This window comes from Bos taurus, chromosome 26 (genome assembly GCF_002263795.3).
Source record: "Bos taurus isolate L1 Dominette 01449 registration number 42190680 breed Hereford chromosome 26, ARS-UCD2.0, whole genome shotgun sequence".
NCBI classification, from domain to species: Eukaryota; Metazoa; Chordata; class Mammalia; order Artiodactyla; family Bovidae; genus Bos; species Bos taurus.
The window spans coordinates 11,225,377-11,513,734 of record NC_037353.1 but is presented as its reverse complement, the minus strand read 5'-3'; the positions used below and the strand labels follow the sequence as shown (position 1 = coordinate 11,513,734).

Sequence of the window (288,358 nt, the reverse complement as noted above, 5' to 3'; positions counted from 1 at the left end):
CTTTGTAGTGGTGTGAATGAATTCAGAGTCTGTCATACTGAGTGAAGTCAGAAAGAGAAAAATAAGTATCATATATTAACACATATTTATTGAATCTAGAAAAATGGTACTGAAGAACCTATTTGCAGGGCAGGAATAGAGACACAGATGTAGAGAACAGACTTATGGACAGAGCAGAGTGGGGAGAGGGCGGGACAAACTGGAAGAGTAGCATTGATGTATATATACCACCACGTGTCTCATAGCTAGCTAGTGGGAAGTTGCTTATAGCACAGGGAGCTCAGCTCAGTGGTCTGTGATGACTGAGAGGGGTGGGAGGAAGGCTCAGATGGGAGCGGATATATGTATACTTGCAGCTGATTTGCATTGTTGTACAGCAGAGACTAATACAACATGGTAAAGCAATTATACTCCACTTTTCAAAAATAAATTTTAAAGAGGCACTTAAATATCAGATAACCTGAGAACATGGGTGCCACAGTCTTGGAAAGTGACCCTGTAAAAACACTGTAGACAGAGGTGTGTTGTTTTTCAACTTCCCCAGTGCCCTGAGGCTCAGAGTACGGTGCTAGAAACTGACGGCAACATTTCCCTTGAATTTTCTGGAGTTAATAGAGACAGGACAGGGAGAGATGAAGGTTGGACAAATAGATTATGAAGACTTCTTTCCATTTACTGCTCCCCACTTTACTTCCACTCCAACCACACCGACATTACCTGAGCAGAGACCAAGGAAGAGGGCAGATAAACACTTGACAGGTGAATGCATAAAGGAATTTATAAACAAGTTAAAGTTTCTTGTAAGTGCTGCAGTTTTCTAGCACATATCATGTGCAAAAGAATCAGCAAGGCAAATAATTCGATCTGATTTGATCAGTATTACATGCCCTACTACTCTGAGGTTGGAAGTAAAATGAGACATTTTAATACAACAAATATGAAAGCTTAGTCACATGGTGGTGATGGGGCTGGTGGTAACATTAGTCAATATTCATGAAGCCCTACCAAGGGACAGGTGATGTGCTTGAGAGGTAAAGTTATTATCAAAATACTTTGGTAGGGACTTCCCTGGTAGTCCAGTGGTTAAGCCACTGTGATCCCATTGTAGGGGGCTCGGGTTCAATCATTGGTCAGGGAAATAAGACCCTACATGTTGCACCAATGTGGCCAAAACACACACACACACACTTTGGTGATTATGTGCTTCTTTAGTAACACATTAAATAACAAGATCAACCTACTGACAGGCGTCATAATTACCATAATTTCAAACTAGTGAGAAGCACAAGTAATATTCTGAGAAACCTGCAACAACTTTGACATATAAATCTATGATTTCTGTTGCTGACAAAGTCACAGGTTCTGCGCATATTACTGGGATCTGTTGCCACATTCATAACTATAGGAATTGCTAAATTTCGGGCGGATGTTGATAAAATGAAGACACGGGTTTCTATTCCTATCCAGGTTTAGAGAGCACCTGAATTCTCTCCACACATCTCTTGTCTGTGGACCTAGATACACACTATGCCAAGCTTGCCCTTTCTCTTAGGAGAAGCTCTTTAAAATAATCTCTTCTCTTAACAGCTTCAAGAGTACTGCAGAATCACTGGCAGTCAGGTCATTTTCCTGTCAACTGAAGAGAAACATTATGTGCCAGAGGCACTGGGCAGGAGACGTCCCCTCCTACACAGAGCAGCAGTGAGAGCCTCGCCCTGTGCACACTCAGCTGTCCTATCCTGTGGTGTGTCCTGGGAGACGCTAGTCCGGTGAAACGCTCCATGCTGTGGGCAAGTGAGTTTAGGAAATGCAGCATCAGCTCTCTCCCTTTTAGAAATTCACACTGTGTATGAGCAGAGCAAAGTCTCCACAGTGTACTATAAAGTGGTTTACCTAAAGCCCCATGACCTGACCATGGAACTTCCCTCCTTCTTTTATTCCATGGCTGAACTAAAGCTTTACAATACACACCTTGGGAAACCCTAAACTGTGTCATATTAAAAGCACCACAAAATAACTGCAAAACCAATGAAAATAAACTGGCTTCAAATTAAACCCACAGTTTTTTCCTAGAACAAATCCAGAACTAGCTCCAGGAGGGAGAGAGAAGTGGTATGCCTGGGTAGTTTCTGTCATGTGTAGTAGCAGTTCACACAGTTTAATGAAAACCATATTTCCTTCTGTTTGCCATTAAGGAGTTCTAGGGTCAAGATCTGCCTAGTGAGTAAATGTGCGTGCCTGGTAGGTCACTTAGTCATGTCTTACTATTTGGGACCCTGTGAACTATAGCCCACCAGGCTCCTCTGTCCATGGGATTTCCCAGGCAAGAACACTGGAATGGATTGCTGCTGTGCCTTCCTCCAGAGGATCTTCGCAACCCAGGGATCGAACCCACATCTCTTATGTCTCCTACATTGGCAGACAGGTTCTTTACCGCTAGTACCACCTGGGAAGCCTCAGTGAGTAAATAGCCATCTCATAATCCCTGCTCAACTGCGATAATCACAGGAGTTTTCAAAACAACTTTAGTGATCTGGGTTTTTTTTTAATTAATTTTTTTATTGAAGGATAATTGCTTTACAGAATTTTTCTGTTTTCCGTCAAACCTCAACATGAATCAGCCGTAGGTATACATATATCTCCTCCCTTTTGAAACTCCCTCTCATCTCACTCCCCATCCCACCCCTCTAGGTTGATACAGAGGCCCTGTTCGAGTTTCCTGAACCATACGGCAAATTCCTGACGGCTATCTATTTTAATTATGGCAATGTAAGTTTCTATGTTACTCTTTCCATACGTCTCACCCTCTCCTCCCCTCTCCCCACATGCATAAGTCTATTCTCTGTATCTGTTTCTCCATTGTGCCCTGTAAATAAATTCTTCAGTACAATTTTTCTAGATTCGATATATATGCATTAGAATACGATATTTATCTTTCTGACTCACTTCACTCTGTATAATAGGTTCTAGGTTCATCCACCTCATTAGAACTGACTCAAAGGCATTTCTTTTGATGGCTGAGTAATATTCCATTGTGTATATGTACCACAACTTCTTTATCTGTTCACCTGTCGATGGACATCTAGATTGCTTCCATGCTCTACTACTGTAAGTAGTGCTGCAATGAACAATGGCATACATGGATCTTTTTCAATTTTGGTTTCCTTAGGGTATTTGCCTAGGAGTGGGATTGCTGGGTCATATGGGGATTTTATTCCTAGTTTTTTAAGGAATCTTCATACCATCTTCCATAGTGGCTGTATCAATTTACATTCCCACCAACAGTACAAGAGCGTTCCCTTTTCTCCACACCCTCTCCAGCATTTATTGTTTGTAGACTTTTTGATGATGGCCATTCTGACTGGTATGAAGTGATATCTCATTGTAGTTTTTATTTGCATTTCTCTAATAATGATTGATGTTGAGCATTTTTTCATGTGTTTGTTGGCCATTTCTATGTCTTCTTTGGATAAATGTTTCTTTAGGTATTTTCCCATTTTTTGATTGCATTGTTCATTTTCTGGTATTGAGTTGTATGAGCTGCTTGTATATTTTGGAAATTAATCCTTTGGAAGTTGTTTCATTTGCTATTATTTTCTCCCATTCTGAGGGTTGTGTTTTCACCTTGCTTATAGTTTCCTTTGCTGTGCAAAAGCTTTTAAGTTTAATCAGGTACCACTTGTTTACTTTTGTTATTATTTCCATTACTCTAGGAGGTGGGTCATAGAGAATCATGCTTTGATTTATGTCATCAAGTGTTCTGCCTATGTTTTCCTCTAAGAGTTTTATAGTTTCTGGTCTTACATTTAGGTCTTTAATCCACTTTGAGTTTATCTTTGTGTTTGGTGTTAGGAAATGTTCTAATTTCATTCTTTTACATGGAGCTATCCAATTTTCCCCGGAGAAGGCAATGACACCCCACTCCAGTACTCTTGCCGGGAAAATCCCATGGACAGAGGAGCTTTGTAGGGTGCAGTCCATGAGGTCACGAGGAGTCCAACACTTACTGAGCAACTTCACTTTCACTTTTCACTTTCATGCATTGAAGAAGGAAATGGCAACCCACTCCAGTGTTCTTGCCTGGAGAATCCCAGGGACAGTGGAGCCTGGTGGGCTGCTGTCTATGGGGTTGCACAGAGTTGGACACGACTGAAGCGACTTAGCAGCAGCAGCAGCAATCCAGTTTTCCCAGCAACGTTTATTGAAGAGGTTGTCTTTGCCCCACTGTATATTCTTGCTGCCTTTGTCAAAAAACAAGATATCCATAAGTGCAGGGGTTTATTTCTGGGCTTTCTATCTTGTTCCATTGGTCTATATTTCTGTTTATGTGCCAGTGCCATACTGTATTGATGACTGTGGCTTTGTAGTATAATCTGAAGTCAGGAAGGTTGATTCCTCCAGTCCCATTCTTCTTTCTCAAGACTGCTTTGGCTATACAGGGTCTTTTGTGTTTTCATATGAATTGTGAAATTTTTTTGTTCTAGTTCTGTGAAAAATACCATTGCTAATTTGATAGGATTCACATTGAATCTGTAGATTGCATTTGGTAGTATAGTCATTTTCACAATATTGATTCTTCCTACCCAGGAACATGGAATATCTCTCCATCTATTTATGTCATCTTTGATTTTTTCAATAGTACCTTATAATTTTCTGTGTACAGTTATTTTGTCTACTTAGATAAGTTTATTCCTATATATTTAATTCTTTTTGTTGCAATGGTGAATGGGATTGATTTCTTAATTTCTCTTTCTGATTTTTCATTGTTAGTATATAGAAATGCAAGTGGTTTCTGTGTATTGATTTTGTATCCTGCAACTTTGCTAAATTTTCTGATTAGCTCTAGTAATTTTCTGATACTATCTTTTAGGGTTTTCTGTGTATAGTATCATGTCATCTGCAAACAGTGAGAGCTTTACTTCTTCTCTCCCAATCTGGATTCCTTTTATTTCTTTTTCTTCTCTGGAAGTAGCTAGAACTTCCAGAATTATGTTGAGTAATAGTGGTGAAAGTGGACATCTTTGTCTTCTTCCTAATCTTAGGGGGAATGCTTTCAGTTTTTCTCCATTGAGAATAATGTTTGCTGCAGGCTTATCATCAGTTCAGTTCAGTCGCTCAGTTGTGTCCAACCCTTTGAAACCCCGTGGACTGCAGCATGCCAGGCTTCTCTATCCATTACCAATTCCTGGAGCTTACCCAAACTCATGTCATTGAATAGGTGATGCCATCCAAACATCTCAGCCTCTGTCATTGCCTTCTCCCCCCATCTTCAATCCTTCCCAGCATCAGGGTGTTTTCAAATGAATCAATTATTCACATCAGGTGGCCAAAGTATTGAAGTTTCAGATTCAGCATCAGTCCTTCCAATGAACATTCAGGACTGATTTCCCTTAAGATGGGCTGGTTGGATCTCCTAGCAATCCAAGGGACTCTCAAGAGTCTTATCCAACACCACAGTTCAAAAGCATCAATTCTTTGGCTCTCAGCTTTCTTTATAGTCCAACTATCACATTCATACATGACTACTGGGGAAAACATAGCTTTGACTAGATGGACCTTTGTTGGCAAAGTAATGTCTCTGCTTTTTAATGTGCTAAGTTGGTCATAACTTTTCTTCCAAGGAGCAATCATCTTTTAATTTCATGGCTGCAGTCACCATCTGCAGTGATTTTGGAGCCCCCCCCCCAAATAGTCTCTTATTGTTTCCATTGTTTTCCCATCTATTTGCCATGAAGTGGTGGGACCAGGTACATGATCTTAGTTTTCTAAATGTTGAGTTTTAAGCCAACTTTTTCACTCACCTCTCACTTTCATCAAGAGGCTCTTTAGTTCTTTGCTTTCTGCCATAATGGTGGTGTCATCTGCATATCTGAGGTTATTGATATTTCTCCTGGCAATCTTGATTCCAGCTTGTGATTCATCCAGTCCAGCATTTCTCATGATGTACTCTGCATATAAGTTAAATAAGCAGGGTGACAATATACAGCCTTGACTTACCTCTTTCCCAATTCAGAACCAGTCTGTTGTTCCATATCCAGTTCTAACTGTTGCTTCTTGACCTGCATACAGATTTCTCAGGAGGCAGATAAGGTGCTCTGGTATTCTCATCTCTTTAAGAATTTTCCAGTTTGTTGTGATCCACACAGTCAAAGGCTTTAGCATAGACAATGAAGCAGATGTGTTTCTGGAATTTTCTTGCTTTTTTGATGATCCAATGGATGTTGGCAATTTGATCTCTGGTTCCTCTGCCTTTTTTAAATCCAGTTTGAACATCTGGTTCTTGGTTCATGTACTGTTGAAGCCTCACTTGCAGAATTTTGAGCATTACTTTGCTAGCATGTGAAATGAATGCAATCGTGCGGTAGTCTGAGGATTCTTTGGCATTGCCTTTCTTTGGGATTGGAATGAAAACTTACATTTTCCTGCCCTGTGGCCACCACTGAATTTTCCAAATTTGCTGGCATATTGAGTGAAGCACTTTCACAGCATCATTTTTTAGGATTTGAAATAGCTCAACTGGGATTCCATCACCTCTACTAGCTTTGTTCATAGTGATGCTTCCTAAGGCCCACTTGACTTTGCATTCCAGAATGCCAGAGCTCTAGGTGAGTGATCACACCATTGTGATTATCTGGGTTGTGAAGATCTTTTTTTGTATAGTTCTTCTGTGTATTCTTGCCACCTCTTCTTAATATCTTTTGCTTCTGTTAGGTTAATACCATTTCTGTCCTTTATTGTGCCCATCTTTGCATGAAATGTTCCCTTGGTATCTCTAATTTTCTTGAAAAGATCTCTAGTTTTTCCCATTCTATTATTTTCCTCTATTTCTTTGCACTGATCGCTCAGGAAGGCTTTTTTACCTCTCCTTGCTGTTCTTTGGAACTCTGCATTCAAATGGGTATCTTTCCTTTTCTCCTCTGCTGTTTGCTTCTCTTCTTTTCATGGCTATTTGAAAGGCCTCCTCAGACAACCATTTTGCCTTTTTGCATTTGTTTTTTCATATCATATATAGCCTTTACTATGTTGAGGTAGGTTCTTTATAGGCCCATTTTTTTAAGAGTTTTAATCACAAATCATGCTGAATTTTGTCAAAGACTTTTTCTGCATCTATTGCGATTATCATGTGGTTTTTATTTTTCAGTTTTTTAATATGGTGTATCACATTGATTGATTTGTGCATATTGAAGAATCCTTGCATTCCTGGAATAAACCCAACTTGATCATAGTGTATGAGCTTTTTGATGTGTTGCTGAATTCTGTTAGCTAAAATTTTGTTGAGGATTTTTGCATCTATGTTCATCAGTGATAGTTCGTCAGTGATAGGCCTGTAGTTTTCTTTTTTTGTGTTGTCTTTGTCTGATTTTGGTATCAGGGTGATGGTGGCCTCATAGAATGAGTTTGGAAGTTTTCCTTCCTCTGCAGTTTTTTGAAAGAGTTTTAGAAGGATAGGCATTCGCCCCTCTCTAAATGTTTAATAGAATTCTCCTGTGAAGCCATCTGGTCCTTGGGTTTTGTTTTTGGGGAGATTTTTGAACACAGGTTCAATTTCAGTGCTTGTAATTGGGTTGTTTATACTTTCTATTTCTTCCTGGTTCAGTCTTGAAAGATTGAACTTTTCTAAGAATCTGTGGTTATCTATTTTATTGCCATATAGTTGTTCATAATAGTCTTTTATAATCCTTTGTATTTCTGCATTGTCTGTTGTAACCTCTCCTTTTTCATTTCTAATTTTGTTGATTTGATTCTTCTTTTTTTCTTGATCAGTCTGGCTAAAGGTTTGTCAATTTTGTTTATCTTCTCAAAGAATCAGCTTTTAGTTTTATTAGTCTTTACTATTGTTTTGTTTCTTTTTCATTTATTTCTGCTCAGATCTTTATGATTTCTTTCCATCTACTAATTTTGGGGGTTTTTTGTTCTTTTTACAGTTGTTTTAGGTGTAAATTTAGGTGGTCTATTCAATGTTTTTCTTGTTTCTTGAGGTAGGATTGTATTGCTATCAACTCTCCTTTAGAACTGCTTTTGCTGCATTCCATAGGTTTTGAGTTGTCATGTTTTCATTGTCATTTGTTTCTAGAAAATTTTTGATTTCACTTTTGATTTCTTCAGTAAGCTGTTGGTTGTTTAGAAATACATTGTTTACTCTCCATGTGTTTGTGTTTCTTACAGTTTTTTTCTTGTAATTGATATCTAGTCTCATGGCATTGTGGTCAGAGAAGATGCTTGATACAATTTCAATTTTCTTAAATTTACTGAGGTTTGATTTGTGACCCAAGATGTGGTCTATCCTGGAGAATGTTCCATGCGCACTTGAGAAGAAGGTGTATTCTTCTGCATTTGGATGGAATGTCCTGAAGATATCAATGAGAGTCATCTCATCTAATGTATCATTTAAGACTTGTGTTTCCCTATTAATTTTCTGTTATGATGATCTGTCCATTGGTGTGAGTGGGGTGTTAAAGTCTCCTGCTATTATTGTGTTCCTGTCAATTTCTCCTTTTATGTCTGTTAGTGTTTGTCATGTATTGAGGTGCTCCTACGTTGGGTGCATAGATATTTACAATTGTTACGTCTTCCTCTTGGATTGATCCTCGATCATTACATAGTGTCCTTCCTTATCTCTTTCAATCTTTATTTTAAGGTCTGTTTTGTCTGATATGAGGATTGCTACTCCAGCTTTTGCTTCCCATTTGCATGAAATACATTTTTCCATCCTCTCACTTTCAGTTTATATGTGTCTTTAGGTCTGAAGTGGGTTTCTTGTAGACAGCATATATATGGGTCTTGTTTTTGTATCCATTCAGCCAGTCTGTGTCTTTTGGTTGGGGCATTTAATCCACTTACATTTAAAGTAATTATTGATATATGTTCCTATTGCCATTTTCTTAATTGTTTGGGGTTGATTTGGTAGATGTTTTTTTCCTCTTGTATTTCTTGACTATATAAGTCCCTTTAACATTTATTGTAAAGCTGGTTTGGTGGCACTGAATTCTCTTAACTTTTGCTTGTCTGAAAAGCTTTTTCTCTCTCCATCAATTTTGAATGAGATCCTTGCTGGGTACAGTAATCTTGGTTGTAGATTTTTCCCTTTCAGTACTTTAAATATATCCTTCCATTCCCTTCTGGCCTGCAGAGTTTCTGCTGAAACATCAGCTATTAAATGCATGGGGTTTCCCTGTATATTACTTGTTGCTTTTCCCTTGCTGGTTTTTTTGGCAATTTATTTTTTTTATTTTGGCAATATCTGGCAGTTTATTAACCAATGGAACATACTGAATAACAAACTATCTTACATCTTTCAGGAAGAAGAAACACTAGATTTGAAAACACATCACCCACTGAATTTAGACACAACATCTCTACTCAATTAAGAGAAACATTTGTACAGTCCAGGTCTTTATTCTTACACCCAACAGGCCCTACATTCATAGGGAATGGGCTCCAACAGTTCAGGTTCCTTTCCACTGGTCCTCATGAAGTGTGTTCTCTGGGTGGAGCAGGCTGGTGCTTCAGCTGAACCCAAATCCCTTTCTCTTTGGCTTCCTTCTTTTTCTGATCATTTTCCTTCACATGTTTCAGGAAGCTATCTAGGCTCTTAGAGTGCTTAATATGTTCAATAGGCACATTAATTCTCTTGGCAAGAATCTTGCCATTAACTTGTTTGTTTACAGTGATGCCAGCAGCATGCTAGGTGACAATGTAGACTCTCCAAGTTTTGCCATGGCAACATTTGTGGGGCATTCCTTTTTGAACAGTACCCATGCCCTTGATATCTACAATATCACCCTTCTTGTAGATTTGCATAGATGTGGCCAAAGGAACAACTCCATGTTTTTGAAAGGCCTAGAGAACATGCAGCAGGTGCCCCTCCTCTTTTCCTTTGTGTTGGTCATTTTGGCAAATTACTGGAAGATGGTGGTTCCAGCCGACAGGCTCCCTTGCTGCTTTTAATATTCCTTCCTTGTGTTTAGTCTTTGTTAGTTTGATTAATATGTGTCTTGGTGTGTTTCTCCTTGGGTTATCCTGTATGGAACTCTTTGCACCTCTTGGACTTGATTGACTATTTCCTTTTCCATGTTGGGGAAATTTTCAACTATAATCTCTTCAAAAATTTTCTCATACCCTTCCTTTCTCTCTTCTTCTTCTGGGACCCATATAATTCGAAAGTTGGTGCCTTTGATATTGTCCCATCGGTCTCTGAGACTATCCTCAGTTCTTTCCATTCTTTATACTTTATTCTGCTCTTCAGAAGTTATTTCCATCATTTTAACTTCCAGCTCACTGATTCACTCTTCAGCTTCAGATATTCTGCTATTGATCTCTTCTAGAGTATTTTTAATTGTAGTAATTGTAGTAATTTTATTTTGGCAATATCTGGCAGTTTATTAACCAATGGAACATACTGAATAACAAACTATCTTACATCTTTCAGGAAGAAGAAACACTAGATTTGAAAACACATCACCCACTGTCTATTCTCTAATTCTTCTAGGTCTTTGTTAATTGATTCTTGCATTTTCTCCATTTTGTTTTCAAGGTTTTTGATCATCTTTACTATCATTATTCTGAATTAGTTTTCAGGTAGTTTGCCTATTCCCTCTTCATTTATTTGATCTTCTGTGTTTTTAATTTGTTCCTTCATTTGTGTAGTATTTCTCTGCCTTTTCATTATTTTTTTTTACCTTATTGTGTTTGAGGTCTCTTTTTGCCAGCCTTGAAGGTTGAATTCTTTCTTCCTTTTGGTTTCTGCCCTCCTAAGGCTGGTCCAGTGGTTTGTGTAAGCTTCATATAGGGTGCGATTTGTGTTGTTTTGTTTGTTTGTTTGTTTGTTTGTTTGTTTTCCCTCTGATGGGCAAGGCTGAGTGAGGTGGTAATCCTGTCTGCTGGGTTTGTATTTTTGTTTTGTTTGTTGTTTAGATGAGGCTTCCTGTACAGGGTGCTCCTGGTGGTTGGGTGATGCCGGGTCTTGTATTCAAGTGGTTTCCTTTGTGTGAGTTCTCAATATGTGATACTCCCTAGAGTTAGTTCTCTGGTAGTCCAGGGTCTTGGAGTCAGTGCTCCCACTCCAAAGGCTCAGGGCTTAACCTCAAAATGAGACACAGAGACACAAGGTGAGCAAATGGTGTTTGAAAAAATGGTATCAATGAACTTGGTTGATTCAAGATTGTCACAAATCTTCAATTTGAAAAAATTACATAATCTTGACTCTCCTCAGTCTTAATACTTTCCTTTCGTGAGCACTGAATGGCAAGCAATGTTCAGACTGTCCTGTTGCAGACAGATATACCTTGCAACGTATTTCACAGAGCCTGGAAATAGAGAGAAAGCATGTCTCCTGAAAGAAGATATTACATTCCTTTCCCCTCATCCATGACAGCATTGAGGCTTGGATCCCCTTTCTCTGGTCTTCACTCTCCAGAAACAAGAGACTGACAAGAGCCACTGTTCCCAGTGATCTGGTTTTTAAATTAGTACTCATTTCAGGTCACAGAATCCATCGTAGTGATCTTAAACATAGAGGAATCAGAAGGTAAAAGGGCACAAAATTCAAAGATGGAATGTAACCAACCCTATCTATCTGTCGGTCTGTCTGTCTCTGTCTCTCTCTCTCTCCTCTCTTTTGTGTCTCTTCATTCTTCACTTTCTCATTCTAGTATGTTTTTGCTTTAATCCAAATGCTCACACTCTCTCTATCCTTCCTTCACTGAAAGGCTGCACAGGTCTCCACACCCTACAGCCAATATTGACTGGCTTTCTCTGATTTTCCAGCCCATATGGGAGGAAAACATGGCTACCCTGAGCTCCTGAGTTTAAAGTCACAATTACAACTAGCACAAGAGAGGCTGAAGACTGCCTGGTCCAGCTTGAGTTACTTGCCCCATCACATGCCTGCCAGGGGCCACCCTTACAGTATTTTGAAGAGTAGCTGAGATGGGGGTTGGGGAGGGCAGGCAGAAGGGAGAGGATGAAAGGTAGACAACCTGTGTGTATTACATCTGGGAAATTGCTTAAACAGAAAAAAGATTCACTTGGCTGATCACACACGTGTTATTCATTCCATGACTGTTACCAACCTAAATATGGCTTCAGTCTAGAGTGTAATAAGAAACTGGTACCTATAGCAAAATGTGTTCATTCCTCTCTTTTCAACTAAACATGAGGACAAAGGCATCAGGAGAGAAGGTGAGAAACAGTTACTCAAACGTAATTAATAATGGTTAATAATTAATAATCACCCCACCTACATACTGTGATTCTACCTTTATTTTTAATAAGCTAAAGACTCAAGGGTTGCATATTTTTCAGTGTTTTTTTTTTTTTTTTTTTAATGTCTTTCCAAGCGTTCCACAATTATCTCTCAAATTACCCTTCAGTAGAAGCTTGAGTCTACACGGGAGTTTCTTTATTCTCTCATCACATTTCACAGCATGATCCCAGTACACCCCCAGGCTCACTCATATTCCAGTCACACAGAATGTCATGCCCCTCCCAGACTGATGGCATATACTTATGCTGAAAGTTAGTAATTGTTTATCTGAAATTCAAACTTGACTGGCGGCACTCTATTTTTATTACTCAATCTGGCAACCCTACCCAGATCACACTCTGTGCTTTCAGACCTGCTTGTCATTGTCACACGACCCTTTCCCTTAGGTTACACTCCACCAGTCCCCTCACCTTGGCAAACTTAGCTTTCAAGAACCACCTCAAATGCCCTTTTCTCTGTAAAATCTTCCCTATTTTTCTCAGGCAGTTTAGATCATCCTGCAATATTTTCACAACTGTCTATTAAAGACTTGCAAAGTGAATTGACTCCTTGTCTTCCCTGCTGACCATGAGCTCTCCAAGAGCACTGCTGGGTCTGGGTATCTTCATATCTTCATGCTTGGTATGTAGGAGATACTTAATAAATATTTTTGATTGAATGAATTAATGAATTTTTTGGTAAATGGACTATTGCTGTGGTATGAACAGCCCTCCTACTCCTATTTCCCCGCACCACACTCATTTATCTTCTAAAAACAATATTTTTCAGACCTCAGGCCATTTTTGAGTTGGAAGAAAAATCAATTGGGTGCATAAAAGCCAGCATGAAATAGAAAAGAGTGAAGTAGCATAGAGAGAGGTGAAGTGTAGCCAAATGGAATGGGAAATAGAGGGCAGCTCTAGTATAAGGCTGAATCGTGTTCTGTTAAAACACAGGTGTGTGTGTGTCTGTGTGTATGTACTAGGTTTTGGTGTAAAATGTATCTCTTATTGTAACATGATCAAAAGAGTATGAAAACCCCTACCCTGTTAGGAGCCTGACCTGTTAGTTGTGATTCTTGGCACCTCCTCAAATTTACTCAATGACTCCCAGTTTCCTCCACTCAAGGTCCTCTATAATCTGGCCCCAACCTATTGCTTTGCCCTCTCTTACCACCACTAACTCCACAAGCCATCCACCTCAGATAAATAACTTATTGTTTGCCCATCCTACCCCCCAAATGAACAAGATACACACTCTGCTTTATTAACTTTGTGTACCTTCTCCCACAGTCAGCCCTCCACCCCTGCCATCCCTGACAGCTTGTTGAGCTGTGCCCTGCAGACCACGAGGTCTGTGCTTGCCCAGCTTCAAGACCTGAGAAAGAGACTGGAGTCATCAAAAGAGATTAATGGATGGAGGAACTTACACATCTGAAGAAAGGTCCTGGAGCGACACTTAATAGTGTGCTGCAGAAAGCGGCAGAATGTGGTGGCAGTCTTCGCCAGGGGAAGAGGGGAGGGAAGTTACCAGTTATAGTGGAATTGATGTCAGGTGGGCTCATTAGTTACCAGGGAAACCAGCAGAGGCGCCCGCCCCTCACAGCCCTTTTGATAAGAAAAATCACCAGCAGAGGCCTGGGGCAAATACACAGGAAAGTCATTCAGCTGAGTAGGGCGTAGGTGAAGCCGTCACTGGTTGGACGGGAGATGTAACTGTCTTGAGTGGCCTAACCATACATGGGTTCTCTCCACTTTTATTTTTTTTCATAGAATGAACTAGCTTCCTGACATCCAATGCAAACTCCTGCTTCCTTAGCCCCTCCACAAAATCACCTAAAACAAATCAAATCCTGTAATAGTCACCTTCCAATATCCTCTTACTGAGAAGTCCCTCAGGCCCTTATGATGTGCTTTCTCCCTTGCTGCTGCTGCTGCTGCTAAGTCGCTTCAGTCGTGTCCGATTCTGTGCGACCCCATAGACAGCAGCCCACCAGGCTCCCCCGTCCCTGGGATTCTCCAGACAAGAACACTGGAGTGGGTTGCCATTTCCTTCTCCAATGCATGAAAGAGAAAACTGAAAGTGAAGTCGCTCAGTCACGTCCGACTCTTAGCGACCCCATGGACTGCAGCCCACCAGGCTCCTCCGTCCATGGGATTTTCCAGGCAAGAGTACTGGAGTGGGGTGCCATTGCCTTCTCCTCTCCCTTGGTACAGTGAGTAATAAGTCCAACTGGTACAACATGATATGTTCCTGGTGATTTTGGCTAGAAAGCATTGACCCCTGGCTCACGGCAAGTACATACCCAATGTTTGCTGAAAACATTGAATTCGGATTTTTGTACATGTTTTTGAAAAGCATGCACCATGTTTTTCACATGGTGGAAATTATCTGGACTGTGTAGCAAGTGTTATTTGGAAAGCACAGAGTGAGAAGTTGGTTATGTACACAGTCTAGGTTACATGTGTCAGATTTGCACACACAAAAAGTGTCACGCCTGAAGTTCTTTTAAGTGGCTATGGCTTATTCTCACAGTCACACAAATGACAAAACCCTCGAATTGCTAGCCCCAGTACTCCATGACTGTTCAATAAGCCACAGAAAACTGAAACTGGAATCTAGAATAATAGCTCTGATGAACCTATCTGCAGTACAGGAGTAGAGACACAGATGTAGAGAATGGACTTATGGATACAGAGGGGGAAGGAGAGGGTGGGACGAACTGAGAGAGCAGCATTGACATATATATACACTGCCATGGGTAGACAGACACCTGCTGTATAGCACAGGTTGCTCAGCTCAGTGTTCTGTGATGACCTAGAGAAGCGGGATGCAGGGGCAGGAGGGAGGCTCAAGAAGGAGGGGTATATGTATACACATAGCTGATTCACACCGTTGTACAGCAGAAACTAATACAACATTGTAAAGCAATTATATGCCAATTAAAAAAAAAATTTTAATTCAACTGAAACAACCAAATGCACTTAGAAGTTTTGGTGTTTTGTTTTTTTAACTACCTTAAAGCCTTTGACGAGAGATGCAGGGTATAAAAATAACACAAATGCTTTACCTCTGTGTTTCACCTCGTAGATTTCAAAGTTCTCTAACGTCAGTCGCTATCTGGTGATGTTCGAAGCCACTAGTCATGACTGAAAGTGGCTTATTTAACATTTGTGTGCATAGTGAAAAGAAAGCATTGTAAATCCAGGAAATGAATGTTTTCTTTTTCAAAAACCCCTACATGTTTTTCACAAATGCTGAAAATCAACTTATAAGCTGAAAATCAACATATAATCAAATTACATGTAATGTGCTCAATTTACTTATACAAATTCTAAACTCATCATCTCCCCTCCTCTCAGTTGGCAATGCGTGCTGCTGCTGCTAAGTCGCTTCAGTCGTGTCCGATTCTGTGCGACCCCATAGACGGCAGCCAACCAGGCTCCCCCGTCCCTGGGATTCTCCAGGCAAGAACACTGGAGTGGGTTGCCATTTCCTTCTCCAATGCATGAAAGTGAAAAGTGAAAGTGAAGTCGCTCAGTCGTGTCTGACTCCTAGCGACCCCATGGACTGCAGCCCACCAGGCTCCTCCGCTCATGGGATTTTCCAGGCAAGAGTAGCAGAGGGCTAAAAAATGATACACTTTTAAAAATCAAATAATAACTAGGGACCTCCCTGGTGGTCCAATAGCTAAGACTCCACACTCCTAATGCAGGAGGACTGGGTTCGATCCCTAGTCAGGCAATAGATCCTACATGATGCAACTGAAATATATATATATATCTTGTGTACCACACCTAAAAATCCCACGGGCCACAACTAAAACCCAGTGCAGGCAAATAAGTATTTTTTTTTAAACTCAAATACTAAGTGTCTACTACATATATCTTCTTATTTAATCTTCAGACCCACCCGGCAATGCAATATGAGATATACACTAAAATTAAACAATATTTCCATAATGGACTGAATTGTTTCTGCTTCCCCTCCAATTCATATGCTGAAGTCCTAAACCCCCAATGTGACTGTATTTGGAGATAAGGCCTTAAAGGAAATAATTAGGGTTGGATAAGGTCATAAGGGTGAGGCCCTAACCCTCTAGGACCGGTGTCTTTATAAGAAGAGGAAGAGACAACAGCAACATCTTTCTCTGTGTGCACACAGAGAAGAGAGCCATGTGAGGACACAGTCTGCAAGCCTGGCAGAACGGTCTCAGGTAACAATCTCAATAGTACCCTATCTAGCCTTCAGAACTGTGAAAAAATTAATTTCTTGTATTTAAGCCAGTCAGGCATCAGTATTCTGCTTGGAGTCCAAGTAGGCCAATACGAATTCCAAAGCCAAAAAGATGATAAATGGTAAAGAAGGGATTTAAAAGCAGATCTCTGGACACCAAGTTTAGTATTCTAATACACCATGCAAAAGTACTTGTTAATGTCAATTCCAACCTGACTTTCGACTAAGCTCTGCATTTTCCAGCAACTCAGAGAGGTGAAATGAAAGCTGTTCCTTTTGTATATGTATACAATGATGTGCTGGTGTTTCAGTGTAACTGTTCTCATTGGAAGTGACTGAGCCCAGGACTGTAGTTCAGCCTGCTGGAATTCAAGTTTGCCCAGCATCAGAAAGTACCCCCACCTTCTCTTACTTTCATTTTAACCTGACCTGGTGGCAGCAGCCCTGAGGCCACAGGTTGTCCCATGGATAGGTTGGGATTCAAGTTTTGTGTCAAGATCTACCCAGACTTTCTTCTAGTTTTCTTTTACCCGTTGCTGAGGGCCCTGAGGCTAGAGTCTGTAACACAGAATGGCCAGAATCCAATTTTGTTCTAGCGTCAGGACGTGACACAACACTATTTCTTCTTTCAGCTTAACTTTACCCAGTGGTAGTGGGCCTAGGGCTGGACGCAGACATGTAGGCCAGCCAAATCCAGGCATAGTCACTGGGATTCACCACCCCTCTCCTCACTGTTATGTTAGCTGTTTATAAACAACAGGGGCTTCCCAGGTGGCTCAGTCGTAAAGAAACCACCTGCCAATGGGGGTTCAATCCCTAGGTCAGGAAGCTCCCTGGAGAAGGAAATGGCAACCCAGTATTCTTGCCTAGGAAATCCCATGCACAGAGGAGCCTGGCAGGCCAGAGTCCATGGGGGTCGCAAAAGAGTTGGACACGACCTGGCGACTAAACAACAGCAAACAGCAATAACCAAAGAACTGATGACTTACATTTCTTTACTACTTTACATTTCTTTATGCATTCAATGAGCTAACTTCCTAGGAGATGGATTCATCGTTTCAACATTCCATTGGTAGCTTTTTCAACATTCTATTGGCAGTTACCTCCAGTAACTGATTACAGCACAGCCGTACCATCTGTCACCCATTCTACCCTGTGGGTGGCCCCGTGGCCATTCAGGAATCAAACGCTTGTCAAGCCCTGATGTCTCATCCTTTTTCTTCCCAAACTGCCTATTTCAGTGGGTCAGGGTCATTATCCCGAATCCCACTTCTCCTAACACCAACTACTTGCAATTGGCCCAAAGATGAGGTTTAAGGGTAGAGTGCTTCAGAGTGCCAAGCCTCCCAAATTTCTGACACTACATACCAGAATAGAGTCCGAAGGTAAAGTTAAAGAGCACAGCTGCCATGGCTGTCCTCACTTACGACACAAACTGAAATTCAGGGGATTTCCAAAGCCACCATCAGACTTGACCATATATTGAAAGGACTCACAAAACTAACTGAAAGCTTAGACTCACGCTTACAGTTTATAACAGGGAAACAATGAATATTAAAATTAGCCAAATGAAGAGACACATAGGGAAGGGTCTTGGAATTTTCCAAACATAAAGCTTCTTTGCCCTCAAGACATATTATCCTCCCATCACTGATGTGTGACAGTATGAATGGAGCATGGCCAACAGGGAAGCTCACTCAGTCTTCATTGATTAGAGTTTTTGTAGATACTTCATATGAAGGCATAATTAACTGATTAGCCATGTGCTTGAACTCAGCATTCAGCTCTCTCCCTCATCCCAGCAGGGCAGATATCAAGGAGCCCAAAGGGCACACCAGGAGACACTTCAATAGCATACTATCCAGTGTGACGCTAAATAAAAAAGACATTCCTATCACTCAGAAAATTCCAAGGGGTTTAGCTGTTACCTCCTAGGAGCCAGGGACAAAGGTCAGACCTCTCTTTGGGCAAGGCTAAGTTCGCCCCTGCAGCTCTTTCATCTGCTTATGCCTTACAGATACGGCTAACAAAGGCAGGTACATATAAAACTAGTATCCACACAGAGTGTGAGGTTCTGCACACTCAGTTTTGTCTAATTCTCAAAATAACCCTGAAAATTTGGTATTATTGGTCCCTTTTCACGGATGAGAAAATCTGAGGCTCAGAGAAGTTGCCCAAAGTTTTAGAGAGGGAAAATAACAGATCTTACCAAGTTGACACAGCATACCCCTTGTGCTATTACATCCGTCTTGCCAACGTATTCACTCATTCCTTCTCCAAACATTTATTTTATGTCTACTTACTGCTAGGAACTGTTCTAGGTGCTAGAGGTGCAACAAAGAACAAAACAGATAGAAATCACTGCTCACATGAAATAGAATTCTAATGGGAGAGGGACATAAAAATAATAAGTAAGCAAAATATATACATTTTGATATATATGATAAATATATTCCATAATAAGCAAATTGTTATGGAAAAAATAAAAACAAGTATATCTTGTTTAGAGCTTTATTCAAACATATCAAATGTAACAAAACATTTTTGAGACAAATGGGAAATTTGAATATGGATCAGTATTATATATTAAAAATGCACCTATTACAAATGTAGACTGAAGTATTTATGGATAAAATAAGAGTGCAAAACTATTGATAATTATAGCTGTTGGATATTAGATATGTGAGAAAAGGCCTTTATACTAATCTTTTTAGTTCTGTGACAGTTATGACCAACCTAGACAACATATTAAAAAGCAGAGACATTACTTTGTCAACAAAGGTCCATCTAGTCAAGGCTATGGTTTTTCCAGTGGTCATGTATGGATGTGAGAGTTGGACTATAAAGAAAGCTGAGCACCAAAGAATTGATGCTTTTGAACTGTGGTGTTGGAGAAGACTCTTGAGAGTCCCTTGGACTGCAAGGAGAGCCAGCCAGTCCATCCTAAAGGAGATCAGTCCTGGGTGTTCTGTTGAAGCTGAAACTCCAACACTTTGGCCACCTGATGTGAAGAGCTGACTCATTTGAAAAGACCCTGATGCTGGGAAAGATTGAGGGCAGGAGGAGAAGGGGACAACAGAGGATGAGATGGCTAGATGGCATCACCAACTCAAGGGACATGGGTTTGGGTGGACTCCGGGAGTTGGTGATGAACAGAGAGGCCTGGCGTGCTGCAGTTCATGGGGTCGCAGAGTCGGACACGACTGAGCAACTGAACTGCACTGATGTTTAAATTTTTACATAATGCAAAGTTTTAAAAAAGAAAGAAAACAATGGATTGAGGGTGGCAGATAGCTCTTGTAACACACCTTATAAGACCAAAGATGTAAATCAGGGAAGACCTCACTAAGAAGTTGACACTGGAGCAAATGCTTGAAGGAGGTAAGGGAGAGGGTTCTGTGGATCCAGGGAAAGAAGGTCCCAGGCATAAGCAGGAACTAGAGCAGAGCATGAGGTGGGAATGTGCCTGGCAGGGCATATTCAAGGAAGAAGGAAGTCCAGCTTTGGGGAAGGAATGAGCAATTGATAAAGTAATGGGAGGTGGCATCAGAAAGTTAAACAGGGATGGGTGGGGAGGAGAGGAAATGTATATCCAGGGCCAAATGCAACAAACAATTCACACCAAACCAAAGGATACCTACAAACCAGGACTTCCCTAGTGGTCCAATGCCTAAGACTCCGCACTCCCAATGTAGGGGGCCTGGGTTCAATCTCTGGTCAAGAAACTAGATCCCACATGCTGCAACTGAAGATCCTGCATGATGCAAGGAAGATCAAAGGTCCCAAGTGATGCAAATAAGACCTGGTGCAGCCAAATAAATATTAAAAAAAAAAAAAAAAAGAATACCTACAAACCAATAAGAAAAATGCAGGCAACCCAAAAGAAAAATAGGCAAAAGACTTGATTGGGCATTTCACAGAAAAGAAAAGGGCCAGTAAGCATATGAAAAAGTGTTCTACTTGATTAGGCATCAGGGAAATGCAAATTAAAATCACAGTGTGACACCCCCACACCCACAGAAAGATTAAAATTAAAGGGCTAGTATTGGTGGGTGTGTAAATTGGTATAAATTGCAGTGTCTGCTAAAACCAAAAACTGTACTGTAGCCCTCTTAAGCAATCCATTCCATTTCCAGGTGTATATCCAACAGAAAGCCATAAATGTTCACCGAACACTGGAGAGGAACGTTCAGGGCAGCACTCACTCTTCCTAACAGCCTAAACTGAGCCGAGAACGATCCAATGCCCAGTGACAGCAAAATGGGCAAACAATGGGTTACTCTACAGCATTTAAAATAGCAAACGAACGACATGAATCTCATAAAAACAGCGAACAAAGGAAGCAGACACAATGGGTCTAACGCTGTGTGATTCCAGTTATGGAAAGTTCAAAAACAAGCAAACCTAATCTGCGCGGTTAGAAGACACGGTAGTGACTATCACTGTGGAGAAAGTGACTGGAAAGGGGCTTGTGGGGGTGAGGGGAGGGGAGCTGATGACATCCTGTTTCTTGATCTGAATGTTGATTAAGTGAATTTAATCTGTAAGCAGTCACCAAGCAGCACACATGATTTGTGCACTTTTCTGTATCTATACCGTCAATAGAACGTTCTTTTAAAAAATCATGCACAGGTGTCTTGGTTTCCTCCTCTGAGCTACTGGTGACAACGCCCAGATGCCCTTACTCCCTCATCCCAAGCCAAATAAGAGGCACACAGAGCGCAGTGGATTGTTAACTTAAAAAAGAGTAGATGGCATGTTTTCTCAACTCACAGCTGCAACTTCTACATTTAAAGATGCTGAAACTCTGACTCATGTTCGGAGGACGCTAGTGGAGGAGAGGTGGGTGAGCACCCATGGCTCAGGGCAGTAGGAAAGCAGAGAGGCTGAAGGCAGAGTCCACCAGCAGTGAGCTCTGTGTGACTGGTCACCAGAAGGGTGCTGTTCACAGAGACTTACAAGCAGAAAACCTGCTCTTGGATGCGAACACGAACATCAGACTTTGGCTTCAGCAACAAATTCACTTTTTTTACAACGAGCTGGACATCTTCTGGGGTGGTCTCCCTCATGCTGCCCCAGAACTCTTCCAGGGAAGAACCACAGGAAGTCATCCTGTCCTCAGTGCGATGGATTCTGGCCTTTCCAGGGATGGAAACTCAAGCAGCTGTAGATGCAGGTTCTGAGCAGAACACATCATATTCCATTCTTGACAAAGGAACGTGAAAATCTGCTAGAGAAATTTCTTATCCTCGATCCCATCAAGAGAGGCAGTTTAGAGCAGATTGTGATGGCTCCGTGGATTATTGTGACTCATGGATATGAGCAACTAAAGCTCTCCGTGGAGCCACAAGGACTCTGGGCAGACTGACTTCATGGCATCCATGGTTTCACCTGGAAATGGAGATCCAGGACTCGCTGATAGGCCAGAAACAGGAAGTCATGTTCCAATATCACTCCTGGGTTATAAGAGATCTGAGCCGGAGGGCTGCCCAGTCACCTGAAGCCTCAGCCCTCAGCCAATCTAACTAACAACAGCTCTCCTTCCCCAGCCCCAGGGGTGGGGATAGGGTGCCCGCCAACTGCAAGCAGCACATCCTCTAACTGCTACTAAGAACACTCGGAGGAGGAAGGCAGATCTAGGGGAGGATCAAGGGACAGGGCGGAGGGCCACAGCACAGCCAGGAGACGATGTGGGGACAGATGATGTGAGAGTGAGCAATGCTCCATCAGAGCAGCTGCCAGTGCAGCCCAAGCAGGACCCCTTCGCTGTGCAGGCAGTGGGACTTGTGGGTAGGAAGGGTGGCTTCCCTACCCCCATGGATCCCTTGCTTCCATGGCCTCCAGAAGCAATGCCTCCAGATCCTCCATCCAGGGACCCCAGAAGCAGCTTCTCTGAGGTGAAGCCATGCTCACCCACCTGGACAGACCTCTCTTGGGAGCCCTGTTCCTGCCACGGCTTCTTCTCTTCCATCCAGTGTGAAGGCATGATGCTCTGGAAGATAAATACAGGCAAAGCCAGTGAGAACACACAGCTGTTGACTCAGAGCCTAAACATCCAAGGGAGTGCAGGTGCAATACACAAGTGTCCATAAAACAAATATCATATGGGAACCAGTGAAAGTTCAATGATTATAAAATTATCAGACTGATTTCTTTCTGTGGCTTTAATTCAGAAGGAAATTCAAAAGAAAAAGTATACACATGTCCCATTAGTGTTTTAGTCTCCTAAAAAAAACTATCTTAAATGATTAACATTCATTTGGATATTTGTTTGAATAACACTGGCAACATGATAAAAATATTTACTGTAAAATAAACATACCTGCATACACATACGGCTTCCTTGGTGGCTCAGCAGTAAAGAATCTTCCTGCAGGAGACTCAGGTTTGATTCTTGGGTCAAGAAGATCCCCTGGAGGCGGAAATGGCAACACACTCCAGTATTCTTGCCTGGGAAATCCCCTGGACAGAGGAGCCTGGTAGGTCACAAAGAGACACAGCTTTGCAACCAAACAACAACACACACATATATAGATAGAGGTATACACAGACCGAGAGACAGAGAGAGAAGAGAAAGAAACCCTAGAAATCTGACAATGTCTTTTAATACCCACTTTAATCCAGCTATACGTAGAGCTAAATAAACTCAGAATTCCCAAGTATTTATACAAGTTAATTACCGTTTGGGTTTCAGTTAGTTTGAGATGAGTTTCCATCACTGGTATCCAAGAAATTCTAGAATAAAAAATATATGTATTTAAATGTTATTGGTACTTAACATTTGTTGATTCTATTAGTTTAGACTAACAGGAATAAATGGACTTATATGAGAGAACTTTAATATAAGTAAATGAGGTAATAAAAACAGAAATGATTTTAGATGTCTTATATCCTCATATCTAGAGCTATGACAAATTTTATACTTCAAATTTTTCCATAGTTTTTAAAGTTTAGTTTTTCCTAATGTGTGTAGGTGGGGCACAGGCATGTTTAACAAAAAGAAGAAAAAGGTCTGCTGTATTTTGAAAAATTATTTTCAAGTTTCCAAGAAAGATAGGTTCTATTCACTCCTGGAAAGGAACTTGTTTTGACACAGATTTAATGCCAGTGTATGAAAGAATAGATTTTAAAAATTAAGCTATTTATAACATATGTGGGAAAAAATGAACAAGGGAGATTAAATTTGTAATTTAAATAAATATAGTAATACATACAATTAAGGCTCAACTACCATTCAATGCCCTCTTCTCCTCAATACACATACACGCACACACGCTTGTCCGCACGGCAAAACAGCTACTTTGCTCTAAGGATTCTAGGACACTATATGAGCATTAAATAGTGTATAAAAATGTGTATAGGGATTTTATGAGACACTTCGCACTAATCATCAAAAAATGAACAAGGACACTTCCCTCCACTTCCCTCCTGGTAAGTCCTACAATGACAGTAAAAGGAATAATTTACAAGGTCAAACCACAAGGATAAGCAGAAGTGGCAGGAAGACAATAGCAATAAAATTTGGAAGAATGTGTTGTGTGTGAATGAGTAGCAACTTGTTGGCAAATGTGAGGAAGCCAGAACCTAACCAGCAGTGGCAGAGTGTGAGCAAGCTAAGCTCTTCCAGGCTGCCGGCCCTGGGAAGCTCTGGATGGGAGGCACCAGGGACCTGTGGCGGATCAGGTGGGTGGAAAATCCGAGTCACTAAGCGAAGAAAAAACAATACATAGTAAAGAGAAGACAATATATACTAGATCAGCTGTGAATCATACAGTGTCAAAATAAGCACTGAAAATTGATATAATAATGAAATATTTCTAGATTAGGAAGATGGGAAAAGGGGCGGCTGCTGCTGCTGCTAAGTCACTTCAGTCGTGTCCGACTCTGTGTGACCCCATAGACGGCAGCCCACCAGGCTCCCCCGTCCCTGGGATTCTCCAGGCAAGAACACTGGAGTGGGTTGCCATTTCCTTCTCCAAGGCATGAAAGTGAAAAGTGAAAGTGAAGTTGCTCAGTCATGTCCGACCCTCAGCGACCCCATGGACTGCAGCCTACCAGGCTCCTCTGTCCATGGGATTTTCCAGGCAGGAGTACTGGAGTGGGGTGCCATTGCCTTCCCTGGGGAAAAGGGGATATGTGCCCAATTGTAAGAAAGTCAATTCATCTTCAATAGTAGGAAGAAAAGAGAAAAGAAATAAATTGAACTATTGTTAAGAAATAGTATTAGACAAGTGAACTTATACACAGAACAGAGATAGACTCACAGGCACAGAAAACAAACTTATGGTTACCAAAGGGGAAATGGGGGGCAGGGAGGAAGGGATAAATTAAGAGTCTGGAATTAGCAGATACACACTACTGTATATAAAACAGATAAACCACAAGGACCTACTGTATAGCACAAGGAAATATATTCAATACATTATAATAACCTATAGTGGAAAAGAATCTGCAAAAGATATATGTATGTGTGTATACATATATACATATATCTACATATATAAATATATCTAATTTGTTTTGCTGTATACCTGAAAATAACACAACACTGTAAATCATCTACACTTTAAAAAATAAATAGTATTACAGACATGTTAAAGAAATGTGAAGCTAAAAGAGGAAACAGTTAAAAGAGATGTAAGTTGTTGTCTTTGGGGAGTGAGAATCAGTAAAGTGATAAAGACTAGAACAGAGTGCTAGCTTGCATTATGACATTAACTTTTTTACTCCGTGATGGAGAACATATGTTACTTTAACGATGTTAAATTAAAGGAACTATAAGCATTGCTAAGTGTTAACATACTTACTTGAAGAATTTTCTATTTTTCTGAGTATGTATTAAATTCGTAAAGGTTTAGAGAGTGCAAAAATGAATTGCACGTTAGAATACTTAGAACCCATGAAATGTGCTTGTGGGACATTAAAGAGATTGAGTAGACTCTAAGGCCAAAGTGAAACTCTAACGAGATGATGAGAAATACTTCAAAAAGAGGAAAATGAATGAAAATGAGGAAAGTGAAAAATGCTAAGTCTAATCGAACAGAAGTGCCAGATACAACCAATATGTTATAGTCCATATGGGAGAATATAAAACAGGATACAAATATGAGCTCTCCATAGTAAAACACTGAGAAAAGAGTAAAACAAGAGAAAAAGGGAATAAATACCACAATATTTTATGAATCACTATTATGACTTGTTAAAATGGTATATACTAGTTTAGATATAGTGTATGAAAAGCCTTGAAGATATGTTAAAGTCTATTAGCAGAAAATTACCCTCCCCCAAAACCGACTATGCCTTTCATGAATTCTTCTTTTTTCTGTATTTTGTTTTATATTTTTATTTTTTTAATTATTAAAATATGATAACACCTTTACAAAAGACTTGGAAAATACAGAACAAGGTTACATAGTGCCACTATATTTATTTTTTAAGTAGATAAGGATTTTTGGTTGGAGTTTCAATATAAAACTCTCAAAAATTAATGAATATACAGAGAAGTAGAATGGAGAAGGCAATGGCACCCCACTCCAGTACTCTTGCCTGGAAAATCCCATGGATGGAGGAGCCTGGTAGGCTGCAGTCCATGGGGTCGCTGAGGGTCGGACACGACTGAGTGACTTCACTTTCACTTTTCACTTTCATGCATTGGAGAGGGAAATGGCAACCCACTCCAGTGTTCTTGCCTGGAGAATCCCAGGGATGGGGAAGCTTGGTGGGCTGTCGTCTACGGGGTCCCACAGAGTCGGACATGACTGAAGTGACTTAGTAGCAGCATCAGCAGAGAAGTAGAAGGATCTAGTAGACCTGAAAAGCACTGTGGACCAATTCAACATAACTAAGATTTATACAATTTTCACACAATAGTAGGATACAAAGTCTATTCAAGTTCCCATAGACTATAAACTAGGAGACACTTGACCATATCCAGGGATGTAAAACAAGGTGCAAAAAAATTCATGGTCTCAAGGTATTGAAGTTATACAGAGTCTGTTCTCTTATCACTGTGGAATTCTGTTAGGAATCAACATAAAAAGATATTTGAAAATAACCCACATTGGAAGCCTCAATAAGGTTAGACTGAAAAAAACACAGAGGGTGACTGCAGAGAGGAAGGCATTTAAATGAGATATTAGTAACAAAATGAGAAATTACTATTAAAAATACTTTAAACAAAAATCCCATGTATTTGTTTCATGGATTATTTGAAGTCCTTAACAATTTTCCAACAACAACATGTTCATAGCACAATGCTGTACACTCATCCATGGATGGTTGAGCTATATATTTTTTACATAAATAAGGGGAAAAGATACTGAGTCAAAACAAAAGCAAAGAAAATAGTTCTTTCAGACATGAAAAAATACTTTGTTGTTATTCAGTTGCTCAGTCATGTTCGACTCTTTGTGACCCCATGGACTGAAGCACACCAGGCTTCCCTATCCTTCACTATCTCTCAGAGTTTGCTCAAACTCATGTCCATTGAGTCAATGATGCCATCCAATCATCTCATCCTCTGTTGTCCCCTTCTCTTCCTGCCCTCAATCTTTCCCAGCATCAGGGTCTTTTCCAATGAATAAGAATACTTAGTTATTTCCAATGAGTAACTAAGAATAAATACTTAGTTACATATAAAATAATGTTTAAGGAAGTCCACATGACCTTATACAAGTAGGGAAAGACAACTCTGCTGACCTTAACATACTAAAAGGAAAAAAAAAAATCCAGGAAAAGCAGGAAAGAGTTATGATGAATGTATCATTGGGCAGTGAGGTGCAAGCCAAAATTTTTCAGACCACCCTATCTATAGATAATTTGGGGCTTCCCAGGGACTAGATTGAGTTTAGAGGTCCAGAGATCCTCAAATGCCTATGAAAACACATTAAAAAGTAGTTTTCCCTAATAAGCTTTTAAGCCAGATAGTAAAAGCAAGTTGGTTATGTACCTTCTGTCTCAGGCCACACAGTCACATTTGAGAATGGGCTTCCCTGGTTGCTCAGTCAGTAAAGAATCTGCCTGCAATGCAGGAGACCCAGGTTCAGTCCCTGGATTGGAAAGATCCCCTGGAGAAGGGAATGACTATCCACTCCAGTATTCTTGCCTGGAGAATTCTGGGACAGAGGAGCCTGGCAGACTACAGTCCATGGAGTCACAAAGAGTCAAAAGGGACTGACTGAGCTACTAGCACTTTCACACTTTCACTATTAGGTAGGAAGTAAGGCAAGAGCAATGAGAGGTGGCCTAGCTGAAAAAGTGCCAAGCTCATCTGGAAATCCCACCCCAGACACGCCCAATGCTGCCCAGGAGCACTCACAGATATCCTACAAAATAACCACGGAGACTTTTCCAAATCAGGGACATGCACCCTTGACACACAGTTGTGTCTTCAAGGGAGACACAGGAGCCCATTGCTGCTGCTGCCGCTGTTAAGTCGCTTCAGTCGTGTCCGACTCTGTGTGACCCCATAGACGGCAGCCCACCAGGCTCCCCCGTCCCTGGGATTCTCCAGGCAAGAACACTGGAGTGGGTTGCCATTTCCTTCTCCAATGCATGAAAGTAGAAAGTGAAGTCGCTCAGTCGTGTCCGACTCCTAGCGATCCCATGAACTGCAGCCTACCAGGCTCCTCTGTCCATGGGATTTCCCAGGCAAGAGTACTGGAGTGGGGTGCCATTGCCTTCTCCCAGGAGCCCATTAAGGGTTCATAAATATTCTCTATATACATCTGATTATAACAGATTGAATTATGGGAAGGATATGTGTAATAGAGACCAGCATTATGTAACTTGCAACTGTCAATCAAAACTGTCAGTCCACGCCCTCCTAGATGAACATGTAAAAGCCCTGTGTTGAAAACCCCTTACCTCATCATTCCAGTGCTTCTCTTGCTGGAGAGAAGCCACCTCTCCCTGGGGCTGTTCTTTCTGTTCTTTCTTCAATAAACTTGTTTTTGCTGTGGGTAAGACCTCAGATTCTTCTCTGTGTCCTCACCAGGAACCGAGGCCCATGAGGAAGAGTCCTCTTCAATTCTGTCAGGTAACAATATTGGATAACCAATTGCAAATCATTCACTGAGTGCTAATTATGGGCCAAGCACATGTGTTACATCCTTTACAAATTCAACAAATGTTTATTGAATATCTTCTAGGTGCCAGGCACTGGGGCTATAGTTGTCATAAAAACAGACAGTATGCCTACCTGAAGTTTATGGTCTAGTAACTTACAGAACGAGAACTTACACAACAACGGGAGGAGACGAGGAAGGAAAGCCCAGACTGAGGAGGGAAAGGAGCAGAGAAAAGCCATTGTTGAGCCCTCGCAAAGTCGTATGAGGGGAAACTCAGAACTTGCAGGAAAATCTGGGGAAGAGCACATCTAGCTGGAAGAGTGGGACACAGATGGGAGCTGGTGAAGAAGATGAAGGAAAGCTGCGGCCCTGCATCTGATGGGGGACCCGGGGCTCCTGTAGGCCAGCAGGGCAGACTGGGCAGAAAAATCTGGAGGCAAAACAGAAGAACAGGAACAAACTAGGACCCACTAGCATATCTGCCTCTGCCTCTCACTGCAGCCAACCCCAACTGCAGGCAATGACAGCTGCCACTTCACTTTCACCTCCTAAATCTTGCACGTCTCCCGCTCGCCAACTCTAACCATAAAATAAATGTAGTTCCAGCTTAGGTCAGGCCACAGCATACAAAACCAGCACTGTCAAACTGGTATCCCACTCAGTCTTATGCCTCTAATAGGCATATTTAACCTGCAATTGCAAAACCTAGCTTTCCCCAAAGATGACGCAGCTGTTCTTAGCATAAGGGAAAACACCCTAAGTGGCTTCCCAAATGAGGACATGAAGTCTCATTGTTCACTTTATCTTTGGGGGATGTCCATTCCTTTTCTAGACAAATCACACTCACTCCCCGTAAATATGCTATGAGGTAAGCTGAACTACTAGGAACATATTTTATATGCACTAATAGGAGAATGGAGAGTCGGGGGTGGGGGCAGGCGGGAGGAAAGAGTCCGGTATTGTATAATTTTCAAAGTGTGGTCAGTTGCTCAGTAGTGTCCGACTCTTTGCAACCCCATGGACTGTAGCCCGCCAGGCTCGTCTGTCCATGGGGTTTCTCCAGGCAAGAATACTGGAGTGGATTGCCACGCCCTCCTTCAAGGGATCTTCCCAACTCAGGGATGCAACCCAGGTCTCCCACATTGCAGGCGGATTCTTTACCGTCTGAGCCACCAGGGATTTGCAAAGTACATACCCAAATAAAGAACCAATTCTTCTCCAGCAAAATCTGAATTTTTTCTAGAAGAAATTAAAATTGTGACTGGCTTTGGAGATGGCGGTTTGGTAAGGTACCAACATCCCTAAGGGCTACGCTGCAAGCGAGGGGAGGGAGGGGCTGCAGAGCGCCTGTTGCCCTCCAGCCTTGCGCCAACGCCCTGCAGGATACGCCTGGAGCTACCGCTCTGAGACCTGAGATCCAAGGAGTCCGGAGCCGCCTGAGGCCATGAAGTTACAGGAGAGGCTTTTGCGCTACACATACAAGTTTTATTTTGATACCTTATCCTAATGAATTACCATGAATATGTAGCTAAACATTGGTTTTTAAAGATGGAAAGAAAAAGTGAAAGTGAAGTCGCTCAGTTGTGTCCGACTCTTTGCGACCCCATGGACTGTAGCCTGTCAGGCTCCTCCGTCCATGGGATTTTCCAGGCAAGAGTGCTGGAGTGGTTGCCATTTCCTTCTCCAGGGGATCTTCCCGACTCAGGAATCGAACCCAGGTCTCCGCATTGCGGGCAGAGAGGCAGACGTTTTACCATCTGAACCACCAGGGAAGCCCTTTAAAAATGGAAATCACCTAAATGAGAGTGAGGGGATTGGTTAAATTACTGTACCTCAAAAGGACAAAATCATACATACAACCATTAAAAACGATTTTTAAAAATATTGAATGATATAGAAGGATTTCCATTATTACATGTGATTAAAAGCAAATACCTCTATGACCCACCTCCCAGAATATTGGAAATAAAAGCAAAAATAAACAAATGGGACCTAATTAACCTTAAAAGCTTCTGCACATCAAAGGAAACTATCAGCAAGGTGAAAAGACAGCCTTCAGAATGGGAGAAAATAATAGCAAATGAAGCAACTGACAAACAACTAATCTCAAAAATATACAAGCAACTCCTACAGCTCAACTCTAGAAAAATAAACGACCCAATCAAAAAATGGGCCAAAGAACTAAATAGACATTTCTCCAAAGAAGACATACAGATAGCTAACAAACACATGAAAAGATGCTCAACATCACTCATTATCAGAGAAATGCAAATCAAAACCATTATGAGGTACCATTTCACACCAGTCAGAATAGCTGCGATCCAAAAGTCTACGAATAATAAATGCTGGAGAGGGTGTGGAGAAAAGGGAACCCTCTTACACTGTTGGTGGGAATGCAAACTAGTACAGCCACTATGGAGAACAGTGTGGAGATTCCTTAAAAAACTGGAAATAGAACTGCCTTATGATCCAGCAACCCCACTGCTGGGCATACACACTGAGGAAACCAGAAGGGAAAGAGACACGTGTACCCCAATGTTCATCGCAGCACTGTTTATAATAGCCAAGACATGGAAGCAACCTAGATGTCCATCAGCAGATGAATGGATAAGAAAGCTGTGGTACATATACACAATGGAGTATTACTCAGCCATTAAAAAGAATACATTTGAATCAGTTCTAATGAGATGGATGAAACTGGAGCCTATTATACAGAGTGAAGTAAGCCAGAAGGAAAAACATAAATACGGTATACTAACGCATATATATGGAATTTAGAAAGATGGTAACAATAACCCGGTGTACGAGACAGCAAAAGAGACACTGATGTATAGAACAGTCTTATGGACTCTGTGGGAGAGGGAGAGGGTGGGAAGATTTGGGAGAATGGCAATGAAACATGTAAAATATCATGTAGGAAACGAGTTGCCAGTCCAGGTTCGATGCACGATGCTGGATGTTTGGGGCTGGTGCACTGGGATGGCCCAGAGGGATGGTATGGGGAGGGAGGAGGAAGGAGGGTTCGGGATGGGGAACACATGTATACCTGTGGCGGATTCATTTTGATATTTGGCAAAACTAATACAATTATGTAAAGTTTAAAAATAAAATAAAATTAGAAAAAAAAAAAGCAAATACCTAAATAGTATGCATGGTGTGAGCATGTTTCGTAAAATTATGTAGGCAAAGGAAAATAAGGTTCAAAACACCAAAAAGTACTTATATTGACCCTATGTAGTAAGAAGCCATCGTGATTATCCAGGTCATGAAGATCTTTTTTGTACAGTTCTTCTGTGTATTCTTGCCATCTCTTCTTAATATCTTCTGCTTCTGTTAGGTCCATACCATTTCTGTCCTTTATCGAGCCCATCTTTGCATGAAATGTTCCTTTGGTATCTCTGATTTTCTTGAAGAGATCCCTAGTCTTTCCCATTCTGTTGTTTTTCTCTATTTCTTTGCATTGATCGCTGAAGAAGGCTTTCTTATCTCTTGTTGCTATTCTTTGGAACTCTGCATTCAGATGTTTATATCTTTCCTTTTCTCCTTTGCTTTTCACGTCTCTTCTTTTCACAGCTATTTGTAAGGCCTCCCCAGACAGCCATTTTGCTTTTTTGCATTTCTTTTCCATGGGAATGGTCTTGATCCTTATCTCCTGTACAATGTCATGAACCTCATTCCATAGTTCATCAGGCACTCTATCTATCAGATCTAGGCCCTTAAATCTATTTCTCACTTCCACTGTATAATCATAAGGGATTTGATTTAGGTCATACCTGAATGGTCTAGTGGTTTTCCCTACTTTCTTCAATTTAAGTCTGAATTTGGCAATAAGGAGTTCATGGTCTGAGCTACAGTCAGCTCCTGGTCTTGTTTTTGCTGACTGTATAGAGCTTCTCCATCTTTGGCTGCAAAGAATATAATCAATCGGATTTCGGTGTTGACCACCTGGTGATGTCCATGTGTAGAGTCTTCTCTTGTGTTGTTGGAAGAGGGTGTTTGTTATGACCAGTGCATTTTCTTGGCAAAACTCTATTAGTCTTTGCCCTGCTTCATTCCGTATTCCAAGGCCAAATTTTCCTGTTACTCCAGGTGTTTCTTGACTTCCTACTTTTGCATTCCAGTCCCCTATAATGAAAAGGACATCTTTTTTGGGTGTTAATTCTAAAAGGTCTTGTAGGTCTTCATAGGACCGTTCAACTTCAGCTTCTTCAGTGTTACTGGTTGGGGCATAGACTTGGATTACTGTGATATTGAATGGTTTGCCTTGGAAATGAACAGAGATCATTCTGTCGTTTTTGAGATTGCATCCAAGTACTGTATTTCGGACTCTTTTGTTGACCATGATGGCTACTCCATTTCTTCTGAGGGATTCCTGCCTGCAGTAGTAGATAAAATGGTCATCTGAGTTAAATTCACCCATTCCAGTCCATTTCAGTTCTCTGATTCCTAGAATGTCAACATTCACTCTTGCCATCTCTTGTTTGACCACTTCCAATTTGCCTTGATTCATGGACCTGACATTCCAGGTTCCTATGCAGTATTGCTCTTTACAGCATCGGACCTTGCTTCTATCACCAGTCACATCCACAGCTGGGTATTGTTTTTGCTTTGGCTCCATCTCTTCATTCTTTCTGGAGTTATTTCTCCACTAATCTCCAGTAGCATATTGGGCACCTACTGACCTGGGGAGTTTCTCTTTCAGTATCCTATCATTTTGCCTTTTCATACTGTTCATGGGGTTCTCAAGGCAAGAATACTGAAGCGGTTTGCCATTCCCTTCTCCAGTGGACCACATTCTGTCAGATCTCTCCACCATGACCCGCCCGTCTTGGGTTGCCCCACGGGCATGGCTTAGTTTCATTGAGTTAGACAAGGCTGTGGCCCAAGTGTGATTAGATTGACTAGTTTTCTGTGAGTATGGTTTCAGTGTGTTTGCCCTCTGATGCCCTCTTGCAACACCTACCATCTTACTTGGGTTTCTCTTACCTTGGGCGTGGGGTATCTCTTCACAGCTGCTCCAGCAAAGCGCAGCCATTGCTCCTTACCTTGGACGAGGGGTATCTCTTCACGGCCACGCTTCCTGATCTTCAACGTGGGATAGCTCCTCTAGGCCCTCCTGCGCCCGCGCAGCCACGGCTCCTGAGCCAGACATCCTGGAATGTGAAGTCAAGTGGGCCTTAGAAAGCATCACTACGAACAAAGCTAGTGGAGGTGATGGAATTCCAGTTGAGCTATTCCAAATCCTGAAATATGATCCTGTGAAAGTGCTGCACTCAATATGCCAGCAAATTTGGAAAACTCAGCAGTGGCCACAGGACTGGAAAAGGTCAGTTTTCATTTCAATCCCAAAGAAAGGCAATGCCAAAGAATGCTCAAACTACAGCACAATTGCACTCATCTCACACGCTAGTAAAGTAATGCTCAAAATTCTCCAAGCCAGGCTTCCGCAATATGTGAACCATGAACTTCCTGATGTTCAAGCTGGTTTTAGAAAAGACAGAGGAACCAGAGATCAAATTGCCAACATCCGCTGGATCATGGAAAAAGCAAGAGAGTTTCAGAAAAGCATCTATTTCTGCTTTATTGACTATGCCAAAGTCTTTGACTGTGTGGATCACAATAAATTGTGGAAAATTCTGAAAGAGATGGGAATACCAGACCACCTGATCTGCCTCTTGAGAAATTTGTATGCAGGTCAGGAAGCAACAGTTAGAACTGGACATGGAACAACAGACTGGTTCCAAATAGGAAAAGGAGTTCCTCAAGGCTGTATATTGTCACCCTGTTTATTTAACTTATATGCAGAGCACATCATGAGAAACGCTGGACTGGAGGAAGCACAAGCTGGAGTCAAGATTGCCGGGAGAAATATCAATAACCTCAGATATGCAGATGACACCACCCTTATGGCAGAAAGTGAAGAAGAACTAAAAAGCCTCGGGCTGAAAGTGAAAGTGGAGAGTGAAAAAGTTGGCTTAAAGCTCAACATTCAGAAAACAGAGATCATGGCATCTTGTCCATCACTTCATGGGAAATAGATGGGGAAACAGTGGAAACAGTGTCAGACTTTATTTTTCTGGGCTCCAAAATCACTACAGACAGTGACTGCAGCCATGAAATTAAAAGACGCTTACTCCTTGGAAGGAAAGTTATGACCAACCTAGATAGCATATTCAAAAGCAGAGACATTACTTTGCCAACAAAGGTTCGTCTAGTCAAGGCTATGGTTTTCCCTGCGGTCATGTATGGATGTGAGAGTTGGACTGTGAAGAAGGCTGAGCGCCGAGGAATTGATGCTTTTGAACTGTGGTGTTGGAGAAGACTCTTGAGAGTCCCTTGGACTGCACGGAGATCCAACCAGTCCATTCTGAAGGAGATCAGCCCTGGGATTTCTTTGGAAGGAATGATGCTAAAGCTGAAACTCCAGTCCTTTGGCCACCTCATGCGAAGAGTTGACTCATTGGAAAAGACTCTGATGCTGGGAGGGATTAGGGGCAGGAGAAGAAGGGGATGACAGAGGATGAGATGGCTGGATGGCATCACTGACTCGATGGACGTGAGTCTGAGTGAACTCTGGGAGTTGGTGATGGACAGGGAGGCCTCGTGTGCTGCAATTCATGGGGTCGCAAAGAGTTGGACATGACTGAGCGACTGATCTGATCTGATCTGAGTAAGAAGCCATTAATGATAAATAGAATAATATTCAGCTGTAAAAAGAAGGAAATCCTGCCATTTTTTAACAATATGGATGGATGTTGAGGACACTGTGTGAGTACATACTAAGTAGCTTCAGTCATGTCTGACTCTCTGCAACCCTATGGACTGTAGCCTTCCAGGCTCTTCTTTTCATGGGATTCTCCAGGCAAGAATACTGGAGTGGATTGCCATGCCCTCCTCCAGCGGAGCTTCCCAACCCAAAAATCAATGCCACATCTCTTTTGTCTCTTGCAACGGCAGGCAGGTTCTTTACCACTAGGACCACCTGGGAAGCCCCTCTAAGGGCATTACATAAGTGAAATAAATCAGAGAAAAACAAGTACTATGATCTCACATATGGACTGTAAAGAAAAAAACCTCATGGATACAGAGGACAGAGTGATAGTTGATGGGGACAGGAATAGGTGGCTAAAATAGGTTAAGGGTGTCGATAGGTTCAAATTTCTAGTTATAAAATAAATGGGTCCTGGGCATGTAATGTACAGCATGGTGACTATAGCTAATAACATTGTACTGTCTATTTGAAAGTCACTAAGAGAGTGGATCTTCAAAGTTCTATCACAAGAAAAAGTTGTAAATATATGTGGTGAGGGATGTTAACTGGACATATTGTGAGGATCATTTTGCAATATATGCATATATTAAAATCATTGTGTTATACAGTTGAAACTAATATAATGTTATATGGAATTCTATTTCAACTAAAAAATAATCATCTAACTTAATTCACAGAAAGGAATTTACTATGAGGAAAATATAAGCAATAAAAGAATAAAATGAGGAAAGTATTCACAAAACATAATAGATAATCTCTTCAATATGTCACCAATTCTTTCAAATCAATTAGAAAAGTGAAGACTTATTGAGAAAAGGAAATAAAACTGATTTTTAAACTTTTGACATGTTTGATCTCACTCATAGTAAGAAAAATGCAAAATGAAACCAAATCTAAGTATAATTTTTAAGCCCTTTGCTTGGCAAAGTTCAGAAAGTTTAACACATTCAGTTGGCAAGAGTGTAGGAAAACACTCTAATGTACTGCTGGTGGGAGTATAAATTGCTAAAACTTCCATGGAGTGAAATAGGCAAATGAAAATTTCAAATGCATGCACCTTTGTACGCAACAATTTTACTTAAAGGAATTTAACCCACAATTATATTCAATCATGTGGTAATGACATGTGTAAGGACATGTATTACAGCATTTCAGCATTTTTCTTAATAGGAAACAACTAGAAACAACTCAGGGACTGGTTAAATTATGGCATAGCTGTACAATACAATATTCTGTGATGGTTAAAAATACTAAGGTACCCCTTCATACACTTATTGGAGAAGGAAATGGCAACCCACTCCAGTATTCTTGCCTGGAAAACCCTACGTACGGACAGAGGAACCTGGTGGGCTACAGTCCATAGGGTCACAAAGAGTCAGACATGACTGAGCATGCACACCCTCACTCATACACTTATATGGAAATGTCTCTAAGATACATTAAGTGAAAAATTTAAGATTTATAATGGTGTGATAATTGAACACTACCACTGCATAAAAATAAAATTAGAAATGTGTGTGCATCTACATGAGTCTAAGTAACTTTGTATACACACAGATTGTATACACGCTGACACAAACCCACCTATATGGTCATAGAGCACATCACAACAGCAACAGCAATCGGATAAACTGCTCTCCTCCAGGATTGAAGACAGAGTCGACAAGCTCCTAGAAGTTAATTAAGTCTAGTTTCTTGCCTCAAACTTGCCCCTTCTTTCATTTCTTCATATTCAAAAATATACTACCACTTATCCCTTTGACTATGTCAGGAAAGTTGAACTCAGTTTTCTTCCTTCTCTTTTCCTCACCTTGCCTGAATTAAATTAATCATCATATCCTGCTAGCTTGACCTCCAAAACATATCTCAACTTTGTCTACTTCTGGGCAGATGTTAGCTGTCTCCATTGTTCATTGTCCCCTTTGTCTCTAGTCATAAAATCCCATGTTTTCAACTAGACCTTTAGTCCTATAATAATCATTTTATTTCTCTACACGTCTTGCAACCACATGCGGCCATATGACTAACTTCTGTCCAATGATCTGTAACTAAAAGTATCATGTATAATTTCTATAAATGCCCTTAAAAGGAGGGGGCATACCCTTTTCTCCCCTTCCTCATTCATGTTAGCTGTAACAACAAGGCTGGAATCGGAGCAACAATCTTGGATCAGGAGGTAGAGACTATATGCTGGAAAACAAGATAGAAGGATCTAGTCCCTGGTATTGATGACTGTGAAGCCACCAATCTAATTCTATGCTGACTATGTGCATAGTTCAATTATGTGAGCAAGAAATAAACATTTTATCTGCCCAATCTACTATAGTACAAAGTTTTTGGTCAAGGCTACTCCTAATTTCAAGTGATAAATCATCTTTCCATTTCAACCATCAACCATATGGTCCAAGCCCAGCCCATCTCACCTGAACCACTGTAATAGCATCCTAACTGTCCCTGACACATCCAATCTTGACTTCTCTCTATTCAATTCTACACACTCCATCTAGGGTATTCCTATAAAAAATATACATATGATTAAATCACTTTGTTTACAATCCTTTACTGATTTTCTATTTGTTTCAGGAAGAATTTAAAATTCTCAAGACAGCCTATTCAATCTCACATTGGCCCCTTCAGTTCATCACTTGCTGTTTCCCATCCCACAATCAGTGCTACTGTTGCATTCAATGTAAACCTTTTCTCCCCAATCCTTATTGCCTAACTCCTACTAATCTTTCATGTCACTGATAATTTGTAACTGCCTCAGAAATTATAGTGAGGAGCCACTTCCTCATGACACCTTGAGCTATTTGTATGGCCCTATACCAAAGCCACTCTGCTTATTTAACTTATATGCAGAGTACATCATGTGAAATGCCAGGCTGGATGAATCAGAAGCTGGAATTAAGATTGCCAGGAGAAATATCAACAACCTCAGATATGCAGATGATACCACTCTAATGACAGAAAGGAAGAGGAAATAAAGAGTCTCTTGATGAAGGTGAAAGGAAAAAGTGAAAAAGCTGGCTTAAAACTCAACATTCAAAATCTAAGATCATGGCATCCAGTCCCATCACTTCATGGTAAATAGATGGGGAAAAGTGGAAGCAGTGACGAATTTTATTTTCTTGGACTCTAAAATACTATGCATGGTGATTGCAGCCATGAAATTAAAGGATGCTTGCTCCTTGGAAGAAAAGCTATTATAAACCTAGACAATGTATTAAAAAGCAGAGACATTACTTTGCTAACAAAGGTCTGTATAGTCAAAGGTATGGTTTTCCCAGTAGTCATGTATGGATATGAGAGTTGGACTATAAGGAAGGCTGAGTGCCAAAGAATTGATGCTTTAGAACTGTGGTGCTGGAGAAGACTCTTGAGAGTCCTTGGACAGCAAGGAAATCAAACCAGTCAATCCTAAGGGAAATCAATCCTAAATATTCATTAGAAGGACTGATGTTGAGGCTGAAGCTCCAATACTTGGGCCACCTGATGTGAGGAGCCAACTCACTGGAAAAGACCTAAACCAGCCAGCTCCCTGATTCCATATTAGGTGGAAATACCTACCCTGTAGCATCCTAACCAATCACCTAATTCCAGCCCTCCAGCAGGAATTGTCTTTGTCTTGAGGCTAGAAAAATTGGCTACTAGCCCACAAAAGTGTTGCCTCTCCCTTGAGCCAGCCCACTATTTTAATAGCATCTCCCACTCTAATAAACTTATCTCTTCTCATTCTGCCGCGTGACTAGAAATTCTCTTCCAACTCATGCACAGACCATGACATTATTCTTGATAGTCTTTTTTCTCCTTCCCACCTACAAAATTATTTATGCAGTTTTCCTTTAATGTAGGAGTTTCGAATGATGTATGATTCTAAAGTGCCTAGAGAAATGTACATTCCATGGTCCAAAGAGCGTTTTCTTTTTCATTAAACTTGAAGAGATTTATTCAGTACATCTTATTTTTGGTCTGTCACAAATTTCACCACTTTGTCATTTCACTAACTTAAGTCCTTTTCTTCTATTCTCTAGGCCCTTGTATTTTTGACCTGTCTCCTTGACTAAACAGGAAGCTCTATTAGGGTAAGAGGATGATGCTTGTCTCCCACATCATTCTATCCCCTCTATCTTAATGTTGTTTGGGACATATTGAGGTGTTATAGAAATCCTTGCCCAGTGATTAAAGACAAGGAACCACCCTTGCCACCATTTTTAATATACTTTTTTCTTTCTTTCTTTTTTTTTTTTTTGTATCATATACCACCGACTCGATAGACATGAGTTTGAGCAAGCTCTGGGAGTTGGTGATGGACAGGGAAGCCTGGCGTGCTGCAGTCCACGGGGTCACAAGGACTCAGACACGACTGAGCAACTGAACTGAACTGACTGATAGGAAGAGAAATGTGGGACGCATCCATTTCGGAATTATTGCATACCAAATTTTGAACAACTTCAGCACGCTGAACAAGTATAGCATTCTGAACTTTAAAGCAAACTTTTTCCTTCTTTTCTACCAGTGGACTAAATAGAAGGTAAAATCATATGTTTTACCCTCATGAAAGTTTTGAGAAGGACACAAAAACATTTCATCTGGGCCATTCTAGTTCTGCTGTCAAGGAGTTAGGCATCTGGATGTCAGTGACCCAATTCTACAGTGGCTTTTTAAACTCAAGATGCTCCAAAATGTGTGTCTCTATAAAGAGTCTGTCCTTGACAGTGGCAACGCCAAAAAAGAATCCAGATCATATTGCTGAAAATTCTTACATATCAAACAGGGTGCTAAAGACAAAACAGGAATTTTTGCTTTATATCAAACAGTTTTAATTGAAGATACAGAATAATATATCCTCGTACTGTCTAGATATTTTATTTGTATGTTTTCTATTTCCTCACCCCTTGAAATGGCAAAATATTTTAGGATTTGTATTTATTTTCTTATTTTTTGAGATTATGAAAACTAGAGACTTTTCTAAAGCCCTGGGTCTTCTACATTTCGACAGAGAGTGTTGGGAATGAGTCACTTCTAAAAATTATAATTCCAGGTTCTACACCCCTACATATCACTATATATTTTCATTGCTTTGAAAATGTCTTACACCACCTTAATAAACACACACATTTTGCTAGGTTTTCCTCATTTGGTGAAGACAGCCATCTTGTTAATATCTCTAAGCATTGTAGAGTTATTTAAGCTCTAGATAAAAATATCAGAATCTTTTTTTATATATTTTCCCCTGTAAGGGTCAGGGGTGGGGATAGGGAGAGGAGAGAGGAAGAGAGAGAGAGAGAGAGAAATCAATTTAAACTTAAAATATAATGTTCAAAATCAAAATTTTAAATGGAATATAGAGTTCCTTAGGAGATCTGTACAGAAAAAAATATTTCTATAAGCAAAATAGTAAGAATATTTTCTGCCATTCAAAAGAAGTAAATCTAGACATACAGATGGCTAACAAACACATGAAAAGATGCTCAATATCACTCATTATCAGAGAAATGCAAATCAAAACCGCTATGAGGTACCATTTCATGCCCGTCAGAGTGGCTGCTATCCAAAAGTCTACAAGCAATAAATGTTAGAGAGGGTGTGGAGAAAAGGGAACCCTCTTACACTGTTGGTGGGAATGCAAACTACTACAGCCACTATGGAGAACAGTGTGGAGATTCCTTAAAAAACTGGAAATAGAACCGCCATATGACCTAGCAATCCCAGTGCTGGGCATACACAGTAAGAAAACCAGAATTGAAAGAGACACGTGTACCCCAATGTTCATTGCAGCACTGTTTATAACAGCCAGGACATGGAAGCAACCTAGATGTCCATCAGCAGATGAATGGATAAGAAAGCTGTGGTACATATACACAATGGAGTATTACTCAGCCACTAAAAAGAATACATTTGATCCATTCTAATGAGGTGGATGAAACTGGAGCCTATTATACACAGTGAAGTAAGCCAGAGAGAAAAACACCAATACAGTATACTAACGCATATATATGGAACCTAGAAAGATGGTAACGATAACCCTGTATGTGAGACAGCAAAAGAGACACAGAGGTATTGAGCAGTCTTTTGGACTCTGTGGGAGAGGGCAAGGATGGGATGATATGGGAGAAGGGCACTGAAACATGTAAAGTATCATATGTGAAACGAATCGCCAGTCCAGGTTCAATGCATGATATAGGGTGCTCGGGGCTGGTGCACTGGGATGACCCAGAGGGATGGTACAGGGAGGGAGGTTGGGGGGAGTTCAGGATGGGGAACACATGTACACCTGTGGTGGATTCACGTCAATGTATGGCAAAACCAATACAATATTGTAAAGTAAAATAAACAGAAAAAAAAAAGTAAATCTAGTGATAATGAAAGGCAATCATAAATGTGATGTCATAAGTTGTTTTCTTTATCAATGTAATATCCCACCAAGTATGAAAACCAAAACATCAGTCCACTAGTTTTGATCTGTGTTTGTTCAAACAGCTAAATAATTTGTTGAAACTTTATATATTTTTCTATTTCTTTTCCTTTCCCTTCTGCTCATACTTTGTTGAATTGATTTGAGGGCCAAAAGTAATCATCTTCTGTAACTTCAGCTCTCCATTTTGATATATTTCTACTGACCTTTCCTTCAAGTCATTGGAAAGACAAATCACATTGTCTGAAAGTTATGAGTTGTGTGCTGCTACGGCTGTTTCTTTTTTGCTGAGAGCAGTCTGTCCAACCACCCTCTGCCCTTCAAAAATGAATTTCCACAAAACTTATAGTTCTCTAAATTACCCTCACAACATTTTTCAGGTGATTAAACTGTTTCATATTTCCATTAGATGTCTCAGAAAAATCCAAAATCAATTGAGTTTGTCACTGATGCAATTGCTGATAGTAATAATAACAGCTAGTATTTGTTGAGCACTTACTCTCCTCCAGGTAATGTGTTAAGTATTTCATAAGTGCAATTTCATTGTATCTTCCCAACAACTCACTATTAGTCAAGAGTCTTTGGATTGCAAATGGCAAAAATGCAGCTCTAAAATTCTGGAACATAGTTAGCTAAAGACATGACCTCAATGATATCATCCAGACACTTTTTTTCTCTCCTCTCCACTTCCTTCTAAATTGCCTTATTCTCAGGTTGTCTCTGTGTAATTATGAGATGAATGCCATTAGCTCCAGGTTTACATCCTATCAGCAAAACAAACCTGCTGTGAAGTGATTTGTATCACTCCCAACTAAATTCAGACGTTGAAGTCCCAGCCCCCAATGTGACTATACTGGAGATAGGGCCTTTAGGAGGTAGTTAAGGTTAAATGAGGTTGTATGGTTGGAGCCCTGGTCTGATTGGCTTGGTGTCTTTATAAGAGAAGAAGACACCAGAAAGCTTGTGCTCTCCACCATATCTGGACACAGAGGGGAGGCAACCACCTACAAGCCAGGAAGAATACTCCCCAGAAGCTGACCCTACAAGCATCTTGATGTTAGAAATCTCAGCCTCTACAACTGTGAGAAATAAATCTCTGTTGTTAAGTTGTCCAGTTTATGGTATTGCGTCATGGCAGCCCAGCTAATACGTAACCCCAGAGGAGTTTCTCTAATAACCTCAGCAAAAGTCCCAGAACTGATTCTGATTTGCCTGGTTCAGGTCACGTGTCCACCACTGAACCAATCCCTGCAGCATGGGTTTTCCCATTACCAGGTCTGTGTTACCTGCTGACCTTTTGAGCTCCTTCTGTGAGTCAATCTTACTTGAACTATTTGGATCAAAGTTAAGGGGAGGTTATTTTCTATAGGAAAATTATTACTTGAAAAACCTAGGAGAAATTGATACAAAGAAAAACAAACAAAACAGAAGTAGATAGCTTCACATACACTGTGGAAAAGGTATTTCCATTTTCTTTAAGAGGAAACAGTCTGAATGAGATGAAATTATTTGCTGAAAAATTCAAGTCTGGCATATAACAGAGCTGGGTGGAATTCAGATTCTCAAGTCTGAACTCTGAGACACCGTACTTTTCAGCCTTATTGATGCTGAGGACCTTAGGGAATGATATATAATGCTGTTTAAGCCTTCTTCATGGTCAACTGCCCTGCTTCCTTTATCACCGGAAATTTAGCAATATGCTAAATATGTAATATGCTTCTTTCTCTATAATTTTTATCAAAATGATGAAAACAACCCCCCCAACCAAAACAAAAACAGGAAATGATAACTTTTCTGGATTGGATCAACGATCTATTTAGTCCAACAGCATCTTCAACAATACATTGGGCATGTAATTTATCCCTGATTACCATATTAACAGGAATAACATTCTCAAGCATTTCAGGGTCCTTTAATCATGGCTTTTTTATCTGTGAATGTATCAAAATATTTTTAACCTCTTAATATTTCTTTCTACTCACTGTCCACTCAGGAAGTACAGTATCTCCTTTTATTTATCCTAATCATGTCTCACTTAAACTCCAAAGAGGCTGCTCTCTCTTGTGTTCAGGATTTGGTGAGGCAGTTTCTGTTGATAGCCAGATTAGACTGTTGATCTTAGAGATTAGCTGGGGTTTTATCTCCCAATGCACCTCTCTTCTTTCCAGCCTAGATCTTGGGCAGTTAAGCTTATCTTCATGAGTCATCCCTCTCATGACATCTTTTCTGAAAAAAATTCACTTAGAAGTTGAAATGTGGTTCAGAATCATTTAAGGAAAAACATGTTCCAAGGCAAGTTTCCAATACAGGCAAAGACTAAGCCATCTCCATGTCTCTGGTCCTAATCATTTGGGAACAGAAATCATTGTGCAGTGGGGAAGACAATGGAGAAGCTGGCAAGGCGTTGGTAAGAAATAGACAGTTGAAGGACTCCTTACCCACTGGATTTATAATAAAGCTAGGTTCCACAACAGAGATGTGAGGCTATAGTGTTCATCGAAACCCTCCAGGCTATTTAATTATGGGCATTGTCACAGTTTATTGCAGTCTTGGTGCAAGGGCAAAAGCCTCTAGTGAGGTGATCAAAAATGAATTCTTTATAGATAAATGTTACAGGGAAATATACAAGAAAAGAATGCTTGCTAAAGATGCTAGATTTTTGAGTCAGTCAGCAGGGTAGATACATGACAGTTTTCCTAGAACAAGATTTTGTTCCATTAATATTTACCAGAAAATTACTTAAGTATTTTACTGGAATGTTCATTTCTTCCCAAATAAGAGGTAGCAAATTACATCATATACAAAGATTCCCTCCTATACCAGGTTTGGGGCAACTTCTCTTTCATAGTAGTCACAGTGTTCAATGATAATGGTTGTCCAGTGGTTAAGACTCCGTGCTTCCACCACAGGGGGAATGGGTTCAATCCCTGGATGGGAAACGTAAGATTCCACGTGCCGCACAGCCCAAAAATGAAAAAATAAATAAAAACCATAACACCTCAAAAAGTGTACTTTCTTAAAAATGCAAACCATTAAAAATAAATGTAATGGCCATGGGAAAATGAAAGGTTGTTGTTGAATCACACGAATACACCGGGATTCTTGGCCCCCGGAGGAGAAGAATTCAATCCGGGGCCAGAGACGAGGCTTGATCGCTCGGAGCTTTTGTGTAATAAAGTTTTATTAAAGTATAAAGGAGATAGAGAAAGCTTCTGACATAGGCATCAGAAGGGGGTAGAAAGAATACCCGCTTGCTAGTGTTAACAATGAAGTTATATACTCTCCAGTGAATCCAAAGAATGTCTGGAGGTTGTAAAGACCTCATCAGACCTACTCCCATAATTTACATTTTAAGATAACAGAATTAGCCAGAAGGTTTAATCCAAAGACTGTCCTTAATCCAGAGACTGTCCTCAGGCAGGATACATTATTGTTATATAATCCTAAGGAATGTGGAGAAAGAAAAAAAAGTTTGTCCTTTCTTCCTCCTTGAGAATTCCAGACCCCTCTCTCCTTGGGGACCTCTAGACTCCCTATCAACCTGCCTAGGAAATGACTGTCTCAAAAACACGTGACAATGTTTAGAAACTGTATAGCAGAGTGGTTCTGAGTGTGGTTTTGCAGCCAGACAAACCTAGGTATTCAACCTGAAGCCTCAGTTTATTCATATGTAAAATGAAGCTGATAATCACTACCTTGTTGGAGAGAGAATATTAATAAATACTATTTTATTCTTGCTTCTTTCTCTGAATGTTTGTAATTGATTACTTTTACAATCATTATCATAAACAATAATATTATTACTGTAAAATATTCATAGAAACCAGGACCTGTGTTTATATCTATCATGGTTCCTTTCAAGGCCCGAAGATAAATTTTAAAAATTTAGAAAATCTGCACACCGGGATCTTAGGGAATATTAAACGTTGAGTTTCCCACACTATGGGAGTCAGGCAAATTCCTAAAATAAAAAACTTTGTAAGTAGAACTGTTTCCTCCCAATAGACCATTGCCATGGCAATTCACTAAATAAAACAAACTTGAAGGAAATATTTTTAATGCTTTCTTGCTCAGTGGCCTTGGTTCAGAGACCTTTTTTGTCTTCTAAATGGACCATCAGCAAGTTCCTTCTACCTCCTATCACACACTGAAAATCCAGATCAATTCAGGTTTATACTTCATATAAGGAAACATACCTTCATCCTCATCTTCACCTTCAAACTGGGCCTGTAGTAGACCCAAGATTTGGCAGCCTGCTTATTCATCCGTGGAGTCCTCTCCATCACGAAGCAACAAAGGGAATCCATCTGGCCACTGTCTATTCATTTTGGGAGCCCCCTGAGCAGCCAGGACAGAGCCACGGAAAGCCTTCCCTCAAACACATCAGTCCTCTGTATGATCAGTCACGTTGCTCCTTGGCAAAGGCAATGTCTGTATTTTAAGATGTAAATTAAAGAAGCATTTCATAGGAAAGTAAACATTGCACTTTTCAATGCTGGATTAAATCCTTTCCTGTTTTATAACCGATGCTGCACTATATCACCTATCTCAACAATCATCACACTTTGGTGTAATTCCTTGTTCATCTGACACCCTCACTAGACTGTGAATTGGGGATTCCAAAAAGAGTTATGTCTGCCTTGCTTAGTGCTATACATGTGGAGGCCAATATAGTGCCTGATGAGCAAATATACAGAGGTTAGGTAAACAAATATTTAATTATAGTTAATTGCTTGAAATTGTGAAAAATAAGATGTATGGGACAATTAATGAGAAGATTATTTTATCTAGGTTACTGCAACAAGGAGAATGTTCATTTTGTCAAAGAAAGGGAGAGAGTCTGGGTTTTTACAGATTTGGGTAAACAAGGGTGTTTAGCAGTGTAAGAGCATGTAATAGGCTCTTACAAGTGGCAGCGATTGTTGTATCAAGTCAACACAAAAGCAAAGGGTATCCTTCCTAGGACACCATCGTTTCCTTATCAGCAGATGCTTCCACCAGTGCCTGAGGTTCTTGGCTGCTTCTCACTCTAGGCTGCCTGCCAGATCCTGGTAATTTAAAGGACCCTCACTGGTTCCCTCCACCACCTTCACTTATCAGATGATGCATAGTTATCAGGCCATCTCCCTTGAAGCCCTGTTCCTATCCAGCACAGTGCCAAACACATGTTTCACATAGTAGGTGCTCCATAAACATAAATTAAATTAATGCATGACCAAGAGGCTGAGCTTCAGAAAATCTAACATCATACTTACAACAGTTGTCCTTGTTTTCCCTTTTATAATACACATATTTGGCTGCAGAAGCATGTGGGTTAATGTCATTCGGCCAGAATTTATCATGATTCCATGAGTCTCTTGTGTCCCATTTTAGAATCATCCTTTTAAATTTTTTTAATGTTCCTCTTCTAAATGCATTATGTCGCTCATGTCCACACTTAAACTCATCTACCACTTTCCTGCCCATTAGCACAGCTTCCTAAGTCTCCCCTGCTCATCAGGGAATCAGGACTCATCAGCTTGGTTTTTCCCGACTCAGAAGAGTTCAGCATTAGCTGCAGACTTGGAGATTTCACAGTACAAAGCCTTCTGCAGATCCTTTATAAAGGCACTAACTAAGGCTGACTCAGACGAACCCCTGAGGAACCCCACTGTGCTTACCCTTTTCCTTCTAAACAAATGTGCATTTCTACCTACTCATTGCTCCCTGTCTCTAAGCTAGCACCAAATCTGAGACAAAATGCCCTTACCCACTCTACAGTGACAGTGATTCCCATTAAACTGTACTTTGGGGATCTCACAAAGCACAAAATACCACACGAGGGACAGCGGCAATTCAGTGTGCTGATATGACATTCTTGTCACCATCGTGCCATTTAAGAACCATTTTACCTCAAAGGTTAAATCCTGTTCCCATAGAAATTCAGGCACAACAGAAGGCCGGTAGAACCGAGACACAATGGAATATTTGAAGCCCGAATTCCATCAAGAGCACTTATTCACTAGAGGGGGTTTCAGAATCCTGAAGACTTCATCATGATGTGCTCCTTTGGGAATGTTGCTTTCTTCGGAATGAGGCTTTGTCAATTGTTTACAGAATCCTTGGAGAGCTCTATGCAAACTAACATTCTTAATATCTATGAGCCAAAATGACTCTCTTTGGCTCAGTTTTGCATCTGTGCTAACTTGAACATTTGTGAACTTTGGGTGTCACCAAGAAGGATGCAAGAGCTCCTCCTGTTCAGCACCTTCTTCTATCACTGCTGTCACTAGAATGCCTGTCTTCAGACGTCTCACACTGTAGTGCAATTATCTGCCTATGTATTTCTCCACTATCAGCACATGATTGATTTATGCTGGGAATCATATTATATTCATCTCTATGTCACAGGAGCCTAGCACATGCAGGTACCTAACACATATTCCTTGAAAGAGTGAACGGATGGACAAATGAATGACCAAACACGCCACACCGCACTCATCCCCATCCCCAGCCACTCTACTTGAAGCAGGAGCCACAAAATGAGAGCAAGTTTATCAAGGAAACTGGGCAAGTAGTCAATGTGTTTCACACCTGCTGGAGGGAAAAAGCACAGTGACCTGCACAAACATCCAAGGGAGCACAGGGTTAAGTTTCCAACTCTGTTTCTCTGGCCACTTCTCCTTTTCCTCTGACAGATCCTCCCAAGACAGGAGTAAAAACTCTCACGCCAAATACTACCTGCCTACTAGGTTGCCGCAACAAAATATGACAGACGGGGGCTTACGTAACAGAAATGTATTTCTCACAGTTTTAGAGGCTAGAAATCTGAGAGCAAGTTGCTGGCAGGTTTGTTTTCTCCTGAGGCCTCTCTCCTTGGCTTGCAGGATGGCCACTTTCTCCCTCTCCTCACGTGGCCTTTTCTCTGTGTGCACACATTACCGGTATCTTCTTGTAAGGACACCAGTCCCATTGGATTAGGGTCACACTCTTATGACTTCATTTAATCTTAAATACCTTATAAAAGGCTCTGTCTAAAAATATAGGCACAAGGGGCATTAAGGCTTTAATATGTGAATAAGGAGAGGACAAATTCCATCTATAACTACCCCACAACCGACAGTAGCCTCAAGGTGGCTTGGGCTCCAGACTGACTTCTTGCCGTTTTCCCTCCTAGCCCCTACCAAAGGGTTCTCTCCCAATTCAAGTCAAAGTTCCCACTTTCAGGGCATTTTTAGGCTGCCTGCATCTGTTCATTCAATAAATATTTACTGAATACCTATTGTGTGCTTGGCCTTTGAGGTGTATCAGTAAATAAAACAAAATACTTAATCTTAGGAAACTTCGATAGTAGATGGTGATGACAGACAATAAATGATACTGTAAATTACACAGTTACAAAAAGAATAACAACAGGTAAGGAAGGTTGCGGGTGGGATAAAGAGGAAGTTTACAGTATTCAATAGAGTGGTCCAAGTCAGCCTTATTGAGAAAGTGATGTCTGAGTGGACATAAAGAAGATGAGGGATTAGTCCCAGCATTCATCTTGGGTGTAAAAAGATGCAAAGGAGATAACCAGGCAAAGAGCCACAGCCAGGATAGGCCAGGACTGGAGGAGCAGCAAAAGGCCAGAGTGGCAGGAGACAGAGACCGCAAGAGCAGCGGGAGGCGAGGTCTGGGAGGTAACATAGACCTCAAGAGCAGCGGGAGGCGAGGTCCAGGAGGTAACAGCTGGGGATGGGGAAGCAGCGCTGGGCCATCACAAGCACTTTGACATTTACTTTTAGCATGACTGGATTTTGAACAGATTAATGACTTCGTCTAATTTATGTTTCAAAAGATCACACTTGACATCAAAACATCAAAAGGGCAAGGATGGGGCGTAGTAAAAGGGTAGAGTTTTTGTATGCAAAGTTAAGTTTTTATCAGCATAAAATGGACTATTACGTACGTGTATATACATACATAGTCAAACAAAAAACTATTGACGAACTACACTCTATCCTGCAAAACTGTCCTTCAGAAATAAAGAAGAGATAGACTTTTTCTGACAAATGAAAGCTGAGGGAGTCACCACCACTAGACCTCCCTTACGAGAAATGCTGAACGTCTTCAAACTGAATAAAAGAATGCTAATTAGTAACAAGAAAACATATGACACACTGGTAAAGATAAACATCTAGCCAAATTTTTAAAACTCTAATACTGTAATATGTTAGAATGCTAACCACTTAGCTGTAGTACAGGTAAGGGTGAATCACTTTAAGTGTGATGTCATAGGTGGCTTGCCTGTAATGGGGAATTGCTTTTATGACCTTGGTTTCCTCTTACTTTATTTATTTAGCTGTGCGGGTCTTAGACGTGGCATGTGGGATCTTGGCTGTGACGCTCAGGTCTTTTGTTATGGTGTGCAGGCTTCTCCAGTCGAGGCGCGAGGGCTCCAGGGCGTGTGGGCCCCGTAGTTGTGGCGCATGGGCTTAGCTGCCCTTCAGCATGTGGGGTCTTAGTTCCCTTACCAGGAATCCAACCCAGCCCTACTGCATTGGAAGGCAGGATCTTAACCACTGGACCACCAGGGCAGTCCCTGTAATGGGGAATTTTTGAACAGAGACGTTTCCCGGTATAATCCAGTTTATCTCAGTTGACACCTCTGCAACCACCTGCTTCCAAGCCTCATCCCCCTGACAAAGAAAACCTTAACCTGCCCCTCAACTTGACTAAGTTGAAACTGGTTACTTTCCAACTGTAGGCCCACTACTGATCTCCCTTTTCCTAGAGCATTAACTTTAGAAAATTTGTATTGTAAATTCTTTCTCTGCCCCTTTGAGACGTAACACTTCTACAACCTGGGCTTCTCAGGTGGCTCAGTGGTAAAGAACCTGCCTGCGAATTGCAGAAGACAAGCATCAAGAAGATCCCCTGGAGAAGGAAAGGGCGACCCACTCCAGGATTCTCACCTGGGAAAGCCCATGGTCAGAGGAGCCTGGCATGCTACAGTTCATGGGATCGCAAAGGAGTCAGACACAACTTTGCAACGACACAACAACAACTTCTACAACCTAAGAATCATTCTCTAGGAGGCAGGGGAGGGAAGGGCAGCCCTTGAAAATGTAATCATCAAAAAAGACTGGGTCCGTATATCTCTAATCTGTGGGGAGTAGGAGGCTGATGTCAACAAGCAAACACGCGTGGCCTAATCACATCAACCAGCCTCCTCCTAATGCCTTCAGTACTTTCCCATGAGCTCACCTCAATACTAACACCCTCCAGGGACTTCTCTAGTTGTCCAGTGGTTAAGGCTCCACACTTCCAATGCAGCAGGTGCAGGTTTGAGACCTAATCAGGGAACTAAGATCCCACATGCTGCATGCCCCAAAAAAAGTAAATTAAAAACAAACAAACAAAACCCTCCAGCCTTTTTTTCCCATGGAGTTCACTCTCGCTTCTGTTGTATCTTTATTGCAATTAAACCCCTACCTAGTCTCAAATTAAATCTTTCTTGCCTGTTTAACTCCACCCAGTACAATATTTCATTGTCAACTTTTTCTCTTAGGTCGACTTTCTCCTCTTCAAGCTCTCAGCATCACCCATCCTGTTCTCAGCAGGCCTAGGGAAGTCTCAATCAGAGCAATGTTTCCCAGCTGCTCCTTTGCAACTTAACTAAGAGCAACAGCCAAGAGAGGTGCTTGAGTTTCTTTTGTTATAAGCAAACCTGAGAACAGATGCCAAATTGCATTATGCTGTAAGAGGATGCACTCCTCCTTTATTGCTTTTTATCTAAACTGTCCCAGTTACCCAAAGCTCAATTTTGTGTATGTGTAGAAATAAAAGTCCTTTTCTACGTTCCTATATCCTAGTCAAAACAAACCATTTTCTGCCAGACAAAATCTGGCAAAGGGACAGCTTTAAAATGAGGAAAGAGCACCAGATTCTGGCCACTAATCAATTGATATAATCTTAGGGAAACCTTCACCCTGCTCCAAAAATTCTTTTCTCTGCTGAGTAGTAAAGAAACACAATTACCTTTCATCTCGCATTCCCACTAATTACCAGGTCAAATAACCTGACTCCCACTGTGAGAGGGACCAAAGCCAACTCGTTCTGAGGAGGATATTTATATAGTTACAGACTCCATGTTGCTCTGTTTATTATCTTGCATGCGTTTAAACACTGCAGTGGTGTAGCTGAGAACACATTTTTCACTATCATTTTTAAGCACAAGAAAAATAGTAATTTCATTACTAGTAGAAACTTTGTAATCCATTGGAATATATGTTATTGCTACACTAATCTAAAACATGAAACTATTTTTAAATGTAAGAGTATTGTAATGGAAGGGGAGTGATTAAGAAAAACAAGAGATCCAAAATGAATAACCTGTATATAGAGATATCTTACTCAACTCATGAGCCTGGGGTTTTATTAAGTTATGTAACAAGTGGGGGGAAATATTCATTCTTTTCCCTTCCCCCCAAACTCTGACAATTGCCCCGCCTTTCTCCCTATCTCCCCACCTACCTCTCATTTCTGTGCTTCATTACACTGATGGCAAGAATGGCGAGAAATCAGCAAGAAAGTCTAGATTCCCACAAAAGAGGCAAAAAATAATTGTGAGAGAAAATAAGAGAGAGGAGACAGAGAAGTGAGTCTGGAATTGGAAGAATATTTAAAGTTGTGAGTTGAAAGAAATTGAGAGCTTCTGAAAGCAGCTTTTGTCCATGAGGAATATTTTAAGAGAGGCAATGATAGGGACACATATTTTAAGTTCTGCTATATATGAGGAATGGTCTTTCCCACCTTGTTAGACTGAGTAAATTTTTTAAAATTATGCCTTTGTTGTCAATATGGGTTTTCTTAAAAATCACTACCATGCACGACTGGTGTACTACACCAGAAAGAAGCACAAGAGCCTTGCTTTATTCCAGTTATGGTTTTAGACTTTAAAAAAAAGTCCTGAGTTCCACCATCCTGCAGTCTGTAATTTACATTAAGTACTTGGCATTAACTGCCTGCTAGCTCCAGGCTATAATCTCGAGTGGTCAATTGCCCTAAGGGGAACACCACTCCACACTGGCAGCTAGTGTTGGAAAGACTGGCAGGAAGCCACACTTCAGAGCTGGCTCCTATGACTGTCTCAACCATCTTTATCAACGCCAGGTAGTGATAACGAACTATGGTTTTCCACTAGAATGAACAGTCTTCATGACAGTGGGTTTGGCTAAAAGTCTTATAGTCTTTTATTGCTCTAGTGTGAGAAGTGTAAACAAATTGAGCAAGCGCAGGCATCTGTATCCTTTGAAATGTACCCCAAGCTTGATTCCAGACACAACAGTGACTGATTCAAGGGATTCTTGCCATTGGGATTTAACTGTAAAGTTAGCTGAGTCTAGCCACATTTTCTTCTCATGGAGGTATAGTAACAAAGATTTTCTCCTTGATCAAACTCTAATCTGTATCCTCTGAACTCTGCTTCAACAAACCTCTGTCCTTGGGCATGTCCTCAAGAGGAGTCCCACTGAGTCAGTTTAGCCAGAACCCCCATGTTCCACATCTCCTTGCTCATTAGGGTCTCCACCATTCTCCAGGTGATGTCTGATCATCCTAGCTTGCCTTCAGTGACAGTCTAATGAGGGCAGTTTGGCCAGAGTCCCTCCCCTCCCCTTGATGTTTCCTCAATAATTTCCTACCCACCAATCCATCCCCCCGACACACACAGAGTTCCACTTTTTTAAAAAATTCCCACTTTTTCTTATTATATCAGGATTTGAGCACAATCTCTCTCCCTTACATCAAAGCCCCATTGCATTAGTCCCTATACCTATCTCAAAGGTCCTGAAGAAAAAAATCTGCCTTACTGTTGTAACAAGTGTCACAGATAATTTTTTCTTTACCAATAGTCAAAAGACCTCAAAGATCAGATCTGATCATTTGGGGGTCTCCTTGCTACTAAATGTGAGTATGTATGTCAGGTATGGCTTGAAATTTGCTTCCATCCTAACCTAGTAGGAAGTTATGAGCAGGAACATATAACCCTTAGCAGCTTCTAATCATTGAAAACTACTTGTACATTTGCCAAAAAGAACCCAGTGGTTGTACCAGAGCGATTTGGGTCATTTCACAACACCTACCTCAGTGATGATGCAGACTGAGGGTCAGAATCGTGAACATCTCCCCAGCTACAACCTTCCACCATTTCATCATTTCCCTAAACGTGCACAGCATCTGCCACCCATGCCTGGAAGCAGTTACATCACCATGAAAGCACTCCTTGTCTTTCAATCTTCATTTTCATGTTGACTTTTTTTACCCCAAAGTAGATAAAGAAACTAACTAGGTTTTTCCAAAGCCAGCAATCCCTATTTTCAAAGGTGCTATTAAGTAGTGATGGCATAATTGATGTTAGCAATCACTGGAACTCAACAATAAAGCCCCCGAGAGAGGAAAGCGGATTTGTTCTCTCGCCTACCTGTTCGAGGAGACCTCCCCACTGAGTCATGCCTCCTATGGGGAGGTGATATTTGAAGAATGAAGCTGTTCCACTGCTTTACTCTTTACTTGTCTGGACTGAAAGCTTCTTACTAATATCTCCTGCTGCTCTTTTAACGGAGGGTCCTTTCTCCTACAGCAGGAGTTCTGCCATTGCAGGAGAAAACCAGCTGGAGACTAGGAAATGGGATTTTAAACTCTCTGGATACCTGGCACCGACAGGTAGAGGTGACTACATGAACTCCTAGAAGAGTTTCCATGGAAACCTGAAGCACTTTGGACATGCAATGTTAGCATTAACCAGCATTGTTCCATGGACAAGCTCTCTTTCTTTTAAGGGTGCGTGCTAAGTTGCTTCAGTTGTATCGGGCTCTTTGCGACCATATGGACTATACCCTGCCAGGCTCTTCTGTCCGTGGTATTCTCCAGGCAAGAATACTGGAATGGGTTGCTATGCCCTACTCCAGGGGATCTTCCCAACCCAGAGATTGAACCCACATCTTTTGTGTTTCCTGCATTGGCAGCCTGGTTCCTTACCACTAGACCCACCTGGAAAGCCCCCTTTCTTTCAAGGAGGAGTCCTTAAAATTCAGCTCAAACCAATATTTTATTGAACATTTCCTATGGGCCAAGCACAGTCTGTATGAGTACAAAGGTAAATCAAATAGAGTCCTTTGCCCTCATGAAACTCTGGTCTAGCAGACAAATGTGTCCTGGAAAGAAAGATCCAAGGTATGATAAGAACATAGACCAATTCGATTAAACCACTTCTAGAAGTGTGAAATGTGAAACCTAAAAGACAGCTGCATATATATACATTTTTTTAAATATAAATGTGTATAATATATATGTTGGGACTTCCAGGTGGCTCAGCAGTAAAGAATCTGCTTGCCAGTGCAAGAGATGCGTATTTGATCTTGTAGTCAGAAAGAGCTCCCAGAGAAGGAAATGGCAAGCCATTCCAGTATTCTTGCCTGGGAAATCCCATGGACAGAGGAGCCTGGCGGGCTACAGTCCATGGGGTCACAGAGAGTCAGACATGACTTAGCAGCTAAACAACAACATATGTTGACAATATATATTAAAAAAAATTTTTTTTCACTTCTAGGGGTGAGTGGTCAGAAATTAAAATTTAAAGTTTCCACTCCAGAGCAAGTGGTCCTCCAAACCTACTTCATATTAACTTTGCCAAGGTGCTTATTAAAAGGACAAATTCCCAGTCCTAAGCCTGAACAATTAAGTTTGGTAGGTTTGGGGTAAGGTCCAGGAAACTGTTTAATAAACACTCTAAGCAATTTTAATGGAGTCTTTCTCTGCAGACCAGTTCCCTAAAAAACTAATTTTCTTTCTCTGCCCTAAGTCCCAAAGGAGATCTTTAGGTCTAGCCTATTCCAACTTCAGGTGGGGAGTAGATTGCCTTCATTTTTTGGCATTTGATTATTTGCTTATTGGTTTTTCAAGGTGGCCTCCGCAACCTCTCCAACTTCTGGGTTTCAATTACTTAAGAGTTCAGCTTTGTGACTCTGCAGGCCTACTTCAAGCAGCTAACCCCACCCATTTCCCCTTACTCCTGACCCCAGCCTATCCATCCAGAGTTCATTGAGTCTGTCTCTTTCTCAACAGTTTTTCTTCGTCCTTTCCAGGAGGATGACCAACTGTCTTGGTTGGCCCAAGACAAAGGTTTACTGGAACTCAGGATTTTCAGTGATATAGCCAGGAAAAGTCCAGGTAGACCAGGATGAGCTAGTCATTGTAAATAGTTGTGCATTTTGGCAAGTTAGAGGGGGGAAAGTTAATGCTTCCTGGTAGGGCTGATTTCTTCACCCCAACCATTTCTAAGCCTTCTCTGTTTTCATCTAACTTCCACCTAGATCCATGGAAACAGAACTAGAATTTGAAACTTTCTTGTATGGATGTGAGAGTTGGACTGTGAAGAAAGCTGAGCACCAAAGAATTGATGCTTTTGAACTGTGGTGTTGGAGAAGACTCTTGAGAGTCCCTTGGACTGCAAGGAGATCCAACCAGTCCATTCTGAAGGAGATCAGCCCTGGGATTTCTTTGGAAGGAATGATGCTAAAGCTGAAACTCCAGTCCTTTGGCCACCTCATGCGAAGAGTTGACTCATTGGAAAAGACTCTGATGCTGGGAGGGATTAGGGGCAGGAGGAGAAGGGGACGACAGAGGATGAGATGGCTGGATGGCATCACTGACTCAATGGATGTGAGTCTGAGTGAACTCCGGGAGATGGTGATGGACAGGGAGGCCTGGCGTGCTGCAATTCATGGGGTCGCAAAGAGTCGGACGCGAATGAGCCACTCAGTCAATTTTAGCTGCTGGCTGCCTGCAGACACTCGGAAATGCCAAGTTTTACCTGCCCCTCTTGGATGAAGGCATGGCAACCCACTCCACTATTCTTGCCTGGAGAATTCTATGGACAGAGGAGCCTGGCAGGCTGCAGTCCATGGGGTTGCAAAAAGTCGGACATGACTGAAGTGACCTAGCACAGCACACATGTGTTTAGAGGGGGACAGAAATCAACACACCAGTGTCAATGTTCGTAAGTGTTGTCAGTCAACCCAATCAGCTCCCTCTCTCTCTGGCTCTAGACATTGCTTTGTATGTTTTAAACATGTACGTAAATGTTATATTAGTAAGCTTTTATTCTTTTCACTCAGCTTGGGTTTTCCAAAGTCATTCTTTTTTTATTTTTTTCCTGGCCACATCATGTGGCATGACGGATCTTAGTTCCCTGATCAAGCAACCTATGCCCCCTGCATTGGGACTGCAGAGTCTTAACCACTGGACCTCCAGGCAAGTCCCCTCTCTGCTTCCAGGTAATTAGAATTACGTGTCTTCAGGCCTGTGGCTTGCAGGGCTGTATTGGATCCAAATGACAGGCCTCCTGCAGTGACCTGCTCTGTTCCTTGCAATCTGTGTTAAAGCCAAAAATTAGAAAGAGGGTTATGTGAAATCATTGTCAATTCCTGCCACCCCATGCTTGCTAGATTACCAGAGGAAAAGTTAGTTTCTGCTGAGGGAGGAAGAAATGAGCCAATATTCACTGAGAACCATCTAGATGTTAGGTAGGGCCTACCATAGCTCTTTAAAAAACCCATCTCCCTTCGTCCTCTAATCAACCCTACGAAGAAGGCATTTACTATTCCCCTTGACTAATGCAAAACTCAATACACAGACAGTGTTGGGAGCACATTCAAGGTTACACAGCTAGAAGGCACAGAGTACAGATTCAAGCAGCGGAAATGGGCTGAGCAACAGCTTCGCCTTCACCTGGCCCGCTCTGCTTCTCCCCACAGGGTTCCTGCTCCTTTCCCACGTTCAGTTTAATTAACATGGAACAGGCAAGGAGGATGCTTTTCAAAACCCAGCTCCCCGCAGTGGAAGCTCCCAGCATCCCTCACTTCGTCCTAGCAGCACCTGGATTCTTAGAGAGCAGGGCAGCGTGCCGGCCTACTCTCAACTCTGTCTCCCAGGAAGCAGCCGGATTTGACCCTGAGGTTTCCTGACTCTGCAGGGAGTCCACACTGCTTTTCTCGCCGAGGGATCTACTTCTTTCCCACACTCAGCCCCGCCTCCTCTGCCGCTGCTGCTCTCCTATAATTTTTTCAGCAGCTGGATATTTCCAGAGGATCCTCTGCATCTGAGATAATCCACTCTGAGAGTCCCCATCCATTATGCCTCTTCTTTTTAATGTCTTAAGAAAAAACGGCACTGCTGTCTAGTCTAGATGGACTGATTGTGGAGAAACTAATTGTCCTATCTACAGTTCATGAGCCAGATGTTGTTCATCAGGCACTAGAGTTTAGTCTGGACTTAATGCAACCCCACAAAACACCAAATCCACAAGCTTTCCCTGGCTTTTCCGTAAGGTAGAGCTTTTGTCCAGCAACCCTGAAATTTCCCCAAGGAAATTTTCTCTTCCAGCCAGAGGCCAAACCCAGACAACAACATAGGAGCCTGGAAAAAGTCCCTGCTTCCACTTCATCTGTTTCATATACCTCTTCCCCAAAATCTAAGGCAACATTCAAATAGTATTTTCAGGAGGAGTATCTGGCTATATCAGTATTTTCTGAGTATCTGACCATCAGTCCCTGCTCTCCACTCGCTTCCCCACTCACTCGGGGCCCACGGGAGAACTTGAGTGTGTCTGCCACGTCGCGCAACGGGACACAGCTGTCGCCTTCCCTCTCGCTCAGTTGTGTCTCTGCACAGGCCTCCCTGTCCGGCACTCACAGACACCATATCAGAAAGTAACTCCAAGTCAACTCTCAACCTCTGGGGGATTCTCTTGGGCCCCCTTCCAGACGCAGAAGCAGCCTTCTCTCAAAAAAGACGAAAAGACTGGGAACTTTGGGTTAAGACGTGTGACCTCTGCTTACTTTAGGAAGGCCCTCGCTTCCTTCCAGCGTCTTCATTTCTTCTTCTCTGGCAAGACAAAAAGACAGATCAGCTTAGGTCACCTCAACTTTGCTCTCTGCTCCCCACTTGGGATGACCCCCAAGAAGTTGGGTTAGAACCCAAGGGCCTCACAGAACCCAGCTTGAAAAACTACAGTTTTATCTTCTTCTATCAAAGAAAAAATTTTTTTAATTTTTGTTGGAATATAGCTGATTTACAATGTTGTGTTAGTTTTCGGTGTATAGCAAAGTGAATCAGTTATATAATATCTATATCCACTCTTTTAGATTCTTTAGAAGTCTTACATCATAACATAAAATGGGGGACTTGCCTGGCAGTCCAGTGGTTAAGAATCCACACTTCCAATGCAGGGGAACTGTGGGTTAATTCTGTGGCCAGGGAACTAAGATCCCACATGCTGTGGGGCACGGCCTAAAAAAAAAAATTGTAAAAAACATATAATAACATAAAATGAGCCTTGAGACTTCCTGAAATGATAGCACTTAGTGCTTGACTTTTCTTCTCGCACCAAAGATAGGAACTATCTCCACCCTGCTGGATGCAGACTGCCTCTCAGTGGGAGCATCGCTGGGAACCTGGGGCTTGGGTAAAGGTCTGAGAAGGCAGTGTGTGTGTGTGTGTGTGTGTCTGAGTTGAGTCACACAGTGACTGGAGGGGCTTCCCCAGCACCATCTTAAGTGAAGCTCAAGTTATTAAGGGATTTGTGCATGCCTCTCTGTTTCCAAGAAAGAGGCAGGAATAACGGTAACATTGGAAAGAGAAAGGAGCTGGAGGCTCTGCTCTCCTTCCACCTGCAGAAAGGAAAGTGAGCAGCGTTCATGGGGTGAAATCTGCCAACACAGGTGTGGTATAAAGTGAGAGACTATGACTGACAGGAGAGAAGTGGGTCTTCAATGGCCAAGAAGGAGCAATCCAGGAACTGGCTAGTCACACAAGAAAGTTTGACCGAAACACAAAGTGAAATCTGGTTGGGAAGTGGGTTATGTGTAAATATTTTCTCTATGAATTGACCTAAGGGAAAAAACATTTAACACATTTCACTGATGTATGTTATACTTTAGCTTCAATATTGTTGAGGGTAGGACGTTTTTAATAGGGAAAACCTGGGAAAGTCAGATGACCAACAAAGTAGGGCACATCCATCTGATAGAACACTACACAGTCTTTAATGATATCAAGGGAAAAAATTTAATAAAATCAGAAGATGTTCACTAACTATTGTTAAATGAAAAAGTAAGCCACAAAACAGTATGTGTATTTGCTTCTATTTTTGTTGAAAAAAAAATACATAGGGGAAAAAAATCCAAAAGAATATACCTTAGAGATCCCCCACCTCCCCTCCCACTCCAGAGAGACAGAATTACATATGATTTACACTTACTTTTTGAAAAAGCATATGTTTAAATTTTTTCAACAGATATTATTTTGTAGTCCATGAAAGAAAAACAAAAATGTTTTTTAAAAACCGAAAGTGAATGGAAGAGAATATCTGGCCATTGAGAGCTGTGTCAAAATGAGAACATTTGTTCCACCGTGCACCTGGGAATTTTCAATAGCAGGAAGACAAGGACAAAGCTGTGGGTTCAAACCACTTACCTTAGAATGGTCAAAAAGAACCTTTGCTGAGTTATGCAAAATATGAAAGGGAGGAATAAAGAGTAGAAGACAGCAGTGAGAGAGATGTGAGATGACCAGAACTCAGGTGAGGGATCTGGCCTGGCAGAGGAAGGAGGAAGGAGAGAAAGCCAGGAATCCTGCAGAGCAGGGAATGGTGAAATTTGCTAACAGCCTCAGCATGGAAATAGGTGAAAATGAGGATTATGTACAAAATGACCTCTTCTACCCCCGACCTGGGACACAGCATGCTGTGGGAAGAGGCTGGGTCTCTGGAATGCCTCTCTGAAAGGGGAGGGAAAAAAAAACACGTTATAACTTTATCATCTTACACTTTAGTAGAGGCAGGGCTTCTAAGAAATATCCAAAATTAGATAGGCAAATTCAGAGATAAAAACAAGTAGAGGAATCATCTGCATATTAGTTTCAGAAAAAAAAGGAAATAAGGGTGTGATGAAAGCAGGTGGAAAAGAACAAGAGCTGTGAGTCAGACCAATGCTCACTGAAATACTTTTTAAAATTGGAAGCAACGCATGCCCATCACATAGTAAATCTTAATAAATGCACCTACAGTTACCTGTCATAAGTATCAGCCCTTCTACTAAATTCAGAGCGCCTTCTAAAATTTTCCCTTCGTATTCTTGTTCCAAAGTGCCTAATACATTGCTGTAGTAAGTGTTCAACAAATATCGTGGAAAGAATAAATGAAGGCAGTTACTAATTCTACTTTGTCCTTCCTAAGTGTCAAAGGAAAGGACGACATCTGATTAATCACAATCTGGACGATTACTTCCTGTAAAACGAATTCACTTGGACACACAGATTGTCACAGGTAGAAGGAATTTTAGACATCACTAAGTCCAGTGCTTTTCTACCACTTTCAGGTAGGTAGTGACCCACACTCAGTTTCAGTCAGAGCAACTCAGCTTTTATCTGTTTTGTATAGTGGACTTCTGCCTAAAATTTCACTTGTGCAGAGTTTCTGAAAACAAGTAAAATCCGAAAATCATGGCATCTGAAACCCTCTCATTTCTTAAGGTAAGGAATCAGTGGAGTGGTTTTTTAAGCCATTTCCATGCCAAATGAAACACTTGATGTCCATTATGTTTGACTATCAGATAAACAACACACAAAAATTTTAATATGTCTCAAATACAGCTGCACTTGTCCAGCTGTCCAAACACCAGGGTCCATAAATGCTCCATCTTAGAAGCTGCTACAGCACCAAGGCTTTCACTGTATTGCTATCAAGAGATTGCTCTTTTAAAAAATTTTTATTTTATTGAAATGTAGTCGATTTACAATGCTGTGTTAATATCTGCTGTGCAGCTTAGAGACTCAGTTATAGACATTTTTTTTCATATTCTTTTCCATCATGATTTATCAGGATATTGACTACTGTTCTCTGCGCTTTACAGTGGTTCTTGTTCAGTTACTAAGTCATATTCAACTCTTTGTGATCCCATGGACTACAACACTCCAGGCTCCTCTGTCCTCCACTGTCTCCGGGGGTTTGCTCAAATTCATGTTCGTTGAGTCAATGGTGCTATCTAACCATCTCATCCTCTGCCGCCCCCTTCTTGTTTCGCCCTCACTCTTTCGCAGCATCAAGGTCTTTGCCAATCAGCCAGCTCTTTGCATCAGGCGGCAAAAGTGTTGGAGCTTTAGCTTCAGCAACAGTCCTTCCAATGAATATTCAGGGTTGACTTCCTTTAGGATTGACTGGTTTGATCTTGCAGTCCAAGGGACTCTCAAGAGTCTTTTCTAGCACCACAATTCAAAAGCATCAATTCTGTGGTGCTCAGCCTTCTATATGGACTAATGCTCATATCTGTACATGACTACTGGAAAAACCGTAGCTTTGACTACATGGATCTTTGCGGGCAAAGTGATGTCTCTGCTTGTTAATACTCTGTCTAGGTTTGTCATAGCTTTCCTTCCAAGAAGCAAACATCTTTTAATTTCATGGCTGCAATCATCAGCCTCAGTGATTTTAGAGCCCAAGGAAAGAAAATCTGTCATATGCTTCTACTTTTTCCCCTTCTATTTTCCATGAAGTGATGGGACTAGATGCCATGATCTTAATGATCATGGTCTTAATGTTGAGTTTCAAGCCAGTGTTTTCACTCTCCTCTTTCATCCTTATCAAGAGGCTCTTTCATTCCTCTTCACTTTCTACCGTTAGAGCGGTATACAGTGCTGCACAGTAGACCTTGTTTGTCCATAGATAATAGTTTGCATCTGCTAACCCCAAACTGCTCATCAAACCCTCTTGCACCTTCTCCCCCTTATCAAGAGGCTCTTTCATTCCTCTTCACTTTCTACCGTTAGAGCGGTATACAGTGCTGCACAGTAGACCTTGTTTGTCCATAGATAATAGTTTGCATCTGCTAACCCCAAACTGCTCATCAAACCCTCTTGCACCTTCTCCCCCCTTGGCAACCTTGGCAAACCCTCTTGCACCTTCTCCCCCTTGGCACCTTCTCCCCCTTGGCAACCCCTTGGTCTGATCTGTCTGTGAATCTGCGTCTGTTTGGCAGATAAGTTCATTTCTGTCATTTTTAGATTCCACATATAAGTGATATCAGGTGGTTTTGTCAAGACGCTATTCTTTAACTCCCAGTTTGAACAATAAAAACTCAGTTCATAAATCATACTCTCCAGTGTGCTATTACGGACAGAGCCAGGATCAAGCAACCATCGCCACAAAAACCCTGACTTTCATTAGGGTAAAATGAGCGCTTTCCTGTCAAAAGTGTAAGGTACAACTTTATCAGTGTTACCTTAAAGGTAACGCCCTTGACATGTTCACAGTTTAATGGCTCAAGCAGATATGCCCATTTGGGACTGATGAGAATATATGCATGGGTAAGGGAGCTATAGTAGCTGTGATGCTGACTTTTAGGACCAACTGAACAGTACATGAACCATGAACTTCCAGATGTTCAATCAGGATTTAGAAAAGGCAGAGGAACCAGAGATCAAATTACCAACATCCACTGGATCATCGAAAAAGCAAGAGAGTTCTAGGAAAAAACATCTACTTCTGTGTTATTGACTATGCCAAAGCCTTTGACTGTGTGGATCACAACAAACTGTGGGAAATTCTTACAGAGATGGGAATACCAGACCACCTGACCTGCCTCCTGAGAAATTTGTATGCAGGTCAGGAAGCAACAGTTAGAACTGGACATGGAACAACAGACTGGTTCCAAATCAGGAAAGGAGTACGTCAAGGCTATATATTGTCACCCTGCTTATTTAACTTACTTACAGAGTACATCATAAAAAATGTTGGACTGGGGTCACACAAACTGGGATCAAGATTGCTGGGAGAAATATCAATAACCTCAGATATGCAGATGACACCACCCTTATGGCAGAAAGAGAAGAATTGAAGAGCCTCTTGATGGGAGTGAAAGAGGAGAGTGAGAAAGTTGGCTTAAAACTCAACATTCAGAAAACTAAGATCATGACATCTGGTCCTATCACTTCATAGCAAATAGATGGGGAAACAATGGAAACAGTGACAGACTACTTTTTTTGCGCTCCAAAATCACTGCAAATGGTGACTGCAGCCATGAAATTAAAAGACATTTCCTCCTTGAAAGAAAGTCATGACCAACCTAGACAGCATATTAAAAAGCAGAGACATTACTTTGCAGACAAAGGTCCATCTAGCCAAAGCTTTGGTTTTTCCAGTAGTCTGTATGGATGTGATAGTTGGACTATAAAGAAAGCTGAGCGCCGAAGAATTAATGCTTTTGAACTGTGATGTTGGAAAAGACTCTTGAGAGTCCCTTGGACTGCAAGGAGATCCAATCAGTCCATCCTAAAGGAAATCAGTCCTGAATATTCATTGGAAGGTCTGATGCTGAAGCTGAAGCTCCCATACTTTGACCACCTAATACGAAGAGCTGACTCATTGGAAAAGACCCTGATGCTGGGAAAGATTGGAGGTGGGAGGAGAAGGGGACGACAGAGGATGAGATGGTTGGATGGCATCACCAACTCAATAGACATGAGTTTGAGTAAACTCCGGGAGTTGGTGATGGACAGAGAAGCTGGTGTGCTGCAATCCATGGGGTCACAAAGAGTCGGACACGACTGAGTGACTGAACTGAATAATCAGATCATAAATCATCATTTACTTCCTTGTCCTGGCCATCAAATTACATTTCTTTCCAGGCAAGCTAATATCTTTTCACTTTGGTTCCATACCATAATGAGCTCCATCACATATGGCATTTGCCAAGCACACTGCTAGGTAATGAAAAGAGAGAAATTTCTTTGCCATTTTATTCATGAAGGGAAGCCCTCCCCAGTGATTTTCACCTCCTTCTCACTGACCGTCTTCAGCCACAAGAGGACAGAGATCAAGTTTGTAGCTTTTATGGCTTTTATGATGGAGGATGGGGCTTCCCTGGTGGCTCACATCGTAAAGAGTCTGCCTGCAATGCATGATGAAGTAGGCATGAGATGGGAGAAATTAAAATTGGGAGATGCCAGTCAAATACATCTAAATCACACTATTATGTATGCATATTTCCTAAAATTTTGTGAGCATAACTTAAGCTAATTTACTTTTGCTGATGTTGATTTCTATTTGCATGATTCTTCGAGTGATCTTATGTCAAATTTTTCAAGTGATCTTATGTAAATTTTCCACTTGATATGAACAATATAACCCTTTTTTTCATGCAGTCTATTTTATCAAAGTGAGGTAGTTGAAGGAATGAAAAGATTTCTAGATGCTAGTACAGGTAACTGAATGAATGAGATATTTTTAACGATGTTACTTTTAAAATTAGTTCCTGGAATTTTCTCCTGCTGCTAAGTCGCTTCAGTCGTGTCTGACTCTGTGTGACCCCATAGACGGCAGCCCACCAGGCTCCTCTGGCCCTGGGATTCTCCAGGCAAAAATACTGGACTGGGTTGCATTTCCAGTTCCTGGAATTTTCTCCCGTGGTGGCAAGAACTTCTTTGGTTGGCAAGGAACAGTGCCAAAGATAATATTACCTATCTTCCCACATTTTTGCCCTGCTTGGCACTTTACATAAATTGGTGCAGCTATGAAGTCAGAGAATGGGTTTTATGCCAGGCCTTTTCACAGAGAAGTGCTTTGTCTCCCTCTGGTGGAAAAATTTATGTTTGCAACATCAGTTGCAGTTCTCGGGCCTGGGTGCACTTTGGGATCCCTCTGCACACAAGCTCAGTCGTGACCGACTCTTTTGTGACCCCGTGGACTGTACCTGCCAGGCTCCTGCCCATGGAATTTTCCAGGCAAGAATACTCGAATGGGTTGCCATTTCCTTCTCCAGGGGATCTTCCCAATCCAAGGGATCACACCCAAGTCTCCTGCATTGGCAGGCGAATTCTTTTCCGTTGTGCCACCTTGCAAGCCCTTATAATCACCAGGGGTTCAATAATCCCAATACCCCAGCCCTGCCCCAGACTAATTCAATGAGGTCGGCAACAGAATCCAGCCAGCGATATTTGGTTTAAAAAATACGTACATGATTTTAATATACACTGAGTTAGAAGTTCTAAAACGATGATAAACTGATGGCCACAAAGGGAAAAGAGCAATCTGTGTATGTAGATTCCATCATCTTCCAGGGGCCCCTTTACAGTTTCCAGAGGGGAAATCACTAAGGACTGTCTTAGAATATAAGAACTCTAAATCCCAGTTTCTTCCTGAGTGACTCTCCCTGTAGTGAGATAAGAATGCATTAAGCAAACACACACACACACACACACACTAAGTACACAATCAGGTACTTTGGCAAAACTGTCACGTAGTTTTAACTGGACTTTCATACCTTTTGTATTTACCAAAAACTTTCTCACATATTTTCTCATTTAATTCTCTTAAGGACCTGTTAAGGTGGATAGTCATTCCTCCTGTGAGTATCAACACTCACCTAAGAACACAAAGCCCTACAGTAGTCTAGGTACACACTCAGACCTTGCTTTTCCTTTCTTCTCCTCCTCATTAATATTTCAGTTCAGTCGCTCAGTCATGTCCGACTCTTTGCAACCCCATGAATCGCAGCATGCCAGGCCTCTCTGTTCATCACCAACTCCCAGAGTTCACTCAGACTCACGTCCATCGAGTCAGTGATGCCATCCAGCCATCTCATCCTCTGTCGTCCCCTTCTCCTCCTGCCCCCAATCCCTCCCAGCATCAGAGTCTTTTCCAATGAGTCAACTCTTCTCATGAGGTGGCCAAAGTACTGCAATTTCAGCTTTAGCATCATTCCTTCCAAAGAAATCCCAGGGCTGATCTCCTTCAGAATGGACTGGTTGGATCTCTTTGCAGTCCAAGGGACTCTCAAGAGTCTTCTCCAACACCACAGTTCAAAAACATCAATTCTTCGGCGCTCAGCTTTCTTCACAGTCCGACTTTCACATCCATACATGACCACAGGAAAAACCATAGCCTTGACTAGATGGACCTTTGTTGGCAAAGTAATGTCTCTGCTTTTCAATATCCTATCTAGGTTGGTCATAACTTTTCTTCCAAGGAGTAAGCATCTTTTAATTTCATGGCTGCAGTCACCATCTACAGTGATTTTGGAGCCCCAAAAAATAAAGTCTGACACTGTTTCCACTGTTTCCCCATCTATTTCCCATGAATTGATGGGACCAGATGCCATGATCTTTGTTTTCTGAATGTTGAGTTTTAAACCAACTTTTTCACTCTCCTCTTTCACCTTCATCAAGAGGCTTTTTAGTTCTTCTTCACTTTCTGCCATAAGGGTGGTGTCATCTGCATATCTGAGGTTATTGATATTTCTCCCGGCAATCTTGATTCCAGCTTGTGCTTCTTCCAGCCCAGCATTTCTCATGATGTACTCTGCATATAAGTTAAATAAGCAGGGTGACAATATACAGCCTTGATGTACTCCTTTTCCTATTTGGAACCAGTCTGTTGTTCCATGTCCAGTTCTAACTGTTGCTTCCTGACCTGCATACAAATTTCTCAAGAGACAGGTCAGGTGGTCTGGTATTCCCATCTCTTTCAGAATTTTCCACAGTTTATTGTGATCCACACAGTCAAAGGCTTTGGCATAGTCAATAAAGCAGAAATAGATGTTTTTCTGGAACTCTCTTGCTTTTTCCATGATCCAGCGGATGTTGGCAATTTGGTCTCTGGTTCCTCTGCCTTTTCTAAAACCAGCTTGAACAACTGGAATTTCACAGTTCATGTATTGCTGAAGACCACCATACTGTATAACGGAAATTTGCTAGAACTTAAGTTTTCTTACCAAAAGGAAAAAAAAGGTAAATACATGAGGTGATGGATATGTGAACCTGATGGGGGATATTTTCACAGTGTATACGTATATCAAATCACTTTGTACACTCTAAGTATCATAATTTTTCCATCAATTATACCTTAATAACGCTGAAAAAGGGAGAATCTGAGTAAAAATTATATAGGTATTCCATATAATATTCTTATTCTTGCAACTTTTCTATAATCTTGAAGTTATTTACAAATAAGTTTTTAAAATATTTTTCTAATATTTACATTGCCAAGATCTCAGCTTGTCTCTTTTTCCCAACCAATACAGATCTATTTGATGTGCATTTGTTGAACACATAGTTGGTAATCTTGAGAGAAGATCATCAAAGGCATAAATATACAACTATAGAAGTTCTTACCCATGTAACATGGAGGCTACATCTTATCTATTGCTTTTTTACATATCCTAGAAGATTTCAAATGAAGACTGAATAGGTTGAAATAGATTGTTATCTTTTAAAATCTTGTCAAACTAATTCCTGCTGATAATGGCTGTTTTAATCATAAATATACATTGCTGCTGCTAAGTCGCTTCAGTCGTGTCCGACTCTGTGCGACCCCATAGATGGAAGCCCACCAGGCTCCCCCGTCCCTGGGATTCTCTAGGCAAGAACACTGGACTGGGTTTCCATTTCCTTCTCCAATGCATGAAAGTGAAAAGTGAAAGTGAAGTCATTCAGTTGTGTCCGACTCTTCTCAACCCCATGGACTGCAGCCCCACCAGGCTCCTCCGTCCATGGGATTTTCCAGGCAAGAGTACTGGAGTGGGGTGCCATTGCCTTCTCCAAAATATACATTACTGCTATAAAATTTAGTTATTAAAAAGGAAACTAGTTCTACTTCTGGCAATACTGAATTAGATGGTTCTGATCAACTCTCTAAGTACAACGTGAAAAATTATTCAAAATATATATTATTAAAAGAGTGAAACAAAAATAAAAAAGTAAAAGGTAAAAAAATTTTAAAAAAAAGAGTGAATAGGCAAATCAGAGAGAAAAAATACTTGCAACACATATAAATGACAAAAGAGCTCATATCTAGAAGACATAGGATTCCTACAAATAAATAAGACTGACAACCCAATTTTAAAATGGGCAAATGACTTAGTAAAAGGAGATAATCAAATAGTCAATAAACATATGAAAGGATCTCAAACTCATTAGTCATCAAAGAAATGCAAATTAAAACCATGTAATGCCAAGTGATTGTGAACTACAACTCATGCCCTGCTGAGTTGTACATGTATATGCTAATGTACTTTGGTACAACCATTTTAGAAAATGGTAGTATCTTCTAAAGCTGAACATACAAATATATTATATAACTTACAAATTTCAATTGCTAGGTACACCTCAGAGATATGTGTTTATGGCAGCATTATTTGTAAATAACAACAAAAAAACTGGAAATCTAAATGTCCTAACAGAAGCAGAAGATATTAAGAAGAAGTGGCAAGAATACACAGAAGAAAAAGCTATATATGACAAACCCACAGCAAACATTATCCTCAATGGTGAAAAATTGAAAGCATTTCCTCTAAAGTCAGGAACAAGACAAGGGTGCCCACTTTCACCATTACTATTCAACATAGTTTTGGAAGTTTTGGCCACAGCAATCAGAGCAGAAAAAGAAATAAAAGGAATCCAAATTGGAAAAGAAGAAGTAAAACTCTCACTGTTTGCAGATGACATGATCCTTTACATAGAAAACCCTAAAGACTCCACCAGAAAATTACTAGAACTAATCAATGACTATAGTAAAGTTGCAGGATATAAAATTAACACACAGAAATCCCTTGCATTCCTATACACTAATAATGAGAAAACAGAAAGAGAATTAAGGAAACAATTCCATTCACCATTGCAACAAAAAGAATAAAATACTTAGGAATATATCTACCTAAAGAAACTAAAGACCTATATATAGAAATCTATAAAACACTGGTGAAAGAAATCAAAGAGAACACTAATAGATGGAGAAATATACCATGTTCATGGATTGGAAGAATCAATATAGTGAAAATGAGTATAGTACCCAAAGCAATTTATAGATTCAATGCAATCCCTATCAAGCTACCAACGGTATTCTTCACAGAGCTAGAACAAATAATTTCACAATTTGTATGGAAATACAAAAAACCTCGAAGAGCCAAAGCTATCTTGAGAAAGAAGAATGGAACTGGAGGAATCAACCTGCCTGACTTCAGGCTCTACTACAAAGCCACAGTCATCAAGACAGTATGGTACTGGCACAAAGACAGAAATATAGATCCATGGAACAAAATAGAAAGCCCAGAGATAAATCCACGCACATATGGACACCTTATCTTTGACAAAGGAGGCAAGAATATACAATGGAGAAAAGACAATCTCTTTAACAAGTGGTGCTGGGAAAACTGGTCAACCACTTGTAAAAGAATGAAAGTAGAACACTTTCTAACACCATACACAAAAATAAACTCAAAATGGATTAAAGATCTAAACGTAAGGCCAGAAACTATAAAACTCCTAGAGGAGAACATAGGCAAAACACTCTCTGACATACATCACAGCAGGATCCTCTATGACCCACCTCCCAGATTATCGGAAATAAAAGCAAAAATAAACAAATGGGACCTAATTAACCTTAAAAGCTTCTGCACAACAAAGGAAACTATAAGCAAGGTGAAAAGACAGCCTCCAGAATGGGAGAAAATAATAGCAAATGAAGCGACTGACAAACAACTAATCTCAAAAATATACAAGCAACTCCTACAGCTCAATTTCAGAAAAACAAATGACCCAATCAAAAAATGGGCCAAAGAACTAAATAGACATTTCTCCAAAGAAGACATACAGATGGCTAACAAACACATGAAAAGATGCTCAACGTCACTCATTATCAGAGAAATGCAAATCAAAACCACTATGAGGTACCATTTTACGCCAGTCAGAATGGCTGCGATTCAAGTCTACAAGCAATAAATGCTGGAGAGGGTGTGGAGAAAAGGGAACCCTCTTACACTGTTGGTGGGAATGCAAACTAGTACAGCCACTATGGAGAACAGTGTGGAGATTCCTTAAAAAACTGGAAATAGAACTGCCTTATGATCCAGCAATCCCACTGCTGGGCATACACACTGAGGAAACCAGAAGGGAAAGAGACACGTGTACCCCAATGTTCATCGCAGCACTGTTTATAATAGCCAGGACATGGAAGCAACCTAGATGTCCATCAGCAGATGAATGGATAAGAAAGCAGTGGTACATATACACAATGGAGTATTACTCAGCCATTAAAAAGAATACATTTGAATCAGTTCTAATAAGGTGGATGAAACTGGAGCCTATTATACAGAGTGAAGTAAGCCAGAAAGAAACACACCAATACAGTATACTAATGCATATATATGGAATTTAGAATGATGGTAACAATAACCCTGTATACGAGACAGCAAAAGAGACACTGATGTATAGAACAGTCTTTAGGACTCTGTGGGAGAGGGAGAGGGAGAGGGTGGGATGATTTGGGAGAATGGCATTGAAATATGTATAATATCATATTGAAACGAGTCACCAGTCCAGGTTCGATGCACGATACTGGATGCTTGGGGCTGGTACACTGGGATGACCCAGAGGGATGGTATGGGGAGGGAGGAGGGAGGAGGGTTCAGGATGGGGAACACATGTATACCTGTGGCGGATTCATTTCGCTATATGGCAAAACTAATACAATATTGTAAAGTTAAAAAATAAAATTAAATTTTAAAAAAAGAATAATACACAGAAGAACTGTACAAAAAAGATCTTCACAACCAAGATAATCACGATGGTATGATCACTCACCTAGAGCCAGACATCCTGGAATGTGAAGTCAAGTGGGCCTTAGAAAGCATCACTACAAACAAAGCTAGTGGAGGTGATGGAATTCCAGTTGAGCTATTTCAAATCTTGAAAGATGATGCCATGAAAGTGCTGCACTCAATATGTCAGCAAATTTGGAAAACTCAGCAGTGGCCACAGGACTGGACAAGGTCAGTTTTCTTTCCAATCCCAAAGAAAGGCAATGCCAAAGAATGCTCAAACTACTGCACAATTGCACTCATCTCACACGCTAGGAAAGTATGCTCAAAATTCTCCAAGCCAGGCTTCAGCAATATGTGAACCGTGAACTTCCTGATGTCCAAGCTGGTTTTAGAAAAGGCAGAGGAACCAGAGATCAAATTGCCAACATCCGCTGGATCATCAGAAAAAGCAAGAGAGTTCCAGAAAAAAAATCTACTTCTGCTTTATTGATTATGCCAAAGCCTTTGACTGTGTGGATCACAACAAACTGGTTCCAAATAGGAAAAGGAGTACGTCAAGGCTGTATATTGTCACCCTGCTTATTTAACTTATATGCAGAGTACATCATGAGAAATGCTGGGCTGGAAGAAGCACAAGCTGGAATCAAGATTGCTGGAAGAAATATCAATAACCTCAGATATGCAGATGACACCACCCTTAAGGCAGAAAGTGAAGAGGAACTAAAAAGCCTCTTGATGAAAGTGAAAGAGGAGAGTGAAAAATTTGGCTTAAAGCTCAACATTCAGAAAACGAAGATCATGGCATCTGGTCCCATCACTTCATGGAAAATAGATGGGAAACAGTGGAAACATTGTCAGACTTTATCTTTTTGGGCTCCAAAATCACTGCAGATGGTGACTGCAGCCATGAAATTAAAAGACGCTTACTCCTTGGAAGGAAAGTTATGACCAACCTAGACAGCATATTCAAAAGCAGAGACAGTACTTTGCCAAAAAGGTCCATCTAGTCAAGTCTATGGTTTTTCCAGTGGTCATGTATGGATGTGAGAAATGGACTGTGAAGAAGGCTGCTCGCCAAAGAATTGATGCTTTTGAACTGTGGTGTTGGAGAAGACTCTTGAGAGTCCCTTGGACTGCAAAGAGATCCAACCAGTCCATTCTGAAGGAGATCAGCCCTGGGATTTCTTTGGAATGATGCTAAAGCTGAAACTCCAGTACTTTGGCCACCTCATGCGAAGAGTTGACTCATTGGAAAAGACTCTGATCCTGCGAGAGATTGGAGGCAGGAGGAGAAGGGGACGACACAGGATGAGATGGCTGGATGGCATCACCGACTCAACGGACTTGAGTTTGAGTGAACTTTGGGAGTTGGTGATGGACAGGGAGGCCTGGCCTGCTGCGATTCATGGGGTCGCAAAGAGTCGGACACGACTGAGCAACTGAACTGAACTGAACTGAAATGTCCATCCATAGGTGAATGAATAAATTGTGATATATAATGGAATATCACATAGCAATAAGTGAAAATACTATAACCAGAAAGAAAAATATAGATAAATCGCACAAGTATATTTTAGTACAAATGGCATCAGCCACAACATATGCATACTTTTTGTACATTCTATGCTGTTAGAAATTTAAATAGTTGGTTACTTTCAATAACAGGACAGGTTGTAACTGGGACAGACCAAGAGAGTAATAACAGAAAATTTGCTTTTTCATTAGATAGATGCATTCACTTTTGATAACTCATTGAGCTGTATACAATTTTGTGACGTGAGAATTGTTTACATTTTTTTAACCAGGATGGTAGAAAATAGTTTCATCAGGAATCAAGTCTTCCCTGTGCTTTTCACCTTAAGTGGGGGAGTTTTAATTGATACTACCAATTTTCCAAAATGGTTCTATCAAGTACATTAGCATCAGCAGGGCATGAGTAGAAGTTGCTCACAATCACTTGCCATTGTGCTGTAACTGGCAGTACTCCTCAAACTCTACATGACTTATTTGGAGATCTTGTTTAAAAAAACAACTTGTTTCCAGGAGTCGTCTAGGGTGGAACCCATGAGTGTCTTTTTCTAGCAAGCTTCCAAGTGATGCCCACACTGTCTATTGACTGCACTTTAAGTAACAAGGACCTTGGACAGTCCTTCCAAACTATATTCCTCAACAGTGATGCTTCACAAAATCATCTAGAGACAGTATTAAAATGTTAATCAAAATTTTCTTTTAAAAATAATACTAAGCATTTCTAAGTTCTTATTTTGTGATGATCCATTTTAAAAAATAAGGGTATCATATACATGTTTTTAGTTAAAACAGGTCAATTGAAACAGTAAATGTTCAAAAAATATACCTATATGCCAGACACTGTCATACTACATTAAATCCAAAATATGCCGGGAAGTGGCAAGAAACATCTCCTGATTATGACCAAAACATGTTTGGCAGCTTGCTGGATAAATACCACTTACCGACTGGCATTATGTATGTTGGACTGTCTACTACAGGAGCCAACAAACTTTTTCTGTATAGGATCAAATGGTAAAAATTTCAGGCTTTGCAGACAAGGGTCACAACCACTCAACTCTGTAGTATGAATGTAACTATAGATGTATGAGTGATGGCCACAGTATGGTCTACTAAATAGATCTCTGGTTACTGGATCACTGATACAAATCTTGATCAATGACATGTATCTTGTCTTCAAATTTCCACTTAATGTGTTATCTGAGAAATCATTTGTTTTCTTTTCTGTTGAAACTTTCAGAAGTTAGTTTTAACATTGCCCAATAATCCACGTACATATTTTACCTCGAGAACATCATTTTGGTGCTGTCAATGGTTATTAAGTTTTAAATGGTATTCTAAAGACAAGAGTCCCCAAATAAATGATAAATGGAATGATAATATGGACAGGAGGCTAAATGTTAATACATAAACTGTATTCTTGAACCATACACTGCTAGTTGAAGGATATAAAACTAATATTGCACTAGTTTTGTGGGACTAGTCATCAATCATATTGCTGGTGTACAAACTGTATGGAAAATATGTATCTGCATTTAGATTGGATATAGAATCTAGTCATGCTGAGTCTGTACCACAAGGTTCATCTACTGTTTTTTTTTTTCTAATTTTATTTTTAAACTTTACATAATTGTATTAGTTTTGCCAAATATCAAAATGAATCCGCCACAGGTATACATGTGTTCCCCATCCTGAACCCTCCTCCCTCCTCCCTCCCCATACCATCCCTCTGGGTCGTCCCAGTGCACCAGCCCCAAGCATCCAGTATCGTGCATCGAACCTGGACTGGTGACTCGTTTCTTACATGATATTTTACATGTTTCAATGCCATTCTCCCAAATCTTCCCACCCTCTCCCTCTCCCATAGAGTCCATAAGACTGTTCTATACATCAGTGTCTCTTTTGCTGTCTCGTACACCGGGTTATTGTTACCATCTTTCTAAACTCCATATATATGCGTTAGTATACTGTATTTATGTTTTTCCTTCTGGCTTACTTCACTCTGTATAATAGGCTCCAGCTTCATCCACCTCATTAGAACTGATTCAAATGTATTCTTTTTAATGGCTGAGTAATACTCCATTGTGTATATGTACCACAGCTTTCTTATCCATTCATCTGCTGATGGACATCTAGGTTGCTTCCATGTCCTGGCTATTATAAACAGTTCATCTACTGTTTTACATAAATTTATGTTCCTCAGTCACATGGAAAATAAAAAGTGACTTTTAGAACCAAAGACTGAATGCTTAGCTATTATTAGACTAGGCTCTGCTAGCTCAAGCCTTAGGTTTAGAAAGCCACAATGAAGCCTCCCATTTATGAAAGTTTAGCCTACTTGGCCATGAAACAGCCTAAGCAAAGCCTAAACTTCCTCTTTGTGTGTGTGTGTGGGGGCGGGGGGGGAGTGTAGATATTTTTCTGTTTTTAAACATTTTTACTGCAGTATAAATTCATTTACAATGTCGTGTTCGTTTCTGCTGCACAGCAAGGTGAATCAATTATTCATATACCCACTCTTGTTTAGATTTATTTCCCATTTAGGTCATTACATTGAATAGTTTCCTGTGCTATACAGTAGGTCCTTAGTAGTTATGTTTTATATATAGTAGTTCATTAATGAATTCCGTATTTGGGGAAACAAGGGACTTGACTGTGTATGTGACACTGAGACAAAGTTCAGATACTGGTTCAAAGATACTAGTCACCAATAGGAAATGAAAAGCTTTGAAGAATGACAGCCAGTAAAATCCCAATCTAGTACCCAGTCTGGTCCGTATCTGGGATTTGGCCAAATCAGAAACACTGATAGCCTACATGCTTTACCATGTATGAAGAGGGGATGGAAAATGCCCATCTTAATCAAACTGCAGTTATAGCAGTTACATCAGCAGTGATGGTTGTAGGCAGAGATTAAATAGCTCAAGTATAGTACTTTCGTCTTGCTCCAAAAGCAGTGAATAAGACCAAGATTAGGGAAGCTGGGCAGCTGGGAAGTGAAGCACAGCTTGGTATAGTAGATCAGAGTAACCAGAACATGACATTCACAGGTCCCCCCGATTGAGATTTGAGACTCAGATCAGTAAGAATATTCAGTATACTGGACTGTGACTTCTTAAAAATGGGTACGATTGCATTAACAGATGAACATACCTCTGAAAGCCACAGGGAGAAAAAAATTACAGGCTTAACACACCTACCAATAGGTTACTAAACTTCTTTGAAGTTGTTCCCTTAACTTCCATATAAAGTCTTCACTTCTCTTGAATGCTGAAGATGAAAAAATTAGTAACCAAAAGGAGAATTCAGAAGTATATATCCTCTTACCATTTTTAGATTATATAATATTTGGCTTTCTTCTGTTATGCCTTTAAATAGTATTTATCATCATTAACTTTTGATAAGCATTTGCTAAACTGACTTTTAATCACAAATCGGGCATAACTTGACATAAGAAAAAATAAAATTTTAAACTTATAAAACACATAAATTAGAAAGTGATTACTCTAAGTATTAAAGCATTATTTCCTTTACAAAAGCCTTCCTCTAATGATAGCCCCTAGGGCATTCAGAACCCAGCTTATACTTGTCTTATATTTCATTTTAAATTCTACCTACAGATTTGCAAACTCCCTCAAATTTGCTATAACCACTTCATCAAGTGGAATTATTAATACCTGTATTCTAAAGTGAGCTTTAATAAAATGTTTCTATTATAATTCTATCATTTTAAAGTCACCATACCTTAAGTCATGACCAACCTAGACAGCATATTAAAAAGCAGAGACATTACTTTGCCAACAAAGGCCCATCTAGTCAAGGCTATGGTTTTCCCAGTAGTCATGTATGGATGTGATAGTTGGACTATAAAGAAAGACGAACACTGAAGAATTGATGATTTTGAACTGTGGTGTTGGAAAAGACTCTTGAGAGTCCCTTGGACTGCAAGGAGATCCAACCAGGCCATCCTAAAGGAAATCAGTCCTGAATATTCATTGGAAGGACTGATGCTGAAGCTCCAATACTTTGGCCACCTGATGTGAAGAACTTACTCATTTGAAAAGACCCTGATGCTGAGAATGACTGAAGGCAAGAGGAGAAGGTGATGAGAGGATGGGATGGTTGGATGGCATCACCGACTCAATGGACGTGAGTTTGCGTAAGCTTCGGAAGTTGCTGGTGAACAGGGAGGCCTGGCAGGCTGCTGTCCATGGGGTCGCAAAGAGTCAGACACGACTGAGTGACTGAACTGAACCTTAGGTCAAAAAATGCCTCCAAAACATTTTCCAAAATATGATCTCTTGCCACAATAAAGAACGAGTGCAGTTACTCTACAGGGGGAAAAAAATTTCCTTTAAATGTACATGCTAGAAGCCAGAATCTTTCACTTGGTATTGTCAGTCTTTCTAATTTTAGCTATTCTGGTCTCCACAGAATGGTACCTCATTGCAGTTTTGGTACTTATTTTAAAATCTTTTTTCCCAGCTTTATATTTCAAGCAATAAAATTAATTCAAAGACAATTTTATTTTTAGAGATTGCATACAGAACACTCAAGCCACAGAACATAGCCATTCCCCCAAGAAGTTTCCTCATGTCCTCAGATTCCATCTCCTGACCATGGCTTCAAGGCAATCACTGATCTTCCTTCCCTCACTGCAGTTTTCTCTCTACATATGGCTTTATTATTTTTATTTATTTATTTTTTGGTTGCACTGGGTCTTTTTTGCTGCATGTGGGCTTTCTCTAGTTGCAGGGCGTGTGCCGACTAAAATTCTATCTTTCTTAGATAACAGTGTTATTTTTGGCCTCTAGATGTTATCTCCTCTTCCCTTCTAACTTTCTGCTTCTAATCATCTGTGTCCTAAAAAATTCAGAAAGCCAACTCTATTCTATTATTTAAAAATAAAAGATATTCTAATTAAAAACCTGACATCTTTTCTAAAATATGTGCACATTTTAGCAACCAGATGACCTATACACACTTACTTCCTGTATAGATATGTAAAATCACCTGTATTTCCTAACAGATGCAGTAAAAGCAAGTCCTACAACAGTTAAATATAAGTAAACCAAAGATCTAATTTATAACATCTATGTATATAAACACAAACAAAAACCATAGCATCTTTCTGGGCCCACGCGTAGGATAAAAGAAACTATTATTAAAAAGAAGCTATTATTTAAAAGCCTTAGAAAAGTAGACAAGTAAACTTACTGTTGACATGTTTTCTTTATTGAATTAAAATTATACCAGTATAAAATAACAATGTATATACAAAGGGATTTGATGCAACACAGTATATACAATTATCTTTAAAAAGTTATGATACAAGTTACAATGATTATGAATACAAAATTTATATTAAAATATTCTCCATAAGTGATTTATTTGACTGTTCTGGTTCGAAGTCGTCGTTTGAGAATCTGATGATCGCTTTCTTTCACTTTACGGTCCATCAAAATCTGAAATTAACAATTTCACAAATTTTATAAGTGAAAATAAAAGTAAAAATGAAACCTTACTTACAATTAATAAGATATGTTCATATTTCAGTGTTTAATAACTGAAATAAGTACATGACAGTAATTTTTGTCCTCCTGGACTGCAATTACACTATCTTCTATAAAAAAAGCATGCCTGAGGCAGTAGACTTTATAAAAGATTCTTACAATACCACCTCATTCTAAAATTAAAGAAATCCACACTTTTACTGAATTCAGGACATACATAGTTTGAAATAATAACTAAAATATTTCGAAACAAGTATCTCGAGTAATTTTTAAGAAATTATTTTTTGCAATAACAAGTAGAGCATTATTTTGCAACTAAGAAAAGAAACAATTTCAGCCAAGGGAGAAATCATGTACTTTATCAGACAGATGGAAAAAAGTTACCAAGAGAACAGCACCTTGAAAAGCATGTCCTAATGACCTAATTCTTTACTACTTGCTTCAAGTGTCTGTCTTTTATCTGACAGCTACTGTTACAAAAAGGTCTCTCCTGATTTTTCTTGGCCACTTCCTGTTGAAGGCTTTTCCTTTAATTATTTTCCTATCTTCACTTTTATCCACTAGGCAAATGCAAGCATGATAGAAAATTAGAACTTTCCCTGTAATAGAACAGCGTGTTCTGAGTCAGGAGAATGAGTCACAGAGTCGGGGTGACAAACTACAGTCTTTGCTTAAGAGAACATGGAAGCCTTAGAGGCAAAGTGGGAGGAAATGACTGAATGTCAAGTCTATATTTTTACCAGGCAGACTTAGGCCCAGATTTGTACAACTCTTATGATAAAGATAACATGAAAAAACAGATGTTAGAAGCCAATAAATTATTAAACAGTGATAATTCTATTGATGGAATTAAAAGTTCTAGAATTCTAATGAGTTTACCAATGCAGATGCACGTGACACTTGTATACATCAATGTAGCATTTACATTCAATTACTACAAACTTAACACATCCAGTACCAATAGTATAACTTTTAAAGCAAGTTTTATGAGACTTGGTGTACAGAATAAAAGATTCAAACCACTATGTAATTCAAATTGTAAGAGTACTTCAGAATTAAAAAGAACATAAAGAGTTTTACTTTTAAGAGAACTGAAATAGTAGCTTACCACTTGGCCAGATATATCAATAGGAGATGAAATTTCATTTGTGTATAATTTTCGTTTGGCCCGTTTTGGTCGAGACACATTTTCTTTACTTACTTCTACATTTGAGAACTTTGAAGAGCTCATTGTTTCAATTATCTTCTTTGCTATGAAAAAAAATTTATCAGTTAAATCCTGAAATAATTTCCTAATTGCAAATATTATAAACCCTTCATAAAGAGCCATATTAAAAAGCACTGCAATTTATAAATGGTGAAAGGACACAAATAGAAAACAAAGAAATGCCCAATAAATACATGACCTAATGATCAACAGCAAAAATAGGCAAATAAATAAAATATCACTTCACTAATATTCAACATATTGTAAAGGTTGAAATTTTGTAAATTTGGTAAATTTACTATTGGTAAATTTACATACTTGTAAATTATACTACCACCAGTAAAACTCAGGCATCTTTAACGACTCGGAAGAGGTCAGTACTACATTTATGGAAAAGATCAGTACACATACACAGTGGACCATGCAGCACTAAGAATAATAAGGTTGGCATAGCTAGTTCAGTATTCACATGTAAAGATGTCCACATGAATATTAAGTAAAAGTAACTTGTAATTGTGAGCCATTTACTTCCAGTTAACAAACACATGCACACAGATACATAGATTAAAAGATAGAAACCAAATTTTTAACAGTTGATGGTTTCTAGGGAGTTGAAAAGGAATTTTTCAATTTCTTACTTTGTACATCTGCTTTATTTATTTATTTATTTTAACAGACAAATACTGATTTCAGCACAAAACATTTCCATTTAGGAAAACTTCTGGATTTAAAATATATAAATATATATATATATTATATCAAATATATATTTTTTAAAAAAAGAACACATTTAAGGGAATAGGCAGAATTAAGTGTCTACCTGTCAGTGGCTAAGCTGAGCCTAAGAGCGGAGCTGCCAGATGTCAGAGTAGCTAATTAAGATAAGTCAACATGGAAGTTAAAGCCTTTAACCATCTACTGCAATTAAATAAGCAAGAGGCTAAGCTGAGTGAGTGAAGTCACTCAGTCGTGTCCAACTCTTTGCGACCCCATGGACTCTAGCCTATCAGGCTCCTCTGTCCATGGAATTTTCCAGGCAAGACTACTGGAGTGGGTTGCCATTTCCTTCTCCAGGGAATCTTCCCAATCCAGGGATGGAACCTGGGTCTCCTGCATTGTAGGCAGACGCTTTACCATCGGAGCCACCAGGGAAGTCTAAACTGAGAACATACCAAACCCCGCCTTGCTCCACACTCCCCCATGGGATAATGCATGTCTGGGTCAGGTGCATCAGCACAGAAGTGGTGGTTCTATCACTGTCAAAAGGCTTCCGCACTTGCAGTTTTATAGACCTTGGTGCTGGAGACCAGAGGGGAGGAGTGGAAAAGTACAGTCAGTGGAAAAAAGTGTCTCCAAGGTTCCTTCTCCTTCCCCATCATAAAGTCTTCAGCAGAGATGCCTGAGGACATTCTCTACTGAAGGCACTCACAATTAGGAGCATCCAAATGAAGGCCCCTAGGCTAGCAATTCCGTGGTGGCTCAATGGTAAAAGAATCTGCCTGCAATGCAAGAGACCCAGGTTCAATACCTGGGTTGGGAAGATCCCCTGGAGAAGGAAATGGCAACCCATTCACTATTCTTGCCTGGACAACTCCATGGACGAGGAGCCTAGCAGACTACAGTCCATGGAGTCACAAAGAATTGGACACCACTGAGTGGCTAACACACACACACAGGCTAGGAATGCAGATATGTGTAAGAGTATGGCCAGCAGGAGATCTGAGTCCTTGACTGACTAACTCCCTTCAAAGACCGGAATGCACTGGCTGTGTATCATGTTTGATGTGGGAAGGGCAGCTTTTCCTTATGAGGCCTAACAGGTAAAACCTTTGTAGTCGCCCATGGTCAGCCTGAAACAAATCACACATAGGATTTGGGTTGGAGCCTCAAAATCCCACACTACTATGTGCAAACCACTGTACTAAGAGCCGAAGATGTAAACAAGACAGACATGTCGCACTTGCAGAGCTTATATCCTACTGGAATAGATAATAAGAAAACAAAAAATTAAATGGCTTAAATAATTTGTACTTTGAAAAGATCACTCTGGCTGCTATGTACTGAATGGATAGGAGATAGGCATAAGGGATAAATGGGGAGAACAGTGATACTGAGTACTGGATTAAGAGTAGTTATCAGAGCAACAGAATTTTAAGAACTAGCCTCTATTTTCTTCTTTTTTCCCTTTATTTCCAAGTGATCAACAAGAGACATGTACTGCAGTTACAATCCAAAACAGGCAATCTTTATATTCCTAGAAAGGAGTTTTAAAAAAAGAAACCCATACCAGGTATATAGTAGGGAAGCTGTTAAGCTAAATCAACCAAGTCAGGAAGTCATTACTATCTGGGTACTTCCCTTTACTTGAAAACATGTTTCCTGTTAATATATAAACCATATATGCATTGCTTTTTATGGCAATATATTGTTTATATATCAAAAGGAAATATGTTTTCAAGGAGAAGGGCTTCCCTTGTAGCTCAGTCAGTAAAGAATCTACCTGCAATGCAGGTTCGATTCCTGGGTCGGGAAGAATCAACCCGAATCCCAGGTTTGATTCCTGGGTCGGGAAGATCCCCTGGAGAAGGAAATGGCAACCCACTCCAGTATTCTTGCCTGAGAAATCCCATGGACAGGGGAGCCTGGTGGGCTATAGTCCATGGGGTCACAAAGGGTCGGACACAATTTAGCAACTAAATAAATATAAACAATGGTCAATATAATTAAGTAGAATACCTAAAAATCTAAAATAACAAGTCCCACTTCTCCAAATTTAGACATTTAACAATTTGCTGTTTACCTCTCCAGATATTTTCTATGCTTATACAAATGATACCTTTCCAACAATGTATACTTTTAATATATATATATATATATATATACACACAAATACATACACACAATATATATATATACACACACATACATACACACAAATGGATCTAAGTCTGAAGTTCCCAAACTGTGTGCCAAGACATGTTGCAGCAAATTCACAAGAGCAACTTGGAATATTTTAAATTTCTAAGGAAAACAGTGACACTCAACTCAAGGTAGTACACAGTTTCAAAAAGGTATCAAATATCCTTCCTTTGGATGGTGACATATTTTAGCAACCTGGATTTTCAGAAGCTAAATTTTCAGGGATTGTTTGGCCTTAAGTATTAATGGATGGGACTATTTAGGTGTTTCTTTGGGTGCATGGACGCACTGAAAAAAATTACTGACACATTAAAGGCATTGTGAACCAAGAAAGTTTGGGAAGCTCTGTGGTAAGTTTTTACACAAAGTATTTTTACACAACCAATGTGACTCAATTCAACTGTCCCCCTGCTTTTAGTCATTTCCCTCCTCATTCTCCCCACCTCTAGTCTCCAATTTATCCCACCACCACCACTCAGGTAATTTCATGAAAACTCACTCCTTCCTGCTCCCTTCCTCCTAATAACCTCTCCACATTCTAGATGCCAGATGCATACTGCTACCTAGAACTGCCTGCACAAGTGCTCCACTTCCCTGGTACTCTACTTATATTAAAACTGTTCTTTCTGGTAGATGTGTATGTAAGTATGTATTTATGTGTAAGTGTATAGAGAGAATATATATCTTATCACATATTAATACCAGAGTATTAATATGTCTACATTATAAAGAAAAAAGAATTAAGCAACTAAACTTTATAGATATTTAAAGAAATATGTTTTTGATATAGTACATAAGATTAGGTAATATTTATCCATGCAGAGGAAAAAAGCACTAGAATATATACCATAATACTAATAGTGGTTACTTCTAGGAGGTATAATCTTCCAGCATTTCAATACCCAAGTTAAATCCCATCTCTTCTATTAATATCAAATCTTCCCATAGCCCCAACAGTTCTTTTCCTCCAATACTACCATAGTTCTTTCCTTGTATCTCTACAATGCATTAAGCAGTCTGCATGCACGCATGCTAAGTCGCTTCAGTTGTGTCCAACTCTGTGCGACCCTATGGACTGTAGCCCTCCAAGCTCCTCTGTCCATTGGTGTCTCCAGGCAAGAATAGTGGAGTGGGTTGCCATTCCCTTCTCCACAGAATCTTTCCATCCCAGGGATCAAACCCATGTCTCTTACATCTCTTGCACTGGCAAGCAGGCTCTTTACCACTAGCGCCACCTGGGAAGCTACTCTGGATCAATTATTTAAATACAGACTGTTCTCTCCCACCACACAGTGAACGCCAAGGCACATCATAGGTTCATGCTTCCTCCCTCAATACCTAACATTAACACAGAACAGTTTCTACTGGAGATGTAAGTCACTGTGGTTGAGTTTATACAAATCAGATATTAGAAAACACCATACATGTAACATAAAGGGTCATTTAATTAATAGTCTGCAAACCTTTTGACTGAAGAATAGTTGGAGAATGTTGTAAGAAGTCTCCAAATTTCTGTAGCGTTCCTTCTTTTTTCTTAGCAGACCCGTTTACACCAACTGTGGATGCATGACTCCGTAAAGAATAAGTTTTCTTAGATGATGGGCGTATGGAAACCTAATAAACAAACATTTTTTTGTTGTTATTGGTAATGAGGCATGTTAGAACAAACAGTTATAGCCATAGTTGAATTAAAGAGGCCAGACACAAGTTATAAATTCTCAGGCAGGGAACTTGGGGTTAATAATATAGGAGAGGGATGAAAGGGCCAGAGAATGAGTGTGATAAGAGTGCTAAGTCAGAGGTGAACACATCAGGAAGTACCTGCTACCTGTCAAATGTTAAAGGTTATATATTCTAAGTTGAATTAGATAAATAGAAAACAGAATATAAGTGAGTTATAACTGGACAAAACTCAACTTCTGAATAATTACTAATCAAATTTGACATTTTTATTTTCATCATCTACTTCACAAATGTAACTTATGAAAATGGTCAATTCTGGACAAATTAAAAGACAAACCTTTTGTTCCTTTTTGAAAGAATTTCTATGCTCAGAAACAGGGGACTTCAAATTAATTCTTGGTGTAGCATTCTTCTTATTTTCAAATTTCACAAAGTCCTAAAAATAATGAAGTTCAGCACTGATTAAACAACATATTCTTTCTCTCTCTAGACTCCAGAGGAAGAAAAAAAAGAAAACAAACAAACAAAAAAACAAGCAAATAGTTCTTAACCAGGAGCAATTCTGACTGGGGACACTGGCAATGTCTGAAGATATTTATGATTGTCATTGCTAGGTATAAGAGGCAGGTTTAATGGCAACTAGTGGGTAGAGGCCAGGAATACTGCTAAAAAACCCTACAATGTACAGGACATTGAACTCTTCAAAACAAAGAAATACCTGGCCAAAAATGTCAATCATGCTGAAGCTGAGAAACCCTGACTGAAGGTACAACTTTCTTCTCACAATTTTTTCACCTTCAGTGAAATATTACTGATATATAACATATGTAGGTTTAAGTGCACAGCGTGACGATATAATACATGTTTTTATTACAAAATGATTGAAGGTATGAATTTTTCACATGCATCATAATGAAATTACATTACTTAAATGAAGGGATAACATCTTTTGAGTCCCATCTTTAAAATACAACATAGTAATATATCTACCCTTTTCCCAACTCCCAAATCATGCTGAGTATGACCTCTAATTGGTACTTGGTGACACTGAAAACAAAAATCTTCAGTATAAGCACAGGTAAAAAATGATAGTGAAGACATAAAATCTGCCTTCAGTACTAAATAGGCATGACATCTTACTCTTTTCCCCCACATAATCTTACTTAAGACAAAATCTTTTGTAGTTATTAACTGAATTGAACTTGTGCAAATCCTAACTGTGCTAAAGATGATAAGCATAAAGGGGGCGGGGGAAGGCAAGAACAGAAAGAGAGAAGATCACGACTGAACCTCAGAATTCAAGTTACAAAGTAAAGTCATAAGGATGACAAGAAGCAGATTTTCTAAAGACAGGAAAGACAGATAGATGGTAATCAGGGAAAGCAAAGGAAGAAAGATTGTAACTCCATCACACTTGCTGTTTTCAATAGAGCACTTCAAATTTGGAGTAGAATTTAGAGTAGAATATAGCATTGTATAAATTATTTTCCTGAAGACTTCACAACACTGTTTACTATAGCAGGAAAGAGCCTAGCAAAATCACTTAAAAGTTTTAAGTTTCTACATGGTTTACTTTGAACAATCTGTTGTTGTAAGTAATTCTGAAATGGGGAGTATATACCAGCAGTAAAATGAATAAAATAACTGTCTCTTAATTCTGCACAATGACTGGCACTGAGCCCTCATGTTGTCCAAGGGTCATCTGTATCTTAATGGTATCTAAGTGTATTAAATATAGAATAAAAGTTAACTAAGGCTCTCCAAAACAATCTTTTAAGGTGTTCTACGTGTAGCAAGAAATATGCTAAATAATACTCATTCATCAAATGTATTATCTGACAGAGAGCCTCAGGAGTATGTTTAATATTATTTCTGTTCTTCCACCAGCTTGAAAATACACTACTCTTTAAAGAAGTGAAAAAGACAAGTTGGAGAAAAAGTTATTGTGCTAAAGAGTTTTAAACATAAATACTGCTTTTAGCATAAATATTGTCATTTATTATGTACCTATTACAGGTACATAATGTTACAGCAAAACATTTTAAACACAGTATATCTAATTCTTTATTTCAAAAGGAGGAAAGTGAGAATCAGAAAATTTATGTTGACTTGCTGAACCGACATGGCTAGAATATGATAGAAGGTTGGTAACCCCACAATCAGAAAGCTGCAGAAGCAAAAGTAAATCATTTTTGGCCTACCACTAAATAGGATCCAAATTTTCATACTGGCTCACAGAAAAAGAATTTCTCTTCTGAAACCTATTACGATCATAGAGACCTAAGATTTTAACTAAATCACAACGGTTCTATTCAAGCAAGTTAGTCATTTCAGTTTCTCTAATTCCTTTATCTTTAATCCCTTTTCTACTCCACAGGAAGGAAAGTGACTAAGTATGAACAGAACCGGAATACTGAAATAGCTTTCTACTAAAATTCACCACCATTTGACCTATCACAGCTTCACTGAAACAAGGAAACGTCTACACATTTTAAAATCCTCAAGCTTTTTGTTTAAGGACTGTTTAGCACAGCGACATTCTTAAGAGTATTAAATACACTGTAAACTATGACTCTGGGTTCTAATACTAGTGCTTATGCACAGGACGGCAACGTAGCAGAGTTTAACTATATAGCTGAACAATAATAAAACTTACTTGTTTAGTTCACTTAATAGTTAAGTATTTACCTCTTCCATTTCATGACTTTTCCTCTTTCGGGCCTTGGGAATCTTAACCGTCACTGGTGAGGTACAACCTGGGTGTTTCACTGCCATTCTGTTTGGCTGTAAAGGTGTAAATTGAATCTCTAACTCAGGTTTTGGAAATCGAGTGCTTTGATTATTTTCTGTCGACACTTCACAAGAGTCAAGGACTACAGATCCATCCTACAACAGAATTTAAAAGGAAAACAAACCGTATTTGCAGAACATGAATTTCTAAATTGCCAAAAATTACCTCTGTCAAATACCTATTAAAAAGAATGAATTGGGAAAGATAAAACGTTTGGGTCAAACTCACCACAACAGGGATATAAAGAGTGAGTTGTTATCTACTTTCTCCAGGTTTACACATGGTACTCAGTATTTCCCAAACCTGTATCATCATAAGAATACTCTGGAGAAAGAGTTTTAAAAATTCTTGAACTCTACCACGAATTTACTAAACCAGGAATCTCGAAGAAAAGAGTCTAGGATTTTTAATAAGCACCCTATCTATTCCAATATCTATTGTTTATTTAAAGTTGCTCAGTTGTGTCCAACTCTTTAGGACCCCATGGACTATAGTTTGCCAGGCTCCTCTGTCCATGGGGTTTTCCAGGCAAGAATACTGGAGTGGATAGCCATTCCCTTCTCCAGGGGATCTTCCCAACCAAGGGATTGAACCCAGGTCTCGCACAATGCAGGCGGATTTTTTATTGTCTGAGCTACCAGGTAATAAGCACCCTCACTGTGGTAAACTACAGTTTGCTGTGAATACTATTCTTCCTCAAGAGTCTCATCCCCCCGCCCCTGAATACAGGCTGGCTTTAATGGCTTCTATGACTAACAGCATGTGGTGGAAGTAACATGGTTCTTCTGAAGCCTTGTAAGGAATGCCTTATGCTATTTTCCTGAATTAAAATGCCCTTCTCTTCCCATTCTCTGCTTGGTAAACTTCCATTAGCCTTCAAGACCCAGTATAATGTTACTTTTTCTACACAGCCACTCAAGCAAAATTCATCCTATCTTCCTCAGTGTGCCTTCTCAGCACTCTCTTCATAACACTCAGTCCTAATGGTCAAACAAGACAGTCATTAAATACCTGTCTTATTAGAATTCTTACTCCTCGAGGATGGCGATCTTATGTCTTTACCCTCAGGGCTTAGCAAAGTTCCTAACAATGAATGCTCCCATTAAATGTTTTTGAAATAAATATTTTAAAAAGTAATTTTATTTTCAAAAAGTGACATATGATTTTTACCTATTTCATAGGCACTCTGATAAACTCTATGCTATACAACATGAGTCACAGAACCCCAAGCCCACTTCAAACCAAAGAAACTTCACTGTGAGGTTACTGGGATTTTGTGATAAAGTTGTAAAGTGGGTAAAATTTCCAAAAAATACTATTTACTAGAATGCTTTTTAAATGGACTACTTATGAGAGAAAACAGTCATCCAAATTTTATCTTTGGTGGGATTTCCTATTTCTGACCATCAAATTTATTTATATTAAAAGATCTGTTGTTTGAGATCAGTATCATTTTGAGGAGATCAGTATCATTTGGGGATCAAATTTCCTCAGGAGAATTGCATCTCCCCTCAAAAGCCTTTAGTTCTCCTTCCCAAGAGCACTCATAGCTAACTGTACAGCAAGATACCTTCAACAGCTAATTAAATTATACTTTCAAGTGTTATTTAGTAATTAATGGTCATTGGCAAAGAGGGTTAAAGAACAGACTGTGTTATCAAATACCCACCTCTACTTCACCTCTGGAAATTTCAAAACTTGTTGACTGAGGTTCAATTTCAACCCTGCCAGGATCTGTTAAACTCATTTGTGTGAGGTGGATATCCATGGTCTGTTTTTCCTAAAATAAGGAAATATTAAAGCAACAAGCCGCTGTAACTGAATATACATTAAAATAATTCACCTAAAGAATATAAAATCAAGATTTAGATGAATTAAATACTGGAAGTAACTAAAGACTTCAATGACCAACTAACTCTCCTTCTTCCTCTTTTGCATGCTCATAGACTCGGCAACTTTCCAGCCTCTCTGAGTCTGACCTAAACAGAAATTTGAAAGATTCCTTTCAAGTTCCAAGGTGTTTTACATATTCTCTCATTTTACTTTCATTGCAACTCAGAGTTAGATTTGGCAAGAATCATTATTTCTACTTTCCGTATAGGAAACAGAGACCTAGAGACATTAAATAACAAAACCAGACTCTGTACTGAGTTGGAGCTTAAACCTCCCAAATCACTTTGATAATGTAATTCTGAAAAACTAGAGGTGTCTTAGGAATGCAACTACAGAATCAGAGTAGAAAAGACTATACTGATAACTAAACTTTTCCTTGCTGCACGCTCTTCATCCCACTTAGTCACAGGATATTCTCTATTCCTAAACCCTATCTATAAAAAAAAATCATATTTACATTGCTAAACTTGATAAATTCCAACATGGACCCTCTAATCACTACCACCAAAATCAAAAGTCAAATACATCTCTTATGTCACCTACCCAAAATTGTAAGTAAAAAAGATCCTATTTGCACTCATAATGCAGAAAGCAACTAGCATGTACTGACTTCCACTGTTGTAATAACTGTGCTAACTGTTTTATAAACACTCTCAATAAATTTTCACAATTCCATTAGGAAGACATTATCACCTCTGATTTAAAGTTCAGAAATGTTGAGTAATTTTCCCAAAGGTCCCAAACCACAATGACAGTAGTTGATACCTCATTTTTCTAACTGTCTATTCTGTACAATTTATACAACATGCTAATACCTGTTTTGAGCAGTCTTTCTCTGAGAATCCCAAGGTCTTTTGATGTAAGAGACAGATACACACATACACATTTATTTTATTATTTATCTAAAGGCTTTAGAATGGCATATTTTTCAAATGCCAATCATTTACTCTGAAAAGACTAGCTTTAGATGCACCCTGATTCAATTTTCCTGGGAAACAGCTATCTGAGAAATGCAATACTTTCTTCATCTAGGGTTCCTAACTCCAATGCATATTACAACAGTAGCTCCTGGGAATTCCCTGGTAGTTCAGTGGTTAGAACTCAGAGCTCTCACTGCTGGGGCCCGGATTCATTCCCTGATCGGGGAACTAAGATGTTGCAAGCTGAGTGGTGTGGCCAAGAAAAAAAAAGTACCTGCTGAATGACTCACATCTCCTCACCATTGTGCTTATTTTCAAAAACAGTGTGTATCGTTATCATAAATTTAGGATGGGCTCAAATATTTAAATATTAGCAAGAGTTCAGGCTGAGTCACACTGCCATATTTTAAAGACAGATGAGGGACTAAATCACCAGTTGTTTATTTTCTAAATACTCTACCTGAAGATATGGCCAAAATATTAGAGAAAGTACTATTCCTCAACCAGTCACTGATGGGTCAACTCAGAGTAAACTCTGAAAACTCAAAATTCATGGCAAACATGCAAATACTTTTTTCAATCTATGATTCCTAACTGATCTACTAACATTTGTATTCTTTAAAAGTTAATCAATTAAATAATTTTGGAAAACTCCTATGTTTAATCAAAAAAGGCATAGAAAGAAAAAGATTCTACTGACTGTCTTAGAAGCCTCTGATGTGATCTTTTTTAATTGTTCGATTTCATTATCTTTTTGTACATTACTGGAGATCAGTGCTTTCAGCTGTATTTCTAAAGCTGCAACAAGTTGATCGCGTTCTTCCCGCCACTGCTGGAGGTTACCATCTTTCTCAGCCAACTGTCCTTTAAGTATTTCCTAAACAGAATAAACACAAAATGCTAAAGTAAATGTTGTAACATTATGAATCTAAGAATTTTTGAAGTTATTATGGATAACACAATAAATACAACTGTGAACAGGATACACAATAAACTACGTAGACAAGTCTAGATAAAATATTTACTTAAAAAACCAAATACATAATGCCTTTATATACCTTAACTATCCACATATTATATCCTATCCCACCTCATTCAAAACAAAAAAAGCTTACTGGGCACTTCCTTCAATAAACAATTAGAGCTTTTAAACTAATTCTAGCATTTCCCTCAATATTTGCAAAATGAGATGGTAAAATTACAAAAAAATAAATGACAAAACCAATAGCAACAAACAACAGAAAAATGAAAATTAAAAATACTTTTTCACTGGGTTGAAAAACTGGCAAATTAGAGAAAATATGTGCAAGATCTAAACATAACTACAATACACTGCTGAAAGAAATAAAGGAACATGTAAATAAACAAGGGGCTTCCCTGGTAGCTCAGACAGTAAAGAATCTGCCTGCAATGCAGGAGACACAGGTTCGATTCCTGGGTTGGGAAGATCCCCTGGAGAAGAGACTGGCAACCCACTCCAGTATTCCTGCCTGGAGAATTCCAAGGAAAAAGGAGCCTGGCCAGCTACAGTCCATGGGGTTGCAAAGAGTAGAACAAGACTGAGCAACTAACACTTTCACTTTCTTTTTTAAATAAAGAGAACCTGTGTTCAAAGATTAAAAGATTCATTATTTTTAAAATGTCAGTTCTCCCTTAGAAGATCTAGAGTTAAAGCAACTTCAATAAAAATCCAAGCAAGTGTGTGTGTGTATCTGTGTGTCTGTGAGTGAGTAGAAGTGGAAAAGCTGACTCTAAAAATAACATGAAAATGCAAATGACATAGTCAAATTTACTTTGAAAATGAAGTACAAAGTAGAAGCAATCATACCATGTCATTTTAAGCCTACTATATATAATAATAAAGACAGTGTGATATTGTCTTAAGGATATACAGACACCAGAGAACAGAGGACACAGTCCAAAAATATCATGGTCAATTGATATTCCATAAAAATGTCAAAGAAACTCAATGGAGAAAACAACAGTCTTTTCTACAAAGGGTGATGGAACAACTGAACAGCCAAATGGAAAAAAAGACTTATAATCTCACACCATATACAAAAGTTAACCACTGGACAACTGACCTACAACAAAAGTTGCAGAGCAGTAGAAAAGTAACAGCTTTTTCAAAAAGTACTACCAGGTCGATTGGTAATTCAAATTTATAAGAACGATGACAGCCTTTACCCCTATCTCACCCCAACACAAAAATTAATACTGGAATCAAAATAGGAAAGGTAAAACCCCAAACCTTTCTGGAAATAATGTAAGAGAACAGCTTCATGTCCTTGAAGTTAATAAAGGAAAAGACTGAGAAAATGAATTAGAATAATTCTTCATTTCTGTTCTAAAAAGGCAATGAGAGTAAAAAGGTAAACCAGAGTTTGAAAGAAGGTAATTGCAACACACTCCTATCCAGAAAGTATAAGGAACTCCTGTATAAAAAAGATAGTCAAACAGAAAATAAACAAGGGGACTTGGGTAGGCAGAGCCAATAAACAAAACATCCAACAATACAAATTGCAGTATAAATGGGTAAAACTACTTTGAAAATTAGTCTGGCATTCTACTAGAGTTCCACATATGTTTACCGTGCCTGCCTGCCTGCTAACTGCTTCATTCATGTCAGACTCTGTGTGACCCTATGGACTGCAGTCCGCCAGGCTCCTCTGTCCATGGGATTTTCCAGGTAAAAATACTGGAGTGGACTGCCATCCCTTCCTCCAGGGATGTTTACCCTATCCACTAGCGATTCTATTCTTGGCTATATATGCAATAGAAATGAATGCACACGTGCACTAAGAGAAATATATAAAAATGTTTACAGGATATCTTACTCATAACAGCCCCAAACAGTAACAACCCCTGTATCTTCAACTTTAAATTGAATAGACTGTGGTATACTTATACACTGAAATACTCAGCAATGAAAGGAGACTAACTCCAGCTACTTGGAACAAATATAGATGATCCTCACAAACATAATACTGAGTGAAAGAAGCCAGGCACAAGAAAATGCATTCTACGTATTTTTATTTATATAAAGTTTTAAAAAATGAACAAAACTGAAGTTTAACATTAAAAGATAGAATAGTTATTATCATTGAGAAGATGGGGTCTCTTGGATGCTAATATTGTTTTATTTCTTAAACTCAATGGTAGTTAACTGGGGACTGGCTTTATAATAATTCATTGAACACGGTTTATTTTACTTACTGTGTTCTGTGTATTCCAGCTTAAAAGGCTTCTAAAAAATCAACAATTTATTTCTTAAATATTGCAGACACACATCCTAGGTACAAGTGCAAAGAAATATATAGGAGAAAGGAGAAAGCTAGTTTGCTCTAGGACTAAAAATTCAAAGGAGGTTTACTTGCTGGCATTGCTGCCAGAGGGACCACTGATTAGGAAAAGAAGTAGGCCCATTCCTGGTTTGGGGCTGGAGTGACTGACTATGAAAGTCAACAGCTCTGATTGCACTTCTTGCCTCTTGTTACTGTCTGGAAGGTTAAATGGGTTATGGACAGAAACAGAACCAGCAGCAGCATTTCCTGTTAAGATAGATGTAGCATTTCAATCTTGCTCAGCACAACACTTCCTGAAGGTAACTCCAGTCAGGTGGCATTGGTACATGAAGTGAAATATATTGCTACCTGGGTGCCGTAGTAATAACAAGTATTAGTCTCACGTACTTTGTCATGTGACAAAGAAAACAGGGTCAGGACTCTAAGGAAACCTAACAACTAAAATGGAACACAGTATCCTAGATATGATCCTATATCCAGGAAAAAAAAAAAATTATTGGGAAAGTTGGTAAAATTCTAGTAAGATCCATAATTTAGCAATCAGTATTATAATAATATTAATTTGTTGGTTTTGATCAATGTACTGTTGTTATGTAAGCTCTAACATCAGAAGTTGGGTAACAGATATAGAGAAATTCTCTGTACTAGCTTTGCAATGTTTCTGGAAATAAAATGATTTCAAAATAAAAAATATTTCTTAAAATCTGTGGGAAAATCTTCTTTAACTTAGTGAAAATTAATGTTTTTGTTCAGAAAAATTGAGCTGATATAAGTAAAATTCTGTCATAAACAAAGGAAATGCCAACAGATGGCAATGTGATACTGCCATGTTAGTATTACTGTAAACAGGGAACTAGGTTAGGGTTAGGTTATCTTTTCATTTAAAGATAACATATTACTCAATAGTTTTCCCAGGATCAATGATGACTTTGAACTTTTTTCTGATTGAGTATCAAAGAGACTAAGTTGTAGATTAAAATAGGAGGAAAAAACACAAACTACTAATAAGACAGAATTACTTGAGAACTATAGCTAGTAAAACAGAAAGTTATTTCTACCTACAGTCTTCTAGAAACTATATAGTTGATGTTTTTTTTTAAAAAAAGATCTGACAAAAGCAGCTTATGAGGTAAAATGCATACACCATGTTAGCAGAATCTACAGTTCAAAATGCAAATATTTTACATTCTAGTAGGGATAACCCTGTGGCAGTCAAAAGGAAAATATTTTTAAGTTCTGAATCTAGATATTGAGAAATAATTATTTTCCCAAGAATAAGAACTTCAAGATAAACTGGGATAGAAAACTCATCTTACAAATAGACAAACTGCCTTAAAAATAAACAACCAACGAAACCCACACAACCATGTAGACACTGATAAGAATCTAAGAATCCCAGGCAACAATTTAAGAAGCCAAAGAAAGCAGGCAAAATACACAGCAGATAAAGTATAACTATTACCAACCATTTCATTTTGTTGCTTCAAACAATGCTCTCTGTCTTCGGCATATTTTTTCATCTCTTTGTTTCGTAGATTCTCAGCTTCTTTTGCTTGAGTGATAAGCATCATTTTTTCTTCTAACCATTTTTTTCTTTCAGCTTCATGTTTCTGTTCCGATTCCTACATGTAGAAATAGCATAAGTAACTATCACATGTTTTGAAAGCAGTTAATAAATCTGCATTTATAAACATTTCCATATAATCCATGGCTCTTCATTTCACCTTTTCAAAAACTTAAAACAAGCATTTTTCTTTAAATAATGACAAAGTTTGAGTATATTTCAGACTATAAAATGAACACTGTTGGTTGCCTTCCTAAATAGTTATTTCATTCATAAACTTAATTTTGCTACAAAATCCATTTAAGAACTTTCCTTCATCAGTGAGCTTAAGAAGAAATAACTGAAATTTCTGAACTACAGAGAACCAAGTCTTTTTAAATGCTAGATTAAAAAAAAATTTTTGATTTGTAGTGGTCATTTCCAGCTGAGATTCCAAAATAAAATTTTCCCAGGTATACAGAATGTCAAATAAAGAGTAACTTGTGTAACAGGACAAATATTTATTAAAGAATACAGGGAATAGCTGGATAGAAAATACAGTTGATCAGTAAATTTTAAAGAGGCTTCCATAGATCCTTCAAGTTCAAAAACATCTCATTTATACATTCAAAACTGACGTAAAACTTCTTTTGAAGCAAAAATACTACTACTACACTAAAAGCTATGTATTTAAAAATCTGTTTTTAAAACTTGCAAAACCACTGTGCCAGATAAATTATCACTAGTCCATTACAGAATTACAAAGTTTATTATCTAAGATACATGATCTTATTATTTTAGAATGCAAAACACACCAGTATTCCTTAATATGAATATTCACAAAGTAATTAGTGCATTTTTTCATAACTAATGGATTATCCACTCTGTTCCAGCTGCTTTCAGTTCTGACAATGGAAAGGATAAATTCTATAGTATGTAATTAATAGTTACAAAAAAGAAAGGAACGGATTTATTCTATACAGCCTGAATTTAAGAAAATAATTTAGATGCAATCTTTTCAAAACTCATTACTATGCTTTCTTCAATGCCAAAACTACAGTTGGATTGTAACTTCTAATAAATAAAATGTATAAAGTTTTACATATTTGTTAAGTCCCATTAAAAAATCTTTGCCCTGTACGTCCTATTCATGGTATGTGAAAGCTAAATACGGAAAAATATATAAATAGAAAACAGATTATCTTCTATGTCGTAATATATTTTCAAATGTAGTAATACAGTTTCAAATCTATTCCAATGTTCAGACATACAATTCTATTCTTTTCCAGCGTAATAATTACATTTACAATGAGATCAGATCAGTCGCTCAGTCGTGTCCGACTCTTTGCGACCCCATGAATCACAGCACACCAGGCCTCCCTGTCCATCACCAACACCTGGAGTTCACTGAGACTCACGTCCATCGAGTCAGTGATACCATCCAGCCATCTCATCTTCTGTCGTCCCCTTCTCCTCTTGCCCTCAATCCCTCCCAGCATCAGAGTCTTTTCCAATGAGTCAACTCTTCGCATGAGGTGGCCAAAGTACTGGAGTTTCAGCTTTAGCATCATTCCTTCCAAAGAACACCCAGTACTGATCTCCTTCAGAATGGACTGGTTGGATCTCCTTGCAGTCCAAGGGACTCTCAAGAGTCTTCTCCAACACCACAGTTCAAAAGCATCAATTCTTTGGCGAGCAGCCTTCTTCACAGTCCAACTCTCACATCCATACATGACCACAGGAAAAACCACAGCCTTGACTAGATGAACCTCTGTTGGCAAAGTAATGTCTCTGCTTTTGAATATGCTATCTAGGTTGGTCATAACTTTCCTTTCAAGGAGTAAACGCCTTTTAATTTCATGGCTGCAGTCACCATCTGCAGTGATTTTGGAGCCCCCAAAAATAAAGTCTGACACTGTTTCCACTGTTTCCCCATCTATTTCCCATGAAGTGATGGGACCGGATGCCATCATCTTCATTTTCTGAATGTTGAGCTTTAAGTCAACTTTTTCACTCTCCACTTTCACTTTCATCAAAAGGCTTTTGAGTTCCTCTTCACTTTCTACCATAAGGGTGGTGTCATCTGCATATCTGAGGTTATTAATATTTCTCCCGGCAATCTTGATTCCAGCTTGTGTTTCTTCCAGTGTTTCTCATGATGTACTCTGCATATAAGTTAAATAAACAGGGTGACAATAATACAGCCTTGAGGAACTCCTTTTCCTATTTGGAACCAGTCTGTTGTTCCATGTCCAGTTCTAACTGTTGCTTCCTGACCTGCATACAAATTTCTCAGGAGGCAGGTCAGGTGGTCTGGTATTCCCATCTCTTGAAGAATTTTCCACAGTTTATTGTGATCCACACAGTCAAAGGCTTTGGCATAGTCAACAAAGCAGAAATAGATGTTTTTCTGGAACTCTCTTGCTTTTTCCATGATCCAGTGGATGTTGGCAATTTGATCTCTGGTTCCTCTGCCTTTTCTAAAACCAGCTTGAACATCAGGAAGTTCACGGTTCACATATTGCTGAAGCCTAGCTTGGAGAATTTGGGGCATTACTTTACTAGTGTGTGAGATGACTGCAATTGTGTGGTAGTTTGAGCATTCTTTGGCATTGCCTTTCTTTGAGATTGGAAAGAAAACTGACCTTTTCCAGTCCTGTGGCCACTGCTGAGTTTTCCAAATTTGCTGGCCTATTGAGTGCAGCACTTTCACAGCATCATCTTTCAGGATTTGGAATAGCTCAACTGGAATTCCATCACCTCCACTAGCTTTGTTCGTAGTGATGCTTTCTAAGGCCCACTTGACTTCACATTCCAGGATGTCTGGCTCTAGGTCAGTGATCACACCATCGTGATTATCTGGGTCGTGAAGATCTTTTTTGTACAGTTCTTCTGTGTATTCTTGCCATCTCTTCTTAATATCTTCTGCTTCTGTTATGTCCATACCATTTCTGTCCTTTATCGAGCCCATCTTTACATTTACAATAATCAAAATAATTTTCCTAATAGTTTCATCTCTACAGAAGTATTTGAAGAGTTAAAAGTTTAAACAGTACAAAAATAGGTACAAAGACGTAAGACATGATGATACAAGAATTAAATATGTAAAACTGAAGACCCAACCACTGCATTTTCATTGGCACTTAGTAGCTTGTATTCTAGGGAATCTCTTCCCCATGTCATTTCAATGTGTACTGAGAAATTATATTCTAACATTTCCCAGCTATGAGTACCTCCATATCTAAATTAATTATAAAATATTTACTAAATAATCTTAAGAGAAATATAATAAATATATAGATAAAACTACACATGTAGATAAAAATCATACCTGTAACTCATCTTGAAGCTTACTGAGTTTTGTATTAAGTACATCTGTGTTATCCTCAAATTCTTTATTTGAACTTTGATTGTGTTTGGCTTCCAAATCTTTGTATTTTTCCTTCCATTCTTCCAATTCTGATATGGAAATATAAATTTTTTTTAAACTACATGCAAAAGTTATACTGCACAGAGATGTGTGTGGCATGGGATACAGACAGGAATACAGACAGCAGAGCCCAGAAGCAGAAGATCATAGGCCAGGATATTAAATAGAACTGAGACCATTCTGGGCTTCCCTTGTAGCTCAGCTGGTAAAGAATCCACCTGTAGTGCAGGAGACCTGGGTTCGATCCCTAAGCTGGGAAGATCCCCTGGAGAAGGGAAAGGCTACCCACTCCAGTATTCTGGTCTGGAGAATTCCATGGACTGTATAGTTCATGAGGTCACAAAGAGTCGGACATGACTGAGAGACTTTCGTACACACATACACACAGACCATTCTACAAGTTTACCAAATTCTAAGACAAGAACTATGAAAACCTCTCAATAACTCATTGAATAGTGTTCTGAGTATACAGTTTAAATGCATGCCAATATATAGGAAACCTCATGCTCTCAAAAATTAAAAAAAAAAAAAAAACCCACTGATGGTATTCTGAAGGACAGAATCAGAGTATTTATTGAGTTAAACATACAAGATGATACCAATTGCTGTAGAGAGGTGAAAAAAGTTGAAAGTTTATTCTTAACATCTGGGGAACACTGCAAGCTATCATCCAGTTATTATGAAAGTATACTGATTCCTCTTTTCAATGAGATACAATGATTTTCATCACAGTAAAACATAACAAGTGACAGGATATTCCAAAAAGACAATAAATACTTTCTTATTATAAATTATTATAAATATTAAACCACATTAAAAAGGAAAGCAAACTAGTGAAAGAAAATGAAAAAGTATGCTTTGAAATATGTAAGCAATCTTGTTTTACCTGTGGCCAGTCTTTCGGTTTCCTCTAATTTAGCCTCAAGCACTTGATCTTGTTCTACCTGAGTCTGCTCTTGTTCTTCCAGGGTCATTTGCATGTCTTTGATTATTTTTTCTTTAACACTCAGATCTAAAAATTTATAAAGAACATTTTAGAAATTATTAACATCTACATCTAGATATCCATATTGAAAATTAAGTTAACTTAAATAGAATATGAGTTCCACCAAGACAAAACTTTGTCTCGTTCACTGCTGTATTTTCAATGCCTAGACCAGTACTGGCATCAATGAAGGATCAAACAAATAATTGATGAACAGATGAATGCAAGAATAAACAGACAGAAAAGCTTTTCAAATAAAATTAATCATTTTCAATTAAGCTATTAATGAAAATTATAAAACTATTATTTTACTGTTCTTCACTTAATTGTGCTTCAGATACACTGTGTTTTTTTATAAATTCAAAGTCTGTGGCAATCCTGCATCAAGCAAGTCTATAAGCACCATTTTTCTAACAGTATTTGCTCACTTCCTGCCTCTGAATCACATTTTAATAATTCTATCATTACTGTTGTATTTGTTATGATGACCTATGATCACTGATCTCTGACGTTACTATTGTATTTCTAGGGGGGATGCTATGAACTGCAACAATGCAAGATAGTAAGATTAACCCATAAAGACTGTGCGTGCTCTGATTGCTCCCATGACCAGCTATTTCCCTGTTTCTCCCTCTCCATGGACCTCCCGATTCCCTAGGACGCAACAATATTGAAATTAATCCAATTAATAACACTACAGAGGCCTTTAAGTGCTCAAGTGAAAGGAAGTGCTCAAGGAGAGGCACACAACTCTCACTTTAAATCAAAAGCTAGACATGAAATGATTATGTAAGGAAGACATATCAAAAGCTGAGACTAGCCAAAAGCTAGGCCTCTTGTTCCAAATACTCAAGTTGTGACTGCAAATTAAAGTTCTTCAAGAGACTTTAAAGTCCTACCCCAGTGAATATTCAAATGATAACAAAGCGAAAGAGACTTACTGCTGATATAGAGAAACTTTCAGTGGCCTGGACAGAGAAATCAAAAATAACCACAAAATTCACTTAAGCCACAGCTTAATTTAGAGCAAGGCCCTAATTCTTTCCATCTGATGAATGCTGAGGGGTAAGGAAGTTACAGAAGAAAAGTTTCAAGGTAGCAGAGGTTAGTTCTTGAGGTTCAAGGAAAGAAGCTGTCTCCAAAACATAAAAGTGCAAGGTGAAGAAGCCAAGTGCTGACGTAGGTGCTGCCAGTTATCCAGAATATACGACTTAACTGCTGCCATCTCATGATAAAACTTGAACAGACGACAAGTTGCTTCTTACGGATGAGCAAAGAAAGTGGTTTCTTGAGATGGAATCTATTCTGAGTGAAAAATGTTGAAATGACAACAAAGGATTCAGAATATTATATAAACTGATAAAGCAGTGGCAGAGTCTAAGAGGCTTGACTCTAATTCTGAAAAAATTCTACTGTGGGTAAAAAGGCATCAAACAGCAGAGCATGCTACAGAGAAACTGTTTATGAAAGGAAGAGTCAATTGATGCGGCAAATTTCCTCACTGTCTTACTTTAAGAAATTGCCACAGCCACCCCAATCTTCAGCAACCACTACTTTGTTCAGTCAGCAGTCTTCAGCATCAACGTAAGGCTCTACTCTATCAGCAAAAAGATTACAGTTCCCTGAAAGCTCAGATGATGGTTAGCATTTTTTAGCAATGAAGTATTTTTTAATTAGGTGTGAGCACTGTTTTTTTAAACATAATACTATTATGTCTTAATCTGGAAAAGGTAAAGAAGCAGATTCTCCCCTAAAGCAACCAGAAGGAACACAGTTTTGCAGATATCTTGATTTTAGCCTTAATAGACCTTTTTTCAGAGTTCTGACCTCCAGAGTTGTAAGGTAATGTATTTGCATTGTTTTAAGCCATTTAACTATGTGCATGGGTGTGCTAAGGGATTCCCTGGTGGCTCAGACTGCAAAGAGTCTGCCTGCAATGTGGCAGACCTGGGTTCGATCCTTGGGTTGGGAAGATCCCCTGGAGGAGGACATGGCAACCCAACTCCAGTATTCTTGCCTGCAGAATCTCATGGAGAGAGGAGCCTGGTAGGCTCTACAGTCCACAACGTCACAAAGAGTTAGACATGACTGAAGTGATTTAGCATCTGAACATCTCTGAGGTACACCTGTACTAATAAACACATATACTGGGATTTAGAAAAAAAACCTATTTGACAAAATTTAAATTAAAAGACACTTACTCCTTGGAAGGAAAGTTATGACCAACCTAGATAGCATATTGAAAAGCACAGACATTACTTTGTCAACAAAGGTCCGTCTAGTCCGGGCTATGGTTTTTCCAGTGGTCATGTCTGGATGTGAGAGTTGGACTGTGAAGAAAGCTGAGCGCCGAAGAATTGATGCTTTTGAACTGTGGTGTTGGAGAAGACTCTTGAGAGTCCCTTGGACTGCAAGAAGATCCAACCAGTGCATTCTAAAGGAGATCAGTCCTGGGTGTTCTTTGGAAGGAATGATGCTAAAGCTGAAACTCCAGTCCTTTGGCCACCTCATGAGAAGAGTTGACTCATTGGAAAAGACTCTGATGCTGGGAGGGATTGGGGGCAGGAGGAGAAGGGGATGACAGAGGATGAGATGGCTGGGTGGCATCACCGACTCGATGGACGTGAGTCTGAGTGAATTTCGGGAGATGGTGATGGACAGGGAGGCCTGGCGTGCTACAATTCATGGGGTCGCAAAAAGTCGGACACAACTGAGCGACTGAACTGAACTGAACTATTAATATTCTTAAACCAAAACTAAAACTATAATTTTTACCTCCTTAAAACAATAAGTACTCAATCCCAAATTTACTTTTTCAAAAGTCTCAAGTAATTATTTTTTCTAGAAAAATTTTCAAAGCAAAATATTTACTTCTAGTGCTTTTTAAACCAGCTCCTCAGGAACAACTGTGCTATTATAACCTTACTAAAACTGTTTCTGGCCCTTGAAAAAATAACTATAATAATGGATTATAAATAATTCTAATCCTACCTGAAAGAGATAAGGAGGAAAGACTGGCTTATTGTCTTTGGTGACACAGTACCAGGGCTCACTTCCCACACCTCTTACCAAGACTACTATTCATGTCAGAGGTGATGAATTTATAAATGCATAGCTCAAACTCAGAGCACTAAAAGAAACACTAAAAATGACACAAATATCTAAAGATGGCTTCCTTAAAATACTTACTATAAAGTAAGCTTAAAACAAAACAATGAGAAAATATTTTGAGTAATTTTCAGTATTTCTGTTCATTGATATAAGCCACCAGGAGAATTAATGAAACAGAATTCTTTCTTAGGGTTAAAGTAGTACTGGTATTCTGCCCCAAACTCTTCCTTTGAAAAAGCATGATATGCAAATATATTGACTATATAGTTAATCACAATTTTATTCAAATAATCTGTTCTTCCTACATCCTATCTTCTGCTCTAAATTAGAGGGTTCAAAAAAAGGAGTTTAAGTATCTAGATAGCAATCAGTAAAGTTCCAAGACACCAATGATAACTTCACTAATGGCTATCCATCTATTTTGAAAGGCAGAAACAGTAAAAGAAAAAAGATAATTATATTGGTCACAGCCTCCAATAACTGAACTTTATTTCAAGAAAAGAATCCAGAAATATGCAACAAATAAAACACAAAATAAAGCAAAAGGACAGGAACTAGATATTTCATCAAAGCTATCTAAAGACAGCTCTGAATTATCATAGCTAAATAAATGCCTGGCAGACAATCAATCAAGTGTTTAACATTCAGGAGAGAGGATCACTGAAAGCTATATAATGTCCTAGCAAGGCTTCAAGGAAGAAAAGCTTAAGCATAATGTTCGAGAACAGGTTGGTTGTGCAAAGAAGGGACATTGCACCAACTTGTGAAAGAAACGACATACAAATGTCATGTAAAACTCTGGATTAGAAATACTCAGTGATTGGGAATTTCACGGCAGTCCAGTGGTTAAGATCTCTCACTGCCAGGGCCCCAGGTTCGATCCCTGGTCAGGGAACTAGATACCACATTCCACAACCAAGAGTTGGCATGTCACAACTAAAGATCCCAAGTGCCACAACTAAGACCCAGGGCAGCCAAATAAATTTTTTTTTTAAGTGAGAGAATTCATACTTCTCAATTTCAAAACTCACTAAAAGGTAAGTAACAATACTGTATGGTACTAGCATAAAGACTGACATATAGAACAATGAAACAGAGTTAAGAGTTAGGAGATAAATCCTTACATTTATGGTCAACTGATTTTCAACAAAGATGCAAAACAATGCAACAGGAGAAAGAATAGTCTTTTCAACAAATGGTGCTGGGACAACTGGATCTCCAAATGAAAAAGAATTAAGTTAGACATCTACCTCACATAATATACAAAATTATACTCAAACAGATTAATTCAAAGTGAATCAAAGACCTAAATACAACAGCTAAAAACTATAAAACCCTTAGAAGAAAACTGAGGTAACTTTAGATTAGGCAACAGGTTTTTAGACATGATACCTAAAGTATAAGCAATCAAAACAAGATAGGTAACGTCAAAATGAAAAACTTTCACTTTGTAAACATTGTAAAGCAACTATACTCCAATAAAAATTAACTTAAAAAATTAAAAACTTTTATCTATCAAAGGACACTATCCAGGAAGTGAAAAACCACCCACAGGATAGGAGAAAACATTTACCTGATAAGAGTCTAGAAGCCAGAAAATATAAAAATCACAACTCCACACACACACACACAAAAAACAAGTTGGGGGAGGGGGCAAACAACCCAACTGCATTGTCTGAGGGGGCAACTTTTGCCCAAAATAGGCAAAGCACATTAAGGACATTAACAGACATTTCTGCAAAGAAGATATACCAACGGCCAATAGCAGAAGACAAGATGCTCAATATCAGTAGGAAATGTAAATCAAAAACAACAGGACTTACCGTGTGGTCCAATGGTTAAGAATCTGCCTTGCAATGCAGGGGATATGGTTTCAATCCCTGGTCAGGAAACTAAGATCCTACATGCTGTGGACCAACGAAGTCCACATGTCTAAACTACGAAACCTGCTCTGTGGAGCCTGTGTCCACAACTAGAGAAGCTGTGCACCAGAACAAAACATCTCAAAGACACAATGACGATCCCATGCTGCTGCTGCTGCTAAGTCACTTCAGTTGTGTCCGACTCTGTGTGACCCCATAGACGGCAGCCCACCAGGCTCCCCCGTCCCTGGGATTCTCCAGGCGAGAACACTGGAGTGGGTTGCCATTTCCTTCTCCAATGCATGAAAGTGAAAAGTGAAAGTGAAGTCGCTCGATCGTGTCCGACTCTTAGCGACCCCGTGGACTGCAGCCTACCAGGCTCCTCCGTCCACGGGATTTTCCAGGCAAAAGTACTGGAGTGGGGTGCCACTGCCTTCTCTGGGAAGATCCCACGGACCACAACTAAGACTTGCTGCAGCTGAGTGAACCAAAATGACATACTCCTTTATACCCACCAGCATGTCAGGGGGAAAAATTATGTCTACTCCCTGTGAATATGACCTTACTTGGAAAAAGAGTCTTTGCAGAGGTAATCAAGTTCAGAATAAGGTCATACTGGATTAGTGTACCTGAATGCAAAGCTGCTTCAGTAGTGTCCAACTTTTTGCGACCCCATGAACTGCAGTCCACCAGGCTCCTCTGTCCATGGGGTTCTCCAGGCAAGAATACTGGAGTGGGTTGCTCCAGTGGGAAGTCCCAGGGGATCTTCCCAACCCAAGCATGGAGCCCATGTCTCTTGCACTGCAGGTGGATTCTTAATAGCTGAGCCATTGGGGAACTCCCTTTACTGGATTACAGTGGGCCCTGCTGCTGCTAAGTCACGTGAGTCGTGTCCAACTCCGTGCGACCCCATAGACGGCAGCCCACCAGGCTCCCCAATCCCTGGGATTCTCCAGGCAAGAACACTGGAGTGGGTTGCCATTTCCTTCTCCAATGCATGAAAGTGAAAACTGCAAGTGAAGTCACTCAGTCGTGTCCAACTCTTCGCGACCCCATGGACTGCAGCCTACCAGGCTCCTCAGCCCACGGGATTTCCCAGGCAAGAGTACTGGAGTGGGGTGCCATCACCTTCTCCACAGTGGGCCCTAATTCAACATAATTGGTGTCCTTGTAAGAAAAGGGAAGTCTGTATGGCAACAGATAGGGAGAAGAAACACACTCAGAGGGAAGATGTCTGTGTTAAGATAAAACCAAACTGGAGTTCTGATGGAAGCATGAATGGAGAGTGACTGCTAATCAGTACAGCATTTCTTTCTAGGGTGATGAAAATGCTCTGGAATTATATGGTGGTAGTGGTTGTACAAGTTTGTGAATATACTAAAACCTACCATACTGTACACTTTTAAAGGGTAAATTTTATGGTTTGTATATCTCAATTTAAAAACTCAATAAGATATCTAGGTAAATGGCATTCAATATTTAAATAGAACTTTAGAAGCCAGGGAAATCCTTAAGAGCTAAAAATGTACTTTTTGGCTTGTCAGAGAATGTCTAATACAAAGTTAAAATCACAAAGGTGAAGGAACTCAACAGTGAAAACAAAGACAAAAAAGATAACGATGCCTTATTCAGGAAATCTGTCACAGCGGCTAAGGTCCATTCTGAGAGAAAGGCAGTAACCAGAAGAATAGATCACAAAAGCCAAGGTAAAAGAGTTTCAAAAAGGGGGAAGCTACACATCACCTTTATACTTAGAAAAAATACTCATACAATTAATACTACTTAAAAAACAAAAGTGAGAGAAAATGAATTGACAAATAATTAAAAAATAAAGGAAAGGACGGATTGCAAAACCCCAAAAGATCTGACACTATGTAGGGTGCAAGTGGCCTGGATGAAAGTTTAGAGAGAATGGAGAAGATGGAAGATTAAGAGTACTCAAAATGGGCCTACACCACACATCTCGATATATGGCCAAGAAATAAAATATTAAAATATGAAAGAAACTATATCTGGTTCAAAGAATGTTTTATAGACTAGCCAAGATCTATTCACACCTGACAACAATGACAAAGGAGCCAAAATAAAGGAAAATTCCAAAAATATTACGGAAATATGAGATGCTTCTGGGACAATGGCCTAGAAGGGTAGGAAAATAAGATTCTGTAGGGACATATATTTTCACATCCAAATTACTGATCCAAATTAGTCCCTCTTCATTGATAAACTTCAGGGTGGTAAGTTACTCTTGAGAATCAATGCTTTTCTCTTTTGATAAAGTTACATTTTATATTGTCCTTATTTCACTTCAAAATTTTCAAAGGAAAATGATGAACCAATTGTTATTCTAGCTACTTATTTTGCAGTCTTTTTAGTACTGGAAGAAGAGTTTTGTTTCTGACCTTTGCACACTCTCTCATACTGTTGTATAGCTTCTTCCACTTTTTGATTATTTAACTGCTCCTGCAAAATGAAAGAACATGAAATCCAAGTGAAACTTAATTATACACCAATATTTAATAGTAGGACTTGAACAGGGTTTATTATTAACTTTGAAATCCATCTCCTAGAAGGCTAAGTCTTAAGCTTCCAAGTTTGTTTCATCTCAGAGTAAAGGTGAGAGTGATAATCGGAAAAAATAAAACAAAAACAAACCCCCAACTTTATACCTTTAATCTACCTCAAAAATGCCAAATCATCTTCTTCACTCAACATTTTAAGCTAGCATGTATGTTCTCTTACACAACACAAAAAGCATAAAGGGGAAGAAATATATTTAATATGGGAACAACAAAGTAAACCATAAATAAATTCTTTATCAAGTAAACTCAAGATGCACAAAAAATAGGGCCCCCACATGCCCTATATGTAGAAAGTAGCTGGAAGGTTTGAAAAAGACGCAACATTAATTTATGGACACTGGAAATTCCTCAATTTTAGTTTTAACCTGTCTGGTAATCTAACCTTCCATCTGGAGCTGGAAGGATGGTGAAGAGACAATGAAAGAAAACGAGAGAGGAACTATGGAGGTGGATGGACAGAGACGGATGGAAACACAGAGAACTACAAAGGTTGACGGACAGGGACAAAACAGACCAGAAACAGCACTACAGAGACGCACCCACAGAAAGGAAAACAGAGAACCAAGGAGGTGGACGGACAGGGTGGAAATAGACGAGAATGAGGGAGGTAGACAGATGGAAAGCGACGGAGGTGGATGTAGAATGATGCAGTAGCATGACACAACTGAAAAAGAGAACAAGGACGGTGGATGCAAACAGACGGAGAATGGCGGAAGTGGGTGACCAGAGACCCAAACGCTGAGAACACCACAGGCTGTTAACAGAACGATGGAGGTGGTCAGACAGGACAGAAGCAGATGGAGAGCGACAGAGGTAGGCAGATGGGGACGGAAACAGACGGAGAACAACAGCGGTAATCAAAGGTGGTCCGACAGTGAGGGAAAGAGCCTAGTCGGTGTCTGGTTACACAAGGGCGCACTATAAACAAAATTTCCATCTGTTTTGACACCTCACCATTCCTTTGGACTGATGCTCAAATCATTTATCGCCAAGTACTCATAGCTGTTCCTCAAAGTCCCCTAAAGATCCCTAAGGTATTGGAATCATGAACTAATTGTCTTCTTGAAAGTAGGATTTTAACAGCTTTTCCCCCCTAAAGGCCTCTAAACATCTCTTGAAAACGTGACTCTTGCTCTGCAGGTGCCAGGGAACATGATGGCGAACTAAGACATCCCCCTGAAACTGGGCTCCCAAGGCCTGGGAATCTCCCCTAAACCCAGGGCTGCGGTGCCCTTCCCTGACGGCAAATGCAAACGCATCTCTGGGGCAATCCCAGCTATTCTAGGCACCTTGACCAGACAACTGGGCTGGGTTTACCACCTAAGAGTCCTGAGTTGTGATAAACATTTTAAGGCAGGAGAAGAAAAAAAAGAAAAATTTTTTTCAAACATAAAATTCTCTGTGCCCGCCTCCTACCCTATTTTAACTGTGCATTATGCACTGGCATTAACCCCTCCTTAGAAGACACAGGAATGCCTGCTGGATGGTAAAAAGCTATTTTCTCCTGGTGCCAGCAAGGTAACTCCTTAGAAGATAACCTTCCTTCTTATGGTCAAAGGGGCCATGATTACCCCCTACTCACTTTATACTGCACATCTGAGTACTGTAAATTGTCAACAATATATCATTTAATGTATAACCCTTTGTCTCAAAAAGTATGCAATTTTGCTTTGACCTCTAATGGGTAGAACAGTCCTAAGAGCTTTCTGAAAGACTGTCTTCCAGGTTACAATCCTCAGATTATCCATTTCTTACTTAAAAATATATATATATACATTTAATTAAACACTAAAATATACCAACAGAATCTACTTAAATCATCTTTAAAAACAAAACTGTTACCTTAAGTTGCTGAATGGTTCGCTGTTTCATATCTATTTCCTGAGAACACTGGTTTTTCTTTTTCTCCAGTTCATTAATTTTAATCCTCAACAATTTCTCCTCATCACGCATTACAGAGATCTACAAAGTAATAAATCAAATTAGGTATTTCTAAAAATATTAACTGCTTTTGTTGTTTAAAATTCAAGGCCACTGTTTCAAAGATTAATGTCCTTTTAAGAGCATTAGAAAAATTACAGATTTCAACATACATGATGTAACTCAAATTATCAGAATCTCAAACTCTGTAAATGCTCCCAAAAAAGACTCAGAATAGTCCCATGCATGCAAGAGGGAAATCATTATCATGGAAAAATCAATAGAGATACTCTAGGGGAAAAATACTGACTCTGATTTCCAAGATTTATTAAGTAATATGATCCAGTAATATAAGAAGTAACTTAACAGCTAATAATGGCATGTAGAAGATGAAAACAGAACAATTACAAGATCAAAAAGTACCCATGCAAGGGAAGGTCAATTGATTTTTGGTGTTATAGGTAACTTAATCCTACAAACCTATTAAAGAAATCAAAAAGCACTTTGAATTAGTATGCAAACCTTAAACGAAAAGAGGGGAGAAGGAGAGAGGGGAGAGAAGGGAAAGGGATAAGTAGAGAAAACATGTAATCAAAGTACATTTTTAGGCCAATTTTCAAGATACCTAGGGATCTCATAAACTGAAGGAAATAAACTGAACAAAGTTCCCCTTCATAAAAATTATGGAGATACCATAATAATAGCAGTTCTTTGGTTTCAGGGGATTTTTACATTTCTTTTTAGTTTTCCTGTATGTTCCAAAATTACTATAATAAACATATATTCCTTGTATAATCATACATTAATAAAATTTAACTTTATATATTATTTTGTTCAAAAACAAGGGACTTCCACTAATAAACACCATCTTCATCAATTTTACAGAAATAAACTGTCTGCCAATAATATAGAGACTATATATTACACCAAGATGTACATAAGGACTGCTTCCGTTTCCATCCTGCCTCTAACACTGGACAAGTTATTTCTCTTAATGCCTATTTCCCTAGTCATAAAATGGAAGCTAAAAATAGTCCCTATGCCTAACATTTGTATGAAAATTAAATGAGATGATACATGTAAATTCAGAACAATGAAAGACAGAAGACACTCTTAATTCTCGCCCTTAAGAGTAATGTTAGTTATCTGCACAGTAAAACATTACTTAAAAAGAGATACCACCTAAAACTATGAAAAAAAAAATCTTAAAATTAGATCAAATTTTAAAAGCAGTATTTATGTATCAGATCAGATCAGATCAGTCGCTCAGTCGTGTCCGACTCTTTGCGACCCCATGAATCGCAGCACGCCAGGCCTCCCTGTCCATCACCAACACCCGGAGGTCACCCAGACTCATGTCCATAGAGTCAGTGATGCCATCTAGCCATCTCATCCTCTGTTATCCCCTTCTCCTCCTGCCCCCAATCCCTCCCAGCATCAGAGACTTTTCCAATGAGTCAACTCTTCACATGAGGTGGCCAAAGGACTGGAGTTTCAGCTTTAGCATCAGTCCTTCCAAAGAAATCCCAGGGCTGATCTCCTTTAGAATGGACTAGTTGGATCTCCTTGCAGTCCAAGGGACTCTCAAGAGTCTTTTCCAACACCACAGTTCAAAAGCATCAATTCTTTGGCGAGCAGCCTTCTTCACAGTCCAACTCTCACATTCATACATGACCACAGGAAAAACCACAGCCTTGACTAGACGAACCTTTGTTGGCAAAGTAATGTCTCTGCTTTTGAATATGCTATCTAGGTTGGTCATAACTTTCCTTCCAAAGAGTAAGCGTCTTTTAATTTCATGGCTGCAGTCACCATCTGTAGTGATTTTGGAGCCCCCAAAAATAAAGTCTGACACTGTTTCCCCATCTATTTCCCATGAAGTGATGGGACCGGATGCCATCATCTTCATTTTCTGAATGTTGAGCTTTAAGCCAACTTTTTCACTCTCCACTTTCACTTTCATCAAGAAGCTTTTGAGTTCCTCTTCACTTTCTGCCATAAGGGTGGTGTCATCTGCATATCTGAGGTTACTGATATTTCTCCCGGCAATCTTGATTCCAGCTTGTGTTTCTTCCAGTCCAGCGTTTCTCATGATGTACTTTGCATAGAAGTTAAATAAACAGGGTGACAATATACAGCCTTGACGTACTCCTTTTCCTATTTGGAACCAGTCTGTTGTTACATGTCCAGTTCTAACTGTTGCTTCCTGACCTGCATACAAATTTCTCAAGAGGCAGGTCAGGTGGTCTGGTATTCCCATCTCTTGAAGAATTTTCCACAGTTTATTGTGATCCACACAGTCAAAGACTATGCTTTATTGGCACAGTCAATAAAGCAGAAATAGATGTTTTTCTGGAACTCTCTTGCTTTTTCCATGATCCAGCAGATGTTGGCAATTTGATCTCTGGTTCCTCTGCATTTTCTAAAACCAGCTTGAACATCAGGAAGTTCATGGTTCACATATTGCTGAAGCCTGGCTTTGAGAATTTTAAGCATTACTTTACTAGCATGTGAGATGAGTGCAATTGTGTGGTAGTGTGAGCATTCTTTGGCATTGCCTTTCTTTGGGATTGGAAAGAAAACTGACCTTTTCCAGTCCTGTGGCCACTGCTGAGTTTTCCAAATTTGCTGGCATATTGAGTACAGCACTTTGACAGCATCATCTTTCAGGATTTGGAATAGCTCAACTGGAATTCTATCACCTCCACTAGCTTTGTTCGTAGTGATGCTTTCTAAGGCCCACTTGACTTCACATTCCAGGATGTCTGGCTCTAGGTCAGTGATCACACCATCGTGATTATCTGGGTTGTGAAGATCTTTTTTGTACAATTCTTCTGTGTATTCTTGCCATCTCTTCTTAATATCTTCTGCTTCTGTTAGGTATAGCTGATCCCATTTATAAAAATAAAAACACATAAGCACATAGAGTAACTATTTTACATATATGGAGATGGAGGGTATCTCCCAAGTCATAGCGGGAGCTTCTCTTTACCAGTACAGGCCTAACAGTCATGAAAATTATAATTTATTTGATCAAAAAGTTCACACCCATTCTTTTCATTCATTTTTAATTTACATTAATGTTATATTATTGTCAGTTTTCTTAGGCTACCTAAAAAAATTATTCAAGGACTTCAAATGCTGGATAAAAAAGTTTTAAATCTTTTTAAAAGTCCAGTCCATGGGGTTGCTAAGAGTCGGGAATGACTAAGCGACTTCACTTTGACTTTTCACTTTCATGCATTGGAGAAGGAAATGGCAACCCGCTCCAGCTTGCCTGGAGAATCCCAGGGACGGTGGAACCTGATGGGCTGCTGTCTATGGGGTCGCACAGAGTCGGACACGACTGAAGCGACTTAGCAGCAGCAGCAGAGGAACTAACAAAAAAATAAATATCGAGATAACAGAAAAAAATTAAGTGAAAAAATAATCACAGAAATAAGTGTAACACTGACTGGCTTTCATAGAAAGAGGAGGCCTGACTTTCAACAAGTAAGCTAGAAGGTATTTGCAATATATTTTATAAGAATTAGAACCAAGGACTTCCCTGGTGGGAAATGGTAAAGAATTACTGGTGAAAATTCTCGCGTAGCAGTGAAGACTCTGCACAGCCAAAAATAAATAAATAAACAAAAAAATTCTTAAAAAAGAATCAGACACAAGAAATCCAACACAATAATAATTTTTAAAAGGACAGAAAAATTAAAAGAAAATATGGACAAACGTATCTCACAAAGTGAAAACTAGAATAGACATATAGTGAATAAAAACAGACACTGTGAGGAATACAACTTAAAACCATAAGATACCCCTTTATCTCCTGACCCAACCATTCCACCCCATGCTCTCCAAATTCTTGTACACGTATACCTAGGGCATGTTTAAAATAGGATCACTCTTTCTTCTAAGAGCAAAGAATGAAAACAATCTAAATGGTCAAGAGAAAAGATAACTAAATTGCATAGTCACACACACTTTGGAACATTACACAGCAGTGAAAGTGATTAACTATAACCATACATAAATGACTCTCAGGAATATGATGTGGATAATGTCTCAGAACACAATTAATGTGTAGAAATAAAAAATATATATATAGTTTAACTTACATTTTTAACAGATCTAAAAAAAGACAAATACAAAACATTCATTATATTAACTTCATTGGGGATAGGAAACAAAAAATGGATGAGACACACAAACATATGCTATGTGAACAATCTTCGGACCTTAGCATTTAAGTATTCTTTTGTAACTAACTCTAAGTAATGAAAAATATTTAAAATTATTTCAACTTTTAAAAAAGGTCTAATTGTGATATAAAATACAGCATTCATAAAAGAAAAATAAATTGCTCCAAGGGAAAAAGGCACCATAATCAAAATCAAGAAAAATGTCAAGATAGGGGTCAGGTACAGGGGTCATCCACAATTAATATCCCTAAAAAGTTAATTTCCTAAATATATAAGCTCCCATAAAGCAATAACAATAAAAAAAAAAAACCCTAAACTTAAAGAATATGAATACTCAGACCACAGGAGAAAAAAAAATTAAACTGTAAACCAAAAAATGTTCATTCTAATTAAAGATATGCAAGTTAGAATTATAGTTGAGATATACTATTTACATGTCAAGTTAGCAGATATCAAAGAAATAATGATAAAATACTACTTTGTGGATAAGAGTATAGAAAAAAATACTTTCTTACACATTAGTTCTGGTGAGTAAATTGGCATAATCTCTAAAAAGCATAAAAAATATCAAAATGTACAAACCAGTGACTCATAAATTCCACTTTCAGGAATTTATTTCACAGGAAGACTTACAAAAGTTCAAAATGACATCACTGCATCATTAACTGGAAATTACCTTAATTGTTCAACAATAGGGGACTTATTAACCATAAATACATGTTCCTAGTCATTAAAAAAGTCACCTGGAAACTTATATCTTATATCTTGAGATGGAGAGACAGTCAAGATACACTATGTGAAGAAAAACAAGGTTCACATAGTGTTTATTGGAGGTTTCCATTTTTTAACAGGAAGAGAAGGAAGGAACAACAGAGGAAGACAGAGAAGTGAAGAAAAAACAATTATTGGTAACATCTGATTCCTTGGTGGGAGCCTGACGGCCTCCCCTCACTATATACACTTCCATGTATTTTACCATGTGAACGTATTTCCTATTTTTAAAATCAAATTATAATAAAAACTTGTCACAACTGCACTACATACTCTCCTACATACAATCTGTAAACAGAAGTTTACTTTTTATTTTTTGGGGAGACTTGAGCTTAGTCCTTAAAAGAAAAAAAAGGTTCTAATCTTACATAAGGCAAGTATTTTTCTTACTATTAGACATTCTTTGGTTTGTTTAAGCTGACTAAATTTTTGGTGAAATAACAGATCACATCATTTTAAAAAAAATTATGGAGTTGACAAATGTTCTGGTCAATACTAAAATTAGTGTATAAACATTATATATAAGGAAAACAATGATTATCATTTAAATTGGCCACACAACTTTTCAAATAACTAACCTCTTTCTGTACTTGCTCAATCTGCTTTTTGGCATCAGCCAGTTTCTCTTTGAGCTCAGCATAATCTTCTTCCTTCCTCTGAAGATCAGCTTTCAGATTCTGGGTAAGAGTAGTGCTTGCAGAGAGCTCCTCTTTCAACCTAAAAATCAAAAATCACTTTCCTATGGTGATATATCACTAATCACTTAGGATCATATGTGTGACCAGTAACCTACAAAATTAGATCTTTTCACAAATTTGGAATCTCCATAGCATGAATGAGTACTTCAAAGAGGATTTCAGGAGATTTTATAAACAGAACTCTGCATATAAATAACATTCAGTCCCAAAGGTTTATACAAAGTTCAAGTTCTTCTCTCAACATACAATGCTATATTTAACCAGCTTAAGTTATGCCCACCTAAATTCTTTAAAAGCTATATGGAAAAATCAATAAAAGAAATGCAAATTTTTAAAACCTTTTAAAAACGTTTAGCTTACTTTTCTGTTTCTTGCCAGTTTCTTTCCTTTTCTTCTTCCTTTAATTGAAGTGATTGCTTAGCATCTTGCAAATTTTTTGTTAATTGCATGATTTCTTCTTTCAATTTGACCTCCCTTTCACTTAAATCTCTGGCATTTTGGATAGAATCTTTAAGATTTGCTTGACATTCATTCAGATTTCTTTCTTGCTTTAAAATGATAGATTCCTTTTCCATAATTTCTTGTTCTAACTTGGCTGAATGGCTACATTCATCTTTCTGAGTTTCTAACATTGCTTCAAGTTCCTTTATTTTCACCTTATAGCAAGTAACATCTTGCATAAGTTCTGAAAGTGCTCTTTTTCCTTCCACTACATGCTGTACTTCAATATCAAGACTAATGGTTTTTTCTTGCACTTCTTCCTTCAGCTGCTGTATAAGACTATCTTTTTCTTTTAGTAAATCATCTTGATTCTTTTTCTCCCTCTCCTCTATTTTTAGTCTATTGTTTTCATTTGTATAGTCTTTTACTTCTGCCTGTAATTTTTCAATTTGTTGTTCTAGTTCCTCAATCTGATGGGTTTTTTTGGAGGAAGTCTTTACAATCTCTTTACATTCTTCCCAAATGGCTTCAACAGTAGAGTGGAAAGACCTTTCCCTACTAAGTTCTTGAATACCATGTTCTTTAACCTGCTTACTTATCAAACAATCATTATCCAAATGATGTAACTGTGTGTTTGGCAAATTATCTTCTTGAGAACAACTGGACAGATCCCTGAGATTGAGTAAATCTATGTTTGCGATCTGAGAAACTGAATCAAGTCTACGCAGTTCATCTATTTTTGCTTGCATTAATTTTATTTGTGAAACATTGTTTGTGATGTTTCGTCTAGCAGTTTCTATCTCCTCTGACAATTTCATGATCCTTTCCTTCTGTTCTTGATTTATACTTTTCTGCACATGTAATTCAGAAATCACATTGTCATAACTCGACTGAATTTGTTGGATCTCTATACTAAAGCCTAAACTTTTTTTTTCAGAAGAAGAAAGTTCCTGCTGCAAACTAACAATCTGTTTATTTAATTCTGTTTTTTCTTCCTTTTCATTTTTAAGTTCATTCTCAATGGTGAGTAAACGTGTTTTTAGCTCTTCATTATTTTCTTGTAGAAGTCTAATGTTTTCCTCATCTGAAATGCTCTCTTGCATTTCTTCACTTTTCTTTTGGTCTTCAGTGATAGCTGGACTAGCATGCGTAAGTCCTTTAAAAAATATATATATACATTATTAATCTTGCAAACTTTAATAAAATCTAAGTTACCATATAAGCCAATATTCAAAAATATGAAACATATGAAAACAAACAATGAAAAACAGAGATAAGCTATTGAGTTAAAAAAGAAAAATCAGGTTGCAAAACATACATATTATAAACCCAATTAGGTAAAAATTATAGTTCCATTAAGTCACAGCAGAGTTACTAGTAAAGGATGTACTAGAAAATACTGGCAGCTACTTCTGAATGGGATTACCAGTTATTTCTACTTTCTTTTTACAGCATTTAATGTTATTTGAATTGTCTACCACAAATCTCTATTATTACTATGAGACAGAGGGTAGGGAATCACACCCTAAGGCTGACTAAAGAAGAGTTTAAAAGTACAATTATATTATAGGTCTACTAAATCAGTGATTTACAGAGTGCCTTATACTTTCAGAGCGGAAATTAGGAGAAAAATGGTTAAACTTCTGCTAAGTCTAATGGAGCCTTATCTTTACTAGTTGCATAACTGTCAATCAACTGTTTGATTCCATGGCTGTTTCCTCAAATGTAAAATGGAAATAATAATATCACCTATCTCAGAGCTGGCTTCCCTGGTGGCTCAGAGGGTAAAGTCTGTCTGCAGTGCAGGAGACCCTGAGTCGGGAAGGTCCACTGGAGAAGGAAATGGCAGCCCAATCCAGTATTCTTGCCTGGAAAATCCCATGGACAGCGGAGCCTGGTAGGCTACCGTCCGTGGGGTCGCAAAAAGTCAGACACGACTGAGCGACTTTACTTTCATCTCAGAGTTATTGTGAAGATCAAGAAAATAAATGAACTTGGAACACTGTGCTTGGGATATAGTTAGACATTATTAAAAACTGAAAATCTGTACAGAAGAGCTCAGCTAGTTAAAAATAAATAAGTTTGTCTTTTTCAGGCTTAATACCTACATTTCAAAAATAGGATATTTCTCTGCCCTACTTTCTACAAGATAGTGTTAAGAGGGCCAAATAAATTAATATATAATGTATGTTAAAGCATTTTCTAAATGTTCAAATTCCTGCTTAGAGGTTCCAGGTACAATATGAAATCCATAAATGTAGAAGGCAGTCATAAGGGAGAACTGGATTGAAATTCTCCAAAAAATCTATTACTTTCAGTTGTTAACTGTACAAAGAATCTTTAAAAGGTATATTTTATAGTTGTCTTTTTAGTAAGTGCCACCATATTATCCTATGAATCTGAGTACATCATATTATATTGAAATACTATGTATACTTGTTGCTCTCATCTATTATATTCCAAATTTCCCAACAGAAGACTCTCTGTGTCTAATGCATCTTTACATACTTGAACAATAATCCTAAATGAATTATTTTTGACATTTAGCTATGTTGCTTATGTTCTCCTTTTCTATCTCTAAGACATATCACTGGATCAGAAAAACACAATTTTTGTAATCAGTCACCTACTCCGGTTCTAGATATGTGCAAATTTATAATCTAACATGCCCCAGTTATATTAACTCAGTTACTATAGTGTAATTCTACGTTTTAAATTTTAAGGTTTTATCTTTACGGTATCTTTTTTACAACAGTGATTCTCTAGTTTTAGAGTGAGCAAGAGAACTCAGAATGTAGATTCCAAACAGATATAAAACATACTGATTTGGTAAATCTGGAATGTATTGTACATGCAAACACCTTGAGCGTACATACACAATGATCCAGGTACTTATCTGTTTAAACTTCTGGAAGAACTTGATGGTCACCCCTATAATACATTTGGGATTTAAACATATCAGTTTGCTTCATTACAAAGCCCCTATCTGGCAGGCTGGCTACATGTAATTGTTCCATAAGAGATAAATATCAAATCTCACACAGCAATGAGATTCAAGCCCTTAAATTTTCCCCCCTGCTGTGGCAGGCTCTTGGGCATCTCGATGAGAGACGATAGTACCCAGTCTAATGAATCTGTTCAATTAAGAAGGCATCTTTAAGATCATAAAAAGCTCTTTAAAATTAATACTATCCTACATACAAACAGTATGCACGCACAAGAATCAGTCAACAAAATGAAAAGGCAACCTGTGGAATGGGAGAAAATATTTGCAAACCATTTGTCCGATAGGACCAGGAGTTAATATCTAAAATATATGGGAAACACACAACTCAACAGCCAAAAAATCAAGCAATTCAATTTAAAAACTGGCAGAGGAGCCAACCAGGTATTTTTCCAAAAAGACATACAAATAATCAACAGGTACGGGAAAAGGTGTTCAATATCACTAATCATCAGGGAAAAGGAAATCCAAAGTACAGTAAGATTATCACCTAACCCTTGTTAGGATGTCTATCATCAAAAAGATAAGAGATAACAAACGCTGACAAGAATGAGAAGAAAGAGGACATCTGTTCACTGTTAATGGGGATATTAAGTAGTATAGGCAGTAGAAAACCAGTATGGAGATTTCTCAAAAAATTAAAAATCGAACTATCATATGATCTAACAACGCCACTTCTGAGTATATATCCAAAGGAAATGAAATCACTATTCAAAGTTCATGTGAGTTCATGCCCTATGTTCACTGCAACATTTTTTACAATAGCCAGGACGTTGGAAAAAACCCAAGTGTCAATGGATGGGTGAATGGATTTTTTCAAAAGGGGTATAAGTATGTATACAGTGGAATATAATTACTCAACCTAAAGAAGAATGAAATCTTGCCATCTCCAACATAGGTGAACCTGGAGGGTTCATTTTGTGAAATTAACTACACATGGGAAGACAAATACTGTATGGTATCAATACAAGGAAGAAAAAAGATCTAACTCATAGAAACAAAGAGTAGAATAGTGGTTGATGGAAAAGAGTATAGTTTTTCAGTTGAGGATGAATAAGGTCATAGGATCTAACTATAACATGGTGACTATAATTGATAACAATGTATTGTAAAACTGAAATTTGCTTGGGGTGTATAACTTGAGTGTTCTCACCAAAAAGAAGAAGAGGGGGAAAACAGGTGAATACATGAGATGATGTATGTATTAATTAATTAACATGGTGGGAAACTTTTCACAATGTATATCAAATCATGTTAAACAGTTTAAATATATCACAATATTATTTCTCAATTATACCTCAACAGGACCGGGGCGGGGGGGAAATCCCAGTTCTCTCAATATACTGATGTCCCCTGTTAGAGTATCCCCTCACCCCGAAACTCACTATATAATCTGGGAACATCATTTTGCCACTCCAAAAATTTATCCATTTTTACATTCAGTAGTATACTTGTGAAAACAAGCTTTATTTGTTAAGCTTTCATTTTTCAAATACAATCCATATTCTTTTCCTTCACGCAATAGTTTAAATGCTCTTGGGCAGCAGTAATTATGTAATCCCGTAACAGGATTCCAAGATTTCTTTAACAGACTAACTAAAAGCACACTGGATAACGTTTTAATACCTATAAATTACATTGTCTCTTCTGACTCAAAAAGGAGAGGAAAATCATGGCATTACTCCTGCTCTATAGCCTGGTTTCTGAAAAGCTAATGAGTTGATTATTGAAGATTTTCCTATGTTTGTAGTTACATTTTCATAATTTAGCTCCTTCAGATTCTCAGTTTATTCTAAGGATTCCAGCTACTTTGGAAACTAACAGATTCACTCTTATTTACTTTTATAACAAACTTGCCCATTTATTCTAATGAATTTTTTAAAATAATCTTCAACCAATGCATTATTTTTTATCAGACTGTCTCCTAACATTTTACAAAACTGTAGCCACATCATCCCAAAGTGGAATAACTTTCTTTCCCCCTGATTCACACTTCTGTTCTACTTTCCCTTTAAGTAATTTAGTACTTATGGCACAATTTTCACACCTATGACTTCATCGGTGGAACTTCACCAGTGGAAATGACTAAATCCTCCTGCCCTTTAAGAAGACAAGTTATAAAAAAAATGTCTGAACCCTTTATCAGGAGAGATGGGATGTAAGCAAGTTAAAAATGATAATGAGAAATTCAGAGCTCACAAATAAATCCTGAATATCCTGAGAGGAGAGACTTGAGTCATGCATACTATATGGACATATCCCTAAACACTGAGGCAAATTAAAGCAATGCAATATAGCTTTTGTGATCAAAAAAAGCATTTTGTCACGTTGTTCTCTTACTATACTTTAATAAACTAGATAACTACATAAGATACTTCAGGAAATTGGATTTGCATCTGATATTCAGATATTCACATTATCCTTTTATAAATGTTTATGTTTCATATCAAAGGATTCATAGACCATATTCAGAACAGTGTTGTCAGGAAGAAATTAAATTATTAGTCTAGCAATAAAGATGAAGTAGATTTTATAGTATATGAGCCTAACATAGGTTAACTTATAAAAAATAAACATAGCAATAAGAAAGATAATTACTTTAATTCAATATGTCCACCACAGCCAACCTGTACATATACTGCTTTACCTATATTTTGCTACAAAAATTAGTTTTGGTTGAAAAGTCACAGGTGAGCAGACTATAGCATATTTCTGGTTTGTCTCCTTTATCACTATTCTGAAGGCTTATTTCTTGAAATGTTTACATGGTTATTCAGTTTACCCAAAATACAGATACAGTGACGCAAAGAAGTAAATTCACTTTCATAGGGAAATAGCTTTGCATTTCCTTTTAAGAGCAGAAAACATCAATCCTGCATAACTATAACCCCCTAATCCTATCCTAGTAAGTACAGAAATCATGTATTTTGTTCTGGAGATTTTTTAGTAGCAGGTAGAGGGGGGGAAATGGTTATATTATAGCTATAATTGTCATATGATCTCTTACGTAGTCCTTACAATCTCTTAACAACAAATAATTAAGAAATAGCCACAGTGGTTATGAATTTAGGGGGGAAAAAGTATTTTGTTACCTAAACTTATAAACCTACTCACATCCAAATTATTTATTGCTAACAATTCAGATCACTATATAATCATCTTTTTCATGAATGAGTTACCCTTAGGATTAGCCGTACCATGTGGATCACTCGCTCCTGCACACTTCCACTTCCTAGTGATCTACAGATCCTACATTCTCAACTACCCTGAATTCTCAACTACTCCATGGCTCCAAACAAGGTAAAAAACAGAGGAACAGTGCTGTGGAAATCATAAAAAGGTTATACTCCCTGTAGTTACGGCACCACTCGTTCAGTGGATAATAGAAAATGACCATGCATATTAGTGTGCTGTTTCATACGGTTTATGGGGTTCTCAAGGCAAGAATGCTGAAGGGGGTTGCCATTCCCTTCTCCAGTGCCTAAAGGACTATGGACGGAGGTTCACACACTGTACAGGAGGCAGTGATCAAAACCATCCCCAAGAAAAAGAAATGCAAAAAGGCAAAATGTTTGAGGAGGCCTTACAAATAGCTGAGAAAAGAAGAGAAGCGAAAGGCAAAGGCGAAAAGGAAAGATATACCTATCTTGAATGCAGAGTTCCAAAGAATAGTAAGGAGAAATAAGAAAACCTTCCGAAGTAAACAATGCAAAGAAACAGAGGAAAAAAGCAGAATGGGAAAGACTAGAGATCTTTTCAAGAAAATTAGATACCAAGGGAATGTTTCATGCAAAGATGGGCACAATAAAGGACAGAAATGGTATGGACCTAACAGAGACAGAAGATATTATTAAGAGGTGGCAAGAATACACAGAAGAACTGTATAAAAAAGATCTTCATGACCAGGATAACCACGATGGTATGATTACTCACCTAGAGCCAGACACCTTGGAGTGTGAAGTCAAGTGGGCCTTAGGAAGATCACTACGAACAAAGCTAGTGGAGGTAATGGAATTCCAGCAGAGCTATTTCAAATCCTAAAAGACGGTGCTATTAAAGTGCTGTACTCAATATGCCAGCAAATTTGGAAAACTCAGCAACAGCCACAGGGCTAGAAAAGGTAAGTTTTCATTGCAATCCCAAAGAAGGGCAGTGCCAAAGAATGTTCAAACTACCACACAATTGCACTCATTTCACACACTAGCAAAGTAATGCTCAAAACACATGTACACCCGTGGCGGATTCATGTCAATGTATGGCAAAACCAATACAATATCGTAAAGTAATTAGCCTCCAATTAAAATAAATAAATTTATATTTTAAAAAATATATATTAAAAAAAAAAAATTCTCCAAGTTAGGCTTCAACAGTAAGTTAACTGAGACTTTCCAGATGTTCATGCCACATTTAGAAAAGGCAGAGGAACCAGAGATCAAATTGCCAACATCCACTGGATCACAGAAAAAGCAAGGGAATTCCAGAAAAACATCTACTTCTGCTTCATTGACTATGCTAAAGCTTTTGACTGTGTGGATCACAACAAACTGTGAAAAATTCTTAAAGAGATGGGAATACCAGACCACCTGACTTGCCTCCTGAGAAACCTGTAAAAAGGTGAAGAAGCAACAGTTAGAACTGGACATGGAACAACAGACTGGTTCCAAATTGGGAAAGGAATAAGTCAAGGCTGTATACTGTCACCCTGCTTATTTAACTTATATACAGAGAAAAATGCCAGACTGGATGAATCACAAGCTGAAATTAAGATTGCTGGGAGAAATATCAACAACTTCAGATATGCAGATGATACTACTCTAATGGCAGAAAATGAAAAGGAACTTTACAGCCTCCTGATGAAGGTGAAAGAGGACAGTGTAAAGGCTGGCTTAAAACTCAACTTTCAAAAAATTAAGATCATGGCATCCAATTCCATCACTTCATGGCAAATAAATAAGGAAAAAGTGCGAACAGTGGTAGATTTTATTTTCTTGGGCTCCAGAATCACTGTGGACAGTAACTAAAGCCACCGAATTAAGAGACGCTTGCTCTTTAGAAAAAAAGCTATGACTAACCTAGACAGCATGTTAAAAAGCAGACATCACTTTGCTGACAAAGGTCCATCTAGTCAAGCTATGGTTTTTCCCAGTAGTCATGTACAAATCTGAGAGTTGGACCATAATGAACTCTGACTGCCGAAGAACTGATGCTTTTGAACTGTGGTGCTGGAGAAAACTCCCACAAGTCCCTTGGACAGCGAGAAGATCAAGCCAGTCAATAGTAAAGGAAATCAATCCTGAATATTCATGGGAGGGACTAATGTTGAAGCTCCAATACTTTGGTCACCTGATGCAAAGAACCAACTCACTGGGAAAGACCCTGATGCTGGGAAAGATTGAAGGCAGGAAGAGAAATGGGCAATAGAGGATAAAATGGTTGGATGGCATCACCAATTCAGTGGACATGAGCTTGAGCAAACTCCAGTCGATAGTTAAGGACAGGGAAGCCTAGCATGCTGCAGTGCTGCTGCTGCTAAGTCGTTTCAATTGTGTCTGACTCTTTGTGACCCCATGGACTGCAGCCTACCAGGCTCCTCCGCCCATGGGATTTTCCAGGCAAGAGTACTGGAGTGGGGTGCCATTGCCTTCTCCGATGCTGCAGTGCACAGGGTGCCAAAAAGTCAGACACAAATGAGTGACTGAACAGCAACAAATGCATATTAGTTTCAACCTATTAGCTCATAAATTATTACATTAATATAGCTAATGCTTTCAGTTCAGTTCAGTCGCTCAGTCGTGTCCGACTACTGCTATATTATCCTTTAAGTCAACTACTTTTGAAAACATTACTTTTACTGAGGTTCTATGAAGTTTGTATTATATTGGTGTATTATCCAATTGTTTTTATTCTTAACAACCTTAGGAGGCAGGTATATTTAACTTATTTTACTAATAAACAAAGCAAGACTTAATTTATCCATTTATCTCAAAGTGAAGCAGCTAATTAGGTTTCTAAAGTAATGTATGTTCTCTTAGAAAGTCTTCCTTCTCTGTATTATATTATAAAAGTTTTCCTAAAGACAGAATAGTTTAGAGACAAGGTGAAAGCCACTATGTTCTCCTACATAGCCAGGGAGGTACAGCACAAAGTGAGTAAGCTCAGCACACTTCTTTTCTAGCAGTTTCACAGAAAACACAACCTGACCACATTTGCCTTTTGTAACGTTTAGCTCAAAGTCTTCCTGTCAAATGGCCTTTTCTTCAAATGAAAAACAGAATAAAGAGAGAAACAAAATGTGGAGAAATTTTGGCAGAAAAGGTGACTTTCAATTACGATAGGCACAGAAATAAGAGAATTATCATGATGCTAAATTGATAAAAGCATAATATCTAAAAACATTAAAATAAAGGCAGCTTTAAATACCTGCATCCTCTAGATAGTTTATAACATGTTAGTGTAAAAATTAGGGACATTTAGATTTTCTCAGGTTTTTTCCTTAGATAAGTAAATTTCCTTCTACTTGCAACTTTTGTGTTTCCTGGTGTAGGAGTCAGCTTTCTTAATGGCCTCCTGTTAGCAGCTGAACAAGTACCTTTCTTTGCTGGTGGTTCATCTTGTTGAAGTTCGTTTTCATTTAATCTTTTTCTTCCTGAATACGTTTTAGTTTTGCTGTCCTTAGACATTTCAGTCGTTTCATCACAAACCAATTTACTGTTTATTATTAAAGAAGAATTACCAACATTGTCCTAAAGTAAAATAAATTAAAATTAGTTCACATATAGAAAGCTATAATAAATGTAAGAACTATATAAATTAAAATTCAATACTGCATTATAAAAATTATATTTTCAAGTTTGTTGAGATATTTTCTAGGTTATTTCCTAAATCTCACCCTACCCTAAAATAACTGATGACTCTATGAAATAAGTAATATTAACTAACTTGTATAATCACTAAGCAGGACTCCCCCACCAAAAAAAAGTAACTGTGTAGTTTCATCCTGAAACCAAAACTAAAAACAAATTCATCTTTAGATTTTCTAAGATTAGGTGGGTTAGAGACTTATTTGCAGATAACCAAGTCCTAAAACACTTACCTCTAAATCATAAACAAAATGAGCTTTGACAAAGAGAAATAGGAAAACAGTATGACATAATTGCTCCTTATAGATACTTTCACTTAAAATTGAGTAATTATGAATAACTAGAAAACATCAGTCATTTTGTTTTGCAACCAAAGCTCAAAGTAACCACGTCCTACACTTTAACCAATCCCAGAAAAAGTTCTAATCTTAGCTTCTTGCCTTTGTATATTCAAAGATACACAATCTACATACTGCTTTAAAACTGAGTTCCTAGTTTATCTAGATGAAAAAGACCATTTAGATTTTCATTTTTTAAGGCAAAGACTACACCTCCCTAATAGGACAGCAGAAAGGAAGCCAGAAAGAAGGGTGAAACCTTAGCAATTAAGTGCATGTTTATAAAGTAATTAAAGGTTTGGGAAAGGCAGAGATTAATTAAATCCCTACATATTGGTAGCCAACCATTTGCGGGGGGCGGGTAGGTGGTAGGTAAAACTATATGAGAAAATAAAACATCATTTTATATTATAAAATCATCACTTTGTTAAGAGATATAGATTTAAACGATTTTAAGTCATAAAGTAATGATTAAAAAAAAAAGAGCAATTTTTTTAGATAGCCCTAATCAAAGAATATCATGAAGAACAACCTCCATGCTTTTTCACAATTAGTCCCTTGGTGTCACTGATAAGTGACAAAGTCCTGGGATAGAGGAATCAGACCTCTGACAAAGTCTGAGTTTTCAAACAGTCCACGACAATTTTAAGTTGTCCCCTCTTCCACGTTCAGACGTATTATAATCACCTAATCAATTTTCTCCTCTTCAAACTATACAATCTTCACCAAGAAAAAAATCTATCCTCCACAAGTGTCAGTTCCCAAAAGGAATATTTTCTGCCTAGAGTATTCTTGTTAGGAAGGATGCTAAAGAACCATTCAAAACAAACTTTTAATCATTAAAAGAGTCTGCTTTGGACTCTTTGGAACAGTGACCCTAGATCAACAGTTGATCAGCACAGTCAGGTTAAGTTCTAATTTACTTTGCATTTATTTATGTGAACAAGTTAGCACACTGTTTTAAGTTAGTTGATAAAACAGAGTCTAGAGCCTATCTAAAAAATTTACTCAAAGGCAAGGATTATTAAATTAGGAATATTGCTTACTTTATATTGCTTTTTTACTATTATTTACATAAACATTATTAACATTACGTGATATGCAAACATACTACAGAAATAGATATAATCCCCTGCTAAAGTTCCAACAATCTTCTTCAAAGTTGTAGGCAATAGAAGTGATCTGTCTCTGGCTTCTCTTTTTCTAGTTTTTTTTTTTTTTCCTTAACCTTCAACAAATCTAAGGCTGAACTTAAAATTCAGATCAAGTCCTGGGAGCTCAGCTGGTAAAGAATTCGCCTGCAATGCAGGAGACACTGTTTCGATTCCTGGTTCAGAAAATGCCCTGGAGAAGGGATAGGCTATCCACTCCAGTATTCCTGGGCTTCCCTGGTGGCTCAGCTGGTAAACAATCCACCTGCAATGCGGAAGACCTGGGTTTCATCCCTGGAGAGGCGAACGGCTACCCACTCCAGTATTCTGACCTGGAGAATTCCATGGACTGTATAGCCCATGAGGTCGCAAAGTCGGACAGACTGAGCAACTTTCACTCACTCACTCAACAAAAACAGGTGGCAAATAATCTCAAAGTGCTAAGAGCCTGGAGGTCCAGCAATTCATTTACTTGAAAAAGTCAAAAGCCCTAAGTTGTAAAAAGTTTTTCCTCCTTTTATTTCACAAATCAATTTCCTCTTCTTAATCCATACTACCACTACCCAACTACCTTAAATCAAAACCTCATCAGCTATCACCAGAACTTTTCCAAGAGGTTTCTAGTTGGTCTCCCAGCCTTCATTCTAATTCCACTTCAATCCTATCTTCCAAGTTTCTAAAAATATCAACTCAAAATAAAAAATCAACTTTGCTATCCTTCTCCTTAGACTCCTTGCTGCCTACAGAATACAACCCAAATGCTTTAATGAAGTATTTAAGGCCTTTTGCTTCCCTGGTGGCTCAAATGGTAAAGAATCTGCCTGCAGTGCAGGAGATCCCGGTTTGATCCCTGGGACAGGAAGATCCCCTGGAGAAAGAAATGTCAACACACTCCAGTATTCTTGCCTGGAGAATCAATCCCATGGACAGAGAAGTCTGGAGGGCTGTGATCCATGGGGTCGCACAGTCGGACACAAGTGAGTGACTAACACACACACTATCTCACCCCAATCTACTGCTCCTAGCATCATTATTCACTTCTCCTGCTTCAAACTTTCTTCTTGAGCAAATTATTAAAACTTATACTTTCCTACACTGACTGAAAGCCTTCTATGTCCATAACTGTGCATTCTGATTCTTTTATCTAGAAAAGCAGTGTATCTTCTTGTCCCTCACACCCACCAACTGCTCCTACTTTGGACTAGATAAATTTCACTTGCCATTTAAGATTCAACTTAATCATTTTCATCTGCACAAAGTATTCTCTCAAACCCTTCTATTCTCAGCTTCTTGTACATACTGATTACCACTGCACATTTCATTATAAATACATTTATGTTGCTTTTCTCTTACTGGGGAGTTGTTAAGGGGAGTAGTTTTTATTAATCTGTATAATCCCTAGAATCTAGCAGAGCATCCGGCACACAGAATCTCAGTTTTTCTTGACAAAATAAATCATTTTATGCTTCTCCTCCTAACTCTCTACCTTACTACAGGGGTATTCTCCCAGTTCAGAAAAGTTAAACAATAATACATAAAACAGATCTGGAAAGAAATCCAACAATATATGATTATAAATTATAATTAAAATATTAATTACATTACCAATATAATTTGTTGATAACTATATTAACATAAATCCTAAACTGTTAATATAATTATTAATTAATTTACAATAACGTATTCAACGGAAGTGACAAAAAGTCAGATGGAGTGAATAAACGCCAATAATAAATGCCAAAATAATGATAAATGCCAATAAATGGCATTTATATTTATCTATAATTAATAAATATTATAATAAATGCCAAAAGAGAGGTCTGCTACAAGAGTAGACAAAGGTTGAGCTATGGTTCTCCAGACAATGTTCCTTATTTACCCTTGTAGCATCAAAAACCTATCTGATGTTGAGATGATACAGAGAAAGTTGTGGGTACTGGCATTCAACTCTCAAGACCCAAAGGAGGGTCAAATGTAACATTTTATAGTACGGTAGTCCCTGCTTACCTATAGAGAATACATTCTGAGACCTAGCAGTTGCCTTAAACCATGGAAATATTGAATCCTATATACACTATGCTTTTTCCTTTACATGCTTACAAAGTTTAGTACATGCCTAAAGTTTAATTTAAAAATTAAGCACAGGGACCTTCCTGATGGCCCAGTGGCTAAAACTTCCTGCTCCCAGTGCCCGGGACTCAGGTTTGATTCCTGGTCAGGAAACTAGGTCCTACATGCTGCAACTAAAGATCCCTCACGCCACAGCTAAGATCTGGCAGAGCCAAATAAATATTTTTTTTTTTAAAAATTAAGCACAGAATGAGATTAACAATAATAAAATAGAACAATTATAACAATATACCATAATAAGTTATGTGAATGCAGCCTCTGTTGCTCTCAAAATTATCTTGTACAGATTTAATGCTTTTTACATCTTAAGCACCTATGCTCTACGGCCATAACTTTTGCAGTTTGAGGTGCGACAGCAAAACTAGCACAGATTTTCTTCTTCCTTCTTCACAATTTCACAAATAGAAAATTCATTCTTGCCATAGATCTTAGCAACCTCAGCATACAATTTTTTTTTTCCTTATTGAGAATTTTTACCTTTACTTTTAAACAAAGCACTTTATAGCTTCTCTATGACATATCCAAATTGTCAGCATCACTACGCTTCTGCTTTGGGGGCATTATTAAGCAAAATCAGCATTACTCTAACACAGCACTATGATACCAACAACAGACAATCTGATAAACAAGACTAACAGGAGGGATATGCTAGACAAAGGGATGAGTCAGGCCAGGCAGGATGGAGCAATATGGCATAAGCTTTCACCATACTACTCAGAACAGCACACAATGTAAAACTCATGAATTATTTCAGGCATTTTTCATTTAATCCTTCTGACCTTGGTTAACCCACAGAAACTGAAATTGCAGATAAAGGGAAACTACTGTATACCACGCTTGCCTCTGTTAGAGAAAAGACATACAAAAGCAGAGAATTTTAGCTATTAATTTACTCAACCTATTGTGTTATTAACAATATGTCAAAAAATAATTTGAAGGTACTGCAATAAAAAATGAATATAAAAGAAAGCCAAAAACCATTGTTTAATAAAACAACTAAAAGACAGGCTGATCATCCAATCCTAAACTAACTAAATATAAAATTACCTAAATTTCTATTTATGAAAGGCTACTTAAAAACCCTTAAAACACTGTAGTTTATATTTTAGTCACTGAGTCGTGTCCAACTCTTTTGCAACAGTATGGAGAGTAGCCCACAAGGCTCCTCTGTCCATGGGATTCGTCAGGCAAGACACACTGGACTGGGTTGCCATTTCCTTCTGCAGGGATCTTCCCGACCCAGGGATTGAATCCATACCTCCTGCATGGCAAGCGGATTCTTCACTGCTGAGCCCTGACAAGCCCATAAAGGCTTTATATGCTATAGTTATAATGTAATTTTTAAAAGAAAATATCCCTGCTATTAAATAGATGAACTTTAGCAAAATTGTACAAACTAGAAACAAGCTTCTAAAACCTAATGTCATTTATAGTTCTACAGAAATGGACATACAGATATAGACAGATATATCAATAGAGTAGAGCTACAGAGAGATACAGATCTTTATGATCTGTGGAATCAAAGCACATTTAAGTTTCTTTCACCCCAGAGCTCCCCATCCAGTTTGCTGAGGCTTAAACTTCTAAGGGCTACACGGTCTTGTCCCTTTTACGTACAAAGCATTCATAGCTTAGTTTGTAGAGATCAAACTGCCATCTTCTAAGTTTTCAAAAATTCATCTCGGTGCAATAGTGAATTGCATTCAATGCCAAGATAAGCAAGTCAACATTCTTAGTGAATTAGTCTCAAGTTGTATCAGCTATTTTAAATAATTTTAAACCAAACAAAACATATTCTTTATTTAATTTATAACACAAATAAAATTAGATTCTTACACTGCCTTTACATGTGTTTTCCATATGAAATTTTAGGTTCTGAAATTTGTTAATAGTATCCTCTTTTTGGTCAATTTTATCCATCAACTCTTGAATTCTTTGATTCTGCATAATTATTTTCTTTGGGAAGGGAAAAAACAAAGTTTAGTCAATGTACTTTGGGGATAACTAGAATGCAAATATGATACAGTTTAGAACTGCTTCAAATTTTAAGATTAAGCAAAAAAAACAAAACAAAACAAAACAACAGCAATACACTATGCATAGCATGACTTTATTTTAAAAAATTAACATGCCTAAATATAAAATGAAAGAGAAGCAATACATCATAATGGATAAGAGGAATCAGGAGTCACATGATCTGGGTTTGATTCCAAGCTTCTCTACTTTCTAGTTGTGAACCTCAAGCAAGTTATTTAATGCCTACGTAAAAAAATAACAGTATCTGCATCATAAGGTTGTTGTGAGACTTAGACAACTAAAGAACTTTAAAGAGTTCATAGAAAATGTTCTATAAAAAATACATATATGTGTGTATGTATGTGTATATATACATAAAATAATCTCTAAGAGCTACCAAGCAAGTTGGTTTGGATTTGTTTTCAATGTAAGAGAGACATTACGGGGGACTACTGTACCTTCTATTTTACATAGTTTAATATAACAGTATGTTTACAACTAGCAGCTATTTTTATAAATAGGAAAAAAATAAAAGGAAAGGAGAATAGGAATTGTCTAAACAACAGCTAAAATGTCTTGTATTGAGTACATTATTTTGGTTATCTTTTTAAGTACTGGGTATTAGATGCCAAGATTTCCAATTATTTATATCTGATCATATGTTAAAATATTCAGCTCTTTAGAAGAACAAATGTAAGTTAAGAGAAGGTCAGGAAAAATATTAAGTTTAGAGTTTTAAATTCACTTCACCTCTATGTATCCCTGCAATTTCATACTTAGATCTCACAATGTCAAATCCATCTACAACCACTTAGAGTAATTATCTGATCTGAAGGTATAAAGTGCAAGAGATTTTCAGATTCTGATGCTGCACACTGATCAGGCCATATCCTAAATTTTAAAACAGTAACTTCAGACAAGATAAATACTATTTAAATAATCTATTCAATACAATGTACCTGGTAAAAGAGTGACATAGAGATGATTCTCTGGCAGCACATACAGATCTAAGATGCCTTCTAAAGGAAGAAAGCAAGACACAGAACTACAATCCTATTTGTATAAAATTTTTAAAAGATGTATGTTACACACATACACACACATATATATACACATATACAAATAAAACCTTTTCTGGAAAGACCAAGAAACTTTCCAGAGACCATATATGGAAAGAGGTATGAGAGTGAAGTCACTTATATACTCATTAATTATCCATACTGTCAATTTTACTTATTAATTTCCTTATTAAGATAAAATAAAGCTTAAACGCATTACCTTATTAGATTTCTCAAGCTCTTGAACCAATGAATTTAAATTAATTTCTGATTCTGAAAAAGTAAGAATATTAAAAATAAATATCTAAGCACCTAAAAAAATATATCACTAAATAAACATGAAACATAAGCTGCTACAGCAGACACTTCATTGTTATACTCAGGAAAAAGAATTTTCACAGCCCTAAAAGTACACAAACAGCTACAAATTCTACCACCAGAGAGTACTGTTTCTGAAAAAGCTACTTTCAAAACCCAGGGCAAAAATGAATGCCATCTGCTCAATAGTAGGAAATTTCTGGAATAATGTCAGAAGAGAAGTAGCTTATACCTTTCTGATCCACTTCATAATGAGGCATCACTTATCTGCTATTTTCCACCCATCTTGTTCACACAGAAAAGGGCAGCGTATTTCATCTAATACTTGAAACTCAGGTGTGACAAGTCCTCCCAGTCCCCCACCACCACACACACACACACACACACACACACACACACATATAAATGAACAAACTTCACAGCTTTACAATTTCCTATGAGATTTCTTAATTTGCTAATAAAGCTATACTTAGGTTTTGGGTTTTCCTGAAAGTCTATTTTCTAGTAATATTAGTCTAAAAGTAAAGAAAAGGAAAAATATATTTTTACTAGTAAATTACTGTAAACTCATACAAATGGTAAAATATTAAATGTTACCTCCATCATTTTCTGACCAGTTTGTAAATAAGCTGCATAAATCTCATACTTACCAACTGTCTTTTTAAGAATTTGTAACATCTACATAGGGATATAATACAACCACTTACCACTTTCTCTCTTTTTTAACTCTTCTCGGGTTTTGATTAATTCTTCTTTGGTTTTAGCTAATTCAGCTTTAACTTGATTAAACTTTATTTCTAAACAAGCAATAGCTTCCTGGGGGTCAGCAAGAGATGCAATATATAAGTGAGCAATTTCAGCCTGTTTCTTAATACCAGTGACATCATCTTGAAGAGAATCAATAATATCTTCAATTCCTACATAATTATGTCCTTCCTAAAAACAGCAAAAACCACATGCCTAATGTTAACAGTGGCTTTCACTACTTCAGTGTGGTACCATCTAGCATGTTTTAAAAACAAATAGCAAAACAAATGCACAACTTACAATTTTTTAAACATATTATTTATGTTTTTCTATTAGGTGACTATAGACATGTTTATGTTTTCTTATATAGAAGTAGCTCCAAATATGAAAAAGATGTGTTCCATTAGTCATCTTCTATTTTATGGAACATGAGACTTTATTTCTCCGTAAGAACAATGTCATAAACTGTACGTTGTTTATGTACAGTTTACAGAACAATTATAATTACCTAGTTCAGGTATACTTTTAGTCATATGAGTCTTTAAAATATTTTTTGGGCAAGCTGAAGAAACAAATCCTCATTTTCACAATTCAGACTGAATCCCAAACTATGTCAGGGACACAGAATGATGGTTTGAGGGCAAGAGCCTAGACATTATCATCGTGGACCGCTGAACTGAGTAATTAAAAAACAAAGCAAAACAAAAACAACCAACCATTCCAAAAAGATGTGATTAATTTCAGCTTCCGTAGAAGCAGCAGAAAAGAAAAATGTTTCCTAAACAGTAGAGAACGGTTATTCAGCCAAGCAAGAATGATTTTTCTATATATATTTTTGTTTTAATCAGAATAGAATTAAATGATCCCACAAGTCTGTCAGCCACATAAAATTCTTGAGTTTAAAACAAATCTGAGTGGGTATCCCATAATCAGACAAAAAGCAATCTACCTACAAACAACACAATGACTCAAGCAACACCAAACTGAGATATAAACGTAAAAGCTACTTTTTCCTAAGTTCAATAGCTATACTTAAACTATTTGTGTTTATATTCCTAACAAAGCACACTTACTTAAAGTTACATATTAAGTTTTTTTAAAAATCTGAAGTATATTAAATTATCACTGATGTTATATACTAAATCCTGGTACCTATACTTCATGTATTTAATATTTCAGTAAACATACTTCAGTTTCATCTTTTATGGCATGATCTTCATTCTTTGGTTCCTCCTGAGCATCACATTTACCAATCAAATCCTTGAAAATAGCCAAACGACATTCAGCATTTTCTTCTAAAATTTCTCGTTCCTGAAGGAGAGTTTCCCTTTATAACAGAAATAAATCCCATTAAGAAACAGAAAAACCACTACTTTACATTTTTATTTTAAATTTCTAAGGTTAAGCACATTATAAATTAAAGTAAAAGTGTGAAAATGTTAGTTGCTGAGTCGTGTCCAACTCTCTGAGACCCCACTGACTAGCCCACCAGGCTCATCTGTTCATGGGACTTTCCAGGCAAGAATACTGAAGTGGGTTGACATTTCCTTCTCCAGGGGATCGTTCTGACCCAGGAATAGACCCCAGGTCTCTTGCATTGAAGGCAGATTCTTTACCATCTGAGCTCAGAAAGTAAATAAAAAGACTTATAAATTAAAAGTCAATTTAAATGCTCACTCATATATAATTCACAGTCACCATGGGGATTAGTAATAGCTATTTTCAAGCTTGCATAAAGATTAGAGTTTAGAAGTCACCTAATATAAAAAAGCAAAAATAAATTTTTTTCACAAGTAAATAAAATTTTCAATTTTTATTAGACATGAACAAAAAAACTTACTTAAAGTCAGCTTCTCGTTGGGCCAAATACTGAGTAAACTCCTGTGTAACTTCGTCACGAATTTTAAATTCCAATGTTAACTTTTCCTTTCTTTCATTTATTAGTTTTTTTTTCAAATCTTCTATTAAATCCAGAAGTTTCTAAAATATAAATATTAAAATTCTAATTAAAAAGCAAATAAATTCCAAGAGAAAGATATTCCATGTGTTTAAAAATAAAACTTTTCATTTCATTACTATGTTTCTTTTTACCAAAGATAGTATTTTCACTAAAAACTATGTATATGCAGAGATTGATTAATGTGAAAAATCAAGTTCGTCTCACCACATTTTAGAAACACAGTTCAAATGTCTGTCTGGTTACACAAAGAATGAAGGGGAAAGAAAATATGAGCATCTGTTATCTACTAGGAACTACTTTGGGGAGTTCATATTTTATTTCATTTAATCTACACAACCCTTTTTATACTTAGTAGGAGCACTCAAATTTCCTAGGTAGGGAAAGTAAGGACCAAGTCTGTGGTAAATGCTTAAGTCTGAGTTTAAAGTTAGTCTGTCAAAATATAAACCTGACATGTTACACAGAGCAGTTACTGTGAATCCCCAGTTTTCAAAATGGCAAAGGGAGATATTACATATTTTATTGGGTTTCTATAACTATCCAAATGTAAGCAACAACTCTGTCTTTGAAAGCACACACATAATTAATCATTTAACATGGACAATAAACAATAAAACAATTAAAATTTGACATTATAGCCAGTATAGGTATGTAAATTATAGCAGTCAAGAAAACAGCCTGATAGCCTTTTTTTAAGGTTTCTGATTAAAGTTTCTCAATAAGAAACTAATAAACTCTCTCAAAGCTACAGATCTTTCACTTTCTCAACTTTATATTTGAAAATATTTTACAGATATCTTGACTTTGAAATTCTAAGAACTTCTACTGAGGAAATAATTTTATATTTTGGCTATAAAATAGACACTGTGTTTTTTGCAACAATGAGTGGTTATATGTAAACAAAAAAGAAAAAGTAAAATGCAACTTGAAAGTCAAACTTAAGAAATGGGTTCAACTATAGCACCATCATACAGTGAAACTACTGTAATGAATTATGATGACATATTTACAATTCATAATTTCCACAATTTATTTTTAAATGAAGAAAATCAGTTAACAACATTGTAACAAACAGTAAAAATCTATTAACACGATAAGTAGATTTAGAGACATTTATATTTATTTCCCTTTTTCTTTTTCTAGACTCTGTCATGATTATATAATATTTTTATAATTTTAAATAACCACATTCTTTTCCCACTGTTCAAAACAATAAATATTTAATAGTAACTCACAGTAACTATTGAAGAAGAGGGGCTTCCCTAATGGCTCAGATGGTACAGAACCCATCTGCAATGGAGGGGACCCAGGTTCAGTCCCTGGGTGGGAAAGATCCTCTGCAGAAGGGAATGGCAAGCCACTCCAGAATTTCTGCCTGGGAAATCCCATGGACAGAGGAGCCTGGCAGGCACAGTCCACGGGGTCACAGAGAGTCAGACACGACTTACTAACACTTTCACTTTTCACATGGAAGAAGAAATGTGGGAGACTCAGAGAAATCTGTATGAAAACCTTGGGAAATTGGTTTCTTTCAGTAATTCTCAACAACTAGTTTTCTACCACTGTTAGTATATGATAAAGTATTGAGTGAAAAAAATTCTGGTTGGTTATTCAAGTTAAATGAATTTTAAGCATAGATATGTTACTATCAATATATTTCATAATGATCTTTAATAATTTCATAATGATCTTTAATACTGACAACCCTCTAATTAATAAAATGCTAACAATGTGAAGCATGAGAAGCCTAATCATTTTAATTTTGAGAAGTATTACAAAAAACTTGGATGAAATTTTAATTTTGAAGTACCTAGTAAATATTATAAGATATGCATTTACACTACATAATCCTACATAAATGACATTATTTTTCCTTAATAAATTCATAAATGACTAACTTAATAAGTTTAACAAACATTACATTGATATATAAACTTCAGTTTTGAGATCAAAAAAAAATTAAAGGATGACTATTAACAACTTAGCCTAGTTTTTCACTGAGGGAAGTACAACATTACAGAGATCCAGGGTAAAGCATGTTCAATCACATGGTGACCAGATAAACTAGGACTAATGGCATCTGAAGCTTTCATCTTCATTCCTAAGCAACACAGGCACAACAATGGCTTTCAGGGACACTGGAATAAACTATTAAGATGAGAGTATTTAACTCAATACATCACTGATCTATTTAAACGTCTATAGTCCAAAAGAGTACTATGATGTCAGATGTGTCAACACCACTCAAGTCAGTTAATGAGGGGAACCAGTAATGTGGACATGATCTATATTTCAGAACTGTGTGCATGCGTGCTCACTCACTCAGTCGTGTCCGCCTCTTTACAACCCCATGGACTGTAGCTCGAGAGGTTCCTCTGTCCATGGGATTCTCCAGGCAAGAATATGAGAGCAAGTTGCCATTTCCTTCCCCAGGAGATCTTTCTGACCTAGGAATCAAACCTGCATCTCCTGCCCTGGCAGGCGAATTCTTTACCACTGAGCCACCTGGGAAGCCGTATTTCAGGATTAATGAAACTTAAATATATGTATGAATTTTATTTGGACAGAAATTATAAGAAACACCATTAAATCTTATTTGTTTCTATAAATATAAGATGATCAAGTGATTTTTTAAAATAGAATAATCGGTACTAGGCACACATTTTGCACTCTTGTACTTAAGACTGCAAGGTAAAATTTTGGAGGAGTATGCTAAAATCACAGGGTGAAACGATACTGGGGAACAATGAAAAGAGACCTGAAACACAACACCGAGTTAACTAAAACTTGGCTTCACCAAAAATTGAGAAATTAGACACTGTCTGCCTCCTAATGTGATTCAATGGGAAATTCAGAACTTCATATATATAACAAGCTTGCCTAAAGTGTTAAACCTGGATCATCTTATGATAATTATCTTATGATAATAAGATGATCCAGACTGGAGGTTTTTTACAAGACAATTAACCACAAATTTTCAAAAATATCTATGCTAGATTAGAGATTAACTAAAGAAACGTGATAATCAAAAGCAATGTATTGAATTGTAGATCAAAAACAAAGTGGCTATGAAAGGAAATACTTGGACCACTAGAGAAATCTCGATATGGACAATACAACACTATGTTACTGTATTAATGTGAAAGTGCTTAGGTATGAAAATGGCCTTTTGATTGTGAGGAACACACCCATGTTCTTGGGAAACATGCTGAAGTAGTTAGTTGTAAGGTGTCATTATGTCTGCATCTTGTTTTCAAATGATACAGGCAAAAAAGATGTGTATTCACACTCACAGAAAGAGAATATAAAAATGGTAAAATTTTAACAACTAGCAAATCCAGATGAAATGCAAATGAGTATTCATTATATTTGGAGAAGGCAATGGCACCCTACTCCAGTACTCTTGCCTGGAAAATCCCATGGACGCAGGAGCCTGGTAGGCTGCAGTCCATGGGGTCGCTAAGAGTCAAACATGACTGAGCGACTTCACTTTCACTTTTCACTTTCATGTATTGGAGAAGGAAATGGCAACTTTCAAAACATGTAATGAAAGATAAACTTAGTGTATTGTTGGAAAAAATGGGAGAAAGAGCCTTAAGAATTACTAACCATAACTTCAGAATAATAAATAAGCCAATTTTAGAAGTATGAGTTAATACATACTCTCTTCCCTGCATGGCTACTAAAAGCCTTATCATCCTCTAATGTATCATGTAGATCTTCATCAATAAATTCAGTTTCCACATTCTGCTTTTCTTCAGCTTTTTCTAGATCCTCAACCAAATCTTCATCTTCCACCACATCTTCCAGGCTACTTTCCCATGAAATTGTGGATCTTTTTTCATTTAGTATTTTATTATCTGAATTATTAATATCTAATGATTCATCTTGAGAAGATTTGACAGGTCCAAATGATTTCTCTTGAGAGCAATTTAAAATATCTGGAACATAAACCTGGTAAAATATTGAATGTAACTTTTAAAACAAAGGCAAAAACTGTCAACAAAGAAAAAACAATTATAAATTTAAGTCAAATGACAACTTGAGAATTAAAAAGAAAAATCTATCCAAATATAGAAGGAATTAGCATACTCAAATACATATTTGATAAGAAAAAAGCTAATTACACATGTATACTACATATAAATCTACTTTCCTGGGTTAAGGTCTTAGTACTATTTCCAGCAGGTGGTTTCCTGATTAGCCACTATATAAGCCAGACGGACAGCAGAGCATATAGTTCGCTGCGTACTTGCAATTTGTAATGGGTAAGTTATTTATTACTGAGGTCATTTTCTCTTAAGCAGGGGTAACTTTCAATTTTTTTCCTATGCCTACTACTCAAATATTACATTTTTAATTTTCAATTATTTTCTAGGTTTACAGCTGTAAGTGCAAAATGTATTATCTACTCTAAGAAAAAAAATCATTACTACTCTAATAATACAAAGCTTAACAAATTCTGAAATTTAGCTATATTTACTTTTTGTGCAATGGCTGAGAACTTCAACACATTGAGTGTCTCATCATAGGTAAAAGAACATTGGCTAATGTTGACAATCATACATATCTTCCCTTTACCATTAAAAAAACTTTGAAAATAGTGGGTCAATTTACTTTCCCGGAAAGGCACATGCTGTTGAAACCTATGGAAAAAATTTTCAAAAAATTAAAAGTTAAAACAAGTCTTGTGAAGTCAGGATACTGATAAATTTTACAAAGAGATAACATAACAACCATGGACTTAAATTCTAGGTTAGTGATTAGTTTCATTTGTACTAGTCATTTTCTGTTTATTCATGTTGTTTTCTTTAAACACTGCTACTATTATTATTAATACTGACAATAATAACCAACTAGGCAAAATGTAAAGGAAGTCACAATGAAGTGGGTTGTGTTCTCTAGTGTATAGCAATTATGCAATATATAAACCTTAACTAGAAAATGGTAAAGGCTGGATTTATCATTTACTTAGCCTAAAATGCTAGTTAATACAGAAATCTACCACATCTAGAAAAACACAGTGCATTAATAAGAATAATATGGTTTCAAAGTCTGTTAATAAACCAGCATTAGAAGCTTATTATCTAAGTTGTCTGTTGATACATATTTGCTATAGAAAATACTGTTTACCTGAGTCACTGGCATTGACTGATAATGCTTTTCATTTCTATCATTCCTAGTCATTATGTAAGAAGCAAGTTAAAAAGAAAAGAACTTTCTAAAACTAGCAAAGCTGAAAGTGTAAATATTATTAATATAATCCTTGATATGCTGATAACATGTTCAGCAACTCTTACTTTGACTTTTCGCTATTCTTCAAAACACTGATACACTTTCCCAGAGTCAATAAAGAAGTGTTGATATTCCCGGTCTCTCTTAACCTTTCACCTTCATTCTGTGTCCTCATGCTTCGTTCTGAGCCAGCAAGATCACATAAAGACAATCTAAATTAACCAAAGGAAAAAAACTTTAAAAAATTCTTCAAAACAAAAAAATTCAAAATAATAACAATTTAAACAATGCTCAACTTACTCACTGACTCGTATTACATGTGGTATTTCTGAATCTTCAATCTGTAATATTCTAATGGTAAATATGCTGTGACTAAAAGAAATAAACAAAGATTACATATTATCATTCCTTCTTTATTTCTGCATTCTAATAGGAGAGGCAAGCATCTAAATCAATATCTATTTTCACCCTAATACTGGCCATCATCACAGTACTACATTCTCCAACTAGCCGTCAGGTATCTCAGTTTAGCGCTCCACTGCCACCTACACAACACTCAACTACTAAAACCAAAGAGCTTATCTTTCTTTCACTTAGCCCCAGACCCTTCAAATTTACTCTTCTCAACATTCCAACTTCTATGAATGAAGTAATTCATAATAAAGTCTCAATTTGCTTACAAAGGTATTGCTTTTAGGTATAATGTACAGCTAAATCACTTGAATCAAGCCAAGTATACATTTGGCTTAGATGTCTACTAAATATTGGCTTATCTGGATTATATGTTGTCCTTAAGCCATACATGGGAGACGGGGCTCTTTCCCCTTTAAGAGAAAATCTGTTTTAAGTATCTCACTGTTTAAACTTAACATCCTTTTGTTTCTCATTCTCCAATCCCTTTCATTAAAACAAAATCCTTCCTTAGCCCTTTGAAATACTGGCCTAACTCAGTATTTATACAGTGTCTATGTTCATGGAGTAAGCAGAAAAAACCCAGAGAAATGTCCTGTATTACAGGCAATTAAAACATTGAGTTTAGATATTCACGTATAGAGAGAATAAAAATACTTCACTTTGAGTGCAAATTAGTAAATTGTATGTTAGAACATGAAATTAGTCCTGATAATCTTATCAGACAACCTACTGTCTGATTTAATCTTAAATTAGTTGTATTTAAATAAGCACAGCTACTAGGGCTTCCCTATAAGCTCAGTTGGTAAAGAATCTGCGTGCAATGCAGAAGACCCAGGTTCAATCCATGGGTCGGGGAGATCCCTGGAGAAGGAAATGGCAATCCACTCCAGTATTCTTGCTTGTAGCATTCCACGGACAGAGGAGCCTGGCGGGCTACAGTCCATGGGATCGCAGAGTCCGACGGGGCTATGTGACTTTCACTTTCAAATGAGCACAGAACACCTGGGTGCCTCAGGTCAGGCTTATACCACAAGATTTACTCCTTACCTTCTACTAGAAGCATTGTTCAGTTTTGTGAAAGCAACACTCTGGTGCTTTGTTCCTAGCTTTAAAAGTCTATACGCTTCTTTGGCATCAGATACTTGAATCCACTGTAGATCTTTAAAAAATAAAGAGGCACATATCAATTTACAAATGTACAGCATTTGCTATATAATGTAATCTCTTTGAAGATTTGTAATCTCTTTCCTAAAGACATATAATGAAATCTTTCTTTTAGTAACACGTCCTAGGTATAGCCAACTCAGCTATCTCATATTCCACTAGAAAATAAATACACAAGACGAGGATATTATAATGATTTTCTAGCATAAACACAAAAAGTAAATGTTCTTCAACAGTTTGCCAAAGGGAAAATTAAAAATAGGTTAAGATTCCTCAGAATTAGACATCGGAAAAAAAAAAAAAAAAGACAAAGTACATTACAGAGTAAACGTAGATAATTAACTAGCTATGAGATTTTAGATAGATTGCAATTCATTTGTGAGTCATGAAATCAAATTTCTTGAGCCATAACTAGCATTTTGTAAAAATGAAGTAGAATGTACAAAACACCCAAGTGTACTCCTTGCAGTGAGGGTAAATATAATTAATGATCATTTTCAATTGTAAATATGCATACACACACACACATGCGTGCAGGTGGAGAATCATGATGTCATTAATAAGTATTTCCTGCTGTAGGGTAGTGATTTTTTAAAAGGCTGGAAAAATACCACTGTGGTATACCTAGTAACTCCAAGGTCTGAATACTGTTACAGAGCAGCAGAATAATGTGAATATACACACACAGCTTTTCCTATTCCCTAAAATCCAATCAATAATACTCCAGAAACAAATTACTAAACCCTCTTACCTTCAGGTTTAATGAACATTCCAAAACATATTTTCAAAGCACAAACTACTCTTACTATCTTGCTATTAATAAATAGTATAAAAACTTTCAATTTCCAGTCTGCTTTCTTATAACAAAGCCTAGAAAGAAACTTCAGAGCAAAAAAGGAAACAATACTCATCAGTATACCTTTTATGAAAGAATAGCCCTTTACATCTTGGGAAAGGCGCAGTGTCTTTCTCTTTTGGAACTTAGATGATACAGGAACAAACAAATCGTAAATACATTCGTTGTAAATCTCAAAGAAAGATACCCACACAGAAAATTTTCTATTAATATCTATGTTCAAGTTTGAGTGTTCACAATCTTTCATGGATTCTTCAAACTCTGGGATACTCAAAGAGTTTGTTAGACTTCCTACAGAAAATAAAAAAAAAGATAATCACAAAATTAAATAAGATAATAGGCTATTATCTCATTATCTTTTAAGATTCCCCAGCTTGAGAAACTTAAGTATACAAATCTTCTAATTAGCAGTGTCCAAATTAGCAGTGTCCAAAGCAGATAAAAATATTTGTGTTAACCAAAATTTGGCTTTTTTGTTTTGCATATATGTTAACAAACCAAAATGAAATTAAACGTAAAGGACAGAGAAAAAAATAGTGCCACTCTTGAATTCAACATAAAAGTTAACAATCAGTAAAAGTTAACAATCAGTAACAATCAGTTATTAAATCCAAATAAACCCTTATAGTGACTGGCATTTCATATAGTTATGTACCATTTTTGAAGTATTATTGACTGTGTCATTAAAGAAATTAAATCACCAGAAGTGATTCAAAAATTAAAAGTCTTTTAAATAATCAACATCTTAAAAGTATATGAGAAAGGAAACCTTACCATAAAGAGCACCATAACTGTCATTATGCATAACAACCTGAAAAAGATTTCTTAAGTTAAAAAATGTTTTTTGTTAAGATTAAATAACCAGTAAATTCATTACCTATCCAAATAAGTCACCAGCTTTACATCTACTCAATTCAACAACCTAATAAGAAATTTGGGGAAACTACAGAAAATATTCAAAGGAATACCGTCATATATGATCCCTGCCACTCAGAGGCAATTACTATTAATATGTCAATATATTCCTTTCTATTCTTTTCCCTACACTGATTGCATTGTAAGCTTTCTCTCTATAAAATTAAAAATTATTAACAAACATTTGTGGCTGTATAACTGACTAGATGTGATGTGAAATGACTTAATTAAATACTATTAAGATACACACCTTAGTATATTTTTTCTTTCTGTAATTGAATTGTTCCCTTAGGCTATATACCTTAATCTGAATTGATAGATGAAAAGATAATGAACTTTTTTTTAGGTTCTCACTCATAATATAGTACTGCTAAATTGCTTTGGAGAAATACAGTTTACAATCAATCTATGGAAGTGAAAGTGTGTATCTCATGTCATATACCTGAAACATATAATACTGTACAGCAACCTCAATAAAAACAGATTTTTAAAAAAGAAAATATGATCTCAAGTTTTTAATATTTTAATAATTTCACAGGCAAAATAATATTTTAACTAGATAACCTGTTGGAGAATTTTTTTTTCAATATTAATGACTTGAATTTCCTCTATGAATTATCTATACAAATATCCACCAATCTCTACAAATCTTGTTAAAATATTATTTTACTTTCAGAGAGCATAATCATGGACTCTGAACTTTACTCTCTACTGAGCAACACTACTTTGAAACCTTGATTTCTAAATTATTTAAAAACAAATCCCCATCAGTGTTTTCAATATATCCAAAAAGATTGTTACTAGTTTTTAACAATTTTAGAATAAACATGCAAAAACATAACACAAAATCCAAAAGGCACAGAAGGAAAAAAGACAAGTATAACTTTATTAAAACATGTTTTAATAAAAAATTATTTAAAAAAAAGGAAAAAACAAACCAATGAGACACGTGAACTAATGTAGTAACAGATTTATGATATGTTAAATGAAAGAGCAAGTTATAGAATGTCTATAAAATCTCATTTTTGTTCAAATAAAAGACCATTATCCCACATATAAAAAAAAGGAATAAAGATATACGCAACTGTTTATATACGACTATATTTACGTGTGTATATGAACTTCTCCAAGCCAGGCTTCAGCAATATGTGAACCATGAACTTCCTGATGTTCAAGCTGGTTTTAGATAAGGCAGAGGAACCAGAGACCAAATTGCTAACATCGGCTGGATCACGGAAAAAGCAAGAGAGTTCCAGAAAAACATCTACTTCTGCTTTATTGACTATGCCAAAGCCTTTGACTGTGTGGATCACAAGAAACTGTGGAAAATTCTGAAAGAGATGGGAATACCAGACCACCTGATCTGCCTCTTGAGAAATTTGTATGCAGGTCAGGAAGCAACAGTTAGAACTGGACATGGAACAACAGACTGGTTCCAAATAGGAAAGGGAGTTTGTCAAGGCTGTATATTGTCACCCTGCTTACTTAACTTATATGCAGAGTACATCATGAGAAACACTAGACTAGAAGAAACACAAACTGGAATCAATATTGCCGGGAGAAATATCAATAACCTCAGATATGCAGATGACACCACCCTTATGGCAGAAAGTCAAGAGGAACTCAAAAGCCTCTTGATGAAAGTGAAAGTGGAGACTGAAAAAGTTGGCTTAAAGCTCAACATTCAGAAAATGAAGATGATGGCATCTGGTCCCACCACTTCATGGGAAATAGATGGGGAAACAGTGGAAACAGTGTCAGACTTTATTTTTCTGGGCTCCAAAATCACTGCAGATGGTGACTACAGCCATGAAATTAAAAGACGCTTACTCCTTGGAAGCAAAGTTATGACCAACCTAGACAGCATGTTCAGAAGCAGAGACATTACTTTGCCAACAAAGGTTCGTCTAGTCAAGGCTATGATTTTTCCTGTGGTCATGTATGGATGTGAGAGTTGGACTGTGAAGAAGGCTGCATGCCGAAGAATTGATGCTTTTGAACTGTGGTGTTGGAGAAGACTCTTGAGAGTCCCTTGGACTGCAAGGAGATCCAACCAGTCCATTCTGAAGGAGATCAGCCCTGGGATTTCTTTGGAAGGACTGATGCTAAAGCTGAAACTCCAGTACTTTGGCCACCTCATGCGAAGAGTTGACTCATTGGAAAAGACTCTGATGCTGGGAGGGATTGGGGGCAGGAGGAAAAGGGGACGACAGAGGATGAGATGGCTGGATGGCATCACTGAGTCGATGGATGTGAGTTTGAGTGAATTCCAGGAGTTGGTGATGAACAGGGAGGCCTGGCGTGCTGCGATTCATGGGGTCGCAAAGAGTCGGACACAACTGAGCGACTGATCTGATCTGATGAACTTCCAGGTGGCTCAGTGGTAAAGAACCCGCCTGCCAAGGTGGAGACGCAGGTTCAATCCCTGGGTCCAGAATATGCTCTGGAGAAGGAAATGGCAACCCACTCCAGTATTCTTGTCTGGGAAATCCCATGGACAGAGGAGCCTGGGGGGCTACAATCCATGGGGTCACAAAGAATCGGACATGACTCACAGACTACACAATGTATAGACGTACACAGAAACCTCAGTAGACTTTATTATTTTTGGTATACCGAGAAAAAGACCAAAAAGGATATGCTCATATCTGTTAATATTAGTTTTTCTCTTCAGAAATGAAATTATAGAAAATTATTTTTTTATTTTTCATATCCTCGTTTAGATTTTGTATATACACATTACTTTTACAAATAGAAAAAGGATTTTAAAAAATCAGTATATAGAAAGTTGCTGTTTCTACAACCTAAAATGATTAAAGAACATTTACATTTGTTTTGTTTAAACATTTCAGCTGTTTGTACAATACAAAATGAAGAAATGTCTTCAAAAAAGCTTTTAATCACAAAGAAAAGACAACAACTACAACAAGCTATTTCAATACAGGCTGAAAACAAACTGAAGAGCTAATAAAAGGTCACAATTATGTGTATTTTATCTGCTTAAATACTCCCATACCTCTTTAATTTGCCGAAGTAATGCACTTTTGCTAGCGACTTCTTCTTTCTCTTGGTCTGGTGATAACCGTAAGTATTCTCTGGACCTATGTGGTTTAAGGTTCATCTTTGTATACAGTCTTTCCTGAAGACTATCAAATAATACATTCAAAGTTCGAGGAAGAATGCCAGTATTTTCTTCTGTGCCTATGACAAGAATTTGTGTTTTACAGTCTCTCAAAGTACTAAGGAAGAGTAAAGAAACATTGTTGAGCTACCAAGACTCCTTTTATACCACCAATAGGCAAGAGTAAAAAGCTAAGACAAAAAGTGAGGAAAGTTGCAGATTACTCAGTGTTCAATCACTTTGGTTTTCATTGTATAACTGACATTTATCAGCTATTAGTCTGATGTAAAACTTGAAATTTTACATTCAGATCCGATTTTAAAACTGGCTATCATTCATTATCACAAAGTATAAAAGTAAAATAAAATATAAAGTGTTTCCCTGGTTTTCTTTGCTTAATTCCTTATGTTACATCAGTCCTTTTCCCAAGTTTTCATCATCATTTAATTCTCTATCATATGGGTAAAGCAGTTTTACAAATTAAGTCAATCTGATTTAAAAGCCATGGGCAATACACATTCAATATGCTATTACTATTAAAAACAGAGTAAATTTGCAAGGTAATGGAAACATAACTATAAGTATTATGAAAATGAGCAAATATTAGGGCTTCCTTTTTTCTTTCTACCAAAAATAAAACCATTTACCTTGAAACGTGTAAGTTTTTCCAGAATTGGTTAGCCCGTAAGTAAAAATCAGCCGACTCTGTCCTTTCAAGAGGTCTTTAACTGGCTGCAGAATGCAACCCTGGAAGAATTCCTTCTGTGTAGTTTCTGGGCCAAAAACCTAAACAAGCATTTTTTAAAACAAGTAGTTTTAGAAAATTCAAGTTAATTAATAGTCATGAGTTCTACCCTTTAATATTTTTAATATTTAAAAGATCTGTCTTACAAGACTCATTCTTAGAGTTGACATATCCCCAATCCCAACAGATGCAATTCCTAGTTTAACTACTGCCAAAAGTTTTCACGATAGAAATCTGATCCAGCCAATAACCTTTCATCTAAACTGTTAAAAGAACATTTCCACCAACCACAAAGAGACTGTAAGATTTTTACAATGATTTATTCACTTCCAATTATATGTTTATACACCTAAAAGTTGAGCCCTACCATTGAGAAAAAAATACCAGAACCTAAGATCTAAGTTTCATAAGCACAAGGTGTGTAGAGTTCATTATATACAATTAGGTAGCAATTCTGGAGAAGGCAATGGCACCCCACTCCAGTACTCTTGCCTGGAAAATCCCATGGACGGTGGGCTGCTGTCTATGGAGTCGCACAGGTGTGTAGAGTTCATTATATACAATTAGGTAGCAATTTTGGAGAAGGCAATGGCACCCCACTCCAGTACTCTTGCCTGGAAAATCCCATGGACGGTGGGCTGCTGTCTATGGAGTCGCACAGAGTCGGACACGACTGAGCAACTTCACTTTCACTTTTCACTTTCATGCATTGGAGAGGGAAATGGCAACTCACTCCACTGTATCTGCCTGGAGAATCCCAGGGATGGGGGAGCCTGATGGGCTGCCGTCTATGGGGTCACACAGAGTCGGACACGACCGAAGTGACTTAGCAGCTGCAGCAGCAGCAATTTAGCTCAAGCCAAGTCTTTTTATCTTAAAAGAAAAATTTTCAGTTTCATATGGGTACCTACCTTGGAAAAACTGAATTTTTGTGCCATCTGCCCAGAGCTTTTCTCACTTAAACGACCAAGGGTAGTATACTGAGGATCCTTCAGGACAACAGTCTGTGAATCCAGAATATACACACAGCCCTAGAACACAAATAATTAAAAACCCACAACAAGTACATGAAAATGATGATATTGTGCTCACTTAATGGAAATAAACTATAAAATTAAATTCAGCACCAACCTCAGACTCATGTTCTTTTTCTGGCTGTGTGAATGGTCTTACTCGAAGACAAACTTGGAGATAATCTTTAGATTCAGAACTGTTTGCCTTAAAAAGGAGAAAATATTTTAAAGATACAAAATGTAGAGTTTCAGAGATCACCTTTCTTTAAAGTGGCTGATTGTTATAGAATAATCTGAGATTATACAAAACCTCTAAGCAAACAGTGACTCTTCTGTTTTCATCCATTTTATATTTGTTTAAAGAAAAACAAATCTGTTTTAAAAAAAAACAAAAATGCCAGAGAAGATTCAATTTTCCCTGCCTTCTATATTTATATTTAAAGTTTACAATATGCTTCTTTGGCATAAAACTGTAACTTTTATAACCAATACAAATAACAGGGCTGAAAGTCACTAAAACATAGAAGAGCAGAGTAAATCACAAGTCCCCAGAATACTCAATTAACCCAAATGCTCAAGACCATCATGCATTTTTTATTTATTTATTTATTTTGGTGTATTATATTCTCCTTACTGCTTCCTTTAAGAAAGGAATTAGCTTAGTTCATTTTTTAAAAATAATTTTAAAGAAATGCTTTATATTAAAAAGTAAAAAGAAAACAATTACATGAAAAACACAATTCACCAAACAAGACACAAGAAGAAAAGTTGAATAACCCTATACTTATTAAAGAAATTCAACTTATATTCAAACAAAATAATCCTATATAAAAACTCCAAACCCTCCAAAAACCAATACCATTTGCAATAACCTGGTAGTTTATTGGTAAATTCTCTCAAACATTTAAGATTATAATTACACAAATTAAAGACTAAAACTCTAAGAAAATGGAAAGAGAACACCTTTCAATTAATTTGAGTTTGACATAACCTGAATACCACAATCTGACAAAGATATCCTCAGAAAAAATTACAGAACAATATCCCTAATAATTATAAGATAAAGGCAAAATGTTCTCCAAAGTGTTGTACCATCTTCTATTCCCACAAACAGTGGATAAACATGTCAGTTGCTCTGTACACTCACCAGTGGATGGTGGGGCCAGTCTTCTTCATTATCACCCTTCTAGTGGGTGTGAGGGTGGTATCTGATTGTGGATTTAATTTATGCATTTCCCTTATAGTGAAGAAGAACTAGAGAGCCTCTTAATGAAAGTGAAAGAGAAGAGTGAAAAAGTTGGCTTAACATTCAGAAAACGAAGATCATGGCATCCCATCCCATCACTGCATGGCAAACAGATGGGGAAACAATGGCTACAGTGGCTGACCTCACTTTTTTGGGGCTCTAAAATCACCGCAGATGGTGACTGCAGCATGAAATTAAAAGATGCTTACTCCTTGGAAGGAAAGTTATGACCAACCTAGACAGTATATTAAAAAGCAGAGACATTACTTTGTCAACAAAGGTCCGTCTAGTCAAGGCTATGGTTTTTCCAGTAGTCATGTATGGATGTGAGAGTTGGACTATAAAGAGAGCTGAGCACCAAAGAATCGATGCTTTTAAACTGTGGTGGTAGAGAAGACTCTTGAGAGTCCCTTGGACTGCAAGGAGATCCAACCAGTCCATCCTTCCTTTAGGAAATCAGTCCTGGGTGTTCATTGGAAGGACTGATGCTGAAGCTGAAACTCCAATATTTTGGCCACCTGATGCAAAGAGCTGACTCATCTGAAAAGACCCTGATGTTGGGAAAGATTGAAGGCAGGAGAAAGGGACAACAGATTGCTAGATGGCATCACCAACTCAATGGACATGAGTTTGGGTAAATTCCAGAAGTTGGTGATGGACAGGGAGGCCTGGCGTGCTGCAGTTCGTGGGGTCGCAAAGAGTAGGACGTGACTGAACTGACTATGACTAATGATGTTGAGCACCTTTTCATGTCTGTATTAACCCTATGTATAGCTTCTTTTGTTAAGTATCTGTACAAATCTTTTGTCCATTTTTATTAGACTGTTTTCTTATTATTGACATGTAATTGTTTTAATATAATCTGAAAAAAAGTTGCCTGTCAGGAAAAAAGAGAGGCAAAAATTCTCTAACAAAATATTAGCTAATACATAAAACAGGAAAGTATATCCTAACAAAAAATAGTTTATCCTAGTGCAAGGTCAAGCTGGCATTCAAAAATCAATTAGTAGATTAAAAGAACAAATGAGAAACTTTCATCACTACTAGATGCAAAAGAAGTGCATATGAGTGACTTGAATTTGATACACATATTCAACATCCATTCATAATAAGAATTACAGGCAGACTGGAACAGAAGGGAACTTCCTTAACCTGATAAAGAGCACTTATAAGAAACCTATACTTAACAGCATATTTGATGACAAAAGACTGAATCAGAGAAGAGTAGCAAGATGAGTAACAACAAAGGGATTTCTGCTTTCACCACCTCTATTCAACACTATATGAGAGGTTCTCGATGTTTTAGCCTAAGTCATCAGTTGAAAGGAGGGGGAGAGGAGGAAAGAGCGAAGGAGAGGGAAGAGGAAGAAGAAGAGAAGAAAAAGGAAGAGGGAAAGGATGGGAAGGAGAAATAAAATTGTCTTTATTCACAGACATCATGAACATCTACATTTTTATATGTTAAAAATATGACAACACCTTCAAAAAAGTTACCAGAACTATTAAATGAGTTCAGCAATGTAGTATGATAGAAGACCAATATGCAAAAAGTAACGTTTCTGTATATGCTTGGAAGAAACAGAATTTGATTAAAAAAAAAAATACCATTTGCAATAACCTCAAAAATTATAAACTAATTAAAGAAAAATCTTAACAATAGATCAGGAACACCATACACTGAAAATTAAAAACATTGCTCAGAGAAATTAGAAGGGGCCAAAATAAACGGAGATATGCCTCATTCATTATTTGGTAGACTCAGTGTTAAGATATCCAATCCATTCTTCCAAAACTGATCTATAGATTCAATGCAAATGCAACAAAAAATCCCAGGAAGTTTTTTGGAGGGATTAACTGACAAGCTCATTTAAAAACTCATAGATAAATGCAAAGTTCCTAGAACAGTCAAAACAATTCTGATAAAGAAGACATTTGATGGGCTAACACTACCACCTGAGTTCAACACATTTTAAAGCTACAGTGATCAAAACAGTGGGGTACCGACAGCCAGAGAGATACATAAATGACACAGAATATATAGAGTATTAAAAAATAAACCTCCACATACAAGAGTATTTGATTTATGACAAAGTTGTAAAGGAAACGCAGTACAGAAACGATAGCTCTTTCAACCAACTGTGCTAGAACAATTGGATATCTATATACAATTTTTAAAAATAGCAATTTGAATACATATCTCACATTGTATAGAAAAATTAATTTCAAATGGGTCAGAGATCACAGACTTAAATATAAAACTAAAAACTTCTAAAAGAAAACATAGAAGAAAACCTTTGTGGCCTTAAGCAAAGATTTCTTAGATATGCCATCAACAGCATAATACATAACAGAACAAACTGGTAAAATGGACTTCGTCAAAATTTAAAACTTCTCTTCCAAAACAGTTAAAGGATGAAAAAACAAGCCATAGAGGAAATACTTGCAAAGGATATATCTGACAGACAGATGTATCCAGAGAACATAAAGAACACTTAAAATTAAAAAAAAATTCTTTTAATGGGCAAAAGATTTAAATTGACATTTCTCTGAAGACACCCAGAGGGCAAATAAGTACATGAAAACATATTTAACATCTTTGGTCATTAGGTAAATGCAAATATCAATTAGATTATCAATACATACCTATTAGAATGACTAAAAATAAAAAGACTACTCAGGATAGCCAACATGAAATTGAAATAGAGGAACAAAGATGAAGAACTCACAATACCCAGATTTAAGACATACTATAAGCGACAGTAATCAAGATAGTGTAGCAGTGGCAAAAGAACCGAATCAGTGGAACAGAAGAGAGCCCTGGAACAGATCAACATGAATACAGTCAGTTGATCTTTGACAAAAAAGCAAAGGCTACACGAGGGAGCAGACAATCTGTTCAACAAGTGGTGCTGGAGCAACTGGACATCCATATGCAAAAAACTAACCTAGACATAGACTTCACACCCGCCAAAGAAATTAACTTAAAAAGAATACAAACCTAAATGTAAAATGCAAAACTACTAAAATTCTAGAAAATCTGGATGATCCTGTGTTTGGTAACGACTTTTTTAATTCAACGCCAAAGGCATGATCTATGAAAGAAGTAACAGATAAGCTGGGCTTCATTAAAACTAATTTTATGCTTTGTAAAAGACATAATCAAGAGAATGATAAGACAAGCCAGAGACTGGGAGAAAATATGTGCAAAAAGATACCAAATAAAGGACTATTAGCCAAAATATATAGAGAATTCTTAAAATGTAATAAGAACACAAACTGATTAAAATGGGTCAAAGACCTTATCAGATATCTTATCAAATAAGATATACAGATGACAAATAAGCATATAAAAAGATGCTCCACACTTTACATCATCAAGGAAATGCAAATTAAAATGAGCTATCACTACACATCTATTAGAATAGCTAATATCTGAACACTGACAACCAAATGCTGGTGAGGATGTGCATCAACAGGAATTCTCATTCACTGCTGGTGAGAATGCAAAATGTTACAGCCATTTTGGAAGACTGTTTAACAGTTTCTTACAAGATTAAACATATTTTTGTTCCATACAATCTAGCAATCACGTTCATTGGTAATTATCCAAAGAAACTGAAACCTTATGTCCACAGAAAATGTGCACATGAATGCTCATAAAAGTTTTTTTCATAGTTCCCCAAAAGGAAGTAACTAAAATGTCTTTCAATAGGTGAATGAATAAACCACAGTACATCCATATAATGGAATATAATTCAGAACTAATTATAATTCACAACTAAACTTATAAACAAAAGTTAAATTAAAATTATAAACTAAATATATACTTACACATATTTAGTTTAAATTATAAACTAAATTAAAATTAGAACTAAATATAATTCAGAACAATGGAAACAGTGAGAGACTATTTTGGGGGGCTCCAAAATCACTGTGAACAGTGACTGCAGCCATAAAATTAAAAAACGCTTGCTGCTTGGAAGAAAAACTATGACCAACCTGGAAAGCATGTTAAAAAGCAGAGACATTACTTTGCTAACAAAGGTCCATCTAGTCAAATCTATGGTTTTTCCAGTAGTCATGTATGGATGTGAGAGGTGGGGACTATAAAGAAAGTTGAGCACTGAAGAATTGAGGCTTTTGAACTGTGGTGTTGGAGAAGACTCTTGAGAGTCCCTTGGACTGCAAGGAGATCCAACCAGTCATCCTAAAGAAGTGAGTATTCGCTTCAAGGACCGATTGCTGAACCTGAAGCTCCAATACTTTGGCCACCTGATGCAAGGAACTGACTCATTGGAAAAGACCCTGATGCTGGGAAAGACTGAAGACAGGAGAAGGGGACGACAGAGGATGAGATGGTTGGACGGCATCACCAACTCGATGGACATGAATTTGAGTAAGCTCCAGGAGTTGGTGATGTACAGGGAAGCCTGGCATGCTGCAGTTCATGGGGTCGCAAAGAGTCAGACACAACTGAGCAATTTAACTGAACTGAACTGAACATCCTTATAACGGAATATAATTCAGAACTAAAAACAACTGAACTATCAAGCCATGGCAAGACATGGAAGAATCTTAGATGCCTACTGCTAGGTGAAAGACGCCAATCTGAAATGGCTACAGACCATATAATCCCAACTATTAAAATATGATATTCTGAAAAAGGCAAAACATTGGAGATAGTTAAAAGATCAATGTTGGTGGGTGAACAGGTGAAACAGATGAATTTCAGGGTAGTGAAAATACACTCTATAATACCATAATGATGGATACATGTGATTACACATTTGTTCAATAGAATGTGTAACACCATGCATAAACCATAATGTAACTATATTGTAACCAGTCTGAGTGATTATGTGTCAAAGTACATCCATGAATTGTAACAAATGTACCTCTGTGGTGGGAGATGTTAGTAATGAAGGAAGCTATTTGGGGGCAAAGAGAATATAGGAAATCACTGTATCTTCTCTTCATTTTAGCTGTGAATATAAAACTCCTCTAAAAAATGAAGTCTATTTAAAAACAAACCGACTGACCACACCATGGGTTGGTGAGGATGTGGAAGAACTTAACACATTGTTACCGGGAATATAAAATGCTATATCACTTTGGAAAAGTTTGGTAGTTTCTTAAAAATGATCCAGTCATTCCAACCCTAGGTATTCATCCAAGGGGGAGAAAAAAAGGAAACATACATCCATACAAAGATTTGTATACAAAATTTCATAGAAGCTTTGTTTGTAATAGCCAGACACTATAAACACATGTGCCCATCAGCAAGCAAATGCCACTGTGATACAAAAGCAGACCTAGAAGACCTAGAAAATAAGTAAACCAATCAATATTTGAATTTCATATAACTTTCATGTCATGAAATTGGATTTTTCTTCTTCAACCATCTAGAACTGCAAAAACCAGTGACAGCTTGTGAGCAGTACAAAAACAGGCCATCTCTTCCTCTCTTCTTTTATGATTAAATCAGCTAAAGTAAAAGAGCCTGACACATGAAATGGGTATTAAATAATTACTTTTCTTTTATCTATGTTTCCTATACCCCCTCTTCCCCTTCCATCCTTTTTTTTTTCCTACCATTTCATAGCTTTTTTTTTTTTAATTGGGTATTCACATGGTTGGTGTGCATTTTTGCTTTTCAGAGCTCTCATAAAGGTATTTTAGTTAGTCTCTAGATACTGTTGTTGTTTTAATGTTTCATGGGGGAAATGAGGACTTGGAGCATTCTAGTCTGCCTTTTTTGCTAGTGTCAGTTCCTAGACCCCTTACTTACATAACACACACACACACACAAAACAAAGTCACTTTGAGTAGTTTTAAAATCCCAGCAAAACTGAGGACAGAGAAAGTACATGAGGAAGTACAAAGTTCTCATATACTTTCTGTCCCCACACAAGCACAGCTTCCCCCACTATCACCCCACACCAGAGTGCTAACTTTGTTACATGTCATTATAACCCAAAGTACACAGTTTCCATTAATTAGAGTTCAGTCTTTTTTTTTTATAAGAATACAGTTGATTTACAATGTTGTTAGTTTCTACTGTACAGCAAAGTCAATCAGTTATACCTATGCATATATCCACTCCATCTGTCTTTATAAAAGGGGTTAGTACATCTCTAAGGCATCAAAGTTAACAATCTAATCTGTAATAAAGAGAATATAAATACAATGAAAGTACATTTGTAAGAAAAGGTCTATAAACACAGCAAACATAGTAACAGGTAGGGTGGTAGAAACTTCGTTATGTTTATTTCTTAAACACTACTAATTTTTTTTTAATCTGCATGATTTTTTAAACTAACGGCAGTTCCCGGGGGCATAGTGGAATACTTGACATTTTTGAGAGAACCATACCAATACTTGACACATGTTGAAAACCATGAAGTAATTTGGTTTCAACACTGGATCACACTACTTCTTTTGATAAAGTCATATCTTAGTGAAGCTGGATTTCTCAGTGGTTGTTGTGATGAAAAGCAAGTCCAACCCCAAAACAATGAAGAAAAGGAAACGAAGGTGGCAGTGTCTAATCTGATTGCAAAGTTTGAGAAGTTGTGCAGCACCCAAAAGGCACACATAACCCATCAGTAAGTAACCTTTGGTTAGTGAAGAAGGATGTTAAAATTCTTTTTTCATTTAATTTTTTCTCAAATGGCTACTAGGTTAGGCATAAATAGTTATTAACTTGTCTGCACCTACTATTTGGAAAGCAACTGTTCTGTATTTAGGGCACCATGAGAAAATTACTGAGATAAGTCTGTCTTAAACCTACAAGGTTTGGAAAGCTCGTCTTTAGTCGTACCTGTCAAAAAGTGTATGTGTGCATGTGTGCACACGTCCATTAACACTCAATCACGACAATCAACATAATACTTTTCTTGTACTTACCTCAGTGCTTGAAGCAACTAAGGAAAATTCACGAGAGAGGTCAAGCTTAATGCCATCAAAATTTATTTCTGAAGGTCTTGCAAGTGGGTCAGCACTGAAAACATAAGATGGTCTAGACATCCCATCTTGATTTAAATTAGATTCCATTCTGTAAGAATAACAGTAACGTCTTTAGAAAATCTCAATATATCAGCATATAAACCATCCATAGTTTAAAAAGTCTATGAGTCCAGCCCGCTACTTCTTGCCACATAAACTAGATTTTCAAAAGAAACATATTATTGCATCTACTATCTTTCCAAAAGAAAGATATTACTATTCCAACATAATGAGCCATGGAAAAGACAAAAGAACAGATTATTTACAGATTCTGAATCAACTAATATTGGACACTGCCTACCACTACTGTTCATGTGATCCAACCTATAGGTAGGTAGATTCATCCAAAGAGATTTCAAGAGTGAAGATAATCTACAAAGTAAGATAGTATAAAACATTCAATCTGTCTGAAATGCTCTCAGAAGTCAGATAAGAAGGTGTAATAAATATAACCTTGTGCTTAGTTTTTTTAGTGTCTTCTAAAGAATATGAGACTTTGTAATGTTTTATAATTTAGGAGTTAAATTCGGTTATCTGGACAATTACTTTCAACTGAATTCTTCCAAACGATACAAGTAAAAAGTAAAGTACTGGGCATTCCCTGGTGGTTGAGTGGTTAGGGCTCAGCATTTTCACTGCCAGGGCCAAGGTTCAATTCCTGGCTGGGGAAATGAGATTCTGCAAGCCATGAGGCATGACTTAAAAAAAAAAAAGATGTGAATGTATTTAAAACAGTACCTGATATGTCACAGGTGAATGTGGAATAGAATATGGAATACTTTACCAGTAAACTACTACACCCAAAAAAGATGTCCTTTGCATTAGAGGGGACTGGAATGCAAAAGTAGGAAGTCAAGAAATACCTGGAGTAGGGGCTGGTGCACTGGGATGACCCAGAGGGATGGTATGGGGAGGGAAACAGGAGGGGGATTCAGGATGGGGAACACGTGTACACCTGTGGCAGATTCATGTTGATGTATGGCAAAACCAATACAATATTGTAAAGTTAAAAAAAAAAAAAAAAAGAAATATCTGGAGTAAACAGGCAGATTTGACCTTGGAGTACAGAATGAAGCAGAAAGAAGTAGAATTTTGACAAGAGAACGCACTGGTCGTAGCAAACACCCTCTTCCAACAACACAAGATTCTATACATGGACATCATCAGATGGTCAATACTGAAATCAGACTGATTATATTCTTTGCAGCCAAAGATGGAGAAGCTCTATACAGTCAGCAAAAACAAGACTGGGAGCTGACTGTGGCTCAGATCATGAACTCCTTATTGTCAAATTCAGACTTAAATTGAAGAAAGTAGGGAAAACCACTAGACCATTCAGTTATGACCTAAATCAAATCCCTTACAATTATACAGTGCAAGTGACAAATAGATTCGAGGGATTAGATCCGACAGAGTGCCTGAAGAACTGTAGACAGAGGTTTGTGACACTGTACAGGAGACAGGGATCAAGATCAACCCCAAGAAAAAGAAATGCAAAAGGCCAAAACGGTTGTCTGAGAAGGCTGAGTAAAGAAGAGAAGCGAAAGGCAAAGGAGAAAAGGAAAGATATTATCCATTTGAATGCAGAGTTCCAAAGAACAGCAAGGAGAGATAAGAAAGCCTTCCTCAGCAATCAATGCAAAGAAACAGAGGAACATAATAGAATGGAAAGATTAGAGATCTCTTCAAGAAAATTAGAGATACCAAGGGTACATTTCATGCAAAGATGGGCACAATAAAGGAGAGAAATGGTATGGACCTAACAGAAGCAGAAGATATTAAGAAGAGGTGGCAAGAATACACAGAAGAACTATACAAAAAAGATCTTCACGGCCCAGATAATCACGATAGTATGATCACTCACCTAGAGGCAGACATCCTGGAATGCCAAGTCAAGTGGGCCTTGGAAACATCACTATGAACAAAGCTAGTGGAGGTGATGGAATTCCAGTTGAGCTATTTCAAATCCTGAAAGATGATGCTGTGAAAGTGCTGCACTCGATATACCAGCAAATTTGGAAAACTCAGCAGTGGCCACAGGACTGGAAAAGGTCAGTTTTCATTCCAATCCCAAAGAAAGGCAATGCCAAAGAATGCTCAAACTACTGCACAATTGCACTCATCTCACACGCTAGTAAAGTAATGCTCAAAATTCTCCAAGCCAGGCTTCAACAGTACATGAACTGAGAAATTCCAGATGTTCAGGCTGGTTTTAGAAAAGGGAGAGGAACCAGAGATCAAATTGCTTTTGCTGGATCATCAAAAAAGCAAGAGCATTCCAGAAAAACATCTACTTCTGTATTACTGACTATGCCAAAGCCTTTGACTATGTGGATCACAACAAACTGTGGAAAATCCTGAAAGAGATGGGAATACCAGACCACCTGACCTGCCTCTTGAGAAATCTGTATGCAGGTCAGGAAGCAATAGTTAGAACTGGACATGGAACATTCTGGTTCCAAATCAGGAAAGGAGTACATCAAAGCTGTATATTGGCACCCTGCTTATTTAACTTATATGCAGAGTACATCATGAGAAATGCTGGGCTAGATGAAGCACAAGCTGGAATCAAGATTGCCGGGAGAAATAGAAATAACCTCAGATATGCAGATGACACCACCCTTATGTCAGAAAGCGAAAAAGAACTAAAAAGCCTCTTGATGAAAGTGAAAGAGGAGAGTGAAAAAGTTGGCTTAAAACTCAACATTCAAAAACTAAGATCATGGCATCTGGTCCCATCACTTCATGGCAAATAGATGGGGAAACAATGGAAACAGAGGCTGACTTTATTTTTTGGGCTCCAAAATAACTGCAGATGGTGACTGCAGCCATGAAATTAAAAGACGCTTGCTCCTTGGAAGAAACCTAGACAGCATATTAAAAGGCAGACATTACTTTGCTGACAAAGGTCTGTCTAGTCAAAGCTCTGGTTTTCGTAGTAGTTGTGTACGGATGTGAGAGTTAGACTATAAAGAAAGCTGAGCGCCAAAGAATTGATGCTTCTGAACTGTGGTGTTGGAGAAGACTCTTGAGAGTCCCTTGGACTGCAAGGAGATCAAACCAGTCCATCCTAAAGGAGATCAGTCCTGAATATTCATTGGAAGGACGGATGCTGAAGCTCTAAAACTTTGGCCACCTGATGCAAAGAACTAGCTCATTTGAAAAGACCCTGATGCTGGGAAAGATTGAAGGCAGGAGGAGAAGGGGACAACAGAGGATGAGATGGTTGGATGGCATCATTGACTCAATGCACATGAGTCTGAGTAAACTCCAGGAGTTGGCAATGGACCGGGAGGCCTGGCGTGCTACAGTTCATGGGGTCGCAGAGTCGGACACGACTGAAGGGCTGAACTGAATTGAAACTACTACAACTAAATTAAGCATCTCGCTAAATTTAAAGACAAATGTAGAGGTAAGTTTCACTGATAAAATATTAACATTCAAATATTTACTGAGAATCCACTAGGTGCACAATATTAGGGAGAAATGGAGAGAGCACCATATTCTTTGAATATTATGATATACTCAGAACAGTCACTGCCAATAGGGTTCCTGGCTCAAGAAGGTACTTGTAACGGGCATCCACAGGCATTAAGTAAATGAGCCAAAGATGGTCCCCATATACTGGCCCTGAATTGTTTACTTCTTCACAGCAGGCTGGCAACGTTAGTTCAAAAAACCAATGAGGTGTCAAACTCAAATTTTTATACATCTGTTTGCTTTATACATAGCCAAAATAATCTTAGTTTTAGCCATTTAGAGCCTATCTGGTTTGCACATTCCATGAAACTGCACTCAACCATTCGCTAGCCACAGACAAAATCCAAGACAATAAAGACCCCAAGCCACTGCTGCCCTTTGAAGTTCTCAGATATGCGGACTCCCTACTGTGCTAGGACACTTATACTGAGCTCCCTCTGCTATCATTCCCACTTCTCTCCAATTCCTTACCCTCCCCTTCTAGGTGGTAGCCCTTCACTCTAGTCTCCGAGAAGTCTCACGATTTGGGCAGCTTTCCAAGCATGCAGTCCTGTCCAAGTGCTAACCTGGTAAAGACCCTTGTGTGTTACTGCCACCTTGTGGTATCTTTTTCCTTGATCAGCGTTGAAACCCCCAAACTCAATACAAAGCTGTTTCTCTTTTTTCCTAAACTTCAAAGATTTAAAGAAACTATACAATTACCTTCAACAAAACCCAGCAAACTACATCAACCAACCATACAATTAAGCACGTTTAATCTTTATTGCTTTTTGCTTTCATTGTATCAGTGATGTAATCAAAATGAGAAAAGTATTTAAATGTAGTTTGATAGAATATTTCAAATATTTAATTTATGGGTGAAAATTAGAAAGAAAACGTATCTGATAGAATAAAAACCACTGATGTAGAACACAGAGGAAAAGTTTACAAAAACATGAACGTAATGGCTTGACATTTCATAACTCAAGTTTCATGGAAATGCCCAGGAAACTGGAAAGTAACCTTCATTCTTGGCCTTCAATTAATTTTTGGCTTAAAAAAATGTTGACACATCTTTTATGAAATTACTAAGTTAAAAAAAAATATTGTACCTCCTTAAAAAAAAAATGTTACAGTTGTTTGTGCTTGCTTCTATGTTCAGTTTTCATGAATAAACTGCCCCTTAACAATCATAAAATTGAGAGATACATTGTCACTTCCTGTACTTGTAGTTAACTTCTATGGATGTGTGGCCTCCCTAATTAGACTAGAAATGAGAGCAAGGACCTTATCTTATACTACTCTGTACCCCTACAACAAATTCAGAGATTTAGGCAGTGATAAAGACTCCTTGTATAGTGGGTTAAGTGGGTTAAATAATAAATAAAATTCTCTATGCGCAAAATTTTTTTTGGTCCTATATTATCTCTAGCCAACAGCAAGGTTCAAGACCTCATTGCGGAAGGCTGTTCCCAAGTCTGAGAAATGGTATCCTTTTTCGTCTCTCCAATGAGATTTCATGATTGAAGACTGATTACTAACTGAGGTTGCCGCATGTCATCCACAAAATACAGTCAAAAAAAGTCTTTACAATTAACTTATGAGTCTTTTACATTATTTTGCAACCTGAAGTCTCAGGTCTTGGACATTTAATAAAATGTACACAGTTAAGGCTGTTTCCGGGTAATGCTACCTTGTTTTAAGAACGGATTCAAACCTGAATTTGATCAGCTTGGGGATTAAAAACAAACTAACCCATAAGGCTCGACCTTCTGTCAATTAGCCCTCCAGTAAGGAATATTAGAGAGCGACATTAAGCAGGAATTACTGAACCAAAAAGTATAATGAGATGGGGGAAACCTTCCAAACCGGGGGTGAGGGTGGGTGGGTGGAGATGACTGCAGTCATCACACACGCCACACACCCCCCCCTTTCGCTCCGCACTGCAAAGACCAAGAAGGGAGCGCCCCGGCACCGGCGGTAGCAGTCTGGAAATAACTGCACAGACATCGAGCCCCCGACTGCCCTAAAAACAGACCAAGCCACTTGCCGAGCAAAATGCTCACCTTGGGGATACAGGACACCAGATTTGGCAAAGGAGGCCTGATCCTCAAAGCAGCAGTAACAATAATAAAAATACTAAGGCTTGCAAATACATAGTGCTTACTATACCAATGGCACTGTTTCTAACAGTTTTACACATTATCCTTATCTTCGTAAGAGGCGGAAGAGGTAAGTTCTATAATTAAGCCCTTTTAACAGATGAAGAAACTGAGGCCCAGAGATACTGAAGACTTTGCCTTGCCTCAGAGTTAATAAGCGGCGATTGTTGTTGTTGTTCAGTCGCTCGGTTGTGTCCGACTCTTTGCAACCCCATGGACTGAAACGGCAGAGACCAGATTTAAACCCTAACTCTAGTAAAATGGTTCAGCCCTCCACAGAGCACCCGGAGCCCCACGTATCGACAGTAACCTGAGGGGCGTCTTGAGCCCGGTCGGAAGGTACTCACACCGTCTGAGACCTTTCTTCACCTCACCTGGTATGTACGGAGTCCCCCATTTCCTTCCTCGGGCCCTCACCTGCAAACGTTAACCTGCCAGCCCCACCCGCGACCAGCACTGAGTTATTGCCCTTTTCAAATTCAAACAATGGCGGCCAGGGTCCCGCATTGAACGCTGGGAGTGGGCGGAGCTTCCGGAAAGACGCGTTGGAGCGCCGCGGTCTCTCTCTGTGGATTTTTCTTCCGCTCCCGGGAGAAGCTTTCAAATTTGGGGGCGGGTCTCGGTATGCCGAGCGACCAATGGGCGGAAGCAGACTGGAGAGCGGCTAGTGGGCGGAGCTTCCCGCGGGTATCCGCGTGCCAAGCCGGGTAGGATGCTGCTTCCTGGCTGCGGTGGGTGCCACCCTCTCTTGGCAGCGTTGCGGATCTCGGATTCCAATCTGGAGACAATAAAGACGTAGCGGAGGCCCCGAAGTGAGGCCGCTGCCACTCCACTTAACTCCGCGACTCCCTTAGGGACCAGGTGAGAAATGGCAGGCCTTTTCACTGTGGACCGGGACAGGCTCTGCTTCTAAAGAGTAACTTAGAATGAGCGCTGCCCGCACCCAGAAGGTCACTTCACTTCCTTCGCTTCATGATCCTACCTGTTGTCCATAGGCGCCCTCATGGACAAGGTACATTTTTCTCAGAAAAGATTTTCAAAAGCATTCTTCACTCTTTGTGGGTTTGTTTGCTAGTTTTTGCCATTCTGAAAATATAAAGCAGCTACCTATCTTGCATGCACAGGTAAGGTCTTTGCAGTGCTCAAATGTAAGTGCCAGTACATCGTCTCTGATTATCTTAAAGTGATCCTTTTCTTTTGGTGCAGTGTTATTACAGTCATATGACAAATATTTACTACTTGGGCCATCTCTGCGTGCTGTGCTTCATTTTAAAGAAAAGTAACTGCTAACGTTAACTGAGCATTTACCTTGTGCCAGCCGTGGTCCTAAGCACTTTAAAACTGGTTATGGTACTGATCTGGAGAACAACCCTATGAGGTGGATACTGTTAATATGCACTTTTTATAGATTTTAAACTGTTATTATGCCATTTTTATAGATTTTTAGGAAACTGAGTTCAAGATTAAATAATTTGCTCAAAGGCATACAGCTATTAATGGTGGAACTAGGAATTTAAACTCAGCTGGATGACTTCAAGACCTGCCCTCTCACATGTGATCTTATTTTCCACTGTTTTATTTGGTTAGCAGCATTTGTAACATAGTAACTGTTTTGTTGAGCTTATTGTCTTTCTTTTTCTTTTTCTACATTTATGTTTCCCATAACCTACCCCGCTTCCCTTTCTAACTTCCCACTGTCTCATTCCGTTTGCTTTCTTTCCCCACAAAATCATATTTGTGGTGAGCCAGTTTGGAGTAAAGAAGGGATGCAAGGCCAGGAGTAAAAATGAGCAGAGAAAGTAGATGTGAAAGGGAAGAAAGCAGAGATGATCAAATAAAACTGTAATTTACTGTTTGGGCTGGAACTTAAGTCTTTAGGGGCCTCTGTGTCAAACTCTTCATTACCCCTTCAGGCAAGTCTACCCAAAAATCTACGCTTCCAGTCTTTACCTCATAATGCCTGTATTGCTTTTTACTAGCTGTTACTGATTCCAACTCTTGGGCCCTCCAGGTGCTACATTTATTTATTGTTCAACAAATATTTATTGAAAACCTGCTAAGTACCACACACTAGACTAGGCCGTACTGAGACAGTGGAGGAGAGCTACCAAAACAGACCCTAACCCTCCAGGAGCTTTGTTGTTCAGTCATGTCTGACTGTTTGCAACCCAATGAACTACAGCATGCCAGGCTTCCCTGCCCATCACTGTCTCCAGGAGTTTGCTCAGACTCATGTCCACTGAGTCGGTGATGCCATCCAACCATCTCATCCTCTGTTGTTCCCTTCTCTTGTCCTCAGTCTTTCCCAGCGTTAGGGTCTTTTCCAGTGAGTTGGCTCTTCACATCAGGTGGCCAAAGTATTGGAGCTTCAGCTTTAGCATCAGTCCTTCCAATGAAAACTCATTGTTGATTTCCTTCAGGATTGACTGGTTGGATCTCCTTGCTGCCCAAGGGACTCTCAAGAGTCTTCTCCAGCATCACAGTTTGAAAGGATCAGTTCTTCAATGCTCAGCCTTCTTTATGGTCCAACTCTCACATCTGTCCATGACTGCTTGAAAAACCATAACTTTATACGGACTTTTGTCAACAGAGTGGTGTCCCTGCTTCTTAGTATGCTGTCTAGATTTGTCATAGCTTTTCTTCCAAGGAGCAAGTATCTTTTAATTTTGTGGCTGCAGTCACCACCTGCAGTGATTTTGGAGCCCAAGAAAATAAAAGTCTGTCACTGTTATATTCCAATAATTGACAAAAAATTGCAAAGACAAATAATTGAGAAATTACAACTGTACTGAGTGTTTTGAAGAAAATGTTTAGAGCATTTCTAAAGACAATGTCACTGGAACCTGAGCAAGTAGTGTTTGATCTGGATTTCCAAGGGTTATTAGATGTCAAATAAGTTTAAAAAAAAGAGAGGAGTAAGCACCCAGGTATAGGGGCAGGATAAATACAAGAACCAGTGGATTTTCTGCCTTATTTTATTCTCGCTCCCAGAAGTATTCCTCACAGTTTGTTTCATCCACACAGTTAAATGTTTCAGCCTTGAAACATTCTTCATTTGGCTTCTGGGCCAGCAAAAGGTCACCCTCTCCTTGTTTACTGTTAATCTCTGCCTTGGCATATTCAATATGGGATCGTGATTTTTCATTGCAAAACGTGAAGCCTCTCCTCCCTAATCTGTGCCTCAGTAAATGACACTACCACACATCTACCTAGTTATTCATGAGGAGGAATCATCTCTGAGCTCTCCTTTTCCCTCACCACTCTCATCCAGTTCATAAACAAATGTATCTGTTGCACTTTTTTGTTAGAAGTGAAATAAAATGCTCCCCTCCCTTTTCATTGCCCAGACCCCTACAGCCTCCAGCTGGTCGCCTGCTTCACATCGTGTTCTCCATTATTTATAGGGCAGCAAAACCAGCTTCAGGTGGGAATGATCATGTCAACCTCTGGCTTAAAGCACTTCAATGATGTTTTAGAATAAAATGATATTTGTATTGTTCAGTGAAGAAAAAAGATGCAAAAGTATATAAAAACTGTACTGTTATGTAAGCAAAAAGAAGAAATCAGAGTTTACATACATATATATTCCACACACATTTTTGGTATATTTTTGAAGATAGAAATACAAAAACTATAAAACAGAAAATTAGTTGTAAATGGTTATCTATAGGGGATGAGAATGTGACTTCTGTAACTTTTTAAAAAAAACAGAGTTTGCCTTTTCAAAAAATTAAATCTAAAAATAAAAGCAAGCCCTAAAATTTAATGCAAAGAAAGAGATGAATTTACCTGTATATCAAATTGTCAGCATAGCTACACAGAGATAAAGAGCTTGTTCAGTTAACTTGGGCACAGTATACTATGTTCAGGAGTTAGGAGTTGTGGGATATGATGAAGAGCAAAAAGAAATGCAAAAAAATTAATAACTTGGCTTAGTAGGCTTGATGTTGAAACGGGTATTGGTATAATTTTGAAACTATTATGCATGTGTTATAGGAAAAAGCAAATCAGTAAATATATTCATGTTTGGTTCTAGGGTTCTCACTGTGGGAGAAGGGAAATAAATATAATAGAAAGTAAAGAAGAATCCCATGAAGTTGGATTTGAATTGGTAGTAGAATGACCTGGGTTGTTTGGGTTTTATTATCTTTTTTTTATCTTAATTGGGTCCACTGAGAGGGCCTGGAGGCATAGAAGCCCTGGCACCCCAGTAACAATGAACACCCCAGGACCAAGCCACCCAAATGGTTTCTAAATACCATTTATCCCTAAAAGAAAACAGTGCCTCTTGGAGAGAAGACTGCTTCCAGGTCTGGGGCAAGAAAATTATAAAGTGAGCCTAGAACATTCTTGTCAGAAAAAGCAAAGAAGTCTTCAGAATGAATGAAGTCATTTAACAAAGGACACTGGATCTGGCATAAAGGGTTTTACACTGACCATGTTTGGCACAAATTGTGCATCAAAAGAATAATGATGGTAATAGTTTAATAACACATTTAATGTTTTAAGTCCTCTTTGTAGGAGGATGGATGAGGGAGAAAAGGACTAAAAATGGAAAGCTATTCTTTACACGAGAATGCCAGTTAATGCAAAAAGAATAGTAAACTGTCCCCACTTTGCAACTCCCAATGTAAAAATTGACATCCCTGTTAAGTCACTTCAGTCATGTCAAACTCTTTGGGACTCTGTAGACTGTAGCCTGCCAGACTCCTCTATCCATGGGATTCTCCAGGCAAGAACCCTGGAGTGGGTTTTCATGCCCTCCTCCAGGGGATCTTCCTGACCCAGCAATTGAGCCCTCGTCTCTTATGTCTCCTGCTTTGGCAGGCAGGTTCCTTAACCACTAGTGCCACCTGGGAAGCCCCAAAATCAACATAGATAAAGCTTATCAGTGAATGCTAAAACAATGGATTGTGTGTGTGTGTGTGGTCACTCAAGACCGACTCTTTGTGACCCCTTGGACTGGGGCCCACCAGGCTCCTCTCTCCATGGCACTTTCCAGGCAAAAATACTGGAGTGGATTGCTAGTTTCTACTCCAGGGGATCTTCCCAACCCAGGGATCGAACCTGCATCTCCTGCATTGGCAGGCAGATTCCTGCCAGTGCATCACCCGGGAAGCCTGACAGAAATGTTTAACCTGAATCTAATCGTGAGGACCATTTTACAGGTCAACAGACCTAGAAATGTCAGTGTTAGGGAAAGAGAGAGTCAAAAGGCAGGTGCTTGTTGCTAAATGAAATTCATGAATCTTCATTGGTTATAGATTTTTTAAAAAGTAACTGCAAAAAGAAAAACATATTGTGGACAATTGTGGATATTTAAATATGGATTACACGTAGATTATACTGAGTCAGTATTAATTTGGGGGCATGTGATAATTTGTAACCATGTAGAAGCATGTCTTTATTTTGGAAAGATGTTTGTTTCAGTATTTAGCAGCAAAGTGTATCAGTGTCTGCAACTACTTACCTTCAGAAGATTTGAGGGGGAAAAAAGAATATTAGGGAGAACAAAAGAAGAGAGAACAAAGAAAATAGAACCAAAACAGTTATGTGACAAACAGTTCATAGTTTTTTTTTTTTTTTGGCCACACTGCCCTGCATGTGGGATCGTAGCTCCCTGACCAGGGATCGAACCCACACCCCCTCTACATTGGAGGGTAGAGTCTTAACCCACACCCCCTTTACTGGAAGACAGAATCTTAACCACTGGACTACCAGAAGTCCCCCAAATTCCTAATTCTTATGATGACCTACTAGGCCCTACAGGATCAAGTACCAGTCAATCTTACTCCCTACTTTCTTACCTCTGTACCATGAGTTCTACTCTGGGTACCTCAAACACACCAGCCTCTTGTAGCATATGTGAACCTTTGCATAGATTCCCTCCACCTGAATTCTCTCCTCTCCATTTATCATGTGACTCACTTCTCTTCCTGCTTTAGATCTCTTTTATCATATTACCTGCTTAGAAAAGACTGTCCGTCTTATCTCAAATGCTCCTCTTTCTTATTTGCAGGCTAGATTTCATTTTCCTACTTATTACAACCAGCAATTATCTTTTTTATAGTAATTATTACATGTCTGGTTTTTGTTGTCATTGTTCTCCCACCTCCTAAAAGGTAAGTTCTATAAGAGCTGTGTTTCTCTTGGTCACTGCTGTATCCCCAGTGACTCCGTAAATACGTGGTGATCAAACAAATACTTGCCGAATAATGAATGAAGGCTGATGTGGCTGAGGTGGGTGGAGAGGGATGGGCTAAGGGCATATCCTACAAGGCTTAGTCAACTAAGTGGCTGATTTGGATTCTTATTCTAAGAACAATGAGAAACCAAAGGACTGTTGTAAGTGTGCGTATCATACAATACTATTTGCCTTTGTGTTTTGAAAAGGTTAATCTCCTGGAGCAGAGAATAGAGGCCGCCAAGGAGAATGCCGTTGAACCAGCCAGGAGGCTATTGCAGCCATCCCAACAAGAGGTGGTGATAATGTGGAACTGGGACATGGCAGAGCAGATGCAGAAAACTGAACAGATTTCAGAGGTATTTTTTCCTGCTTTTTCCATCTCAGCACCAGCCACTAGTTTTCCCTTAGAAACACAGAGCCAACTTGATTGGGAGATGCTTAAGATTTAGGCCCATTCCAGATAATTCCCATTAGTCCCTTTGAAGTGAACGTTAGCTTAAGATGAAAAAATTAAGTTACATCAAGCTGATTTCTTGCTCTGATCACAGCCTGTACAAGTAGTAATAACTAAGTTCCTCTGTGCTGGATACTATTCTAAGCATTTTATACTCATTCAATCCTAGATACCATGTAAAGTATTCTGTTATCAGTATCCTGCCTTTAGTTATTATTCTATTGCTAAGTCATGTCCAACTCTCTGCCTTTAGTAGAGAAGAAAACTGAGTCGTAGCACTATTGAGGAATAGTAAAGGTATTCACTACGCAGAGGTGTTAGGTTTAGTCAGGAAATGCCTGTAAAGTACTTTTAAAAGTGCCTGGCACATGTTAAATAATCACTTATTGTACAAATAGTAAACGATAGAATTGGAATCTGGGTAGATGGCTATAGAGTCTGCACAGTTAACCACTGCTTCCTACTGCTTCTTAAAGTTTGGACTGAACACCCTGAAACTCTACTGAAAGAAGACTTGAGTGCCAAGCTCCTGCTGCAAAGCCATCTCCAAATACAGGACTAATGTAGACAGTTTTTCAATCCAAAAACTGAGTAGGTATTTTTGCAAAGGTTTGAATAACAGGTTCAACAAACATTTATCAGGTACCCATTATGCAGCAGGTATCTCTGTCTTTAAGAAGGCTTTGTCCTAAAGCAAGTCTTTCTCAATCTGAGATTTCAAGCAAGAATATAATCCCTGTTCCCTACAGCACCCATCGTATGTAATGCAATCATTTCTCTCTTATGCCTGTAGAATGGTATTACTTCTGTGGCCATCCTGAGAAAACTGAGAAAATAGTCACACGAATGATTTTTTTTTTTTATATCCTGTGGTTTATATGGGGAAATCCATGCACAATTTCAAAACAGTATGACAAATGTTATGATAGAAGTGTACAAAGAGTAATAGGAGCAGAATGAGAATAATTTAGAGTGACAGCTCTGATGATAGACAGATTTGAGTTTGAATATAAACTCAGTCACTTACAGGAAGTGACCTCGGGAAGGATATAAAAGTCTCCCTAATGTTGTGAGGATTAAAATAGCATTTGTTAGTTATTTAGTAAAGCCTAACACATAATATGTTTCATCATGCTATTTGTTTTTATTCAATCTGCATAAGTCACTGGTATGCAAGCTCATGCGTGTCTGTCTAGAACCTCTGTAACCCTGACACTTACAACAGTGCCTTGCATATAACAGCCATTGAATAAATATTTTTTATATTTATAAATGACATCCACCAAGGAAGGTTTTGTAAAGTGGCATGTAGACTGAAATGAATGAATGGGGTTTGCCAGTGAATTGTAGAAGGTGGCCATTCCAGGCAATGAAAACATATGAGGTAATGAAAAAAAAGACATGAGCACACAAAAGTCATTACAAAAACTGTAAGTACCTAGTTCAGTAAGACTTTGAGTATAGCTACTGTGGACAATGACAGGAGATGGAAAAAGCAGGCAGCACCTACATATAAAGGGTCCTGTATGTATGACATGCTAAAAAAGAGTTAGAATTACTGTATTCTGTAGTGCATAGGAGGTTGTGTGCAACAGAGACATGCAGGGGGGAAATGGGAGGAAGAAAAGCAACAGAAAGGTTTAGGTCTGTAATATCCCAGTCTTACAATGTGGGAATCAAGAGATGAAGGAACAGGACATAGAAGTTAATTATTTATAGGTGTGAGGGTAACCAGTAGAGGCAGAAAAATAACCATAACTCTCTTGGCTAAGTACTTATCTGTCATTGTAGGAAGTAAGTAGATAGTGCCTATAATTAATACATGAAGAAATAACGTTAGGAGTGTGTTATTCAAAAATATGTCAACAGAACTAAAAGTAGATTGTAAGGGTGATTGCTTCTGAGAAGCAGGACAGGAGGGGGCCCAGGGAAGCTTTTTGTTACAAGCTCTTTTTAAATTCCTAATAAGAATTTTCTTATGTGGTGTGTCAAAGAAACAACACACTATTCACTTAACTCTGTGTTGAGCTATAATACCCCATCATCTCCTCACTGAAGGAGGCTCCCCACTCCTGAGCTTGCAGAAGTTGCATCATTGGCCATCTTTCTAAAACATGGTCAACTGGTACTTGCCTGAGAGCTTCTGCACTCTGTCTTCCCTCTGTTCTCTCCAGATGTCTCTCCATGACTAACTTGTCATTAGTCAGTGTTACCCTCCCCAAAGAGGTGATCTTTGCCCACTGTCCCTGAGGTTGCTCCCTTCACCCCTCACCCCCCTAGCCAGTCACTTTCTATCCAACTGACCTCATTTACTTTCTTCATAAGGTTCTTACAATAACTGAAATTACTTTCTTTGTTTATAATATGTCTTCTCCCACTATAGGGCAGACCTATGAGACAGAGACCTCATCCATCTTGTTCACCACTATATCCCTAGTACCAAGGACAGTGCCTGGCACATAGTAGGTGCCCAATAAATCCTCATTAGGTATTCAATAAAACTTTTATTAATAGGATGTATAGAGGAGTTCACACTGTGCACTTTCTTATATGCCATCTCATTTGGTCTTAAGACTTTAATATTTCTTCATCATAAATATATACATGTAACTGCACACACGCACACACGCACACACACACACATACTCCACAGATGGGTTTCCCAGTCCAGACTCTTCCAAGTCCTAAAGCTGGGGTTTCTGTTTTCTACTTCATCTTCAGTGTCCTCTGGTGGGGAAGGATCTCACACGATTTTGAAAAGATAAACATCTTTTTAAATATATATCTTTTCAAATATATCCTGTTGACAAGGTTGAAATTCACAGCAGTTTATTTGGGAGCCTAGCAAGGTCTTAGGACACAGGCAGACATTCTCTGGGCTTCCCAGGTAGCTCAGTGGTAAAGAATCCACCTGCCAAGATCCAGGTTCTATCCCCCGGTTAAGAAGATCCTATAGAGAAGGAAATGGCAAGCCACTCCAGTATTTTTGCCTGAGAAATCCCATGGACCAAGGAGCCTGGCGGGTTACAGTCCATGGGATTGCAAAGATTCAGGCACGACTAAGCAGCAGCAGCCCACTCCAGTACTCTTGCCTGGAAACTCCCATGGATGGAGGAGCCTGGTGGGCCGCAGTCCATGGGGTCGCTAAGAGTCGGACAAGACTCAGCGACTTCACTTTCACTTTTCAGTTTCATGCATTGGAGAGGGAAATGGCAACCCACTCCAGTGTTCTTGCCTGGAGAATCCCAGGGAGAGGGGAGCCTCGTGTGCTGCCGTCTGTGGGGTCGCACAGAGTCGGACACGATTGAAACGACTTAGCAGCAGCAGCAGCAGCAGCAGATGTCTTTCAGCTGGATGAGCCAAGAGGCCCAGCGCAGGTGCAACCATGAGCTGACAGTGATGACCGCAGCACCTGCGGTTCTCCTAATACGCAAAGAGGCACGCTCACTCGCATGGTGGGGATGAACTGCAGTCCCCGGACTCCTCTCCACATAGCTCCCCAGGGTTGGTCAGCAACCATCTCCTCACATGGGTTCCCTGCCCTACTCTGCTGTTTTTTGGAAGTCCATCAGTTGAGTTATTAACTGTCTCTCTTTGAATCCCTGATCTAAAAATCTCAGTTGTCCCCAAGTCGACATGGGTGGATCTAACTACATGGAAGTGTGGAACAAGAAAGAAGAACACAGCACTAGCATTTCAAGACTTTTTCTCACTGCAAATATGAAAAATCAGACCATTCTATTATCAAAATGAAAGTTCAGTTTTCTTCAGTTCAGTCGCTCAGTCATGTCCGACTCTTTGCGACCCCATGAATCACAGCACGCCAGGCCTCCCTGTCCATCACCAACTCCCGGAGTTCACTCAGACTCACGTCCATCGAGTCGGTGATGCCATCCAGCCATCTCATCCTCTGTTGTCCCCTTCTCCTCCTGCCCCCAATCCCTCCCAGCATCAGGGTCTTTTCCAGTGAGTCAGCTCTTCGCATGAGGTGGCCAAAGTACTGGAGCTTCAGCTTTAGCATCATTCCTTCCAAAGAAATCCCAGGGCTGATCTCGTTCAGAATGGACTGGTTGGATCTCCTTGCAGTCCAAGGGACTCTCAAGAGTCTTCTCCAACACCACAGTTCAAAAGCATCAATTCTTTGGCGCTCAGCCTTCTTCACAGTCCAACTCTCACATCCATATGTGACCACAGGAAAAACCACAGCCTTGACCAGACAGACCTTTTAAAACCAAAACAGTACTATTTATGCATTATATCTTGCATTGTTTTGAAAATAGCACAAGGCGGTGCTAGCTGACCTCACATATTTTTCAGGAGCAATTATAGACTTTCTGGTGAACTTTTCTAAAGAGTTCTCTTTCTGATGAGCTATTTCAAGATTCTGTCTTCCTCAGAAGGAGGAAGAAGGATCATGCCAATGTGATCTTTTTATTTCAGAAAATATTACCTTTATTATATGCATTTCAGATTTTCATTACTAGGGGAAATAATGATGTCATGAGTAGTTTGACTGTTTTTGGTTGAGGGAAGCCAGTGAATTCACTGTAATTAATTGGAACATAATGAGACCAATTTTAGTAACTCCCTCAAAACATACAATCTTTGCTGTATGCCAACAGGGCCTTAGTGATGTTGGGAGAGAAAAAGGAAAATGAGAAAGAAGGGGGGAAAAGGAAACACCTCTTTGGGTAGTTTTTGTTTTCAGTCATCTAAAGGAATATTTCTGAGTCTTTAGTCACAGAGTTATAGAATATTAGAGACATAATGGGACATGCAAGTGATCTGGTTCAACTTTCTCATTTTATAGGGAAAAAACCAAGGCTCTGAAAAGTTAAGCAGCATGCCCAAGGTCTCATCATAGGCAGTGCCAGAGCCAGAATATGAATACATAAATTATAAGAACCTAACCAATTTTTTAAAAATAGATACACAAGGAAAAGTATCAGCTCCAAATAATTAGAATAGTATGATCTCATGTTAGCAACTCTGAGACTAGCACACATTTTTTTAAAAATACATGAACTCTTCTTTAGCACTCAGAAAATGAGCATTGTTCTTTTTACTTCCTGAGCTCTTTTTCATTCCATTTCCCCCAGTTTTTCACCCTAATGCAAGTTTTTTTTACCCTAATACAGAGTATTTGTGCTCCAAAGATTTTCACTGATCACTTATCATGTGCTTCAAACAAAAACAGATACAGATTTTAATTTTTTTAGTTCCCTCTAAGTTAAAAAAAAATACTCTGTAGTTAAGATTATTATTGTTGTACACGTAGTTAAAAAATCAGTTCAGTTAAATATTTTTCGTAATTGCCAAGCACCTAAGTAGAAGTTTGTAGGCGTGTACATTTTATTGAAGTTAGTGGGGGAACTTTCCTGGTGGTCCAGTGGGTTAAGACTGTGTTTCTAATATAGAGTTCAAGGGTTAAATTCCTGGTCAGGGAGCTAAGATCCTGCATGCCATGCAGTATGGCAAAAATAATTTTTTTTTTTTAATAAAAGTTTATTTTATTATTATTTTTTAATTTAATTTTATTTAACTTTACAACATTGTATTGGTTTTGCCATATATCAAAATGAATCCGCCACAGGTATACATGTGTCCCCCATCCTGAACCCTCCTCCCTCCTCCCTCCTCCCTCCCCCCTCCCCATACCATCCTTCTGGGTCGTCCCAGTGCACCAGCCCCAAGCATCCAGTATCGTGCATTGAACCTGGACTGGCGATTCCTTTAATATATGATATTATACATATTTCAGTGCCATTGTCCCAAATCATCCCACCTTCTCCCTCTCCCACAGAGTCCAAAAGACTGTTCTGTACATCAGTGTCTCTTTTGCTGTCTTGTATACAGGATTATTGTTACCATTTTTCTAAATTCCGTATATCATTAGTTGAGGTACTCCTAGAAGAACATTATTTCTAAAAATAGGACAAAGTGCCACTTCTATTCTCTTGCTGTTTTTCACAATAATAATATAATAATAGAAATTATGGCAGTGTCACCCAATTTCTTTAACTTCTTTCAAATTAGATGTCAAAAATAAGTGATTTATTATCCAAAATTACTTAAAAGTTTTATCAGCTAATAATTGAATTAGGTCCTCTTTTTAGTTTTATTGAAAGCTATAAATTAGAAACCATCTCACTTATAAAAGGTTTTATTAGACAGATATTAAGAGTCTCAGTCTCTGAAACTGCACCAAAAATGCTATTATCACAGATTATCTAGTAAATGTTAATTTTACCTTTTATTCTTTCACTCAGCAGTGTTTCATTTAAACCAATATACTCAGTCAAAATTGGAGATACTAATTTCAGTTATTTATGATAGTAAAGTGTTTTTTATAAACTTCTTTTAGCATATTTTAAATATAGTTATGTCAAGACTTAAAGCTTTCATTCACTGAATATATGGAAAGTACCCCTATCTTGTGGTCAACCAGACCACAAATGACAAAGCCATATGACCCAATTAATAAAGCCAGTCCTCATTTGGAAACTAATCTCTAAAATATGACTTATTTTCTGACAGAAAAAGTCAGATTTTATTTTTCAATTCAGATATGCTAATATTTCTTTTAAGTAACAGTATCAAAATCACTGAGAAGTTACAGAATCCATGTTGTACAGTGTATTTCTATGAGCTGTCAAGATTACGATGATACAGCTCTCATATAAGTAATTTTACATGACTTAAACAAAGCAACACATTTTTCATTTCTTAATTTGCAATAATGCAATGTAGTATCCAGCTAAGAGTAGAAGTTGCATATAAATCAAGATCTATGAGAACAGGTGTGATATTCTTTAGGAATCTTGATTCGAAATCTGGTATGCTTAATAAAAGTAAGTAGTTGTTTAGTCGCTAAGTTGTGTCCAGCTCTTCGGTCTGTAACCTGCCAGGCTCCTCTGTCCACAGGATTTCCCAGGCAACAATATTGGAGTGGGTTGCCATTTACTTCTCCATAATAAAAGTATACATTGTTTATATTAATCAGGGTAATTAAAGGTAGATGCTATTTTAAAAAATTACAGCTCCACCCTATTTGTCATTCATGTCATAGCCCTAGTGATAGTAGGGTCACCCCTGTGCAGTTGTCTTCAGAACAGTGGCTTGGTTCCTTTCATCTGGTAATCTGCAGTTTTGACCTCCGTGGGCCCAGCAGAAGGAGAAGAGAGAGCTTGAATAATGGTGCCCAGAGAGTTTATAACTAGGCCTGGAAAGTGGTGTCGATTACTTCTGCTCATGTTCCTGGGATAGGAACCTAGGCATGTGGTCCCAGTTTGACTGCAGGGGAGAGTGGGAAATGTGGTTTTCCTTCACACCCAGGAAGAAGCCCAGTTGATGAGCACACAACCAGTCTCTGTCACACAGCTAATAACTAATTGGCCCAGCATCTAGCAAATTCACTTGTTGTTATTAGGAGATGTTGTTATTAGGGTTGCTGTTTCCTACTCCAGGAGATCGTAATGACCAACCCAGGGCTCAAACCCACATCTCCTGTGTCTCCTGCATTGGCAGGTGGATTCTTCACCACTGAGCCACCTGGGAAGCTATTAGGAGATAGTAAACAGTAAGTAACTCAAAAGATGAAATAAAATGGGAATGGGGGACTTCCCTGGTTGTCCTGTGCTAAGTGGCTAAGACCTTGCATTCCTAATGCAGGAGGCCCAGGTTCAATCCCTGGTCACAGAACTAGGTCCCACAGGCCACAGCTAAAGCTCCTGTAAGCCACACCTAAGACCTGGCACAATCAAATAAATATTAAAAATGGGAATGGACTTTAATCAGGATAAGTATCTCATGATCTGATTTGATAAAATAGGGTTTAGCTCCCTTATTGGATGATAGACAACTAACCTGAGAAAAATCTTATAATTTTTTCTAGCTAATGACAAGTGCCAAGATGAGCATTCTTTAAGTAGCTGAAAAAAATTGCTTTCCTTAAAAAAAAAAAAATCTAAGCTGTCTTTCCTTTACTATCATGGAACTTTCAAGGGCACTGCATTCTTTGATTCTAGTCCATAAAGGGCCGAGGCACAGTCACCCCCAATACCTATTCTGTTTTAATTCAGAGTATCCAAACACTGGCCAAAATATGCTGGTTCTAAAGCAACATTTTTCTCTTAACAGAAATATGTATAAGAAAGACAAACGTTAGGATTTTATGTGCCTTGATTAATTGTTCAAGGAGCCTTATTTAAGATTTTTTTCTAATATGGACCATTTAAAAATATTTATTGAATTTGTTACAATATTGCTTCTGTTTTATGTTTCAGTCTTTTGGCCACAAAGCGTATGGGATCTTAGTCCCCTGATCAAACCTGCACCACTTGCATCGAAAGACAGTCTTAACCATTGGATCTCCAGTGAAGTCTCCCAGTCATTTGAATCGTCCTTTTGTTGGGCAACCAGAGATTTTTACTTATTGAGATAATATACCATAAGATTTCAGATAAGTTAGGGTATGCCTTTCTTTTCTAAAGTAGGAGAATGGACTATAGTGAAGAGACAGGTGGGAACACAGAATATATGCTGAAGGCAAAGGAAAGAGTGTTGTTTAAGTTAGAGTGAAAAATAAATAGAGCTTTCTAGTCAAGTAGTTGGAGAAGGCAATGGCACCCCACTCCAGTACTCTTGCCTGGAAAATCCCATGGATGGAGGAGCCTGGAAGGCTGCAGTCCATGGGGTTGCTGAGGGTCGGACACGACTGAGCGACTTCACTTTGACTTTTCACTTTCATGCATTGGAGAAGGAAATGGCAGCCCACTCCAGTGTTCTTGCCTGGGGAATCCCAGGGCCGGGGGAGCCTGGTGGGCTGCCGCCTATGGGGTCACACAGAGTCGGACACGACTGAAGACTCAGCAGCAGTCAAGTAGTAGGGTCAATTCCAGACTCTCTCACTTAGAATTTTGTGACACTGAGTAAGGTCAATGGACATTTCTGAGTCTGGTGCTTTTTAAATGCCAGCCTCTGTTGGGTACAGAAGAGACCAATAAATGGTAGTTATTATTGCCGTCTTACAGGAGAAACCAATGTAAAAAAATAACATAAGTGTGGTATAGATTGTAACAAATGTGATCCCTTCCTCTCCTGAGATAGAGAATTTTCATTGGATTTTATATATTTCTCATTTTATTTACTAGGTTTTAAACTTCTGGGATTACAGGAACTGTGCTTTACATAGTTTTATAAACCCCTCAGTCCTAAGGACAGCTCTCGCACATAATGGGAAAAGAGAAAAAGATTTAGGCCTGAATCAACAATCTCCAGTTCATTATAGATGTTCCATGAAGATCTACACAAATATGGGGATGATGAGACTAAGGGAGAAAGGCCGGTCCTCCACAAAGAACTTATAAAATAATATTTGATGTAGGACCCTAACCACAGACTCTTAAAAGGCATTCAAGATTCTAATGAATTCTTTCTAAGTTAAAGGAAATATTTTAGCAGAATGTCTAAAATACGTTTTTAATTCTGAAACTTGATGAACAATAATTCTGAGTCACAGTTGGGATGTATAATTTAGGGAATCATTAGAAAAAACAAACAAAACCTTTCAGATGAGTGGATATTTATGGGAAACTTGTAGGAGTATCTGAGACAGATCTGAAATGAGCTGTTTTCTCTCATTTGTCCTGATTACTCATTGTGGGACAATAAGTATCTAGACAGATTAAGTACCAAACAGATCATTTGGAAGAAAAAGAAACATCTAGATTCAATGACTATAAATTTAGCACATCCAGCCTCTTCTTGCCTAGGCATCTTCACACTGCCCAGCACGGGCCTCAACTATTGGCTATGTCAGTCAAACAGCCAAGAGTATTAGGTTCCTTTGCTAAAAATATTCCAACTCAAATCATCTTGGCAGACAATACCAAAAAAAAAATAAAATTTCTTTGTGCAATAAAGTGGCCGAAGTTTAGGAGACTGAAAAGAAATAGAAAATCAAGTTACTAATTGAGCCTCAGTCTTGTCATCATTAAAATGATATTTTTAATACAGATCTACAGTCTCTACTCCACAATTCCAAAATAGACGAAACACAAAACCAAAAAAGTACTGTCTGAGACCCAAAAGCATTTTTATAAGTTTGGCACCAGGATTATTTGGAAGCAAAACCTCAGCTCTGCAGCCTTAGGTATATCTCAGCACTCATATCCATCATATCCATCACCACTAATGTCTCCTCTCGGCTGACATTTGGTGGCTTGAGGATTAATTGCACTGTGAAAATGACCCAAAGAGTTAAAGACATGCCTCTGGGTAACAGAAGAAAAGGATGCATCTGTCTTTGTCAGTAGCTCAGAAAGTGGAGTTACCGCAAAGCTTGGTGGTGGTATGTCTGTGAGATGCCTTACTGAATAACATGGTGTGGGAACCATCAACATTTATGACTTGTACAGACAGAAAGATAAGTTCTTAAAATTTTTACGGTGATGGTGATAACCAAGTGCTAGTGAAAAATAGAAAAACATTTCATAGGACCAAAAACAAGGATCCTGACTGTGTGTTAACTGAATGGATTCAACAACAAAGAAGTCAATATACACCACTGACTGCCTTGTAGGTCATAAAACAAGCTAGGCTATACCATGAAGAACTGAACATTGAGAGTGAGTGTGAATATTCAGAAGACTGGCTGTAAAACTTTTAAAAGCATCATGGTATCAAGTATCTTAAAATCTGTGGTGAAGAAGCTGCTGATGATCACGAGACCACTGAAAATGATATTGATGAATTTGCCAAGATTATATCTGATGAAAACCTTAGCCCTGAACACATTTACAGCTCTGTACTGCTACTGCATTCCTAGACAAACCTTAACAATGGCAGACAAAAAGGCACCAACAGATATCTAGGATGCCAAGCAAAGGTTGACTGTTCTTGGTTGTGCTTAGGCTGCAGACACACACAAGTTAAAATTGACAGTGATTGAGAAAAGTCTGTGTCCAAGATGTTTAAAAGGTGTGCACAGGGACTCCCCTGGTGGTCCAGTGGCTACGACTCTAGGCTTCCAGTGCAAGGGGCCCGGGTTTGATCCCTGGTCAAGGAACTAGATCCCACGTGCTAAAACTAAGGCCTAGTGCAGCCAGATGAATACATTAAAAAAACAAAAAGGTGTACACAGTTTACCTTTGCAGTATTATGCAAACAGGAAAGCACCAGTAACAAGAGGAATCTTTTTGGATTGGTTGTATTAGCACTTTGTGCCAGCAACATGAACTCATTGCAAGCAAGCTGGACTGGAAGACAATTACAAAACTTTACTGTGCCTGGACAACTGTTCTGCACATCCCCCTCCTGAGCTTCTTGTGAAAAATAATGTTTATGGCACTTACTTTTCCCCCAGTGTTACATCCATAATATGACCCTGTGACCAGGGAATTCTATGCTCCTTGAAGAACAGGTATAAATGCTTTTTTCCTTTTTTTGAGTAGTATTCTTGCTTTGGTCAACAGGAGCCTGAAAATCCAAGATTTCCTTAAGAATTTAGTCTCGAGAATGCCCTTTGTGTTAGTCACTCAGTAATGCCCAACTCTTTGCGATCCCACAGACTGTAGCCTACCAGGCTCTTCTGTCGGTGGGATTCTCTGGGCAAGAATGCTGGAGCGGGTTGCCATTTTCTTCTCCAGAGGATCTTCCCAACCCAGGGATCGAACTCAGGTCTCCTGCATTGCAGTCAGTTCTTTACCCTCTGAGCCACCAACACAACTGCTAACGCTTAGAATGATGTCAGTAAATCAACGCTAACTAGTACAGACTTTGGGCCACAATGATGTTTGAAAATTACCTGACCGATAAAGATTTTGAAGTATTTAGAGACTCTGGTTAAAAGATGATAGCAAAGCTCATTACTTTTGCCAAAAACGTATCAGCTGACAGTGTAAATGGAGTCGAAAGGAGCAGACTTTGAAGAGATGCTGAACACATAACGACGCCCCCATGCTTTCTTTGAGTCACGGGGAGATTGCTGAGAGAGTGGTGAGTACAGGTCAGTCCAAAGATAGCAGTGCCGACAGTGGCATCACAAGCACAGTCTTTGAAAAAGTCTCCAAAGACCAAACACTGAAAATGTGTGACCAACTAATTGCTAGCCCTGAACAGCGTATGTTTATCAGTGAGCAAGAGATTATGACTGTTTACTCATTTAGATAGAAGTTGCTGGAGTTCCCCTGTGGTCCAGTGGTTAAGAATCCACCTGCTGGTGCAAGGGACATGAATTTGATCCCCAGTCCAGGAAGATTCCACATTCTTTGGGGCAACTGCATTCATGCGGCCACAACTACTGAAGCCCGCTTGCCTAGAACCCACGCTCCACAAGAGAAGCCACCGCAATGAGAAGCCTGCACTCCACAGCTAGAGAGTAGCCCCTGCTCGCCACAGCTGGAGAAAGTTCTTGTGCAGCAACAAAGACTCAGCCAAAAATAAAACTAAGTGAATAAATAAATTTTTTTAAAAACAGAAACTGCTTAAACGCAAGCCTGAGTTTAGGGAGACCAGTAATACTGAGGAAAGTCTTGAAAAAGGAAAGTCTCTCTGTGTTTGGTAACACTTCATCACTTGGGGATTCTGTTTCTGGCTCCTCATCAGATGTTCAGCTCCAACCTGGTTTCACAGGCAGTGGTAACACCAGCATCATCTCTTCAAGAAGTGATATTTGTTGCATGTGTTACAGGTTTGTTTTCATCAGTATAAATTTTAAATATTGCTAAGACCTTTCCTAGAAATAAGCTTTATCATAAGCAAGGAAAGAAGGCTTCTCCATCCATGGGATTTTCCAGGCAAGAGTACTGGAGTGGGGTGCCATTGCCTTCTCCGCATACACCTCTAGTTAGCCCTTATTTTATTCATCAAAGAAATACAATTATTAATACGTGCCTTATCTGTTAACCATTCTTCCAGCTCCCTCTTCCATAAATACCACATAAACCATAATTTAATCTTCCTTGTGAACAAGGATTTATCCTAACCCTCTGTATAACCTCGGCCGCTATCGTAAGATCTTGGACATGGCTGAATAAATAAAATTGGCATTGTGTTTTATAAATAAAGCTGTTGTTAGCCTGATGAGTGTGAATCGATTCTCTATAGCCTAGTCTCCTTTGTTTTCATTTTTCTGTAGTGTTTGTGTATTTAAAATATAAGATTCATTGCTTTTCTCTCATAAAAGGCATACATAGCTATTGTAGAAAGCATGATTTATAAGGAAGAAAATTAACTCACTCCTAGTTTTACAACCGCTTCCCAGGTGGCTTAGCAGTAAAGAATCCGCCTGCCAGTGCAAGAGATGCAGGTTCGATCACTGGGTCAGAAATATCCCCTGAAAAAGGAACTGGTACCCTATTCTAGTATTCTTGCTCGGGAAATCCCATGGACAGAGGAGCCTAGAGGGCTACAGTCTATGGGGTTGCAAAAGAATTGAACAGGACTTAGTGATACTAAAAGAACAATGTTACAGCCAGTGAGAGTCACTCTTAACCTTTGTTTACTTTGAAAGCTATCTATGATGCTGATCTATAAGCCCTTTGGGGGTACAAATGGCAGGCTTTCCATTCATGCCTCTTGTCTGCTGTGCCCTCAGCATGTAGCAGGCATATAAAAGATTTAAAGAAAACACACCTTCAGGGATCAAACTGTGTTCACAGGTTCTTTGATCCAGATTACTTTTAGTTAACACTATCTTGTATTTTCCCATATCAATCCTATTTGATCTGACAAAATCTGATTTTCTACACTGCATTCCGCTTACCCTCTTTACTTCAGGACCTCTACTCCCTAGCCCTGGGGAAACACTATGCTGTAGCCCCTCTGCAGACCAGCCTTCCTTTCTCTGTTGTCCTCACCGCTTCCCCATCAGAATGGTCCCTCTCATTTCCCATTGTCTTATGCCCTGCCTCTCTGCAAGCTGCTCTTATAAGGTATAATAACCTTCACCTTCGTGTGGACTCGCAGGTAACCTGACTGGAGGTTGGTTCCCATTCTCCACTCAGCACTGTTCTTGGATTGGGACGAGCTGATGTTGTGCAGGAAAGACATGGCATGGAAGAGAGTGAGAGTCTCCACGGAGAGAAAAACAGCAGCAACTCCATTTTGGTAAGTAGGGATGTGAGGGGTGGGCCCTGTGTCCTCAGTGGTACCCACGCCAGTCTCAAAATTAGTCACTGAAATAGGTGTGAGCTAATGGGAAGACAGCTCATGATTAAAAGTGCACCTCACTGGTATGTAGCCAGATGAACAGCTAGCTCTAGATGACACTAGAGTTGGTATTGTGAGGCAGACCCTGGGAACTGGCCTTGTGTGATTTTATTTTTGGACTTTATTCCCATGTGACGCCAGGGTTTTCTATAATTTTTACAAAATTATAATAATAGATGATGGTCTCCTTCTCCCAAGTAATATGCTTTACTTTAGCTGTTAATTTCTTTACCTAGGGATAATTTTTTAATTGTCATCTATCCTTGTTTTCTGAAATGTTACCATCAAGTGTCTGGATGTGATCTGGGTTTTGCTTTGTTTTTCTATTCATTTGAAGCAGCACTAATGGGCTCTTTTCATTGGAGGTGTCATGTCTTTCATTGACAATGAGCTATTTTATTCTGTTGGTTTTTTAATATTTCTTTCCCTTCATTCCCTCCATTCTTTCCTTCTGGGACACCTCTTTGTTTTTCTTCAAATACTTGGTGATTCTCAGTTGTTCATCTGTCTGCATTTTCCATTATCTCTTAGCCTTGCGTATATGTTCGAGTGCTTATCTGTTCGTTGTTTCTGCTTCCTATGGTTAGAGGAAGGATATACCACCAGATCAAGTGGATCAGTAGCTGGTCTTCTGAGCATGGGAACTCCCACTTCTTATGGGGTACACACATCTCTTGGTTATTACTTTGCTTATAATCCCCGAGAGGTCCTGTTGGAATTACTCTGGCTGTTTGCTGCGTAGCACAGGTGGAAGGAAGAAAAGAGGAACTGCCTGATTGTCCCTGCTGCTGGAATGCTACCAGAATCACCCTAAATGTTGGTTTGGGACTGCCTCCTGACCGTTTATCTCCTTTCCCTAACTACTGGAAAATATTGAGTATTGGAGCAGTACTGAAGCCTGACTCACAATTTATAGGTGCCCTCTTCTTTAATGTTGGGCAGGGGTCCCTTTTCAGTATTATCTCAGTTCTACTTTCTGTATTTCAACAGTTTGTGCAGAATGTTTGATCCGTTTAGAGAAATTCTTGCAAGTCAACAGGATCTTCAAATATCTATATATCTAAAGACATATAGAATCTATATATTTATAGGTATCTGTAGATATATATATCCTTTAGGTTAGTTCTAGGGTTTAGATCAGGGGAGGAAGGCTGGATGAACATGTTTTTGTTTAGATTGCCATCATGATCCAATATTTCTGTAGAAGTTTTCCAACATTTTTAAAAGACATACTACTTCTCAAACAAAGTCTCATGTAGAGGATCAATGCATTAAGCAGGTAAATGCAAAACTGACCTAGTTGAAGCCAAGGAATCAGCCCTGTATGTGGACTCACAGGTTTCCCTTTGACCCTTCACTGCAGCTCCTGAGACCCTCCATGGAATCTTAGAACTCCACAGAACAGATGAAAAACCTCTGACAAGATTTATAGTCCAGGAATGTCTGATCCATAACAGGTTCTTAATAAATACTGCCTATCATTATGAATAAAAGGATACAGCATGTGGGTGGAATGGAATACTACTCAGCCATAAAAAAGAATGAAGTTTTGCCATTTGCAACCGTGCAGATGGGCCTGAATGGCATTAGGCTTAGTGAAATAAGTCAGAGAAAGACAGGTATTCTATATTATTACTTATATGTGGAATCTGAAAAATGAGACTAGTAAATATAACAACAACAACAAAAAAAAGACTCACAGTTATAGAGAACAGGCTTAGGGTACTAAGAGATACTAAGAGATATAAATTGCTATACATAAAAGGAGCTACTAGGGCATATTATACAGCACAGGGAATGTAGCCAATTTTTATAATAAGTATAAATGGATTACCATCTTTTAAAATTGTGAATTTTTAATTGTGAATTCAGGTACTGTACCTGAAAGAAAATATTGTAAATCAACTTATGTGCATGCATGTGTGCTCAGTCGTGTCTGACTCTGTGACCCTACGAATTGTAGCCTGCCAGCTCCTCTGTCCATGGGATTTCCCAGGCAAGGATACTGGGGTGGGTTGCCATTTCCTTCTCCAGGGAATATTCCTGCTCCAGGGATCAAACTTGAGTCTCCTGCGTCTCCTGCATTGGCAGGCAGATTCTTTACGACTGAGCCACCCGGAAAGCCCAAATCAGTTTAAACCTCAATATTAAAAAGTCCCCAATTAATAGACGCCAAAAAAAGTAGCAATCATTATTATTACTTTTAAAATCACTGCCCCTCTGCCTTCCCTAACCCAAAGCCTTCCATAGAAGCTGAATGGCAGCTTCTGCCATTCTTTCTGGCAGTCCCATCTTGAAGTGAAGGGAAAAAACATTCTTTTTAGAGAATCAACAGCAACCAACCACCTAGTGAGTATGGCCAATGGCCTTCCCAGGTCCTCCCATCTTAACCTAACTTAATCCTTACAGTGATACTATGAGGCAAGTGTTTGATCTCCAGGATATGATGAAGAAATAGAGGTTCAAACAGCCAAAGCAGAAATATACACAAATTCAAATGAGTAAGAAATGTCCAGTTATTTTATGCTCTAAAATTTAATTAAATCTAACTCCTAACATGGTTCCACTGGGATGGCAAGAAATGACATCTCAGCCATTAGAGGGCTTCCTTCACGGGACCTGACTCAGGATTCCAGTTCTTGCCCAGTGTGCTAAAGCATTGGGGGGGTCTGGCCCTGTCCTTTCTTATCCAACTGCATGATTACCTGCTGGATGCCCATTTTCTGTACTAGGAAATGTCCTCTGAAATGAGACATGCCATGTCTTCTGTGTGACCTGCAATGTCAAGGATCTTTGAGGGGCTGGGGTAGGTCAAGGTATACCTCACTACACACCTTTCCTCTCTGGGCACTAGCATCCTCCTCTAGCTACTCAAATCTCTGGGCTCCTCCCCTTCCCAGGCCTCCCCTTTTTTAGTGACAGGTATATCTGTCTCTTCCTTCTTGCTTCTCTCAAAGAGTCTCCCTTTCTCCTGTCTTTCTAAGAATGCATAGAAGAAGCTGGCCGAGTTTGAACTTTAACAAAGCAAAAAGTGGTCCATGGCAATGTCTTTCCTTGTGCAAAAAAACCCCAAGGCAGGAAAATACCACGAGTCTGCTGCTGAGAAAAGGGATGGTGAGCACAGGGTCTGGAGAATGTAAAAAAAAAACTGATTCTCAATAAGTTTTCCTGCCACAAAAAGTTAAGTTACCGATTAACCCAAAGCCCCACAGTAGTAAGATGCAGACCAACAGCAGCTGACTAGAACATGCCTGGATAGACCAAGTTCAAGTCTCTGCAGGGCAGGTGCTCAGGGCAGGGGAGAGCAGCAGCTGCAAATGCCAGCTCAGAGCGGCCCTGTGACCACACTGATGGAGATCATGGCTGGACCACATCCAGGGGCTTGAGTCTTAGCAGAGTCTGCAGACCGAACCCAGAGCCATCTCACTACAGGGACATTCCGTCATCTTACACGAGACAAACACAGTTCGTCCCCAGGAGAGAATCTGAATTATTCTGACCTTGGAATTTCCACATGGGGATGCTTATGTAAAGCTGTACTTAGAAGAAACGGAATGACAGCACTATTAAAGAGCACTCACATGGAACAAACTCAGCCTCCTTAAATTTTAGTATGTGAGTTACGTAAGGGAGAATTAAGACAAAATGACCTTTTTACACATAAATGTGCTGCTTTCAGACTTTCAAATTATATCCCTGTGAACAATTTTCTATTTTTGTATAGAAGACTTTTAATCCTTTTTCGGACAACCAAGAATTGCATTTTGTTCTGAATTACTTTACTTTCAATGCTAATAGGAATAGTTTGTTGTTACTCAGAGATAAAACTTTAAATGGCCAAGAAGTTAAATCACAGAGAAAGCTGAGCCACCTAGTTTTGGACCTATCGTTATTTTTATGTTTACAGTAGAAGTTTTATGTTGACCTCAACTGTCAAAAATCACATTAAAAATAAAAAAGCAGGGGCGTGGGTGGTAGTGTAATTTCTCTGAACAGCCAGAACAGTGGTCATGATGTTTATGTTTTTATAAGTGAGTCCCTTAGAGATGCAATTTTTATGTTTACCCCAGTTCACTTTTTCCTTACTAAACATTCTACACGCATCATAAATTAGGAGGGGGGAAAAAAAAAAAACAAGAAAATTGAAAGTTCAAAGAAAAACTTTCCTGGAAATCTACCACCCAAAGACTACCACTGTTAACATTTCCGTTGGTTTCTTTTGGGGTATTTTCCTATACCTCTGTTTCAAATTCCCAATATTGTTCCTGTCACTTCTTTCTTTTATAGTCATGGTCAACGTTGACTTCTCTTTTGTCTTTTTTATTTATTATTGTAAAATAAGAATTTCCCGCATTTAAAAATTATACTCTTCATAAGCCTTTTTAATGGCTAATAGTTCATCATGTATATGACGACATTACAATTCACTTAACTAGAGAGATTGTCTTCCAGAAAACCCATTCCTCCAGGTTCCATACCTTTCCTCTCAAATGTGGCTAAGGGTTTCTGGATGCCACAGAATAAATATCTGCATATACATTACCATATGTAAAATAGATAGCCAGTGGGAGTTCCATCATGATGCAGGGAACCCAAAGCTAGTGTTCTATAACAACCTAAGGGGTGGGAGGGAGATTCAAGAGGGAGAGGACATATGTATACCTAATGCCAATTCTTGCTAATGTATGACAAAAACCATCACAATATTGTAATTATCCTCTAAATAAAAAAAATATATATATATATATAAAATAAAGTAACCAATTTCCCACAAAATTGGAAGATTCATTCTAAGATGAACCCAGCTCAGACATTATGAAATAGAGCAAGAATGTAAATAAAATTTTAAAAGAAAGCAGGAAAAGGATTTTTTAAATTAGATGAAATGTGATGGAAGAGAAAATTATTAATTTGTGAAACGTCATCACAACCCGCAATGTGATGGCCATTTGTGATTCATATAATATTCGCAATGTGATGGCCATTTGTGATTCATACAATATTTGTCTTTTTGTGACTGGCTTATTTCACTTAGCATAGTGTCCTCAAGGTTCATCCATGTTGTAGCTTCTGATAGAATTTCCTTCTTTTTTATGGACTGATAATAATATTCCTGTAAACCAGATTTCGTTTAGCCATTCATCCGGGGGTGAACATTTGTGTTGCTTCTACCTCTTGGTTATTGTGAACAGTGGTGTCAGGAACATGGGTGTGAAAATATCTCTTTGAGATCCTGCATTCCACTTCTTTGGATGTACACCCAGCAGTGGGATTGCTGGATCATGTGATGGTTCTGTTTTTAATATTTTGAGGAACTTCCATAGCAGTATAATCCATTTATAAAGGAAGAAGGTATACAAAGAAAAGTCCTGTTTGTAGAAGGTCAGGCTGGGCCAACACTCTAGATTCACAGGGCATAGGAATTCACTTAACAACGTCAATTGTTCCCGTCCCTTTCCCTGGCAAAGCCCTGATTTTTGTTCAGGTATCCACTTTTTCTTCAGGAGGCCCAGTACTCAAAGGAATTGAACCTCATTCCTAGTTTTGGGAGTGTGTCTTGCTTACTCTGAACGACTCGTGGTAATCCCACCACCTTGCCGTTGAATGGTTTAGGAACTCAGGCTCCAGCCATTCATGGCACAGCTCCCTTGGGCATGTAATTGGCCGAGGAGTGGAACGTGTGACCTCAGTTGACCCCTCGGTCAGCCTGAAGGGAAAGGTTTCTGTGGTACAGTGGGTGAAAGGTGGTCTTTTTCTCCTGTAGAACATGAAGAAATGTGTGTCTGCATTTGCTCTGTAAGCCATTTATTCAGTGAGGACTCTAATCTAGAGACAAAACTGATATACAAAGGATGAACCAGGAGAGTAGCAAAGAAATGGAGGGAAGCCCTTATGGCAGTGGCCCTGCAGCCCCTTTGAGCTCTGGACTGCCTGAGAGCTCAAAATAAATTTCTTTGTGTGTAATCTAGCCTCAACTGGATTTTCAGTTATTTGCAGAACTGATAGAACTCTCCTCTACCTTGGGGAACCTCTGGGGGAAAGTTTGAGAATCAGCTCTTCATCTTACAGCCCTGAGGTCTGCATCTCCTCTTTACACTCTGGCTGGTCAGTGTAGCCTACCTGCTGCCAACTGAGGATGTCGCGCCTCAGGATATTTGAAAATCTGGGAGAAGGTTCTGTTTTGCAGCTGAAGGAGAGATAAGGAAAGGGGATATCCCTCCACCAGGAGGTGGCCTATGCCGAGATCTAATCTGGACGAGGAGAGGCTGTACCCGGGTGGTGACGGAAGGAAACAGACTGCAGGACCACTGCTCACCCGCACTGAATTAGAACAAAGTAGCCTTCCCCAGACACTTTACCTCCATATCATGACAGACTGTCACAATACTTTGTTTTTTAGCACAAAACATTTTCCTTTCATTTGCCAGAAAGTTGTCATAATGAATATACAAATGTATGCTATCTAGGGTGTGAATAGTTCTCAGATCTGGCACCACTGAGCCTGGTACCATCTGGACAAAGAACAGGTCAGCCTCTTAGAGACAGAACACAGAGCAGATGAGAAAACTGGTGGAGACATACTTGCAGTTCAGACATAATTTTGATAAGTAAACACCTTTAGCAGGTGAACTGGGTAAGGCAGGTTTTTCTTAATTTCTAATTTTAAGATAATTTCAAACTTATAAAAAATGATGCAAGAAAAAGTCACCAAGAACCAAAAATAAGTTCTCATATATCCTTCACCCAGTTTCCAAATGTTCACAATGCATAATGATAGCACAATTATGAAGAATAGAAAATTTTCTTACCATACTATTAACTGATATACAGATATTATTCAAATTTCCCTAATTGTCACACTGATTTTTTTTTCCTGGCCCTGGATCCAATCCAGGATCATACATTACATTTAGTTGTCATATTTTTCTGTCTTCTTCAGGCTAAGACACTTCCTTAATTTTTTTTTGTCTTTCATGACATTGATACTTTTGGGGAATACTGGCCAGTTACTTTGTAGAATGTCCTTCAAGTTGGGTCTGATGTCCTTATGATTAAATTTAGCTTGTGCATTTTTGGCAGGAACACTACAGAAGTAATGCTGTGCGCTTCTCAGGGCACCATTTCAGGGGTCACATGATACTGCTCTGTCTCATTACTAGTGATGTTAACTTGGATTACTTGGTTACGGTGATGTGAGCCTGCTTTCTACACTATGAAGTTACTATTTTTATAATTGAGTTTCTCATGTGGAGATACTTTTTAAATATGCATCTATCCTGTTTTTCATCACACTTTACCTCACTAATTCTACAATCCATTGGTGGAGTTTACCTACATCAGTTATTATTGTGGCATTGGCCAAGTGCTGAGACCAAGATTTGGGCTTTAGAATAAAGTTTGGAAAGAGTTTCCAAATGTAGGTGAGGAACATCTCACAACCTGCCAGTATAGTCAATACTATAAAATGAGAGCAGGAATTTTGCAATCAGACAGATCCACCTTCAAATATTGGCTCTACTGTGTATTAGCTGTGTGGTCTTAGGCCAACTAACCTCTCTGAGCATCAGTTCCCTTACTGGTAAAGTAAGGATGATGGAATCCACTTTATAGAGTTTTTATAATGGTTATAATGAATAGAAAAACTTTGCACAGTCTCTTGTCACACCATAAATGCTCAGTAAATTTTAGCTATTATCATAATGATAATGGTTCATCTTCAACAGAAAACAAAAAACACCAAAGGTACTTTCTTGGCGTAGTTACTTATGGAAGAAGTGCCTTTTTTTTCTTTCTTTTTAATTTTTAGCTTTTTGTTAAGTCTAGCTAGGAAGAATGTACTTCTGACGTACCAGTTAGATGGGCAAGAAGCAAGAATGAATACACACACATATACCATATGCCCAGCCCTTTGGATATGATGACAAAGGAAATATACTAGCTGAGATAAAAACTAATATAATATAAACATAATATCCAGGATTATTGAGCACTTTGGCAGATATACCACTTGGTTGTTTTTTTGTTTTTTTGTTTTTAACCCAATAGCCAATCTCCCATTCAGAGGAGAATTCTGCCCTATGAGTAAGTGGAAATGTACTCAACTAAAAAAATTTTATTTCCCAAGTTCCTTTGCAACCAGAGGTGGCTAATATGACCAGTAACAAAAGTCTGCTCAATATGACTTCTAGGAAGCTACTGAATTTTGATAAAAGAGACATAGCTGACATGTGCCTTTTAACCTTCACTCTGCATTTTCCTGCCTGGAACTCAGAAACGATGCTTGTACTTGTAACAGCCACCTTGCAACCTATGGGCAGAAAGACACACATTGAAGATGGCCGAACAGTCAGAATGAAGAAGCCTGGTTCTGTATTCAACTTTTATTCTCTTACAAGTGAGGAAACCCAAGGCTCAGAGGTGTTAAGCAAAGTATCCATAGTCAGTTACCTCTTAAGCACTGCAGCTGCACCTCAAATCTATGTCTATATGACTCCAAAGTTGTCTGTTTTCTGCTACAATACAAGCTTCCTGGACTACCCTGATGGTTCAGATGGTAAAGAATCTGCCGGCAATGCAGGAGATGTGGGTTCAATCCCTGAGTCCGGAAGATCCCATGGAGAAGGGAATGGCTACACACTTCAGTGTTCTTGCCTGGAGACTTTCATGGACAGAGGAGCCTGATGGACTACAGTCCATGAAGTCTCAAAGAATTAGACTCTACTGAGTGACTAACACTTACAGTTTTTCACAAGCTTCCTGAAAGGATGAACATACTTAGAACCCTTTCTCCCCACGTGTACATTTTATGATGGACAAAGCAAAGTGCGATGGCAAAAGAAAGTATCCAGTGGCTGACAGGAGAGCCACAAATATTACTTACTCTTTCTCTTTGTTGAGGACCAGCAACCCCAGTCTGATAAGCAAACATGATCAGCAGTTCTCTGGCACTTCATCTCCTACTCATGCCAGTAAATAAGGCTTCAAACCATGATAAGAAACTTCTGATGAGTGTCACCAACAAGTAGTTGCCACCTAGAGAGCACATCCAGAACATCATGGCCTAAGTCAGAGGTCACAAAGAAATGGTAGATGTGTCTTGATTGCCTGATTTGGGTGCTTAGTTAATTGCTTGAGCTAGGACTGCAAGGAGATCCAACCAGTCCATTCTGAAGGAGATCAGCCCTGGGATTTCTTTGGAAGGAATGATGCTAAAGCTGAAACTCCAGTACTTTGGCCACCTCATGCGAAGAGTTGACTCATTGGAAAAGACTCTGATGCTGGGAGGGGTTGGGGGCAGGAGGAGAAGGGGACGACAGAGGATGAGATGGCTGGATGGCATCACTGACTTGATGGACGTGAGTGAGTCTGAGTGAACTCCAGGAGTTGGTGACGGACAGGGAAGCCTGGCGTGCTGCGATTCATGGGGTCGCAAAGAGTCGGACACGACTGAGCGACTGAACTGAACTGAACTGAAGAAATATCCGTAATAACTGAGATTCTTGCTGCTCTTACAAAACCGAGGCCAGAATTCTTGGGTGGCAACATTTGACTAGAGTGGCCCCCACTTCCAGTTCATCATTCCATTCCATACTGCTTCTCTGATGCTAAGCCAGAGTATTTGTTTCCAGTTATCATCAGGTTTGTTCACTTCTTAGTGTCGACTGAAAAAAATGCACAAGGGAAGAGTTGTGAAGTTAAGTTTTTTGGGGGCAAATTGAAAACTATAACCTGGGAGACGGTTTCTCAGGTAGCTCTAAGGAACTGCTCTGAAGAGGTAAGGGGGGAGGTCTGTATATATGTGATTTGGGAGGTGGGGGTGATATGTGCAAACAAGCACATATTTTGGCCAAAGGTTACTGCTGGTCACAAGAAGGTTGGTGCTCGTCAAGAGGAGCAGATGTCTCCATTAATTATTTTAGTGCTTTTCTAGTTATGAGCAGATACAAGAAATTCTGCTCATAAAATCTTCTGAAAATATCTAACTATCTGAAGGCCTATTCTGTGAGTTTTTCCCCAGAGCACAGAGTGCCTCATTCCTGATTGCCTCCCTGAACTCTTTTCAGGGGGTGTAGGTCAGCAACTGTGGTGGCTAGTGACCTAATCTTTGCAGAGGCAGATGGCAAGTGATAAAAATTTCAGTTGGCAGTGTAAGAAGAAATGTTTTCTCTTTATTAAATATTTGATCTCTGTCTGGAACAAAAATTGATAGAGCTGTTTCTTATAGCTGGCCCACTTAAGGCATTTCAGTTATTTACCAGGAAGCAGAGAATTGAAAGAATTCTCAGACACGTGCTTTCTAAATCTGTTTTCAGATTAGCACCCTTCTGGCTCATTCACAGTCCCCCCATGTATATTACTTTCATGGGCCTTCTCAGCAACTGTTAAAGTTGGTATTGTATTATCTTTCTCACTGGGATAGGATAGGTGAGATGAGTGTTTGGAAATCTTGTGTAATTGCTGTGTTGGTTAGCATGTTGACTGCCATTTTGTTGATTTGCAAAGTTGTTTTCTCTGATTATTCTTTTTAGAAATCAGGAATGGAAGAGGCTTTCCTGGTAGTTCAGTGGAGAAGACTTCTCACTCCCAATGCAGGAGGACGAGGTTTGATCCCTGGTCAGGGAGCTGAATCCCACATGCTGCAACTAAGAGACTTGGCACAGCCAAATAAATAAATAGGAAATTTTTTAAAAAGCAAAAGGAATCTGTAGAGAAGGTAGACCAACAGACCTTTGTCTCACCTAAATTGGTGACCTCACATCTTTGCATCTTCACTACCCTCTTCCTTAGCATTTTAAGTTCTGTGCCAGTCATGGTGCCAAGGGCTTTACATGCATTAATTAATTTATTCATCATAATAACACTCTGAAATCTGTTGAAGGAGAAATTTTTTTAAGTTGAGTCATGACTCACAAATATAAACATGTCTCTGGTTTTATTAATTTAATTAATGATGTAATAACTAAGATGTTGCAGCCAGTCCAAATGAGAATACATTAAGCCATCAGGAATGCTTAATTAAGCACTTACTTTATTGGTGTAAAACTGATCTTTATCCATGGGAAAGTAATGGGTTGCATACCCCTGGACACAATTTGCATTTCTATGTATAAGAACATTTACATTACTCTGTTTTCTGCAAATTGTAGAGTTGTAAAATAACTCAAAGCCAATGAAATGCAGAGAGTAAACTTTTAATAGATTAACAGATAGGACACCCACTAATTTTTTCTTATTTCAAAGTATTTCACAATTTTCCCCCCTGCCCCAAGAAGTACTTCTGTTGTTATTCCTTTCTTCCAGTTAAGGACCTCAAAAGAGGTCAAGTAAATTTTCTAAGGTCTCATAACCAATAAATAGTGGAATCATGTTTAAGCTTCAGTCTTACTGAATCTGGCAAAAAGTAATGCAGTTAATTAAATCATTTTCCCTCTTGGATTTATCATGCTTGAAAAGCTCAATTCAAAACAAGCAAAAATCACAAAAAGGGAGCCCACTGTTTCTTGGTTTCCCTATAGATGTTATAAATTCGTAACCTGAATTCAGTAGAAGGAATCTTTTTTAATATACAATGTTTAAATTAAAAAAAAATTTTTTTTAATGGGGCTTCCCTGGTAGCTCAGTGTTAAAGAATCCACCTGCCAAGCAGGAGACATGGGTTCGATTCCTGATCCATAAAGATCCCACATGCTGGGGAGCAACTAAGCCCATGTGCCACAATTAGTGAATCTGTGCTCTAGAGGCCGGGAGCCACAGCAGAGAAGCCGCCACACCACAACTAGAGAAAAGTCCACGTAGGAACAAAGACCCAGCGCAGCCCGATAAATAAAAGTATTTAAAAAATGTAAAATATGACTTAGGGCCATTATTAGTTATCCATTGCTGAGCTCTAACGCCAAAAAATTAGTGGCTTAAAACAACAATAAGGAAAAAAGAAATAAGAATCTATTAACTCAGAGTCTTTGCTGGGTGGTGCTAGCTCACAGTCTCCCATGAGGTTGCAAATGTAATATTGGCTGCAGCTATATCATCCGAAGGCTCGATTGGAGATGGATGATTGATCAAGGTGGCACACTCGCATGGTGGGCAAAATGGTGCGACTCTTGATGGGAGACACCAGTAAACCCATGTAGGCGTCTTCACAGACTGCCTGAGTGTCCTCAGGCAAAGGGTGGTGTCATCTGCATATCTCAGGTTATTGATATTTCTCCCGGCAGTCTTGATTCCAGCTTGTGCTTCCTCCCGCCCAGCGTCTCTCATGATGTACTCTGCATATAAGTTAAATAAGCAGGGTGACATTACACAGCCTTGACGTACTCCTTTCCCTATTTGGAACCAGTCTGTTGTTCCATGTCCAAATCTAACTGTTCCTGACCTGCATACAGATTTCTCAAGAGGCAGGTCTTGAGAAAGACCTGCCTTTTGTGGTGATCCACACAGTCAAAGGCTTTGGGATAGTCAATAAAGCAGAAATAGATGTTTTTCTGGAACTCTCTTGCTTTTTTGATAATGCAACAGATGATGGCAATTTGATCTCTGGTTTCTCTGCCTTTTCTAAATCCAGCTTGAACATCTTTAAAGTTCATGGTTCACGTACTGTTGAAGCTTGGCTTGGAGAATTTTGAGCATTACTTTACTAGCGTGTGAGATGAGTGCAGTTGTGTGGTAGTTTGAGCATTCTTTGGCATTGCCTTTCTTTGGGATTGGAATGAAAACTGAACCTTTTTCAGTCCTGTGGCCAGTGCTGTTTTTTCCAAATTTGCTGGCATATTGATTGCAGCACTTTCACAGCATCGTCTTCTAGGATTTGAAATCGCTCAACTAGAATTCCATCACCTTCACTAGCTTGGTTCATAGTGATGCTTCCTATGGCCCACTTGACTTTGCATTCCAGGATGTCTGGCTTTAGGTGAGTGATCACACCATCATGATTATCTGGGTCATGAAGATCTTTTTTGTATAGTTTTTCTGTGTATTGTTGCCACCTCTTCTTAATATCTTTTGCTTCTGTTAGGTCCATACCATTTCTGTCCTTTATTGTGCCCATCTTTGCATGAAATGTTCCCTTGGTATCTCTAATTTTCTCGAAGAGATCTCTAGTCTTTCCCATTCTATTGTTTTCCTCTATTTCTTTGCACTGATCTCAGGAAGGCTTTCTTATCTCTCCTTGCTATTCTTTGGAACTCTGCGTTCAAATGGGTATACCTTTCCTTTTCTCCTTTGCTTTTCACTTCTGTTTTTTTCACAGCTTTTTGTAAGGCCTCCTCAGACAGCCATTTTGCTTTTCTGCATCTCCTTCTCTTGGGGATGGTCTTGATCCCTGTCTTCTGTGCAGTGTCACCAACCTCCGTCCATAGTTCATCAGGCACTCTGTCTATCAGATCTAGTCCCTTAAATCTATTTCCCACTTCCACTACATAATCATAAGGGATTTTATTTAGGTCATACCTGAATGGTCTAGTGGTTTTCCTTACTTTCTTCAACTTAAGTCTGAATTTGGCAATAAGGAATTCATGATCTGAGCCACAGTCAGCTCCCGGTCTTAATTTTGCTGACTGTATAGAGCTTCTCCATCTTTGGCCGCAAATAATATAATCAATCTGATTTCGGTATTGACCATCTGGTGATGTCCGTGTGTAGATTCTTCTCTTGTGTTGTTGGAAGACAACATCACAAGACTTCATGTAAAAATCTGGATTTCTGGCTACTTTAGAAAAATGAGTTCTGGCAACCCTGCATTCCCACCTGACAATAAGCAGTTGGAGTTGAGTGGCTGCTGCTCACTTTAGAAAGAATATGCACTTTCTGAATTCATCCTGGTTCCTATTCAACTCACTTATATGACCTACTGAGCTTTTGTGCTATACTGGTGATTTCTGACAAATGAAATGTATGCAGGGTGAGACACCACCACTCACAGACCCAACTCCTAAAACAACCCATATGATCATCTGTGCTCTCTGTCCTCTCCCAGCTGCTGGCTGGATATCTATGCTCAGAGCACCCTCAGGAGTCATGCATTGAAGATGGTAGAACCTCTGAGCCTCCTCTCTGACTGCACAGCTCAGAGTTCCCTCTCCACATTCGCCCTCACCCCTACATTGGACTGTGGAGTGAAACATGAACTTGACTGTGTTTGTTGTCTTAAGGTACTGAGACTTGAAGGTTCTTTTTATGCAACTAGCATTAATACCATAACAAACACCACAAACAGGACCTTGATGTGGGGGTTGCTGTTGTTCAGTCACTAAGTCATGTCTGACTCTTTGTGACCCCATGGACTACAGCACCCCAGGCTTCCCTGTCCTTCACTATCTCTCAAAGTTTGCTCAGACTCATGTCCACTGAGTCTGTGATGCTATCTAATCATCTCATTTTCTGCCACCCTCTACTCCTTTTGCCTCAATCTTTGCCAGCATCAGGGTCTTTTCCAATGAATCGGCTCTTTGCATCAGGTCGCCAGAGTATTGAAGCTTCAGCATCAGACCTTCCAATGAATATTCAGGGTTGATTTTCTTTAGGATTGACTGGTTTGATCTCCTTGCAGTCCCAGAGGCTCTCAAGAGTCTTCTCCAGTATTACAATTTAAAGGCGGGAACTCCTAAAATAAAAAATCCAGAAAACCTGAAATAAGTGGCACCGGCTTAGCATGCCAGTTGTGGGAAGAAAGGAAACTGATCCCGGAGGCAGAAAAGGTGGCAATGCATGCTGTCATGGCAAAAACTTGGCAAGAATTCTCAGTTGAGAGGCCAGCCATATGCTTCCTGACTGTCAGCTCCAAGAGAAGCAGTTGGAAGGAATCAAACTGTTAGTGCTTTTTGGCCACAAGTGGCTGGCACATTTGGGCAGTTTGCAGGGAGAAGTGAAAGAAAATAGAAAAACTACATTAATTGGAAGTCTTGAAGTAGACTACATCTAGACCTCAAATGGTAGGAAATAAAAGTGAGAAAATTGTGAGCAACAAAGAACGGCTATGTCACCACCACCTCTCGGCAAAGATCACCTCCCAGGTGTGGCTTTCCATTTCGATCCTGACGTCATCCAGGTGGCTGCCATTAAGATGAGGGAGGCATGAGGATAAGGGGGAAAGATATAAAGAATGTTGAGAACACTGCCTGCAACAGTGTTCGGTCTTCAGTTTGTGGCATAGGAACTGTCTAGAAGGAAATCAATGGGAAGTCTGTTAGGTTTTTGCACAAATGATATTTCCAAAGAAAACAGAAGTCTGGGACAAAGATGAGTCAAGGCACAGAACAGGACTCCCCTGGTGGTACAGGGAATAAGAATCCACCGCCAATGCAGGGGACATGGGTTCCATCCCTGGTCCGGGAAGTCTCCACATGCTGCAGGGCAGCTAAGCCTGTGCACCACAACTACTGAGCCCTCGCTCTAGAAATCCTGCTCTGTAACAAGAGAAACCGCTGCACTTCGATGAAGAGTAGCCTCTGCTTGCCGCAACTAGAGAAAGCCTGTGAGTAGCAATGAAGAGCCAAAGCAACCAAAAATAAATTTTAGAAAAAGGTACAAAGCAACAACCAGCCTTGGACTTACAGGTTTCCATGAGAAGGAGGCAGACTACAAAATCTGCATAGTGTCAGAGATAATTTACTCCCCATCACTCACGTCAGATATTGCCACAGAGGATAGATAATGAACAATGAAGAGAATTCCAGAAGAGTGGAACCAGGGGTCACAGAGAAATATGGACAAGATAATGCCTCTCATATAGGAGAGCGAGAGTCCAATCAAAAGACATTTTCCAGTGCTTTCTGGTCAGGGAAATGTCTCAATGCCTGACCAACCACTTTGGGCCACTGTCGGCTTTCTTTTACTGCTTCCCTTTCCAGATGGGACCCTGAAGCTCCTTGTCTCTGCTCGCCAGTGTATATTTGGGGACGAGAAAGGAGCAGGGGCAGACGACTCCTCTTTTTAGTTTGCAAAGTACTCAACCAAAAAGAACAACATGTGAACCAAATAGAACTGGCTGAGCATCACCGAGGTCTGCTGCTGCTGCTGCTAAGTCGCTTTAGTCGTGTCCGACTCTGTGCGACCCCATAGACAGCAGCCCACCAGGCTTCCCCGTCCCTGGGATTCTCCAGGCAAGAACACTGGAGTGGGTTGCCATTTCCTTCTCCAATGCATGAAAGTGAAGAAGTCACTCAGTCGTGTCCGGCTCTTAGTGACCCCATGGACTGCAGCCTACCAGGCTCCTCCGTCCATGGGATTTTCCAGGCAAGAGTACTGGAGTGGGGTGCCATTGCCTTCTCCGACACCAAGGTCTAGAGCTTTGGATAATGTTTTAGGAAGTGAGCGGGGAGGAGTTTATTCTACAAATGGGAGGAAGAATGAAATGTAGTTATTGACCATGTATTTTCCACGGTCATTTCTTTTTCTTCCTAGGCATTAAGTTAAACTGCACTTCTCAGGCTCTCCTGCAACTGGTGTGGGTGTGCAGAGGGAACACTGACTGAGTTCTGCCCAGTGAGATGTGGCCAAAGTTGATGTATGCTGTTTCCAGTTTTGGTCCCTAAAACACCACCACCATCCTTTCTACTCTCTTTGTCCCTCATCTGCTAGCGGACGTCAACATCTAGGGCAACACTAGTTTCCAAATGAACCACACAGACCAGGCACCCCCCAGCTGACAACATTGAACTCTTTGAGAACAGCAAATATACTTTCATTGCATTAAGTCACTGAGTTTTTGGGTTTATTTATTTACACAGAAACTAGTATAAAGTATGCTAATAAAATTTCCAGTATGCTGATTGAACATGCTACATCTTACATGACCAGTGGACTGTTTAATCTTTATTCAGAGATTCCAGACCTTTTAAATACATTATTTCAGCGGTTATATGATTGCAGCCCAGCTGACTTGATAAATTTAATTTTCTGAAGGTTGCATTTCTGACACAAATATACCCACCCATAATGGAATAATGAATATCATACCTCAACGGGCCTGAGGGGTGGGCCAAAAAGGGATGCCATGGGAAGTAGTTAAAACCTTAAAACTGTTTTCGGGTATGGTCCTAGGTCCAATCCTGAGTCAACATCATAGATGGTCTGTCATCTAACATCCAACCAGGGTGTTCAGAAGAGAGGGAAGAAGAAGCAGAGAAGCTAGTCAGAGGACAGTGAGGCAACACAGACATTAGCAATGGCACGAAGCCATCACCACCTTAGGCTGGCAAGAAGCAGGGAGAAGGTGATAGAATGAGATCCCAGGAGTTACGGTCACCAAGCAGAAGACAGTTAAGGCCGGCGTGTCCGTAGGTGATGGAGACCCCAGAAGAGGGTCAGCAACTTTGGGGAGATGCCTCCCTAGACAGCGAGGGGAGGAAGAGAAGATTCTGCCATTCTCACCAACATCTCCCACTGACTAAGCCTGCTGGAAGACAACTGACCCTAAGAAAGTTGGCTTTCCGTAGCCAGCCCCCTGCCTCACCAGACAGGGCAGGGGCATGGCAGGCAACAGATCTGAGCACATAAGCATAAGACCCACAGAAGCTGGTTTAAAAAAAAAAAACAGATATAGAACATTCTATTCTCAGTAAAAATAAAAGGTCAAGTGTCAGAGCAACTTAAAAGAGTGTTGCAATCAAAGGTGGGATGTTTTTAAATTTCTTGCTTTTGAGAGGTCCTGTTCCAGTTGTTGTGATTTAAGTCATCACTTTTTTCATGTTTTATGTTAGGTTATGGAGAAGCCAGCATGTGGGTGAACTTCTTTATCCTGTGTCCTCTCACCCCCTGTTATTCTGCAAAGCTCTACCGTGTTACTTCCTTTATACTGCTGACTATAAACTGTAGCTATTTTATTTGTTCACTTGTTAAATGGGTCTGATTGCCTTACTGGTTGTAGGCTTCAGGATGTTTTCCTTAGCACAATACCTGTAGATGCTCATAGAAGATACTGTATAAGTATTCATTGAATAAATGAATGAGGTAGGTACCACTATTATCCCCATTGTATACAGTGCTGTCCAATACAGTAGCTCTGCTGCTGCTGCTGCTAAGTCGCTTCAGTCGTGTCCGACTCTGTGCGACCCCATGGACGGCAGCCCACCAGGCTCCCCCGTCCCTGGGATTCTCCAGGCAAGAACACTGGAGTGGGTTGCCATTTCCTTCTCCAACGCATTAAAGCGAAAAGCAAAAGTGAAATCAGTTGTGTCCGACTCTTAGAGACCCCATGGACTGCAGCCCGCCAGGCTTCTCTGTCCATGGGATTTTCCAGGCAAGAGTACTGGAATGGGGTGCCATTGCCTTCTCCAGTACAGTAGCTACTGGTCACATATTACTATTTGAGTTTAAATGGTTTAGCTACTGTGGGAAACAATATGGCTATACTTTAGTGTATACTTACAAATTTGCTAAGAAGGTAGGTGGTATATTACGTGTTTTTATCATCATCATCATATAATAAGAGGAAAAGGGCAGAAGGAGACTTTTGGAGGTGATGGATAAATTTATGCCAAATTGTGATGGTTTGACAGGTATATACTACTTATCTCCAAACTCATCAAGTAGTATACATTAAATATGTACAGTTTTTTTATATGTCAATCATAGCTCAATAAAGTGGTTTTTAAAATAAGCTAACTTTTAAAATGTCAATTAATTAAAACATAAATACAATTTAAAATCCAGTTCTTTTGTCATATTAGCCACATATCAAGTACTCAGAAATGATGCATGGCCAGTGGCCACCACCAAAGAGTAGACACGGTACATTTACCTCATCACAAAATTCTTGGAAAGTGCCAGATAATAGAGGAAGCTGGCTGAGAGGAGGAGCTGGGATTCAAGCCTATGTCTGAGTGACTTCAAAGGTGGAATTCTTAACTGCATAAGGTAGTATCATTATTATTATTAGTTGCTTAGTCCTATTTTCAATCTCAGCCCCTTTGAAGGATTTATAGGGAGCTTCAAGCCTGGCTACATCCTAGGGTAAACAGTTGTCCCATGGGGTTTGCTGGAAACAGAAAACTCTGAGGCAAACAGTGCCACTTCATTATCAAGATTCTCAATTGAGGTTATTGCAGGTAAATAGATGGGCTCACTCAGCTCCATTTCAGCTCCCTGTAACATGCCGTATACAATACAAAAAAGATCTTAATGACCCAGATAACCACAATGGTGTGATCACTCCCCTAGAGCCAGACATCCTGGAATGCGAAGTCCCAAGTGGGCCTTAGGAAGCACCACTACAAACAAAGCTACTGCCAGTGATGGAATTCCAGTTGAGCTATTTCAAATCCTAAAAGATGATGTTGTGAAAGTGCTACACTCAATATGCCAGCAAATTTGGAAAACTCAGCAGTGGCCACAGGACTGGAAAAGGTCAATTCTCATTCTAATCCCAAAGAAAGGCAATGCCAAAGAATGTCCAAGCTACCACACAATTGCACTCATCTCATACACTAGCAAAATAATGCTCAAAATTCTCCAAGCTAGGCTTCAACAGTACATGAATTGAGAACTTCCAGATGTTCAAGCCGGATTTAAGAAAAGGCAAAGGAACCAGAGATCAATTTCCAGTATCCATTGGATCCTAGAAAAAACAAGAGAATTGCAAAAAAACATCTACTCCTGCTTCACTGACTACGCCAAAGCCTCTGACTGTGTAGATCACAACAAACTGCAGAAAATTCTTAAAGAGATGGGAATACTAGACCACCTTACCTGTCTCCTGAGAAATCTGCATGCAGGTCAAGAATCAACAGTTAGAACCAGACATAGAACAACAGATTGGTTCCAAATTGGGAAAGGAGTACATCAAGGCTGTGTACTGTCACCCTGCTTATTTAACTTATATACAGAGTACATCGTGCGAAATGCCAGGTTAGATGAAGCACAAGCTGGAATCAAGATTGCTGGGAGAAATATCAGTAACCTCAGATATGCAGATTACACTACCCTTATGGCAGAAAACAAAGAGGAACTAAAGAGCCTCTTGATGAAAGGGAAAGGAAAGTGAAAAACCTGGCTTAAAACTCAGCATTCAGAAAACTAAAATCATGGTATCTGATCCCATCACTTCATGGCAAATAAATGGGGAAACAATGGAAACAGTGACATACTTTATTTTCTTGGGCTCCAAAATCACTGTGAACAGTGACTGCAGCCATGAAATTAAAAGACACTTGCTCCTTGGAAGAAAAGCTATGACCAACCTAGACAGCATATTAAAAAGCAGAGATATTACTTTGCTGTCAAAGGTCCATCTAGTCAAAGCTATAGTTTTTCCAATAGTCATGTATGGACGTGAGAGTTGAACTATAAAGAAAACTGAGGGCCAAAGAATTGATGCTTTTGAACTGTGGTGTTGGAGAAGACTCTTGAGAGTCCCTTGGACTGCAAGGAGATCAAACCAGTCCATCCTAAAGGAGATCAGTCCTGAATATTCATTGGAAGGACAGATGCTGAAGCTGAAACTCCAATACTTTGGCCACCTGATGAGAAGAGCTGAGTCATTGGGAAGCCCCTGATGCTGAGAAAGATAGTAGGCAGAAGGAAAAGGGGACGACAGAGGATGAGATGGTTGGATGGCATCACCGACTCAATGGACATGAGTTTGAGTAAGCTCCAGGAGTTGGTGATGGACAGGGAAGCCTGGTGTGCTGCAGTTCATGGGGTCACAAAAAGTCAGCCATGACTGAGCAACTGAACTAAACATGCCGTATCAGTTGCTACACATGAGAAAATTGAAGATGTCAGTTTCCCAGGCCCTGCTAGTGCCCGGGTCCTGTACACCGCTTAGCTCTGCCAAGCAGATGCAGCTGGACAGCATGTGGAAGTCCAGATGGAGGAGGAGGCCCGACTTCTGCCGTTTCGTCTGGTGGGCAGTGGCATGGCAGCAGGGGTCCTGGTGTCTTGTCCTGGACACCATGGATTTGGACAGACAGAATATAGGGCATGAATTCTGGACGTTTCCATTCAGCCTGAGACAGCCCTGGACCCAAGGGTGCAATGACTCCCTGGTTTCTTGGTTTACTATTGTACCAGAAGTAGCAGCTCCCTTGCAGCAGTTCCCTTAGGAAGGTGATCCTGTGGTGGGATTCACTGCTGGGAGCTCAGCCTAGAGGCTGTTCCTTTAGCCTTTCAGAGATTTTTATTCACCCAGTTCCCTGTACTAATTCATTTTATGTAGGAATGAGTTAAAGCAGCTTTTATTATTTGTAGCTGACGAAACTTCAGGATTCAGAGGGGACTTCACTCAGAAAACAGGAAAACTATAAGACAAATTTGAATGTCCTGAATGCTGGGACCTAATCAAAGACTCTTCCTTCCACTGCTGTCGTTCTCAAAGGAAAATGCATACCCCTTATTCATCAGCATGCCCCCAAATATTGGAACTTTGGTGATGAAGAGATGAATATATATACGTATATATATTCATATGTATATATACACACACATACACATATGGATATAGATACGGAAGTGGGCTTCCCAGGCAGCACAGTGGTAAGAGTCCACCTGTCAACGTAGGAGACGCAAGAGACCAGGTTCCATTCCTGAGTCAGAAGATCCCCTAAGAGTAGGAAATGGCAATCTGCTCCAGTATTCTTGCCTGGAAAATTCCATGGACGGAGGAGGGAGCCTGGTGGGCTACAGTCCACGGGGTCCCAAAGAGTCAAACACACACACACATAGATATAGATCAGATCAGATCAGTCGCTCAGTCGTGTCCAACTCTTTGCGACCCCAAGAATCACAGCACGCCAGGCCTCCCTGTCCATCACCAACTCCCAGAGTTCACTGAGACTCAGTCCATCGAGTCAGTGATGCCATCCAGCCATCTCATCCAGATACTCATTTTCTTCCCTCTTCCATGTGCTGGAATGCTCTTCTAAACCTCTCTTCACAGTGCTTCACACCTCAGTCTCTCAGCCCTTAGAAACCGCTATCAGTGTGGCTTCCTCAACTACCTGCATGTAAACTGGTTCCTTTCTCCCAATAATTCTCTTTCACGTCATTTCGTTTAATTTTTATGTTACGTAACACAGACTGTATTTATTGTTTATTTTCTGACTTTCCTTGTCCCCCTCCCCAAAGGAATGTGTGCTCCGGAATGGGAGGGACTTTTCTGCCTTGCTCATCACTGTAACTGGAACAATGGTTTGCACATCGTTTTAAAATATTTGTTGAATAGATATACAAAATAGAAAAATGGCAATAGCTGGCACATTTTTTAAAAGGGAGGGAAAAAAGCCCTTTTGGAAACAAAAGTCTAAGACACTGGACAGCAAAAACATTTCAGTGAGAAGTAAAGGGACTCAGTAGTTTAAAAGGCAGTGTTGTGTGGGCAGTGGATACTCTATCAGGTGTCTGCAACCGTGGTGTAAAATCTGCAGGTGACAGCAGGTACACCATCTTTTGGGAGGGCAGCATGGTGGTTGAGTTACAAAACGTGAGGTTCTAGGGCCATCCAGACCTGACTCAAATGTCTGTTAGATTTTCTGCTGTGTGACCTTGGACCCATTAGCCTCTCTAAGCTCTAGTTTGCTCATACAAAATATGAGCTAATAATAGTATCCAAATCCAACTCACATGACTACCTTGCTAATTAAAAAAGATGACACTTCCAGTGTGCTTAGTACAGTGTATGGCATGTAAGAACTCAATAAATGTTAGATAATAAGCCTACTGACAATTTGCTAAAGCCAGATACATTCCTAAACTTATGCCCAGTATTTGGGGTCACTCTGATTATAGCTTATCAAATTCCTAGGTAGTCACACTCCCATCTCCCTTCACCATTGGTAATGGTGACCTATAAATCATCATTGGTAGGTGCTCAAAAAATAGTAGTGAGTAACAGGAAGTTAGTTCATGTGGGGTGTGTTTCATTCCTGTACACACAGTTATTACTGTAGTGGCAACTGCTGATGTTTTGTTTTTCCACTTCTATTGACCAAAAAAGAAAAAACAACAACAACCAAAAAAACCCAACAACAAAAACTAAAATATTCCATCAAGCCATATAGAAAAAATAGTAAAAAGAACGGGATTGGCCTAAACCCTCTCCAGTGGTTCATTTTGGTGAATAATCTTCCTGACATTCGATTTGCCCTATTGAGAGGAACAGGGTCAATTCATCTTTTCAATCAGCAAGTGTTTATGAAGTGCCCACATGTTTATGACATAAGAGAGCCTAAGAATACCTCCTGCACTTCCCCCTCCACCTTAGTTAGCTTCTATTCAGCATTCAGAATTCAGCAAATGTCATTTCATCTACTAAAGTTTAAGACGAGTCCAGGTCACCCTGGTATGTGCCCTCATGGCACTGGGAGTCGTTCCGTTTTTGCATTTCTCGGAGTGATGGTTACGCTTTTGCTGTTGTGATTACGTGCTTAAGGCCTGTGCATTCTGTAATGTGGATAAGGATGGGAACTTTGTTTCTGCGTAAGACTATGTCCTTGGTACTTGGTATGGTACCTGTTGTGTAGCAGTTGCTCAATTCTGAAGAAAGGAGAAGAGGGAGGCTCTGATGAAGTGGTCCTCAGAATCTCTGCATAACACTGTTATTCACAGGGCGGTTTTGTTGGGTTTTGGTGGTCTTTGACTCCCTGAAGCAGTGCTACCCCCTAGGGCCCTGAAGAAAGCACTGTCGTCGAAGTGAAAAGCACGGTCATCGAAAATAGCACAGTCCTTGAAAATAGCCTCCTGAGATGCCTCATGCGAATCTCTAAGAAAGGCCCCGACACCAATAGCAGAAGAGGAAAAAATGAAAGAAAGACGTCATCGTGGGTGGATAGTATTCTGACAGTTAAAATTCTAGTAATTCTTTTTAAACTATGCCTTGAAGAGTATCCTTTCCCAAGCTCATACTGTGTCATCAGTGTGGTTATTAAGTGGTAAAAAGCTTGGGCACATTGGATTTTATTTCCATTTTAGCAAGGAACTAGAATTTCTACAGTGATCATGTATAATGATGGCATGGTGGACAGGTTTGAATCTCTGTCTTCCAAAAAAAGTAAATTAAAAGTCTAATTAATAGTAGTTAAAAACTAGTGCTGACCTCCCTCTTTTTATGGGGGGAGGGGAAGAGAGAGGGAGGAAAGAAGGCAAGTGGGGAGTGTGGAGTTAGACTGAAACAGACAGATATTGATATGGCTTACCTATCAGTGTAAGTACAAGAATGTCATGATCATATCTACATTTTTAAAGGATCACCCTTCTTAAATATAAATCCCAGAGAGAATATAAGTAGAAGGTCTTGCTTCTTTTTTGCATATTTTGTCTTACATGCTGAAACCACCAGATTCCCAGTTGCCCAGACTGGAAACATAAAAATTATCCTGGCCTTACCTCTTCCTCGTTGTGCAGTTGGTTACTAAGTCCTATGAATTCTTTAAACAGTTTTTGAGTCCCCTTAGTGATCTCATTCTGAATGGTATGTCCTTCACTTGGTCCCATCTCACTTCTTTCCTGGTTGTTTCCAGTAGTCGTCTATCTGGTCCCTCCAACTAGGGACCTCCTCCCCTATTTTGTTCTCCAGACTGATGCCAGAGATCCTTCCAGAATGCGAATCTAGGAGTTTTTCCACAATCTAAAACTCTTCAGTGGTTTCTAATGGCTTTCAGGAAAAAAGTCTGAATTGATTCCTATGGTGCAGAAAGCCATCTGAGATTTGGACCCCATCTCACGTTTTTGGCCATCACTCACCTCCTCCCTCGGTAGGTTGCCTTTCGGCCTTGTTGATCTCCTGGCAGGTTCCCAAGCGTGCCAGATGGTTTCAAAACACCTGCAGGGCCTCCACTCCCTCAGTTCTGAATGGATTTCCTTCAGCGTTCCATGATGAAATTCCATGATTGGTCAAACTTCAGTTTAAGGGTCATTTCCTCCCTGAAGCGTATTTTAACACCCATCTCAGCCCCATCTTCCTCTTCTCTTCCCTGTTCCATCATTGCTCACTCTCTGGAGTCCTTTGGAGTTCCCTTCCATAGTATAGGTGACACACTTTGTTTCATTCACTGCAAAATTCACTGTGAAGACAAGTGGGCCTTAGGAAGCGAGCTCTACCCTTAGGATATGTATATATTTCTGTATGTATGTTATTTTCAACAAGAAGTTTAAAAGGAAAAAGTCCCTAGGTTATTCTTATGTACCCACATGATGGAGAATCATTGACTTACCTGTCTCTGTCTCTCTCTGTCTATGAATTGTAAGCCCTTAGAGGGCAATGAAGCCATTTGTTTTGACTTCGTACTTACTCCCAGCATTTATTTCACTGCCTACAACATAGTGCACTCATAATAAATGACTGGTAAATAAATGAATGAACAGAGGGAGAGAGTGCCTTGTGGGTTCTTCCTCCTTCTCTCTCTTCCAAACATTATTTGTTCCATTCCCCTGCTGGAGCACATCATAGTTCATACCTCAAAATGACACCTCTGAACCGCAACCTCCCCGCACCCGCCTGACTCCCACACACCCCATAAACCTGCGATGTGCCACCTGGCTTCCTCTCTATCACATGCAAGGTATAACCGATTCAAGGCACCCAGAGCAAAGACGAGAGAAAGGAAGCAGGCAGAGGATGTTCTGTCCCCAGCACCAGTGCTCCTGCCCTACCTGGGTCTGAGCCACCTGGCTCAGGCCTTCCTCACCATGCCTGGGAATCATGCTGGAGAGGATATGTCCTTGGATACACTGCATTGCTAACTCTCTGCATTTCTGCTCTAAAGTGCTTCCTAAACTACTGAGCTTAAATTATGTCAGAATTTGAAAGCTTTATATTTGAATATTTAGGAGTGACAATCCAGGCGTTTTGTTTTTAGCAAATTTACAGTAGAAAGTGAGAGACACGCTGGGGAAATACCACCCAAGTCATTTATTCAGTCACAAATAATTACCAAGAGCTTCCTAAGGATAGTTATGAAAGAGAGTCATCTGCCTTAATGGAGATTACAGTGTAGTTGGGGGAGACGCACAATCAAATATTGAGCTTTTTTATAGCACTTATGATGGGCTGGACACTTTACATATATATTCATTTTATCACTGTAACAACTCAGTCATGTCCTATTATACCCCCATTGTGGTGTTACAAACTGATAGTCATGAAGGTCAAGCGTAGGAGGAGGGAGCTCTAATCTTGTTCCAAGGGTCAGGGAAGGCTACTTTAAGAGGTTGAAGTAGAGATCTGAAGACTGAGTTGGAATCTGGTAAACAGACATCTGGGAACACGCAAGGGAACACAGCAGATGAAAAGGGATGTTCGTGTGTTTGAGGAACTGAAAGGCTGCTCTATAGAGGGAGAATCAGGAGCTCAAGGTGAGGCAGGGGCCAGGTCACCTAGGTTTTTCCTTCATATTTTCAAATAAGATGATAACGTCAGGGAAACAAAAATAGGAGAATTAAGACTTATTCTTTAATGCGCGTGCGAGCTCAGTCGAGTCCAGCTCTGTGCAACCCTGTGGACTCTAGCCCGCCAGGTTCCTCTGTCCATGGGATTCTCCGGGCAAGAATACTGGAGTGGATTGCCATGCCCTCCTCAGGGGATCTTCCCCGCCCAGGGATTGAACCCAAGCCTCCTGTGTTTCCTCCATTGGATTCTTTGTCATTTAACCACCTGGTTTATTCTTTGCTTTGTTCTTAATAACCTCAGCCATCCCTCTGTGGCTCAGTTTCCATATCTAAAAAAAAGGAGTCAAGGGACCTGTGCACTCAAGTGGTCATGGGTCCTAAAGCTGATTCCAGGTTAGACTGCTGGAAGGAATTCCCCTCCAGGTACAGGCCCCTGGCTGCTGCTGAGTGTTCTGAGGCCTCTGACTCCTCTGTAGATTAAATAAGTGCAGATGATGGAGAACATCACACACAGTAAGTTACACAATAAACCTGACTGTGAGTATGGTTTATTCCCCTTGTTGGAAATGAAGGGCGATCTGCTAATAATAACAGTAATAAGGATAACCAACTCTTCGGGGCATTTACTGTGCACCAGGACTGTAGCAGATTTCTCAAGACAGTTTCTAGAGTCAAGAGCTGAGGCCTCAAGGGATTGCACAACTTTGGGAAGGTCCTCAGCACCCAAATTTGTCCTGCCTACTGAGCATGCCCAGTCCTGTTTCATGAAACCAGGTGTGTTAACTTGAGCAATGAGTTTCTCAGGGTTTGTTGGGTGCCTGAGTTGGAGTTTGAATCCAGCTCTGACTCCAGGGTTGTGGTGCTGTCTCCCCTGTGATGCTGCCTGCCCCTCTGAAAACACAGGCAACTCCTTACTCTATAAATAGGGTGACATTGTCTCTTCAGCGTCCTTTCTGGGTGAGGAAAGTGCTTTTTATAGCTTGGGACTGCTTCTGTTTACTTGGTCTCTTCCAGCACCGGTTAATCCCGCCTACATCTATGTCCTTCACTGTCCTTACACTGTATTCCTAGGTTCCTCCCTGTAAAAGACAACTCCATGAGGCCACATGGTGTCTGTGAGTGCCAGTAAAGAAATTACACTCCCCTCCCTCTCCAAATCTGCCTACCTGTCTATAAATAATCGTTCTCCTTCTTCCCCTCGTGCCTGTGAGTAGTTTGGTCACTTAACTAAACCCAGAGAAACACATATACGCTCACAAAGCTTTCAGGGAGGAGGGGACAACGTGAATGACCTTGCAAAGGTATCTAGCTCGGTGCGGACAGGATTAGCAAACCCAAACCTCTACATATATTTATTGCCTCCCCCCTCCCCCTGCCCGCATTCCTCCCGAAGCTGCTCGTTCCTCTCGCGCCGGCCTCGCCCAGTCCCTTCTCGGCTTGCTCCGCCATACAAAGCCCAACCCGCCCATCTCTTCTTTGCGAAGCCGGAGAACTTCAGTCCCCATGTTGAAGCTCGGCGGTGGCGGGCAGGACTGGGCATGCTCAGTAGCGGGGACAGGTCTGGGAGGCGAGGAAGCCTCGTTTGAAGTCGCGCGACTGGGGCAGCGGGGGAAGGCGGGCTCTGGGGGCCCCGGCTGGGGGTGCGCGGGGATCCCCAATTCCGCGCCGGGAGCGGGCATGCTCCAGGCGGGCGCCGGGGGGCCGGCACTCGAGGGGCAGGGCGTGGAGGAGGTGGGAACGCCGGAGGGAGGAGGGGAGGAGCGCCCGGCTCGCCATCCTCCAGCGCCGGCTCTGCGGCTGCTGAATCGGAAGCCGCAAGGAGGATCCGGGGAAATAAAGACGTCCGAGAATGACCTCCAGCGAGGCCGTCTGAGCCGGGGCCCGCGCGCCGCCCCACCAGCCTCTGGCATGGGCGACCACGGCGGGCAGCCTGAGCGCTCGGCCCCGCACGCCCCGGGGACTCCCGCCGGCGTCGGCGCTGCAGCCGTGAACGGGCTGCTGCACAACGGGTTCCACCCGTCGCGCCTCTGCAGCCGGGGCCCCCCGGGCGGCGGCGACGCGGCACCCCCGCGCCTGCCGCTCCAGCCAGAGCTCCAGCCACAGCCGCCGCCCCCTCAGCACGATTCCCCCGCCAAGAAATGCCGGCTGCGGAGGAGGATGGACTCCGGGAGGAAGAACAGGCCGCGTAAGTCTCTCAGGGAGGGGAGCGCGGGCGCAGAACGGGGCGCGACCCCCAGGAGCGGCGGGACAGGCACCTAAGCGCGCCCGGGGCATCCCAGCCCCGGCTGTCTGGGGACGGCTTTGAGGGGGCGCACGGGACTGATTCTTTCCCCAGGGGCGCCAGGCGCTACAGATCCCTTTCCTGCTTTCATCTGTAAAATGGGCCGGTTTGACTCGGCTTCTGAGCTGCTCCTCGGGTAACGGCTCTGCAGAAGGCAAACGCGCTAATTTGTCGGTGGGAAAATGCACGTGTGCCAACATTTGGTGCGGTCCGGGAGTAGGAGTCGAGCAGCGGTGGGGGGCGAGCCTGAGCTGCCGTCGCCCTTCTCCTCGTCCTTTTCTGAGAGCTCATCTTTCTGGGGTTGGCGCTCAGGCAGTCAGCCTGCCCTTTGAATCGCAGAGGAGCCGCCAGCTCCCTGGGTCTATTGGCGAGCGCGAGGTCTGGAGGCGTGGAGTTTGACAGCCCCCCAAATCACAGCCTATTAGAGGCTGTTTCCTCGCAGCCAATGAGAGGACTTGTTGGGAGGGACACACCCACTGATACCATGTGGGCCGGAACTATGTGGACCAATGAAGATTGGAGGTGGATTTTTTTTTTTTTTTTTTTTCGGAGAATGGGGAGGTAGAGTTGAGGTTTCCAATAGTAATATACAGTGCTGAAAGCTGAAATGCGTAATTTCACAATCTAAAGCTTGTATATATGTTAGTTTGAGAAGAGTCTCTCCCCCACTGAACGTTCTGAGATGCAAATTTGTAGATCAAGTATACAGCTGTTTCTTATCTGAGCCGAACTTCTTTCAACTTGTTACCTCTTTCTGGGTCTCCCCAATGAAGCTTATAAATGGCAAAAAGCAAAGTAAGTAGAATGCATGCTAATAACGTGATTGCATTCAAACATGCATATTTGCGTATAGGTTATTTATTGTTTCATACAGGGAAATTGCTAGATATACTTTAGATTCATCTGTAAAACCTTGATATTTGGCAACTTCACTTTTTGCTGTTTCTGTTTATTATCTTAGACTCTTAGCTTTTCTGCATTCAGTTAAAGTCTGAGACTTTGGGAAGCTTTTTAACCCAACTGTGGGACTCAGTAACTCTGATACTTGTGTTTTGTAAGTCTGAAAGTTCAGGTTCAAAGTTAACTTCTTGTCAGGAACTTTGAACCCACACAGCAGATTGGTAGGGTTGTAAGGAAGGCATCTAAAACCTGAATTTCTGTTTTCTTTTGTTTTTGAACCTTGTTAGAAAATGACTTTATTTATGCACTAGTATTGATTGTTTATGATTTATTAACCTGTTTTACTTCTTTTGAAGCCACATTTCATTTATTTCTCTGATTTACTTTAACAAACTATATTAGAGTTTAAAATGTAAATAGCTAAAATATAACAAAGAGAACTGCTTTGAGTTTTTATGTAGTATTGCGAGCATAAATGGTCTATGTTTGAGTGTATTATACCTCTTGAAATAATTTTTGAGGAATTGAAAATATACTCTCAACAATTTTCTCTGCAGGAAGGCAGAGGAATAACCTTGAGGCTTAACTTTTGCTTGAAAATCCACTGGAAGCATTATTTAGAATATAAGAAAGTATAAATTTATGCCTGTGTGTTTTGTCAGGTATTGAAATAGGTTTTGTATTTTTTTTTTTTTTAATGAAAACCGTACGTATTTTACGTTTAGTGATCATACTTATTTATCAACTTTTTAAAAAAATTCATCAGAATTGGTGTTTCATTAGCCTATTTTTTCCTCAAATTTGAACAAACATTTCTGAAATAAATTTTACATGTTCTAAGCCACATCTGCTGTGTTCACTACCAAATTTTCTTAGTTGAAATTAGGTTTAATTTAGGATCCTTATACCTTGTGTATTAATATTCAAGTATCTTTTTACAAAAAAAAAGAAAAAATTTGCCAAATCAGTTGATTTTTTAGGTAATCTAAAACAAATCTACTTAGACTTAAGTATCTCTCTGTTTTCTGATGACTGATAAATTTTACATAAGCAATTATTACAAAGAGTATTTACATGCTTTAAATGAAATTTAAATGAAATTTAATTTACTTGAGTGTATTGTTGATAAAATCATCAAAGTTGGACAAATAACTACTTCCTACTTACAGTCTGCAACTTCAGACTCCTGTTTCTATCTGAACCAGAAGTGCTTTAGGACAGCCAGGTATCACTTCTGTCAGATAGGCACCTGGAATGCATATGTGGGTAGATGTGTTTCTATTTAGTAATATATTGGGTAGAGTGCAATACACTTTGAAATACTGCATTTTTGAAAATAATGAATGCAACGAAACAGGCAATTCAGTAGTTTTTGATTATTTAAAAAAATTAAATCTAATCCCTCAGTACGAGGACTATTCACAATCTTGTAATCTAAAAATCAGAGTAGTGGCAGGTTGATTTTGTTAAACCAGGAAATCTTGTCCACTCTGTTCATCAAAAGTACCATGACCTCACTCACTGTGCTTATCCTTGGAAAGCTTTTCCAAGACTTAACTGTTCATTGAGCTTCCTTGGTTACTTTACCTGTCTCTGCTACTGAGCAATTGTGTGGCCTCAACCAGGTTAGATCTCCTCTTGGAATGCTGGAGTCCACGAAATGATCTTCAAGGGTTGTTTCTTGTACTTTCAAAGTGCTAAGATTCTAAAGAGCTGAGAGTTCTTTCTTCATAACTTCCACCCTAGTCATCTAGTCTACCACATGGCTTAGCATTTTATTATCATTTAAAAATTTTTTATTTTTGCCTTGTCCCTGCATGTTATTGGTCTTATCTCCCCAATTAAGTTGGAAGTCTTATTACAGATGATAGTTTTTTTCATATGCTTTGCAACTTGGATACATGAATACTTGATTGATGTTGACGAAAAAGGTACAGGTGACATCATCACCACCTCATCAAAGTAGCCATTTCCATCCATGGGACAGATGAGGCGAAAGCCCTTCAATGGAGTCTCGGTAAGGTCTCTATAGGGAGAATCCTTTTGTATGCTCCTTGGTGTTCTGATTCTTTGAAGCATACGTAAGTAGCACCTTATGAAGTCAGCTCATTTCCCAAATATTTTGAAACTAATTTTATAGTCCTAATAAAATGCCAAGAGCCTAATGTTTGTAAATGGTGGAGTTATCCAGACTCTGGAGGGCTTGAGTTTAAATTGCATCTGGGTGACCTGGGGCTACTTATTTAACCTCTATGCTTCAGTTTCAGTATTGATAAGATGGAGCTAATCATACTATGTGATCAGGTTGATCTGAGGATTAAATAAGATATATATTATATGTGTGTGTGTGTGTGTATATATATATATATATATATATATATATGTACATTCCTGCTTGGCACATAGCAGTTATTTGGCAAATGCCAGTTGTTATCACACATGCAAAACACTGTCCACCACTAACCCATAGGACAAGAGACTGAGCTGACAGAGACACCTCAGATTGACTTTCTTGTTTACAAAAAGGTGGGAGTTGGCTAATATAAGAAAGCCAAAACGTTTTATTTGATTATCTATGACACTCCTAGTCCCACAGTTACTTCCAACACCCTTGTTCCAATAAAAATATTACATAATACAAACTGGAGGAAACAAAGCAGGAAGAAGTGCTCACAAATACCATCACCCAGAGAAAATGGCTGTTTAAAATGTGCCGTTTGCTGAAGGTAATTTTGGATCACACTAAGATACGATTTTTTAAATTTTTATTTTATGTTGGACCATAGTTGATTTAATATGGGAGGAGACTGCAAGGCTACGAGTACTAGGAGCCAGGAATCCTTGGATGCTGTCTTGGAGGCTGGCTACCATATGTACCATCTTTAAAACATGGAAAAGTTAAGTGAATGAAGGACAGGCATAGTAGATAAAGTATAAATATGGGATTGACATGAAGCAAGTAAGCCCATAATCTTTGTGTGTAACGTGATCTGCTGCAAAAAAGACATAGCATCTTAGTTTTATGAAAAATAAGCCTATAGATAGACCTTAGTAATATTCTAGGATATTGTTTTTAGGGTTTTTTGAATTTTACATATTGACTTTATTATTATTAGTGACTTAATTAGGGAATCAGTAAACAAAGGTACGCATGAATGGAAAGGTGCAAAGTTTGAACCAATGCATATCTGAGGTGTGTGTGAATAAATGATTTGGTTAAACCCTGTAACTCTGAGGTCAGACGTTAATGCTCAGGATTTTGTTCTCAGGCTATTACTATTCATAGGTCTGGATGGTATTACTATAAGTAAATTAATGATTGAGTAAGTATATCTATATAGAAGACAAGGAAAGCCATATGTGGTCCAATTATAAGTGTTTAATACATTTTTGTTATTAATACATTTCTAAAGTGCTCAATTCCAATGTAAATCTATTTGGATAAATAGCATAAGAGATAAATACCTGGAAATCAATGTTCTGAATTATTTGAGAAGTGCTGACTGCTTATTGAAAATAAGAAGATATGATCTAATTGGTTATGTCTGGGAGTAATGATGGAGAAGGCAATGGCAACCCACTCCAGTACTCTTGCTTTGAAAATCCAATGGATGGAGGAGCCTGGTGGGCTGCAGTCCAGGGGGTCGAGAAGAGTCGGATACGACTGAGCGCCTTCACTTTCACTTTTCAGTTTCATGCATTAGAGAAGGAAATGGCAACCCACTCCACTGTTCTTGCCTGGAGAATCCCAGGGATGGGGGAACCTGGTGGGCTGCTGTCTATGGGGTTGCACAGAGTCGGACACGACTGAAGCGACTTGGCAGCAGCAGCAGCAGCATAGTTGATTTACAATGTTATATTAGTTTCAGATATACAGCAAAGTGATTCAGTTTTACATATACATATATCTATTGCTTTTCATTTTCTTTTCCATTATAAATTATTACGAAGTATCAATAGTTCCCAATGCTGTACAGTGGGCTTCCATGTGACTCAATGATAAAGAACCTTCCTGCCAACACAGGAGACACAGGTTTGGTCCCTGGGTCAGGAAGATCCCCTGGAGAAGGAAATGGCAACCCACTCCAGTATTCTTGCCTGAAAAAAAATTCCATGGAAAGAGGAGCCTGGTGGGCTATAGTCCATGGGGTCACACAAGAGTCAGACACAACTTAGCAACTAAACACCACCAGCTATGCTATACAGTAGGTCTTTGTTGATTATCTATTTTAAATATAGTACTATATATATCAATCCCAAACTCCCAACTTACCCTTTTTTATTTGAAAATCTTAGTAAAAGCATTTTCTTACAGCATTAAAGCGTCATTTGTAGTGGTTGTATTACATTCCCAATATTCCATTATATAGATACACCGTAATCTATTTAACCTGTCTCTAGTAGCTTTAGACTGCAGCTTGAGTCTCTAAACATCATAAACACTGCAGCAGCAACAATTTTGTACATAACTCTTTTATTTTTGATGAAACTGATGAATATATACTTTTTGGAGAAGGAACAGAAATGGCACAAAAAAGTATAGAGCTGTTGCCTTGAAATCCTGGATGTTTTAGACCCTAAGGATACTTGTAGATGAGCCATACTACTGAAGAGAGGAGAAAAATGCAAAGGAGATAACTTTTTTGCTGTTTGAGCCAGCAAACACTATGCTATAGAAAGGCAAATATTTGAGAGTCATCAGAAGACTCGAGGATGTGAGCTGCCCTCTTCAACAAGCAGGAATAAGGGCTGGAGCAGTGCCTGCAGCCTCCTAGTTGAAGTTCTGGATTCTGAGATCATGCAGATAGAACTCGAGCAGAAAATGGGTGAGAGTTCATTATGCACCTAACACATTCGTGGGGTATAAACTGAAGAAACACAAGTCTATTACCAGTTTTAGCTGGCCACCATTGACAAAGTGTAAGTCTTCACTTTCCTAAATATTAGGATATTTAGCTTTGGCACCTAGAGTTTCCCCAACTTCTGAATCGGGCTAATGGAAAAACCAGGATATAAAGGTAAATAGGTAGAATTTTCTGGCTGGAACGGTGTGACTATATATGCGTTTTTATTAAAAACATAATCAGAACTTCTAGATGGTGGACAAGCTTTGCAAATCAAGAACAAAAGACTTAGGATGGAAAGCAGGGGCACACTCTAGAATTCCTACCTCGGGGATGTGGTACGATTTCTAAGTTTGTCAGTGAAGTTATGAATTCTACAATGCACATTTGGACTAGAGATTTATGAATTTAAGTGCCCAAGTGTTCAGTATCTACGTGGTTAAATTAGGTGTGAGGATTCATTAGGGACCTTAACACCACTTTTCCCCAAAAGGCCAAGTGAATTTCAACGTTAATACAAAACATATTTTGTTTGGCACAGTAACCAAAAATTTTGACAGAAAGAGTGCTGTTAATTTTTAACATGTGGGACATTCAACAAGGGTATAAAACAAAATCCAGCATGGTTTTTGGAGACATAATTAGTCAGGAAAGAAGAGTACTGGTTTTAATTAACAGGTTTGGGGTTGGTTTTTTGTTTAAATGTGTGTGATAGCCTGACTCTTAATAGTGTGTATGTATGTTTTAATACAAACCAATAACCATGAAAAGCAATCAAGGTTTGACTTCCATTACATTTAATTTTATGCTTTACCTTCACTGTGTAGGGCAGTGTTCGCCTTGGGATGACAATATTCTGAATTAGATAGGGTGCTCAGAATGTCTCAGCAGACCTTTCTTTCCTCTGGATAGTGCAGCTATCAAGCTTGGTATCTCATTACTTAATTTATGAGATCTTTTAGATGCTTAGAGTTGGCTAATTGTATGTGTGTATGTTTGACTATGTTTTATCCTTGGGAGTGTATTTGAAAGCAGTCAATGATTCCAAGGGGTAAGGGAGTGTTATTTTTAGAGGCAGTTACATCAAAATAATGATCTGTGCCTCTAACAGATTTCTCTATAGTTTGGAAAGAAGGTGAAAAGATTTATGACAATAGTGGGTACTTACAGTGGTCACTTTGATTGACCAAGTAACTAGCTTAGCTATGATTGAGCAACAGCTGTGTGTCCCATTGCTCTCTATGTGTCTTTACAAAAGAATGTGGTCAGCACTCCCACACTCGATTTATACGATGGGGAAAGAAAGGCCTGGAGAATTGAAGCAACCTACCTGAAGTCAGTGAACGGCAGAGCCAGAATTCAAAGCCAAGTCTGCCTCCATTTTCAGCTAGCTGCCTTCTTTTCTGCCACATTAAGCCTATTATTTTGGGAAAGGAAGTGTGTTCTGTAAAACTTGTAGAAGAGATCGGTGTATACAGTTGGTACACCTTTGGCAAAAAGCTCATTCATGTGTTAGTGGAGGTAACAGTAGCCGATGTTAAGGGACCCTTACTCTGTGCCAGGAACCAAAACATTTTACATGGATTATCTCATTACAGCACTCCCAGCTCCCTATGAGATAGGTCCTACTCTAGATTTATTTCTTGTGTCCCCCCGAAATTCAGATATCAAAATCCTAACCCTCAAGATAATGGTAATAAGAGGTGGGGCGTTTTAGAAGTGATTAGGTCATAAGGACGAGGCCAGAGAATTCTCCAGAGGTTAAAAGCAAAAAGACAGTTATCTGTGGATAACCAGCAAGGAGCTACTGTGTGGCACATGGAACTCCACTCAATGTTGTGAGGCAGCCTGGAGGGGAGGGGAGTTTGGGGGAGAATCGATACATGTATATGCACGGCTGAGTCCCTTCACTGTTCACCTGGAGCCGTCACAGCGTTGTTGATCAGCTATACGCCAATGCAAAATAAAAAGCTTAAAAATAAAAAAGACCGCTTTCTAGGAACTGAGCTCACCAGACACTGAATCTGCCAGTGTCTTAATCTTGGATTCCAGGACTGTGAGGAATAAATTTCCGTTTATCCTTCTCCAGGAAACCGAGCAAGGGCTCCGGGACTCGGGAAAATTGAGCTTCGATTTGGACTCTGCTGGGTCAGGAGACCAGGCTCAGGACCCTCTTGGATTCCCAGGATGAATGGGTGGTGTTCTAGAGTGGAAGGAGCTTTGGAGTCACCAGACCTGGATTCGGAGCCTCATTCTACTACCTGTTCACAGTGCAGTCTCAGTTGAGATGCTTACCTTCTCAGAGGCTCACTTTGTTGACTACAAATAACTGGCATCTGTCTTACCAGTGGTGAGGACCAAATGTGGAAAATAGGGCTTTCCCGGTGGCACTAGTGATACAGAACCCACCTGCCAGTGCAGGAGACAGAAGGGATGTGAGTTCCATCCCTGGGTCGAGAAGATCTCCTAGAGAAGGAAATAGATAGATACCTACTCCAGTATTCTTGCCTGGAGAATCCCGTGGACAGAGGAGCCTGGCAGGCTACAGTCTGTAGGGTCGCAAAGAGTCAGACACAAGTGAAGGGACTTAGCATGCACACACACATCTTACCGGTTTTGAGCACCAAATGTGGGAAATGTAGGTGAAGTCTCGTATAGTAGAATGCCTATATCCTGATGTGTGCAGAGCAAAAGATATTTTACTATTCATACTAGCTACTATTTATAAAAGGTATTCAATATTAATTTTCTTGCTATTATTTAGTCACAGAGGCTTTCAAATCTTTCTAAAATCTCAGGATTCTCATCAACCCATCTTGCTCTGACTGAGTACTTTTGTGGACAGGGTTTCAGGGTATCCTCCAACCTGATCTGACATCATCTCCTAAATGGAAGCTTCCTTAATTCCTTCTGAGGTTTCTGGAAGCAGGACACATGGCTGTGTCGTGTCTTTATCTCACTGTCACTTTCATAGGTGGCTCCATGGCAACTCTTGAGACCAAGTAGGAGCAGGCCCTGCCTGAGAATGATGTGAATAAGAAAGCTGTGTAACTTATGTTACTGCTAATCTAGTGTCAGGACAAAGTTATTTTTAAAACAGGAAGTATCTTCCTTTGATCTTTTACCGTTTGATATCTCAGCCCTTGAGTGAGGCAGACAGGCACCATGGAGAGGAGAAAGATAAGGAAAGGGAGCACTTTTCCTTTATAAAAGCTGCACAAACAAAGCTTCAGAATTCAGAACAGCCACATCCAGTGCTTAGGTGTTGTTTTTTAACCCTCAGCCTAGCAAACTTTGTTCTGGCAGAAGATGAGATGGATACTTCTGGGTGCTTGTTGCCTGCAAGGCCAGAATATGAACCTTCTGGTGTTGTCTGGCCTTGACTCTATGCTGAATCTTAGGCCACAGGACTTTAGATAGAGGCTCGGGACACTCTGGACCTGCATGGACCTCTGTAAGCTAAAGCCAGCCTAAGTGGTACCAGTTGCTGGGAATCCTGGGGCTTACGGAAAAACAACTGCTTTACAGCCTGAAGTAAGCAGTCCAGGAGTGGAAGAGACAGGGATGGACTTAGCTGACTTGAAGCTCAGTCTCAGCTGACTTGAGATTCAGCAGTATGGTGAGTCTTCCATCAAAACATAGGCACTCAATAGAAATTACGGGAGTTGATGTTAGATATCCTTCCTTACACTAAGTCAGAATCCATCTCACAGTTTCTACCCTGTGTTCCTTGACAATGCAGCACATCTAATTTATATTATATAGATATTTAAAGATAGCTATTTTATTTTTACTTTTCCTTGGGGTCCCACCCTTTGAAGAACCAAGAGCCATACTCTCAGCTGACAGATTCCTTCACCCATGTGATTGAGTACAGGTTGTATTGACTTACCAGAAAGTATTAAAGTTTAGACTACAGGATGACTTTTTTTGGACTGTCATAAAGGAGATCAGGTAAGTATTGACCTGGGTGACCTTGAAAACTGAGATTTAATACTCCCCATGGGTCGCACAGGGGTCAGTCAGTTTTTATTCCTTTGGGCCAAGGTACCGTGCTAGACTCTGGGTGTGATATTTACTTCCATGTGATTCCAAGCTGTAGTGTAGCCTGAAACCAGTTACATGACTTTATTCTACTCCTGTGCTATGGCAGTTCCATAAGTCCTGAAACTGTGTGTATGAGTCAGAAGGCTTGAACATAGTTAAAACTGTTCACCATTCATATTTCCTCAGCTACCTTCATTTGATGAAAAACATCTAAAGAGATACCATGTATTTAGAAGAAAGATAGCATGAGTTTGGTCAGGGAAGGTATCACGTCTTCTTTCCTTTCATGGAAGCTTTCTACTGTGAAGAAGTAGCCCAAATGTGATTTATTCTTTGCAGTGACCACATAATATTTCATCAGCAGTCTTTTAAAAATTATTTTATTTTTTTCTTAATTAGAGGATAATTACTTTACAATATTGTGATGGTTTTTGCCTTACAGCAACATAAATAGGCATTAGGTATACATACGCCCCCTCCCTCCTGAACCCCTCTCCCACCTCCCTCCCCATCCCACCCCTCTAGGTTGTCACAGAGCACTGGCTTAGGGTTCCCTGCATCATACACTGACCTCCCACTGGCTATCTGTTTTACCTGTTGGTGATGTATATGTCTCAGTGCTATTCTCTCATATCATCCCACTCTCTCCTTCCCCCACTGTGTCCAAAATGTCCATGTCTCCTTTGCATCAGCAGCCTTACAGAGTGGTAGAGGGTACCATTAATAAAGATGCCAGAACCATCTTGGGCAAACCAGGAGTTCCAGTGGTGTGCTGGAACTGGCTGCTACAGGCTCTCGGAGCCAGCTGTATACATTACATCCCAACTCTGCAGTCAGTGTCCTTGTATTGACAGCTTGAAATTGGCTACAATGGGTGTATTTACACAACGGGAATTGGCAAACGCCAAAAATCAGGGCTTTATTTTCAGAGATCCGGTTGTTAAATATTGACCACTGACCATAATACAGGTCACATGTCACTCAGAGAAAAGTCCCAGAGGGCAGCAGTAATACAAACTGAATTATCACAGCTTTGTGGGCAGAGAATGGGAGAAAAAGCTCAATATATCTTCTGATACTTAGGACAGTACTAGAATATGAGACATTAGATGATGGAGCCTCATTCTCAGGAAAGAAAGTATTCTACAAATGTTTGAAAACCCACTGTAATATAAGGGTAGAATTTAGACTCACACACAGTCAACCCTCTGTACCTGCAGATTCTGTGTCGGCAGATTCAGCCAACTACAGATTCTATTAAAATATTTGAAAAAGAATTCCAGAAAGTTCCAAAAGGCAGAACTTGAATTTGCCATGTACTGGCAACTATTTACATAGTATTTATATTGTATTATGTATTATAAGTAATCTAGAGATCATTCCAATGAGGGGGGTGCAGGTTCTATCCCCAGTATACAGAAGGATGCATGTAGGTTGTATACAAATATTATGCTATTTTATATAAGGGACTTGAGCATCTGAAGATTTTGGTATCCACTTGGTGGGGAGGGGTTCAAGGTTCTGGAGCAAATCCCCCTTGGATTTTAGATGAACAACTATTATCTGCTTTCCTTTTTCCCTCTGAAATTTCTACATCAAAAATAGTTAGGCTTCGGACTTCCCTGAGAAAAGTAGGAAATGGCAACCCCCTTCAGTATTCTTGCCTGGAAAATTCCATGGACAGAGGAGCCTGGTGGGCCCCACTCCTTGCGATCACAAAGAGTCAAACATGGCTGAGCACACATGCACACATGCTTCCCTGGTGGTCCAGTGGTTAAGACTTTTGCCCTCCACTGAGGGGGGTGCAGGTTCTATCCCCAGTAAGGAAGCTAAAATCTCACATGCCTCATGGCCAAAGCCAAAGCATAAAATAGAAGCAATGTTGTAACAAATTCAAAAAGACTTTGAAAATGGCCCCCACAGAAAAAAAATATCTAAAAAATAAAATAGCTGGGCTCCGGTGGCTCAGATGGTAAAGAATCTGCCTGCAATAGAGGAGACCTGGGTTTGCTCCCTGGTCGGGAAGATCCCCTGGAGCAGGGAATGCAACCTACTGCAGTATTCTTGCCTGCACAGAATTCCACGCGCATAGGAGAGTGGAGGGCTGCAGTCCATGGGGTCGCAGAGAGTCCAACACGACTGAGTGACTAACGCTTTGGGGCTAGTGCTGGATGACCCAGCAGGTAGAACGAGCAGGTAGGTGTTAGTGTACCAGCAGTGCAGCATGGGAATCAAGGAAAGGAGACAATAACATACATGTCTTTGTGTGTGTGTATACTTACATGTTTGCACCCAAGTATTAATCAGAGCAAAATCATAACTTTGGACTTCTTTATACTTCTTTCATAATTCACCATTGCTTTTACTTGAATAACAAATTTTGAGTTACACTCTCATCGCCTGTGGATTGGAGAACAATATAATTTTTCTTTCAGTTCAGTTCAGTTCAGTCATTCAGTTGTGTCTGACTCTTTGCGACCCCATGAATCACAGCATGCCAGGCCTCCCTGTCCATCACCAACTCCCGGAGTTCACCCAAACTCATGTGCATCAAGTCGGTGATGCCATCCAGCCATGCCATCCTCTGTCGTCCGCTTCTCCACCTGCCCCCAATCCCTCCCAGCATCAGGGTCTTTTCCAGTGAGTCAGCTCTTCGCATGAGGTGGCCAAAGTATTGGAGTTTCAGCCTCAGCATCAGTCCTTCCAATGAATACCCAGGACTGGTCTCCTTTAGGATGGACTGGTTGGATCTCCTTGCAGTCCAAAGGACTCTCAAGAGTCTTCTCCAGCACCACAGTTCAAAAAGCATCAATTCTTCGGTGCTCAGCTTTCTTCACAGTCCAACTCTCACATCCATACATGACCACTGGAAAAACCATAGCCTTGACTAGCCAGACCTTTGTTGGCAAAGTAATGTCTCTGCTTTTTAATATGCTATCTAGGTTGGTCATAACTTTCCTTCCAAGGAGTAAGCATATTTTAATTTCATGGCTGCAATCACTATCTGCAGTGATTTTGAAGCCCCCAAAAATAAAGTCTGACACTGTTTCCACTGTTTCCCCATCTATTTCCCATGAAGTGATGGGACCAGATGCCATGATCTTAGTTTTCTGAATGTTGAGCTGTAAGCCAACTTTTTCACTCTCCTCTTTCACTTTCATCAAGAGGCTATAGGTATAAATCCAGCCCCAGTTGAGCCTTGCCAATTTAGAATTTCTACACTGATTTAGAATTTACTGCTGCTGAAGCAACAGGGTGGAGTTGCCAGAGTATCTTCATTTCATGTTTCTGGTTATGATGGGCAGGTTGAAATTTGTCTCAGCCAGGAGGAGAAAGAACTTGGTATGTAAGTTTGCTTCCAAAACAGGATCTCTCAAGCAAAAAAGGGACTTCTCCATTTCATCCCCACTTGCATTTTACTCCAAAGGCAACTCATTATGCTCCATTTATTCTCTCACTGTCCTGAAGAAGTATTTGGAGAGTGTTGGGATTTTTGTTTTTAAATCTTTTTATTTAGGAAAATTTCAAACATTATACAAAACTAGAATATATGGTCGGAGAAGGCAATGGCACCCCACTCTAGTCCTTTTGCCTAAAAACTCCCATGGATGGAGGAGCCTGGTGGGCTGCAGTCCATGGGGTCGATAGAGTCGGACACGACTAAGCGACTTCTCTTTCACTTTTCACTTTCATGCCTTGGAGAAGGAAATGGCAACCCACTCCAGTGTTCTTGCCTGGAGAATGCCAGGGATGGGAAGCCTGGTGGGCTGCCATCTATGGGGTCGCACAGAGTCGGACACGACTGAAGCGACGCAGCATCAGCAGAGTATATGGTATAACTAACTACTAAGTACTCATCACTCAACTCAGTTATCAACTCATGTCCAATCTTATTTAGGCTATTACATGCAAATCTTCCCCTCCCAAACTGGATGATATTGAAAGCAAATCTCAGATATCGTATCATTTCAGTGGTAGATATTTTCATATATATGTTTAAAGGATAAGAATGCTTTAAAAAAATAGGCATAATCTGTTATTTGCTAAAAACATTAACAATGTATTATATCCAATTGAGAAAATAGTATTTTATGATGCACGATGAGATGAATAAATTCAGTTATCTAACCATGGTTAAAATTGTTGCATCCTATTTGTTGATAGCTGAAAATCTGATATCGTGTTGCCCTGAAGGATTCCTTTTCTTTTTTGCGGTGGGGGGGGGGGGGGGGGCAGTACCTTTTATTATTTGTTTATCATTAATTTTTTTTTCTATAAGAATTTGTAGATAGCTTTTATGCTTAAAGTACTATTTCCATAATATCATTAATTTTTAACCATTTCTTCATGGTCTGAGATTTTTAAACCTTTCTTGGGATGAAATAGTCCTGTGCCCCAAAACAGATGCTTTGGGGTCACTCCAAAATCACTGAGATGGAAGCATCTGGTATCTCCTATGTAGTTTTTGTCTTGAGCTTGAGAGGTTTCTTGTTGTTTAGTTGCTCCGTTGTGTCTGACTCTGCCACCCCATGGTCTGTAGCCTGTCAGGCTCCTCTGTCCATGGGATTTCCCAGGAAAGAATGCTGGAGTGGGTTGTCATTTCCTTCTCCAGAGGATCCTCCCAACCCAGGGATTGACCTTGTGCATCCTGCATTGGCGGGTAGATTCTTCACCACTGAACCACTAGGGAAGCCCTCATTGAGAGGTTAGGAACAGTCTTACAAGAATTCTCCCCTCCTTTCTTCTGAAGTCAGTAGGCTGGGAACAGGCAAGCTAGCACTCACACTGGAGATAAAGAAAGACAAGTAGGATGTAGGTCTGGACTCGGGCCTGGCAATCTGGAGGTGCTAGATTCAGGGTTGAGCCAAGAGGGACATTGCTGAAACTTGTGAGATATTTGTGATTCAGGCAATCTCTCCACCGATGACCCTGTATTTCAGGTTAACCACAAAAGAGAAAAAAAAGATCCTGAATCTGTCTAGTATCACTCTTGTTTGTCAAACATTCCTAGGGATCAAATCAGTTAAACATCAGTGAGTTCTTATTGATATAACTGCAGTCATGTGGTTAAGACTGTGCTTCCAATGCAGGGAGCACGGATTCAAGCCTTGGTCAGGGAACTAAGATTCCACATACTGTGTGGCATGGCCAAAAATAAATAAAGGATGTGTGTGTGTGTGTGTGTGTGTGTAAACACCTGTATACCTGAAACTAACACAACATTCTACAATCAACTATACTTCAATTTAAAAAAAAATTGTTTATTTATTTAAAAGCTGTAATTAAAAAGCTGGAGATCATTTAACTAATGTCTGGGTGGGTTCATTAACCTCTCTGCGCCTCAGTTTTGTCATCTGTAAATTGAGCATAATAACAGTGCGTACCTCGTTCGGTTATGACAATTAAATATTGCCTGTGAAGCTCCTGGCACAGCGCCTGGCACATAGTATGCCCTTAACACTAGTTGTTACAATGCTGCTGCATTTTTTATAGACCCTGGAATAAACTTCTCCAGAACTTCTAAAAAGAGACCTTTGATTGGCATGTGTGCAGCCCTGAAGTATTTTTTGAAATTTGGCCTGTGTGTCTATGCCCACACATCCAGATAAACTTGCATAAGCTAGTACTTCAGCACACGTTTACCACCCTCCATTAAATTTGGGGCAAGGCTTAGGCATATTTGGTTGGCAAATGCTCTCACAAGTAAATGGATAACCTGTTGCGTCCTGATTATGTCGTCGTCGAGTTTTAGCATGTATAAGATTTAGAGGCTTTTTGTTTTGTTTTTTTTTAATGTTTACTACAAGTAAACTGAGGAGCTGTTAGATATTTTACTATTCAGCTTTTTGTGATACATTTCCAGTAAATCTTTTCAAGCTACTGCATCAGTTTTGATTCACGAAATCTCTGAGATTGTAGGGAAAACTGCTGCAAAACCAGATAGGATTTACGCCTACTGTCTGTGACTCAAATTTGTCTCCATATTGTGTAATCCAAAGAAAGTACAAAGATAAACTGTGCTGAGGTTCCTGACGCTGCGCCTGTCATCCATAAATGACAGTTTTCCGGTCTTTATGTTCATCAAAACAGCATCGTTCTTATTGGTTAACTTAATGTTAAATACGTGATATGTTTTGTAAAATAAACCAACTTAAGTAAGATACTGTTTTTACCTCTTTCATATTTGAGATCCACAGTTAAGATGTTTAAAAAAAAAAAAGCTCCCATGCTCAAGAGTTTGACAGTCTCACCTTAGTGATAGAGAAGGTCACCATGCCCCCAAACTAAGTGGCACCAGACAAAATATTTTGAATACTCATATATCTGTGAAATTTGACTCTCTTTTCCCAATTATATATTACATCTGGCTGTTCCTGCTGATCACAGCGATCATCACTTCTGGCATCTTGGCAGCCATAACCCAGAAGGCAGCTGAGAATCTGGAAGGAAACAAACCCTTCTGAGCTGCCAAAAATCAGTGTTGGAAAGTAGATCAAGTTGGAGATGCTCGTGCATTTTGCACTTGGAGTACTTCCTGGACTCTCTCGAGTCTATTTACTTTCACCCAAGTCACAGCTTTAACAGACTTGATCTTCTGGTTTCTCTGCAATCATACATAGCAGGTTAGGGATAGACATTACAGTACACCAACAGCAGCCAAGAAATTAACAGCATTAGCTGAAAAGAAAGACATAGAAAGCTATAACAGAGACAGATGAATACTCAAACCGTAGCAGCCAGGGAAGCACAGGTTTATGTGGTACTTAAGGGCATCAGTATATAGTGGGTACAGTAATTGATTCTCACATGACCCTGAGTCATCAAAAGAGCTAAGACTTTATTCATGTTTCTTTAAGAATATGAGAAGTGAGTCATGCATTTTAGAAAGATTTCCTTCAAAAACTATTTATAATTTGGCATTTATATCTTAAAAGTCATTGGTAAAATGCATGGATTGGGTCAGAGCTTTATATATGTTATGAAATCTGTTATGAAATTTGTTATGAAATTTGTTATGAAATCTGTTATGAAATCTGTTATGAAATTTATTGAGACATACACACATACAATTCACCCATTGAAAGTGCCCAGTTCAGTGGTTTTCAGCATATTCACAGTGAAACCATTAACACAATTTAGACTACATCATCACCCCCCAAAAAAACCTGATTAGCAATCACTCCCCTTTTCTCCCACAACTCCTAGTCCTGCTTCTGCTGCTGCTAAGTCGCTTCAGTCGTGTCTGATTCTGTGCGACCCCATAGACGGCAGCCCAACAGGCTCCCCCGTCCCTGGGATTCTCCAGGCAAGAACACTGGAGTGGGTTGCCATGTCCTTCTCCAATGCATGAAAGTGAAAAGTGAAAGTGAAGTCGCTTAGTCGTGTCCGACTCTTAGCGACCCCATGGCCTGCAGCCCACCAGGCTCCTCCGTCCATGGATTTTCCAGGCAAGAGCACTGGAGTGGGGTGCCGTTGCCTTCTCCGTTTGTCTCTATAGACTTGCCTATTGTGGGTGTTTCATGTATATGGAATCATATATCTGGTCTTTTGTGATTGGCTCTTTTCAATTAGCATAGTGTTTTCAAACTTCACTTGTGTGTTAGTATGTATCAGTATTTCCTTCCTTTTTATTGCCAAATGATATTTCATTGTATGGACATGTCCTGTGTTATTCATCAATTGATGTACATTTCTGTTGTTTCCACTTTTTGACTATTATATGTAATACTGCTCTGATCATTTACATACAAATTTTTGTGTGGGCATATGCTTTCATTTCTCTTGGGTATATACCCAAGATGCAATTGCTAGATTATAGACAAGCTTATGTCTAACCTCTTGCAAAACTGCCAGACTATTTTCCAAAGTGACTGCACTGTTTTATATTCTGACCATCGGTGTAGGAGGGTTCCAGTTACTCCATATCCCCATCAACACTTGTTATTTTCCATTTTTTAAATTATAACCATCCTAGTGGGTTTGAGGAAATACCTCATTGTGGTTTTGATGTGCATTTCCCTAAAAAAGTGCCCTTACATCCCTCCAACACTAGCATCCTGTGATTTTGAAACATTTAGTAGGTTCAAACTTTATCTGCAGTTGAATTAGAAGGTTCCTGAATGTCTGGGAAGTGTCAAACTTTACTGTGCTCAAAAGAGAACCCTGCACAGAACTGCTGCCCTTTGTAAATATTAAAGGATTGTTTTAATTAAGTAATGTCTGGTACAAGGACAATGTGAATTTCACTCATAGCAGAATTTTCACTTCTTCTTTCCAGACTTCTTGATTAATGATCAGTCCTTGCAGAGGAGAATGTAAATGCCAGGAGACCGGGTTCATTGCTGCATCCTGACTCCACCATAGAACCTCCCAGTCTATAGAACAAAGTATCTGTTCACTGAATCGGTGGCCCCATAAGCATATAACTTGGTCTTAGATCATTGAAGGAGGGTCCTTGTGACCTCCTCGATTTCAGCTTGTATCGCCACATGAGCAGTTAGCACATCTTTTCTCAGTCCCCACCCAGCTAGACCTGAAAGGTTTGCCAGGCTTTCACAGCTAAAATTAATGAACAAAGCTCATTTCTGGTAGCCCCGTTGTTCTCTGCAGTGCCACCTAGCAATGCCGTTCTCCCCAAAGCCTCTTTAATTAACCACCCCCTGGTATTAAATTGTCAATAGCGTCCCTAGAGTAAGTAAGCATGCTCTGGTGGCTTGTCAAGACACAAAGCTAAACCTCTTGGAGATTTAAACTGGGATTTGTTTAAGGAGGTAATGAGATTACCATCTTGAGCTTCAGTGCAGGGTATTAGGAAGTTGGAAGAACCATTCTTAAGTGGATGCTGGGATCAGCTCTGGTGGCTGAAACGATCACACTGGAGACAGTCATACAGGTGCACTGCCTTCAGGTCCCCTTGGCACATCTCTGCATGGTCAAAACTGTGGCATCTTCTTTTTAATTCATGGACTATATTTCTGATGAATTGTTGTTGTTTAGTCACTAAGTCGTGTCTGACTGTGACCCCATGGACTGTTGCTCATCAGTCTCCTCTGTCCATGGAATTCTCCAGGCAAGAATACTGGAGTGTGTTACCATTTCCTTCTCCAGGGGATCTTCCCAACCCAGGGATCAAGTCCATGTCTCCTGCCTTGCAGGTGGATTCTTTACTGCTGAGCACCAGCAAAGCCATTTCTGATGAGTCGAGTGGTGTAACTAAAGGTGAAGACCACATGGAAGATCTGTAATTGTATACATCTCTTGCCACCCCAGGTGGTGCCGTGGTAAAGAATGTTTCCTACCAAGGCAGGAGACTCGGTTTTGATCCTTGCGTCAGGAAGATCATCTGGAGGAGGAAATGGCAATCCACTCCAGTATTCTCACCTGGTAAACTCCATGGGCAGAGGAGCCTGATAGGCTACAGTCCATGGGGTCCCAAAGAGTAGGACACAATTGAACATGCACACACACACACACACCACCCCAACACACACACACACACACACACACACACACACACACTCAGCCTGAGAATATTGCAAGGGAATAGGAAACAAATTTCATCTGCCTTTCATTTCTCCTCCTTAAGACCTGTTGCAGGAAAGCAGGGCTGGACTTCAGGCGTGAGGGTGAGAAGATGAGTTCAATGGACACTGCAATGACCGCCCTCACTGTTCTAACTTCTTGTAAGAAGGTGGAATGGAGAGAGAGATTCCAGGACCTTGGAAAGAGATTGCACCTCACTGAGCCTGTCAGCAACTCATGGAAGAGACTCGAGGAAAAGTTTGTTTTAGCCTCAGGGGTTTGACATTTTGGGTCCCGTCATGTCTGGCTCCCAGAGAAGGCAGTGGCACCCCACTCCAGTACTCTTGCCTGGAAAATCCCATGGACGGAGGAGCCTGGTGGGCTGCAGTCCATGGGGTCACTAAGAGTCAGACAGGACTGAGTGACTTCACTTTCACTTTCCACTTTCATGCATTGGAGAAGGAAATGGCAACCCACTCCAGTGTTCTTGCCTGGAGAATCCCAGGGATGGGGGAGCCTGGTGGGCTGCAATCCATGGGGTCACACAGAGTCAGACACAACTGAGCGACTTCACTTTCACTTTCCACTTTCATGCATTGGAGAAGGAAATGGCAACCCACTCCAGTGTTCTTGCCTAGAGAATCCCGGGACGGGGGAGCCTGGTGGGCTTCCGTCTATGGGGTCGCACAGAGTCGGACACGACTGAAGCAACTTAGCAGCAGCAGCATGTCTGGCTCCAACTTGGCCCCGATTCCTCCTGGCCCAGATCCAGGCTAAGAATACACTTACTGGTGCCACCACAGTGGGGCCCTGCAAGGCCTTTTTTTCCCCTCCCCAATCTTAACTTAAAAAAAAAAAAGAGAGAGACATGACTTTCATGTCAGTATACCTGTTTGTTCTGATTTCATGGGGTTGTCTGTGCCATGGGTTGCAAATCAGAGAATATCTGCCTGCCTGACCTAAATACATGAGTGCTGTTGCCAGAGCTTACTTCTTTATGGAAGAATGGCTGGTTACCTTTAAAATGGAAGTCATTGGGAGAGAGGAGCACATGATGAAATTTAATTACATGTGTAACATTTCTAGACCCATGTCGGTTGGGTTCAGTCCTGGTTGAATGATAACTGGAAACTTGAGAAGCTGTCTTTAAAATGTGAAAATCACCCGCGGCACTGGTGTTATAAATTGTCCAGAAATAATTTCATTAGCAAGCGATAAGATGTTTCCAAGTCCCTCTGGGAATGGGGACGTCAGCCGGGTCATTACCATGCATTGGCCTCAGTTGGCAGCCTGAGCTCCCTGGCAGTTATGAGCAAAGACAGCTCATTCAGACTCTGACTCTCACTTTCAAATTGTGGTCCAGTACTTACGAGCGTTCAAGAGCATTAGTTCAGCTAGAACTCTGGTTTTGAACTTGACCCATGAGAATTCCAGGGGCCCCTCCTTGAAAACATTGTCTCTAGTCCCCCTGCTCTGGACTCTCCAGGCAAAGGCCTAGGAGTCTGTATTTTTAACAAGTGCCTTGGATGTTTTTTATGATGAGGCAAATTTGAGAAATGTTGTTGATGGCAGTCAAGGTTTTTGTTGTTGTTTGGGTTTTTTTTAATATTTATTTTTCTTTCTTTATTTATCTGGCTGCACCAGATCATAGTTGCAGCCCCCTGCATCTTTGATCTTCGCATGCAGGATATTTAGTCTAGCTCCCCAACCAGGGATCGAATCCAAGCCCCCTGCTGTGGGAGAGGAGAGTCCCAGCCACTGAACCACTAGGAAAGTCCCTACACAATCAGTTTTTAAAACTAAAGATAATTGAAACATTTGACTTTAAAATTTAGTTGCATAAAATACTAAAATGGGAGTTGCTTTCGGGAAATACAGTTGTAAGAAAATCACAGAGCTGCGGTTCAAATTGCACATGCAAAGTAGACCCTGATTGGGTTTCACGTCACTTCTAACCTGGGGTTGGCACAGAGCAGAATATAAACAGAGTCTCACTCTCATGGATCTCAGGCACTCTTGACTTTATGGGCCTCTTGCTCCATTTAAAAAAAAAAAGGCCTTTTACGACTGTTGCTGTAAAGTTGGATGTGTTGTTATGTATGACAGCATTTCCTTTGACATGAAAATTCATATTTTCTTCTGATTTTTTTGTGATTGTTTAAAATATGGTAGGCATGGAACCTTTGGTGCCTAACAGTTAACTGGAGCCTGTATGGCAGAGGTGGTGAAATCCAGAAGTTAGTTCTGGTGACTGTTGTGGTAATACTTCTACTTGCCTTGGGAGTTCTGAAAGGATTATTCTCTGAAAGGACTGTTCTCACTATTCTGTTCCCCTTTTGCATATGAGAATATGATCGGCCTTTTGGTTCTTTCCCACCTGTCTGGGAGAGGGAGAAAATTGATGGGCATCTGAGGCTTGTCAGTAGAAGAAGGGCTATTATCACACAGCGACGTGGGCCCTTTGCCATGGTGATCCATTCCCACAAACATCCCTGTGCTTTCTTAAGTGCGTTCTGAATTCCAGGTTTAACATTCAGGCTGTCAAGGGTGTGCCTTGCCAACAGTGAGGGAAATCAGGTCCCTTCCTGCCTGAAAGAGCCCTGGTGATGTCAAGCATCTAACTAGCTAAACAACTCTGCTCTTGAGTGTCAGGCTTCCCCTGTCATTCCTTTTCTTTTTTTAAATGTTTTTTTTTTTTTTTTAATGTGGACCATTTTTAAAGTCTTTATTGATTTTGTTACACTATTGCTGCTGTTGTTTATGTTTTGGTTTTTTGACTGCAAGTTACATGGGATTTTAGCTCCCCAACCAGGGAAGGAACCTGCACACCCTGTGTTGGAATGTGAAGTCTTAGCCACTGGACAGCCAAGGAAGTCCCTCTTTTTTTTTTTTTCCAACCTTTTAAATTGAAATATAGTTGCTGTACAATATTATGTAAGTTAAAGGTGTACAATATAGTGATTCACAAATTTTAAAGGTTATAGTCCATTTATCAGATCAGATCAGATCAGATCAGTCGCTCTGTCGTGTCCGACTGTTTGTGACCCCATGAATCGCAGCACGCCAGGCCTCCCTGTCCATCACCAACTCCCAGAGTTCACTCAAACTCACGTCCATTGAGTCGGTGATGCCATCCAGCCATCTCATCCTCTGTCGTCCCCTTTTCCTCCTGCCTCCAATCCCTCCCAGCATCAGAGTCTTTTCCAATGAGTCAACTCTTCGCATGAGGTGGCCAAAGTACTGGAGTTTCAGCTTTAGCATCATTCCTTTTTATAGTTATTACAAAATATTGGTTATATTCCCTGTGTTGTACAGTATGTCCTTGCAACTTACTGTACCTAATGGTTTGTACCTCTACTCTCCTACCCCTTTCTTGCCCCTCTCTCCCCACTGGTAACCACTAGTTTGTGCTCTATATCTGTGAGTCTGTTTCTTTTTCGTTATATTTACTAGTTTGTTTTATTTTTTAGATTCCCTATATAAGGGATAGCACACAGTATTTGTCTTTCTCTGGTTTAGTTATTTCACTAAGCAGAATACCTTCCAAGTCCATCCATGTTGTGGCAAATAGCAACATTTAATTGTTTTATTTTGACTGAGTAGTATTCCATTGTGTGTGTGTATATATATCACACGCTCTTTATAGTGCTATCTTAGATTTTGGTAACAGGCTTGACATGAGCAGAATATTGCTTGAGAAAGCAATTGTTGAGATGAGTAACCCAAATTGTTGAGATGAGGAAATGAAGGCACACTTTTTCATGAGCAAGACCACAGACCTGCTCTCTGTTCATTGAAGTGAAATTAAAACATTTTTTTTTAGCTTTTGCATCATTACAGAGAAGTTTTTGATTGAGAATTATAAAATAAACTCTGCTTATGAAGATTAAACATATTGATTGTAAAAATTGAAAAACATCCTATCAGCAAAGCCAGAAGAAAAAAACCATAAGCCCACTCTAATGGGCTTCCCACATGGTGCTAGTGGTAAAGAACCTGCCTGCCAATGCAGGTAGGCATGAGAGATGTGGATTCGATCCCTGGGTCAGGAAGATCCCCTGGAGGAGGGCACAGCAACCCACTCCAGTATTCAGACAGAGGAGCCTGGTGGGCTGTGGTCCATAGGGTTGCAGAGTTGGAAAGGACTGAAGTGACTTAGCACACACTATCCATAATGCCTGTTAACATTTTGGCCTGAAGTTTCTAGTCTTGTTTTCTGGGAACAAGTAACTGTTTAATTTTTACACAAAACTGTAATCATACAAAATGTACCACTAACCACCCGCACTTTTCACCTAATAATATATAATGAACATTCTCCTCATGTCATTAATTGCTGCTGCTGCTACTGCTAAGTCACTTTAGTCGTGTCCGACTCTGTGCAACCCCATGGATTGCAGCGCACCAGGCTCCCCCGTCCCTGGGATTCTCCAGGCAAGAACACTGGAGTGGGTTGCCGTTTCCTTCTCCAATGCATGAAAGTGAAAAGGGAAAGTGAAGTCGCTCAGTCATGCCCGACCCTCAGCGACTCCATGGACTGCAGCCTTCCAGGCTCCTCCATCCATGGGATTTTCCAGGCAGGAGTACTGGAGTGGGGTGCCATTGCCTTCTCCGCATTAATTGCTATCTTACAAAATTATTTTGATGGTGATATATTGTTCCTTTGTATTAATGGATAATTGTCTATAACCAACCTTTTATTTTTGGACATGAAATTCATTTCCTCAGTAGTAGTAGTAAAACAATGATTTTTAAGATAAATTTTTGAATGCATGCATAACTATTTCTATAGGGTAAAGCGGAACCAGTGTATCAAAGGGCATAGGAATCTGGTGCTTTTTAGTATATATTTCCAAATAGCCCAGAGGAAGGATTCCAACCATTTATATTCCCATTCCTACTCTGGAAGTGCTTGTGTTCTGATACCTTTGTGCTGTGCTGTGCTGTGCTTAGTCGCTCAGTCATGTCCGACTCTTTGCAACCCCATGGACTGTAGCTTGCCAGGTTCCTCTGTCCGTGGGGATTCTCTAGGCAAGAATACTGGAGTGGGTTGCAGTGTGACTAAAATTTCAAGAAATCTGGTATGCATTAATTTAAAAGAAACCATGACTCAAGTTTCTTTGCGTAGAGTATTTAATGTTTAGCAGACTGCTCTGTGTACAATAATTATGGGTTTCTTCACAATGTTATGGAAACCCTTTTATTAAATTTTACATTTACCATTTTCTTCAAGGTCCTTAAATAGTTCTTAGGTTTTCAACTCTTATATTTTATGCTGTTAAAGCTATGCTTTTGGAGGACTTTGTATATGTGTGATTGGGATGATGAAATGTAAGAATTTAACAGAACCTTAGTTAGTTAGTCTACTTCATCTTACAGGTTAGTAAATGGCTCAAGAGAAAAACCTGCCTACAATCATTCTGTCTGTGACTGACAACTCAACTCAGACCAGCCTAGCGAAATGGGGAATATGTGGGCTCATGAAACTGAAAATAGTTTCTGTTACCTACTGTGATCAACCTTGGGTAATCTCTTGATCTTTCCAAACCTCGATTTTGTTATCTGTAAACAAAGTGTTGAATTTGACCAAAGATCCCTTCCACCTCTTAAAGTTCAATGCTTCCGTGAATACATTAGCAGAGAATTTCATTATGCTGTCAGTCAAATTGAGACACAGTGAGGGGGTGGCTAGCACTGAGGAAATTTGTAAAGAAATGCAGTTTGTATTACATACTTGGATCTAAATTAAAGTTGTTATTGGTGGTGTTTTTAACTTGCAGAAGTCCCTAGGCAACTTGAGCATAATCGGTACTCACATAGTATAAAAATATCTTCCAAAGTACTTGAAAAGTCTCTTTTCTGTTGATTACACAATCCTCAAACTTCTTTCCCACCTATTTATTAGTTTGCTTGACAATCTATTAACAAAGAGTGGGGAAAGAAACTCAGTCCAGGAGGGAAGGGGCCAGCAGCACCAGTGACCACCACAAGGTGTGCTTCTGGTTCCCAGGTATTTGGCTCACTCTCCTTCCTCCACGTGAAATACTCATCTCCTCCCCAAAGGAGAGAACCCCACAGTCCCACCCAGTCAAAGAGCCTAGGTGATGCACAGTTGGCACTAAATTAGGAGGTGAAACAAAGTTATTTCAACATCAACTCTAGATGTGGGTCCTCTTGATCTAGAGGCTTCTGAACTAAAAAAAAAAAAAAAAAAAGCATCTGGGTTTAAAAGGGAAGAGTAAAGAGTGAGTGCAGATATTCTGTATCTAGAAGGAGCATCACTTCTGGCAAACACAGAAGAGATTCTTATCAGTGGTTCAGCTAAATTTATCAAAACATCTGCATACCCTGGATTAAAGAAAACACGAGTCATGGATGGTGGCTGCATTCGGATTTCTTTTTTCCCTTTCTCTTCTGTCTCCAACCACAGCTTGTATATGGGAACTGTCGTTTAGGTAGCCCTTGATATCAGGAAGATAAATAAAACTGAACATTTAAAATATGATAGTGTCCTATAAAAGCATTAAAATGTAAATAGAAGGGCATTTAATTTTTTATGAAGGTAAGGAATGAATACAGTAAGTGAAAGCAATTTATATTGCCATTTAAACTATAGTTTTCCAATCCTTATTCCCTTTTACCTTAACCCAAACTGCTCATACGCCATTTAACTGAATTTTCAAAACTCTACACTTTCCCCCACTGTTTTGCTGAGCTGCTAACAAAAGCTTTGAAATGGAGGAGGTGACGCAGGAAGAAGAAACTGGAATTATAAATAATTTATAATATGCTTAGCTGTCCCTAGACACATTTTAAAAAGGGAGACCTCTTTTCAGTTGCCTGTACTTAAATTAACAACAGCCAACCATATACAGGCCACAGGGGCTTTTCTGGGTTACATACAACTTGTTCTGTCCATTCTGCACTAAGATGTCTTATTTTCCATTATCACTGAATTCTTATTTTACTTCTTCACGTACTGAAATTTCTAAGTATAGAATTTTCTCATGCTTTTCTCTGACTTCTAGCCTCTACCTATACAATCTACTTATCCCACCATCCTCCGACAATATAAACAACCCGAAGGGGTGGCCTTCTCTACCTTCATGTGGGCTCATATAATCATAAACACTTGGGGTCTGCCTTCCACCTGCCTGCCCACTGTCCTTCGTTCCTCCTTCCTCTTTTCCTTTCTCCCTTCGTTTTTTTTTTTTCCAAACCAGATGGAGTTAATAAGTTATTTACACTGCTAGGTATCTCTTGTTTTTCTCATCCGTAGAAGATTGGGGGTATCTCTAGTATAGATCTCATTCATTCTTTCTAATGTCTGCCTAATATCCCATGGTTTGGAAAGTCATGCTTTATTGAAGTTTCTCTATTAAAGGGCATGTATGTTGCTTCCAATTTGTTTTGATCTTGCTTTTTTGTTTTTCTTACATTTGGCCACTGTAAGGGATGCAGTGGGCTTCCCAGGTAGCTCAGTGTTAAAGAATCTGCCTGCAGTGCAGGAGACATGGGTTTGATCTCCAGGTCAGCAAGATCTCCTGCAGAAGGAAATGGCAATCCACTCCAGTATTCTTGCCTGCAGAATCCCATGGACAGAGGAGCCTTGCTAGGTTCAGCCCATGGGGTTGCGAAAGAGCTGGACATGACTTGGTGACTAGTCAACAAGAAGGGGTGCAGTAAACTTCTTTATACCCATCCTCAAATACTAGTCCTTTAAAAAATATGGTCCGAGAGAGGAATTAATTGCATTTTAAAATGTATGTGTGCTTTTAATAGATGTTGGCAGAGTCTGTCAAAAATGGTTATCCTTAGCAGTGTTCCAGAATACACTTCTCCCATCCTGTTCAGTAGTAGGTGTCTTTCCTACGTGGACAAGAATGGATTATACCTGCAACCTCGATTGCATAACTGGACACTGTTGACATACTACAGTATATTTCAGTGGGGTTTAAAACTAGGGCTCTGGTTGGCCTATTTGATTGGGGCTGGTTGTGATTTTTGTATATGTGTTTCTTAAAAAAAAAAAAAAATCCTTGGGAAGTTTATGGGAGGGAGGGGGCTAGAGGCCATTCTTACACAGTCCACTCCTTTCGCAGATAAGGAAATTGTGATCCAGAGAGGTGAAGGAAGTTAGTGTGAGCTAGTTACTGGCTGCTGCTTCTGAGAAGCAGTTGTTCAGAATCCTGAACTGGGACTCGACCTATTACACTGTGGGTTGGGCTTCCCAGGTGGCGCTAGTGGTAAAGAACCCTTGTGCCAGTGCAGGTAGACGTAAGAGACATGGGTTCAATCCTGGGTCGGGAAGGTCTCCTGGAGGAGGGAATGGCAACCCACTCCAGTATTCTTGCCTGGAGAATCCCATGGACAGAGGAGCCTGGTGGGCTGCAGTCCCTGGGATCGCAAAGAGTTGGACACAACTGAAGTGACTGAGCACTCACGCATGCACACTGTGGGCCGTGCTGACAGTGATTTTTCGAGAATGGACCAAGAACATCATCTGTGAGCTAGGGATGAATGGTTCCCAGGTTTCTGCTCTCTCCTGCTAGGATAGGCAAGCTTCCCGGTCTACACTGAGCTGTGTGGGATTTGCTTTGCAAACTTCTGCAAAGATAAGAGGACATTTGTTAACAGTCTTGTTACCGGAATTTGCTTCTCTTAATATGTTTTTGAGAAAAAAAAATATGTTTATATAGCTGCACCAGGTCTTAGTTGTGGCATGAGGGATCTTTGACCTTCACTGAGGCACACAGGATCTTTAGTTATGGCATATGAGAACTCTTAGTTGCAGCATATGGGATCTAGTTCCCCGAACTGGGATTGAACCCGGGCCCCCTGCATTGGGAGCACAGTCTTAGCCACTGAACCAACCAGGGAAGTCCCTGCTGTTCTCAATCTTCTAGGGAGTTTGGGATTTACCATTAGAGTTACTGCTTACCAAGTGTGGAGGAGCTGGCTTGGATCAGAACTCAAATGACAACAGGCAAGCACAGGAGAGAAGATTCTAGGCAGGAATGGCTTCCTCCTATGTACTCCTTCCTCCTCCCTTCCCAGTGTACTGATGGAGAGGGCTAAATAGTGGGGCTGCCTAGAAAGAAGACTTCCTCTAAGTCCTAGTTCTGTTGCTGGCCGTGTAATCTCTAGGCATAATGTGCACAATTTGACCAGGGCTCAAGTGGCTGTTGTCTAGGGCTGAATGAAATAAGCTTTTTGAAAGAAGCCACTTTAACTTCTTGAGTCTTTAAACTCAGTTTTGGTGTTTTTAGTTTAGATCTGAGTATGCTGCTGCTGCTAAGTCGCTTCAGTCGTGTCCGACTCTGTGCAACCCCATAGACGGCAACCCACCAGGCTCCCCCGTCCCTGGGATTCTCCAGGCAAGAACACTGGAGTGGGTTGCCATTTCCTTCTCCAATGCGTGAAAGTGAAGTCGCTCAGTCGTGTCTGACTCTGTGCGACCCCATGGACTTCAGCCTACCAGGCTCCTCCGTCCATGGGATTTTCCAGGCAAGAGTACTGGAGTGGGGTGCCGTTGCCTTCTCCGAGATCTCAGTATAGTTGATTTAGAATGTAAACTCACTTTTACTGTAAGATTCAGATTTAGCCCATACAGTCTACTGAGGAAGATGAAAAGGGATCTCCAAATTTCAGATTCCCATTTGGGTTTGCCCCGTGCTTACTACAAAGCATTCAACAGTCCAGTATTAATTTTCCAGGTTGCCTCTAAATAAACTCAGCCTGTTCAGGGAGCTCAGCCCTTTCCTCACAATAACAATAAAAATAATTACTATGGAAATTCATTTTGTCATAGGTAAGCCTCTCCAGCATTTTATTAAATATAAACATATATTTATGTATTAAAATATTACACAAAACATGCCTCTGTGTTGTATACCTGGTATTTGTAGGCTTGACCATCGGTGGTCATGGTTCTTGTAGTTCAGCAGTTTGCAAGCCTGCAAACTGGAACATCTGGGGAACTTAAAAAAATACTCATGCCTAGGTCCTCCCCAAGAATTAAATCAGAATCGATGGGGGAGGAGACACAGGGCTGAGGTGAGGACTTCTGGGTGGGCACCTGGAGATGGAGAGAGAATCTCTTCCTTAGAAAAGAAAGGAATGAGTTGTAATTCGATCTGCTCTTTTGAGAGGCCTGTTGCCATCGGAATCATCATGTCTGCCCCTCAGCTCTTATAAGCCACTGTCTCTCCTTTCTCCTTCCTGTTTATTCTGTTGAGTGAAGCAGTGGAGTCACATTGTATAAAAGTCAGCTCGTGAAGGCAAAAATTGTATACTGTGATAATTATCATCCAAGAGTGCTCTGGGAAGAGAGCATGAGGCTTAGGGGTCAACATACCATCTCTTGGTACATACAGATAGCATAGCAGCATTTCCTCTGGTGTCAGATCATTGTTTCTTTCCCTGAAATTCTGATAAAATAGCTTTTGGGAGCCAGAGTGTATGCAAAATATGTATCTCTAAGTATTGAAATTGCACTCCATTTGGTGACATTCTGGAGCCCTGAGAAGCAAGCGGCCATTGACTGCCTTAGAGAATCCTATTCTTATCTCATAGTCAATTCTGAGTCCAACTCTTGAGTGGGATGAAAGCAGAATCACGGGCACCATTTTAAAGAGGGTATTTCACCTCGCCTGTCTCTTCTTTTAGGCACCTAGAGTAGAATTCTGGTAAATTTAATGGTAAATGCACATACATATGCGACACCACTGCGTTTCATTATTGACTGTTTCTTGAATGTACAGAATTCATGGTCACTCTTTCTGTCCCCTAGCGTTCCCGTGGTTCGGCATGGATATCGGTGGGACGCTGGTTAAATTGGTCTACTTTGAGCCGAAGGATATTACAGCTGAAGAAGAGCAGGAGGAGGTGGAGAACCTAAAGAGCATCAGGAAGTATTTGACTTCTAACACGGCTTATGGGAAAACCGGGATCCGAGACGTCCACCTGGAACTGAAAAACTTGACCATGTGTGGGCGGAAGGGGAACCTGCACTTCATCCGCTTCCCCAGCTGTGCAATGCACAAGTTCATCCAGATGGGCAGCGAGAAGAACTTCTCCAGCCTGCACACCACGCTCTGTGCCACGGGAGGCGGGGCTTTCAAGTTCGAAGAGGATTTCAGAACGGTATGTCCGCGTTCAGTTCAGTTCAGTCACTCAGTCGTGTCTGACTCTGCGACCCCATGAATCGCAGCACGCCAGGCCCCCTGTCCATCACCAACTCCCAGAGTTTACCCAAACCCATGTCCATCAAGTCGGTGATGCCATCCAGCCATCTCATCCTCTGTCGTCCCCTTCTCCTCCTGCCCCAATCCCTCCCAGCATCAGGGTCTTCCGCTTTAGCCCTGTGCAAACCACAAAACCACCTCTTAGAGAAACAAAGGAAGCCTCTCCTATGCCCATAAGCATGGCGTCTCCAATGGAAGAACTAGGCTACTAGGCTTGGCAACTTTGGACAAGTTTACCTCACCTCTCACTGCTTCAGCTTCCTCATCTATATGAGAATAAAAATAGTTCCTACTTCATAGGGCTGGCGGCTATAATATGTACCTGGCACTTACAATGCCCAGTAAATATTAGCTGCCCTCTTCAGTTTTGTTTCAATTATGTCTGCACAATGTGCTAAAGACAAGGTGATGTAAATCACCTTCTGAACTATTTTAGTTTTCCAGACTCTTGAGTCTTGTGAAAAACATAATTATTGTGCCAGTTTCATAGATATATAGACCGAGGCCTGCAGGAAAGACTTTTTATACATCTTTCTAAAAATGAGTACTTCTTTCTGCCCATTTGCTCTGTGTCTTTTCTGTTTTATGAATGTCCTTTAGGAGTTTTGCTCACAAACAAAAATGAAATCTTTGATATTACTTACAGGTAAATTCCTTTATAAATAAACAAGATTTAGGCAGTATGGTTCTACATAATAAGAATAGTAACTTATCCTGAGGGCATCCTTGGCAGTCCAGTGGTTGAGACTCTGTGATTCTAGTCCAGAGGGTGTGGGTTCAATCCCTGGACAGGGAATTAGGATCCCATACGCCACATGGTGCAGCCAAATAAGTAAATAATACCTTATCCTGACCAGCAGGATATTCTGCCTCTGTGTTGCTTATTTAGATTTGACAGAGTTGGCTAAATGGAAGATATGGATGAGTGGCATAGAGTCCTAACTTCCTCTTTATTAAGCAATCTCTAACACCTGTGTGTTCCAATTTCCCCATTTCTATAGTCAAGATAATCTGTTTAATGTCTAGGTTCATCTCACAGGGAATAAAATGAGAAGAAAGAAAAATAATAGAGAAATTTAAGTGAACAGAAGTGTTTGAACATAAAAGAAGGAAGGGTTGAAAGATTCTGGGATTAGTCTTGCCAGAAACTTTATCATTAATGAATAAATTAGTAAATCAATGCCTTATTCATTGTATTGAATAAAGCTCTAATGCAAATTGATTTGCACATTCAAAAGGAGCATCATTTATCTCATTGATAAGTAGTTTCTGCAAGAGCTAGCAATAGAGCCCTGGAACGTTCCCTTCAATCAGATTGATTATATTCAGGTGTTCACTTTTCCTTTTGTGTCCGTGTTCCCTGCCCAGCAGTAGAATTTGATGCTGCCACTTACTTAAATGATCCATGGAATCTTTTCTCCACCAAGTTCAATTCAGTTCAGTTGCTCAGTTGTGTCTGACTCTTTGTGACCCCATGTACTGCAGCACACCAGGCCTCCCAATCCATCACCAACTCCTGGAGTTTACCCAAACTCATGTCCATTGACTCGGTAATGCCATCCAACCATCTCACCCCCTGTCGTCATCCCTATCTCCTCCTACCCCCAATCCCTCCCAGCATCAGGGTCTTTTCAAATGAGTCAGCTCTTCACATCAGGTGGCCAAAGTGTTGGAGTTTCAGCTTCAACATCTGTCCTTCCAATGAACACCCAGGACTGATCTCCTTTAGGATGGACTGGTTGGATCTCCTTGCAGTCCAAGGGACTCTCAAGAGTCTTCTCCAACACCACAATTCAAAAGCATCAATTCTTTGCTGCTCAGCCTTCTTTATAGTCCAATTCTCATCCATACATGACTACTGGAAAAACCATAGCCTTGACAAAACGGACCTTTGTTGGCAAAGTAATGTCCCACTTTTTAATATGCTGTCTAGCTTGGTCATAACTTTTCTTCCAAGGAGTAAATCTCTTTTATTTTCATGGCTGCAGTCACCATCTGTAGTGATTTTGGAGCCCCAAAAAATAAAGTCACCCACTGTTTCCACTGTTTCCCCATCTATTTGCCATTAAGTGATGGGACCGGATACCATGATCTTAGTTTTCTGAATGTTGACCTTTAAGCCAACTTTTTCACTCTCCTCTTTGGGGCCCAATAATTGAAGAGTTTTGAAACTGAGAAGGTTGAGATCTAGGAGCATGAACATTAAGTGCAAATTCATAAATGAAAAAGCACTGATCCTGAATTCTGTTTCTGCATTTAACTATCTGGGTGCCTTTGGATAAATCATGTCCCTCCTGTGGGACTCAGTTTCATCATCTTCAGAAGGCAGCAGAAGGTGGCTACAAGGATAAGGAAACTAAAGCTAAAGAGCCATAAAGAGGCATTCATAGTGCCCCCTTAGGTGAGAGCTGAGTGTTAGCTCAATTCTGATTCAGCAGATGCTGACCCACTGCTAGTGCTGTGAGCTCCCCAGGTCCCTCAAGGTTGCCTGTGTCCATCTCTTCTAGGGAGCCTGAAGTGAACCAAGGTGACCTACAGCATTTAAGCAACCTCTATCAAAGGCTCTATCCCTCCTCTGGGGTAATGCCCCAGGAGAAAGTTACTCAATTTTTGTTGGTCATGAGCAAGTGTGTTTCTCAAGGATCTGACTTGAGAAAAGTCATGTCTTATTTAACCAAAAAAAAGAAGCCTCTGTCCAGGAGAAATATCAGTAACCTCAGATACGCAGATGACACCACCCTTATGGCAGAAAGCGAAGAAGAACTAAAGAGCCTCTTGATGAACGTGAAAGAGGAGAGTGAAAATGTTGGCTTAAAGCTCAACATTCAGAAAACTAAGATGATGGCATCTGGTCCCATCACTTCATGGCAAATAGAGGGGGAAACAGTGGCTGACTTTATTTTTTTGGGCTCCAAAATCACTGCAGATGGCGATTGCAGCAATGAAATTAAAAGATGCTTACTCCTTGGAAGAAAAGTTATGACCAAGCTAGACAGCATATTAAAAAGCAGAGACATTTCTTTGCCAACAAAGGTCCATCTAGTCAAGGCTATGGTTTTTCCAGTAGTCATGTATGGATGTGAGAGTTGGACTATAAAGAAGGCTGAGCCCTGAAGAATTGATGCTTTTGAACTGTGGTGTTGGAGAAGACTCTTGAGAGTCCCTTGAACTGCAAGGAGATCCAACCAGTCCATCCTGAAGGAGATCAGTCCTGGGTGTTCATTGGAAGGACTGATGTTGAAGCTGAAACTCCAACACTTTGGCCACCTGATGTGAAGAGCTGACTCATTTGAAAAGACCCTGATGCTGGGAAAGATTGAGGGCAGGAGGAGAAGGGGACAACACAGGATGAAGTGGTTGGATGGCATCGTCAACTTGATGGACATGGGTTTGTGTGGACACCGGGAGTTGGTGATGGACAGGGAGGTCTGGCATGCTGCGATTCATGGGGTCACAAAGAGTTGGACACGACTGAGCAACTGAACTGAACTGAACTGTTCCTTCAGGCTGCTGGAGCCTAATAAACAGATTGGTGCAGGCAGCAAGTCTGGAGTACTTGCCTAACAGTCTAGCCATCTATAAAAGAAAGTATCAATATATGGGCTGCCTTCTGTTTGCCTACTCAGGTTTTGTTATTTTTCTCACTCACAAAACATATTTGAAATTCAACTCTCTTTCTGGTCTCTCTCAGCTCTCCTGTGTAAGGAGCAAAGAGCCCCTAGTGTAATCTATAGTTCAGAGTCAACCATTTTATATGCAGATTGTTCTTGAGCTTAGTAAGATAACCTTTTCTGCCATTTCCAGTATGACTTATAGAGCCAATGTCAGCAAAAGCACCTTGGACAGTGTGGGGTATCATACAAATGTGTATCATACAAACAATTTAGTGACTCATTTCTCAAGGGCAGGAGAGTGATATAATGGGGTAGGTCAATAGCATACTCCCATAGAGAGCAGGCATGAAACCTCCTGGGATGGTTTTTTTCAGATTTATGAACATACATATGTATGTATGAATGCATTTATTTATTTATTCATTCAGCTATTTATTTAGTTACTTTGAAAGTTTATTGTATTGAAGTCTAGTTGATTTCCTAGTTGAATCTAATTGAATCCATCTGCAGTACAGGAGACCCTGGTTCGATCCCTGGGTTGGGAAGATCCCCTGGAGAAGGGAAAGGCTATCCACTCCAGTATTCTGGCCTGGAGAATTCCATGGACTGTATATAGTCCATGGGGTCGCAAAGAGTCAGACATGACTGAGTGACTTTCACTAGTTGATTTGCAATTGTGTGTTAATTTCTGCTGTACAGCAGAAAGATTCTCTGTATTGATACACATATACACCTTCTTTTTCATATTCTTTTCCATTATGTTTAGGATACTGACAACAGTTCCCTGTGTTATACAGTAGGGCCTTCTTGTTTAGCCTATCTTATATATAATAATTTTTGCTAGTTAGTTATTTTTGACAGAGGGAAACACATAAGGAGAACCTCTTCCAATTGTATCCTCAACATGTCTTGTGTTTATAATCCATATTTTTTTTCTAATTTCAGCATACAGGGAATCACTGAATTCCTTTGAGAAATTAGAGCCTTCGGTTTGGAAGTGGGTTTCCAAATGTATTTCAGCTTAAGAAGATTGAATTATTTCACCTCTTGTATAAATTGTATAACTCATGTGTAGCTCATGTTTCCAAGGCATTCACACAGCCATCTCATCCGGTTCTTGAAAAGAGCCCTGAAAGTTAACTAGAGCAGCTGGTACTGGGGACAGTATGTGATTTTATTGAAGGCCTGTTGTCACTCTGTGATCATGCATTCATACCAGCTCTTCAGCTCCAAAGTCTGTGTGGTCGCAGGACCAGCAGCATCTGGATCACTTGGGATATTGTTAGACAGGCAATCAGAAACTCTGGGAGTGGGGGCCCAGCAATCTGATTTAACAAAGCCTCCAGGTGTTCTGATGGTGCCTAAAATTTGAGAATCCCCACTGCACCCATGCTTGCTTGGGTGACTTTGGGAATGGGCAAAACAGAATTAGTTTATCATAGTAATAATTTGAAAAAAAATGGGGGTTTTTTTGTGTGTGGTTTTTTTTTTTACTTTATTTCTTCCTCTATCCCCGTTATTTACAGAGTTTGAGTTTTAGGGCTAATTTTGATTTCTTGTTTTTAAGTTTGGGGAATAGTTTAAACTTAATGATTTAAGAACGGGCAGAACTCATACTGTCTTTTCTTTTTGGCTGCACTGTGCAGCATGTGGGATCATAGTTCCCCATCAGGGATTGAGCCTGGTGCCCACTGCAGTGGAAGCGAAGGGTTTAACTATTGGACTGCCAGGGAAGTCCTGCAAATCATATCTTCTGAAAGTGCTAAGGAGAGTTACACGCAGTGGTGCGCTGGAGTCAGCTCCTGTTGGCTCGTGAGAACCCACTGTGTCTTCCCAACTTGGTGCTTAGTGACATTGTGCTGGCAGCTTGAAGCTGGCCATGGTGGGAGTGATGATACAACTGAAATTGGTAAAAGCTGTAAACCAGGGCTTTTGCTCCTAGAGAGGTAATTGTTAAACATTTACCAACACACCTTGGTGACAAGGTTATGTTCACATTAACTGAAGCTTCATCTGCATAGTCACTGCATCTGATATTTCAGATCTACCATCATCTAAGACCCATTATAGAGATCACCATTAAGAATACATATAAAATTCATAGGAATTTACTGCCTATTAGTGGGAAGTCAGATGTAGCCCACAGCTGTTATGGTGCCCTTCTATATAGATATTTAATTTAAACTAGCTGCCAGCATTTAAAAATTGGAAGTTTCACGTAAAAGTCTAGATTTCTGACTCTTGAGAAATCTGATCATTGGCAACAGTGAGCCCCCACTATCACGTGGGCTGCAGTGAATTTTAAACACATGTGGATTGCCTTGTGTGCCACAATCCCCATCCTTCTGTTACTTGAGCGTTTAGTCAAGGGACTTTACTCCTTTACTGGCTCCTGCAGCATTTGTTTTTCTTTACCCCCAGTATAAAGAAAACTAAGTCCCAAGAAAGAGCGTTTCTCTGTATCTGGGATCTGAACATGCTGTCCAAGTAATGATTTGACTCATGGCTTACACTTGGGAGCCTGTCCTATTTCCCGGATGAGAAAGACCTTTGAGGGAGGTCTCCATAGGTCTCAATGAAAGTGACTAATATTTCTGTTTCTCAGTGTGGGGTGCATGACCTCAGGCTTCAGAAATATCCATCGTACTGATGAACCTATTTGCAGGGCAGGAATAGAGAAGAGGACGTAGAGAATGGACTTGTGGAGAGGAAGGAGAGGGTGGGACCAATTGGGAGAGTAGCACTGACATAAATACACCCACATGTAGAGTAGCCAGCTAGTGGGAGGCAGCTTCGCAGCCCGGGGAGCTCAGCTCAGTGCTCTGTGCTCACCTAGAGGGGCGGGATGGGTGGAGGAAGGAGGCTGAAGAGGAAGGGAATATACGTATACATATAGTTGATTCACGTGTTGTACAGCAGAAACCAACACAACACTGTAAAGCAATTATACTCCAATTAAAAAATAAAAACAAATACCCATCCCTCAGTAAAATGCTATAGAAGAGATGTCTGTTTGCAGCTAGCACATTATTTGAAAGTGATTTTGAGGGAAAAGTTGAGATCTTTCCTTTCAGAGCAAAGTTGCATGCTTTATATGCCTTGACAGGTTTTTCTTTCTCCTGAGCAGTTTCAGGACGTCTCCTGGACACACTTTGTTCACGTTTGTGATGTTAGTTCTGGGCATGGGTTTCAATATTGTTGATGGACCTCTGATTAATTTTTAAGCAGATTAACCTATGACCCCAAGACTGGCTGATGAAATCACTACTTTTCAGTGTGGGGTGATTTAAGAGGGGACGACTTTCCCTGTTCTGTTTAAGAAATGTTTATTAAGCCATTCTAATGGACAGGCCTTTGAGCGTGGTGTGCAGGGGCACCCAGTGAACCACAAAGCAAGCCAGAATGTGACCCTTGCTGTGAGTGCAATGGAAGACATGGATAGAGCTGAGGAATCTAGGAGGAAGAGAAGACAGGGTTTACCCAGCTGTGTATCACTATAGCGTTTAGCTCTCCAGATGGTCTTACACCTCTAGTATTACCCCCGAACACATGGTATGCATCTCACCCAGAATTTCACTTGGTGGAAAATGAAATGTTCAGGATCATTTGATAGATTTGCTTTATCATCATGTGTCATTTAGAATGCTTTTTCCTGTATATCAAGAAAAAGTCCACCATCTTGCCAGTAACCTATTCTAACTCTGCTCTGCAGATAAAGCTTCAGTAGATTTTGTTGACTGGGACAGTGAGATGACAAAAAGTCCAAAATTTCCTTCTAGCTATTAACTTTCATAATGAAGATGATGCTTTGGGGGCAATATATCTAAGTATAGTACTCATGTAGGTGGTTTCCAGATCCCAGAAGAAGGACTCATTATGAATGAAGACAGAAGAACAGCAAGGCATTTGCCAGTTGTGTCACTTAGGGGAAGTTACTTCAGGTCTATGAGCCTCAAACAGCATTAGGATAATGGTACCTCTTCATAGGATTTTTGTGAGAACTAAATGATCTAGTATAAGGGTTGGGCATATAGTAAACAGTAAATACTAGTTATTATTTTCTTAAAGAGATTTTTTAAAATTTAAATTAGACCCTATAAATTATCTTCCATTGTTGACTCAGTTTCATGTTGGTGAATATTAGATTGTTTTCGTTTTTTGGGGGACCAGCAGTAATATCACTCTTGAGGACCATTAATAAACTTTTGAGGATGCAAAGTACCCATTGCCTGCTAAGGCTAGCCCTCAGTTAACTCATTCCCCTTTTCTTTTTCCCCCCAGTACCTAGGAGAAAAGGAGTTTTTGTTTCTCAGGAGCATGAAAGGACACTCTGGGACTACCTACTGCTACTACTGCTAAGTCACTTCAGTTGTGTCCAACTCTGTGTCACCCCATAGACGGCAGCCCACCAGGCTCCCCCGTCCCTGGGACTCTCCAGGCAAGAACACTGGAGTGGGTTGCCATTGCCTTCTCCAATGCATGAAAGTGAAAAGTGAAAGGAAAGTCGCTCAGTTGTGTCCGACTCTTAGCGACCCCATGGACTGCAGCCTACCAGGCTCCTCCATCCGTGGGATTTTCCAGGCAAGAGTACTGGAGTGGGGTGCCATTGCTTAAGCTATTAGTAAAAGAGTCACTATTTTTCGAGTCCTCTATACTTGCCAAGCCATGTGTAAGCATTTTGTTTTATTTTATTTTTTAAGATATTTATTTGTTTGGCTGCTCTGGGCCTTAGTTGCAGAACATGGGATCTTTATTTATGGCATTTGAACTCTTAGTTGCAGCATTTGGAATGTAGTTCCCTGACCAGGGATCAAACCCGGGCCCCCCTGCACAGAGAGGGCAGAGTGTTAGCCACTAGGCAACCAGAGAAGTCCCAGCATTTTATATATTATCATCATGTAGTCTTCACACTATGCTGTGGGTATCGTCCCTATTTTACAGAGGAGGAAACTGAGGCTTGAGAAGTTAAGGAACTAGCCCCACATCCCTCAATTAGCTAAGTGTTAGAGCTAGCATTCAAAGTCAGGCCCCTCTAACTCCAAAGCCTGGTGCCTGGGAAAAGGAGAGCTGGGCTATTTGGGCTCAAAGGAGATTGTCCCCAGCCCCCAGGCTCACGTGCCTCCCTCAAGACTGTATCTTTTCAAGGAAGTGTAGAAGTCTTTCTGCTTCCAGAACATTCTCACTCTCTTCACCCCATGGTACGCTGGGTTAGTTTCCTGTGGCTGCTATAACAAATTACCACCCTTCTAGCGGCTTAAAGCCACAGAAATGTGTTCAGTCACAGTTCTGGAGGCCAGAAAGATGAAATCAGGGTGTTGCTAGAACCATACTTCCTTCAGAGACTCTCGGGCAGAACCCATGTTTTGCCTCTTCTGGCATCCGGTGGCTGCTGGCATTCCTGGCCTGTCGTGCAGCCCTCCAGTCTCTGCCTTCTGTCTTCATGTGGCCTTCTCCCCTGCGTCCATCCAGTCTTCCCTGTGTCTTATCAGGAAATTGTCCATGGACTTAGGGCTATCCAGATAACCCAGGATGCTCTCTTCATCTCAGGATCCTTAATTAATTACATATGGAAAGACCTTGTTTCCAAATAAGGTTACAGTCACAGGTTCTGAAAACTAAGATATGGGCATATCTTTCAGGGGCAAGCATTTAACCCACCCCACATGCTAAGGGCTGGTTTTCCACTGGAATGACTGAGTCTCAACAAGATTTCCCAATGCGGTGCTAGAAGAATGGTTCCATGCCTTTCACGTTCATGACACATTTAGACCAAAGAAAAGCCCCCAGGACATCCCCTGAGGTGGTGGCAGTCTCCCTCCCACGGGCTTGTTTTCTTTCAGATTGCTGACCTGCAGCTCCACAAACTGGACGAACTGGACTGTCTGATTCAGGGCCTGCTTTACGTCGACTCCATTGGCTTCAACGGCAAGCCGGAATGTTACTACTTTGAAAATCCCACCAATCCCGAATTGTGTCAGAAAAAGCCGTACTGCCTGGATAACCCGTACCCTATGTTGCTGGTGAACATGGGCTCAGGTGTCAGCATCCTAGCTGTGTACTCCAAGGACAACTATAAAAGAGTTACAGGGACCAGGTAAACGCAGTTTCCACTAGGAGAACCTTTCTGTGCTTATTAAACCCAGGCCTCTTCCTTAAAGACCAGTTTCTGAAAAGGTTACTTATATTGAATACATTTTTAAAAGAAAGATCTTACCTCCTCAACCAACCAAAAAGGATTTATTGAATGTGTTATACAGGGTGATTGATAGAAAGGTTAATAAAACACAGGTCTTGCTGTGGTGGGAAACTGGTCAGGTGCGGGAAAAGGGTCACACAACCCAGAAGCCAGGTGGAAGGGTGCTTGTGATAGTCAGAGGGCTGCAGAGAAACCCTTCCTTTGGAACTGCCTTGCTGCCCAGCACAGAAAGAATTGCTTGAAATAATGTCATTCCAATCAGTGAGCCAGACTCTGTTTACAGTGCTTTTTACCCTCAGATAAATGCTCCTGCTGCAAACTGGAATAGTCAGCACACCTCACAGGGAATTTGGAAGTGCAGTGGATAGACAAACAGCCCTGTGACGGCAGTGGGGTGCAGGGAGTGTTTCTTTGTGTACACACACCCTACGGGCATGTGGGCTCAGCTTCCTGTTAGTAGGGATTCAACACGGAACGAAGATACAGGGTCAGAAGTCTTTGAGAGATCATAGTGTAAGCAAAATTACAAGGGTTTTCTTTACTTGTAAGAGGATTAGAATGAAGTTTCTTTAACTTATTGGACCACAAGAACCCATTTTTGGAGGAATGATTTAAGGAACTGGCGCTGTGTGACACGTGCTTTGAGACATGATATTGAAAGTGTTGTTTTTGATAGACAGAGATACCATGTAACTCCTCTGAGCCTCAGTATCCTTGTTTGTGCCATGAAGTGAGTTGTTTCTTAATTTGTACCCGCCTCTCCAGTACCGACATTCTGTAATTCTACTCACGCATGAGGAGGCGAGCACTCCTGTATTAACAGGAGATTTTCTCCTGTATTAACATGACTTTTGATGGGTCTGCATAAATCAGTGGTTCACCACTGGGGAAGGGAAGATTGAGCCCCTCAGGGGAGGGACGTTTGACAGTGTTTGGAGGCATTGTTTTTTGGTTGTCACAACTGGAGATTCAGCGATACTGGCATCTAGTGACCAAGGGTGTTGCTAAATATCCTACGATAGCTCCCTACAGCAAAAAAGTGTCAAGTCCCAAATGTTAACAGTTAGTGGTATAAAGAAACCCTGGTACACACATCCTGACTGATCCTGCTTGTGTGTGTGTAAATTGCCTGCAGACAACACACTTTCTTACTAAGAATACAGCACTAAGCTGAAGAATCGGCCCCACGGCCTCATTAGGACTGTCAGAAGTATCAGAGACAAGTAAATATTTTGGCTAGACTGGGTTTACCTGAAGAGAGTGATCTTCTGGGAAAGGTATAATCTTCAGCTACAGACTTCCTCCCAAAAGGAGCCATCGAATTGGTAGAGCTAGTCCCAAGGTAACAACAAGCTAACCATTGTCCACAATTAGAGATATTTATAGTTTTGTTGATTAACACTAAACAAAGTCATGATTTATATCACAGGTACATGCTCTCAACCTTGGAGGTTCCAAGGATCTGGTTGACTTTGAATAATGAGCCAAACTGTGCTGCTTGGTATCTGATATATGTGCAGTAATGCCTATAAATTCCAGTGACTGGTAAATGCTGGTTAATGACCAGTGCTTCGCAATCAGCGAATACTGTTTGGATGTCCAAGCTTTCTGACAAGCTCTCTTTAACCAGTAGTTTTGGAAAGGTATTGCAGGAGACTGAAGGTTATGAGAGAGCCCTTTCCAGGGCTGCCACAGGTTGGGGAAGGGAACGAAATATCAAGTCTCTGGACCCCAGGTCTTCCTTGTCCAACCATTTATTCTGCCAAAGTTTTTTTGTTTTGTTTTTGATCCAAGTTAGAAAACCATTTATCTATAAACTATAGGCATACCTCAGAGAAATTGCAGGATCAGTTCCGGACTGCTGCGATAAAGCCAGTATCACAATAAAGCGGATCACATAAGTCTTTTGGTTTCCCAGTGCATTTAAAAGTTGTGTTTATACTATATTGTAGTCTGTTAATTGCGCAATGACATTATGTTTAAAAATACATATATATACCTTGATTTAAAAATTTTATTCCTAAAAAATGCTAACCATAATCTGAGCCTTCAGCAAGTCATAATCCTTTAACTCCAAAGATCACAGATCACTATAACACATAAAATCATAATGTTAAAACTTGAAATATTGTGAGAATTACCCAAAATGTGACACAGAGACACAAGTGAACAGGTGCCATTGGAAAAATGGCACTGATAGGCTTGGGGATCCAGGATTGCCGCAAACCTTCAATTTATCAAAATTCAGTATCTGTAAAGTACCATAAAGTAAAGCACAGGAAAATGAGGTGTGCCTATATTTTGGTCAGCCGTGAACATCAGTGTGTGGAACACACTTTGGAAATCGCTGATTGAAGCAAATGGCTTGATCTTTAAGTTTTGCTACTCCTAGTAGGATGGCTGTAACTCTAGGTTTTTTGTTATTCTCCTATACCCTATTTTCCTATTAAGCATTTTTATTTTTAGGAACCCACATTATTACAGGATATCAGTTTTCTTTTAGACTTATGATTTTAAATGATTTGTTTCAGTGTTATATGTAATTTTACTGCATCCTAGATTCATAGCAACATTTCCTTTCTGTTGACACAACTCCAATTATATTATAGCAGTCAATGAAAAAAAAAAAAAGCAGAACTTAACAGCTTATATTGTTAGAATGTGTAATCTATGAAAAGAGGAATGTAAAGACTTTCCAAGCTTCAATGAAATGAGCAGTGCAGCTTATTTCATTCTTTTGGAATCTGTTTTAAGGGCATGAGCATTCATGTAATTGGATTCTTTTACTTTCTTCCTGAAATTCCTCACTACAGGTTTGTTGGGTTTTTTAAAAAAAAACAATGATGTTTTGGTCTCTGATTTGCTGAGGGTTTTACTATGTGTCTGCTGAAACAAACATGCATCTGATGATGAGCGAGAGAATCACTAGACTGGATAACGGGGGGCAGGTTGAGGATGTTAATAAAGTGCTCTTCTGCAACTGTATGTTCTTTCATCCAACCTGCAGTGTCCCAGCTGTGCCAGTGCATGCTTGCTTTCCCCATTCAGCACCGATTCTTTGTCAGTCACCTGTCATTTTCCACTCATACAAAGCCCTCGTCCCTTTTCACTCATACCAACACATCAGATGATGAGTTGCCTTCTTTCTAAGTCAGCCAGTGCCTTTAAGTGCTTGTATGTTTGGAGTCAGTTGCTGAACACCTTGAGGAATACAAATACGTGATTTCAAAGACAGGATATTAGTGTGGATGAAAAGTAGAAACTAGAAATGGGAGTTAAGCTTTTTATACACATACACACACACACACACACACACACACAGAAAACAAGACAAATTCACATCACACAAGCCAAAAAGTGTTCCCATTAAACCATGCTAGCTATGTGGGGCAGACTAAAAACTAACAACATCTCATGATGCACCATGTTAAATGTAAATAAACACAAACTTTCTTAGAGGAAATCCAGAATTTCTGCTGTGACTGAGTTGTCAAGAGTGTAATGCCCGTGGAGCTCTTTTTGTCCTCACGGGACTGCACCTAGTTTGCATGGCTATGCCTGGTGCCTAACTACCTAATTTGCTACGAAGACACATCATTTCAATCAAGTATGCATTTTCGTAAGAATCACTATTTAAGAAATATTACAGTTACACCTTAGATGTAAATCCTAAAGAACTGTGTGTCTATAATCTGGTACCTTTTTGGTAACAACTTTTTGACAATAAATATAGTTTACCCTAAATTTTCTTTTTTTTTTTTTTAGATTTAAGTTTTGAAAATAACCTCAATCTCAATTTGAATTTCCTCTTAAAAGCCAGTATCCAAACACATATGGAATCCCCAGGGCCGGCAGTTCTTGGAATTTCAGAACTGATGTGCATTTACTCTTCTGAGTGGCAAACAGAAAGTAAGGCCCATTCATGGCCATATCAGTGCTCTTCTCTGCCAGGCGCTCACTGCTGACAGTTTTATTCTGAATCTGCTTTTCTTCCCCTCAAATAACTTTGACATTAATATACAATTGAGTTCCCTCTCAACTATCATGATTGGTTTCGAATTTTGTCTCAAAAGACTATCGTAGAGGAATTCCCTGCAGCACCACCCCCCCACCCCCACAAAAAAACTGAAAGCTTTTAAAACATGGTTCAAGCACTGAAACCATTTTAAGATCTCTGTTGCTATTTTTTGACTATCGCATGGTAAGTAAAATACTAATAATCTTTTCCAAAGTTTACTAGAAAAAAAATCAAATGTGAGATCCATCAATTGTTTCCTTTTTGAAATTTCTGAGAATCTTCAGTGACATTACTTCTGCAGGAGAAGCAAGGTCGGAGGAAAGATACAGCTTTGGGACTGGCTATTCCTGGCAGAGTCCCAGTTCAGTCTCGTCGTCATAGAGTCTGTCTCTCTAGATATGAACTGTGCTTCATGTATACACAGTTTCTAAGTATTTGCATTTAGCTACATATGTTTGTTTGTTTGTTTGTTTTTAATAGCAGTCATTTCTCTGGTTATTTGCTGCTTCCACACCACCCAAATTAAGGGAGCTAGCTCATGATTTGGCCCCCGTTTCTAGGCGGGACGATTGCATGAAGCACTTAGGTCAGCGGCTGGTTGAAGGTCTCACAACGGAAATCAGTGAGAGTCTTTCTCTGGGTTTTGTTCTTAAAATTCAGGGCAAGTTTTCCTTGATGTTTCTTTTAGTCTCTGCCCTCTTTTTTTTTTTTTTTTTTCCAATCCGATCTACCCTGAAGCTCTTTTTCACCCAGCACTTTAATTCAAGTGCCCCCTTAGTTTTTTTTCTGTTTTGATTCACCCGTATTAGTGGTCTTGATGTAGTTGGGGACTTGGATGGGCAAAGTCTTCCAGTAAAACTTAAAAAATAAACCTTATTGTTCCTTCAGTCTTGGAGGTGGAACATTCCTAGGCCTTTGTTGCTTGCTGACTGGTTGTGAGACCTTTGAAGAAGCTCTGGAAATGGCAGCCAAAGGCGACAGCACCAATGTTGATAAGCTGGTGAAGGACATTTACGGAGGAGACTATGAACGATTTGGCCTTCAAGGATCTGCGGTAGCATCAAGGTAGAGACTAAGTAGCTAGGAGCAGTAGCGATTAAACACAAGGCAGTCTCTCCACCCTGGCTGTTCATTTAGTTTTTTGTTTTTTTTTTAATGTCAACCCACCAGCCTGGTGCAAGGATCTATGGTATTGGAGCTCAGACTTGATCTCCTGCCCTTGGTGAAGCACTGAGATGTTTAGCTTTGGATACCTGTGCTTAAAATAAGGCAGCGTTGAAAGAAGGTTCTGGAAAACTGCAACAGTTTCCCCTGTTCCATTCTTGTCCAGATATCTAGAGGCATTAAAAAAAAAATTTTTCCCCCCATTAATAGCCATGCTACTTTGTCCCTATTAAGAAAAGGGCGGCCAATCATCCATATGGTAATCCTGTCAGCTTGTAATCCATGGTAGCTAAATCAGGTCATTTGAGCTTGATCAGAGTTATTCATAAAACTCTCCACTGTACTTTGGTGGAAGCATGGGGCCTGCCTGAGGATGATTTTGAACACTCGCTAATATTTCCAACATAGCTTTGGCAACATGATGAGTAAGGAAAAGCGAGACTCCATCAGCAAGGAAGACCTCGCCCGAGCCACGCTCGTCACCATCACCAACAACATTGGCTCCATTGCTCGGATGTGTGCGCTGAATGAGGTAAGGCCTTCACCCGGGAACAGCCATCTGTCATTCGGAAACACCATTTTTGGCAGCGCAGTAACTGGGGACCCTCACAACACTACAGATCCTTGGAAAACCTGCTGTTTCTCATAATCATACCTTGCAGAACATGAGGGATGTTTGTTGGGGGAGGGAGAGGAGTATGTGTTTTAAGGAGACACTGGGTGATGACAAATAAAACCATCTAACTGGGGAAACAGTAAAAATGACAGTCCATACTATAACCTCTCCAACCTTGTGGACACACACCTATTGAACGGTGAGGGAAAGCTCATGCATCCTTGTAAACAGTTGCAGGTAAAACATTCTACTTGCAATTTTCGATATTCTCTCTGCTTTCAGCTTCTTTACAGTGTTGCCTTGTGGCATGGAGTTCAAGCAGCATTGTACAGGGCTATCAAAGCACAGAGAGCTTGCTACAGCTGAGGCCAGCCAGAGCCCCAGGCACAAGAAAGGGCAGAGTTGGTGACTGACAAAGCTTTGGTAACGTGTTTTAAAACATTGCAAAATTGCTTTGAGAAGAACAGAACCCTTTTCTGAAATACAAGATGTGTCAAGTAGAATAGTTCTCACCGAGTTGTATTAGGAAGACAAGAAAGAGGCATTAGGATGTGGAATAAGTAATAGCAAAAGTATTAAAGAATCACTGTAGCATCAGTAGTGGGGCTTCCCAGGTGGCGCTAGTGGTAAAGACCCTGCTTGCCAATATTCTTGCCTGGAGAATCCCACGGACAGAAGAGCCTGGTGGGCTGCCGTCCATGAGGTCACAAAGAGTCAGATACGACTAAAGCGACTTAGCACTGGAGCATCAGTAAGAGTTTTTAAAATATGAGTTTTCATAGAAATCTGACATATATACAGAAGAGGGCTCGAATCACAAGGGTACAGCCGACAGATTGTCAGATACATGTGCATGTGTGCACACACGCACCTGTATAGCCACCACTCAGATCAAGAATTGGAACAATACAGGTAACTGCAGAAACCCTCTCCAGCCCCCTTCTAGTTGAACAGTGGAATATTACACAGGGTAGGAGGCAGCCTGTATGACAGGTGGGTGACAGCCCTGCCTTTGAACTCTAGGGTTACGAAAGAGACACACTCCTTTTACAGCATTGAACAGAATTTGTCACTGGCCTATGGATCAGTGTCATGCTTTTTGTAAGCCCCCATTTCAGTTGGAGTTTAAATGAGGGTGGTATTCAGATGAAAGTATGTATTCCAGAGACATGCCTTTTCAAAGTCCACTGTGGTCATGGGATTCACTTTAACAGAGAATTTACTTTTTGACATTAACCTTTGAGGAAAGTTTTCCCAAGTAGCCAAACAAGCCCTAGGACTAGTATGTGTATAGTTGGCTGTGCCCATAAACTCTCAAAGGTCACTTGGGTGGAATGTCTTCCATCCAATAGAGCAATAGGTGCCATTTCCCCTACTTTCCGGAGAGCTGCCGTGAGCCAGCAGATCTTTTTACAGGTATCATAATCACTTTACGAGTAGAGTAACTGCTTTTATTTTTTACTTTTATTTCAGTGTTAATACCATTTATTGTTGGATTGTAGTGTAGCCATGGTACATCCTATTAACAGTTGGAGTAACTCTTTTGAATGTTTCTGTGGTGTTGAATGAATAAGAGGACTCACGGATCGCTTGGGGCCAGGCTTCTGTTGGCCAGCGTCCTGCCAGCCATTGCTTTGCTCCCTGGAGTCACTGACTGGAGGATCTTTGATTCCAGCCATTTCACGGAGGGGCACCACATTTACTGACTCTAAAATATTTTTCTGTGATTACTGGAATGCTATCAAATAGTTCTCTACCAACTTTTAAAGTTTGTATTCTTTTTTTTTTTTTTTTTTTTGGAATAGAGAGTACAAACACATAATACAGAGCTCTGAAGACACCACAAGTAGAGTATACATGGAAATGAGTCACCACTGCCATCCCATCCCTCAATTTTAACCTCACTAGAGGTAGCACTGGTTTTAGTTTTTCTGTTTTGTTTTGACTCTGTATTATCTGCATTATAGGGTAAACATGCTGAATAAATATTTGATTTTTGAATTAAATATGTCAGACTTTTCTTTAATGGAGTCTGAGTGTTACACCTTTTCTACTTCAACATTTTTAAAAAGAATTCTTCCGTGTTTTCTTTGTCTCTTTTTTTTTTTTAACGTTTATATCTTTGACGCACCTGGAATTTATTTGAAATAGGAGTATCTATCCCATTCTAATGCCATTTCCCTTTCTTCTGGCTTCCTGCCAGAGCAAAGCAGGACCGAAAGTTTGAGCAAGTCCTACCTGGGCAGTTTGTGGCTACAGCTCTTCTTTGTGGAAACATTAAAGTTACCTCCCACACCTCTACCCAGGGAAAATTTTCACTGTGGTTAATAGATTTGTTAACATGTATTGTTGAAATCTGAGACAGTTAGAAAGTGATGTTCCCACACTCTGATTGCTCTTGATAGATTGAACAGAAATTAATGCCAGATCCCAAGACTCTGTTCCCTTTTATGTGAGTGACCATAGCAACCGACTCTCTGAGTGAGTGATGGTGAGCAGCGTCTGTGTGGCAGACAGGCTGAGTTCAGTGTGAGGTGTGTGTTCAGAATACAAATCTGTATCCATGACAACAAAAATATAAATGTGATTTTCATTATCTTATTGTAACCCACATATTGATCAAACAGGATATTTCATCATATATCCTAAAGGGCGAAACTGGGTACCATTTCTTTTTTGTATTCCCAGTGTTTGCAACAGAGCAACCTGACCAGACTTGTTAGATGAATAACTTATACCATAACCATTTAATTTATGAGTTGGTTGGGAGTTCTCTGATAGCCTAGTGGTTGGGATTTGGTGCTGCCATCACAGCACCAAAAACTTTTTTAAAAAATAGATAAAATTTATAAAAAAAATAATTTATAAGTTGATAATATTTTAGAGTTGGAAGTTTGGGGGATTGAAGGAAAGCACAAGCAATTTCGATGAGCTTGAATTCCAGTTTTAATTCCGTATATGAAATGTTGGGAGGTGAATTTTATATTAGACCCAGGGCAACCTAACATAATACCTGTAAACAAGCCCAATATCAGTCTCTGCCTCACCCATGCAAACTGTGGAATGAACTATGAGGTTGATTTGGCTTCACCTTGGAAATCCTGAAATAATTCTGCTTAACAACAACAACAAATTCACTCTGCAAAGTCCTGGAGCACAGTGATATACAAAGCATTGGATCTGTTAAATGCTATTTTTATGCCATGGTTCACTGTTTCTCTTTCGTTTTTTCTTTTCCCAGAATATTGATAGAGTTGTGTTCGTTGGGAATTTTCTCAGAATCAATATGGTCTCCATGAAGCTGCTAGCATACGCCATGGATTTTTGGTCCAAAGGACAGCTAAAAGCTCTGTTTTTGGAACATGAGGTAAGTTGAGTTCACAAGGACTTAATTGTCCTCTGTGGACATTTTTGGGTTGTCTAACATGTGAGTGGGTTCCTTAGTTTGTATTTATGCAAAAGATAAGGAAGAACAGTATATAAAATGGAAGCTCTCTTATCCAACAATCAAGACTGCTGCTGCTAAGTCGCTTCAGTTGTGTCCGACTCTGTGCGACCCCAAGACGGCAGCCCACCAGGCTCCTCTGTCCCTGGGATTCTCCAGGCAAGAACACTGGAGTGGGTTTCCATTTCCTTCTCCAGTGCATGAAAGTGAAAAGTGAAAGTGAAGTTGCTCAGTCGTGTCCGACCCCTAGCGACCCCATGGACTGCAGCCCACCAGGCTCCTCCGTCCATGGGATTTTCCAGGCAAGAGTACTGGAGTGGGGTTCCATTGCCTTCTCCGACAATCAAGACTAGTAGATGGTTAATTTTTTTTTAAGTTAAAAAATGAGTGATCCTAGGAAAATACCTCCCTACTTTCAACATTCTATTTTAATATAAAATGTGTAAATTTTCATTTGCTCACCAATTTTTTGAGGCAGGTCCAAGACCTAATTTTGAGCATGGGTTCTGCTGATGGGAGCTTTGTAATTGTCTCTTTTTTATAATCCACAGTATTATGTACATTTTTTGATTTTTGGTTTGTTTCTTTAAAGTAGATCAAGAAATTAAAGATCCTTATGAAGTAATTTGATTGCAAAATCATTCTAAATTATCCCAATCTTTCATACGTAGAATCTACCTAGAGAGCAACGGTTGTGACTACCTTTTTCAATCTTTGTAGCTTTTTTTTTTTTTTTCAATTTTGAGATAGAGTTAGCACATAACACTGTATAAGTTTAAGGTAGACAATAATGATTCAATATATGTATGTATTATAAAATGGTTATTATTAATAGCATAAGTTTAGTTATCATCCACCACCACACATTATTACAAAGATTTTTTTTCCTTGTAATGAGAACTTTGAACATTTACTCTCCTAGCAACTTTCACTATTATTAACTAGCTTTTTCATCTTTTTTAAGAAAATAACTGGATTTTCATAGAGGTGACCATACCATCTTGTACTCTTTTTATTGGTTTTGGTGGTATATACTTACATTAGATTATTACATTAATAATGAAATTGTCCTAAACAAATTTGAGGATAAACACAACTGACCCTTGGCAAATAAACAACTCAGTCAGTGAGAACAGAAGTGTTCAGGCTACTCTTAGTAACCTGGTGGCCTTGAGAGGCTAGTGTGCTAGACATTAGGCAGCCTGTTTACAGAAGTAGAGAGCTCTGATTAATTCAGAGTCCCTTATATCCAGTTTCTAAATTGGAGGTTTCTAAGAGTGAGTAGGGGGACCCTCTTTTCTTCCCACCTCCTCTATCCTCCTTTAAAATCAATACTATAGGGTTTCCCTGGTGGCTCAGTGGTGAAGAATTCGCCTACCAGTGCAGGAGACACAGGTTCAATCCCTGTTCTGGGAAGACCCCACATGCCGTGGAGTAAACACTGAGCCAGCGCTCTCGGGCCCACAGGCTACAACTCTTGAGCCCATGTGCCACAACTACTGAGCCCATGTGCCACAACTACTGGAACTTGTTTGCCCACGCTCCTCAACAAGAGAAGCCACTGCTACGAGAAGCCTGAGCACTGCAACTAGAGAGCAGCCCCGGCTCACCACGAGAGGAGCCCACACAGCAACAAAGACCCAGCACAGCCAAAAATAAATTAATTAATTTTAAAATGGAAGAAAATAAAATCAATACTGTAGAAAGCAGCTCTTTTTTTTTTTTTTTTTTAAGAAGGCAGCTATTTATCATAGCAGGTACCCAGTGCCTTGGATATAATGCAGCAGGAAGAACAGGCAGTATCATAAATTTCCATTGTAATGAATACTGTGGCATTTTTCTCATTTCCAAACTGAATTATTTACTTGAAAAGTTGCTGATGCATTTCTAAGTTATTTAGGGCTCTCTAAACCTATGTTCTCGAAGAAAGCAATGGCACCCTACTCCAGTACTCTTGCCTGGAAAATCACATGGATGGAGGAGCCTGGTGGGCTGCAGTCCATGGGGTCGCTGAGAGTCAGACACGACTGAGCGACTTCACTTTCACTTTTCACTTTCATGCATTGGAGAAGGAAATGGCAACCCACTGCAGTGTTCTTGCCTAGAGAATCCCAGGGACAGCGGAGCCTGGTGGGCTGCTGTCTACGGGGTCACACAGAGTCCGACATGACTGAAGCAACTTAGCAGCAGCAGCAGCAAACCTATGTTCTATTAAAGCATATAAAACAATAGGAAGTTAAATACAAAAGAGTTAAAGGCCAATGATAGACATTAGTACTAAAGAAAGTTTTTGTTTTCATGTTTTTACGCAGGCTAAGAAATGATATTAACTTTTTTTGTGGGGAGGATGGGGCCTCAGAATTTTCACTTTCCTTCCCCCAACCAGAGCATCTCCCTTTCTATCTACTTAGTTAATCGATTTTCCTTGTAAAGTTTTGTTTAAAAAAATAAAATGAAAAAGAAAAACACTCCTCTGGATATCTGTGCTAAGTCGCTTCAGTTGTATCCAACTCTTTGCGACCCTGTGGACTGTAGCGCACCAGGCTCCTCTGTTCATGGGATTCTCCAGGCAAGAATCCTGGAGTGGGTTGCCGTGCCCTCCTCCAGGGGAATCTTCCTGACCCAGGGATTGAACCTGCATCTTCTGCGGCTCCTGCATTGCAGGTGGATTCTTTACCACTGAGCCACTGGGGAAACCCTAGTGTTACTATATTTAGCAATCAAATAGGACACACTTATTTTATCTAGCATTTATCTGTTTTATCTGGCAACCCTAAGTTATGATCCTCTTGGACTAAAATAGAAAACAAACTCTGGAAGTCATCAGGGATTAAAAGCCATCTACGGAGCACACGGGTAGTTAGTTGATGGTAAGATAGGGAGCAAAACTCAATGTTTTGGGGAACCCACTTCTCCGGGTATAAAGGCATATCCTTCATACAGTCTTAGGCCTCTGGATGATAGCTATGGTTTGTTACTAAGTGTTAAACTCAGTCTCTATGGCCAATGAAAATAGAGCGTTTTTGTATCTCCTTGTAGGTACTTCTCAGAAAATTCTCTACCTCCTTGGGTTCATTCTCAGTTAGGCAGGTCTTTCTGGAGGAAGGTATGGAGAGAGAACTTTTGGGAGGGCTGGTAAGGTGGCTTTCCTGCCCTGCCTGGAGTCCTCACTCAGTCTCATTCATTTCAGTTATATGAGTGAGCATCTCCTAAGAGAAGTGGACTCCCCAGGTGGCTCGGTTGTAAAAGAATCTGCCTACCAATGCAAGAGACACAGGAGATGCTGGTTTGATCCTTGGGTCGGGAAGATTCCCTGAAGCAGGAAATGGCAACCCACTTCAGTATTCTTGAAAGAGAAGCCTGGTGGGCTACAGTCCATAGGGTTGCAAAGAGTCACACCTGCCTGAGCATGCACACGCATGTATCTTGGAACTAAAAGAAATAGTCTAGTGAAGCAGTTGAGAACACAGGCTCCCACTGACTTGGAGACCTTAGTCAATGACTTCTCCATTCTCTTTTAGCTTTTGTAAAATGAAGTGATAATAGTATTTGTCTCATAAAGTTATTGTGAGAATTAAGTGAAGAAATTCATATAGCGTTCTTAGAACAATTTCTAGCTTATAGCAAGCCCTCAATAAATGTTAGCAGTTGGCAGTGGAGACAGAGATCCCTGCCGTGTAGTGTTCTGACATCTGCCACCCATTTCTGCAGGAAGTAACCACTGAGCTAGGCAAAAGCAGAGAAGAGGTGTCTCCTGCCTTTTGGAAACCAACTTCTCTAAATATTTCTGTTTTTCAGGTTCTGTCATTTTTACAGATGAGAGAAGCTTAGAGTTCCTTCCTGTGAGACATTACAACTTTGGAGTCAGATAGATTTGGGGATTGAGCCCAGGACAAGGCATGTGACCCTGAAAGGGTAATTTACTTTATTACCTTCCATTTCTTATCTGTGGAATGGAGGTAATAATGTGAATTTTGCCATAACACGGATTAAAATGAAATAATTATAATCCGAAAAATCCTAAAAATACTCAACAGCAAGGTAGTAGTGTATACTGTGGTGCCAGAGATTTTTCTAAGCACTTTACATCTGTTAATTAATGTTTATAAGCAAATAGATACACAGTGCATTTTTTATTATTATTATTCTATCATGTTTCATACCAGAGTTCAGGTTTTAAATTTCTCATTATCTACAGCTTCCCAGGTGGTGCTAGTGGTAAAGAACCCGCCTGCCAATGCAGGAGACAAAGAGTCGCGGGTTCAGCCCCTGGGTCAGGAAGGTGCCCTGGAGGAGGGCATGGCAACCCACTCCAGTGTTTTTTCCTGGAGAATCCTATGGACAGAGGAGCCTGTCAGGCTACGGTCCATAGGGTCTCAAAGAGCCAGACATGAATGAGTGACTGAGCATGCACGCACACACAGCATTAGTGGGCAGCATTCCTCAAATTATGAAAAACAGCAGGTATTGGGCCAAGGTTCAGAGATAATCATACAGAAGTTTTCCCATTGTTGTTGTAGGGTTACTTTGGAGCTGTCGGGGCACTGTTGGAACTGTTCAAAATGCCTGATGACCAGTAGAGATGAGCCATAGACATGGAGCAGCCCTCTGTGAGGACAGGGACGCAAGCTCTGCTGCTGGAGAGGGTGAGAGCCACGGGACGGAAGCCAAGCCATTATGGCAGATGAACCTGCTGGATTTGTACATAATTTAAAATCCTTCTTGCTGATCTTTTACTCTTGGGTTTTGAGCTTATGATTCAAAATGGGGAATACAAGAGTTTTTTCTGTATACTGTATTTTTAAAAAAAGAAAAACATTTGTGCAACGTGGCCAAACCTACCAATTTTATGCATTGACTCTGAAAAACTGAATGATGTTTAAAGAAGGACCTGAAATGTAAGTGCTGGTTATTTTTCTTCTGGGGTTTACTGATCAGTGTGATAATTTTTAATTTCATTTAGTAATGACTCTAGAAGATTTTACCTTGACATATTTTTCATGACGTTTCATGATTTGCTGTTGGTTTCAAATGAAACTACAAATCTGGCATGTTTTACTGTGAACACTATTTTGTTTGTTTGTTTGTCTGTTTCCCTTTTTTTGGTCTTGTTTTTTCTGTTTGACTGTCTTATGGAAAAAGAGAATCCTTCCCCGTTTCTATCCTCAGATGACCCCTCCCCCACCCCTGCAACACATTCGTTCTTCAGTGTCCTTGTTCACATTAATCAAGGTGCTGACCAACTCAATACAAAGTTAAGCACGAGACCTAAAGCTCTCAAAAGTGCCCTTGAAGAGAAAACTCTGAAGAAGTGTTCATGAATTTAGTGAGTCTGGCAAAAGTTGAAAATGATTAATATATGCAATTTTGTCATCACCCTTATGAATATAAAGTGTTGCATTGAATTTCTTTTATGTTAGGTTATAATGTTACATTGAAATGTTCTCTGATTAAATGTCCTCATCCATGCAGAGCATGTGAGTGGCAGCGAATCCTGTGCAAGATGCTGGAATTTACAGGGAAAGTCTCCCGGTAGATAACTGTTCACACTGGGATGTTTAGGAGAAGTCATGGGTTGAGGTGTCATGTAGTAACATCTGTGTTTTGTACATGTATGTACCTAGGAGCTTTGTAACAATGCATCTTAAATAATAACAAACTTTTTTATTTAAAATATTTTAGACTGAAAACTGTATTTCAATCCCACTTTCTAAAATTTAAAAAAAAAATTATGATACTGATCTATATTTTTTTTTCTGTTTGAAAGATATCATTGGGACTGATGGGTAACTTGAAAATGAGAGCTTTGTACAAATATTGAAACATGAGATCTAATGATTCAGAACTAATTAATCTTTTGAATTGAGCATATTGTCGAAAGGGATTTTTGAAGGGCAGTACCATTGTTCCATGATGAGACTTTCCTTCTTTGCCTTCTGGGCACCATCTTTAATTTCCATGTCTTCAAGTCTTGAAGAAGTTGATGTTAATGAAAGTGTTCACTTGTCTGGTTGAAATAAAGCCTGTTTCTGTTGTGATTTGTTTTAGTGTGTATGTCATTTTCATATCTTAACCTTTATGTCCATATTATCTGCTTTTGTATCATAAAAGGAATATGTGTTATACTTTAGCTACTCTACGTTTCATAATTTGAAGCTTTCACATAAGCTTGGTAAGGTCCAAAATCCTCTGTCTTCACTTAAAGCTGTAGTGTAGCCCTATGCAAGGATTTATTTTTTTAATGTAGCTTTATTGTTCTTACACAACTAACTCCTTATTCCCAAAAGATCACTACTGTATTTGATAATTCTGAAAGAGTTTCAAAATTTGGTCATCACAAAAACATTTGATCAACTTCCACCTGGCTGAAAAAAATTCCAGAAACTAAGATGTTTTTGAAAAAGGTAAGTGCGAAAACCCACATATCGCCTGTGAGAGTACCTGTTTCAGATTGTTCTCTTCTGCCATTCCTACTCTCATCCGTCAGGGAATAACACCCCTTGGATCATGGTTCTTCAAAAGAAATCAAGGCATGTTAGTGCAACTACACAATTTTTAAATTATCTGGAATCGCTTGATCTCTCATTATAAATGTATATAATATGGGTTTAACTAAGGAAATAAATTACTCCATTATACAAATATCAGTTATATGTTGGCTACTTATAGCCAGTCTTTTTTTTTTTTTTAAACAATGAGGAAGTAGTACCCAGAGGAATTTTTTTACATTCACTTGAATAACAGACACTTTGGCTCAACATCATGAAGAAATTTGGCAAGACTAAGAATGCTGAAGCTGAAACTCCAGTGCTTTGGCCACCTCATGTGAAGAGTTGACTCATTGGAAAAGACCCTGATGCTGGGAGGGATTGGTGGCAGGAGGAGAAGGGGACGACAGAGGATGAGATGGCTAGGTGGCATCACCGACTCGATGGACGTGAGTCTGAGTGAACTCCAGGAGTTGGTGATGGACAGGGAGGCCTGGTGTGCTGCGATTTATGGGGTCCCAAAGAGTCGGACATGACTGAGCGACTGAACTGAACTGAACTGAAGAATGCTTATCTTGAACTCCATGAAGTCAGGGTGACCAGAAGATCCACAGCAGGACATCTGGTTGTGAGACAGCTTCTGTTTGAATCCAGCCTATCCACTGATGAGCTGTGTGGGCAAGTAGTTAACCCTGTCTTTAAACCCATTTTTCTCATTCATATGTGTGCATATGGGTGCTAAGTCGCTTCAGTCGTGTCTGACTCTTTGTGACCCTATGGACCATAACCCACCAGGCTCCTCTGTCTATGGGATTCTCCAGGCAAGAATACTGAAGTGGGTTGCCATGCCCTCCTCCACAAGATCTTCCCAACTCATGGATCGAACCCACATCTCTTATGTGTCCTGCATTAGCAGGCAGGTTCTTTACCACTAGTGCCACTTGGGAAGCTCTTTCTCACTTATAAAATGAGGCAAATAGTAGTTTTTACCTGTATACTTAAAAAGCTTAGCACAGAGGTTGATACACAGTATATACTTCATTAATGCTAGCTATGCTGGAAAAAAAAATAGATGTTTTTTTAAATGAACAGGTTAAATCGGTGATTTCTAAAATGGAATGTGGGGAACCCATTTTAGCATGAAAATACTACACAGATCTCAATATGCTAGTCTACATCTACAGCCCACATCTACAATTCTGAAATCCCAAACTCTTAAAATTTATCTTGATAATTCATTTCACAGAAAAAGTTGACTTGAGCATTATTTATGACACTTCGGAGGTCTCTACACGTTGCAAAGAAATTAACGTGTTTGATTACAAGGTACTGCCCCAGACCCTACTGCTGCTACTGCTGCTGCTAAGTCGCTTCAGTCGTGTCCAACTCTGTGCGACCCCAGAGACGGCAGCCCACCAGGCTCCCCCATCCCTGGGATTCTCCAGGCAAGAACACTGGAGTGGGTTGCCATTTCCTTCTCCAATGCATAAAAGTGAAAAGTGAAAGTGAAGTCGCTCAGTCAAGTCCGACTCCTAGCGACCTCATGGACTGCAGCCTTCCAGGCTCCTCCATCCATGGGATTTTCCAGGCAAGAGTACTGGAGTGGGGTGCCATTGCCTTCTCCACCAGACCCTACTAAGGGTGTTAATTAAGTAGGGAAGCATTCTGAATTTGAAACACATCTGGTGCCAAGAGTTTCAGTAAAGGAATTGTGGAAATATTTACTTGCATTCTTCAGTTTATGTATTCTTCATCCATCTTTACATGGATTCAGAGTCCCTTTGTTGAGAACCATTGTTACAGGTAATTTATACTTGACATCATTCAGTTGTACAAGGAATATTAAGTTATTTTGTGCCAGGAAGGGGCACTGAGTAGACTAGGAGGAATAGGTTATGACCGATGTTTGTCAAGTGCGGGGAAGATAGACGTCTTCAACCAACCATATAATTTCAGGTGTCATTCATTCATTCACAAATATGCACAGCAGTAAACAAAACTCAGACCCATCCTCAGAGAGCTTACATTCTGGAAGGGAAGACAGATAACATTACTAATCACATAATGTTATATCAGTACTACAAAGAGGAAAAAGATAGAGGGGCCAGAGAGCAAGGTAATTCTGTTTAGAAAATGAAAAGGAGAAATTTCTTTGGTTAGAATGCTCAAAGACAACCTCTCTTAGGAGGTGATGCTGGAGCAGAGTTGAATAAAGTTGAGGACACACCATGGAAATACCTGGGAGAAATTCTTTCACTCCTGGAAAATGTCAATGGAAGTGGTAAAGACCCGTAAAGAGGCCGGTGCGTCTGGAGTCAACAATGGGCAGAGTGGTGGGAAATGTAGTTCTAACAGTAGCCGTGGACTAGGTCCTGTTTGAAGTCCTCCAAGTGAGGGTAGAAAGCTGCACTTGAAGGAGACATTGGTCCTCTCTCCTGGAGGAGGGTACAAGAAAAGTTTTCACGGAGCCTTAACCAGCAAGCCCAGAGCACTGAGCGAACCAGGAGGGAAGGGCTGCCCAAGCAGAGAGAGCAGGGTGAGAGAAGCATTGAGGGAAGAAGAAGCCTTGTTTATTCAGGAAACTGGATGCTGTCTGCTTCAGCCAGGCTGTGGTTAGTGAGAGAGAAACCAGACACGGGAGAGAGGGCAACAGCCAGATTCTGAAAGGACTCGTATTCTGCATTAAGGATGTTGGTCTCTTCTGTAGTCAGTGTGGAGCTGTCAGAGAGTTTCAAGTAAAGTGAAACTAGAATTAATCTGGCTTCAAAGTGATAGTAGAGCAAAATGTCCTATTAACGTGAGTAAACTGTGTATTGTGCTTTTGAATACATACTATTCCATTATCGTGGTTACTTTATTTCCTCTACTGTGCCAGACCTTGTGCAGGAGCTGCTTACTGCTACTGCTGCTAAGTCGCGTCAGTCGTGTCCGACTCTGTGCGACCCCATAGACGGCAGCCCAACAGGCTCCTCTGTCCCTGGGATTCTCCAGGCAAGAATACTGGAGTGGGGTGCCATTTCCTTCTCCAACGCATGAAAGTGAAAAGTGAAAGTGAAGTCACTCAGTCATGTCCGACTCTTAGCGACCCCATGGACTGCAGCCTACCAGGCTCCTCCGTCCATGGGGTTCTCCAGGAGCTGCTTAGTGGACCACATTTCTCTGTAACTAAGATGGTTATATAAACTCTTGAGCATTTTCCCACAGGAAACTAGTAGATACAATTCTGTTGTGGTTCTGTTTAGTGAGTGGGAAGGTTTCACCATCAGAGATTGCCATAAACTCCATTATTGGTAAGAACTGTTTAGAGAGAAGGCACTTTTCCTCCCAGTGATCAGAAGACGATCCTTCCAAATTTGTTGAAGAAGGTTTAATGAATGCACATTTTCTACAGGGTCTTCTAGGTACTCACTCATTCTATTTACTTTTGACTGAATGCCTATGATCCGGGAGGCACTGGGTAACATTTAGAATACATTCTTTTATGAATAAGACAACAAGATCCCTCCTTTCATTTGGCTTCCATTCTGGTGAGGGAAAATTGACTTTAAGCAGAGACCAATAAATAAATGAGAAAACAATCAGATAGTGATAAATGCTACAAAAGAAACAGGGTGATATAATAGGAAAGAACAAGACTTCCTTTAGTCAGATGGGTGTAGGAGTATGCTCAGTCGCTTCAGTCATGTCTGACTCTTTGTGACCTTACAGATGTAGCCCGCCGGGCTCCTCTGTCCTTAGGATTTCCCAGGAAAGAATACTAGAGTGGGTTGTCATGCCCTCCTCCAGAGGATCTTCCCAACCCAGGGATCAAACCTGCGTTTCTGTGTCTCCTGCACTGCAGGCAGATTCTCTACCCACTGAGTTGCCTGGAAAATCAGATGGACATGAAATACAAATATGATTAAGTTATGGCCTCAGCTTCTAAGGAATGCCAGTGAGTTCATCTTGCTTTCGTTCATTACCACCACCTCTATGAAAATGAAAGATATTTTGGGGAAGCAGTTTGATGGCTAACCCATTTCGTAAGCTTTGAGTATTTAATTTAGTTCACAAATGTGTGAACTTAGTTCTCTGACCAGGGCTTGAACCCATAACTCATGGAAGCGTGGAGTCTTAAGTACTGGACTACCATAGAATTGCCTCATCTCAGAGTCTCTTATAAAGCTTCTTGAAAATTTAGAAATAAAATTTTAAGCAAGGATATATTATCAAATTTGAGAATGCTAATTTGAGACATTCAAAATATGTGAAAAGTAAACAATACACTTCTAAGTAATCAATAGGTCAAACAAAAATCGCAAAGAAAACAGAAAATAAACTGAAATGAATGAAAATTTCAACACAACATCCAAAACTTTGTTGCATGCAGGTAAAGCCATGCTTAGGGAGAAATTTATAGCTATAAATATTACTTAACCATAAAAAGGAATGAAGTACTGGTATCTATTACAACATGGATTAACCTTGAAACTACTATACTAAGTGAAAGGGGCTAGTTTCAAAAGACAATCTGCCTTCAATGCAGGAGACCCAGTTTTGATCCCTGAGTTAAGAAGATCCCCTGGAGTAAGGCATGGTAACCCATTCCAGTATTCTCGCCTGGGAAATCCCATGGACAGAGGAGCTTGATGGGCTACAGTCTAGGGGGTAGCAAAGAGTCGGACACAACTGAGAGATTAAGCTATCACACAATATAGAGACAGAAAGCTAATTAGTGGTTTACTAAGTCTAAGGATTTGAGAGAAATGAGTTACTGCTCATTGTTAATGAGGTTTCTTTTTTGGAGATGAAAATGTTCTGAAATTGATTGAAGTGATGCTTGTACAATTCAGAAATCACTGATTATACACTTTAAATAAATTAAATAGTATGTGAATTATATTTCAGTACAGCTATTTTTCACAAATAAGTTACATTTGAAAGCTGAAAAAAATCCTTTATATATAGCACAAAAGTGAAATTATCTACATTAATTGGATATTCTTTATTTTAACCTATGGTGTCATTTCAATTTCATAAAATATTCTACTCATTATATTTGGGAGTGCGAAGTTAAGTGGGCCTTTGGAAGCATCACTACGAACAAAGCTAGTGGAGGTGATGGAATTCCAGCTGAGCTATTTAAAATCCTAAAAGATGATGCTGTGAAAGTGCTGCACTCAGTATGCCAGCAAATTTGGAAAACTCAGCAATGGCCACAGGACTGGGAAAGGTCAGTTTTCATTCCAATCTCAACGAAAGGCAATGCCAAGAATGTTCAAACTACTGCACAATTGCACTCATCTCACACGCTAGCAAAGTAATGCTCAAAATTCTCCAAGCTAGGCTTCAACAGTATATAAACTGAGAAATTCCGGATGTTCAAGCTGGATTTAGAAAAGGCAGAGGAACCAGAGATCAAATTGCCAACATCTGTTGGATCCTAGAAAAAGCAAGAGAATTGCGGAAAAAATATCTTCTTCACTGACTACACTAAAGCCTTTGACTGTGTGAATCACAACAAACTGTGAAAAATTCTTTTAGAGATGGGAATACTAGACCACCTTACCTGCCTCCTGAGAAATCTGTATGCAGGTCAAGAAGCAACAGTTAGAACCAGACATGGAACAATGACTGGTTCCAAATTGGGAAAGGATTACGTCAAGGCTGTATATTTCACCCTGCTTATTTAACTTGTATGCAGAGTACATCATGCGAAATGCCAGACTGAATGATGCACAAGCTGGAATCAAGATTGCCAGGAGAAATATCAATAACCTCAGATATGCAGATGTCACCACCCTTATGGTAGAAAGTGAAAAGGAACTAAAGAGCTTCTTGATGAAAGGGAAAGAGGAGAGTGGAAAAGCTGGCTTAAAACTCAACATTCAAAAAATGAAGATCATGGCATCTGGTCCCATCACTTCCTGGCAAATAGATGGGGAAACAGTGGGAACAGTGACTGACTATTTTTCTGGGCTCCAAAATCACTGCAGATGGTGATTGCAGCCATGAAATTAAAAGACACTTGTTCCTTGGAAGAAAAGCTATGACCAACCTAGATAGCATATTAAAAAGCAGAGACATTACTTTGCCAACAAAGGTCTCTCTAGTCAAAGCTATGGTTTTTCCAGTAATTATGTATGGATGTGAGAGTTGGACCATAAAGAAAGCTGAGTGCCAAAGAATTGATACTTTTGAACTGTGGTGTTGAAGAAGACTCTTGAGAGTACCTTGGACTGCAAGGAGATCCAACCAGTCTATCCTAAAGTAAATCAGTCCTGAATATTCATTGGAAGTACTGATGCTGAAGCTGAAGCTCCAATACTTTGGCCACCTGATGCAAAAAACTGATTCATTGGAAAAGACTGTGATGCTGGAAAAGATTGAAGGCAGGAGGAGAAGGGGACAACAAAGGATGAGATGGTTGGATGGCATCACTGACTCAATAGACATGAGTTTGAGCAAGCTCCAGGAGTTGGTGATGGACAGGGAAGACCTGGCTTGGGGTCGCAAAGAGTTGGACTTAACTGAGAAACTGAATTGAGTTCTCTTGCACGTTCCTTGAATCCTCACATTTTCAGACACAATAACCAAGTGCATTTAGTCAAATATCTATCACAGAGTTGATGTGGTAACAATAATAAATCATAAATGCCAGCAAAAATAAATGCCAGCAGCCTCAGTCCCAGTTGTCTCCATTTTCTTTTTTTTAACAAATGAATTTCTCTTTTAATTTTTGCTCTTACAGCTTAAGAAGAGTTTTAATTTTCCCCTTTGGTTGTAAAGCAACTAGAAAGAATTGGATCTTTTTAATATTAGACTTTTCCTTCTCTCTTTTCTTCCCTCTGCTTTCCCTCTGTTCATGAAATTCACTGCTGCTATTCTAACCAGGTTTGGCATCTAAAAAATTCTTGCCATTTGGCTGCCATAATGTGTCTAATGAATTATGTCTATTTTAGCATGTTCCATAGTGAGGCAGGTGGTACATTTCTTCTTCTGTATCTTTAAGAGATATGTAAATTGTAATTTTAAAAGAAAACTTAAATGTTGAAATAATTGCTTTTTCATTAACTACTCAAGTTAACTTACCCTGACCGGTTAATATTTTTTCATGGAATGTTCTCAGACTACATTTTCTAGCATTTAGGTTGTGTGTTCATGCTTGTGTGTGTTTGTGTGTGTTTGTGTGTGTTTGTGTGTGTGTGTGTGTGTAGACGTGGTGCACTGGGGAAGAGATAAAGCCCAGTGTTAATCCTGCCAGTGATGCATCTGGAATTTATATTAGAACTATAGTTCACACAGAGCATATTTTTAAATTCAATACTTGAACAGTTTGTCAAATGTCACATTATTTTAAAAATAGGCCAAGAGTATTTTTGTATTAAGTTCCACAAGTGTGTGGGTTGAAATTAGGCAAGTTAAATGGGATCGTGAATGTTAAACAGGAATATTTTTAAGCAGTCTCCTTTGGGGTTTGATTACTATTTATGTTGGAATTATAAATTTTGAAACAAGCAGTCACTCTTGTCTGTCTGTTCACGTGCCAACATCAACATTGAATTTATCAAGTAGTTATTTATGCAATGTTTAGACAAGCAAAATGAGATGGAGAAGGGAGGCAATTATCTGCAGATCCGACCCACACAGCTTTCAGTGACAGCAGAGAAAATGGCTTGGTTGTTGAGAACAATTGAGTTTTGTTGACTGTACCCTAAATATTCAGTTAATTACACAATTCTTCGTGTGCTTCAGGCTGTGTTTCTACAGCCAATGACCGACCTCAGCTGTCCTGACCTCACAGCCTCGACCATGGTCATTAATTAACCATGACGACTACTCAGCAAAATCAGGCTGGAGGAATATCTGTGCATCACACAGTTGGTCTCAGAGAACCTTAAGGACCATTTCATCTGTGGCATAATCTGTTTTCATGGCCATAGAGAAAGACATTGAATATGACCAAGATATAACTACCCTTTGATATAAAAAAAAAAAACAACCTTTCTAAAATGGTATATGACATTAAGATTTGCTTTAAAAAGAAAACACCAAATTGTGTCTAGTTTTTGGATGCCAAGCAAATTCCAAATATATTTGCATACAGACTTTAAGATTTATCAACTCATTATATAATGCTAACTACTGATTAATTATTGCTCATGTGTTTTTTTTCCCCATGGTATAGTTTAATTATAGAACAAAGTATGAAATACCAGTCAGGAACAGTCTTTAAAAAGCAGCAAAAGTAGGCAACATAAAAGCCAGAGAATCTGAAAGCCATCTTCTTGGAGACACCAGGGAAAACATAATTTTGATATTCATTAATGACCAATTTCATTGAAAAATGAATTGGACATTATAGCCCTTATAAACGAAGCATAGGTTTATTTATACTCTAAATTAGTTTTTAATTTATTTTTAATTGGAGGATAATTGCTTTACAATTATCCAATTGCAATTTACAATTGCAATCCAATGTGTTGGATTCTGCCACACAACAGCGTGAATCGGCCACAGGTATACGTATGTCCCCTACCTCTTGGACCTCCCTCCCAGCCCCATCCCAGCCCCTCCTTCAGGGTTGTCACAGGGCACCAGGCTGAGCTCCCTGTGTCATACGCCTGCTAATGTTTTAATGTCAGCTTATTGATGCAGTACTGCAAAAGAGAATCTGGAAGCAATAATGGAGTCTTACATTTCAACTCAGGAGAAATTAGTTTTGATCGTTCAAGTGGTGAGTTGCAAAATTATGCTAAAAGCTTCACCCAAAGTAAGTATGAGGAGTGGAAATTACACTTTATGCTTTTATTCTCGTTTTTAATTCCCAAATAAATGTTGAACAACTGTTTAGGGAATATCAGTTAGGAAGGAGTCAATTTATTAGCCTGCTTTGAACTCTTTTGAACTCTCACAGTTTCTGACCTGGCACTGGATGAAGAGGGAGAGATTGGGACAGGGATGACCTTTAACATTCTTCCAAACCTGCGTTTCTGATTCTAAGAATCAGACACTGAGCCTGCCCTTTATAAAGTTATCACTTTTAAGAGGAAAAAAAAGTGTTAACACAGAAAAGAGTTCATAACAAGGACAGGTCTGAGGATTAAGCCGTTCATGTGCCTGGCATTCCATGTACGTAACCTCCTTTAATGCACCCAGCATACGAACACGGTGGGCATTCCTGTCTCCACTTCACAGAAAAGATCAAGGCTTGGAGAGGTAAAGGAGCATACCCATGATCATGTACCAGTCATCAAGAATCTTGAAATGGCCTGGGAAAAATCAAGGTTTTCTCTGAGTTCAAATAATCCAGATATTTGCTTCCATTTTCCAAAAGGGATTGTACATAGCACAATGCCTGATTGTGTAACTATCACTGCTATCTTTCATCTTATTGAAACTTCCTCATGCCCAGGCTCAGAATTCCACATGGGCTGATCTGAGGTCTCAGTTCCAAGGCTTTCCTTCTCTGTTATTTAGTTAATATTAACATTCCGCCCTGCGGCCTTCTCTCTTTCTTTTCGTCATACTTCCACCACAATTTACACAAACATTGATGCTAGACTTGTGCATCTAGAGCTCTCATAAAACAGAAAACAAGAAACTTACTGACTACATTTTTCTGAGGTTTAAATAATTTGTATTTCATCTGGTCCAAGAAGAAATACTTGGGTCTACAAAGCACTGACTTGTCATTGTGAAGACTCATGCCAAAATTACTTTTGTAAAATGGAATAATTATTGACTTCTATATCAATTTCCTCTATTATGATTTGAAATAAATTCTATTCTAGTCAATCCCTTACACTTCTTAGCTCTGATAGGACTTAGAAAACTTATATTTCTCATGAAACAGCTCATCTTGTGGTGATTTTTTAACCAGTTCAATTACTTTGAAAGAGAGGTATATAGAAATTTTGGTATTTGGCTTTTAGTATTTCTCATTAGATTTAAAATATTTAGTTTCAGCAAGTAAACCTTTTTTCAATAGCTAATATTTAAATGACATACTATTTTTGTCTTGATTATGATTTATATTAGGAAGACCTTGTCTTCTAAACCCACTGCCATCCTTAAAGATAGTTAGAAGAGGAGTTCTTTATTGAGTTATTTTTATTCCTATTCAACATTTTTGTCCTTAGAAATGATGTAGGTCAAAGACAGTTTTCTTTTTTCAAGTGAAATCCTACATTCTCCATAACAGCCCAGCATAATTACTAAAATAATTATATCATCTCAGACGTCAAGTGGCTTTTATAGAAGGAGATGCCCAGAATATAGAGTATCTTGAAGTGTGGTGTAGGCCAACATGCCTCAGAATAACCTGGAGGGTTTTCTTAACATGACTATTTGCAAGGGTGGGGAGGTTGCTTCTCAGGTGGCATTAGTGGTAAAGAACCCGCCTGCCAATGCAGGAGATGTAAGAGACACAGGTTTGATCCCTGGGTGGGGAAGATCCCCTGGAGAAGGGTATGGCAACCTACTCCAGGATTCTTGCCTGGAGAATCCCATGGACAGAGAAGCCTAGCAGGCTACAGTCCATAGGGTCGCAAAGAGTCGGACACGACTGAAGCAACTTAGCACACACGCATGCAGGACTATTTGCAGACCTCCCCCAGACTGCCTGTGATTGAAGCTCTGGGACTGGGGTCCCAGAATGCATTAAAAAAGATCTTCTAATTGTTAAAAACCTAAAATTTGAGACTCATTGTCTTAACAGTTATGTTACCACTAACATTAAACATCATATCCACACTTAAATGAGACTTCCTGATATTCTGGCAGGTCATACCTAGTTGTAGAAAAGCAACATTGTTTGATGATCAACTATGGGTTAAATAAACCCAATTGCTGTCTATGTGTTAAAAATGATGGCACCACATGGATGTCACTCCACCATGGCTACCACAAAACAGCTGACAGCCTTCAAAACAACACACACAAATAGCACAGTTTAATAGTTGGGCTTTCAGCTGCTATTCCACTCCCACATTTTTCTAATACCTCCTTTGGTGTTTAGTTTTTAGGAGAGAAAGTCTCTTAGCTGGGCAGTTACTCCTCTTAAGATGGTCAGAGGTTCGTCTCGAATGAGACGCACGATCCTCACTCCAAGTATGGAAGCAACGAAAGGCATCTTCATAAGGTCAGCCTGCCCTTACTTACTTCTGCTGTCATCTCTGGCTACTAAATAAACACTTTGCATTGTGGAAGTGCTCTGCAAACACACGGGAAACTTTAACGACAGTTTGCACAGAAACTTAAAGATTTCATCTCTTCCCCCAAAGACCTTTATACTAACTGGCAGAGACAACACTGTATAATTATTTCACACTGTGGGAAAACAGCAATTACACCTTGCAATCATGTAGTCTTTCTTCACCTAGGGCTCCTCCAAATTTTCTCCAATAGCAACAACAACAATCTATGACAAAAAACTCAGTTTTCTAACAGCATGTTCATAGAGGTCTCCGTGACAGAAGTTCGTAAATTCGACAAGTACTTATTGATCACCTCTCAAGAGTCTGGTGCTTGTCTTTGGTCCCCAGTCCCATCTCTGGGTTGGCAGAATCCAGGTCTCTCTCATTATCTTAAAAAATGTCTTTGCATTTCCCTCTGTTGAGAAAATGAAAGTCATTATTACTTCCTTTTTAAATTTTTATTGAAGTATAGTTGATTCTCAATGTTGTGTTAGTTTCAGGCGGACAGCAAAGTGAATCAGTTACACATGTACATATATCCACTTTTTTTTAAAGATTCTTTCCCATATAGACCATAACAGACTACTGAGTAGAATCCCCTGTGCTGTACAGCAGGTTCTTATTAGTTATCTATTTTATGTATAGTAGTGTGTATATGCCAATCTCAACTTCCCAGTTTATCTCTTCCACCCCCATATGCCCTGGTAATCAAGCTTGTTCTCTACTTCTGTTTTATAAATAAGTTCATCTGAAGCCTTTTTTTTTTTTAGATTCTATATATAAGTGATATCATATGATATTTGTCTTTGTGTGTCTGATTTACTTCACTCAGTACAACAATCTCTAGTTCCATCCATGTTGCTGCAAATGGTACTATTCTGTTCTTTTTATGACTGAGTAATGTTCCATTTTGACCTAAATCAAATCCCTTATGATTATACAGTGGAAGTGGGAAATAGATTTAAGGGCCTAGATCTGATAGATAGAGTGCCTGATGAACTATGGAATGAGGTTCGTGACACTGTACAGGAGACAGGGATCAAGACCATCCCCATGGAAAAGAAATGCAAAAAAGCAAAATGACTGTCTGGGGAGGCCTTACAAATAGCTGTGAAAAGAAGAGAAGCGAAAAGCAAATGAGAAAAGGAAAGATGTAAGCATCTGAATGCAGAGTTCCAAAGAATAGCAAGAAGAGATAAGAAAGCCTTCCTCAGCGATCAATGCAAAGAAATAGAGGAAAACAACAGAATGGGAAAGACTAGAGATCTCTTAAGGAAAATTAGAGATACCAAGGGAACATTTCATGCAAAGATGGGCTTGATAAAGGACAGAAATGGTATGGACCTAACAGAAGCAGAAGATATTAAGAAGAGGTGGCAAGAATACACAGAAGAACTGTACAAAAATTATCATGACCCAGATAATCACGATGGTGTGACCACTGACCTAGAGCCAGACATCCTGGAATGTGAAGTCAAGTGAGCCTTAGAAAGCATCACTACGAACAAAGCTAGTGGAGGTGATGGAATTCCAGTTGAGCTATTCCAAATCCTGAAAGATGATGCTGTGGAAGTGCTGCACTCAATATGCCAGCAAATTTGGAAAACTCAGCAGTGGCCACAGGACTGGAAAAGGTCAGTTTTCATTCCAATCCCAAGAAAGGCAATGCCAAAGAATGCTCAAACTACTGCACAATTGCACTCATCTCACACGCTAGTAAAGTGATGCTCAAAATTCTCCAAGCCAGGCTTCAGCAATACATGAACTGTGAACTTCCTAATGTTCAAGCTGGTTTTAGAAAAGGCAGAGGAACCAGAGATCAAATTGCCAACGTCCACTGGATCATGGAAAAAGCAAGAGAGTTCCAGAAAAACATCTATTTCTGCTTTATTGACTATGCCAAAGCCTTTGACTGTGTGGATCACAATAAACTGTGGAAAATTCTGAAAGAGATGGGAATACCAGACCACGTGACCTGCCTCTTGAGAAATCTGTATGCAGGTCAGGAAGCAACAGTTAGAACTGGACATGGAACAACAGACTGGTTCCAAATAGGAAAAGGAGTACGTCAAGGCCGTATATTGTCACCCTGCTTATTTAACTTATATGCAGAGTACATCAAGAGAAACGCTGGACTGGAGGAAACACAAGCTGGAGTCAAGATTTCCAGGAGAAATATCAATAACCTCAGATATGCAGATGACACCACCTTTATGGCAGAAAGCGAAAAAGAACTAAAAAGCCTCTTGATGAAAGTGAAAGTGGAGAGTGAAAATGTTGGCTTAAAGCTCAACATTCAGAAAACAAAGATCATGGCATCCGGTCCCATCACTTCATGGCAAATAGATGGGGAAACAGTGTCAGACTTTATTTTGGGGGGCTCCAAAATCACTGTAGACGGTGACTGCAGCCAAGAAATCAAAAGATGCTTACTCCTTGGAAGGAAAGTTATGACCAACCTAGATAGCATATTCAAAAGCAGAGACATTACTTTGCCAACAAAGGTTCGTCTAGTCAAGGCTATGGTTTTTCCTGTGGTCATGTGTGGATGTGAGAGTTGGACTGTGAAGAAGGCTGAGTGCCGAAGAATTGATGCTTTTGAACTGTGGTGTTGGAGAAGACTCTTGAGAGTCCCTTGGACTGCAAGGAGATCCAACCAGTCCATTCTGAAGGAGATCAGCCCTGGGATTTCTTTGGAAGGAATGATACTAAAGCTGAAACTCCAGTACTTTGGCCACCTCATGCGAAGAGTTGACTCATTGGAAAAGACCCTGATGCTGGGAGGGATTGGGGGTAGGAGGAGAAGGGGACGACAGAGGATGAGATGGCTGGATGGCATCACTGACTCGATGGACGTGAGTCTGAGTGAACTCCAGGAGTTGGTGATGGACAGGGAGGCCTGGCGTGCTGCGATTCATGGGGTCGCAAAGAGTTGACACGACTGAGCCACTGAACTGAACTGAGTGTTCCATTGTATATATGTATCACATCTTCTGTATCCGTTCCTCTGGTGGTGGACATTTAGGTTGCTTCCTTGTTCGGCCATTGTAAAATGTGCTACAATGAACATTGGGGTACATGGATCTTTCCAAATTACGGTTTTCTCTGGGTGTATGCTCAGGAGCAGGATTGCAGGATCATATGGTAGTTCTTTCTTTAGTTTTTTAAGGAACCTCTGTACTGTTCTCCATAGTGGCTGTACCAATTTACATGCCCACCAACTGGGGAGGTGGTGGTTGTTGTTCAGTCACTAAGTTGTGTCCAACTCTTTGTGACTCCATGGACTGTAGCATGCCAGCCTCCTTTGTCCTCCGCTATCTCCCAGAGTTTGCTCAAACTCATGTCCATTGAGTCAGTGATGCTATCTAACCATCTCATTCTCTGTTGCCCCCTTCTCGTTTTGCCTTCAATCTTTCTGAGCATCAGGGCCTTTTCCAGTGAGTTGGGTCTTCCCAACAGGTAGCTGGCCAAAGTATTGGTGCTTCAGCATCAGTGCGTCCAATGAATACTCAGGGTTGGTTTCCTTTAGGATTGACTGGTTTGATCTCCTTGCAGTACAAGGGGTTCTCAGGAGTCTTCTCCAGCACCACAATTCAAAAGCATCAATTATTTAGTGCTCAGCCTTCTTTATGGTCCAGCTTTCACATCCATACATGACTCCTGGAAAAACAATAGCTTTGACTGCACAGAATTTTGTCAGCAAAGTGACGTCTCTGCTTTTTAATATGCTGTCTATGTTTGTCACAGCTTTCCTTCCAAGGAACAACCATCCTTAAATTTCATGGCTGCAATCACCATGTGATTTTGGAGCCCAAGAAAATAAAATCTCTCATGTTTCCACTTTTCTCCCCTTCTGTTTACCATGAAGTATGGGACCAGATGCCATGATCTTAGTTTTTTTAATACTGAGTTTCAAGCTAGTTTTTTCACTCTCCTCTTTCATGCTCTTCAAGAGATTCTTTTGTTTCTCTTCACCTTCTGCCATCAGAGTGGTATCATCTGCATATCTGAAGTTGTTGATATTTCTCCAGGGAATCTTGATTCCAGCTTGTGCTTCATCCAGCATGGCATTTCGCATGATGTACCCTGCATGGAAGTTAAATAAGCAGGGTGATGATATATATGGCCTTGTCATACTCCTTTCCCAATTTTGAACCAGTCCATTGTTTCATGTAAGGTTCTAACTGTTGCTTCTTAATCCACATCCAGGTTTCTCAGGAGGTGGGTAAGGTGGTCTGGTACTCCCATCTCTTGGAATTTTCCAAAGTTTGTTGTGATCACGTAGTCAAAGGCCTTAGTGTAGTCAATGAAGCAGAAGTAGATGCTTTTCTGGAACTCCCTTGCTTTCTCCATGATCTAACAAATGTTGGCAATTTGATCTCTGCTTCCTTTGCCTTTTCTAAACTCAGTTTGTACATCTGGAAATTCTCAGTTCATGTACTGCTGAAGCCTACCTTGAAGAATTTTGAGGATAACTTTGCTAGCATGTGAAGAGTGCAGTTGTACACCAGAAGGGTCCCCCTTTCTCCTCACCTTCTCCAATATTTGTTATTTGGAAACTTTTAAATGATGGCCATTTTGACTGGCATGAGGTGATACCTCATTGTAGACTTGATTTGCATTTCTCTAAAAATTAGTAATGTTGAGCATCTTTTCATGTTCTATTTGGCCATCTCTTCTGGTTTAAAATAAGTAGTATTCCCCATGAACTGAGAAGAGGAACTGCTCTAAATTCTTCAGGCTCAGGAATGTCAAAGTTCCCAAATGACTGTGAGTCACTTATTCACTTAGGTATTTCTGTTTCTTTACAAAGCTCTATTAATTTCCAGCATATCCTGAAATCCTGTTATTTTGATAAACCAGTACCATATTAAATTAAAGATCATTAAAATAAACATACTGTTTTCACTCTTACTGCATAACTGCTAAAAATTTACTCCCTGGGGTCATTTATCTAGAACTAGAAGCATGTTTTCTTCGCACTTAATGAGGTGATGATCAAGTGAAAATATAAAGGAAAAAAGCCCACTTTTTGTTTTTGCTTTGTATACACTCTATTATTCTGAAAGGTCCATCATTCTGAAAGTTTAAAGTACATGAATCATTTCACTGCAAATGTATATACACAGGTCTACATCCACGTCTGTAGAGCTGTTTCATGACTTAAATATGTGTTCACAGATTGCTATTATATCTTTTCATTAATAAATATTTATATTATATTAAAAAACTCTAAAAACAGGATACTGCTGCTAAGTTGCTTCAGTCGTGTCCGACTCTGTGCGACCCCATAGATGGCAGCCCACCAGGCTCCCCCGTCCCTGGGATTCTCCAGGCAAGAACACTGGAGTGGGTTGCCATTTCCTTTTCCAGTGCACGAAAGTGAAAAGTGAAAGTGAAGTCGCTCAGTTGTGTCTGACCCTCAGCGACCCCATGGACTGCAGCCTTCCAGGCTCCTCCATCCATGGGATTTTCCAGGCAAGAGTACTGGAGTGGGGTGCCATTGCCTTCTCCAAAAACAGGATACAAATGAACTTATTTCCAAAACAAAAAGAGACTCACAGACATAGAAAACATACTTATGGTTACCAAAGAGCAAAGAAAGGTAGGGGAAAGGATAAATGAGTAGTTTGGGATTAACATGGGGCTTAATCCCAGGTGGTAGAGTGGTAAAGAATCCACCTGCCAAGGCAGGAGACATGGGTTCAATCCCTGAGTTGGGAAGATCCCCTGGAGTAAGAAATGGCAACTCACTCCAGTATTCCTGCTTGGAAAATTCCATGAAGAGAGGAGCCCGGCAGACTGCAGTTCATGGGGTCGCAAAGAGTTGGACATGACTGAGCAACTGAGCTGGGGATTAATATACACACACTGCTGCTGCTACTGCTGCTGCTGCTGCTGCTGCTAAGTCGCTTCAGTCGTGTCCGACTCTGCGACCCCATAGACGGAAGCCCACCAGGCTCCCCCGCCCCTGGGATTCTCCAGGCAAGAACACTGGAGTGGGTTGCCATTGCCTTCTCCAATGCAGGAAAGTGAAAAGTGAATGGGAAGTCGCTCAGTCGTGTCCAACTCTTCGCGACCCCATGGACTGAAGCCCACCAGGCTCCTCCATCCATGGGATTTTCCAGGCAAGAGTACTGGAGTGGGGTGCCATTGCCTTCTCCGATACACAGGCTACACATATAAAACAGTTAACCTACAAGGATGTACTGTATAGCACAGGAAACTCTACTCAATATTTGTAATAACCTAAAAGGGGAAAGACTTTGAAAAAGAATACATATATACACATATATGTGTATAACTGAATCACTGTGTATACAGCTATAACGAACATGATGAAAGTGAAATTTGCTCAGTGGTGTCCAACTCTTTGCGACCCCATGGACTACACAGTCCATGGAATTCTTCAGGCCAGAATACTGGAGTGGGTAGCCTTTGCCTTCTCCAGGGGATCCTCCTGACCCAGGAATTGAACCAGGGTCTCCTGCATTGCAGGAGGGTTCTTTACCAACTGAGCTATCAGGGAAGCCAAACGAACGTGATATTGTAAATCAAATATACTTCAAGAAAGCAATTTTTTTTAATTAAAAAAACTCTATTCAAAGCATGCTTTTATTAATTGTTGCATTTCTTGCAATTATGACCTCCTACAGCTTCCTTGCAGCACTTAAACAAAGAGTCAACAGGGAGTATACAAAATCCCCAAATGATTTTGACATTTGAGCCAATCACATCACTTGGGCCAAGACCCTTTGTTCTCACAGTCGCAGCTGGCCGTTCTAATAGTTGGCTGTCCACCCAGCCCACCAAGCAGGGGTGTTTTTCAAGACTGTGAGGCACACATCTACTTCCAGCATCAACACTGCATAGTGATTATTTCTCTCTTTTTTTGTTTGATTCTTTCCCCCCATTATTTTCAATAAACTTGACTTTCCTGAAGGAAATGATTTAGGAAATAGGGATCATTCTTTCAAAAAAGTTAAAGCTAGCATTTTAATTCCCCAAAGGCAGGGACGCTAAAGAACATTCCAATCACATGACCGCACCACATTTTTGTGTTTAAGTCGGAGTTAGGATGGTGATTAATAACACACACTAACTCAAAGAGTCAGCTGGCATGATTAGGAAGGGCAAACTTTTCTGGTTTAGTGAGGAAACCAAATAAGCATGGAATTGACCTTTGCATTCCATTGTACTCAAAAAACGTTTTTCCTAGCCTTTTATAAACTCTTCATACTTCTTTTCCATATCATACTTGAAATTAGATACTTTACAAATGTACTATTAACAAAATTTCATCTTGGCAGCTGGTTTAAATATTTATTTACGATATGTAGCAGTTGTGGCAGTCAGAATTTAAAACAGATGGCAGGACTATATTGGCACCCCGTGTTATTGGCAGAAGTGGATCATTTGAACTTTCTGAAAATTGTGCTGCTTTGAAGTCTGAGGGGCCATAATTTACCCTCTTTTCCTCTGTCCTTAGGGGAGCACAGAGCTGTTCAGGGACACTAACTCAGAAATCATGACTCCGAAGATGTGTACATCTGTTGAGGAGAGTGAGTGTAAGCGGTAGGTACCCACAGGGTTCTCCCTTCCCCTCTCTCTTTCCAGCTCACTCATACTGTCAGGACACTTACTTCGTTTTCTGAGTCTCTGGAGACTTACAGCTGGCACACATTCCCACACTGAGACAATTCAGGATAGATGACTGTGTGGAGGCAAAATGCAGGGTCCCAGCGTTTCTCTGCCAACATCAGCTATTAATGATCCAACAGTCCGTATCTTGGTAGAAGCTTAAACATTCTAAAATTCAGCACAGGATCTGGCACCTGGTATTAACAGGTACTCAGTATATCTTGAACAACTGAATGTTTCCTTCAACTAGTCTTTCCTCAGCCTTTTTGTTTTTTTTTAAATTGGAAATACAGTTTATTTACAATGTTGTGTTATTTCAAACAAAATAACAAAGTACAGCAAAGTGATACATATATATGTATGTGTAATATGAATATATACACATACAAATATATATACACTTTTAAAATTATTTTCCATTATAGGTTATTATAAGATATTGAATACAGCTTCCTGAGTGAAGTCAGAAAGAGACAAATGCCATATGATATCATTTATATGTGGAATGTAAAATAGGACACGAATGAACTCACCTATGAAACAGGAACAGACTCACAGAGAACAGACCAGTGGTCGACAAGGGAATGGGGGTAGGGGAGGGATGGAGCGGAAGTTTAGGATTAGCAGATGCAAACAGTTATATGTGTATATATATATAGATATAGATATAGATATAGATATAGATATAAGTGAATCACTTTACACCAGAAATGACAGAACATTGTAAATCAAGTATATACTTCGATAAAATGAATTTAAAAAGTATAAATCACATTTGTTTTGCCAGCTTAAAAATTATAAAAATAACACGACCTCCACGTAATCATTCAATAACACATCAAGTAATTACCTATTTCCCCTTTTCCACTCTTCCTGTCTCCCCAGAGGGAAGCACTGATGGCAGTTCAGTACATACACTGCCACGTTTCTCCTATTCGTTTGCGTTTATAGGTACTCATGGAAATATATCATTTCAATAACATGTATTAATTATGGATACATATTAGAAATATAAAAATATTTTTATATTTATTAGAAATATAAAATATGCATGGGAAGAATAAGTCTGAAGTTCAAGAGAAGGTTATGAAAGAGCTGCCCTCGGCTCTCAGCACGCGGAGTGTGAGAGTTCACTCTCAGCTATGTGTCTGCTGCTGACCGGAGAGAGCCGTTTAGAATATGAGCACCTGGGTCTCGCTGCTAGAAGAGGCGCCAGCAAGACGCGCACTGCTGCACTGACTGGGCCTCATGGCAGCCTGTTTAAATTCAAGCTGCGTTCTCTGCACAGTGTGTTGGTTTCCATTAAACTCCAGCTCTGAAACCAGCTTCTCTGGGAGGCTCCCTGCACGGCCCCCCTGCCCTGGCCCCCACTGTGAAGTGTGTTGCCCTTCTCCGGTAGGCAGAGAACAGGCGCGCTTGGTTTTCCTGTGCTTCGCTTTATTGCACTTCACAGAAGTTGCATTTTTTAAGAACTACAGGTTTGTGGCAACCCAGCTTTGAGAAAGTCTAGTTGGGCCATTTTCCCAACAGAATTTGCTCATTTGATGTCTTTGTGTCGCATTTTGGTAATTCTCACAACACTTCAAACTTTTAAAATTAGTATTATATTTGTTAGAGTGATCTGTTGACACGGATCGTTGATGTTACTATTGTAATTGTTTTGGGGGCACAGAGAACCTTATCAAAAAACGTTGTGTGTGTTCTGACTGCTCTAACGACTGTCCATTTCCCATTGCTCCCCGCTCCATGGGCCTCCCTGTTCCTAAGAAACATTCCATAATGTTTCAATTGGCCATATTGAAATTAGGCCAATTATCAATCCTACAATGGCCTCCAAATGACAGGAAGAGATGCCCATTTCTCACTTCATTTTTTCCCGCCATGCAGCTTGTGAGATCTTAGTTCCCTGATCAGGGATTGAACCTAGGCCCTCAGCAATGCAAGTGCAGAGTCCTAACCACTGGACTGCCAGGGAATTCCCCAAAGATACACACCTTTCACTTTAAATCAAAAGCTAGAAGTAATTAAGCTTAATGAAGGAGGCATGTTGAAAGCTGAGTCAATCAGTTATACATGTACACACACACATATATATATATCTCCACTGTTTTTAAAGATTCTTTTCCAATATAGGCCATTACAGAGTATTGAGTAGAGTTCCCCATGCTATACAGCAGGTTCTTATTAGTTGTCTGTTTTATATACATAAATGTGTATATGTCAATCCCAATCTCCCAGTTTATCCCTCCTGCACTGCCAAGAAAAGTTCTTAAAGAAAATTAAAAGTGTTATTACAGTGAACACAGGAATGATAAAAAAGTTAAACAGTCTAATTACTGACATGGAGAAAGTTTTAGTGATCTGGATAGAAAATCAAACCAGCCCCGACATTCCCTTAAGCCAAAGCCTAGTCCAGAGCAAGGACCTAAC

At 39.6% G+C, this 288,358-nt stretch overlaps 2 protein-coding genes, 1 non-coding gene and 1 pseudogene across 10 annotated transcripts; 2 read left to right on the top strand and 2 right to left on the bottom strand.

The window, feature by feature from the left end:
* Positions 1-9,400: 9,400 nt before the first annotated feature.
* On the bottom strand, positions 9,401-9,893 carry LOC107131866 (large ribosomal subunit protein eL21-like; annotated as a pseudogene).
* Positions 9,894-78,090: 68,197 nt separating this feature from the next.
* On the bottom strand, positions 78,091-162,064 carry KIF20B (kinesin family member 20B). Of its 4 annotated transcripts, none has more exons than XM_005225362.5 (33): positions 161,936-162,064; positions 155,842-155,989; positions 147,808-147,894; positions 147,588-147,707; positions 146,579-146,717; positions 145,827-146,011; positions 142,670-142,706; positions 141,959-142,186; positions 140,923-141,034; positions 139,762-139,833; positions 139,527-139,673; positions 138,710-138,872; positions 137,890-138,180; positions 134,107-134,246; positions 133,455-133,593; positions 132,227-132,455; positions 131,422-131,474; positions 129,964-130,083; positions 124,238-124,391; positions 114,564-115,800; positions 114,084-114,222; positions 108,464-108,583; positions 106,442-106,502; positions 98,968-99,093; positions 97,983-98,110; positions 94,575-94,730; positions 90,504-90,680; positions 88,660-88,770; positions 86,888-87,085; positions 84,537-84,635; positions 83,980-84,130; positions 79,499-79,641; positions 78,091-78,342 (listed from the first exon to the last, which is right to left on the bottom strand). In XM_005225362.5, the coding sequence occupies exons 1-33, from the start codon at positions 161,956-161,958 to the stop codon at positions 78,265-78,267; spliced, it is 5,511 nt and encodes a 1,836-aa protein (XP_005225419.1). In that variant the 5' UTR covers positions 161,959-162,064; the 3' UTR covers positions 78,091-78,264. The 4 variants fall into 4 exon arrangements, with proteins under 4 accessions (XP_005225419.1, XP_005225420.1, XP_010818035.1 ...); XM_005225363.5 differs by having other exon boundaries at positions 132,227-132,335; XM_010819733.4 differs by having other exon boundaries at positions 161,979-162,064.
* A 165-nt stretch (positions 162,065-162,229) lies between these two features.
* On the top strand, positions 162,230-266,660 carry PANK1 (pantothenate kinase 1). 5 transcript variants are annotated; one of them, XM_005225413.4, is made up of 9 exons: positions 162,230-162,422; positions 167,955-168,104; positions 182,171-182,311; positions 241,116-241,468; positions 251,024-251,277; positions 256,286-256,462; positions 256,970-257,093; positions 260,419-260,544; positions 265,143-266,660. In XM_005225413.4, the coding sequence occupies exons 4-9, from the start codon at positions 241,133-241,135 to the stop codon at positions 265,200-265,202; spliced, it is 1,077 nt and encodes a 358-aa protein (XP_005225470.1). In that variant the 5' UTR covers positions 162,230-162,422; positions 167,955-168,104; positions 182,171-182,311; positions 241,116-241,132; the 3' UTR covers positions 265,203-266,660. The 5 variants fall into 5 exon arrangements, with proteins under 5 accessions (XP_005225470.1, XP_002698391.1, XP_005225468.2 ...); XM_002698345.6 differs by lacking the exons at positions 162,230-162,422; positions 167,955-168,104; positions 182,171-182,311 and adding an exon at positions 209,563-210,914; XM_005225412.4 differs by lacking the exons at positions 162,230-162,422; positions 167,955-168,104; positions 182,171-182,311 and adding an exon at positions 211,589-211,805.
* On the top strand, positions 257,446-257,526 carry MIR107 (microRNA mir-107). The gene has a single exon (NR_031010.1). It is a non-coding gene; the product is annotated as a microRNA mir-107 (primary transcript).
* Positions 266,661-288,358: the final 21,698 nt, after the last annotated feature.

Coding starts and splice junctions, on each gene's coding strand:
- KIF20B (XM_005225362.5), bottom strand. CDS start 161,958: ATGGGGGACTCCGTACATACCAG. Junction 147,895..155,841: donor TAGTTGCTTCAAGCACTGAG/GTAAGTACAAGA, acceptor CTCCTTTTTAAG/GCAAACAGTTCTGAATCTAA. Junction 134,247..137,889: donor GTAGCCATGCAGGGAAGAGA/GTATGTATTAAC, acceptor TTTATATTTTAG/AAACTTCTGGATTTAATAGA.
- PANK1 (XM_002698345.6), top strand. CDS start 210,233: ATGTTGAAGCTCGGCGGTGGCGGGCAGGACTGGGCATGCTCAGTAGCG. Junction 251,278..256,285: donor AAAAGAGTTACAGGGACCAG/GTAAACGCAGTT, acceptor TTGTTCCTTCAG/TCTTGGAGGTGGAACATTCC. Junction 256,463..256,969: donor GGATCTGCGGTAGCATCAAG/GTAGAGACTAAG, acceptor TTTCCAACATAG/CTTTGGCAACATGATGAGTA.